Source organism: Mixophyes fleayi, chromosome 9, assembly GCF_038048845.1.
Source record: "Mixophyes fleayi isolate aMixFle1 chromosome 9, aMixFle1.hap1, whole genome shotgun sequence".
Lineage (NCBI taxonomy): Eukaryota > Metazoa > Chordata > Amphibia > Anura > Limnodynastidae > Mixophyes > Mixophyes fleayi.
This window is the reverse complement of record NC_134410.1, coordinates 121,492,908-121,741,126: the sequence shown is the minus strand read 5'-3', so window position 1 is coordinate 121,741,126 and position 248,219 is coordinate 121,492,908. Positions and strand designations below refer to the sequence as shown.

The 248,219-nt window shown below is 42.5% G+C and overlaps 11 protein-coding genes across 21 annotated transcripts; 3 read left to right on the top strand and 8 right to left on the bottom strand.

Moving 5' to 3' along the window:
• Window positions 1–14,370: 14,370 nt before the first annotated feature.
• Window positions 14,371–23,371, bottom strand: AMBP (alpha-1-microglobulin/bikunin precursor). The gene is made up of 10 exons (XM_075185404.1): window positions 23,162–23,371; window positions 20,822–20,964; window positions 19,186–19,262; window positions 18,914–19,027; window positions 18,617–18,718; window positions 17,453–17,490; window positions 16,361–16,442; window positions 15,663–15,830; window positions 14,826–14,999; window positions 14,371–14,714 (listed from the first exon to the last, which is right to left on the bottom strand). The coding sequence occupies exons 1-10, from the start codon at window positions 23,273–23,275 to the stop codon at window positions 14,695–14,697; spliced, it is 1,032 nt and encodes a 343-aa protein (XP_075041505.1). The 5' UTR covers window positions 23,276–23,371; the 3' UTR covers window positions 14,371–14,694.
• A 6,539-nt stretch (window positions 23,372–29,910) lies between these two features.
• On the bottom strand, window positions 29,911–37,318 carry LOC142101881 (olfactory protein-like). Its single transcript, XM_075186311.1, has 7 exons — window positions 37,226–37,318; window positions 35,120–35,259; window positions 34,689–34,792; window positions 33,553–33,663; window positions 32,747–32,845; window positions 31,438–31,463; window positions 29,911–30,025 (listed from the first exon to the last, which is right to left on the bottom strand). The coding sequence occupies exons 1-6, from the start codon at window positions 37,316–37,318 to the stop codon at window positions 31,438–31,440; spliced, it is 573 nt and encodes a 190-aa protein (XP_075042412.1). The 3' UTR covers window positions 29,911–30,025.
• A 3,973-nt stretch (window positions 37,319–41,291) lies between these two features.
• LOC142101157 (lipocalin-like) lies at window positions 41,292–51,028 on the bottom strand. The gene is made up of 7 exons (XM_075185400.1): window positions 50,750–51,028; window positions 47,246–47,385; window positions 45,175–45,251; window positions 44,328–44,441; window positions 43,541–43,642; window positions 42,927–42,952; window positions 41,292–41,414 (listed from the first exon to the last, which is right to left on the bottom strand). Exons 1-6 carry the CDS (start codon window positions 50,843–50,845, stop codon window positions 42,930–42,932), a joined length of 552 nt encoding a protein of 183 aa, XP_075041501.1. The 5' UTR covers window positions 50,846–51,028; the 3' UTR covers window positions 41,292–41,414; window positions 42,927–42,929.
• Window positions 45,217–81,977, top strand: FBXW5 (F-box and WD repeat domain containing 5). Of its 3 annotated transcripts, XM_075185390.1 has the most exons (10): window positions 45,217–45,293; window positions 62,542–62,789; window positions 74,532–74,752; window positions 75,640–75,797; window positions 75,879–76,053; window positions 76,310–76,458; window positions 76,543–76,993; window positions 78,864–79,011; window positions 79,597–79,809; window positions 80,243–81,977. In XM_075185390.1, exons 3-10 carry the CDS (start codon window positions 74,560–74,562, stop codon window positions 80,472–80,474), a joined length of 1,719 nt encoding a protein of 572 aa, XP_075041491.1. In that variant the 5' UTR covers window positions 45,217–45,293; window positions 62,542–62,789; window positions 74,532–74,559; the 3' UTR covers window positions 80,475–81,977. The 3 variants fall into 3 exon arrangements, with proteins under 3 accessions (XP_075041491.1, XP_075041489.1, XP_075041490.1); XM_075185388.1 differs by lacking the exons at window positions 45,217–45,293; window positions 62,542–62,789 and adding an exon at window positions 69,623–69,888 and having other exon boundaries at window positions 74,537–74,752; XM_075185389.1 differs by lacking the exons at window positions 45,217–45,293; window positions 62,542–62,789 and adding an exon at window positions 69,624–69,888.
• Window positions 57,555–63,610, bottom strand: C8G (complement C8 gamma chain). The gene is made up of 7 exons (XM_075185399.1): window positions 63,409–63,610; window positions 61,689–61,840; window positions 60,860–60,933; window positions 60,663–60,770; window positions 60,277–60,378; window positions 59,162–59,200; window positions 57,555–57,977 (listed from the first exon to the last, which is right to left on the bottom strand). The coding sequence occupies exons 1-7, from the start codon at window positions 63,535–63,537 to the stop codon at window positions 57,964–57,966; spliced, it is 618 nt and encodes a 205-aa protein (XP_075041500.1). The 5' UTR covers window positions 63,538–63,610; the 3' UTR covers window positions 57,555–57,963.
• A 13,179-nt stretch (window positions 81,978–95,156) lies between the features above and the next one.
• TRAF2 (TNF receptor associated factor 2) lies at window positions 95,157–149,162 on the bottom strand. 8 transcript variants are annotated; one of them, XM_075185393.1, is made up of 13 exons: window positions 149,145–149,162; window positions 128,751–128,828; window positions 122,166–122,216; window positions 120,482–120,690; window positions 119,611–119,689; window positions 116,382–116,480; window positions 107,893–108,054; window positions 105,035–105,109; window positions 104,478–104,552; window positions 103,048–103,407; window positions 101,227–101,404; window positions 99,841–99,989; window positions 95,157–98,696 (listed from the first exon to the last, which is right to left on the bottom strand). In XM_075185393.1, the coding sequence occupies exons 4-13, from the start codon at window positions 120,676–120,678 to the stop codon at window positions 98,478–98,480; spliced, it is 1,593 nt and encodes a 530-aa protein (XP_075041494.1). In that variant the 5' UTR covers window positions 120,679–120,690; window positions 122,166–122,216; window positions 128,751–128,828; window positions 149,145–149,162; the 3' UTR covers window positions 95,157–98,477. The 8 variants fall into 8 exon arrangements, with proteins under 8 accessions (XP_075041494.1, XP_075041497.1, XP_075041492.1 ...); XM_075185396.1 differs by lacking the exon at window positions 149,145–149,162 and adding an exon at window positions 145,222–145,342 and having other exon boundaries at window positions 122,170–122,216; XM_075185391.1 differs by lacking the exon at window positions 149,145–149,162 and adding an exon at window positions 145,222–145,341.
• Window positions 149,163–152,483: 3,321 nt separating this feature from the next.
• Window positions 152,484–161,287, top strand: TMEM141 (transmembrane protein 141). Of its 2 annotated transcripts, XM_075185402.1 has the most exons (5): window positions 152,485–152,584; window positions 152,884–152,950; window positions 155,814–155,897; window positions 159,652–159,759; window positions 160,900–161,287. In XM_075185402.1, the coding sequence occupies exons 1-5, from the start codon at window positions 152,537–152,539 to the stop codon at window positions 160,971–160,973; spliced, it is 381 nt and encodes a 126-aa protein (XP_075041503.1). In that variant the 5' UTR covers window positions 152,485–152,536; the 3' UTR covers window positions 160,974–161,287. The 2 variants fall into 2 exon arrangements, with proteins under 2 accessions (XP_075041504.1, XP_075041503.1); XM_075185403.1 differs by lacking the exon at window positions 159,652–159,759 and having other exon boundaries at window positions 152,484–152,584.
• Window positions 161,288–169,867: 8,580 nt separating this feature from the next.
• Window positions 169,868–186,657, bottom strand: LOC142101152 (endoplasmic reticulum mannosyl-oligosaccharide 1,2-alpha-mannosidase-like). Its single transcript, XM_075185386.1, has 13 exons — window positions 186,432–186,657; window positions 183,728–183,836; window positions 182,212–182,345; window positions 181,993–182,114; window positions 178,910–179,019; window positions 178,600–178,785; window positions 176,794–176,942; window positions 176,206–176,394; window positions 175,933–176,123; window positions 175,127–175,247; window positions 172,862–173,059; window positions 172,168–172,299; window positions 169,868–171,257 (listed from the first exon to the last, which is right to left on the bottom strand). Exons 1-13 carry the CDS (start codon window positions 186,537–186,539, stop codon window positions 171,057–171,059), a joined length of 1,950 nt encoding a protein of 649 aa, XP_075041487.1. The 5' UTR covers window positions 186,540–186,657; the 3' UTR covers window positions 169,868–171,056.
• Window positions 186,658–195,297: 8,640 nt separating this feature from the next.
• Window positions 195,298–207,395, bottom strand: UAP1L1 (UDP-N-acetylglucosamine pyrophosphorylase 1 like 1). Its single transcript, XM_075185384.1, has 9 exons — window positions 206,907–207,395; window positions 202,468–202,672; window positions 201,312–201,487; window positions 199,158–199,330; window positions 198,102–198,295; window positions 197,697–197,837; window positions 197,315–197,500; window positions 197,123–197,189; window positions 195,298–196,207 (listed from the first exon to the last, which is right to left on the bottom strand). Exons 1-9 carry the CDS (start codon window positions 207,193–207,195, stop codon window positions 196,139–196,141), a joined length of 1,500 nt encoding a protein of 499 aa, XP_075041485.1. The 5' UTR covers window positions 207,196–207,395; the 3' UTR covers window positions 195,298–196,138.
• Window positions 207,396–211,569: 4,174 nt separating this feature from the next.
• On the bottom strand, window positions 211,570–227,755 carry LOC142101880 (epithelial sodium channel subunit gamma-like). The gene is made up of 12 exons (XM_075186310.1): window positions 227,604–227,755; window positions 226,163–226,571; window positions 224,099–224,310; window positions 222,749–222,879; window positions 220,625–220,788; window positions 218,944–219,048; window positions 218,025–218,145; window positions 217,751–217,823; window positions 215,533–215,590; window positions 214,093–214,166; window positions 213,394–213,469; window positions 211,570–212,289 (listed from the first exon to the last, which is right to left on the bottom strand). The coding sequence occupies exons 1-12, from the start codon at window positions 227,753–227,755 to the stop codon at window positions 212,080–212,082; spliced, it is 1,785 nt and encodes a 594-aa protein (XP_075042411.1). The 3' UTR covers window positions 211,570–212,079.
• Window positions 227,756–234,921: 7,166 nt separating this feature from the next.
• SAPCD2 (suppressor APC domain containing 2) lies at window positions 234,922–247,105 on the top strand. The gene is made up of 6 exons (XM_075185385.1): window positions 234,922–235,370; window positions 243,222–243,355; window positions 244,238–244,372; window positions 245,109–245,207; window positions 246,444–246,542; window positions 246,710–247,105. Exons 1-6 carry the CDS (start codon window positions 234,962–234,964, stop codon window positions 246,836–246,838), a joined length of 1,005 nt encoding a protein of 334 aa, XP_075041486.1. The 5' UTR covers window positions 234,922–234,961; the 3' UTR covers window positions 246,839–247,105.
• Window positions 247,106–248,219: the final 1,114 nt, after the last annotated feature.

Here is a 248,219-nt window from a genome sequence, read left to right as displayed (position 1 = left end):
TCGGTTGAAAAAGATTTAGAAAATCTCCCTGAAAAAATTAAAATTAAAATGAAACACAATATGTCTAAAGAAGAAGTATCAGCTGTGAAACAATTGAAGGATGATAAGGACATAATTATCAAACCAGCCGATAAGGGTGGGGGCATTGTCATCTTGGACAAAGAGAAATATATAAAGGAACTAGAAAGATTACTTTCAGATACTGACACTTATCAACCATTACCTAAAGATCCTACTATCCAGTACCAAAACGAATTGTTTGATCTGTTGGAAGAAGGCCTCAATCTGGGTATTCTTTCCAAAAAAGAATTTGCCTACCTTCATATTGAGAATCCCAAAATCCCGGTGATATATCACCTGCCTAAGATTCACAAAGACCTGTGTAATCCTCCAGGTCGACCGATTATATCGGAATTAATTCAATCACAGCCAATTTATCTGGCTATGTGGATTTTTACTTGCAGAAATTGGTCTCTCAACAAAAAAGCTTTTTACAAGACACTACATCCATCCTTAAAATCCTGAATCACATGGAATGGAAGGATACCTATATTCTTGGTACTTGTGATGTAAAGTCCCTTTACACCTGTATCCGCCATGCAGATGGCTGCTCACATTCGTACCACTATTTATGTAACCACACTGACCTGAAGAACGAACAAATTAATTTCATCATGAGTTCCATGGAATACATACTGCAACATAATTACTTTTGGTACAATGGTACATTTTTCAACCAAATATCTGGCACAGCTATGGGGACACATTTTGCCCCTAGCTATGCCAATTTGTTTGTAGCAAAGTGGGAGGATGATTCCATATGGGATAATAACCCCTTCACTCAGAACTTAATACAATGGTGGAGATACATATACGACATCTTCTTTGTATGGGATGGAAGTAACGAAATTCTTCAACAATTCCTCAAATATATTAATAGTAATACACTCAATATGGAATTTCTAGCTGAAATTAGTACCCAACAAGTCAATTTTTTAGATCTAACCATTTATATTGAGGATAATTCTGTCAAAACGAAGAACTACACTAAGGATGTCGACACTAACAATTATCTCCTAGCCTCAAGTAATCATCATAGAGGCTGGATACGTAATATACCATCAGGCCAATTCAGAAGACTAAAAAGGAATTGTACTAATCAGGAGATTTTTGAAACACAAAGCGATATGTTACGATCAAAGTTTCTAGAAAGGAATTATGATGAGAAACTAGTAAATTCAGCTATAGAGCAAGTGAGACATTTAGAAAGAGATACTATTCTTGAGTACAAAAAAAAAAAAATACTACCCCAGAGATTTCCTTTATAACACAATTTAGTAGTAATTCTAAAGCAATAGAAGATATTATTCGCAAACATTGGCATATTTTACAATTGGATCAGGAAGCCACTAGTTTTCTATCAGAAAACCCAAGATTTATTTATAAAAAAAGCCAAAAATTTACGACATATACTTACAAAAGGTTTTATTCCTGTCTCTCCAACAGCATCAAATAGAACAGAGAGAAAAGGTTTTCATTATTGCTTAAATTGCAAAATATGCAAAGACTGTAATTTAACTCAGACTTAAGCCATTACCCATTTTAAATCCTCATCCAATGGGAAAGTATTCTGCATCAAACAAGCCATTAGTTGTTACACGGAAGGAGTCGTTTACATGTTGGAGTGCACTTGTGGCCTCCAATATGTTGGCAGAACCAAACGCAGCCTTAAAACAAGAATAGCTGAGCATTTTTACAACATCAAAAAAGGACTCAAGACTTAGTGTTTCTAATCATTCAATTAACAACTCCAAATGCAATCCAAAACAACTTAAATTTTTGGGAATACAACATGTGAAAAAATTCTGCAGAGGTGGCAACTATCTGGAGAATATCTCACGTTTGGAAACCAAATGGATTTATATGATGAAAACCCTTATGCCTTATGGCCTCAATAGTGATTTTGACTTGGGCTCATTTTGAAGCGTTTAGTATTGTTTTTAACTTGTAGACTCTTTTATCCTGAGTATTTTTCTTTTTATTTTCTCCTTTTCTTTTTCTTTTTTATTTTTCTTTTAATTTATTTTAATTTTAATTTTATTTTTATATTTGTTTTTAATTATTTTTATTTTTACTTTTATTTTTATATTTATTTTTATTTCTATTTTTATTTTTACTTTTATTTTTACTTTTATTATTCTTTTTCTTTTCTCCGATTTTCTTTCAATTTTACTTTATTTTTCTTATATTTTTCTTACATTCTTAAATTCAGCACATTCTGAGTAATAAACTATTCAACCTATCAGGAAGAGGGATGATCTATAAGAACCCTCTAACTCCCTTCCAACATATCCTTGAAAAAGTCCTAACTTCGGATGAAACGCGTTGGGTATTATTTTTGAACCTTACCAGCCACCGTACACTTGCGGGCCAGTTCATCACTTCCGCGTGTCAAACGCGACAACACGAGTTATCAAGCCAGCATGGAGATCTTCTCTAAAGCGGATTGAAGCTTCATCTCTACACCTGGACTGTGTGTATCGCCACATCCTGAGGATTCATACTACGAATAGGGATTACTAGGGTAAGATTTACTTTTCTCTATTTTTTTATCCTTTTTCCTTGCGGAGTTCCGACACGGTCTTTTCACTTCCACCCGAAAAGAGCTATAAACATTTCCCTTTGTCTGTTAGTCCTTTCATTATCATTGCGCCCTTCCACTATTTTATACTGACAGATCTCTGCTTCAGCTGATTATTTCTATGGAGTAAAGAGCTGATTGATGTGTATTTAATAGACTGTGATAAGGTGTGAAACCAAAACTACAGACATGTTAAGCAGACGTGCGGGGTGATAGTCATTATTTTAAACATAATGGATAAGAGCTCGTACTCCATTAAACAGAGCTGCAGGAATACACCTCCATAGCAAGGGCTGTCTATGTGTGGATTAATGACATGATTGGTATCATCAGATCCACTGCTTTGTGATGCCGCGGATCTCAGCGATACAGAGAAAGGGGTGGAGCTACGGTGACCCAAACGCGTTGCTACGCCCTGTTCCAACCTTGCCACCTGGAGATTCCGGAGAGGAGGTAGTAAAAGTTGGCCAGTATGGAGGTCATTTATGGTCCAATCAAGGTGCGCATCTACTGTCCGCTCAAGAGATACACAAACTAGAAGTGCACGTAGGTGCGCAGAGATTCGGGAATGTCTGAAGAGCGTAGGCGACACAATAAAGTCCAACCTCCCATCATTTTACTAGCATCCATTTCACTAAATATATAATATATAGGCTTAATTTAATCATGAGCGAGAAGACATAGGAACGGTCTTTATTACATGTGTCAGTTTTTTGTGCTTGAAGTTTTCTCCTTTCTTTTTTTTTGGGCAAAGTTTGGATAGGAGTCACACATACTGATTCTCTCAGAATTTTCTTCTGCTGTCAACCATGCCCACCTCACCTGCCGTTTGCAGTTTTCTCAAGTGGTAAGAGGAGGGAGCGGGGTTGACTATATGAAGTCAAGAGGCCGCGGGTTGAGGTGACGTATCGTGTACAGTATGAAGTGTGTTATTCCTGAGATACAAGTTTTCCTAAAGTGATGACATCTGAGCTCACTGATTATACAGATTTTGTTTCCAAGAATTTAGTACATATATTAGCATCACTCAGGTATCATATTTCTATTATACACCCAGGCAACAATTGTCTGACTTTACCTGTAGCTCTACCGCTCTAGTTGAACTATAAGTCCCAGCCGGCCTTGTAAGTCAGTAGCACTTCTATTGTTTAGTTTGTTGCATGTTATTCCCAGTATCAGTTTTCATTGTGGGGACAACTCTTCATCTTATTTCTAGTATCAGTTCTCATTTGATATGTGTGAATAATTGCACAGTACCACTTCCATTGTCCTACATGCTGGATGTAATTACTAGTAACTTCTCATTCTGATATTTGTAGACTGCTCAGTACCACTTCCATTGTTCAGCGTACTGGATGTAATTACTAGTAACTGTTCTCGTTCTGTGTATATAGACTGCTCAGTACCACTTCCCTTGTTTTATATGCTGGATGTAATTACTAGTAACTGTTCTCGTTCTGTGTATATAGACTGCACAGTACCACTTCCCTTGTTTTATATGCTGGATGTAATTACTAGTAACTGTTCTCGTTCTGTGTATATAGACTGCTCAGTGCCACTTCCCTTGTTTTCTATGCTGGATGTAATTACTAGTAACTGTTCTCGTTCTGTGTATATAGACTGCTCAGTGCCACTTCCCTTGTTTTATATGCTGGATGTAATTACTAGTAACTATTCTCATTATGTGTATATAGACTGCTCAGTACCACTTCCCTTGTTTTATATGCTGGATGTAATTACTAGTAACTGTTCTCGTTCTGTGTATATAGACTGCTCAGTGCCACTTCCCTTGTTTTATATGCTGGATGTAATTACTAGTAACTATTCTCATTCTGTGTATATAGACTGCTCAGTACCACTTCCCTTGTTCCACATCCCTGGATGTAATTACTAGTAACTGTTCTCATTATGTGTATATAGACTGCACAGTACCACTTCCCTTGTTTTATATGCTGGATGCAATTACTGGTAACTGTTCTCATTATGTATATATAGACTGCACAGTACCACTTCCCATGTTTTATATGCTGGATGTAATTACTAGTAACTGTTCTCGTTATGTGTATATAGACTGCTCAGTACCACTTCCCTTGTTTTATATGCTGGATGTAATCACTAGTAACTGTTCTCATTATGTGTATATAGACTGCTCAGTACCACTTCCCTTGTTCCACATCCCTGGATGTAATCACTAGTAACTGTTCTCATTCTGTGTATATAGACTGCTCAGTACCACTTCCCTTGTTTTATATGCTGGATGTAATTACTAGTAACTGTTCTCATTCTGTGTATATAGACTGCTCAGTACCACTTCCCTTGTTTTATATGCTGGATGTAATTACTGGTAACTGTTCTCATTCTTTGTATATAGACTGCACAGTACCTCTTCCCTTGTTTTATATGCTGGATGTAATTACTGGTAACTGTTCTCATTCTGTGTATATAGACTGCTCAGTACCACTTCCCTTGTTTTATATGCTGTATGTAATCACTAGTAACTGTTCTCATTCTGTGTATATAGACTGCTCAGTACCACTTCCCTTGTTTTATATGCTGTATGTAATCACTAGTAACTGTTCTCATTCTGTGTATATAGACTGCTCAGTACCACTTCCCTTGTTTTATATGCTGGATGTAATTACTGGTAACTGTTCTCATTCTTTGTATATAGACTGCACAGTACCTCTTCCCTTGTTTTATATGCTGGATGTAATTACTGGTAACTGTTCTCATTCTGTGTATATAGACTGCTCAGTACCACTTCCCTTGTTTTATATGCTGTATGTAATCACTAGTAACTGTTCTCATTCTGTGTATATAGACTGCTCAGTACCACTTCCCTTGTTTTATATGCTGTATGTAATCACTAGTAACTGTTCTCATTCTGTGTATATAGACTGCTCAGTACCACTTCCCTTGTTTTATATGCTGGATGTAATTACTGGTAACTGTTCTCATTCTGTGTATATAGACTGCTCAGTACCACTTCCCTTGTTCCACATCCCTGGATGTAATTACTAGTAACTGTTCTCATTATGTGTATATAGACTGCACAGTACCACTTCCCTTGTTTTATATGCTGGATGCAATTACTGGTAACTGTTCTCATTATGTATATATAGACTGCACAGTACCACTTCCCATGTTTTATATGCTGGATGTAATTACTAGTAACTGTTCTCGTTATGTGTATATAGACTGCTCAGTACCACTTCCCTTGTTTTATATGCTGGATGTAATCACTAGTAACTGTTCTCATTATGTGTATATAGACTGCTCAGTACCACTTCCCTTGTTCCACATCCCTGGATGTAATCACTAGTAACTGTTCTCATTCTGTGTATATAGACTGCTCAGTACCACTTCCCTTGTTTTATATGCTGGATGTAATTACTAGTAACTGTTCTCATTCTGTGTATATAGACTGCTCAGTACCACTTCCCTTGTTTTATATGCCGGATGTAATTACTGGTAACTGTTCTCATTCTTTGTATATAGACTGCACAGTACCTCTTCCCTTGTTTTATATGCTGGATGTAATTACTGGTAACTGTTCTCATTCTGTGTATATAGACTGCTCAGTACCACTTCCCTTGTTTTATATGCTGTATGTAATTACTAGTAACTGTTCTCGTTCTGTGTATATAGACTGCTCAGTGCCACTTCCCTTGTTTTCTATGCTGGATGTAATTACTAGTAACTGTTCTCGTTCTGTGTATATAGACTGCTCAGTGCCACTTCCCTTGTTTTATATGCTGGATGTAATTACTAGTAACTATTCTCATTATGTGTATATAGACTGCTCAGTACCACTTCCCTTGTTTTATATGCTGGATGTAATTACTAGTAACTGTTCTCGTTCTGTGTATATAGACTGCTCAGTGCCACTTCCCTTGTTTTATATGCTGGATGTAATTACTAGTAACTATTCTCATTCTGTGTATATAGACTGCTCAGTACCACTTCCCTTGTTCCACATCCCTGGATGTAATTACTAGTAACTGTTCTCATTATGTGTATATAGACTGCACAGTACCACTTCCCTTGTTTTATATGCTGGATGCAATTACTGGTAACTGTTCTCATTATGTATATATAGACTGCACAGTACCACTTCCCATGTTTTATATGCTGGATGTAATTACTAGTAACTGTTCTCGTTATGTGTATATAGACTGCTCAGTACCACTTCCCTTGTTTTATATGCTGGATGTAATCACTAGTAACTGTTCTCATTATGTGTATATAGACTGCTCAGTACCACTTCCCTTGTTCCACATCCCTGGATGTAATCACTAGTAACTGTTCTCATTCTGTGTATATAGACTGCTCAGTACCACTTCCCTTGTTTTATATGCTGGATGTAATTACTAGTAACTGTTCTCATTCTGTGTATATAGACTGCTCAGTACCACTTCCCTTGTTTTATATGCTGGATGTAATTACTGGTAACTGTTCTCATTCTTTGTATATAGACTGCACAGTACCTCTTCCCTTGTTTTATATGCTGGATGTAATTACTGGTAACTGTTCTCATTCTGTGTATATAGACTGCTCAGTACCACTTCCCTTGTTTTATATGCTGTATGTAATCACTAGTAACTGTTCTCATTCTGTGTATATAGACTGCTCAGTACCACTTCCCTTGTTTTATATGCTGTATGTAATCACTAGTAACTGTTCTCATTCTGTGTATATAGACTGCTCAGTACCACTTCCCTTGTTTTATATGCTGGATGTAATTACTGGTAACTGTTCTCATTCTTTGTATATAGACTGCACAGTACCTCTTCCCTTGTTTTATATGCTGGATGTAATTACTGGTAACTGTTCTCATTCTGTGTATATAGACTGCTCAGTACCACTTCCCTTGTTTTATATGCTGTATGTAATCACTAGTAACTGTTCTCATTCTGTGTATATAGACTGCTCAGTACCACTTCCCTTGTTTTATATGCTGTATGTAATCACTAGTAACTGTTCTCATTCTGTGTATATAGACTGCTCAGTACCACTTCCCTTGTTTTATATGCTGGATGTAATTACTGGTAACTGTTCTCATTCTGTGTATATAGACTGCTCAGTACCACTTCCCTTGTTCCACATCCCTGGATGTAATTACTAGTAACTGTTCTCATTATGTGTATATAGACTGCTCAGTACCACTTCCCTTGTTTTATATGCTGGATGTAATCACTAGTAACTGTTCTCATTATGTGTATATAGACTGCTCAGTACCACTTCCCTTGTTCCACATCCCTGGATGTAATCACTAGTAACTGTTCTCATTCTGTGTATATAGACTGCTCAGTACCACTTCCCTTGTTTTATATGCTGGATGTAATTACTAGTAACTGTTCTCATTCTGTGTATATAGACTGCTCAGTACCACTTCCCTTGTTTTATATGCCGGATGTAATTACTGGTAACTGTTCTCATTCTTTGTATATAGACTGCACAGTACCTCTTCCCTTGTTTTATATGCTGGATGTAATTACTGGTAACTGTTCTCATTCTGTGTATATAGACTGCTCAGTACCACTTCCCTTGTTTTATATGCTGTATGTAATCACTAGTAACTGTTCTCATTCTGTGTATATAGACTGCTCAGTACCACTTCCCTTGTTTTATATGCTGTATGTAATCACTAGTAACTGTTCTCATTCTGTGTATATAGACTGCTCAGTACCACTTCCCTTGTTTTATATGCTGGATGTAATTACTGGTAACTGTTCTCATTCTGTGTATATAGACTGCACAGTACCACTTCCCTTGTTTTATATGCTGGATGTAATTACTGGTAACTGTTCTCATTCTGTGTATATAGACTGCTCAGTACCACTTCCCTTGTTTTATATGCTGTATGTAATCACTAGTAACTGTTCTCATTCTGTGTATATAGACTGCTCAGTACCACTTCCCTTGTTCCACATCCCTCGATGTAATCACTAGTAACTGTTCTCATTATGTATATATAGAATGCACAGTACCACTTCCCTTGTTTTATATGCTGGATGTAATCACTAGTAACTGTTCTCATTATGTATATATAGACTGCACAGTACCACTTCCCATGTTTTATATGCTGGATGTAATCACTAGTAACTATTCTCATTATGTGTATATAGACTGCTCAGTACCACTTCCCTTGTTCCACATCCCTGGATGTAATCACTAGTAACTATTCTCATTCTGTATATATAGACTGCACAGTACCACTTCCCTTGTTTTATATGCTGGATGTAATTACTAGTAACTATTCTCATTCTGTGTATATAGACTGCACAGTACCACTTCCCTTGTTTTATATGCTGGATGTAATTACTAGTAACTGTTCTCATTCTGTGTATATAGGCTGCACAGTGCCACTTCCCTTGTTTTATATGCTGGATGTAATTACTAGTAACTGTTCTCATTCTGTGTATATAGACTGCTCAGTACCACTTCCCTTGTTTTATATGCTGGATGTAATTACTAGTAACTGTTCTCATTCTGTGTATATAGACTGCACAGTACCACTTCCCTTGTTTTATATGCTGGATGTAATTACTAGTAACTATTCTCATTATGTATATATAGACTGCACAGTACCACTTCCCTTGTTTTATATGCTGGATGTAATTACTAGTAACTATTCTCATTATGTATATGTAGACTGCACAGTACCACTTCCCTTGTGCTGTCTGTTACTTTCTGAACCAATGATCATGTCAGTGAGTGTGGTCCGTGTCATTGCACCTGTTCAGTGGAGGATTGTGGTTATTTAGGGGAAGTTTGTGTTTCCTGTCACATATATAAATCAGGTGCTTTATGGCCAGTTCCCCACAGGTTCAGGTCCACTCTGAGCAGGAAATAAACCCAAAATCTCTTGTGCATAAAATAAGGACGAGCCACAAGTTACCGAACCTCGTTCCTCCTGAAAATATTCTATAGACCTGATAACTGCGGCCATTATTTTGCCCCCATCCCGGTCACCACTTGTTCTCCAGCCAGATAAACCAGCTCCATCGCTTCCCCCCGTTCCTGGTGGCTGCCCGGCACTGAATGGGTTACAGACCCAACCCTTTTACACAGCCCAAACCCACCCCGCACCCCCCCCCCCTTTTTTTTAACCAACTTTTCAAAGGTCTCATTCATGCTGTGCAGCCACACAGAAAATGTGGGGCCAGATTGATGTCTATAGAGAGAAACATTAGTATAGGCCCAGCTTGGTAAGGGGAGGGAGGTGGGGGGGGGGGGGGGTCTTTTTGATGTTGTAATCTCCCCTCCCCCAAAACCCCAAAAGTCCTTTTTTTTTTTTTTCTTTTTCTTCAGAAAGCTTTGTAAGTTCAGATAAAGAGCCGAAGATCGGACCATGGACCTTGTACTATCCGAGCTGGGAGATCAGCGAGTGTTACAGACACCTCAGCTATTATTGGGCGTATCTAACCTTCTAAAGAGGAAAAGTGGAGGTGTTGCCCATAGCAACCTATCGGATTCTAGCTCTCATTTACCTGATACATACCAGGTACATGAGAGCTAGAATCGATTGGTTGCTATGGGCAACACCTCCACTTTTCCTTTTTAGCAGGTTAGATACATCTACCTCCTAAGGCTCTACAGCGGTTTATTTTACCACTGCAATGGAGAGGGAAATATTTGTGTAAGACAGTATTTTAAGATCGAATTGGTCACAGTGTGCCCCAATTTTTCTTAAAATTTATAGCGGCACTGAAAAAAAAATGAATTCATATTTACCCAACTTACTCCCTTATCCAAACTTACAGGACTGTGAGGCCCTATGTTTGGGAGAATGTACCCCTGCTGGTACTCCGCCTGATGCTGCCTGTCCAATCAGCACTTGCGTGGGAAGGTTGGGAGAAGCCATTCAGCTATAGTTTTAAATATATAATGATGAGAGAGAATTTTTTTATAAATATATATATATATATATAGTGTTAATAAGTTATCAATGAGTTGGATGTAACTGTCAATCTTTGGAAATAATTAGCAGCTCTTCCAACACACCCATTAGGTGGCTGCCCAGTGTCGTTTTTGTTTTTATAATAAATGTCATCCAAATCCATCCAGTGGAAGGACCAGAACAGGCTCCCAGGGTCTATGTTCTGCCCAGCGTACACCAACGGGAGGTCCGACCGGGACCCTAACCTCCCCAGAACATGGCCAGGATCCAACTGGACCACCTTGTGTTACTCTCATCCCAATCTCTGCAGGGGTGTCCAAATGCATAACCGGACAGACAGATAGACCAATGATTTTTACATATAAGATATATGTTAATATACGTTGTAATGTCATCAGTAATATTATGCATTCATTGTTCATTGCGTGTTATAATGAATAATGCACCCCTACAGGAATTTCTTTGTGATATTTGAAGTCCCTCCTGAGTTCTGTATCCTTTGTGGAAAGGCAGACGGGGTGTCACTCAGCTGCGAACTGTGTGACTGATCAGGGACGTTCTCCCTTAATTCCAATGTGTTCATATGGGAGAGATTCAGCACCAAGGAACTCTGCGTCTTAGATGAAATCGCACAGACTTCAGTTGCTGACTTGGGAACCTAAAATGTGAGTTTTGTGGAGTGTAATTAAATCTGCCCACCAGACAGGGCTCACTCGATTCCCATCTAGGTCATTATTTTGGAGACATCGCTTTTCTTGTCAATGAATAAACTGCACTAATGTAATGGAACCAATGGAAGATTTTTAATATGTGATCTTTTGCTGCCACCTGGTGGTTACAATTGGGTACTGCTTTAACAAGTGCATAACAAAATCCTTATTACCATTAGATATGTTAAGAATGATGTGAAATATATAATTATATCTGGATAATTTTAGATCAGACAGGTATATTTAAATAATGGAAGAGCTTATACATTTTGATATACAATACTACAAATTCTGATGGCAACCGGCTAAGTTTGTTGTAAGCTTTTAGGTTTATGATAAAATCCAATATTTGACTTTCCTCTATTTTCTGGTTCATGTTGAAGACATGGCAGCTCTGTAGGCGGTACACCTTAGGATTTATACAAGGCGACCAATAGACAAAGTTGGAAAACACTATGTTGTGAAGAATGGGCAGTGGGCAGTGAGGCGACTCCTGTCTCGGGTGTTAGAGTGTGAGCTCTAAGGGCAAAGATTTTACTAGAATCTTTTGGGTCATACAGCATACTTCCACACAAGTCTGAACGTCAGTAACTATAAAAAAAATATATATATTCACCCCTTATTTCACATATCTTTATAGATCATGGAATGAAAATGGGTTTATTCTGACTTTCACCCGTTCCTTATTACAATATTACTCTAGATCCATCTGGATGGATTTGGATCGTTGGTGAATAGCAATTGTCCTATTGTCACAGGTTCTGGATGGGATTTCATCATCATCATCATCATTATCACCATCATCTATTTATTTATATAGCGCCACTAATTCCACAGCGCTGTACAGAGAACTCATTCACATCAGTCCCTGCCCCATTGGAGCATTCATACACACACACACAGACCGAGAGAGACTAAGGTCAATTTGATAGCAGCCAATTAACCTACCAGTATGTTTTTGGAGTGTGGGAGGAAACTGGAGCACCCGGAGGAAACCCACGCAAACACGGGGAGAACATACAAACTCCACACAGATAAGGCCATGGTCGGGAATCGAACTCATGACCCCAGTGCTGTGAGGCAGCAGTGCTAACCACTGAGCCACCGTGCTGCTCTTTTTTGTATATTACCCACTTCAATGTGGCTTTTGCTGTTTTATTTGGCTCATTGTCCTCCTGGGATATACATTTTCTAGATTAATACACTTGTGCTATATTCTCTCACATTAGGTCTGAAATATTCTTACACTCTTCCCCCCCTGATTGGCGCTTTTCAATAAACTTTTCTTGGATTTGTTTTGAATATTCTTTAATCCTCACGATGAAGCTTTTGTCTGGAAGCTGCATTAACCTAACTATGGACAGGAGTCACAGACAGGAGTGTTTCTTTTAAAATCAATTGAAACCCCTTTAATTGTAGACATTAATTACATGACCTTCAAAGAAAACCAATGGATGCTGGGTTTATTTTGGTGCATTTTCGGCAAAGGAATCAATTCTCACGTCAATTAGTGTCTTTTTGTTTCTATGTTAACAGGAAACAGAGGGTTAAAAAAAAAAGTGTCTGCATCATGGGTTGATGTAAACGGATTTTCTACTCATTGATTATCACAACAAAAGTTGTAAGGTGGTTGTGTAATTAGGTACAACACTGGTTTATAATGATGATGTGTTATTGGACCAATTGTGCGATTAGAAATCTCTCCCCCCCCCCTCTTAATTCTCCTCTCCAGTTTGTTCATTTTAATTTTACTTTCCACTAATTAATCCTACATTAATTATCCATAGTTTTGTTGCCATCCATATCCGCTGGGAAAGCCTTGTTTTGCCTATTTTTTTCATGCAAACTAAAAAAAAAGCATAAAAGGAAAATGCGTTTGTACCTGTTGGACCTACTTTGCAACTGGGGCCTGGCTCTTTCATTCCCTTTATTAACCCCTTCAGAGCTAAGAATGAGTGGGACTTGTCGTGCACACATACCTCAAAAGTGCTAAGGAAGAGTTCCACCCGTCCATAGCACACTTGGTCATATAAATAGTAAAATATATATATATATATATATATTTCCCTATCCCCCACCAGTATTTCCTGATGGTAGGGGGGGGTCAGGGGAAGAGGCATTTAATGACATCCTTGCTTAAGGATAACCATATTATTCCTACATATTTTACACCTTTCATTCAAGACTGTGCAAACTAGCAAAAAAGAATATGCACTATTTTTTTCAAGTGCAGATTTTATGGTGAAAACCTACGTGTAGAATCTTGATTTTTGTTGTTTTGGAAAGGTGGGTCGATGGCAAAGCACAAGGTATTTCTTGGTGTTTAGAGAGTAAAAATGCACACGTTTGCTTTTAGTTCACTTTCTTGCTATTTCGATTAAAAAAAAATAACACACTTTTTCTGGGCAATTGGGATAGATTTTCTTGGGCGTGACTTTATGTATAAACAAACTAATTGTATTTTCTGAAAATTTATAGTCTTCTGAAGAATAACGAGATAACTTGTGTTTACTTAATCAAATTACTGATGTTGATGTTGGAATGCGACCAGCCCAAAAAAGTACCAAAATAGGCTCAGTACTGGGGTGCGATAGGGCTCGGCCGAGGAGGGGTTAATCTAAGTGATGGGGGCAGCACAGTGGCTCAGTGGTTAGCACTTCTACCTTACAGCACTGTGGTCATGAGTTCAATTTCCGACCATGGCCTTATCTGTGTGTAGTTTGTATGTTCTCCCCGTGTTTGCGTGGGTTTCCTCCGGGTGCTCCGGTTTCCTCCTACACTCCAAAAACATACTAGTAGGTTAATTGGCTGCTAACAAATTGATCCTAGTCTGTGTGTCTGTGTGTGTGTGTGTGTGTGTGTGTGTGTGTGTGTAAGTTAGACTGTAAGCTCCAATGGGGCAGGGACTGATGTGAGTGAGTTCTCTGTACAGCGCTGCGGAATTAGTGGCACTATATAAATAAATGATGATGATGATGGTTAGTTCCCTGGGTAGGTTAGTGACATAACGCCAAACTCTCTCTGCAGTATAAGGTATCACAGCTCGTAGACAGAGATGCCAGTAGGAGAGAACATTATATATTATAACACAGAAGTTTATTAGCAGACACAAACACTTGACACAATAGCAGTTTATTTTTTAATCAGTTTGTACCAGAGCCAGGTTTCCACAACCCTGGCTCCACATTCGGTTTGTGAAATCACAGTAGCCTATAGGACTCTGCGTGACGGAGGGGGCGCTCTGTGTGTCTGGGTTCCCCACCAGATATAAAGCCCCCGCCACCTACTGCACAGCTAATACAATTAATAGATAAAATAGTAAACCGTTCACATGCTAACATTTTACTCCTATGTCTTTATGGCTTTGACCCGCTTACATCAGAAGAGTTTAAGGGGGAAGACTGAACAGCGCAGATAATCCTCCAGCCGCCGATTCTACATTAAATAAATTCTTCATTGTCTAAAATAGAGAACATACAGAAGAGAGGTTATAGTAAACGATAGAGTAGAAACAAATTAACTAAACCCACAGAATACGCAGCTGCTGGTATTCTCTCCGCCCAGTACCTACCAATTGATGGTATACCACAGTACTCCTTGCACTCCTTCTCCGTGTAGAAGTGATTGCCGTTCCCTCTGCAGCCGCTGTATTTGAAGGTGACGCACTTCCCTTGGGTAGAGTCAAATGCCCAGCGGGTCTGGGATAATTTGCATGGGCCTGCGACCATGGGCAAGCGACAGGCGGCTGGAAGAGAGAGCAGGAGGTCAGCCTGGGACAGATGGTAACAGCGGCAGGCAGTGACGCTGGTGGGAGTACCACCCGTTAAGGCACCCTTGTCGCCTGGCACCAGTTGAGGCAGGGTATAAGAGAAATGTTGGTATCTACAATTTTCCCTTGTTTTTTCTTCAGGCTGTTATTAATGGTTTATAGTTCTGGACTACCATGGCAACCACAGTCACATGGCACATGATGTAGTGAGCAGAGAGGCTTTGGAACACCCCTCTGAACTCTGTCTGCACTGTGACATCCTCCTTCTCCCCCCTCTGCCATCACATGACACGCTGGGTGGTTTGAGCCTGTGTCTGTGTAGCAGACTGACTGTGTCTAACAGCCATTTTTGTTTGCCAACCAGAGAGCTTTTAAAAAGGAGATATTGATTTGTTGGAGAATAGCTAAGAAAAAGAGCTATCGGATGTAGGATTTCTGCTTTAATCCCTGTCTGTCTTTCCTGTACTTTCTGTCCTATATTATGGCCACTTGGTTTCTAATTCTATACAGTCACTCATTTAGCCTATGGGCCATGGATATTTTTGGTGAGAGAGGACATGTTGCTTGAATGAATGAAGCCTGAGTATGAGCCATATAGTGTGATCGTGGGGTGTAGCAAAGCCTCTTACATATACCCACCCTCCGTTCTGCACGTCTGAAGACAGTATCGTTCCGTCTCAAAGTTATTGTGGTTTCCGAGGCAGCCGCCGTAACGGAACGTCTCACAGGCCATGGAAGATGAATTGTAGAAGTAGCGGAGTTTGGATCCTAGGCAGGGGCCAGCCGCTGGGGCCACGTGACAAGAGCCTGGGCAAAAAAAAAGGTGCCATTTAGAGAGGTAACATTTAAAGCAATGGTGTCTGTATATTATAAGTGTGTTTGCAGGATGAATATTATAAAGAAAAAAAGGTTATATCGTATAGTCTATGGATGTCGTCCGGAGAGACAGAGGCCAAATAAAGTATTGGAGGTCCACATCTGGCTCATAGGCCACAGATTGGATATCGATAAGCAGAAAATACATCACATATCGAAAAACACATTCCCTGACTATGTCCCACAATGCAGATTAACAACATTCAACCTTCTGGGCACTCCTGCAAGATATATTGATGTACAACGCATTTTTCCAGATGTCCCTATCTCACCCATACTTACCCTACGCTCCAGGAAAGTCTGGGAGATTCCTGAATTTCGTGGGAATCCTCATAGACTTCCGGGAGAGTAAGGCACCCCCCCCCCCCCCAGATCTTTCTTCTGAAGATGACGAGTCAATGCGAAACGCGTCATATTGACCCCGTGCATTTCTCCCATGTCCCTGATGATGTTACACCCACCTGCCCTGTTTTTGATGAATGGGGAGTTATCCAATCCTCCGGACCCTTCCTCTTCCTCTTTATCGACTGCTCTTTGGGTTCTCTGTGAATATGAATCAATCGTGTTTAGAACATTCCATGTTCAATCCTTCCTGTTCACTTCTATCGTACAGCTACATTTCCCATAGCACCTTAGTGACAAGTTGAACCCTTGTACGAGTGGCCGTAGCAGGGTTTATAATCTACTATCTATAATATTTGTGTTGATCGACCTGGTGTAATTATACTGAGAATTTATTATGACCAATATCTATCTTCTGTAATGGGTATTAATGTAAGTTTGTCAGACGAGGAGCCTTTCTCTACGGGCCTGCTCCAGACTGAAAACCTATTGTCGACAGACTATAATTCTGTTATTTGTTGTTAAAGGCACCTTAACACTTTTTTTTTTATTTTATAATGTCCCCCTGTAATTGTCTAATATGTAAATATAAGAAGACAAATGTATAATAGCAATAATCTTGTTGCAGGATTTGATGTGCCGTTTGCTGGCAGAGTTTAATATTCACTAAGGAGCCGTTGTCTTTGTCTCTGTCCCTTAATTCTCTCATCTCAAAGACCTCCTGTGTGTGTTATTCATGTGTGACTGTCCCCACCCTTTGTGATGTGGACACGCCCCTAACATTATGCAGCCACACACCCTTTTTGAAGGGCGTGGCCATAATCCGATTCTGTAAACTGTGATGTTAAAAAGTATTGGAACGACAGGTCAGATTATATGGGCCACAAATCTCATGTTTGGCTGTAGCCCATGTACAGACATAACCATCGTGGGCTTCAATCAGAGATAGGAGCAAATCCAGCTGAATGGAGCAAATTTGCCCCCGGACAAACTATGTCACACTGCAAGAGGGGCAAATAATAAAAAAAACAAAAAACCTCCCCAGATGGATTTATTCCTGTAACTAATTAAGGCTCAATATTATATTAGTGCCCTTAATTTTAATGGTCTGAGAATTCGGTGTGACGTATTAATCGTCTCCCATAACACAAGATGTTCTACTTAACTATATATCTTGTAATAGACGAGAGAGTATTTGCATGAAACCTTACCCTGTGTGTTACCTCGATGTCCCCTGGTGTGCATTCACCTGTCCAGGAGCACAAAATAAAGAGAATATTATTTTCTTCACTTTCACCATCTATCTGAGCCTTCTCCTGCTGTGTCTAGCACTAGCCCCCCCTGCTGTGTCTAGCAAAATCCCCCCCCCCCCCCCCCCCCGATGTGTCTAGCACTAGCCCCCTGCTGTGTCTAGCACTAGCCCACCGCTGTGTCTAGCACTATCCCCCCCTGCTGAGTCTTACAGTAGCCCCTTGCTGCGTCTTACATTAGCCTCCCGCTGTGTCTTACATTAGCCTCCCGCTGCATCTTACATTAGCCTCCCGCTGTGTTATTCCAGGCACACACACCCCTAAACTGTCAGTTGCTTACAGGAGATAGGAGCACTTTTTAATGCGGTTGGATGGAGGACTCTGCAGCCAAACGGGGGCAGGGGGCATATTTGGCCAAAGTTTGCCCTGCAGGGCAAAATGCCAACTGATCACATGATTCTCACATCCAATCCTGGGATAACGCCTTTAGCTAGGTACACCTCACTACTGCCAAGTCCCCGATCCAATCACAGTATTGCAATATGGCCAGGGGGCTGTCATTACGCTTTTAAGAGTGCATGTATAGTCCAACAGTAGGAAAATCTGACAAAGTAATTTCTGCAGGGTTGTGTGATTTGTAGATTTCTCCATAGCAGGACACATATATATAAAGCTTGCTGTATATACTGTATAATGAATTTATTGGGAAGCTCTATAAACAGTGGCTATTTTGGTGAAATGTGTACTTGGCGAATCCCCCCCGCAATTTTTTTATGTTTGTTGGCAGAGCTGTAACTTAAAATTTTAGCACTTCCGGTAAGAAGGAAAACTGCCGCCCCTCTAGCCCTGAATTTTAACCAAACGAACCTAAATCATTTATAAACTGTGCCCCCCTTCAACGTTGGGCCCTGGGCGGTCGCCCCTCTCGCGCAGGAGATTTTGTATTTTAGGTCGGGAGGGGAACGCTGCACACAGCATTTTTACAGCGAGAAAATCGCTGGTAGAAAAATGCTGCTTAGATGAATCAAAAGTTCCAGCTGCAAGGACAGAGGATACCGTGAGGGGGACGCAGCGCTAAAACAGAGCATTGTGTTTCTGATGGGTACAAACTAGGCAGACAGCGACCTTTGTTACTCAGGGTAAAGATGCTGTCCTCGGCGATTCCTTGCTCCAAAGCGAACTGCTTGAAATCCTCAATCAGACTTTGCCTCAGCTCTGGGGTGCGTCCTAAGTTCAAAAAAGAAGATTTAGAGACAGTTTTTTGTTTTGCTGAGATATTTGCTCACAAGTAGGATCCCTTACTGCACAATGACCCTGGAGATAGAGGCCAAATTGCCCTGAAACTTCTTTATGTAAATATATTATTTGGGTTGGCAGATCATGTTGTCAGGTGCCGTGTGAGGTCCTCACACCAGTACTTACCGTACAGTTTCACCGTAGTGGTGGTTTCACCTTTCGCAGTTTTCCTCATCAGCACCGTTGCGTACTCGTTGTAATTGGTGAAGACAACGTAATTGTTGATTGTCATTCCGTATTCTGTAGGGAGGACAAGAAAATGTTGAGTAGAATAATAGTTATGGGGAACTGTGTGTGTTAAAGTGTAGCGGAAAATTGGAGATTCTACGACCGTCGTGTGTACGGTAACGTCCCTCACGGAGGTCAGAGCAGTTTGTGAGCAATGTTTATGAACTTACTTTCCTTGAAGTAATTAAATTTCCCAGGTACTTCTGTTTTCTCAAGTACACCGTTGACTTGTGAGCATTTTCCACGTCTGCGAGGAGAAATTAGTTACAGGGTGAGTGAATTACCTGTTATTTTATTTGTTGTTCAAGAGCATAGCTTATAGTTTTTTAAAAAGCAAAATATGAGGGGGCACGAGGGGGAGGTCTGAGGGGGTACGTGGGGGAGGTCTGAGGGGGCACGAGGGGGAGGTCTGAGCAGGCACGAGGGGGAGGTCTGAGGGGATATATGGAGGAGGTCTGTGGGGGCACGTGGGGGAGGTCTGTGGGGGTACATGGAGGAGGTCTGCGAGGGCATGTGGGGGAGGTCTGAGGGGGCACGTGTGGGAGGTCTGAGGGGCACGTGGGGGGGTCTGAGGTGGTATGTGGGGGGTTTGAGGGGGCACATGGGGAGGTCTGAGGGGGGGCACGTGGGGAGGTCTGAGGGGGCACGTGTGGGAGGTCTGAGGGTCTATGTGGGGGAGGTCTGTGGCGGCATGTAGGGGAGGTCTGGGGGTATGTGGGGGATGTCTAAGGGGGCATGTGGGGGAGGTCTGAGGGACATATGAGGAGTTCTAGGGGGGCATCTGGGGGGAATTTTGTGACAAGTGGGGGTCTGTGTCCATTGGGCTATATTTTGTAGCACGTGGCAGATCTGAGTGGAATTTTGGAGCAGGTGGGCATGTGGGTGCATTGTGGGATAGGTCAAGTGGCCGCGCCAAAGTTGTTTTGAAATGAAGGTTAATGGGCGGCCCTTGTAGTATATTGAATTGCCCATCACTGCTCTAACATCTTGACCTGACCCCATCATGTCCCTCCAAACAGGCCAGTTTACCTCCATCTCGGCCCACCCCACTCCCACCTGACTTCCCGGCATTTCCAGGTTCTCATCCATAACCCTCTGCCACAAGTTCCCCATATCTGAACATTCCCCCCTTCCTCTAGATTGTAAGCTTGTGACGCGGAGCCCTGTCTACCCCGTCTGTGGTTCGTTTCTGATCCCATCCAATTCCATGTCCATCGTAACCAATGTGGTGCCCAAGATGGCCGCCTCACCTGTCTCATATCACATGTTTTATACAGAACAGGAGCCGTGGACATGATTTGGCAGATCTGGGCGCATTGGGTGGGGTTTGGCCGATTGGTCACAGCTCATTTAGTCCCGATATTTAGCTTTGTAAAATGTGGCAGATATTGTATTATATACAGATAATTACCCCGTGTGTCCACTATACCCGGCAGGGCCGTAACTAGGGCTGTGTGACAGGGGCGACCGCCCAGGGCGCAACGCTGAAGGGGGGCGCAATTTAGGAATATTTTAGGTTAATTTGGTTAAAATTGAGGGCTAGGGGGGCGGCATTTGTCTTTCTCGCCCAGGGCGCTAGAATTCTAAGTTACGGCTCTGGCCGGTCCCAGCCATCTGCCAACACGTATATCTATAAGGCCCGATAATCATCATAACTGCGATATAGTTTAATCACTAATGTTTTAAATATGTCTTCTGCTAGTGACAATTCCTGGAACACCCGGCTAGACGTACAGTCTGTAGTGTTATCTTCATGTACTACTGAATTAGGGAGTATTTGTAATTGTAGAAAGATGGTTTTTGCACCTCATCCTCGTGCTGACTATTTGGATCTCATTCTCCTTCTGACTCTCGCTGAGCTCCAGAGTCCCTACGTCAAATTTGCCCTTGTAGAGTTTGACATATCTGCACGTGGATCCGATGGCGACGTCGTACCACTTCCCGAAGATCTGATGGAGACATAAGGCGGAGGAGGGATATGACAAACTTTTATTTCTTTTATCCATTCCTAGAGACGTAGATCCTTTAAATGCTGCAATTTACCCCCAAAATTTGGGCGTACAGCTGAGTGATAACCGGCTGTACCAGTGACACTCACATTCACGTTCCACAAATAAATATATATAAAAAAAATAGAGAGAGAGAAAAAACAGATTCAAAATATTAAAAAAAAACAAAAAAAACAAAAAAAACAAAACACCTTTACATGTAAAAATATGAGAATAGAGCATTTTTTTAATGATTATTTTCTGTCATCCTGTTATTGTCATCCTAGGAACAGGTAATACCTGTTAAATAGACAGTAGCCCTTTCGTGTATTGGGCAAAATGGAAAAAAAAAGCCCCATTGTTCAGCCCCATAGTCCTTCCAGAAATAGCTCTCGATCTAGACAAGGCTGAGGAAATCTGCGGCAGTGGAACTACAAGTCCCAGCAGGGGGGGGGGATTTGGAAGACACTCGGAAGCCTGTGAACATGCACTAGCTCATTAGAGAGAAGTGTAGCTGCTTTGTTGTAATCTGTAGCAATAATAGTTTTGCAATAAAAAAATCACTTGTACATCTCGTACACGCTATGAGCAGCAGTACAAATATTTATTATAGAGGAGGTGATTGCTACTGGACAAATATGCTGTTTATTATATGTTACCTAGTTTCAGATATACAAGTATTTATTATACATTCTGTCTGTGTATAAGGAAAACTCATTTATTTGTTTATCTAAAGGGGAATTTAATATCTTGAACATTAACTAAATTTGGAAAGTTCCTTATCAACGGGTTTGTGTATATCCTACTCTCCCGGAATGTCCGGGATACTCCCGGGAGAGCAGGGGACCCTCCTAGATGAACTGATGTGGTCGGGGGCTTGATGACTCGTTCTGAAGTGAATCATGCCATCAGTGCCCCTTAGTGAACAATGCCGCAAATTCGCACATTGCAAAATTGCGCAAGGGGGGGGGAGTCTAATGGGAGCCATGTACAAGTGCTTTTACTACCGTATTTTATCATTCATGTTTAATAGCGCTTAACGCTATACATTGCGTGTGGTCCTGTCCATTCTATTTCTTTTGTTTATGTTGTGCCTTTTTGTATAACTATTAGAGTTGTTGTAATTTATTAAAGGTCATAACGCCTCCGTAACGTCATTTAAAGCCCAGCTACACTGTTTAAAAGGCTTTTCCACATTCATTCTGAGTTTAAACAACCAACCTGGCTATAAGAGTCCCTCCCCTGCAGAACCACCATATAGGGTCCCGGCTCTGAAATACAGGGCCTGAGTCATTAAGGAGAGCAAAGCATAAAAACAGGAGTAAATTTGCACCTGGGCAAGACCATGTTGTGTTTTGGGGGGGGGGGTAAATTTAAAATGTGGAGACAGATTTATAATTGATGTAGGGCAAGTCCTAGATCAACTTTAAATGTCAGTGGAAAAATAAAGCTATGAAGTACTTGTGTGCTACATGGAAAACAGACAGTATTTAACTTAGGTGCAAAATAATAAACTAATTTGCACCCCTTACATTGTAACATGGTTTGTCCCATATCAAATTTACTCATTTTTTTTTTCATTTTTTTTTTTTTTTTAGCTTTGCTCTCCTTAATTACTCAGACCCACAGCCGGAATCTCTGCTGATCAGCATTTGCGTGACTTTTTCCAGAGCAGTTGAGATCCAATGCAATGCTGCGGATGAAAGCCAGCTGCTGATTGGAGGATCGCCTGCTCTGGAGACACCCATAAGTAACTTAAGGTGATCAAGACAGATCCCCGCTGCACGTCACAGCCAGGACACCAGCAGATGGGAAGGCAGGGGATTGGTCAAATTCTATATTAAAATGTAAAATCCCTTTAAATTCGTATTGTCAAATAACGAAATAACTTGGAGGTTATCATTCTATTATCTGCTGCCCTCTGGTGGAAATACAGCCTTCATTAAACAATTTTGTAACCTGCATGTCTGCTGGAGCAATCAACCAACCTGTATGAAGTCAATTTAAAGAGCTACTAGCTTGGGCTTATGCATTCCCCTGCCTTCTGTTTTCACTACCATACGATAGAGAAAAATAATAACAAGTTATATGAATTGTTAAAAAAAAAAAAAGCAATATTACATTTATTTTTATACAATGTTGATCTTCGTGATCTTACCCTTGTGAGATCAAAGTTCTCCTGTGTTGGGATGGAGTCCTCCGTCTGTGCAGGGTTACCGGTCACCGTAGCCAGGAAGGCAGCCAGGAGAAAGCAGTAGATCTTCATGGTCATTATTAGAGCCTCTCGTCCCCCAGAGATAATCTGTTCTGGATGCTCTCTGCTCTCTGTAGACTTTGTGTAATGTGTGTTCTTGCTGAGGGTATGTGGGACTCAGTGTCTCATTAGCAAAATCTGACCAATGGCCAAGATCGTATTGATCCAAACTCCAAAAAAAACAAAAAACTCCCCACCCACGCTGCTAGAGTATATCTGAATACTGGGGGAAGGGGTGCAAATCAATAACACTAATCTTCTTGCTTTTTAAACTTTTTTTAGTGGCGCAGTACACATCACAGACGTTAATAAAACGGGCTCCAATAATTGCTTTGTTCTATTGACCCTATGGTTTTTGAATGCAGTATTTTGGATATTTGAATCGTGTCCGTTTTGTTTGTGTTGGGTTTATTTTTTCTCTTTGCTTCAATAAAAAATGTTTATTAAACCCCTACTCCTAGACCTGTTTAATTCCATTCTTCTTGGCAAGAAATTCCACGGGGCCACCACCAAAGCCAATATTGTAGTAATTCCCTAAAGAGAGTAAGGACCCCACATCAAACACCAATTGTGACCTGTCGCCCTATTAAATGTTGACCTCAAACTAGTTGCCAAACTCTTAACTACTAGACTAGCTCGGGTTATTCCTTCGTTAGTTCGTCCGGATCAAGTGGGTTTTATCCCCAGTCGACAAACCGTGGATGACACGCGAAAAGCCATTAGTTTAATTTGTGCCACAAAAAAACAAACACCCCCATTCTGGTGGTTGCCCCCGATGCGGAAAAAGCTTTTCGACAGAGTTTCTTGGCCCTTTATGCGTCAAGTTTTTTCCACTGCCGGTTTCAAAAGCCCCTTTTATCCACGGCATCGCCTCTCCGTACTTCAACGCCATCGTCTAGGTCCTCGCTAATGACTGTGCCTCCCCCTCATTTACTATTAAAAAAGGTACGAGAACAAGGCTGCCCCTTGTTGCCCGTCCTCTTTGCCTTGATGATGTTGCAGCTCGCTGCTAGAATTCGCAATACGGCCCAGCCCGCCCTGAACTGGGACCCTGGTGCCAACGTTAGTATTGTGAGATTAATTGCCTACAATTACATTAAAGCACATTCTGTTTACTTAAGTGACTTAAATATTCCTAGTGTAGCGCGAGTGTAAATGTCTGTATGGAGTCAGGTTCTGTGTTAGTTGTAATACCGATGTAACCCAATGGTAATGCTCTTTACTCTTCAAATCTACCGACTGATCTTCACATTGACCCGTATTTATATCAACTATATATTTTTATGCACAGAAACCTCCTAACCATTTATATTCACTTTATCAGTCGCTTAACCTAACCGCATTGAGAGACCCTTATAACGGCGATATTGGTAGATCTCAAAGTCTCTGACTGAAATCACAATATGGTTTTACCCGGACTTCACCTCTGACCCCTGTGTGTGCGCTCCATACTCATTAACCAGGAAAAGACAAGTGATTTTCAAAGAGCAAAAATCAAATATCTTTCCTTGTTTATCGCTGTGAGAAGTGACATTGGTGATGATACATCTTTTTGTTATAGAGTTTAGATTAATTATTTATGATGGGATAATTCAAAGTTGAATAATAATGGCGGTGGTCACGGATATTAATCTAGAAGTTCTTAACCTTTCTCTGGAAACTGCAAAGACTGTCGGGTCCCTATTTTAGATTCCCTGGTTTCACACTTTCCAGGAATTTACACTTTTTCCTGTACAATCATTTCCTAATGCATTTCAGTGGGACCCTATCCCCTGGTTTTACATAACCTTTTTCTGTGTTTTGGTTAAGCACACTTAAATGCTGATCGTCCATAAAATCACGTGACACACACTTTCCGACAAGCGTTGGCTTCCTTTTAGATCTATTTAGTTTTGCGTGGAGAAGTCTTAACACTACAATGGAGGTCTATGGAAACTGGGTCTGAGCACCTTGTTGTATTCAATAATCTCCTGCTCTTCTGGGGTGTGCACAGTTTTGCAACCAATATATGAGGAGATGAGTGATGTGTTAGTGAGGACAGTGCTGCATGTGACAGGGGCAGTGACATGATGTGAGGAGGGGAATGGAGGCAGCAGGAAGCCACAGACTGAGAGTTATATAGTGGAAGGAGCAGGGTCCCCCATCAGCACAGAGTATATCAGGAGATGAGTGATGTGTTAGTGAGGACAGGGATGCATGTGACAGGGGCAGTGACATGATGTGAGGAGGGGAATGGAGGCAGCAGGAAGCCACAGACTGAGAGTTATATAGTGGAAGGAGCAGGGTCCCCAGCAGCACAGAGTATATCAGGAGATGAGTGATGTGTTAGTGAGGACAGGGCTGCATGTGACAGGGGCAGTGACATGATGTGAGGAGGGGAATGGAGGCAGCAGGAAGTCACAGACTGAGAGTTATATAGTGGAAGGAGCAGGGTCCCCAGCAGCACAGAGTATATCAGGAGATGAGTGATGTGTTAGTGAGGACAGGTCTGCATGTGACAGGGGCAGTGACATGATGTGAGGAGGGGAATGGAGGCAGCAGGAAGCCACAGACTGAGAGTTATATGGTGGAAGGAGCAGGGTCCCCCAGCAGCACAGAGTATATCAGGAGATGAGTGATGTGTTAGTGAGGACAGGGCTGCATGTGACAGGGGCAGTGACATGATATGATGAGGGGAATGGAGGCAGCAGGAAGCCACAGACTGGGAGTTATATAGTGGAAGGAGCAGGGTCCCCAGCAGCACAGAGTAGTGATGTGAGGCTCCTGGTGCAGAATGATTGTACTGTTAAGTGCCCCTCTATATGAAACAACCTGCGTCTGCAGCTATTCATACTGCAGGCTTGCCCTGTGATGACAAATCTGAAACAATCCAAAACGGATCTGTTTGGTGTCAGCGGAAGCAGTACTCAGAGGGCGGGATGTTGACTCACAGGTCTGTGATGTAAATGGCTTTTAACATTGAAGTCATTTCTCATTTCTTTACTGTATCTGCCTAATTTGTGGGTATTTGGTGACTTTGAATTTAAAGTAAATCTGTTTGTATTTAAAATCTAATATGCAACAGCTCAGCACAGTAGTTTATCTGTTAGTAATCATATCTCTCTGCTTTGGAAGTCCGCTCATCATGGACGCACAACAGTGTGCAGAGTGGTGGTGAGACAAACACCCTGAAGTCAGACTTTAGGGGCCAAACTCACCCCTCAGCCTTCTCATTTTGCACAGTACAGCCCCGTGGGTAAAATAAGAACTAACATTGTCCTGTCTGCTGTAAGTGTCCCTCTGTGTATAACTCCCAACATGTGAGTACCCGGCGTGGGGGGCGTGGTCAAATCACAATGGGGTGGTATGGCCACTCCCCTAGAGGGCTGACTAGTGCTATTAAGCACTAGCCAGCCTCTTATCAATCCCCCTTCCCCCCAAAAACACTGCAGCAGCAGTAAGTACGCAGCACTTGTACACCCCTCTCCGAGCTCTGGGACAGCGGGACAGAGCCCGAAAGTAGGGACTGTCCGGCAATGGGTGACCCACTCTATTTCCACCTCTGTACACTGGGGTCCTATATTCCCTTCCCCCAAAATCCAGGTCTGGATTCATGGGATGAACTGTATATATAACAATAAACCAGAACATTGGTTTAAGACACATATAATGTTATAACATCTTAAAATATTTTCACGGACCCCTTGCTGCTGTGCATCCCCCCAGGTGTCGTCTAATTCTGTCTTAGTGGACCTTGGAGTACTACAATTCCCATCATGCCTTGTTTACTGAATGTGATAATAGTGTACTTGTTTCACTTTAAAGACTAATTTTCAATAAACATCTAGGGGGTAAATGTATCAAGCTGAGAGTTTTCTGGCGGGTTTGAAAAGTGGAGATGTTGCCTATAGCAACCAATCAGATTCTAGCTATCAGTTTGTAGAATGTACTAAATAAATGACAGCTAGAATCTGATTGTTTTTTCAAACCCGCCAGAAAACTCTCAGCTTGATACATTTACCCCCTAAAGTCTAAATCAGTGTTTTCCAAATCCAGTCCTCAAGGTCACCTAACAGGGCAGGTTTTCCATATCTCCTTGTTGGAGCACAGGTGTGTTCATTAGTGACTGACACATTGTAACAGATCCACGGGTGGTGTAATTATGTCATTTACCTGCACTGTTAGGGGTCCCCGAAGACTGAATTTGGGGAATACTGCTGTAGAGAATCAAAATAAACGGTAAGAACTATATTTATGTAGAAATGTAAATCAAAATGTAAAAACTGGGACAATTCCAGGGACATAAATGTTTATAAAGCTTGAACCCAGAACAGTATTTTGTTATTAAGGACGGTTGCACATGGCAGCTGGAGCCTTTCACCAACAACCAATATAACACATAACACAACTCTGCTTTGTCGATTTTTGTTTTATTTCACTTTGAAATGGAAAAGAAAAGAACACAGGACAGAGACGGGGACGGGAAGTGGATCCCGTGGTTTTACATAACCTTTCTCTGTGTTTTGGTTAAGCACACTTAAATGCTGATCGTCCATAAAATCACGTGACACACACTTTCCGACAAGCGTTCCAAGGCTTCCTTTTAGATCTATTTAGTTTTGCGTGGAGAAGTCTTACCACTACAATGGAGGTCTATGGAAACTGGGTCTGAGCACCTTGTTGTATTCAATAATCTCCTGCTCTTCTGGGGTGTGCACAGTTTTGCAACCAATATATGAGGAGATGAGTGATGTGTTAGTGAGGACAGTGCTGCATGTGACAGGGGCAGTGACATGATGTGAGGAGGGGAATGGAGGCAGCAGGAAGCCACAGACTGAGAGTTATATAGTGGAAGGAGCAGGGTCCCCCAGCAGCACAGAGTATATCAGGAGATGAGTGATGTGTTAGTGAGGACAAGGCTGCATGTGACAGGGGCAGTGACATGATGTGAGGAGGGGAATGGAGGCAGCAGGAAGTCACAGACTGAGAGTTATATAGTGGAAGGTGCAGGGTCCCCAGCAGCACAGAGTAGTGATGTCAGGCTCCTTTGTCAGGCTTTGTACTGTTAAGTGCCCCTCTATATGAAACAACCTATGTCTGCAGCTATTCATACTGCAGGCTTGCCCTGTGATGACAAATCTGAAACAATCCAAAACAGATCTGTTCGGTGTCAGCGGAAGCAGTACTCAGAGGGCGGGATGTTGACTCACAGGTCTGTGATGTAAATGGCTTTTAACATTGAAGTCATTTCTCATTTCTTTACTGTATCTGCCTAATTTGTGGGTATTTGGTGACTTTGAATTTAAAGGAAATCTGTTTGTATTTAAAATCTAATATGCAACAGCTCAGCACAGTAGTTTATCTGTTAGTAATCATATCTCTCTGCTTTGGAAGTCCGCTCATCATGGACGCACAACAGTGTGCAGAGTGGTGGTGAGACAAACACCCTGAAGTCAGACTTTAGGGGCCAAACTCACCCCTCAGCCTTCTCATTTTGCACAGTACAGTCCCGTGGGTAAAATAAGAACTAACATTGTCCTGTCTGCTGTCAGTGTCCCTCTGTGTATAACTCCCAACATGTGAGTACCCGGCGTGGGGGGCGTGGTCAAATCACAATGGGGTGGTATGGCCACTCCCCTAGAGGGCTGACTAGTGCTATTAAGCACTAGCCAGCCTCTTATCAATCCCCCTTCCCCCCAAAAACACTGCAGCAGCAGTAAGTACGCAGCACTTGTACACCCCTCTCCGAGCTCTGGGACAGAGCCCGAAAGTAGGGACTGTCCGGCAATGGGTGACCCACTCTATTTCCACCTCTGTACACTGGGGTCCTATATTCCCTTCCCCCAAAATCCAGGTCTGGATTCATGGGATGAACTGTATATATAACAATAAACCAGAACATTGGTTTAAGACACATATAATGTTATAACATCTTAAAATATTTTCACGGACCCCTTGCTGCTGTGCATCCCCCCAGGTGTCGTCTAATTCTGTCTTAGTGGACCTTGGAGTACTACAATTCCCATCATGCCTTGTTTACTGAATGTGATAATAGTGTACTTGTTTCACTTTAAAGACTAATTTTCAATAAACATCTAGGGGGTAAATGTATCAAGCTGAGAGTTTTCTGGCGGGTTTGAAAAGTGGAGATGTTGCCTATAGCAACCAATCAGATTCTAGCTATCAGTTTGTAGAATGTACTAAATAAATGACAGCTAGAATCTGATTGTTTTTTCAAACCCGCCAGAAAACTCTCAGCTTGATACATTTACCCCCTAAAGTCTAAATCAGTGTTTTCCAAATCCAGTCCTCAAGGTCACCTAACAGGGCAGGTTTTCCATATCTCCTTGTTGGAGCACAGGTGTGTTCATTAGTGACTGACACATTGTAACAGATCCATGGGTGGTGTAATTATGTCATTTACCTGCACTGTTAGGGGTCCCCGAAGACTGAATTTGGGGAATACTGCTGTAGAGAATCAAAATAAACGGTAAGAACTATATTTATGTAGAAATGTAAATCAAAATGTAAAAACTGGGACAATTCCAGGGACATAAATGTTTATAAAGCTTGAACCCAGAACAGTATTTTGTTATTAAGGACGGTTGCACATGGCAGCTGGAGCCTTTCACCAACAACCAATATAACACATAACACAACTCTGCTTTGTCGATTTTTGTTTTATTTCACTTTGAAATGGAAAAGAAAAGAACACAGGACAGAGACGGGGACGGGAAGTGGATTGTGAGCGGTGGGTGAAAGCGGAGGGTTCACTGGCTGCAAACTCTTCTGTAAAACACAAACATGGCAGGAGGTCAGAGGTCATCGATACAGCGATCAGTCACCGAAAGGTAGAGTTCTACAGTCAATATTTATACAAGGGGTTTTGTAGATTATAACCTACTTATTAACTGGTTCAAAAGAAGTTTCTATTATGAGCAGGACGATCAAAGTATAACTATATGTAGCACATTATCCACGTTGACCTAAAACATATAACTGTCAATGAACAGCAGGTGCAGGAAACTTGTGGCTCTGCAGCAGTTGTGGAACTACAAATCCCAGCAGGCCCAGGGTTCCTAACCTTGGGCTGGGGCTGTATGGAGCGTTGTCTATTGGGAAACGGGTGTGACCTTGCATCCAATTTGTGTGACCTTGCTAAATACACCCCGCTTTCCCCTCCTAGTGATGCTTATCCCATAAATATGTTTGTTCCAGTTTGCTGCCAAAGTAAACCCCATCTGTCCCAGCGAAAAACAGCAAGTTATTTCTGTTTTTTTAAGCATCCTAAACAGTGACATTTGAGCAGTTCAGTAAGGGTTAATTCCCTTATGGTCATCAATTGTTTAAGGAAAAAAAAAAGCTTTAATGCAAAGCTATAAGTAAAGAGCGGATGTTTGAAAGGGGGAAAAGTGCTAGCTCCTATGGTTGTTATCGGAACTTGATTTTGTGTTACAATGTATTACTGTTATAATAGTTTTTTTTTTCTTCAAATAATTATAACTTCGCTATGGCAAATCTGCATAATGATATATAAAATCTGCCTCCAACATGGGTCTTTCCCTCACCCACTGAACTACCCATTTACCCCTCACCCCCTGATGCTACGGGATCTCATCGTAACCATCGATACACCTACTGACGCTGCTGCGTCTAAACTCTTCTCGCTTAACCTGCTCTCTCTGGTCTGTAGTTCCGCTAGATTTAACTTCACATAAGAGAAAATGTCCTTTTTTTTTTTCCTTTAACCCTTTAAATCAAATAAAATAGACTTGTTTTTTTTGGAGGGGTAGGGGGGTGTTTAGAGCAGGTAGTATTCCCGCAATGCATCCGCAGAGGTCAGGTTTTCTAGATATCACTGATGTAATGTGTCAGTCAGAACATTTGCTTCACTAACTGACACAACTTAAGTCACACTTGCCAACTCTCTCGGAATGTCCGGGAGACTCCTGAAATTCGGGTCAGTCTCACGGACTGCCGGGAGAGCTGGCAAGTCTCCCACAATTGCGGTGCTAAAATGACGCGATTCGCTGTGAACCGCGTCGTTTTGGCCCCGCCCGGCGACAAACCGGCACGATAACCTATCCTGTGTTTAGCCTAGAGAAATGCTGCACTTCCGGGATCCAAGTAAATTTATGTATTTTTACGAGATTACATTTTTACACCTAGAGACCATGAAATAAAAGACCACATTAACTCACCTAGACAGCGTGAGGGACACATTGCTCTGGAAAGAGATCAATAACAGGAGATCACGTCACTGATTATTAATGATTCTCACAGTAATCTATGCTGTAATTTCTGCCTTACACCCATTGTAAACACACAGCGGAGGGAGCCATTGTCTATGTGTTCAGCCCCAAAAATGTCTGCCTCCGCTATAGGAGACAGGTGCACTTTAACAAACCTGACTGACTGGTGAAAACATGTACAGGAAAGACCATTCCACATCATTTATAGTCATTCTAGGGCTCTAGACTTGCTAATGTCTCACAGAATTAATGAGGTACCTGTTTTAAAACTTTTACGCAACGTAATTTGTAAAATAAATATAATGCCACAAAATAGCATTCAGTGACAGAAATGTTTATGTTCCATTCTAAGGTTACCGCATTTATTTTGCAAAATGGATTAAATACTGTAATTGGATTTGTATCAGTTACCGTCTTCTGCCATCTATATTACAAAAGGGAAAAGTGGCACAAACTTTTATGATAAATGTTTTGCTGCACATTTTGGACTTTAGTGCAATTGATCTTGTTAATTTACTATGTCCTTCATATGTGTGCCTATAAGACATAGAACTGTTGCATTCTCAACTTGAGCCACTAGATGGTGCCATACAGCTATGTTGTCCATCCTTACAGCATATATCATCATCATTTATTTATATAGCGCCACTAATTCTGCAGCGCTGTACAGAGAAGTCGCTCACATCAGTGTATATAGTTTATTGGCTTTTTGTTGTGTGTTTAGTCCTGCTTCTGATAGGCTAAATAGTTCAAAAATCATGGTATCATACCTTACAACCCCCAAGTAAGCACAGGGGACTTTGATTATCTGGAATAATTTATAGCACGGGATGCATTGTTTCTTATAATACATAAGTTTTCCTAACTGAAGTGATGATATCAGACCTCGCTGTTTATACAGTTATTATTTACACAGGTCTACACATATATTAACATGACTGTGCTCCCAGAGATTACTGACCTGCCGTGAGGCGGGGTGGAGACATGACGTGAATGGCGTAATCAAGCCTCGCCCACCTCAGTATGCACAGTATAGCAGGGGCTACGTAATCTAGCCCCCTGCCAATCATTGTTTACTGAGGTAGGTGGGGCTTTATGTCAGTATTTTCCCGCCCACTCAATGTGACTTGCCCCATCAAGCCACACCCACTTTTTTTTTTTTTTTTTTTTTTTTTAACCCAGGGTTGAGGCTGGAGAAGTAGTTGAGTATACTATTATAATCCCATTTAGAACCACCTATCTACAATGTTGTACTTACCTCCTTTTTGGAACACCTTTATATCATCCTTGAGGCCCAGTTTCTTATTGAATTCCTCGAATTCGTGTTTCACGTTTCCCGGCATGTCCATTGTTCTCCCTGAATCAGAAACATGTTATTTAAAGTGGAGGCACCACTGTGTAAATTATGGCAGTGTGCGTCAAAAACCCTGGTGGATTAATATTGTCCTGAGGTTAGTGCTGGACCGCCCCCCAGCCAACCTCTCCTCCACTTCACTCTAAGCACCAAGTGTGGCATTAAAGGGGCATAACTTAGTGGGTAATCGTCACAACTGTCAAAATTCCTTATTTTTAATTATTTATTTTTACACTGAACAATCCCACGTAAATCAGGACAGTTGGGTGGTATGTTATGTTTGTAGCTTAGCTATATAACTACATACATAGATTAGCACTAATATGATCTATCCTCTAATTAATGTGGGTACTTGTTGAGAATATTGATGCAGAATAGTGACTATTGGGGGCTAATTTTACACCACTAATAATACACAGCGCTACTACTGGAGGAGAGAGGTACTACAACCTATCCTTGCAGCAATACAATAAGCAGGTTTATTTAAAATATTAAAGTAATGTGACCAGGGGGTTACCTGGGGGGGCTCTGACCTGCCTGTGTAGTGGGAGGAGTCACTAGCCTGGTATGGCCCATCCCCCTTCGGAGACTATGGAAGGGGCCCCAAGATGTTGCTGTACGGGGGCATGAGATCTCTATTAGTGGCCCTGAATGTGACACCCGTTTGTGGGGAGACTGAATAGCTATGTAGGAAACGCACTAAACCTTACCGTACAACTTGACGGTTACACAAGTATCACCCTCGTGCTTTGTTTTTGTATATTCCATAGCAAATCCGCTGTAGTCTGTCATAACGATGACGACCTCATTATCTCCGTGCACTGGGGGGAAATAAGAGTTCCTGTTATGGCGGGAGATGTACAGAGACACAAAAATGCTGAGGGTTATCTCTCAACACTGCTCCAATAATGGCAACCAATCAAAAAATAGCTCTCATCTGTTTAGTGGAAGATAGGCAATGAAAGCTGTTATCTGATTGGTCATTAGGAGTTTAGTGCAGATTTGCACAATTGATATAACATTGACCTTAAAATTTCCCATACATTCAAAGAACATGTGATATCTCACATTGTGCTCACCTTTAGCTGAGTGCAACCTATTGTCCTCTGATACTAGCCATGGGGGGCTAATTGTATTATTCTGCAGTAAGGTTACAGACAGGAAGTCTGCTGTGCGTAGTAAAATATCTTCCCCCATGATCACTGTTAAAATATATATATATATATATATATATATATATATATATATATATATATATATATATATATATACACAGATTTGACTAGCTTCAGAAACTTTTAAACCTATATTCATACACCTCATCATAGGGGGAGGTAAAATGCTTTATTTTAAAAATAATTGCTGACCCCCAGCTAGCACAATCTTGAGATGGAGTTAGTCATTACAGGAGGCTGCCCATGATATATATATAGGCACACGTCCATTTGATAAATAAACCCCTTAATTCTCTACATCCCCCCTCCCTAACCCCCTCTCAAATCTGCCCCAGTTTCATAGTTGTTGTTTTTTTTCCAGGAGTCTGTCTGAATTACTTAATACAGGCTTCATAATACAGGCAGTATAGTATACAATAGTTTCACAATCATATACAATATCTATAAAGTGGGACATGATTTGGGGGTAGATTTATCAAAACTTGTAAAAAGAAAAATTGGAGGTGTTGCCCATAGCAACCAATCAGATTCTAGTTATTATTTATACAGTACATTCTAGAACGTGATAGCTAGAATCTGATTGGTTGCTATGGGCAACACCTCCACTTTTCTTTTTAACACGTTTTAGTTAATCTGCCTTGACGTCTGCGGTATTGGACCCAGGTACTTACCGCTGTTGTGTTTGTAGTGGCCGTTAGCGATGGTGTCATATTTGGCGTCCATTTGCTGACAACCCTTGGGTCTGGGCAGTGTGAAGAGAAAAATGAGTTGGCATCAATATCTCCTATCTTGTGACACATTAAATCCCCAAATCGGGCCTGTTACACTGGGGATGAGGGTCCTCCTTATTGATTAGTCTTTAACACATACCTATCCTCAAAATCCCTGTCTTTTTATCCCTGTGTATGCCCATATACTTCTATTTCCATTGATTGTCAAATATGCAATATATTCTATTGGGAGCTGCTCTTTGGGGGTCCCAGAACAAACACTTTAGGCGCCAGCTAACAAATGCAGCCGTCATCTAATTTAGCTTTGAACAAAACATTGGCCAGCAGGGGGCGCTTGAATACTTGCTCCCATCATTCCTGTTGTTCCTTACGTCTTATAACCAATGGAGACCTTGATGTTATGGTCCTTGTCCAAGGAATACACGATGATGGGCAGAGTCATGTCTTTCTTCATTTGCTGGAACATGGGGCAGCTGGATTGTGCGGCGATTCCATACCATTGGCCCAGAAACTGCGGAAACGGCAGAGACATCGGTCGTCAGCGGCTCGTACAATGGGGACACAAGTTTATACGTAATCACGGTTCCTGTCTGACACTGTAGTAAATGTGTCAGTGAACATGTATAGCATACATGTAATATGTATGTTCTGGTCATTTGGAGTGAATCCCATATACTAAGGATTTTGGGTTACATTGGGTTGGGGGTACAAGTAAAACGTGAAACACGATGGGTTGCAGAATGTAGGTGGATTTACTAAAAGTTCTAAAAAGGAAAAGTTGAGGTGTTGCCCATAGCAACCAATCAGATTCTAGCTCTCATTTTTGAGAATGTACAAGATAAATGCTAGCTAGAATCTGATTGGTTGCTATGGGCAACACCTCCACTTCTCCTTTTTAGAAGTTTTAGTGAATCTACCACCTAATGTGAGTTATTATTCAGACCTCAGCATAACAATGTAGCCTATCTCTTCATTAGGAACTAGTACCTGTGTGGTGCCCCATGCCTCATGCCTCCGTGTTGTCACTGGATCCTAATGAATGGATTGGCTGCATTCTCATAAATAGATGATCACCTCACAAAATGGCATTTATTCTAAATTTTGGGAAGTGTTATTGAATTAATCCTCCCTTGAGTATTACCAGGCTTATATTTTCACACTTCTAATACAATACGAGAATATAAAATGGATGTCTTAATGAGATTATTCAGTGTATTTTCCTGATGCTGTCTTTGAAAATACTATTTACATTGCGGTATTGGTTGTATTATTTATATGTATATGAAACAATTCTTTAATGTTATTCCTTGGTACAGTAAAGCGAGCTTGCCTGGTGGTAATTTGGCCACTAGAGGCGCTGTCCGCGTCTAAAGTTGGCCATCCACACTGCAATCCTGTGACGCAAATTGGTAGCCAAATTGGATGAGACGGCTGATAGCGCGGTGCATGAGCCAATATAAACTCTCCCAATCACCGTTATGATATTTATTATCTTGCATCGGTACTCTATATCTAAATTATGTTACATTAATGTTACATTCATCTAAAAACATTTCCAGAATGCGCACATATCTCACACAAGACACCGCAAAAACTTTAATCTATGCACTGATCATCTCCCGCATCGACTATTGCAATTCCCTCCTTACTGGTCTTCCCAAATTCAGACTTGAACCCCTACAATCTATTTTGCACGCAGCGGCTAGATTGATTTTCCTTGCAAACCGTTCTTCCTCTGCTGAGCCGCTCTGTCAGTCTCTACATTGGCTGCCTGTATTTCAATGATTCCAATATAAAATTCTTCTACTAACATACAAGGCTATCAACAAAATTATAAAAACATACATCTCCTCACTTGTCTCAAAATATCTCCCAACTCGGCACCTCGTCCTGCACAAGATCTGCGTCTCTCCTCCACTCTCATCACATCCTCCCATTCCCAGTTACAGGACTTTTTTCAGGCTGCACCCACTTTGTGGAATTCCCTCCCTCGCACAGTAAGACTTTCCTCTAGTCTTCAAACCTTCAAGTGTTCTCTAAAAATCCAGTTTTTCAGGCAAGCTTATAATATTCCTCAACCACCCTCTTAACCTCACTACATTACCCTATTACCACCCGTTACACAATCTAACACATGACAACTACCCCCTGACCAACATTGCTGTGTGACATCATCATTTAGCTTATGAGTCACTTTTACCTTTGCAGTCTGGCTGGGTGCGAAATGCAAAAAGTAGACTTAACCTCATTTATCAAACTCCCATTGTCCCATAGATTGTAAGCTTGCGAGCAGCGGCCTTCTCACCTCTTTGTCTGTTTTACCCAGTTTGTTTATTAGTTTACTGTGTTTGTCCCCACTTGTAAAGCGCTACAGAATATGTTGGCGCTATATAAATAAATGATGATGATAATGTTGTATTTTTGTATTTTTTAGACTATTTTTTAGAAGACTAAAGCTATATTTCCCTTTCACTTACTTTGCTGATGTCAAAATCCTTTTGTGCCGTGATCTCCGTAGCCTGGCACTGGTGATAGGACAGGAGTAGCAGGAAGGCAATGACTTGGAACATGTTACGTTCGTGGTGAGAGGTTGATATGAGGTGTCCAGCGACCAGACTGGTATTTATACACCGATCGGTGGGCAGAGAGCGACGGGGAGGATAAGAGGTCATTGTGAAGATAAGTGCATTATATAATGACACCTTGGCATTGATTTCACAATTACTTTCCCAGAGTCTTAAATTAGATCCTACATATTTTTATCAGTATATTATTGCACAGTTTTGGTACAATAAACACATTCTTGTCTGTGCAGTGATGTGATGTCTTCACTGATAACCTGTCTCCCTGTACTTGTTCTGGTTTTATGTGTACAAAGATTGAGCCTGTGTACAAAACTGACCCCCAACAAGTAGATCTCTCTGCCAGGTCAATGACCCGCTTTTTCCCATTGGGAACAAAATTGATTATACAAAGCTTTTATACACTTCAGAATTTTAAGTGCATACTAGGCTTCATCCCGAGTTTGGTCCATTATTGGCCCTTAAAAATTGTGTACATTTAGGCGTAACGCACCGGCACACAACTTGCGGCCATATTTAGAATGGATAGATAGAGTGTATTATATCTTGTTATAGTATGGCTGTGAACACGCGTTTCGCCAAGCCCCTTATAGATGCATCTAATATTGACTCCGATGTAGCCTTAAGATCCGTTTTTTAGGAGCCGTATCTGTGTGCCACAGGCCTAGTGCAAGTTCCCACGTTGATGAGCATGATCACATCATCGTGCCAGACGCAATTATAAACTAGATTACAAATTGCACATATCTTAATATACAGTATGAGCACCGTACAATACAGCCGCAGAACCGTAAGCGTATGGATGGATTTTTATGTGTACGCAAAAGGTACAATTTGCATCCGCCTGTAAATTGGGTCTACTACACCTGTTTTCGTTTTATCGGAGTCTTCCTCCGCTATTCCAACGCTCTCCATATGCTATTGAATCTTGTGGCTGCGCTAGTATGGGTGCCGGATATTGGATCCGAGTGCTCTACACCGAAGCAGCAGCAGGACTGACACTGAATCAATCTTCTGAAGATTTACATCCATAACTTCACTCAGACATACATGAAGATTTCACCTACATTCTATATTGTATGCGGATAGCGCGTCTCCCTGGTGGATTAATCGCCTATCCCCCGGCTGTGCCGATTTTAGCGGGACAGTGCTGATTCATGGACTTTGAAAGGGGCTTTCATGAAAGTGGGTGAAGTTTTGCCCAAAAGTGGGCGGACTGAGTGGGGAGTTTGGTTGGATCACGGGTGGGGCTTATTTTGTCCAGATTTTGCATCTCTAAGGGGGGTATTCAATTGTTTCTTTTAACGCCCTAAAACAAAAAAAAACGAGCGCTCTAAAAATATTAGCGTTAATACGGTAATTACTCGCTAAATTTCATCTCGCAGCTCCCTTTTTGTTTTAGCGAGTTAACGGCAACAATTGAATACCCCCCTAAATGTTGTAAGGTATGTAATTATATACATCTTTGCTCCAAACACCAATACAGATGTGTAGACGGAACTTTGCTAATTTCCAGAGACATTACCAGAAATAAAACCAACCAACATCGTATCGTGATGCTCTTGTCACAAATTAACAGTACATTCTTTCTGTAAAAAAACAAAACACAAGACTTAATGTAACCTATCCATAGTTTGTTCTGACAAATCTGGTAGCTAAGATACAAAACAGACCTTCTCTGGCATACAATGACCTTAATATGACAGCTAATGTACAATACAGACATCAATCTTGGTAGCTAGTGTAGAAAAACGACCCTTAATCCAGTTGGGTAATGTAAAAAAAACAGATCCCCAATTATGGAGGCTGAATGCAGAAACTCTATGACCAGCATGATCAGCGGCGACATAGTTCCCCTTAACGGATGTGATGTGATTGGCTTAGTCAGCTACAAGCTCATTAGCGTTGCTAATTAATCCTACTGACGCCGCCTGACCAACCTGTGTGTATCTGTGTTTCATGTCTCTGGTAAGGAAATTAGATTGTAAGCTCTGCTGACGCAGGGAGTGACATGACGGAATAGAATGTGAACTTACAGCGATGCAGCATATGTTAGGACCGTATAACTCAACTATAATAGGTTATTGAGACCTTAGTTTGGTTGGTGTTATTACATTCCTGTTACCCGTTTCGTAAACAACATTGTATAGACCTTAAACATGTGCTGTAACTCAACGGATAACCCCGGAGAATTGGGGGGCACCTGGTTGACCTTTTGGGTTCGGTGAACTCAGAAGGTCGTCTGTGGTTTATAAGATCACATCCGACAAAAGTACACATCATACTACTTACTTACTAAACCTCAAATCCTGTACATATTATCTCTGTTATCAGGGCTTATATGTCCTGTATCTGGCAAAACTAGAATTTCTTATCGTATTAAGGGGAACACCTAAGCTGTTTCCTCCTCTGGCAATGATAAGACTTCATACATGTTTGTAATTTAATATGTGCAAAGAAGGAATCTTAGGTTGAAGAGCAATATCCCTATAATATGAGATTTTGTTATGTTGCAAGAAGATAAAATGGTTTTGTATTGGGAAAAAAAAAAGGTGGTTAATTAAAAAGTGTTGTCAAGGAGGACAAACACGGCACCCCTGTCTCCTGCCCATACAACCCCTGGAAACCCCAGTGCTATATGTATTTTGTCCCTATGGCTCTGGCCTTGTCATCCAATCCATGGTCCCATCTTAGCTGGATTATAAGCAGGAAAAAGTGACAGGCCCATAGCTTCCTATTGGTCCCCCCCACCCATAAACTGCAATTACAGCACAGCCAATCAGATCGTCTGAATGCTAACAGGAGCACAGAATATTTCAGAGAGCGAGCTGACCTTACCGGAGGCAGTGACCTGTGCACTCGTGTGATTATGGTAGGGTGTACCGGGCTGGGTGTGACCAGGGCGGTGTGATAACGGTCGGACCGCCAAAAACCCCCAGGTTGGCGCCAAGACTCCGCGACATAGATCCCGTGAACATCTGGGTGTGGCACCGTTTTCTTCAACATTTAATTCCATTAGTTAATGGTGATTGGAAACGTTATCTTAGGTGGTGTTCCAGAATCTCTTACAGACACAGATCTGAGTTACCACCAGTTAATTATATCTTTATCACCTTGTTCTTGGTGAAATTGAGTAATCCTCGTACCTGTAGCTCCTGCCAGACCTCTATCACACCCAGGGCTAGATTTACTAAGCTGCGGGTTTGAAAAAGTGGGGATGTTGCCTATAGCAACCAATCAGATTCTAGCTTTCATTTATTTAGTGCTTTCTACAAAATGACAGCTAGAATCTGATTGGTTGCTATAGGCAAGATCCCCACTTTTTCAAACCCGCAGCTTAGTAAATCTAGCCCCCAGTGTGAGGTCTCTAGCCATGGTACACAAAGTATTGTCCGACCGGACCTGTCCAGGTTTATATACAGGATCCTAAGCACCATGGGATGTCAGTTGCTTCATTAACTCATTAACCATCTCTGCTTGGAAGCATCTGCTGGCAATATACTTTGTATCCTCCATCTACTCAAGTAGTGTTTTATTTATTTTACCTGTTACCTGTAGACTGTTAGCAGCCACTTATATACGTCTATGTATGAAATAATCCTCATATTTAGGTTGCTTTTAGTGACAATTGTATACGTAACACTCTTAAGATAAGTGATAAGACACACGACTGGCCTGATTGTACAGGGCTGCGGAATATGTTGGTGCTATGTATATGTGTGTGTATATATATATATATATATATATATATATATATATATATATATATATATATATATATATATATATATATATATATATATATATATATATATATATATATAGTATATGTGTGTGGGTATGTAATTTTTTTTGCCTTGGGTCCCGCATTGAGCCACCCAATCCATGAACATTAGAAATAACATGCTGATAGTGACGCCGGTGTATAATAGAGGCTTCTTATGAATAAAAGAAGAGGCCGTTCTTGGGATTCATGCAGGAATTTATTATACGCAGAGTTGAACAAACTTTTACTGTAGCTTGCTAAACCCATCTTTAACATGGGCGCCATCTAGTGGAAACTTTTGGTCACTGTATCTTCACTCTGGAAAAAAAAATGACAACCAAGGTTTCAATAGACATGAAATCTCTGTACATATTCAGGTGGTTTGGTTTGTATTACACAGTACATTTTTTTTTTTAGGCAGAACGTTATTGTAGCCCCAAGTCTGGATTTATTGTATATTTTTGTCAAGGGATTATGGAAATAATAGACTACCCCTTATACCTTAGCTAAGCCGATTTAATAAGTTATTGGGTCTTTTCGTCAGGAAATGTTATTAACCCTATAGTAGCCACAATGAACTACAATTTTGCTATTATATAGGGTTGTCTTTTCTTGAAACAAATATCAGCCATTTTTTCTCTGTTCTGTTTCTATACTTCGCAATAGCCCTGATTTAGGGGCGAATGTCAGATTATTGAACAATGAAAGGGGCTTTACCTATTAGAATGCTGGTATTAGTCCGTAGGCATATTTAGGTGGATTTGAGCCTGGTTTGGGGCAGTTGGGATGATACTTATTTTGTACTAATTTAGCATTTTTTTTTATGTTGGGAAGATGTGTTTCTGCCAATTAGTTACATTGGCACCAAGGCCCATTTTTAATGACCAAGCGTGTGCAAAGTGTCATCCAGGTGACTTCACCCATAATTAGCGTGTTTCTTAATCGGTAGTGGCAATAATAGTAATTAACAATCGAACATAGGAATTATAGCTTTATATCATGCTATTGGCATTGACCTGTTCTGTAGGGTACCTATTGACAATATTCATGAAAATGCAGCCGAGCCATTCATCTGGAACCAGTGACATCAATACACTACATGCCTGAGTGATGTCACTAGTTCCTAGTGATATGATAGGCTGCATTCTCAGTGATGTCACCAGTTCCTAGTGATGTGATAGGCTGCATTCTCAGTGATGTCACCAGTTCCTAGTGATGTGATAGGCTGCATTCTCAGTGATGTCACCAGTTCCTAGTGATGTGATAGGCTGCATTCTCAGTGATGTCACCAGTTTCTAGTGATGTGATAGGCTGCATTCTCAGTGATGTCACTGGTTCCTAGTGATGTGATAGGCTGCATTCTCAGTGATGTCACCGGTTCCTAGTGATGTGATAGGCTGCATTCTCAGTGATGTCACCGGTTCCTAGTGATGTGTAAGGCTGCATTCTCAGTGATGTCACCGGTTCCTAGTGATGTGTAATGCTGCATTCTCAGTGATGTCACCGGTTCCTAGTGATGTGTAAGGCTGCATTCTCAGTGATGTCACCGGTTCCTAGTGATGTGATAGGCTGTATTCTCAGTGATGTCACCAGTACCTAGTAAGGTGATAGGCTGCATTTTCAGTGATGTCACCAGTTCCTAGTGATGTGATAGGCTGCATTCTCAGTGATGTCACTAGCTCCTACTGATGCAATTGGCTGAATTCTATCGAACATTGGTTTAGCCCACAGATCCGCTGCCAGCATTGTGTGTAGGTGACGGATGCCCATCAATCAGCTGGCATAGACAGGACATTCATTTACTCGTGTGGTCTCTCTCTTAACACTCACCTGTTAGGCTTCTGTCATGCAGTTCTCTGTGGAGAGAAGACAGAACATTGGGTAAGTGCTCCTGTCTTCTCGGTTTGTTCGTTTGGATTCAACAAGAAAAACAAGTGAACTGTATACAATGTACAACCTATCTTTTGTATTTATCTGCCCTTTAACCTGTTGCTGCCAGTGGCATTCTATGCAAATGAGAGAGGGGACAGAATCAGCAGACATTCTAGCGGTGTAAAAATAGTCCCCTCCCACTGTAGATAAAGTACGCCTGGCTATTGCGCTGAGCATGTTGGGTCTAGCGCCTTCATCTTTCACATTAGGTCTGAGACTAGGCGCCATGCACTTAATGTTTGACATGCTTACAGACTGAGCTTCAATTACAGACTATTTCATCCTTCATATCACTTGTGCAGTTAGCGTAGTCCTCCATTGTGACATGAATGTGTTGTGTTACTGTGATCTGCTCAGAGGATTGTGGCCAGCGGAGGAACTACCATTGGTGGGTAGGTGCCGTGCACCGGGGGCCCATGGAAATAATGGGGCCCACAGGGCACAGAACTCTCTAGTTCCGCCTCTGGTTGTGGCCATGTGACTAGTGTGTTGTGCGATTGTTCTTGTACTACCGGTGTGAGGCAGGATCAGGATGTTGTCGTCGGTCAGTCCTTGCTCCTTGGCGACCTGTTTGAACTTCTCCACGAGTTCTGGTCTCAGGTCCTTTGTTCTGCCTGAGAAGGGAGAGGAAACGTGTAATCTGATCTCCATTCAAAAGACCGTCCACTTGTGTGAAAATATATACAACACATGTTACTGTGCTTATCTTACTGTACACCTGGGGAGGAGAACCCTATATATGATTTACGTAGATAGTGACAGGTCTGAGGAGCTTGTAGAACACTTAAAAGTTGCTGCATAAATCAGTCGATTTGTGGTTATTTTCCAAACAAAACTAAATGTGCAATAAACTAACTAAACTATGTAATTATCTCATCGTTAAAACATGTTGAAACAAAAACCAAGTTAGATGTGTACAATGATGAATGTAATTATATATTCTCACCTCTTTGTCCGTTTTACCCAGTTTGTTTATTAGTTTACTATGTTTGTCCCCAATTGTAAAGCGCTACGGAATATGTTGGCTCTATATAAATAAATGATGATGATGATATTTTGCACACCGTCCCCTTTGGCTGTCGCTTCCTGTCAGGGGCTGTCTGGGTAATTTTAGCCAAGGGGGGCGAGACTCAACTCATTAGCCTATTAGGAACATTTTAATAGGAAAAAAAGCCCAGGAACCAGCCCAATGTAGCCCACTATGGGACCGACTGGGGGGGGGGGGTCCTTCTGCCAGCCTCTGCTCTGTACTTTTTGACACTCCCTGCCCTCGATCTCCGGGCCTGTAGAGGGACTTACCAAACAGAGACACAATGGTGTTGACCTCGTTGCCCTTAGTCTTCAATGTGTGCATCATGACGTATTCTTGGTAGTTGGTTTCCATCACTCGGATATCATGCTCACTGCCGTAACCTTTTGAGAGAGCAGCGATTTAATCAGCCGTTGTCCCACGGCATGGGAGAGATAGATGAACATTACAATGTAAGGTCATAAATAAATTCTGAAGGTAATTTAGGGGGATATTCACCATGGAAGAGCGTTGCATTTGGAGCTTGTGTGTGTGTGGTGGGGGGGGGGGGGGTTGCTATCCCTAAAGTTTAACAATATATTATTTATCTGGTGACCTCTATCGATGGATGGATAAACTAGTTCATAGCCCAGGCAGACGGCTCTACCTGTTATGCTACATTGACTATTAATGTGCGTCACTTCTCACTTGTAGAATCAAAAGAAATGATGCCCATTTGTTTTTTAGTCTATATCTATCGATTGATACGGAGATGATTTGCAGACATTGTTATGTATATATTTTCTACTGATTTATGGCTGAAAAACATCTGCTTGTTACCTTCTCTACAGCAAAATAATACTATCAATGATCGTGGCTGACTGCCGAGTAGTGAATAATGAAGGAAGGGGTGTGGGAGAGCTCAGACCTCCATCTCTTTCAAACTCTATTGATAAATGTCGGCTGAAACTCCCAGCTCCCAAGTAGATAGGCTTAAAGAATCTTCAGTGTACACCTATTTTCTCACCAGCATCTTATCAATTATGGGATATAAAGTGACGTTTTCCTTTTTATTGGGTAAAATGTTTTGTGCTATAATCTGAGCAATGGTTTTTTTATTTGCAGGACTGGGCTTACGTGGGCTTTTAGAGAGGAAACGGCCGGGCTCTTCCGTCTTGATGTAAGTCATGCTCTTCTTCTCGCAGCGGTCTTGCCTGGAACAGAAACGTACAACAGCTGAGCTCACACGTCCCCTTGTAAGTAGTTTATCTATAAACCGGTTTTCCGACCGTGTGGTGTCTGTTCCATAGACGTTTAATGACTCCTATGGACATGGGGTTTTTCTGCACAGAAATTCTTATTGATCTGCTTGTTTCAGCCATTAAAGTGAACGTATTGTCTACGCAGTAGAGGCAGCCATGTAGTAAACAGAAGCAATACTCATGATCATTCATTCACTGGGAACCTGTAACGGCACTTAGGCTTATAGCATATTGTGGTTAAGCAAGACCAAGGTTTTGGATACGGTGTTGTGTTGCCCATTGGGATGGGCAGCACGGTGGCTCAGTGGTTAGCACTTCTGCCTCACAGCACTGGGGTCATGAGTTAAATTCCCGACCATGGCCTTATCTGTGAGGAGTTTGTATGTTCTCCCCTGTGTTTACATGGGTTTCCTCCGGGTGCTCTGGTTTCCTCCCACACTCCAAAAACATACTGGTAGGTTAATTAGCTGGTAACAAATTGACCCTAGTCTGTGTGTGTGTGTGTGTGTGTGTGTATATTAGGGAATTTAGACTGTAAGCTCCAATGGGGCAGGGACTGATGTGAGTGAGTTCTCTGTACAGAGCTGCGGAATTAGTGGCGCTATATAAATAAAAGGTAATAATAATAATGGCTTGAGAGCCGTGAAACATCCCAGGCGGACACTTTCTATTTCCTATATCCGCTGTCACCTTATCAGTATCTACCCCAGGTGGGAGCCCGATCCATAGACCTGGGATATTCAGTGACTTATATATCGGGATATACACATTTTAGGTTCTGTAGGCTAGATTGGGGTTACCAGAGAAGACTTACCATAAGGAAAATGCTTCTATCAGGAAATATTAATGTGCATGTGATATCTAGTACAAGTAGTCATTGAGGTATCTACCACTGACAACCATCTATTACAGAAGGAAAGGTTTCAATCCCAAAATAACATTTAACTTGATTGAAACATCTGGTGGAAAATATATGTGACGATCAGCACAACTGTGCTCGTTATAGACGGTGGAAGATTTAAGGGCAGGATTGATATATACAGAATTCTTTCTCTCCCTATTGCAAACTACTTGCGGGCATATTTATTAAACTGCGGGTTTGAAAAAGTGGAGATGTTGCCTATAGCAACCAATCAGATTCTAGGGCCTGATTCATTAAGGATCTTAACTTGAGAAACTTCTTATTTCAGTCTCCTGGACAAAACCATGTTACAATACAAGGGGTGCAAATTAGTATTCTGTTTTGCACATAAGTTAAATACTGACTGTTTTTTTATGTAGCACACAAATATCAACTTTACATTTCAGTGTACAAATAAGCTATTGAGTATTTGTGTGCTACATGAAAAAACAGTCAGTATTTAACTTATGTGCAAAACAGAATACTAATTTGCACCCCTTGCATTGTAACATGGTTTTGTCCAGGAGACTGAAATAAGAAGTTTCTCAAGTTAAGATCCTTAATGAATCAGGCCCCTGGTTATTATTTATTTAATACATTCTACAAAATGACAGCTAGAATCTGATTGGTTGCTATAGGCAACATCTCCACTTTTTCAAACCAGTAGTTTAGTAAATACACCCCTTGAAGTTTAAGTCTTGATACAAAACAAAAGTGGGTGGATATTTAAAACCTTTCAGTAGGCGATATAGTATGAAGACAACTCTTTTGTGAGATGAACCAACATTGATAAGAATGTAGCTTAACAATTCACTAAGAACCAGTGACATAAAGTGACGGACAGATATCGAACACCTAGAACGTTACTCGAGAGCTTTGTTTTACCTATATAAACATTGCTAAAGATATGGTAGAAAATCACAGAAGACAGAGAGGAAGGTAAATAATATATGTAGTAAAAGTTGCAGCAGGGTGTGAACGAGCCAACAGAGTGAAGTTGTCTGAAAGTAGAAATATGTCATAGTGGTCCAAATCCTCCACTTACTTGGGATAAGTGGCCACGATGTCCAGGTTCCCATCAGCGGTGGGGGTGATGACGGTGGTACACATCTTCAGCAGCTGCTTCATAGACTTGAACCAGGCGGAGTTAGAGGCTAGGCCGATGCCGTACCACTTCCCTAAAATCTGGAACCAGAACTTACACTCAGAAGTAGCCGGTGACAGGTGTGGACACCAGGTGTATTTACTAAACTGCGGGTTTGAAAAAGTGGAGATGTTGCCTATAGCAACCAATCAGATTCTAGCTGTCATTTTGTAGAATGTACTAAATAAATGATAGCTAGATACTAATTGGTTGCTATAGGCAACATCTCCACTTTTTTCAAACCCGCAGTTTAGTAAATCTACCCCCAGGGGTTAAATGCAATAACAATTCTATCACGTATCGAAAGCCATCGTCTGGCTGTAATCCGGTTAAACCTCTCTCTGTTTATTATTCAATTCTAAAGTCCCAGAGAGAGAACCACAAAACCAGCAAAGACTGAGCTGCGTTTTACTTGTCGTAATTATTTAGATTATAAGCTCTTTGGGCAAAGTAATTGAACGCCGTTTCAATCCCTGAAGTATCTGTCCGCCTAATGTATCCTTGTAGTGCATGGAAACTAATGATATGTTTGTTGCAGCCCAACAGTAATGTTTTATATTACACATCTTTATTCCTCCCCGCACAATTATTTCCCCAAAATTTCCCCAAAATTATCCCCAAAATTATCTTTTTTTCATCAGCACACAGGACCGAACCCAAAACACAAATCTGTGTATATAAAAGAGGTACAAGCAATTTACACAAACTTTTTTTATGTAAAAGTTTCAATAGCTTTTCAGAACTAAAGATATTTTATAGAATGTTGTGACTCTATTCACCGCAGACGTCCTGATAGTAACAATCCAATCGAATGACACAGACAATCAGCCTCTTTTAGGGCTAGATTTACTAAGCTGCGGGTTTGAAAAAGTGGGGATGTTGCCTATAGCAACCAATCAGATTCTAGCTTTCATTTATTTAGTACCTTCTACAAAATGAAAGCTAGAATCTGATTGGTTGCTATAGGCAACATCCCCACTTTTTCAAACCCGCAGCTTAGTAAATCTAGCCCTTAGTCTCTTTAGCCCAAAAGGGCTGACAACAGAGAACACTAGTTTATGCACAGACGTAAATATAATAGCACTTTTCTCATGTTCTGTTAAGGTATGGGAACTTTTACATGTACGTGTATAAATGTTATTAGTAGGTCTTTTATATAAGACAACTTTTCCAATATATAGTATATAATAGTGTATCCCTATATTAACTTCATCACTTATAATAACTAAACTATAAAGATCAAAGGAAAAAAAGGTTGACTACAATAGCACTCCAGGTATACATATCGTTTAGTAAGTAGTATTAATACATTAAACTTTATTAGTATTGATTAAAAGGTTACACATGTATTCAACCAAAATGAAGTAAGAGCGAAGTATGATTAAAATAAAGTGTTGAATGAAAGAAGGATTAAAATACAATTAAATGACCCAGCAAGTATGATTTGATCCTATATGCCTAATGTCTCGAAAAAGATTTTCCCAATAATCAACCTCTTTTCATTTTAAATAGGACTTACTGGTCCTGTATTGTCAATACCAGTGATATAATATAGCTACATAGCTCAATAGCTATTCTAGTGTTGTATATGATTCAAATTTCTTTCACTTATATTTGTTTATAGCTGTGCCGTATAATTAGCAATTATGCTGCGCTAATAACCTGGGCACAGATGAATATATCTCAGAGTAATTCCCTTATACGACTCTAGGTGGCAGCAGTGTTTAGTGTTTGTTCACCACTGACATAATCACTGGTTTAAGTTCTTAAACGAGGAGGTTTAATTGATACCTGGAACAGAGACAAAATAAATACTTTAATTAGTTTGTGCATTACTAATCAAATAGTGGCTTTATTTGCTATGCCTGTCAAGTAGGGATATGTCCTTGTTTGCCATTTGCAAGTAAATGCTTGTCTTAATGGGCAGTGTGTATGTTTAAGGATGCTATCTGATCATTATCATCATCATACGTTTCGCCCTGAGGCTTAATCATGGAGATTATGGGCCTGATTCATTAAGGTTCTTAACTTGAGAAACTTCTTATTTCAGTCTCCTGGACAAAACCATGGTACAATGCAAGGGGTGCAAATTAGTATTCTGTTTTGCACATAAGTTAAATACTGACTGTTTTTTCATGTAGCACACAAATATCAACTTTAAATTTCAGTGTACAAATAAGCTATCAAGTATTTGTGTGCTACATGAAAAAACAGTCAGTATTTGGGCAGACTTTCCACCATCGTGTCACTGCACACACTGACCCGACTTTTGAACGAGCAGTCGTATGTCGGCTGTTTGAGCCGATTATTGGACGAAAACAGTGTAGTGTGAACCCAGCTTAAGACAAGCAGACATTTACTTGCAAATGGCAAACAAGGTCATGTCCCTACTTCATAGGCATAGCAAATAAAGCCACTATTTGATTAGTAATGCACAAACTCAATAAAGTATTTATTTTCTCTCTTACCTCGTCTTTTAAGAACTTAAACCAGTGATTATGTCAGTGGTGAACAGACACTAACCACTGCTGCCACCTAGAGTCGTATAAGGGAATTACTCTGAGATATATTCATCTGTGCCCAGGTTATTAGTGCAACATAGTTGCTAATTATACGGCACAGCTATAAACAAATATATGAAAGAAATTTGAATCATATACACTAGAATAGCTCTTTAGCTATGTAGCTATATTATATCACTGGTATTGACAATAAAGGATCACTAAGTCCTATTTACAATGAAAAGAGGTTATTTTTCGAGGCATTAGGCATATAGGATCAAGTCATACTGCTGGGTCTTTTAATTGTATTTTAATCCTTCTTTCATTCAACACTTTATTTTAATCATACTTCGCTCTTACTTCATTTTGGTTGAATACATGTGTAACCTTTTAATCCATACTAATTAAGTTTAATGTATTAATACTACTTACTAATCGATATGTATACCTGGAGTGCTATTGTAGTCAATCTTGTTTCCTTTGATCTTCATGCATTGTATTTTGACATAAGCGCCCCCTCACCTAAACTAAAACGTAATTTAGTCAAATAATGAGGTTGGTCTTTCCCTTCTCTCTATCACATTTCTTTCCCCTAGGGAAACTAACTGAACTATATAATGTAAATTATTATATAGACACTAAATATTTAATATTTATCCATTCATCTCGACGTTGCACCAACTGTACAGTGCATTTTATAGGAGTCTATCTGTAATGTAAGAACACTTCTTATAGACCCCCGGTCTGGGCTCAGGCTAAATGTCAAGGAGGATCTTTGCAGAGGGCATGTTGCGTGCGGTTGGGTGGGTATGAACAGTCGACAGTGGAAGTGTGTGTGGTCTGCGCTGCAGATGCGTCTGTCCTGTGTGGTCTGCGCTGCAGATGCGTCTGTCCTGTGACTTACCTTATCCTCCTGGAAGTCCGGCTGTACGGGAACGTAAGCCTGTGCACACAGGACAGACAGTGCGACGAGGGCTAAGCTGAACACGGCTCCCTTCATGGTCCTAGATGGGTGTGCGAAGGCTGCTGATGTCTTCTCCTGTGTCGGTGATGGAGACGCCGGACCTCCGTTCAGTTATATAGGGACTTGTCGGACAATCCCACCAGCTGGGCACTGGTCCCGTGACTGCAGAGGTTGGAACTGGCAAGTTTAAACATCACCCAATGCCTGCACCCTGCAGAGAATGTTATGGAATGTGCCCAGTGGGCAGAGGGGGGGAGTCATCAGATTTTCTGCCTGTTCCAGCTGTGCTACAGATTGATTTCATTAGACTGAATAACAAAGTCACAGAGTCACCATACAGTGTGTGCACAATGAGCGATGCGCGTGTGTTGTGTGCCCGAGGCGCTGAGATTACCAGGACTTCAGAGCCTGCAGCCGCATCCTTTAGTTGTGATCACTTCCAAAATAACACAATACACACAGAACAACCCCCATAGGACCCCCCCCCCCCATATGTCAGGGAATGTCAAATTCTAAACTGTGTGAGGTTTGTAATAAATCTGTACAAATGCACTTTATTCCACTAATCTGCAAGGTACACAGTGCGGGCTCCCTTCATCTTACAACGTAACCAGAACGCAACTTGAGTTTAAAAAAAACTGCACGTAAATTGTGCACCTGCATTCAAATCCAAGCCGAACTCAAGATATGTTTCCATTAGAATCTGGGTCTAAGGACGCTCTAGCTCAGGGGTCAGGGAACGTTTTTACCTTTTACCCCCAAATATATTTAGATACGCCGACGTTACCCTCTTGATTTGAAAGGAAGTAAATCATATATTAATTTTTGGAATTCAAAATTTTATTGAATCTTTTTTTTAAACTTTCTTTGAAAGCTTCAACTTCAAAACTTCAGGTTTTGGAAAAATGACGTTGCTTCATTTTTGATACAAGAGCATCAATATTGGGGCATTTTGATGTCAGAGCAGTTTGGATACAGTCTTCAGCGTCCAATCGATTTCTCTGCTTTGTTTTTATGTTCGTTAGAGTGGAAAGTCCTTGTTTGCAAAGGTAGGTTGTTGCAAAAGGCAGCAGCTTTTTGACTGCCTCCTCATGTGCAATTTTGAATGCCTTTGCAGCTGTTGACATCCAAATATATGACAGATCTGCTTTGTTTTCAAATGCAATATGTGCTTCATTATTGCATCGAAGCTCAAGAAGTGCCTCTGCCAACCCTTCAGACTCTTCTGGTACAACAGCAATTTTACATGTAAAGGGGTCTACAATCCAACTGACAGCATGTGAATCGGCAGCATTACCCCCAGGAATTTCATTTTTACCCCTGTTCCCTGACCACTGGTCTAGCTATACAGTACTTGCCGTATGCAGACAGAAATGCATGATACGCACATGAATCCAGCCCTGTGTGTAGACATACACACACGCACACGTACACCAGTCACAGGTATTGTGCAAATACCTAGGCACATCATACCTAACCACATGACCCCGGCTGTTTAACGGTCTGTAACCTACCTACAGAGTTGATTTCACCTGACATTACCCAGAGTTCAGTCATTATCCATAAAACCTCAGGATATGCATGAATTATTCTACATGTTTAGGCACCATAGGCTCCTGTCTAGGGCCCAGCATGCACAAAGGGGCCCGGATTGCTCTAACTCATTTGGATGTGTGCTTTTTCAACAAACGGGGTGATTGAAGGGGGCTCAATCGAGTATCATACCTAAGGTATCCCCACGGGGTCTTAATCCCCCACTGATCAGTACGACCTTTATATTGCTTTGACCTGAAGGAATCTGCAGAGTTGTTTCGTTCCACCTGTGCCCGACCGTTTGGATTTTATTTATTTATGTTTCTGTGCCTGGTTTGGATCACTGGCAGATTACTGCATCTGTTGCAGATTGTACATGGAAAACAAGTTATTTAACTCTCCGCGTGATTATAGAACATACTACAAGAAATCATTTGCTCGGTACCATAGCAAATTCCCCTCTTCCATACAATGTGCGGAACATTTATAAACACTGGGGCACTGTGCAGATATGGCGCTGTATCGGTAACAACCAATCAGATTCTGTCATTTTCCTACTGGTTGGGACATGAGATCAAACGTGATTGGTCGGTGCAGTTATAACAACAATTTTTGTTTTTTTAGCAGCTAATCGTTCACCTGTTTTCATAACTATCCCTGTTTTCTAGTAAATTATATTTTACGTCCATTTCAATGGTGGTTTAGCTGTATACCAACGCCTAGACCAGGGATCAGAGAACTTTTTTACCTTTTACCCCAAAATATATTTAGATACGCCGTTGTTACCCCCTGATTTGAAAGGAAGGAAATCATATATTATTAATTATTGGAATTCAAAATTTTATTAAATCTAATCAAAATTTCTTTGAAAACTTAAACTTCAGGTTTTGGAGAAATGATGTTGCTTCATTTTTGATACGAGAGCATCAATATTGGGGCGTTTTGATGTCAGAGCAATTTGGATACAGTCTTCAGCGGCCAATCGATTTCTCTGCTTTGTTTTTATGTTCGTTAGAGTGAAAAATCCTTGTTGGCAAAGGTAGGTTGTTGCAAAAGGCAGCAGCTTTTTGACTGCCTCCTCATGTGCAATTTTGAATGTCTTTGCGGCTGTTGACATCCAAAAATATGACAGATCTGCTTTGTTTTCAAATGCAATACGTGCTTCATTATTACATCGAAGCTCAAGAAGTGCCTCTGCCAACCCTTCAGGCTCTTATGGTACAACAGCAATTTCACATTTAAAGGGGTCTACAATCCAACTGACAGCATGTGAATCGGCATTACCCCCAGGAATTTCATTTTTGCCCCATTTGGGGTAATTTACCCCTGTTCCCTGAACACTGCTCTAGCTATACAGTACTTGCCGTATGCAGACAGAAATGCAGGATCCGCACATGAATCCAGCCCTGTGTGTAGACATACGCACACGTATACACGTATATGGATTAAATGTATTATCTTACTGAGATTAAGGGTGATGTGTGGGCCATTTTGCAGGCTAGCGGACCGCATTGAAGCCCTCGGAGGTGTTATCAGGATCCCCATCGCTGGGATAGACATATACAATCCTTTTTATGTTAGTTTAACTTTTATAATAACAATTTCACCAAGGTCCGTTCTGCTAGTTATGAATTAAAAGCCAGCTTGGCCATACAGTCCCTTAAGTTACCCCAGAGTCTCCCCCTTCTCCCCCGTGTGCTATAACTGAATGGAATAATCTGCCCTACACAAAATTTTCCATTAAGCGTTCAGAAAACTTGGATTTATACCTCCCATGTTTTTGTTACTGGGGAGAATTGAAGTTCCCTGCAGGACGTAGGACTGATCCATGTTAATCTGAGCGGAGCGTGCTGGGTTATTATAATATCGGTTGATATAGCAACAGGAATCCCTCACCTGGACTCTGGCTTACCCCCCCCCCCCCCCCCCCTCACCGTGGAACATTCCATCCGCTAATCTCATTATAACATGGAGCAGCAAACTGTGGTTATAACGGTCCAACAGGTGAGGTGCAAATCTCAGAACTTTAATTGATAATAATAAAATAATAAAGCAGGGATGCATGTAGAATGTGTATTAATCTAGAATGTCTGTATATACCGCGAGTTCTGATGTCATCACTTTAGAATCGGTGAGTTTTGATGTCATCACGTCAGTCTTCATTAGGAAAACTTGTGTAATATAATAAATAATGTACCCCCTACAGTAAATTAAATTATATGGATATAAGAGTTTGCCTGGGAGTTCTGTAAGCTGTATAAAGGTACTAGGCCTACAGCCTTGTAATATAACGTACATTAGGGAGTATATTATCTCCTATATAAGCTTATAACATCCAGAACGTTATAGTTGATTTGCAGCATTAATTTTGAGCCATTTGCCTGACATTATTACATTACCGAACTCCTTTGGGCTCTGTCCAAAATGTTCTGATATATACGGATATATACGGCAGCACAGTGGCTCAGTGGTTAGCACTTCTGCCTCACAGCACTGGGGTCATTGGTTCGATTCCCAACCATGGCCTTATCTGTGTGGAGTTTGTATGTTCTCCCCGTGTTTGGTGGGTTTCCTCCGGGTGCTCCGGTTACCTCCCACACGCCAAAAACATACTGGCAGGTTAATTGGCGTCTATCAAAATTGCCCCTAGTCTGTCTGTCTGTCTGTCTGTCTGTATGTTAGAGAATTTAGACTGTAAGCTCCAATGGGGCAGGGACTGATGCGAGTGAGGTCTCTGTACAGCGCTGCGGAATAAGTGGCGCTATATAAATAACTGATGATAATGATGATATCTTACATATCCTACTGATTGGACACAAGAGTGGCACTCAAATAGGATTTATTTATACCCATTGTTCCCTGAACATCTACACTTAAGGACACTCCATTCCTGCATATAATTTTTTACAGGAAAATTCACTTCTCATTAACCTCCTGTATGTAGGGATTAGGATCTGACTGGCAGCTCTCATCCCTAAGAGGTTCTGTGTCAGCTGTAACCTGTTTATATGTAAAAGTCAAGCGAGTTTCTGTGTACATTACAAAACACTAACAACGAGTTGTGTAACACTGGTGCCCCAGGCTCTGATTCACGGTCATTTAGTATATTGAATAAGAGCGGATCTCTCAATCTGTGGCAGCCATGTTGTTTATGACCAAAAAACAAGACTTTGCACTGTGTGTGGGACCAAAATGACCAACTAACCAGATCAGATGCCAATTGGGATTGATGTAATTATCATTGGTGAATCTGGTTGGCCCACGACTAAGATCTGCCGTTTCCAACCCACTAACGTCAATTTTATATCACAAAAAGGTCGTGGAGCCACAGGGGGGGTCAGATTAAGAAACGGACATGAACAATACGTTGTGAAAGTCCTGATTTTATGCACGACAGAAGTCCCAACACGCATTAAGGCCTTCGTAGTAGGTAATCTGCAGAACTAGGAGCAAATATGCAGCAAGATCCATTACAAAGTGTTATAATAATGTTTGAGACTATATAAAAACAGAGAAAAAACACGCAGTGTTTTAGTAGAAAACCAGGAATGTTAAAATGTCCATGTTCTGCTCTGTGTGTATTACAGTAAGTACGCTCAAGGTGTGTAAACATTTACCTATATATCTGTAAATGTTATTAATAGCATTTTATGCACAGCAGTTTGTGATGCATTTTTAGTGGTCAGTTATTCACTGGCTTTTTTCTTATAAGCAATGATGTTATGTAAAATCCCAACCCCAATGTATGCGAGTGCTCAAGTGATATCGCTGACATATGCGGGCGGCCATGTTTAAAGCTGGCCAGTGTGAAGAAAATATCGCCTCATGGCAGAAGTCACCCCCTTGTGGTGGGAGGATGGTACTGCACTTACATTAGCACAATCGTCTCCATATTGGTTGTGGCAAGTAATTGTACTTTCGGGCCTGATTCATTAAGGAAAGTAAAGCAAGAAAATGAGTAACTTTGAACCTTGGCAAAACCATGTTACAATACAAGGGGTGCAAATTTTTCATGTAGGACGCAAATACTTGACAGCTTTATTTTTACACTGACATTAAAAGTTGATCTAGGACATGCCCTACCCCAACTATAAATCTGTCTTCCACGTTTTAAATTTACCCCCCCCTCCAATACACAATGCAACATGGTTTTGCCAAGTTCCAAAGATACTCATTTTTTTATTTTTTTTTGCTTTACTTTCCTTAATGAATCCAGCCCTTTATCTTTATTTAGAAAACACCACCATTTTCAGTACAGCTGTACAATAAATTTTATGGACCCCTATAATTAACAGCATGGGCCCCTGTCCTGTAACGCTTGGCAGAACGAGGCGTTTGGAAACAAAAATGACAAAAGTTGCCCTCTGCTCCGGATGTTGTACCTGCACATTAATGTTGTGTGGGCACCTTTTTGATGGGTCGTGGTGAGAAAAATCAGGATAAAAAAAAAAAAAAATAAAAAAAAAAAAAAAAAAATATATATATATATATATATATATATATATATATATATATATATATATATATATATATATATATATATATATATATAATATATTTTTTTATTGCTGGATTTGTGCCCCCAAGCCTCCTTGCATCCAAGGCATGTCTGACTTTAAAAGATGCCTTTCCTGCCCATTGCCCCGGACTTGCCTATACTAAGCTTCTCTTTATAAGGCATTTCCAAGCGTGATCAGTTTTTGGGGTCTGCAGTTAATTGCTTTTGATTTTTTGTTTTGTTTTCTTAATATGATGGTGTCCCGTCACCCTGTATGTTAGACCCCTGTTATGTCGTGCAGTACTGTCCCCTCGCTGAACTCTTTCCGAAGCTGCTGGTCCTGTTTACATACAACCTTTACATAAGCTGCACCTCTCAGCGAGCGTCCAAACATTCCATCACCGATTATACAAGCTCAGTTCCTGCAGGATAATAGAAGGGGGGACGCGGAGGGTTTAGGGCTCCATTTGGGAGGGAAGTTTCGGGACAGAGGTCCGGGCCACTCCACCCGCTGACCCCGACGTGATGAGAAACACGTGTGTGTTGTTGATCAGGGAAGGATCCAGGCTGCGCTGGGCAGGTGCCGGCCTCGGGCTAATGCGTCAGCTGGGCTGGATGGACCTGGCCCTGCTGGGAAGGTTCTGGGGCCCGTGTGTGGGTGCAGGGGAGGAATAATAGAAAAGCAGAGAGTGCAACAAAGGACAGAGGCCTCTGCAGTTCTTTAAATGACTTTAATAAAGTGTAAGTTATTGTTGTATTTTTAAACGGAACCCAAAGATTTGTTTCAACCTATGATTATTAGGACTCTATATGACCCAGTAAAATACGCAGAAGGTTAATGACTAACAATGCTGCATGGTGCCAAATCTGCACTATAACCACAGCAGCCAATCAGAAATTTGCTTTCGTTGTCCAACTTGCACTAGAGAGATGAGAGCTGATTGGCTGTTGTGGTCGCAGTGTGATTTCTGATATTGTATTCTTGTTTCCCCCCCCCCCCCCAAAGAATTATATAATTATGACTATGTCTGTGTCCCGCATTGCTGAGCCAAAACGTGGCACAGGTATTTAATTCCGTGGCATTTCCTCTTCATCACCATCATTGCCGTAGCTGAGACAGTCATCATCTTGGGACTTCTAAAATAGAAAACAGACATATATAGCTGTATTACAGGAAAGTACAGATAATACATTTACTCTGAAAATATATACATATTTTGTGCAGAGTTGCAGATTTTTATTTTGAAAATCATTTAGTTCTGCTGTAATTGAGGTCTCTGTTTATGTGGATATAATTTTATGAAATTTGGGGGTAAATATATCAAGCCGAGAGTTTTCCGGCGGGTTTGAAAAGTCAATCAGATTCCAGCTATCATTTATTTAGTACATTCTAAAAAATGACAGCTAGAATCTGATTGGTTGCTATAGGCAACATCTCCACTTTTCAGACTTGCTGGAAAACTCTCAGCTTGATACATTTACCCCCTGGACTTCTAAAATAGTCAACTTTTATATTTCCCATTATACGGCACTTTATCATTTACAAACTACTTCTATGGAAGACATGTTCCATCCTCGGATGAGTTTGATAGTTTGTATGTGCCCGACTGCAACTTTTACTATGTATATTGTTTAATTTTTATAACTTCCTTATGCGCTTTTTAACGAAAGGCTTTTCTATCCACTAAGGAGAGTTGTTTCTATTGCCCATGGAATATAGCACATAACTGCTCTGTTGATATCGCTGTAGTTGGTAGAGCTGAGCTGTGCTGTATCCAAGGGGAGATAAAATAAACCGCCCCGCCTGGTAGGTAAAACCAGAGTGAAAAACAAAGCACGCTAGAAACAGAAACTAATGTATTTAGTCAAACTTGCAGGAAGCCGTGTACCAAGCAATAACTTAGCGTTCGGAAGGTTGGAAGTCCCACGACGGTCTGCAGGCCGGTTTAATGCTGGCTCCACGTGGAACGTTCCACCACCAGGCTTATTAAAGTTGATTAAATATTATTGGTCAAGGTGAAATTTAAAAGAGAATTCCACCAAAAAACTGAAACAAATGCAGGTCCGTAAATAAATTAAACATGAATATATTATTTTTAATTTGCCTCGGTGACCTGGCGTGTCCTCCGATGTCTGCACTAGATGGGTAATGTGCTCTTAGCCCAAATTTCGGTGGTCTTGTATCATAGAGCCAGTGGAGTGACCAGAGACCCCCGCAACGCCCTCTAGCGTTATGGGGGCCCGCCAGAACGCAGGGAGGTCATATTAGGCATCTTTTCTTACATCCAAAACTTTAAAACAGAGAGTTGTGATTTACTTACCGTTCAGAATATGAAACTCGTCCGCTGTCTCACAGAAACCTGGAAATAGAAACTCTCCTTTAGACTTTGCACTGAGTTATTTTGCTATCACTATGAGAGGTTTAATTAACTAATAATAAAAAATTGCAAGAAAAGCATTTGTAATACACACGACAGTGGGCCCCCAAACACCCCCCCACAGATAAGAAAGAAAGTATATGTGGCACTTTTCCACCGGAGGCATCAACACTATATTGAGGTTAGGGACCGAGATAAAGCGTCCCACACCATGTGGAATGTATTCATTTTGTGTCTTCTGATAAGCACAATCATTGCTCATTTATCATCGTCACTTTTGATAAAGCTGTGTTTATGGGAATATCTGTCCTCTGCCAGCAGGGGGCAGCATGCCACTTGGTAGGTGACAGGATATGCATGACATGTTTTCTGTCTTGCGTATTTAGGTCTGAGGCTGGACGCATGAGATCAGTAAATGTGATTGGATGGTAATGGCACATATGGTCGGCATATTGGGGCAGCACGTTGGCTTAGAGGTTGGCATGACACCAGTGCTGCCTTACAGAGTTCAATTCCCGACCATGGTCTTATCTGTGTGGAGTTTGTATGTTCTCCCCGTGTTTGTGTGGGTTTCATCCGGCTGCTATCAAATTGACCTCAGTCAATTGTGTGTATGTTAGTGAATTTAGACTGTAAGCTCCAATGGGGCAGGGACTGATGTGAGTGAGTTCTCTGTACAGCGCTGCGGAATTAGTGGCGCTATATAAATAAATTGATGATGATGGTCACAAATATCTCAATTTTGCCCGGTTCTCTCATCACGCCTGTTGGCAAATATACATTATCTGCAACATAAATATCCTAAATACTTATTGCGACTGAACTACCCACAAAGTTAATTGTATTGCTCTGTAACAATTTTCGCTAAATCTTTGCATTTCGACCTTTTACGTGGCAAATGAAGTTCAAACACTCTGTGATACTTTAACACTATTCTCAAGTCGACAATAGGGGGGGGACACTTTGCACACAAACTGCTCTTTAAACGGCCGAGATTGCCCATCACAGACCACAAGGTAATGTGGGACGGTAGTTACCAGAGTAACCTCAGCACTCACCGTATGTCGGGAACGCGTAGATATATTCCAGGTCTATGCCCTGTTTACTGACGTGGTCGTCAAACTTCCTGTTGATGTCATCGCTCACCGACGTTTTTCGCCCTGGAAAACAAGACACATTAAGTGAAGGTGTTGCCCATAGCAACCAATCACATTCTAGCTATCATTTATTGACTACATTCTAGAACACGATGGATAGAATCTGATTGGTTGCTATGGGCAACACCTCCACTTTTCCTTTTTTTTAAAGTTTTCTCCCCCTTAATCACAACATGATCCAAGTATTTTTTTCTTTGCACTTATAAACCTGGACCTGGCAATTCTGAAACCTTGCCTGTAAATATACATCTAATTTTCAGAGAAAGGGGTGTCATGTACATACTGACCGTACAGCTTAAGGGTTATCTTGTTCCTCCGCTGGTAATACAGTATTGCGTAATTCTGGTGATCCGTTTCTGCCACAACCACATCCAAGTTACTCGAATACCCCTTCGCTATGCATGGAAAGAAGAGAGGAGTTCAACTCAGTAACTTTGGTCCTATATATGTCTATATATTATGTATATTTCATATATGAACCAACCTTTTAATGCATATCTTCCCTTCTTTGCTTTGTTTGGCAGATACGCGTGTTTAATCTCCCAACAGATTCCGTCCCTGGGAAAGAACGTTACACGGAAATGTTATGTGACGTCTTCTTTATGCAGGGACCTCTCTACACATTCAAGGGTTGAGTAAGAGTTGGTGTTCGTATGTGTGTTCAAGGCGACAATTTTGACGTGACGCACAAATTCAGCTGTGCCCAAATCTAAACATCCCCCACATTTGGACTATCTATATCGCCAGGACAAGATAGTTTACCCCTCAAGGCAAAGGTTACAAATTGCGCAATCAAGGCGTAACATTATGGGGCGAGAAATACTACCAGGACATCAAACACTTCAAACATAGCTTGTATAGTGATGTAGGAGCAGAAGAGTAGGTAGAGAGACAAGAGGGAAGAGGGTCCCGTTCATAAGAGCTTACATTCTAGAGGGAGGGTAAACAGACAGGAGGTACAGAGGAAGTTAGAAGAGGGGATCAAGCATGAGGGAGGGGGGAGAGAGGGTAAAGTAATCAAGTATGGATAGAAAGTTAGGTGGATGGCTGGTAGGCTTTGATGAAAAGATGAGTCTTGAGTGCCCGTATGAAGGAGCCTAAATTAGGGGACAGTCGGATGGAGCGTGGGAGGTCGTTCCAATGAAGAGGGGCAGCCCGGGAGAAGTCTTGGATTCTGGCGTGGAAAGAGGAGAGACATTTAATACTAAATGTAAGACCTGTATTTCAGCCTCGGGTTATGTTCCGCTCCCATGTAATAACCTAATATACAATGTATGTGTTTGGGTTGGAGTACAGTGTCACATTCTCCTTACAGCTTCCTAAACGTGCTGACGTCCAAAGTCTCCACTCCCCGCGAGGTCTTAGACTGTGTCACCTGGATGATGGTGGCCTGTACGCGATGGTTGTTGGTCTTCAGGTAATCACACTCGGAAGAGACTGAAAGCAGGTACCACTTCCCTGAAAACTGAAAGCACAACACCCGTCAGAGCAACAGTCAGAAAATATTTGAAAAGAAATGTACCATGTCTGGATATGCAATACACCCTTCTAGTACTCTATATACGGACGTATAGGGCTATGGATGGGAATATACTGGTTATAGAGTAACGGTGCAGGACTAAGTGCATCATCTATATATCAATAGCATAAGTATGACTTTTATGAGTGACTTATTTCTATGATGCCCTTGTCTGAACAGGGCCCATCCTATACCAAATTAAATGTCTTGATCTGTAGATTTGCAGAAAAATATTGGTACTGTAATCGGTTACATAATTTCGGAGTTATTTTGCAAAACGTCCGCCTGCCATTTACAACTATGCATTACCATTGCCCTCTGGAAAATGTGACAATACACCTGTGCACATGCTGGTTGCTCTGGAAACTGTGACAGCTAGTAAGCTCTCCCTGTGCACCTGCTGGGTGACCTGGAACATGTGACCTGCTTGGTGGTCTGGAAACTGTGACAGTAATTTGCAGCCATATATATCAGTGCATCTTTTGGGCACCATTGCCCAGCAATGTAACTTTGATGGAAGAAGTTATACATATATTGTAGTGTAGTTTCTTTAATGTAGTGAATACTTGTATAAAATACCGTCTGATATGCAATTACAGATAGGTGTCCCTTTCATTGATTAAATGTATTGTTTTATATTTTTACAGAGAGTAAGGCCAATGTGCGGCCCTTTTGATGGTCAGAGAGAGGCACCATGCGGACCCTGAAATGTATCAGGTTGTCAATCACTGATATATATATTAATCAAGAAAACAAACTCCAAGCCGCGGGATGCCACATCTGTACATAGTATCTTACTTATCCAGCAGAGGCAGCATCTGGTTTAAAAAAACAAATGCAAGACATATGTAGAACGGAGCTGGAAGAGTGTTGAGGACCCCCTAAATATAAAGAGGTAGAGTAAACGTCCATTATTTTACAAATAGAATGGATTTCTGCGACTCCGTTGTTTTGTCTTATACCAATTAATATAAAAATCCTGAAACATTGCTGTTTTGTGGTAACGTTTATATAACTAGGAGTCTGTCTGTGTCTTTACTGAAATGTGTATGTAGCCAGGTCATAGTAATCCATGTATAGATTAACCATTCCACCGCCAGTAAACCGTATATGTGGGGTTACAGCCTTTTATAGACACTACTAGAATAATGCAGAAAAAGTGGAATATTATTGTAGAGTTGGTTAATATTGAAAAATATTTTGGGGACAAATTTTATAATCTCAGGACTGTCCCTGGAAAGTCGGGGATGTTGGCAATTCTTATCTAGCACAGATTTGGGTAAAATAATAATAATGGTGATTATTTCCGCATATTTGATCTCTTATTGATCCCACCAGGACCTACAGAAACAGATCAGCCGTAATTCATCATCATCATCATCTATTTATATAGCGTCACTAATTCCGCAGCGCTGTACAGAGAACTCATTCACGTCAGTCCCTGCTCCATTGGAGCTTACAGTCTATATTCCCTAACATACACACACACAGACTAAATGTTCTAGGACTCTTACCTGATTCTGGTCAAAATTGGCCGCACTTTGTATCGCATCGATGGGGTTCACGATCGGCTTCTTCCTTTGTCCCCAGACACGGGGGTTGCAGAGAACCAGAAGGAAAAGAATGATTTGGGGGGGTAACATGACTACACCGTGTCCCAGGTTTAATGAACTGTACTAACCGGCTCACAACATTCCCTGCAGTTGTGTTGACATTGTGTAGACACTTGGTTCTATGTACATTGTCAGTGTTTGCTGTGTGGTTGGGAAATCCTTATCTGTGCTGTTTGCTGGAATTGACAGGTTCTGTTTTCATTAGATATTTGTGGGGTCCAGAGGTCAATGACTTCATCTGTTAACAGGCCCGGTATTATGAATACCTCTCTGAGCAGAGTTGCACCCTGCATTCTTATGCTGGCGCTGCAGGTTAATAATCTTAATGGGTCTTTCTGTACATGCCTGCATTACTACACACAGAAATGCATTGCGTGAATTAGGCTCCAATCTAAACTATATCTCCAAAAATTCTCCCGATGCGACATCTTTAATGATTTTACCAACTACTGAAAGTCCCGATGAGCCGATTCATGTGTACACACTATATACATGTTTTACCTTCAGGTCTGTGCTCTTCATCTGTCATAACCATCGGCTGAAAAGATCCTGACTCTACACACTGCATAGAGATCTATGGACACTGCCGGTCCTGAGTGCAGACACACTGCATAGAGATCTATGGACACTGCCGGTCCTGAGCGCAGACACACTGCATAGAGATCTATGGACACTGCCGGTCCTGAGCGCAGAAACACTGCATAGAGATCTATGGACACTGCCGGTCCTGAGCGCAGACACACTGCATAGAGATCTATGGACACTGCCGGTCCTGAGTGCAGACACACTGCATAGAGATCTATGGACACTGCCGGTCCTGAGTGCAGACACACTGCATAGAGATCTATGGACACTGCCGGTCCTGAGTGCAGACACACTGCATAGAGATCTATGGACACTGCCGGTCCTGAGTGCAGACACACTGCATAGAGATCTATGGACACTGCCGGTGCTGAGTGCAGACACACTGCATAGAGATCTATGGACACTGCCGGTGCTGAGTGCAGACACACTGCATAGAGATCTATGGACACTGCCGGTGCTGAGTGCAGACACACTGCATAGAGATCTATGGACACTGCCGGTCCTGAGTGCAGACACACTGCATAGAGATCTATGGACACTGCCGGTCCTGAGTGCAGACACACTGCAGGATTGGAACAACAGCGTTCCATCATTTATCGAGATTTTTAGTCCGGTTATAAAATCAAATGAAACGATACGATGAGCTTTGGGACGTTAAAACATGATCGCGGGAGTGTACACACTGATGCCATATCGGTCGTTTATCATGTGATTGGCCCGATAATCAAGTGAAAAACCTGTAGTGTGTACCTAGTTTAAGTGCCGACTGATAGAGAGAATTGACATGACATCGTGTTTGTATCACAATCTACACTTATGCGTGCATTAGCTAGCAAAGAAAATATGTGTGTAAGGAAGATTGATTTGATAAACACGTTGGGTCTGATTCATTAAGGAAAGTAAAGCAAAAAAAATGAGTAACTTTGAACCTTGGCAAAACCATGTTACATTTGAGGGGGAATTAAATTTAAAATGTTGGGACAGATTTATAATTGGGCTAGAGCGTGTCCTAGATCAACCTTTAACATCTGTGTAAAAATAAAGCTCTCAAGTATTTGCGTCCTATATGAAAAAACTGACAGTATTTAACTTATGTGCAAAATAATAAACTAATTTGCACCCCTTGCATTGTAACATGGTTTTATCCAGGAGAAAACTTACTAATTTTTTGCTTTACATTCCTTAATGAATCAGGCCCATTGTATGTACAGTACGCATTAAAGCCTCTTGATTTATGTATCTAATGTGAAAAAAAAAAAAATTTTAAATCCATATTTTTATTAATGATTATACTGTTTAGAGTTATTTTTGTGTGTGTGCTGTGACCTTGTATATTGCACATATGCTTGTGTGTATACTGCAGTCTATTCTGTCTGTTTACTTATGGCAAGTAATGTGCCAGCAGAGTACTTATACCCAGATTCAAATGGAAACGTATCTGGAGATCTGCTTGGGATTGAATTCGGTCAGCACTAAACTTACGTTACCTTATTTAAAACGTAAGTTGCGTGCAGTTTGCGTCCAGACACGAATCGGACCCTCCATGTTTACATCCATTTGCAACATGTACTTGTTCTTTACTAAACATTTAGCATGGATGAGAGCACAGAGTGTAGAAATGTGGTGTGTTTTGTTTTTTGGTTTTTTTTTGTTTTTACATTTGGATTCTCAAACACGGTTAACAATGAGACTGTAGAGGGGACAGTTTTTAGAGTCTTGATTTTGGAGTTTTACATTGTAGCTTTAAATCTGTAAAACAATGTAATCTAACTTCTCCAAATGACTTTGTTGTCTGTTAGATTCTTTGTGAATACTAGAAAGTTAGTGCTAGATCTCTGTGTGCAGACCGGTGGTTATCGTTTTTACGATTACCACAATAACGACACCGAGAAGTCCTCCAAATAAAAGACGAATCTGTAAAAAAACGATGTCAAGAGAAGCAGACTTACCTGTATACCGAAGTTGCAGCTGTCCGATGGGCGCAGGATGCTGACCGCAAGTGAGTCCGACTACTGAGGTGTCCGTCAGGAGCCTTTATCGTCAGTGCGACTTCTATTCCTTTTAATTTAAAGCGGCAATATTTGGTTAAGTGTTTCAACACTTAACCTGCGGAGTTTGACATTGCCGCTTTAAATGAAAAAGCTGATTGTCCAAGACGACCACAGTATGGTGGGCTTTGAGGTCAGAAGCGGCTAAGCCTCTGTGTGTTTTGTAGCCTCCCCAAATAGAACAAGCTGTTAATGGGGGCGTACTTTGCCAATTAAAATGATTACAGAGTTTTGAACTGTCTGCAATACACAATTAGGACTAGGATATGGGATTGTCCTAAAAAATAAATATAGAACTTTTTAAACTCTTTATTTTGAAAGGACGCTTGTTAAATACAATCAATCCAGAGAATATGAAAAATAACATGTACAAGGTCCATATTTTGTTACAAATATATAAAACAGTTTGGAATAAACAATAACATTGCACAGATGCCGATAGACGGACAGGATTTTAATTTTAATAACGTTGCTGCAACCTGCAAAATATAATTCAGGGGGTGCCCATTTGCTGGGAGTTTTTTTTAAATGAGGAACACAGGTTAAGAGAGATGATTTTCTTTTATTTTTTAGTGGGGAAAGAGGCCAGTATATTCTATTCCAAAAGAATGCAAATTTAACTTTAAAGGGCCTATTTATCAAAAAGTGAAGATGCCAATTTCTCGTGAGAAATGAGAGTTTTCACTGGTTATCACATCGCCCCAAAATATGAAAGGGGTTATCTATGCATGGGGAAACTTATTTAACAAGTGCCTCTTTTTTAATGCAAGGTGACTCAGTGGTTAGCACGTCTGCCTCACAGCACTGGGGTCATGAGTTCGATTCCCGACCATGGCCTTATCTGTGAGGAGTTTGTATGTTCTCCCTGTGTTTGCATGGATTTCCTCCGGGTGCTCCGCTTTCCTCCCACACTCCAAAAACATACTGGTAGGTTAATTGGCTATTAAAATTGACCTTAGTCTCTCTCGGTCTCTCTGTGTATTAGGAGATTTAGAGTGTAAGCTCCAATGGGACAGGGAGTGAAGGGAGCAAGTTCTCTGTACAGCGCTGCGGAATTAGTGGCGCTATATAAATAGTTGATGATATTTAAAAACTAATACATATTTAAAAACATTAAATAACTTTATTCTATTTTTTTACTTGGTGTAACTGAATCCCATATCTTGGTTCCAATGCTTCTATTAGAGCAGGACTGATCTTACAGCAGTTGGTAGTGTGAGTGTGTGTGTGGGAGGTGGGAGGGGGGTGGTGACAAATTCCACATATGTCCCCCCCACCATTCTCCCTTTGTCACATATGAGGTCCACGTATTGCTCCTGCACACAGACCCACTACATTCATAAGAGTCCAGGAAAAGTGTAATTTTTATTAAATTTGCTCTACCCAAATATGACAGTTGAGTTCATCTATTACTTTATAATTGTTGATTTTATATTATATTATACATTATAGGTATTTTCAGGTAATAATAAACCCTAGTAGTTTTTGAAGGGTTTTATGAATTTAATATGGTAGTGTGTAATCTGTGCTTGTGGTCATCATTATCATCATCACCATTTATTTATATAGCGCCACTGATTCCGCAGCGCTTATGGTCCAGTGTAATCCAATGAAATGAATAGAGAGCCCAGAGATTTTTCCCATATTCATCATTTTTTTTCAATATGGGGAATAATAACATCCCAGGATCCGACACGTATAACAGGGTGACTGACTGCAAGATCAGCTAATTGAACTATTTGTTCCATATAGATATTACCTCAAAGATATGTCAGGACTGTAAGAGTCTCAGCATTGGATCAAGGGACATATTAAACACAAGTGGGAAAAAGACGTCCCCGTCTTGTACCCTGAATATGTTACATTATCTCCTTTAAGGCTATTAATTTATAGGGTAGTTGTATTTTATCAATTTTGAGCATATTTGTCCTGTTTTTGGATCACCCCCAGCCGGAAGGTTCATGGGGCAATCCAGGAAGGGTGTAATGACATGATTTGTCTCATCCCCACTGGGCAATGATTTCCTTCGCCGTGTGGCTAGGGGTCAGGGCCTGATTACGCCAATCGCGCCATAAACGCAACCAGTTTGTTCCGGTTTTGAATGTATAAACTTTGGGAGGTATCTGTAAGAGAAGGGGGCTACGGAAGGCTGGCCTATTCTCCCGGGAGTCCATGATGACTCTCCCAAATTCGGGAGTCTCCTGGACATTTCGGAAGAGTAGGCAAGTGTGTTGTGGGAAGCAAAACACTTGACAAATTTCCTTATTAGAAACCACTACTACTGAAATTGATTGTGTGGGGACTTTGTTATTTTGTTGCTCTTATAAGTGGATATTGTTTCCTCTTTATGTTTTGGAAGATGAGATGCTAGTGTATGAAGTGACCTCTAAGTACTGCTTTATGCGGACAACTTACAAAGTTTTGTTTGTTGTGTTTTCTTGTTTGTGTCTTCTGATTGTAGTTTCCTATATAGAGATTGCATGAAAGAAGCTGTGATTGGACACTCACTAATAAGAGTATAAATTCGGTATCTTGAGAACCTAGCTGGGAGGCAGGTGGCGAATCCAGACTTTTGCTATACCCCGGGCGATTTTAGGGGGGGGGGGGGGGCGATTTAGGCCCCACCCTTTTCTAATTTCTAAGGCTGCCGGCGGCTGCACAGTATGTGCAGGTCCGCTCAGCAGTGACAGTGTGCTGCCCCGCTGCTCTGATTGTGTTTAACACACAATCAGAGCAGCCGGGCAGCACACTGTCACTGCTGAACAGACCTGCACAGTGTGCAGCCGCCGGCAGTAAGCCCCTGCTAGGGGGGGGGGGGGGGGGGGGATTGCCCCCCCCCCCCTGGATCCGCCACTGCTGGGAGGTCAGAGAGCTCAGTACTTGCACAGTATTTTCCACAATGACTGGTAATTACTCTTCTAGTATTTTTCACAGTGCACAAACTATATTCTTTTGCTGCTGTGCTGTTTCTCCACATAGTGCACGGTGGCAACCCCAGCTCTCTGGCAGTTGTGGAACTACAAGTGCCAGCATGTATTGACAGCCTACACCAGTGTTGGCTAACCTGTGGCACTCCAGGTGTTTGTGAAACTACAAGTCCCAACATGCTTTGCCTATATATAGCAGCTTATTGCTGGAAGGGTATGCTGGGACTTGTAGTTTCACAACACCGGGAGTCACAGGTTAGCCAACACTGTCCTACACCATACTGACAGTGTTTGCAACCTATGGTGCCAGGCTTATTGCTAAGGGTTGCACCCTGTGGTTATCTAATGTAAGTCACAGGCAATAAGGAACTCTCCAGCTATTGAAGAACTACAAGTCTCAGCATGGCATGCAGCATAACAGCTGGGGAAGCCAGATGTAGGTCCCCGGCAGAGCAGCATTTAAATTTCTGCTTCTCCCCCGCACAGCAGCCTGTTCACCTGTTCTTCGGCTTCTTGTCCACTAGGTGGCAGCAGCCGAGCACTGTCCATCATTCCCCTGCCCATGTACATCACACAGTATAATACCCATGTACATACATATTACACTGTCCGTACATGTACACGGCGCTGGGTCTGCTCTGTGCTCAGTATCTGGATGATGATCGGTGTCTCAATCTGTATACACCTATCCCTGCCTGTCTCTGGCCGCCATCACCATACAGAGCGCTATAGGAGCCTCCCTGACCATAGAGTACAGCGCCTGGGAGGGATAGAGAGGCCCCGGATCATAGAGACTGAGAGCGGAGGAGGCGGAAGTGAAGGTGAGATCTCTGACTGGGGCAGGGTGGGGATTATATTTAGTAAGTGTCCTATGGGAGGAGGTGACTGTGCCTCATAGGATTGGGCAGAGGAACTTGCAATCTACTATGTGCATATATAATGGGGCAGTGTTGTCCATATTGTGCAATAAATAACATAGTATATACTGTGCTGTACCTGTCATGTGCTGACTGTGTGCACTGCTACTACAATGTACACTGACTGTATACAGCACCCAGACCCTGCTACTACACTGACTGTATACAGCTCCCAGACACTGCTAATACACTGACTGTATACAGCTCCCAGACACTGCTACTACACTGACTGTATACAGCTCCCAGACACTGCTAATACACTGACTGTATACAGCACCCAGACACTGCTACTACACTGACTGTATACAGCTCCCAGACACTGCTAATACACTGACTGTATACAGCACCCAGACACTGCTACTACACTGACTGTATACAGCACCCAGACACTGCTACTACACTGACTGTATACAGCACCCAGACACTATTACTACACTGACTGTATACAGCACCCAGACACTGCTACTACACTGACTGTATACAGCACCCAGACACTGTTACTACACTGACTGTATACAGCACCCAGACACTGCTACTACACTGACTGTATACAGCTCCCAGACACTGTTACTACACTGACTGTATACAGCACCCAGACACTGCTACTACACTGACTGTATACAGCACCCAGACACTGCTACTACACTGACTGTATACAGCACCCAGACACTGTAACTACACTGACTGTATACAGCACCCAGACACTGCTACTACACTGACTGTATACAGCACCCAGACACTGCTACTACACTGACTGTATACAGCACCCAGACACTGTTACTACACTGACTGTATACAGCACCCAGACACTGTAACTACACTGACTGTATACAGCACCCAGACACTGCTACTACACTGACTGTATACAGCACCCAGACACTGTTACTACACTGACTGTATACAGCACCCAGACACTGTTACTACACTGACTGTATACAGCACCCAGACACTGCTACTACACTGACTGTATACAGCACCCAGACACTGCTACTACACTGACTGTATACAGCACCCAGACACTGCTACTACACTGACTGTATACAGCACCCAGACACTGCTACTACACTGACTGTATACAGCACCCAGACACTATTACTACACTGACTGTATACAGCACCCAGACACTGCTACTACACTGACTGTATACAGCACCCAGACACTGCTACTACACTGACTGTATACAGCACCCAGACACTATTACTACACTGACTGTATACAGCACCCAGACACTGCTACTACACTGACTGTGTACAGGACCCAGACACTGTTACTACACTGACTGTATACAGCTCCCAGACACTGTTACTACACTGACTGTATACAGCACCCAGACACTGTAACTAGACTGACTGTATACAGCTCCCAGACACTATTACTACACTGACTGTATACAGCACCCAGACACTGCTACTACACTGACTGTATACAGCACCCAGACACTGCTACTACACTGACTGTATACAGCTCCCAGACACTGCTACTACACTGACTGTATACAGCACCCAGACACTGCTACTACACTGACTGTATACAGCACCCAGACACTGTTACTACACTGACTGTATACAGCACCCAGACACTGCTACTACACTGACTGTGTACAGGACCCAGACACTGCTACTACACTGACTGTGTACAGCACCCAGACACTGTTACTACACTGACTGTATACAGCACCCAGACACTGTTACTACACTGACTGTATACAGCACACAGACACTGTTACTACACTGACTGTATACAGCACCCAGACACTGTTACTACACTGACTGTATACAGCACCCAGACACTATTACTACACTGACTGTATACAGCACCCAGACACTGCTACTACACTGACTGTATACAGCACCCAGACACTGTTACTACACTGACTGTATACAGCACCCAGACACTGTTACTACACTGACTGTATACAGCACCCAGACACTGTTACTACACTGACTGTATACAGCACCCAGACACTGTTACTACACTGACTGTATACAGCACACAGACACTGCTACTACACTGACTGTATACAGCACCCAGACACTGTTACTACACTGACTGTATACAGCACCCAGACACTGTAACTACACTGACTGTATACAGCTCCCAGACACTATTACTACACTGACTGTATACAGCACCCAGACACTGCTACTACACTGACTGTATACAGCACCCAGACACTATTACTACACTGACTGTATACAGCACCCAGACACTGCTACTACACTGACTGTGTACAGGACCCAGACACTGTTACTACACTGACTGTATACAGCTCCCAGACACTGTTACTACACTGACTGTATACAGCTCCCAGACACTGTTACTACACTGACTGTATACAGCTCCCAGACACTATTACTACACTGACTGTATACAGCACCCAGACACTGCTACTACACTGACTGTATACAGCACCCAGACACTGCTACTACACTGACTGTATACAGCACCCAGACACTGCTACTACACTGACTGTATACAGCACCCAGACACTGTTACTACACTGACTGTATACAGCACCCAGACACTATTACTACACTGACTGTATACAGCACCCAGACACTGCTAATACACTGACTGTATACAGCACCCAGACACTGTTACTACACTGACTGTATACAGCACCCAGACACTGCTACTACACTGACTGTATACAGCACCCAGACACTGCTACTACACTGACTGTATACAGCTCTCAATGTACACTGACTGTATACAGCACGCAGACACTGTTACTACACTGACTGTATACAGCACCCAGACACTGTAACTACACTGACTGTATACAGCACACAGACACTGTTACTACAATGTACACTGACTGTATACAGCACACAGACACTGTTACTACAATGTACACTGACTGTATACAGCACACAGACACTGTTACTACAATGTACACTGACTATACAGCACCCAGACACTTTTACTACACTGACTGTGTACAGGACCCAGACACTGACTGTATACGGCACCCAGACACTGTAACTACATTGTACATGTACACTGAACTCCCTGAATATTGATACCTGACTGTGTTTAATGTCAGTATATCTGCCATTTGTTTTTATTTACACATATACGCTCAAAAATATACTATTGATACGTGTGTAAGTCTCAGATGATAGCTGAACGTCATGAATGTCCAGCTTGCTGTTTGTCATTGTTAGTTGTACTCTATACGTCTCCTTGTATAACACCACTCTCACCCCACACTCCATCATGTGTCATCCACTCCAGTACATGCTAATATATGTTATAATTACTGCACATTATATCTGTTCTGATGTTATCACTTCAGTGTTCTTTAGGACAACATGTGTAATATACAGTATGGTGCAAATTATTGAGGATATTTAAAGTCACCTCGTAAAAAGAAAATATATTTTATGGTGACAATATTATGTACTCACTGGAGAGCAGCGTATATTACACCGTATACATCTATCTGTGAGGATGTACACCGCATGAACTATCTACACTAGGGTCCTGATTCATTAAGGATCTTAAATTGAGAAACTTCTTATTTCAGTCTCCTGGACAAAACCATGTTACAATGCAAGGGGTGCAAATTAGTATTCTGTTTTGCACATAAGTTAAATACTGACTGTTTTTTTCATGTAGCACACAAATATCAACTTTAAATTTCAGTGTACAAATAAGCTATCAAGTATTTGTGTGCTACATGAAAAAAACAGTCAGTATTTAACTTATGTGCAAAACAGAATACTAATTTGCACCCCTTGTATTGTAACATGGTTTTGTCCAGGAGACTGAAATAAGAAGTTTCTCAAGTTAAGATCCTTAATGAATCAGGCCCCTGGTCTGTATGTACATATACAAACCAGAAGATGTATGATGGTAGAGTAAATGGGCGATATCTCGGTTATATTTACAATCCATAGGAATTAAATATGCTGTAGAATTATTTTACCTCAATCTTTGGTGCACAAAATATAGATTTTATAGTTACATTGTTGTCAAGGTCTAATAAGATACTGTCCATCTAGTTTAATCTATGCTCCATTAATTCATTGTTCCACTGGATGACACCAAACCCTATTGAATCCGCTTCCAATTTGTCCCATTCAGGTAAAAAACTTACTTGCTTCATAAATCTGCAGCCAGTTTTTCTCTGATCAGCAGTGACCTATAGTTTGATTATGTAGAAATATCCTTCTGTGTACTGTATCAACCAATGTCCCCTCCTATGGCTGCACATTCCATATCTTTAATGCCTTTACTGCAAAAACCTCTTTCGCATGCTGCTGGTGGAAACTCTTTGTTTACAGTATAAAAAGGTTTCCAAGGCATCTTTATATTCTTCTTATTATATAGTTGTGAGCATGATATTCATATCACTTCATAGCTGTGTATTTCTAACTTTTGTTGCCTCCATCTCCGCACCCCTTTCAAGTTTCCGATTGTCCTTATTTTGGACTCATAAGCCCAACAATGTATTGTTACTATTTTCATTATGAGGCCTAACCATGAATGAATTGTTGTCCTGTTTGTGTGCACTGATGTCTCACAAATCTTACATCTATCAGGGCAGACTTCAGACGACAGAATGATACTATGGACGCGGCTGGGTCCTCCTTCCTTCCCGACAGTATCCTCTACCAGATATTCCTGAGTCTAGGGCCAGCGGACCTGCTTTCTGCTGGGTTGGTGTGCCGGAGCTGGTACTGGGTGTCCCGCGATGACTTCTTGTGGAAGGAGTTATTCTACAGTCATTACCGAGTGCAGCGGCGCATCGTCCGGTACCCGGGTGAGTGACAAAGATGAACGCCCCATTGTATCTTCATCCTGTAATTCTTATAACTCACTCTTGAACTCAGCGCTGAAGTGGGAAGAGCAGGAAATGAGTGGTTAGAAAAATATCTCGTAGAAAACATTCTTGTAGTTGGATTAATGGATTGAGATCAATATTTTATTGAGCTGCTGACGTTTGCTACAGAAATAATTTGCAGTTAGAAAGCTAAACTTAATACAATGATTCTGTTAACATTCTGTATTTTTGTTTTCTTATCAGCAATTTTTCTTTTACGAGTTCTGAACTATTCCTTTGTGGCTGTTTAGTAGCAGAGTGTATTTCCGCAGCCAGTTTATCTTCTGCTGTTTGCTCACATGGAACCTTCTCCCATCCCCCCATCTTTATCAGCGTTGCCCCTCTTGTCACTTCTAAAACTGGCGTCAATAGCAGTGTTATCGGGGAATTGTTCCAATATCCTAGTGTTTGTGGCCCCAGAATAAGACACAGTATGAGGGCGGCCACCGAAACGATGCAAAGCTCCACTAGCGGGCTTCACTGTATAACTATCCATCCTTTTTAAAGCAACAAGTGGATATACTGTATGGTATCTAAAATAATAAATCTGCTGATTGCTTAACAGTCTATTCAAGGGTTTGAAATTGCAGCAGTCCTGGGGGGGGTGTAAATTTGTCGGTGACAAACTTACTATATAACTACTGTATCATATTTATAAAATAGCATCGTGGTTGATTTGTGTTCTAGAATATATTATGTAATTGTATCACAAAATACTGCATATAACGTGGAGTGGTCCCTTTGTGAATGGCTCTGACCTGTATCGGAGTACCCATAATCCTTTGCTGAGTGCAGTATGTATAAGTGTATGTCGTGTCTTGGGCCAGGTACTGATTCGTGGTATGAGGAGTTCCAGCGTCTGTGTGACACAGCCCCCTGTGTGGAGGTGCAGAGCCTCAGGGAACACACAGACCAGGTCCTGCACATCAGCTTCTCGCACGCGGGGGACCTATGTGCCAGCTGCTCTAAGGACTGTACAGTCAAGGTGAGGCGGCCTTATCACTTGGGACTCCGATTGCGCGGAGGGTTTTCTGTCCTTATACGTCTTCCTGTTGTCCCTCTGCAGATCTGGACCACCAGACACCCGTTATCCCTCCTGCACAGCGCTAACATGAGACCCCACCACTGGAGCTACACCCAGTTCTCCCAGTTTAATTCTGACGACACTCTGCTCCTGGTGTCTGGCGTCTTCCTGGGGCCCCACAACTCCTCCGCGGGGGAGATTGCAGTATTCGGCCTAGGTAAGGTGGGGACATTGGGGCGCCTGGTGCTTATATCTGTCCATGAGGACCCTGGTGCAATCTCTTGTCCCTCACATAATGGCATATGGCGCCAGGATGTACACAGCTGTTTCCCAGAATCCTCAGCTGTAGTTTCTTACTCTCTCACTGCTACACCGGTTACCCACAGCTCGCTCAGTATAACAGGAGGGTTGTACCTTAGTGGCAAAGAGGTTTATATACTTAATGGAAATCCTTCATCTTTAATCACCTGCAGATGGATTTAACCTTTTGAGTCGAGTAAGAAATAAACCCTATGACGTGTTTGGTTGTTGGCTTAATAACACGCACCTTATCTCCGGGAACCTGCACCGCATGGGTCGGGTCACCTCCTGCTCGGTGTTGTGGTTAAATAAAGCCTTTCAGGTAACGCGCAAGGTTGGCGGAGAGGACACGGGGTAGACGGTGAGACACGGAGAGATTATATTTGTGGTTTGTCCCGTTTTTCAGGACGTGGAGTCTGAGAACCTCAACGTGGTGAAGAGACTGTTCCAGATTCAGAACCTGAACGGCAGCACCATCCGTATGGTGATGGTGGCCGATGCTCCGGACCTGCTGGTGGGGGCCGGAGAGAAAGGAGTAGAGGAAACAAAGAGCCCTCCACCAGCAGAGGAGGTGGACGGCACAGAGGACGAAGGTGAGGAGGAGGAGGAAGGAAGGGACATTGTTGCCGATGACGCAGAGATTGCGGCTGCTCTCCAGCTCTTCATGGACAACAATGTTGAAGACGAGCAGCCCCAACCTGCGCTGACCGAGGAGCAGTTTGAGACTAAAGTGGCCCAGTGGTACGCCAAATACAGGACAAGGCGCCCAGGTGGCCCTCAAACCACGGAGGAAAAGGCGAGCAGAAAATACCTAATCTTCACCACCGGATGCCTCACCTACTCCCCCCATCAGATAGGTACGTACGACTAATGAAGGGTAACTTGTTGTATATCCTGGTGACGGGGACAGTTTTTCACTCTAATAGTTTGCAGTAAGGACACATTTCTCAGTTATTAGTCTTGAATCTGCTCCGCCCCTCCGGGCACATTACATTCATTGTCCTATAGTTGTCAGAAGCGGGGCCAGGTTGTCAGGGAGTTGATCCCCCTTTAGGTCATTATGATGTAGAAACAATAATGAGTGCATGGACTGGCCAACCTATGACCTCCAGCTGTTGTGATACTACAAGTCCCAGCATACCCTGACAGCTATCTGCTGGCAATGCATGCTGGGGCTTGTAGTTTCACAACCCCTGGCGAGCCGCAGGTTGGCCAGTCCTGGATTGTGTTATTCTAGGTAGTGCCTTGTTGTTCAATGACTAGTTTGTGCGACCTATGTCCTGTAAGAGACCCCAGCCAAATTTCATACATGTAGCATGTTGTTACCCAGCCCCTGGAGCACAGCTGTTGTCTCTGGGCACCTGATTGGTAAACCTGGCCAGACTGCAATGACATCACCGAGGCTGCTCCTTCAGGATTGGCTCAGTTATCATAGAGTGCGGCTCTCCTGTCCCCAGTACCAATAGGTCACTTAGACATGTTCTAAGGTTGCTGAGGGGCGGGGGAGACATGGATCATGCCCTCCCAGCACAGAAATAGTTAAATATTAACCCCCCCCACATAAATCTATGCAATCACATAATCTAAAGACAAAATCTGTCATCCATCCAATTTCTTCCCCGACCCATAAAGACCATGTGACATGGACATATTATGCACGAGTGTCGTATTCATTAAAGCGTAAATGTCATGCAAAATGTGTGTTACCACAAATCGGTATCCTTAATGCTTCCTGCCCATATGTACACCCACTTCTGACCCCTGTCTACCAGCCTGAGGTGAAAACCCTTTAAAACAAAAAGTATACTTTTATTCTTGGGCCCTATAAGCACATGACCACAACTATGGTAACTATCGTGAGAAACTGAATTTTTCTTCTCTTGGGTAACGCTGATAAAATTGTTCCATTTTGCTACAAAGATATAAGCCCTATCTGTCTGGGCAAGGACAATATAACACTCATTTAGGTTGACTAAGAGATAGATAGATAGATGGGTAGATAGTTTTCACCATCCATCCAGTGGTTAAAGTACAGTTGTACATATTTTGGTGATTTGTGACAAGAAAACAGACAGAATAAATCCCTTTTGTAGTCTGTGAATCCGCACTTCATACTGAAATATAAACCAAGCAGATTTAATCTCGTGCTGTGTCCATTATATCAGTGTCTCACAGTTATTAATAGGCCGGTTCATATATAATGTTTGTGGGTTTGTACGTGTCCTGCAAATTTCTTTGTTTATTTTCCTTGCTCTTGGTTACAATAACTCTGTTATGTTGTCTGCATTGGATATACATTGTAACCAGAGATCACACATGTAGGAGCCAACATTTTTTACATGATTTTGGGTATTCTCACGTTACCCCCTCCTCCGCCCTCCCATATAACAGAAATATGTCATGCACAGACATGGGTAGTGATTACGGGCAGCATGAATATTGGAGGGTGCGCTAGTATCCAGAGCTGGCTGCTATGCTGCTCCACCTGATTGTATGGAGACGCGGCAGCGAAACACGCAGGGTATAAGACAGTGTGTTAGTTAAAGTTGTAGGAGTACGTGTACAGCCAATACATGAAAGAACATATAATTGTGCAGAACCCATGCTACTAGTCAGAGCCATAAGACACAGCCTTTAATTCTCTGCAGTGTAAGATGTATGGAGAAGTATGTCTATTGTTCTATACGGCAGTTCGGCAGTTGATTAGCTTTGTCTATGTTCCGACAGGTATCAAACAGCTTCTTCCACATCAGATGAGCACAGAAGGTCTTGTGCTGGGGGAAGAACGTGGCATCAACGAGTTCTTTGACTCTCTTGACCACATAATCAACATTCATGGTCACATCATTGGCATGGGCCTGTCTCCTGACCACAGGTATGTGCTCGATCCCTGGAACTGTAATAGTTGATTTGATAAGGGTGCCTGTGAGCTTCGCTATCCATGTACTCTGTAACCATCATTAATATTATTTAAATCTATCTGATATTTGCATTTTGGGTAAAATGGGGAAACCCCGTAGCAATAGTAAGGTATTGTGATCAAGGGTCTATGGCTAGCTGAAATAAGATATCTGCCTAAAATTGCATGTTGAAAACTCAGAAACTTGCATTTGCTGCCACTTGACAAATAGGCTGTGAATGACTGCTTCTCCTCACCTGCATTATATGTAACCATGGAAACAATTGACACAGATCTGTTCGCTATGGCTACTGCTGATCAGTCACTTCATATCTGTCATATTGCAGCAACAGTGTGCTCTGAGAGTTCAACAGGCAATTCCAGGCGGAATCAAATATCAGATGTTATTCCAGTAAATTGCAAGATACAGGATAATTATTTTGGCAAAGACATTTTTGAGGAGAGTTCCCCTTTTATGTTTTGCTTTCCTCTGTATCCTTGCTTTGACAGTATTATGTTTGTAGGGGGTACAGGTGGTAATCTGCTGCTTGTTGTTGCTAGGTATTTGTATGTGAATAGTCGGTCCTGGCCTCGCGACTGTGTGATCTCAGACCCCTTGTGCCCACCGCCCATTGCTGAAGAAATAGAACTTCGTGTCTTTGACCTGAAAACCCTCCGAGAGGTGAAAGAACCTCTACGAGCCCACCGTGCCTATACACCAAATAACGAGTGCTTCTTCATCTTCCTAGATGTCAGCAAGGATTTTGTGGCCAGGTAAGTGCAAGGCTCAGGCGGTAACAGTCCAACCTTTTCTGTGTCTCTTTGTATCTGTGGGCAACTACTGGACAGCTCTATGGTACATCAATAAAATGTTGTAGAAAAAGTACATAGAAAAAAATATTATATCGTTCTATCAGTTTCACAAATTAGGGAACTTATCTGTATTTTGTTTAAAAAAACATTTTTTGTTAAGGTGAAATAGCGTCAAACTGCATGTAGGTGGCAGAAGTAATTTTGTCAGAATCAAATAATATTTAGTAGCCATCAAACCTTTATTTATGTAAAGTTATAAGGTTAATTTGAAAACTGTTATGGAACTTGTAGTTCACCATCAGTTGAGCAACCTTTACGCAGCTTGTGATATTAGACGAATAAATTCCACTCTCTGTGATGTCCTCGACTGATCTCTCACTTTCTCTTGCTCCAGCGGAGCGGAGGATCGCTGTGGTTACATCTGGGACCGCCACTACAACGTCTGCCTGGCCACGCTGGCCCACGAGGACGTGGTAAATTCAGTGGCGTTCAGCCCTGGGGACCAGGAGCTGCTCCTTAGCGCCAGTGATGACTATACAATCAAAGTATGGCGTTCCCCTCGATCCCTGCGCACTTCACAGGACCTGTTGAGGTCGTCTCCTCAGTCTACAGACCCGAACAGTTGAGATGTTGTCGTCTTCTTCCTCCCTCCTCCATCACAGCTATTGGGTTTACGATGTCTAATATTGCGACAGAATATTTAGGAAGTACAACCAGTTTACGTAAGGTACTGGGACCCCAGAATTCTCCTGTATCCTTCAGTGAATAAACACAGGTTATAGTAACTTCAGAGAACATGTTCTTGTTTGATCACATTTTCTTTCACGTCCTCAGAGAACATACAGGAGAATGGAATACAAAGTTGTTGTTTTTCTCCACTTCAGTGTATTTGGGTTTAATAACACTCCCAGAAACGAGTGTATGATTTGTTTAAATGTAATCATTTGTTATTTTTGGCAGAAACTTTTTTGTTCATGGCTATTCTGTTTATGGAAATCTATGTTAATTTATGTTACATTTTAACGCGTTTCGCCTGTAGCTGCCACATCCTGGTGATAATTGTCCTGGACAGTTCTTGTGATCTGAAAGAGAATAGCAAGAGCCCTTAAATGTTGAGTGACATATTAAATATATTTAGTTGATCCCATATGAAAGAACGTAAGATGTTTGACGTTGTAGGTCACCTTCACTCAGACGGTTTAGGTCACTGCAGGGTTTCTCCTCGAGCACGGCTTCAGTATCTGCAGTTCTGATGTGAAACCGTTACATTTATATGTGTGACACTTTTATTTAGTTTTATAAATTAAGTTTCAGGTTCATTGGTCCTTTCATTTCACTTTCTGGCAGATGTAGGTGACCTGATTTGACTAAGTGAACTTTGGAGTTCTTGATGTGTACAGATGTCTCTCCCAAATCATTAGTTTTCTGCAGTTGCGGGAGGTATTAGTCTGTATCAAGGGAAACCTGTGCAAGTGTATATGTCTAATTCTTGGCCTTAATGCATCGAGAGCATATATCCAGTTGATCTTCTATAGAACATTTTTCCTTGCCTATATTCTATGGGCATATATCAGCCTTGCACTATTCAGTACGTAACCTGAGAAGGTCTCTGGATGCCAGTGGACGGGACAGGAACTGATAGTCGTGAGTCCAGAGTTTTCCTCTTTACTACAGAACGTTCAGCTGTTTTACAGGGATACAGCTACTAATTATGGTGTATGATGTAGAGTTGACCGACGTTGCACGTGTGAATTTGTGTTCACTGAACTCAAACTATCGGGGACTGTTACTATAATTGAATCTGTTTTATCTTTTTATATGCTGTAGAAATAATGAATTTAAACACCTTACTTTAAATGTTACCTCTGCCCAGCAATGTGCTCAGCAGCCAGATGGGATTCAGTAACACTTGCCCTATGAAATATAGAATATTTATTGTCCTGTTGAACCCGAATTGTCTGTTTGTGGGGCTGTAACCACCAATGAGATCAGAAATGTATCTAGTTATTAAGCAGGTTGTAGGAGTGCCATTGTATGTGATTTGAGGGAGGGAGGGAGGGAGCTCTCCGAGTTTTAACTTGGGAACGGTCAGCTCATTGGTGAAATAAAATATTTAAGTAACTTTATAATATTCATTACTTTGAGGTTCTGCTCTATCAGGCATTTAATTCACTTTTTCAGATTAATGTTCTTTCTATGCGACAGTCTAATAATCACTGTGATTCTTGTCTCACTGGGATAAAGCTCTCTCTAAACATTTGTCTTCTGAGTAGTCTATAGCTAGTTACAATAACGCCTCAGTTATCCGAGTCACCCTAATTTATTGATTTTAGCACATTATAATTATGTTGTTCACATGGAAAAAGGGTGATTTGGAGAAGAGCCAGTTTGCAAAGTAAGACAGACTTCTGCATTTCTATAATAAGAAATAACAGATATCCTCAGGTTCTATAAACATCCTCCCATAACCTTAATCTCACATCCTCAGCAGAAATGAGTTTTATAGCAGAACGTTAACATTTAATTTAGAATAAGGGGCTTTCTCCGGCCGTCACTGAAAGCCACGTCCTCTCACACAGATGGATAGTCCCAAGAGGTCACTCTTATATTGCATTAAAAACACATGTCACGAATGTTATAACACTTTCCAGCATAGCCCTGCAAGTCTCCACTCGGCATTTCTGTTTCATGTCAGTTTGCAGTGAAAATATTTAATCTGTGTATTCTAATTTGTATCACTTGTATTTATTACTAAAGACAGTTCACTGGTTAACAGGCAAAGTGATCTATATCAGACTGTTTTTAACCTAGCAGGGTACTGATGATGGATTTTGTTTTAATAAAGCATAACACAGTGTTTATATAACCGTGATATATGTTATTCTGCTGGCTGCACGAGGTGGAATATTGAAACCAAGTGGTGATATAATGTAAAGTTCGGATATAGTGAAGAATTGGTTGTATGCATGTTGTAATATGGCTGTAGCCTGTACATTGTGTGTGCAGAACCACTATTTGAGTGCAAACTATCAGTTATTTAGGAATCATTGATGTCACTGGTTTCTAGTTATCTGATTGGCTGCATTCCTGTTGTTACTGGTTCAGCCCACAAATTGTCTACCTTCGCGGTGGGGGATAGTACCTTGGGTACAAATGCTTAAGGTGCACAGTCTCACTGAGAAGCGTCATACAGTATGGTTTACAATATATCAATTACACTTTCATACTGGGAGGAGGTAAAATTCACAATATAAAATCTGCTCAAATAGGAATTTTCAGCAAGACCTGAATTATAATAGTCAGTACACTAATATATAAAAGATTCAGTGAGATATGCTTTGTAGGAGATACCACTTGGATGGAGGTGCATGTCTTTGAAGACATACTCTTACATTTAAAATAGAGGATTTTTATACTTACGATAAATCCTTTTCTCTGATTCCACCTGGGGGACACCGCTACCATGAAGTTGTACGATTGGACCATGGAGTTAGCACTTAAATAGACAATTGTTTAATCTAACTTGATGACAGAACTACTCCCCTCTGCAACCGCCTGTAGCTCCTCAGCGTAATTATAAAGCCCCAAGGAATGGAACAAAACAAGCAAGAGGACAGCGGAAGGGAGGGAACAGTGTCCTCCAGATGGAATCAGAGAAATGGATTTAAAAATTATCTTTTCTCTTTTATCCAATCTAGGGTACACAGCTACCATGGGGACACAGACATTGAATCAGTAAAACCTTGGAAAGGTGTGGACAGTGGTCCAGGTGGCCACCCGGCAGAGCTGATCCACAGAGGCCCTGACGCATGTAGCCCAAGAGGCTCCCACAGAGCGGGTGGAATGCGCGGCATTACGAGTAGACACAGGCCGATCGGAACTCACAGAGCCTGCGTGATAGTGGACGTGATCCACCTGGTGATGATCTGTTTTTTAGCTATCTGGCCCTGTTTATGGGCATCAAGCAGAACAAAGATTTATGTGGAGCAGACGGCGGGACATGCGGAGAGCAGAAACCTCATCCAGGGAAACAGGACCTGACGAGGCAGCGCCTCCTGGAAGGCAGGGACCACAACCTCCTAACCTGCAGCATAGTATCCACTACTCTGGCGGACAAACCCTTGGACCACCAGAGACTGGCCTCAACAGTAACACCATTAAAGCCAGCCGAGACAGGTCCCGGTGTCACAACGGACCCTGCAAGAAGAGGTTGTCACGAAGAGGCAGACGATATTATGTCTGCGTGCCAAACCCGGCGGGGCCAAGCGGGGGCCATCAGTATCGCTGGAAACCATCCCCATTTGACCTGGTGGAGAACTTAAAGCATCAAGCTAGGAGGAAACCGGAATCCCAGCTGGAACTCCCACCACATGCTAATGACCATGATGCAACAGTAAAGAAGTCCCTGGTTCTCAAGTAGAACTTTGTCACCTGGCGGCTGCAGTGAAACGCCATGAAGTCTGTGTCCAAAAGACCCCACTTCTGGACTAATGACCAAAAGATCTACGTATGTAGAGACCACTCTCCCGGCAGTACTGCGTCTCTGCTGAGATAGTCTGCCTCCCAATTGCCCACACCGGGAATGAAAACGGACGATATCACCGTGATGAAGAGTTCAACCCAACTCAAAATCTGAGCTACCACCTGCATTTCACCGGTACTCCTGGCACAGCACTGGCCGTTGACATATGCCACAGCCGTGCCTATTGTCAGACTGGAGAACCCAACAAGATGGCTTGCAGCTCCAATACATTTAAATCGGCAGATAGGCCTCTCGAACCGACCAAAGACCTTGTAGGTAGTGGTAAAGAACCACAGCTCCTCAGCCCTGGAGCCTGGCGTCTGTGGTGACTATGATCCAGGACCACAGAACAAGCGATCAGCCCACTGTCAAGTCATCCTGAACAAGCCATCAACAGATAGAGAAAGAGACAGCTCGGATGACAACTGTATCAGTTGGGATTCCAAGTGCAGAGGGGAACCTGACCATTTCCTCAGGGGGTCTTACTGGAAGGTCCTAGAGTGGAATCTCCCGTAAGGGAGCGTCTCCCTGAGTAGCCGCATGCAGAAGAGCGTGAATCGGAGGGAGCGCATCTTGCTCTCTGGGAGAAAGATCTTCTGTGTCTTGATATCCAGGTTTGCGCTCTCGGGATGATGCTCGCTCCCAAAGAGCGCAAACGAGCAGCCATGACCACCATGATCTTCATGAAGACTTTTGGCATCGCGGAGAGGCCGAACTGAAAGTGTGAGTTCCCCTCCCAGGGGAAGGGACCGATGGCCCTTTCAGTTGGAGGTAAGCATTGTGAATGTTGATGGAGGCCAGGAACACGTCTGGTTCCAACCCGTTTATCACCGATCGGAGTGACTCCATGCAGAACTTGTCCACCCAAAGGTGCAGGTTGAGAGCTTTGAGATTGAGGATAGGACAAAAAGATCCATCTGACTTGGGGACCAGAAAGAGTTTGGAGTAAGACACGTGGCTCCTTTGCCCCACTGGAACCCGGCAGTTGACACCTGTTGGTGCCGGTTGAAAGAAGGTAAGCGACCAATTAGAGCATCAATGATCTTTTTACGGTATTGTGTGGAAGAGTAGTGGCAAGAAAGCGATGGGGGGGTCCGACCAAGGAGATCGATCATGTACCCCCTCTGCATGATCCACAAGATCCACCAATGCTGGGAGGACATTGGCCATTGGTCTATGAGCAACAATAGGAGTTCCCCCACACCCGCGAGAAGGTGTGTGGGGGGGGTCCAGTCAGGCTGCCGGCTTATCTGGAGCTTGACCCCTGGATGTCTAGCTAAGTAAGAAGATCTGCACCTCTGTAAGACTGACCTCTGGTGAACGAACCACCGTTAAAGGGCTGGCAAAAAGATCCGAGGCTTGGGGAACATTCACCAGGAGGAAAGTGCTCTTACGTCCTGTAGCCTCACAGATTATTTTATCCAATTCTGGATCCAAATAGAGAAGAGCCTCCAGGGAATTTTTTGACATCTGCGTCCCAGAGCCTCAACCACCGATGTTGACGCAGATATGACTAAATAGAGGCTCTGTTTGAGCCGCCTCACAAAAGCCTCTTTTAAATGCAGAGCCAGGGAAATCAGTTCTGAATCCTGTAAACCGTTGGGAAGCTGGTCTGCCCAGGTCTTCATCACCCTAGCAACCTATGTTGTCCGCAGCGGACAACATAAATCTGAACGAAGTGCCCGCGCCACATAAATGGTCTTCAGAAAGCCCTCTACCTTGCGGTTGGTGTCATTTTTAAGGGCAATCGAACCAGGTACTGGAAGGGTCGTGTGGTGAGCCAATCTAGCCCCCAGCATATCTACTTTAAGCACCTGTGCCCAGCAGCCCCTTTCATGGACCTTCAGTGGATAAAAGCCAATGAACTTCCAAGAAATGACAAACCTACAATCCGCTGTTTCCAGGGCGACTCCATAATATCCGTAAGTTCTGCCGAAAACAAACATCCCGCCTTTTATGTCGTTTGAAGATACCCAGGTCAGCCGACCGAGGTTTTTCTAAATGCAAAAGGTCTAAGGCCTGATGTACCGCCAGGACCATATACTCATTGCAGTGACTTGGGCACGAGTGCTGGGACGTCCACTGGGCAGGCTAGCAGCTGAACAAGTGCAGTTACCGACTGCGCCAGCGTGGTTGTCTACACAGGTTCCTCCATCTGCCCTGGTGCACTAAATTGGGCTTTCTCATCCTGGGCACCTGCCTGCACAAACCGTCCCCGGGTCCTGCTGTCCACTGGGAAGTTGTGCTTTACATTTGGAACAGGTGGAATATTTTACCTGGGGTGCATTTCACTTGTTGGACGTTTTCCTGTAATAAGGTAACTACTGCACCTCCCTGATGGCTTTCCCAGACATCCTCAACATTGGTGCTCTCTCAAGGTCTCGTTCATTTGCGATGGCTTCTATGTCCTAAGCCTGCAAACAGCCTCTTTCTCTGTTCTTCCGGCACTTTTTCATGCAAACCAAGTCCCCTCCCACCTTCTCTAACTAGTGGGGGACTTGGTAAGATCCGCCAAGATAGCGGCCACCATCTAAAAATCGCGACGCTCTCTGCCTAATGGCAGCGCCGGTCATTGCATGCGACAGCGGCTGAATGCCGCTGTAATCACTCCCAACAGTCTTAAACTGTCAGTCAACTATCTGACAGCTGGGATCCGTGGATGGGAGCAATTACTATCTCAGACCCAGCAAATAGGTAGAGCGGGTTGGGTACTAATACCAGATGCTGGCAACCCCGACAATAGTGACGAAGACATCTTCAGTACGAATGGCGAGGAGGGCGAACTATTGTTCACGATGACTGTTTATTATACTGATTCCGAGTAAAGGCGATTAATGAAGAGGGCGGCAGCACAGAATGACGTACTGTGCACACCGACAGTAATCTTTCTACAGTTAAAGGGGCAGTTGGAGAATACCTTAAGGCTACAATATGTAAGCCTTACTTAATGTCGGCATTCGCAGTACTGTTCTGCCACCCTCTTCATTAATCGCATTTCCTCGGAATCCGTATAGTAAAAAGTCGTTGTGAATAATAGTTTGCGCTCCTCCATATACGTACCGAAGATGTCGTCGTCTCTCTTGTCGGGGTTGCCAGCATCGGGTATTAGATAACCACCGGGTAGAGCTGTAAGTCTTCCAAATAAGAATTCTGTGCAGAATACCTCATAAATAAGACTAACTCCTTGGGCACTTAAACACTGAGAAGCTACAGGCGGTTGCAGAAGGGATGAGTTCTGTCCGCAAGTTACATTAAACAATTGTCTATTTAAGTGCCAACTCCCATGGTCCCCTCATACAAGCCCATGGTAGCGGTGTCCCCCAGATTGGATGCAAAAAAAAATAAAAACTAAGACTTCCGCCCATGATGTAGGTATGACCGATATTTGTAAATTGTATTGCTCCGTAGGGGCAAACACTTGCACAACAAGAGTGGTTTGGAAACAATATTCCAAAACTGACCCGATTAGGGTCTGAGTACATAATGAAAAGACACATAGACGAGCATATTCTCACCACAAGGATGGGTGTCATTAATATGATCTGCACTATGGCTTTGTTTCATCAGAGTAGAGTCTGACTAACCTGTGGCTCTCCAGGTGTTGTGAAACTATAAGCACCAGCAGCCCTTGCCAGTAGATAACCAGATGATAGCTGGCAAGGAATGCTGGGTTTTGTAGTTCACAACACCTGGAGAACCGCAGGTTGGCCAGGCCTGCGTGATATTACAGTCACAGAGGTCACCTCTCACAGCAGAGTCACATGAACTATTTTCTTATCAGACATGTGTACAGCAGAGGGGGATACTAAATATCATCTACCCCTCCGCATCTCTCAGCCCTCTCCCACGTTTTACCTCTAAAAGTGTCTGGAGCGTACCAGCACCTGCTTATTTTATGGACGTCTTTATGCAGAGGACAATGGTAAGAGCTGAAAACCCGCTGCACGCCCTCTGACACATTTCTGTATGGAGAATACCTTTATTTTTCTCTCCGTGACTGGCGTGACTTTTTTAAACGCGCACAGATAATACCAGTATAGACTTGTCACAGATCAGGTGCTGGAGGCCTTTAAACAGGAATAACAACACATCTATAAAGGTCATGCAGGAAATGTTCTCATTGTGCTGTGTGTGTGTTTATATATATATATATATACACACACACTTCTGGTGTCTTATGCAAAATTACAATGAACAGTTATGGGTATATAGTGTAGAAAATAAGTGTCGTTCAGTAGTGACAATGACATTTTGATTTAAAATAAGTCAGTAAATGTACGGATTATCGATGACCACAATTCCAACATCCTTCATCCCTACAAGAAAAACAAAACGATTGCACAAAAGAACGACGTAAATAGAAGCAGACCTGCCTGAAAGCCGAAGATGCAGTCTCTCTGCAACCCAGGAACTGTTATTCAGGTCTGCAATATAACTAATCACCACTCGAGGGCAGTCACTTCCTATATTTGATATAACCGAATATACAACACCTAATAACTCCTATATGTTACGTACAGTCCCTACAGAAACTATATAACTATTGGTCACACCCTCATAACACATCTACAGAATCATAGTCTCAGATACTCTTCTACCTAAACCATTTCCTGTAAAGTAATATAATTATTTCTGATCGTGCCTTCGTTTGGGAAGAGAAAATAACCCCTACGCATATAGTAATAATTGGTGTTTTCTTCATAAACTCAGATTCCTTTAAGTCTTACATGGACCGAAACCCAATAAATTATATTGATAACATAGATCACCTGCAAGATATTAATAACTTTTGAGAGGCTTCAAAACCGATTCTGAGGGGACATTACTACGTAACGTGTGCCTAATAAGAGAAATCCTCTCAATGTCTCCAAGCCCTAAACACGGAACCCTCAAATAGTAAAACTAATGAAACATTATATAAAAGATCAGAAACACTATGTACAGAATGTGTTCAAATGAACTTAGATTATCAACGAAATAAGAACGTTGGCTGGGATAAAATATCTGGCAGACAACAAGCTAACCAAATAAACACGGCAAACATAGTAGATTTACTAAGCCTTCTAAAAAGGAAAAGTGGAGGTGTTGCCCATAGCAACCGATCAGATTCTAGCTATCATTTATCTTGTACATTCTAGAATCTGGTTGCCATGGGCAACAGCTCCACTTTTCATTTTTTTCAAAGTTTTAATAAATCTACCTCTTGAACTCAGTACTGTTAATCCATCAGCAGATCATACAGCTGCCCAAGCCACATAGAGACTGAAAACTAGGACAATCATAGCAATTTACTTACATCAGCTATGGACCCCTGAATTCAGAACAGCTTTCTAACATTGAATCTGGGCGAGTGCGATTCTGCATCACAATTATTACACACTTGTCACTATGAGTTACACTACTGTATATATATTTCTTTTTGTTCCTATTGTTTTTGAGCACTTTTATTTTTTTGTCTGGGGTCTCTCAGAGTCTAAATCCTTTAAAATATTAAAAAGACCTCCCCAGTCATCACACACAATTATATTCTAGTGTCATCGCTGGACTAGAAGAATCACCGGGGAATTCCAGAACTGGAAACATAATCTTTCCATGACTCTTCTATCCCATACAGTTATAATTACACCGCAAGATATCAAAGCTCTCACCAGGCCTTAAAATATTTTGTTTAACAAGCGTCCCAAAACATCATCCTCTAATTAATCTTCCTAGCATCAAAGAATAAAAATTGGCAGCAAATTATATTTATGCCACTGTATAGCTTAGCAATTCAAAAATACTTCACGTGCCTCGATCCCAGACATATATCTTACATATGGAATAAAAAATATATATTTTCAAGAGCACTTCAATATATCACAGCAGCCCAAATCACATCAACAGAAGACCTTTCTAAATAAATACATACAACAAAAAGATGGATCACAAGGTGCTAGATATACGTCACACGGAATATGACAGTCCAAATAAATATCAACAGTCCAAATAGATGTCTTCCTAACTTCTTCTTTTTATAATCATCAGTTTAGAGACTGATAAAAGAAAGAAATATGTATAACGGTGAAGTATATCACAGCATGAATTCTCTATAGCATCCAATGGGATACCTCACCAGGTGGGGGATCATCACCCAAACTCAAGTCCCAGTGAAAAATAAATGGGAGTACAATCACCGTGGGTTCTTTTGGGTACCAATGTTATTAGATTTACATCAATCATGAATAATATAGGCCTTATAACATCTCTCTTGAGTAGGTTCCCACAGCAACACTTCTTACACCTTCTCAATATCCCTCTTTCCGGGTCACACTCAAAAAAACCAAAAACTCAATCTAGATGCATTACCTTAAAATCAATTTATCAAAACAAAATTAAAAATTGAAAAAAAACAAATGTAGCAATTGGTCCTACCAGATGGTGCTGCCGATACAGCGTATATATAGGGAAGCAATGATATCACTGTCCCACACTCCCAACATGTGCAGATCTCAACAATCCAACAGCAGGAACACAGTTTATCACCAACGCGTTTCAATCCCTTTACTTAGATCTTTCTCAAGGTGTATCCATGTCTCTCTCAAGGTGGTTATTTATAATACTCAATCACCAGACAGATATATTTTCACATATTAAATAAATAAAAGTGGATCATAACATACTCCTAGTAGGTAATAACATCAGTCCATATTAACAATATCAATACTAATACATAAGACATATAAACCTTTATAAAAAAATAAAAAAAACAGGTTCCCATGGTAACAGTTTATGCTCAAATATTTCAGCACAAAATACTTGGATGATGAAACCCCATATAATGTATCCCTTATTTTTCCTACACTATTCTTCCTTCCTCTTAGAAATAGGAATCAAAGTTGTAATAATACCTCTGTACTACTGTATATCGGAGTTTTCATAGTGTCACTTCACTTCTTTATATCGGACTGCAGGGTTGCCTCGGTAACTATTATAAACATCCACCCTCTTACTTTATTTTTGGACTACAGGGTTACCCAGGAAACCCTATATACACACATATACACACAAACAAAATTTGTGTGAACCAGCTATCCCTACTCTCCCCACAATTAAAGTCGAGTGACGTTCACTCTTTAAGAGTATCAATTTATTTATTAACATTTCTATCTCCCGGATTGGTATCGTATATTTTATTTTTATTATTATTATTTTTATTTATAAGGCGCCACTCAGTGTCCGTAGCGCCGTACAGGGACAAACAAGTACAGTACAAGGTGGGACGGCACGGTACAGTTAATAAGCACAGTAACTCAGTAAGCTCAAAGCACAGCTAGAGAGAGGGGGGAGGGAAGACCGGCAGGCGCCGGAGCCCAAGAGGAAGGGCGAGGATGACGGGGAGACCCCCAGAGGGGTGGGGGGAAAGGTAGCTGGAGAGCAGAGTAAAAGGTGCAGGAAACAGAAGGAGAGATGGCCCTGCTCAAGGGAGCGTACAATCTAAGGGGAGGGGTAGACAGACAGAGAGACACGGGGTGAGAGGGAGAGAAGGGGGAACGGAGGCAGATTCAGGGGAGGGGGAAGAGGGGAGGGAGGCAGAAAAGGTAGGAAGTTAAGTGGGAGACTGGAAGGCTTTGAGAAAGAGATGGGTTTTTAGAGCCCGTTTGAAACTGGACAGAGTAGGGGATGTTCTGATGGAGGGAGGGAGCTTGTTCCAGTGGAGGGGGGCAGCGCGGGAGAAGTCTTGGATTCGCACGTGTGAGGAGGTAATCAGAGGGGTGGAGAAGTGACGGTCGTTGGCAGATCGGAGGGCGGGATGGAGCGTGAATAGAGATGAGGTTGGAGATGTAGGGAGCAGTGGAGTTGGCGAGGGCCTTGTATGTGAGATTGAGGAGCTTGAACAGGATTCTGTAGGGGAAGGGGAGCCAGTGAAGGGCTTGGTAGAGGGGGGGAGACAGAAGAGGAGCAGCGAGAAAGGAAGATAAGCCTAGCGGCTGCGTTAAGAACAGAACGAAGGGGAGCGAGATGAGAGTGGGGAAGGCCAGTGAGGAGAAGGTTGCAGTAGTCCAAGCGGGAGATGATCATATTATTATAGGTGTATGGTACATTGCATTTTAAATATCTGTTTGGCATAATGGGAACTTCTAATTAAAAAAAAAAAAAAAAAAGTGTGTGGGGGAGTTGGAATAAAACTATTGTAAAAGTAATTTTAAAAAAAGTGATATAAAAAGTAAAATAAAAATATTATTGAAATAATGAATATATACATATTAAAGAAAAATAAAAACAAAACTAATATAATGCCTGACGTGCCCACTGTACTGATAGGACACTGTACAATAGGAGCATCTGACGTGCCCACTGTACTGACGTCGCGTAAATAAAACCTTTTCCGCAATAGGAGCATCTGGCGATATAGTTACACATAACGTATAACCCTGAATAATATGCAGAGAGGTCTATTAGCAATAATGGAAACATTTCATTCTCTGATCAAAGAAAACAACCTAAATCTGCTTGTGAGTCCTTCACGGGTATCCCAGACAAATATACAGTATTTTGATCCTTTATCGCCCATTTGACCTTTTGTTTCTGAAATTTCTGCCCTTCTGTGAAATATCTGCACAATAAAATTACTGTAAAATGCACACCATTGTTTCATACTATAAGGTCAGTGGCACAGGTAGTAACCGGCTTCCGAAATGACAGTAAATCGAAGTGACACTCCCCTGTCAGATGACCATCCTCCGATATAACAGCATAGTGCTTTAACGCACTCCCCTATAACGGGGTGGCTGCTGCCGCACCCTTATCAGCTCCTGTTTGTTCACTCAGGATAATAGGGGATCTATAGAAAAGGCCCCTCCTGGTGCACTACCTATGACTCGTACTCTTCTTTATATACAAAACAATGCATATAATAAGATCATTAACAGCTCACCTTCAGCCTCTGGATCCAATAATTCTCACTCCGCTCTCCGCTCCATAGGTCCAGGAATGTTGATGGATCAAAAGAATGGAAGGAAAAATAATAGTGCTATATTGTTCTTTGAAAAACAACTGCACAGACCAAACGCAATAGAGTCTTCGTACCAGGAAACTCTCGTTCGCATATTTATCAACTGTGAAACCGTGATGAATGCCCTCAAGTGAGAGTCTGGGTCCATATAACCCAATCTAATGGCCTACGTACCAGCATTCATATAATTAAACGCTTATCTCCTCTTTATGTGTCTTTGTGCACAATTGTCTTTATTGGATTCCAGATCACTCAGTAGCAAATATAAAATAGCCACATACTGTAGAACCTTTTTATGAAACACAACAAAAATGCACGCACATGAAGCTGAAGGATAAAAGACTTTGCTGGTACAATGTCCTTTTGGCCTCTTGTGAACCCAGAAGGTTCCTGTAACAACACAGTTCTCAGGAGGATAGGGTGCATGGGATGACCCCCCAAATATTTCAAAGAAGGTCCCTAATATAGGCACTGGAATATTTTACAGATGAAATCTAGTCTAAATAAAATCCTCCCCAAACAACCTCAAATTAGTTTTAGGAATGTTAAAAATCCAAGAGATATTTTGACCCCAGGCACGTTATATCAGAAAAATGACCCTAGCGTACATTTATTAGTAATATTTACTCAGCCGGGGTGTCTAATGTAACTGGACATCATCTGCAACTCATCCAATCAGCTTCAATCTGTCCCAATCAGATTTAGGATTTTCCAGGCTTGTGGGCCTGGATAACACACAAAGCGAGTGACTGGAGCACAAGTATATCCCAAATGCTCGTAGGAGCAAGATTGTCTGTTACAAATTAATTTTGACGGGTAATCACACATTGCTGTTTTGCATTAATAATATACTAATTATATGCTTGCTGAATTACTATAATTATTTATTTAATGCTCTTTTAACAGGTTACATGTCAAATGTAATAACAACAATTGTAAAACATTGTAACGTGTGATATATTTAACATAAAATAACAATTCTACTGGACTATACCACCTTCAAAACAAATCAAACTTTGTATAGGACATTAGGTTCACACCAAATCTCAGCAAACAAAACATTCAGTCCTTTAGTCCTGTTCCAAGCCCCCTTCCCCCCCATTCCTGGGGGCCTCCGCTGCCCACTTAGATGTGGGATTACCATGTTTTAATGACCGTATCTCCCATGACGTGGTCATTAATCATATTTCATTTGTATGTACACCAGACAATCTCTCTATTATAAACAGCTCTGTGACAGAATGCAAAGTCTGTACCCCAGGATGCAGAAGGGAGGATAACGCACCTGCCGCTCTCCCAAACAGCGCCATCCTGTGGCATGAGGAGGTATGGCACCCACGTATCCTCAGACGGGTTCTGCTCTAATCTCTCCGTCCAAAACAGCACCCATCTGTAGTTCTTACGGGGCTGCTAAATTCTCTGTTTGTCGCATCGCCCCACCAGAAAGCAAGCATTAATAAAACACAGCATAAGTTATCACAGTACTTCAGTCCTTGACAACCACCGGATCTGACAACCGGCTGTCCCCACCCACAAGTTACTAAAACATTTTAAATCACTTTGTGTCCCTGAATATTTAGCAACAGCACAATACGCCATGCAAATATAAGCATTTCCATATTATATATATATATATATATATATATATATATATATATATATATATATATATATATATATATATATATATATATACACACATATATATGTAAATATAGATATATATGTAAATAATATGTAAATAATATAAATATATATAGAAATAATATATATATATATAATATTTACATATACAAATGCAGACTATCATACGGTGGCCTCGGCTGTGTGTAAGTGGTACATTCACTTATTGTAAGCAATGCTGGCGGGATATTCCAAAAAATATATATAGATAAAAGAAATAAAAAGGCTGAAATCTGTCAGTAACTAAAGTCTAATATAGGAATCCACTTCATTTTAACAGCACGTAACACTCTCTTAGGCCTACGCGGTCTAGTCCCGCCCGGTTAGGGAGGAGTCTCGACTCGCTTCAACCGGACCGAGCGCCAGTGCATTGACTGCGGAGTAACCGCCAGACTTCAGCCGCTCCGCGCCCAAACGCTGGTTTTATCCAGGTCTCCAGTCCGTGGACCGTTTTCTTTGCATTTCCACATTTCCATAAATGTTGCAACGTAGACGCTAAACTCTACCTAAACCATTTTAAAGGCCAACTCCACAATTTACTAAGTGACTAAATTATTCTATCTAACCTAACAATTTCGCAAACAGACCCCGAACCCCCCCCCACCCCCCCTAAAAAAAACAACATGCCAATCTCCTTTCCCCCTTAAGTTACAGGTACACAGCCTGTAACAATTTATACTATATTCAAACATTTTGCTAGTTGTTGTGTTTTGCCCAATTATGCTACCCCCGTCTCTGGTGAGTCATCCACGACGTCACAGTATTCAAACCGCCAGCGTAAATTCTATTTTCACTGACAAATTGAGCCGCCCCCCCTTTCGCTGCATTTACCCGACGTGGGGAAATGAAAACAGCCAGCGATTAACCGTGACCGTTTGGCTTCCGTGACATTGGAAATAATGCAGCGATTGTGCCCATACATTGGCTCCAGTACACAAACATCGTTTTGGAGATAGCGCTTCATCCCATCTATCACGGTCCCCCGGCCGGTGATTGCTACTGTTGGGTGTCACCGGGTTAGTTTTTATTTTGTTTTTTTTTGTTTTTATATATTCTACATTTTTATTGAAAAAGTGGAGCTGGAAGCTCAAGTTCCCACATGTGCGTATATCACCAACCTGGCCTGGCGAAGTGGTGCGTTCATCCGTACCGCTGCCAGCCATTATCGCCGCGGATGGCTTAGCTGTCCCAGCAAGGTTTCAATAGCACATTACAGGGTATCAAGATCTTCTATCTCTGCAAAATCTTCGCCGACGCCGTACATGAGTTACGAGTGTAAGTCTGTGTTCACGGTCGGGTCCTATTTGACAAACACTTCTTAGGTGAAGGGAATTACTATAATAAAACTTGGTAACTAGTGGAGTTAGCCTTTACTCACAGTAACTGCAGCACTTAGAACATTATTTGTCTAAAATTAGCATTACAACAAGCCAGATCCTGTACCGGAATCATACACAACTTCATTGTGGTTTCTTACCGATTTACATACCACTCATTATTGTATAGACCTAAAGCCCCATGTTATGATAGCCACATGCTACAATACTGTAACGAATATCAGGCAATTAGCCCGTTATGTGAGTGGCCCTAAAATGAACCCCAATGCCCAATAATAATCTAATTAGATCATAACGTTGCATGTTTATAATGCGGTTGGAAGGTGACCACGGATCACCGCTATCAGATTCTGTCCGCAGCCATCTTTCAACCACATGACCACTGGATCTTGTGAAATTTGCTCACTACATCTATGGCCAAATTAAGGATTGGTTGTGGCTCCCGATGCTTGAGCATCAAGTTAAGCCTTTGTGTGGTCAGTTTTAAAAATGGATCTAGAGCAGGACCCCAGAAAAAAAAACCCATTGATACCCTGTTCAAGACCACCAACGTTCTACAGACATAAAGACATCTACTGCTAAATGGAAGTTTAAAAAGAACACTGAGAATTAATTGACGAGTTTCGTGACGTTCTCTCCATCTTCTCCACCGTTTCCATATGATCTGCAAATAATTCTGCAGTGCCGAAAGAAACATACAGCGTCTATAAGATGTTTAAGGCCCAATCTCCATCACATGGAAGGTAGTAGCCACCTTTAAACGCACCTCCAGGGAAATTCAACATTTCCATCCATCGTGGGGAATGACCGTTCGTTCTCACCCAGCAGCCCCCTGACTTTCTCAAACATTCTTTTGCATTCCTGTGAAAAGATCTTACGTATCTTTAAATACCAAATGAAGCGCGGACTTGTCAAAATATGCAGAATAATAGAACTGCCGATAATGTTAAGAACGTTAACTTAAATACAATTGCAAGAGTTTGTTCCTCACAAATCCCAAAAATGACTGAAAGTTTTAGTAAAAAAGGAGTGAAGACCAAGTTATAAGCAGGAGGTCTTTGATAAATATTAAGATTTCAGGGCGGTTGTCCTCTGCATTCACGGGAAAGGTCAAACTGGTTGCTCTGTGCATTAGTGGCTAATTACGGAAGGGGCTAATATTACTTATAACTTACGTGGGGATACGAAAACACAATGAGCTACTGAAAACTATCCATGACCCACCATGTAAAATAGTTTCTAACACATAAATGTTTAACAAAAAGGAGCTTCTCCTCAAGTCAACACGATTCTCTGGCACACAAATATGAACAGGCTTAGCGTACGAAACCAGCGAGCCTGGATAAAGTGGCCGTTCTGGGGTGTACCTACATGAAGTAATGTGTGCAGGATCTTCTTCACGAATGACCCCACGTCAATGTCTAACGAGCGAAGGGGGCAGCCGCGGCCGTCGGGGAACAGAGTGCTCTCACTCTAGTACCTGTTCTCCAGGAGGGAAGTACACAAGGACATAGCTACAGTTATTTGGGACCATAAGTGGCCGAAGACCGTTACATTGGAATCATTATGCCAACTCAAGAGCTACTTAGCGGACTTGCCAGGCACGCCCAGCAACTCTGCTTTCTCCACGAAAGATTTATATACAGTAAAAAAAACCACTTTCTTACGAATACGCTGCCTCCCAAAAACTAGTTGTTGTTTTTTTCAAGAAACTAAATAAAAAAATGGGTATGAGCGTCACAATTTGTCTATAATCCCGAGAGTGCAGAGGACGAAACATCCCTAGTGCAGAACACCTGCAGAAAATTACTAGACACACAACGAAAACGTTAAAAGTTTTCAGGAGAAAAATGCAATCCCCAAAATATATCCCTGGTTGGTTCAATTGGAGTTGGATAAGGTCATAAGATATCTCGAAATCCACCACCACATGGGGATCTGCAGAAAATTTTGGATCCGATGGACAACACCCAACTGTGCAGATCCTTCACCGCCACCCTGGCCAAATGTTTGCCTTGGTCTCTGACTTCCGGAGACCATCTCACAAGGCAGACTGCTGAGGGGGCATGGTGGCCTCGGTGGATTCCTCCTCGCGTCAGAGCCCGTTGAGGTCCACTATCACTTTGATGAAAATAGTATCCTCCCGGATGTAAGAATTTTTGCCCTCCAGCTTGGAGAGAGGACAGAAGAGGGGACACCCGCTAGCTATATTCATTTCGCTTACTGGCCTCTGGAAAGACGAGGAGGTTATGTCCGGTCTGAAGGCATCTATGATATGTTCTCGATTGTTCTGGTCCAGCAACATCAAGGTGACCTACAAAACAAAGATAAAAAGATAGATAAACAACCAGGGAGACAATGATCGATGTACCCAGTGTAATACATCACATATCAATCAAGAAAATAAAAACAAACACTTTATTTCACTTATACGGTTTTATCCAAAGGATCCTCCTCTCTTCCCCCAATATCTGTTTTCCGATTCCTTTTTTCCTTCCCTTCTACCTTGTAAAACAAATAAAATATGCTTCAAGCTCGTTAGTTTTCCTATCTTTCTTTTTTGGTTCTTTTTTCTTGATTGAAAGTTTTCTGAGATTATTTACTGAAAATTGTTTTTTGCTTCTCTGATGTCATTATTATTCTTGCGCGTTGAACCTTTATCCTTTTGTATCTGCTTGAAGTTCTTAATAAAATATTTAAAGGAGGATTTTAGGAGCGCTAGGGGATAATGCAATACAAATTTCACTCGCTATATTAACAATTCCAGTCCTCTGAACAGAGATGGGTTTCTACAACGGGATGTTACAATGAATCTTCACCTGCTGGGTACAATGAACAAGATGGATGGATGTACTTCCTTTTATAAATGAAGAGGTGGTTATTACACACATCTATTTTTTGGCTATTTCATATAAAACCTGGGCTGTATTTTGAACACCTACTGACACTTCTCATCAGAAAGACGTCCAGACATTTAACTCGGTCATCTCGATACAAGAAACTGCTGCGGTGCTTGAGTTTGAAACATCTGCCTGCCTGCTCTTATGTATCTCACAAATGGGGGTATATTTACTAAACTGCGGGTTTGGAAAAGTGGAGATGTTGCCTATAGCAACCAATCAGATTCTAGCTGTCATTTTGTAGAATGTACTAAATAAAGGACAGCTAGAATCTGATTGGTTGCTATAGGCAACATATCCACGTATTCAAACTCGCAGTTTAGTAAATCTAGCCCCAGATCTCCAAGGTTCCGCCGGGTGTTTCGTTTATGGATTGTATATTTATCTCCAAAGTAATACTCTCAGCAATACCCATTTCCTTTTTATCTCACATCAGACAGACGTGGTGTAAAATGAATGACAGAAAAAAAAAGAATTACATTTATTTTGCAGCTCCTCTGGATTAACAATTATTTTTGGCTTCAGAACAGAGTGCAGAAAATGGGTTTTAACACTAACTTTCTGGTTAAATGGCCACCGCAGTAAAGCATCGTTCGGACCCTTCATCACCACAAAGAAGAGTGATAGGTGCGTTCCCCGGCCAGTGCCGTCTCCGTTCAGGTAGATCCGCAGACACATCTTGTAGCCGTACTTGTTGGTGTAGAAAGCTGGACACAAGAGAAGAAGATGGTATAGTCTTAAACAGGAGTCATGGTGACAATGCTTAGAGACAGTTCCACATTAGTCCAGCTCTATTCCCTACCTCCCATATTATCTTATCCTTCACAAATATAAAGCATTGGACATGTTTGGAAACTTAGTAAATGACACAAGTAGCACTAAGAAGTGTCATCACACAAATAAACCAAAGCTGTACAAAGATCTACCATCTCTATTCAGCTGCTGGACCCATTGAGCTTAACTGTAACCGAGTTGCTATTACGATGTGGCTGTTCCCACCCACGGAGAGCGGCTATCAGTGTCCCCCACATCATGTGTCCAAGCTATGGAGCCCACCACTTCCCTGTAATACCTGGATAAATTGTCCCGTCCCCCCCAAATAATCCACACCTTCTGCCTTATTCCTCGCATCCAGTCTCTATCCCAGTCGGGTCTCCTCCACCTTCTAAAGACGCAACCACAATTCTTATCCATGCCATCATCATCTCCCGTTTCGACTACTGCAACCTCCTGCTATCTGGCATTCCCCTCACCCACCTTTCCCTGCTTTAACCCATCCAAAATGCTGCAACAAGACTGACTATGTCTCTCTCGACCCTCCACTGGCTGCCCATATCCTCCACCACCCAATTCAAACTACTAACCCTCACCTACGAAGCCTCAAACACCACCCCTTCATATATCTCAAAACTCATCTGGAAGTACTCTCTCTCTCTCCCTCTCTCTCTCTCTCTCTCTCTCTCTCTCTCTCTCTCTCTCTCTCTCTAAGGCCCTCTTAGATCTACCTTTGACCTATATCTCGCCTCGTCTCCAATAACCAGCGCTCAGTCTCACCTCGTTTTCCCCACTGTGTGGCGCTCTGGAGCACTGTGGCATCTTACAAGTCAACAATATGGTGGATGGTGATAATGAAGATAATGGTAATGATTATGAGGATAATAGTAATAAATAAATAGGAGTCCAAATAATTTTCCACATCATCAACAGGTTTGTGGCATTTTGTGGTAACTGCCTCCTGCAGGGTAGTTGTTAACTCCGTAATGTCTGTGTCCCGGAGAAGTTTGGCAGATGAGGAGAGTGTGGCAGACACTAGGGCATTATGGTCGTGTGCTGTTGTGTATATGTAAGTCACCAGCTCCCTAGTATCATGCAGTAACTTCCATCATATCATCTAAACGTCCCTGCTCAATCATCCTACTAAACTCAGCTGTACAAGTAACTCACGAGCTGAGAACATTGCCGGGCAGCGTCCTATCATGGCATCCTGACGTTTCTTGGCAAACTCTGTAATTTTCCACACAAAGATTCCATCAAAGGTGGAAAGTTCTGATTCCTGTAGCCGTGTCTCCATATCTGCCAGCTGCAGATCCTTCTGGCCCAGTGTGCGCTCCAGCTGACGCACCTAAGGACAGAAAACATTGTGTTTTTCTCAACGCGAGCACAGGGGACAACATTCTGCTCTGCACCTGGCACTTCCTGAGTACACAACACAACAGGAAGAGGATTGTGACCCTGCAACTACCAATCACCTCAATGACAACGTGGTATGTATGACTTAGGTTTCATATAGATGAGCATTTCACACTACAATCTTCCTGCATCAGGGACCTGACATCACTACTCTGTGTCGTTAGCGGACCCTGCTCCTTCCACTATATAACTCTCAGTCTGTGGCTCCTGCTGCCTCCATTCCCCTCCTCACATCATGTCACTGCCCCTGTCACATGCAGCCCTGTCCTCACTGACACATCACTCATCTCCTGATATACTCTGTGCTGCTGGGGGACCCTGCTCCTTCCACTATATAACTCTCAGTCTGTGGCTCCTGCTGCCTCCATTCCCCTCCTCACATCATGTCACTGCCCCTGTCACATGCAGCCCTGTCCTCACTAACACATCACTCATCTCCTGATATACTCTGTGCTGCTGGGGGACCCTGCTCCTTCCACTATATAACTCTCAGTCTGTGGCTCCTGCTGCCTCCATTCCCCTCCTCACATCATGTCACTGCCCCTGTCACATGCAGCCCTGTCCTCACTAACACATCACTCATCTCCTGATATACTCTGTACTGCTGGAGGACCCTGCTCCTTCCACTATATAACTCTCAGTCTGTGGCTCCTGCTGCCTCCATTCCCCTCCTCACATCATGTCACTGCCCCTGTCACATGCAGCCCTGTCCTCACTAACACATCACTCATCTCCTGATATACTCTGTGCTGCTGGGGGACCCTGCTCCTTCCACTATATAACTCTCAGTCTGTGGCTCCTGCTGCCTCCATTCCCCTCCTCACATCATGTCACTGCCCCTGTCACATGCAGCCCTGGCCTTCAGATATGGTCACATGAGTGGACAGATCACTGGATCCCACTAGATCAAATACACTCCTCTCCCAAAATACAATGCTACAGTCAGGAACCGCATTGGTTACTTGCTCATTGTCATTTTTCTCAGTTTATTGTAGGCTAGTATGGTGATAATAAAGGCAACTGTATCCCTAGGTTGAACATGTAGTTTGATTCGGGACTGCCCGTTTTTTCAAACTAACACTTTGCATTGCTCTTGCGCGCCCAGTTTGTAAATTGCCATGGTAACCAGGTCCTGAGTGTCAACGTTAGGAAGTTGATGGCGCCCTGATCACCACGTTGATTGGCTGTGTAATGCATTTTTGGAGCCAACAGAACTAAAACCGTTGATGACGAACCTCTTGCAAAAGGAATTATTCCCAAAATGTTGGTTCCTATCCTCTCACCAGTCAATACTATACGCTGCACTGCCTGTCACACTGTATTATGTTGGTATTTAATCTGAAATTGATATATGTTTCTGGTGATTCTGTACATAGACAGACAGACAGTCCTTCCGAATACCATAGGCAGCCAGCACTCAAGCCAGTAGGGAAGTGTAGACCACAATGCAGAGCATTAATATACCCAATGGCCCTCGCCACTACGGTTCACGGTTACTGTCATCGGGAATCCTTTGAGGGTCCACAGACATCCAAGTCTGGCTGCAACTGCTTCTGGAGGAAATTCCGCACTTACCTTGTTGTTCAGGGAGTCTATTTTCTCCTGGTCAGACCTCCGATGCTTCACGACCTCCTCGGTGGTCATGCTGGCCCTCTCTATCTCTCTGTTCAGGACGCAGACAATGTTCTCCAGTATCGTGCTCTTTTTGTCCAGGGCGTCAAATTGCCTCAGCATGTCTGTGAACTTGGGGGGCTCGGCAGCAGCCGTCGAGACCAGGCTGGTGAAAGGAGTGGAGCTGCCCTGCACAGACATGGCACCCAGGTGGTGGGAGATGTCATTCACATCCTTTCTGTGCTGCACAACGTATTCCCACACTTTAGCCAAATGATCAGGCAAAAACTTATTTTCATGTTCTAAGAACTTATCGTTCTCCACCTAGGAACGAGAAAGATAAATTGGTCGGTGATTAAAAATCGTCAGTCGACGTTATTAACAATACCTGGGCCTCCTTGGCGGATTTAGAACTAAAATATGATTCTTTCCGCCCTCTCTTCTCTTAATATTTTCGGGTTCGTCACTTTCTTACGTCCCTTCCCACGATTGATACTCTCCGAGGTCTAACCTTTTTTGAACGACTGTGCGAAATCCCTGCTCACCAAGGGTATCATCTCCTCCGTCTAGAATTGGCTTATTGAGAATATCTTTGATTCTCAGGGCCGCCATAAACGAGATTGGGAGATGAACTTCCCCTCCACTTCTAGTCCTCCTTTTCTTGATATACAATGCAAAAACTGAAGGAAACACCTTGTACTGGTATTGTGCTGTATATTATCCTTGCCCTTTTCTGTTTCCTTCTTAAAGTTTAAACAAAAAAAACAAAAACACGTCAGCACTCTACACACAATTTGCAGGCGGAAGCAATTATTTCGGAGAACGCAGTCTATCAATTCACTAGAATCTCATGACGTTACTGAGGCACACCTCGTGCCTCAATGATGTCACCAGTGAACGGATATGCTGAATATTAATTCAAACAACAGGTTGACTTTAATATATCACATATAACACATTTAATGCAAACATTCTTAGGCCGGCCCGTATGGGAAAAGAGAAGGTCCCAATCTGCGCGTCTCGCTGCTCAAGAAAGTGCGGCCTAGGAGACGATCATATCAAAGACACCAATATAGCGTATGTAAGAGTACCTACACGCAGGAGGGGGATTAATAGATTATCCGGAATGTATGGCAAGGGTGCTCTACAGATTGACAGATCTGATGAAGTGGGTTCTAAAGACAAACACCACAGAAACATAAAAACAAAAGAGAAAACAACATATATAAAAACAAAGACCTTATAGGTAGATATAGAAATGGCAAATACATCAAATGTGAACAAGTAATGTTATACGGAAAACTTCAGTATACTTCACATTAAAACACTGATTAAAAACGGTCAATGGAGTACTCAGGACTAAGCAACGTAAACGATCAGACATCTAGACTTACCATCTCCATGCACCCAGCCACTAGGTACCGACACGGCAATTTACAGCGGCCACAAGACTTTACATGGTCCTGGAACTACGACAGATGACATTGGTTAGTCTTTACATGGCACAGGATTAAACATCTTTAGCTGGCCTTTCATTTTATTAGGACTAATATATGGTATATATTATAAGGTAGAAAGATACAGTTCAGGGCCGACATCCTTCCTTATTCCTAAGCTATAAGATCGGGTTCTGGAGATATTCTATGGACATATAAAAGTGTAACGATTGATACAAGTGACAGGTTCTCAGCATCTGAAAGAACACTTTATCATGCAGCCACTATGTGGTTTGTATAAAGCGATCTACAAAAACGCGAGAAGAAAAATCAAAATAAACTGTGAAAATAGCATTGTTATTTTTTTGTTTTAACCTTTCCAGTAATTTGATATTTACACACACCTTTGAAGAGCGACTGTTGCGTTAAACGCAGCCATCTTGAACCACATGACTGATATTTGGGCCATTTCTAGATCTGCAGTTAGCAGGTTAGATCTGGGGGGAACAAATTACCTTTTCTCGGGGTATCTTCTTTTTCCCGCAGCCATCACATGTCATGGGGAACTTGGGACAGATTTCATCATGGGCCTAAACCAGCAAGAGATTCACTGATTAGACAATGGTTAGAAAAGAGACATGCAAGCAGGAAAGACCGTAATATCCCGAAACGCGTTGGGTCTTTTTATTAAGGCACTAGATACTAGAGTGTCAGTATCTCTTGCATTCGATCTGAAGTTGGTGATGTCCGAGGGTTGAACTTGCGCATGCACAGGAACGCTGCTGGTTTAATATATTCCATTTAATTCTATGCGCTTTAAACACATTTTAGTGAGCTCTAGTCATGGAATTGAATGTAGTTCTGTCACTGCAGGGACAAACCACCCCTATGTTCCTCTACGACTTTGTATAGGTAGGGAGAGATAAGTCGGACATGCCCTGATTGTAACATATATCACCTATTATCTAACAAAGTGTACGTTCGTTATTTAATTAGCTCAATATTTACCGATAGAAAGATACAGAAGTAGTAAAGGGGACACTCACTCCGTCCATTGTAATAGCTGCACTATTCAGAGGTGCTACAGACCAATATACGGTAGGTAGGAGACGCTCATGGAATCTAGAGAATTTGTTTCTGTTGAAAACCATGTATTGAAAGCGTGAGAACTCCCAAACTGCTTGGCAGAGAATCTGGACATTGTACCTCCCACATGGTTCAGTAATTAACGTCTGACATACTTGCCAAAGGCATCTCATTCACCTTTATTTGCTTTGGAAACCACCTCGATCACCTACTAGACATGTTCATACTTCTACTGGGAAACCCTGTTTTGTACACAGGGAAAACACTAAAAAGTCAGAATGCTTCTGATGTAACACAGGTGTGTATAACTATTATGTGTATATAAGACAAATATCTCACTGTGAGGTCCTTTGTGTCTGGGAAACTATACATGCATTAAACTATAGATGAGAAGACTCCTCTACGTCCACGGGCTCCTCTGCATCTACGGGCTCCTCTACGGCAAAGCCCTTGTTAGTCAGTTGGCAATACAGGGGTTTCAGCCTTGTATAGTTTGAATTTCCTGGGTAAGCTGTACATTAGTGGCACACTTAAATCCACCTGTCCTCGCCTGAAGGACAGGTGGATCCACATGTCCTCGCCCCTTAGATTGTACGCTCCTCTGAGCAGGGTCATCTCTCCTCCTGTCCTCACCACTCTTAACTCGGCTCTCCAGCTACCTAGCCCTCCTCCTCGAGGACCCTCTTCCCCCCCGTCCCCCCTCGCTCCTTCCTCTCCCCTCTGGAGGTTTCCCTGTCATCCGGGCCCTCCCTCTCGGGCTCAGCCGTATGCAGGACCTTCCCCTCGCCCCTCTAGCTGTGCTTTGAGCTCACCGAGTTACTGTGCTTATTGTTTACTGTACTGTACTGTCTCCCCTTGTATTGTAACTTTGTCTGTCCCTGCACGGCGCTATGGCCACCTAGTGGCGCCCTATAAATAAAAATTAATAATAATAATAAAAGGAAGAGTTTAATATTCCTAACTGGTTACTGTTTTGCCTCCTTCAACTTCACCAACCTATACCTGATGCAATTTCATAAATAGTCCCCGGGTAACGGGACCTCCCTCTGCCACTGGATACCAAACCCACCCAACAGGAACTACTGATCTGAGGACATCACCTCTGGAGACAATGAGGATTGGGAGGAGGCCCCAGGAAATCTCCAAGCTGCAGTCAAACGTTGGCACAACTAGACTTTCTTCATAAAGCATATCACACAATGTCCAGCTTCGGTAAAGTCAGGCCACGGCAGAGTTACCGATATACTAAACGGAACGGACAGTATTAAGCACCCAATGTGACAATGCTCTCAGATTATACATTTTTGGAAGCGGGTACTGAAATTCCCTAATGGCACCATGTGTGTGAACAGATTCCTAGTTTTAACTTCTCCCTTCCAGCCTGGTAGGTTAGAGCTATAAGTATAACCAAGGGACGAGATTCATTTACAAATTAATGTACGAGTGTTCGTATATATAACATATCTCCGTTCGTGAGCTTTGAATAGGACAATATAATCATTATATCTTTAACATTTTTATTTTTCCTCTTTTGTTCATGTATTTTGTTGCTGGTATATACTTTATATTTGGAATCAAACACAGACAAGGACTTGTAATCAGTTCTATGCTGTTCTCTTCTTTTTACTCTTCCAATGAATTACTTTTTTTGCAAATCAAATATAAAAGTGTTTAAAAAAAAACCTTTAAAAATTATATTCATGAAAGAATAAAGGTTTACTTGTAACTATGCCATTAATAACGGGAGAAAAACAATATAATCTTTTGTTCCTAACACAGAACTTATGTCATGTTTGCCAAAATACAAAAACAAAACGATATCAATATGAACTATTGATGTTCTGGAGAAAATCCTGGACGAATACAAGTGAAATGTCGTCATTAGATGCTGAACGATTCATTCAATATCATTTAGGTATTTAATTTTTTTTTCAACATTTAAATTTTACTTTATATAATTTTTTGAATACTCTTTTATATTGGTCATTGTTTTTATTTTTTGGATCTCACAACTAACATTTATAGTGTGAAAAGTGACAAAGAAAAAAAAAAAGACATTTTTAAGAAAAAGCACAAGGATACTTTCGTGTCCAGTAAGGATAGTAAAGCTGCCATTCCTCAGCTGTTATTATATACTAATCCCATATATAGTGGAGAGTAGAAGAACCCCAGGATGTACTCAGGATGTAATAAGCAGAGTGTATTGCAATACACCGCACTGCTAGTTGTAAAGGTTAATAAGAACTAGTGGGCACGACAGGCCAAGCTGACTGACAGCAACCCATACCTTGATATCGGGGAAGTAGAAAGACAGCTTGCAGTATCGGCAGTTCAGTTTCCGTTCGGGGCACTCTCGCTCGTTGTGCCAGTCTCGGTCATTCGCTCTGATTAATGCTTTGCACGCCGGGCAGGGCACAAGCATGAACGGGCACTTCCCTTCATGGGTGGCCTGTAAGAGAATATCTTATTCAGGTTACAACGCGGCTGTAGCCCTGGCTGACAGCAGATAACACGGTGGGTGGGGTGTGATATAGAAAACACTTAACCAAGAATATTAAATACAGTTGTTTTTAAAGACACTTGTGAATGGTGAACAGAAACCGTGCAATCATTTAAGTGGTTTTGACAACTTTGCAAGGCGCTAGTGTTTAATATTTCCCGGCTTCTATCTGTGTTTTACCCTAATGAGCTTATATCAGATGTGCATCCTTTGGATACAACCCAGAACTGCTCTGCGGTTACTGCTCTATGAAAGGTGCAGAGCAGTGTCATATCCAAGGGCAACAAAACAAAACACCTCTGTTTGGCCTATCTAATGGCCTTGGTGGGGAAGAAAAACACAACAGCAAGAGCATGCTGCCTGCTTCTACATGCGTCATATTTATTTTTGTTTTGCTAAAGAACAAAATTCAAAACTGCCTATTTTTGTTTCAATTATTATTGCTAGGCAGAAAGAAAGAAAGGAAAAAAAACACAAAAAAATAATATTTATTTCTACAATTGGGCAGTGTTCTTTAAATGCGTTTAAATTTGGCGGTGTGTTAAAATAACGAGCGGGAATTTCCCATGTTCTACATTCAATAATATGTAGGCAATGCTGTATTTTTGTCTGATAAAGGCTAAACTGATCTCTTGTCTGGCTTTGCCGGGAGCAGATGAAACTCGTCTGGAGACCCAGAGGTGAATGACCCTACAGACAAATCCATCCTTTTCTCTGGACAGAAAACTGGAGTAAAGAAAAACAGAAACTGTAAGAAGTGGAATTATCCGAGGATTCTATACGTATCCCAGGATTCCAACGATGGAACTCTCAACCAGTTTTTCTTCCTCCTCTTTCATAAATGTTTCCCACTCAATTGCAACAATCTCCAAGTGCATGTGTTCTATCAGAGCATATGTACATCCAGAATTAACATCTGCATAGACCAGTAATTGCTATAGCATTCCAGATGCTAAATATGGCTCTCCAGCATTCGAGGAGTTAAACAGATTGGATCCGGCACTGGACATTTCCAAAAATGGTAACATTTAAGGGGGAAGAACTCTGGGTGTAACAACTCATATACTGTACTTCTAATGCAGTGTTTTGCAGAGCTTTGTGATGATAATTATTGCAGCGGACTGCTAATGGGGACAGAGAGAATGCAACATCCTTTAGAGAATGTTATCATTAGGTATAACCAATGTTTAGCCACAGTCTAGGTGCCTGCAATGGTTCTACATACATGATCTGTATTGAAAACAAAGTGAAAGAAAAAAATAAACACATGCAAACAAAAAAAAACAAAACAATGTAAATTTTGTTGATTTAAGATTCAAACATTTAGCTATAAATTCCTACTGTGTATTTATATCCAACACATGGTCATTTATAAAACAGTCTAGTATTTTAGGTACTTTCCAGAGCGAACCTGGTTTACAGCCAGGGAGTTTCCAGTCTCTAAGCTATGTCTATACAAACAAGCTGTCTATTAAGTTATAGTGATATCCAGCTGTTGCAAAACTTAGTTCTCAACCTCTGTGCATGTCTGGATGGGACTTGTAGTTTCACAGCAGCTGGAGAGCTAAGCATTGCCTACTTTGAGATTATTCTCACAAGAAAATCTATATATATATTTCATAGACTACTACTACTAAAAAATGTGACATTTAAAAAGGTAATTGCATGCAAGTTTCAGCACTGTTTAATGAGCGTGTGACTGCTGCTTCAGGTTACCGAAGTTTGATCAAAGATTGTAAATGTACAATTCCCACGATATAGTCTCATTAGCTATGTGGGAACCATATAGAGCAAAAAAAACTACTATATTGTTCCCACATTCTGCAAAACAGGCGTAGCGCACACATTTCTATTTAACTATGTAACGACTATTCAGCATTAAGAATGGACAGATTGAGTTTCTCGTGTGGGCGAGCTCACGGCGTGAATCGTCTCCCTTCACCAACCCCTGTAAGACTTACAGATTGGTCAGAACTGTATCACTAAACAGTGTATTTGTATCACTAAACATTGTATTTCTTTTGGAGGAGAGTGAAATCCACAGTTTTAAAACTGTGAGAACACCAAAAGCTGGTTTTCTAAATGTCCCTTCAGCGATACTTAAAGTGTTCCATGACCAGTTGTGGAATCACGCGTTTTATAAAACAAGGGCAGCCATCCTGATCAGCAGTGACTGCTACCAATACAAAGGCAGATTCCTGCCGTTTTACTTTTAAGATCTTGCAAATATCAAAAATAACACTTAAAAAGTGAAGTTAATTTGTACATTACCTGGACATTCTTCTAAGCGCTAGATGCCAGTGTAGATAGTGAGAGAGGCAGGAAAAATGAAAGATCACACCCACCAGAAGGATTGGATATAAACAGAAAGTGAAAGCTTCAATCAAACAAGACAAGATATGGTGCCCAACTAAAATACCTCTTCTATATATAGTGAAGCAGCAACGCACGAGGGGGGTGAGGATTAAGAGATAAGAGGACATTGGACTTCCAGACATGGAACAATTCCTCCATCATTCTAGCACAAGAGATTGGACTTCTAGACAAGGAACAAGCCCTCCATCTTCTAGCACAAGATATAGGACATCCAGACAAGGAACAAGCCCTCCATTGTCCTAGCACAAGACATAGGACATCCAGACAAGGAACAAGCCCTCCATTGTTCTAGCACAAGACATAGGACATCCAGACAAGGAACAAGTCCTCCATCATTCCAGCACAAGAGATTGGACTTCTAGACAAGGAACAAGCCCTCCATCGTTCTAGCACAAGACACAGGACATCCAGACAAGGAACAAGCCCTTCATTGTTCTAGCACAAGACATTGGACTTCCAGGCAAGTAACAAGCCCTCCATCGTTCTAACAATGAACAGAAAAACAGGTGACAAACAAAAACTGTAAAGTACGTTTGAGTATTTGATGCTCATTTAGAGGTGGATGCTTTGTTTCTGTAAGGAAGGCATGACCGTACTGCACATGTGCACCAAAAATGCATAAGCAAACATATACTGTATACATATCTATAGATTTTTTGCATATCGTTGATTTGCACCCTCTGACATTTGGAGAGGCAGAATGGAAGTGGGCGGAGTACAGTAAGGGAAGTGTTCATGTGACTGTGATTCAATTAGACATGGGCGAATCTGTGGATGCGTTCATGTCTAACACGGTCAAGCCGCATCTCTACCCTATCAAAGGACATAAGTATACACCCTTGTATGTCTGGCGCAAATGCTACTATTAGTGAGCTTGGCTCAACATATACACATAAATATGCTTTATTGCGTCCGACTTTGCATTGTACTTTCAGTGCGGAAATGTGTCCAACTATAGATAAGCCCCACAGACTGGACACAGAATCACAAACCACAAGTTAGCCCCTGCCAGCGTACCCCCACGTACACCCTTAAGATGGTACACGTTTACCAAATGTAAATGTAGACCATGAAACCTTTTACATATCTTAATGTTTAAAACATACTCATTGTCATTAATTTTGAATAGGTTTAGCCATTTCTAATATTGAACTATAAATCTTAGTTTTATTTAGCGGGCTGAAACACCTCTTGAATCAGTGTGAGATACCCCTGGACGTACACGTACCGCAGGGTGAGAAACCTGCACAACAAATAGACAGCATGTCAGAGATTTCAATTTGTAGATCACTGGTAAACAAATCCTATGAGAAAAGAGGCTGCTAATGAATATACAACTATGTAACTATACAACACTCATAATAGTTAGAAAAAGGAAGTACAACGTACATTGTACCAGAAACAGGAATATGAAGTAGACTGAAACATAACAACAACCAGTTAAACTGTTGTCACAAGCTAGGAAAACAACTCATTTTGGACTGTGTAGACTTTGACCTTGGGCAGCAGCTGTTACAATATAACCAGATGGATTCACCCATCCATACAGTTCAAGGCTCCGAGAGTTGCAGACGATCTTTATTGTGTACTTCTTCTCCGCTCTCACATAGAACAGTGTATGGAAAATGTGGACTTGCTGCTAATCGAGAAGTGTTTCAGCGGTGAAACCTTAAGCAGAGCAGACCTCTTTCTTTCAGCAGTCACAAGAGGAACCAATTCAAGTCTTGTACATATATAGAAAGCAGAATTCTGCTTGTGTGCTGTGTGTTACAATATACATTTGCATATTAAGACACATATAATCCTTCTGATTTCATGCAAATATATTCCTTTACATTTCCTAGACGCCTTCACTTAAGACCTCCATAGTTGGGTCTTCCCAACCTTCTCCCGCTTTGGAAGGTGTAATATAATAAAAGTGAAAGTCCTACCCAAACTTTTTACTCTCCCAGTCTCGCTTTTCTTTCTTAACCAACTCTAAAAATGTTGAATTAGATTTAGTTTGATGGACAAAATCCCACACCTCAACAGTCTCCTAAGCAACACTCAAACAATGGGTAGTAGGGGAGCAAGCTCCCACAGACCAGAGCCTGCTGCAGCGCCTCTTTGCTGGTTCTTCCTGTCCACTTACTTTGGATCAGGACTACTGGGTAACGAGAAGAGCTTTGACTTAAGAGTCTGGTTTCAACCAGTAGAGCCGATGAATGGATGAGAGGGTTCTCTCTGAGCTGTAGGTTCCAGGAATACAACAGGTATAGGCGGCTTGTAAAGATGGAGCAGGATCTTAAATAAGGATGTTTATAGCTCTTAAAAAGAGCCGTTACACATGTACATCCCAACACTTTAAGAAAGTCAGCAAATTACAAAAAGATATAAGGTGTGCTCCTTATATAGCGCTCAGTAGCAGTTCCACCCCTACCATGAATTCAAACAGGCTGTTACGACTCTGCCTATACTTTGTATGTGGCAGCAGTACCTCAAATCCACTAGAGGTGCTGCTGTTCTGCCCCTGAACTTTATACACCATGTCTGCAGGAGTTCATCTCCTTACCTGATTAGAACTGCACCTGTCTCACAGCTTCAACTACCTGCCTCAATCTGTGCAGTTCATCGTTAATCCCTGGCTGCTGCTTGTTTCTCCCTGTTCCAGTGATTGTTCATCTGCTATTTGATCTCCCGTTGTGACCTCGGCCTGATTACCAGTTTATGCTTATTCGCTTGTGACCCTGAACTCTGCCTGGATACTGCTTGAACTCTTGTGGCCCAGAGCTCTGCCTGGTCACTGGACTCAGCTACTCTGTTTGCTTCCCTGGACAGACTCGTGCATCCTGGCAATAGGGTAACTCTATACTTGTTCCTGTATTTTAACTGCATCTGTCATTGCTTGGGACCTGTTGCTGTGTGGACTTTCCTGCTATTCATCACACCTGTTCGTATTTGAGTATTGGAGTTATACATGTTTATGTTGCTACCTGAAAATCTGCATATTCCATGGACTGTATCCTTGTTCCCATATGTTGCCTAAATAAAGATACTTGGATTCTATACTTCCGTTGCCACTTCCTGAATTCGATAGGAATAAGGCGCTTTAAAATACTGAACCCAAAGGAGCCGCCCAATCAGGGCTAGAAGCGACTGGGCCAATGGGCATGGACTTTCTGCTCATGTGCAGTTAATGTATCCTCAAACCAGGCAAGAGTATAGAGCCAACCTTTTAAAGTATTTCCTGCTTCCAACACTGTGACATACTAATGGTTGGTATAATGGTATAAGTTCTGGACACAGGGAACAATGGAATGTCTAAAATGGGATTTAAATACAGTAGTCTATGATTCCCCACTAACTGCTTGTGCCTATACATGTTTGGTTCATCATGGGGACAACTTCCCCCTCCACTAGCACAGATAGACCTACCGTGGCTATCGGCCAGCCCTTTCAACAAAAGAATGTTGCTGTCAAATTAATGACTTCCTCAATCCATGTGCATAGAGCTATCTCCTAGTTACCATGTCACATCCTGTGGAATGTACATCACAAACTATGCTGAGACTCACGGTCAATTAACACCCAGAGAAACGGACACAATGATATCTGTGATTGGGCAGCATACATCAGAATAGTCACTACCTTAACCTTCTGCATTTACTATAGCATACACATAGCGCACGGTGCCATCAATATAAAGACCTTTATACAATAATTTACTTCTTCCCTTTCAGGATCCCGGTCAGATAGCTGGGGACTAAAAGAAAGTTTACAGGAATTACTCCTTGTCAAGGAGGAAAGATGAGTATCTCCCCTGGAGGAAAACCACGGAAACTCTAATCTGTATTACGGATTATTCAAACATTTCATGACAACCTTGTGAGACTAGAAACTTCATTTACATCATGCCTTTCCAATCATACTGCATAGACTGAATGCTGACTTAACCCTCCCTCACCCCTTAGATCAGACACAACTCTGGCTATGCCAGCAACCATGTCCGAATAGGAGAGTGACTTCGCTCATACATTCATGGAGAAACAACGTGAAATAAAAAAACAAAAATAAAAAGAACAAAACAGAAAGATCCACGAGTAATAAAAAAACAGGAAACAGGATATAAAATCATATCCCACTATACACAATATTGTCATCTGTCAGACAGATGTGCTGGAGGTGGGAGGATAAGTCTATGAGCCACATTTTCTGGAGCCCTGAATGCTCATATATAATAGAATAGTCCAAGAAGAATTCACAAAAACAACTTTTGAATGCAGCTAAATCTATTATACTCTGATGTGGAAACAAGACGGTGCCCCCACAGTGAGACAGAGCGTCAGTAAGTGATTAATTACGCCATGTGGACAACCAAAACTCAATACACAGCTTTACTGTTTGCTTTCCCCATAATATGGTTTTCATAACTCTCCTTGCAGAGATGTAATAGCTACAAAACCATTTTGACTCCCCTATCGCACACCTTCCTCCCTTCTCTTATCTGGTCCCTTAGCCTGTGTGTATGTCCTTAACCCCACCGACAAAGAATAAACTTGATATTTCTTAATTAATAAAACAAAATACATACATACATGAGGATGAATATACATAAATAGGAAAAAATCTCCCTGTGTCAGTGCAGATAGGGGATGCCCCAGTATCGTCCAGAAAGGAATGGGGGCAACAAAACAACAAAACAAAACTCACAACAAAAGAAAAAAAAAAAAATCAAGGGACACCCTGCAGAACGCTCCACAAAACCCACCGACATGGGGGCAATGTGAACATTGTAAGACCTAGTGGAGAGATGACCAAGTGTTTGGATGCAGAAAGCAAACTACGATATTTAGAAGCAGAGAGTCATACAAGCGGACAGTTGCCTTAAGAGACACAGCGAAAGATCACATAGGGTTTCCTACGGGACAAGGCCCACAATTTGGAAGCTTCACTGGGCAGAGCAGATAATTTATAGGATGGGCAGCACAGTGGCCTAGTGGTTAGCACTTGTGCTTCGCAGCACTGGGGTCATGAGTTCGATTCCCGACCATGGCCTTATCTGTGTGGAGTTTGTATGTTCTCCCTGTGTTTGCATGGGTTTCCTCCGGGTGCTCCGGTTTCCTCCTACACTCCAAAAACATACTGGTAGGTTAATTTGCTGCTATCAAAAATTGACCCTAGTCTCTACCTCTCTGTATGTATGTATATGTCTATGTGTGTAAGTGCATCTATATTAGGGAATTTAGACTGTAAGCTCCAATGGGGCAGGGACTGATGTGAATGAGTACAGCGCTGCGGAATTAGTGGCGCTATATAAATAAATGATGATGATGATGATAGGATGGCAAAATGAGCAAGAGGCCAGCGGTATAAAGGGAGAAGGGGGGGCAGCACTGAGAGGGCAAGGTTAAAATCCTTAGGTGGAGTAGATTACCTGAAGGGAGGCGGAATTTGGCAAATAGCGAACGTTCAGGTGGAACTCTATCCATTGCTGGTATAGTCGTCCTAATACCGATATCTGCATGTTAAGGACAGGTAAGTCGGGGCACAGATTCCATTATACTTATTTGCTTTTGTTAGTCTTGTGGCAGCCAGGGGCTATCTAAGGATGGGGATGAAGGTTTTGAATGCCTTCTCAGTTGTAGTTTAGATGTTGAGAGGTGAAGTCATGTAATAAGAGTATTTTTAAACATTCATCCGTTAACATTTACAGTAAACAAATACAAAGGGACAATAAAAGCATATGGTTCGTATTCTTGGAGATATCAGAGCTCTTTTTCCAGTTGTACTGGCAAAAGAGAAGGGAGACGAACATTTCTAGGGTAGATTGTAAGCTCAGTTGGATACTCTGGGAAGAAAAGTGCTGAAGGTTGTCACGCTGCAGAACCTGACAAGGTCTATGACAGTAACTCTGTTCTTACCTCATACTCCTTGATTGTCCCCCCCCAGGTGCATCCGCTGTTGTTGCAGACAGAGGGCAGACTCTCCACCTCTCGGCGCGCTGCATTGTCTGGAAATGCCTATAAAGGACGAGCAGAATGAGCACACGAATGGCGAACTGTACACTAAGATTTTATTATTAAATGACAAGTCAAATTAAAAAAAAGGTGCAGCAGTTTCTTTCTTTAGAGGAAAACAGATATCATCACAAACAACATGTTCTACAATAAAATGTACCTGCTGCCTACATACATGTGGAAGCAGCCATGTCTCGTGGGGTGAACCAGTATTCACAAGTGATGCAGCCAATCCATTTACTAGGAACCAGTGACATCACTTCACTTTCACTAACCCTCTTTATACCCAGCATCCTAGCTGTCACCCCAGCCCCGTGCTTCAACAGATTGCAGTATGAAAACATTCATCTTGCTTTCACTAACATCCCTCATTCTAGATCTAACTTTCACTCACCCCCACTGCTATCTATCTCTCCCTCCAGTTCTTGCTTTCACTTTTAGTCTTCTTTCTTTCACTTTCAGTTCCCCTTCTAGTTTTCTCTTTCACTCCCCCCCTTCTTGCTTTCACTTTAACTCCCCCCTTCATGCTTTCACTTTCACTCCCTGTTTTTAGCTTTCACTTTTGCTTTTCCCCTTCCTTTCACTTGCCCCTCCCCTTCTAGCTTTCACTTTCACTTCCCCTTCTTACTTTCACTTTCACCCCCCCTTGCTTTCACTTTCACTTCCCCCTCTTGCTTTCATTTTCGCTTCCCCCCTCCCTGCTTTCACTCCCCCCTCCTTGCTATCACTTTTTCCCCTTTCTTTCACTCCCCCCTTCTAGCTTTCACTTTCACTTCCCCTTCTTACTTTCACTCTCCCCCTTCTTGCTTTCACTCTCCCCCTTCTTGCTTTCACTCCCCCCCTTCTTGCTTTCACTTTCACTCCCCCCCTTCTTGCTTTCACTTTCACTCTCCCCCTTCTTGCTTTCACTTTCACTCCCCCCTTCTTGCTTTCACTTTCACTTCCCCCTTCTTGCTTTCACTTTCACTCCCCCCTTCTTGCTTTCACTCCCCCCTTCTTGCTTTCACTTTCACTCCCCCCTTCTTGCTTTCACTTTCACTCCCCCCCTTCTTGCTTTCACTTTCACTCCCCCCCTTCTTGCTTTCACTTTCACTCCCCCCTTCTTGCTTTCACTTTCACTCCCCCCTTCTTGCTTTCACTTTCACTCCCCCCTTCTTGCTTTCACTTTCACTCCCCCCTTCTTGCTTTCACTTTCACTCCCCCCCTTCTTGCTTTCACTTTCACTCCCCCCTTCTTGCTTTCACTTTCACTCTCCCCCTTCTTGCTTTCACTTTCACTCTCCCCCTTCTTGCTTTCACTTTCACTCCCCCCTTCTTGCTTTCACTTTCACTCCCCTCTCTTGCTTTCACTTTCACTCCCCCCTTCTTGCTTTCACTCCCCCCTTCTTGCTTTCACTTTCACTCCCCCCTTCTTGCTTTCACTTTCACTCCCCCCTTCTTGCTTTCACTTTCACTCCCCCCTTCTTGCTTTCACTTTCACTCCCCCCTTCTTGCTTTCACTTTCACTCCCCCCTTCTTGCTTTCACTTTCACTCCCCCCTTCTTGCTTTCACTTTCACTCCCCCCTTCTTGCTTTCACTTTCACTCCCCCCTTCTTGCTTTCACTTTCACTCCCCCCTTCTTGCTTTCATTTTCGCTTCCCCCCTCCCTGCTTTCACTTTCCCCATTTTTTTCACTTTTGCTCATTCCCCCCCCCCTATTTTCTAGCTATCACTTTCACTCCCCTCCCCCTTCTTGCTTTCACTTTCACTCCCTTCACCTTGCTTTGCACATTCACCAATCACAGTTCTTAAAAAAAGAAATGATAAATTACTAAAATACTGAAGATGAGAGTAACAAAGTAGTGGTGAAAGTTACAGAACAAGGCAGAATGTTAGAGCAGGGTGCACATACTTGCATAGAGAACATAAGATAACACATAGCAACAAGCAAGGACATGTTTTGCACAGAAAGAATGTTACTTTGCAACACATTAATATCCTTGAACCAGTCACTCTATGTTATCAACTTCTCCAGTCAAAGGTTCATTTTTAATTTGCAAATAGAGGCTGGATCACTTAGAAATAGCGTATTATACAAGTTTATTTTACTTAGCGGCGCAGTGCGCCAATGTATATCATTGCAAATGTACGCAGCTTTGCATTGGAAATGTACTGATGCCATGATAGAGGAAATTTGTTTCTGCAACTGTCTAAAGAAATTAAATCCCATGCTAATTAAGCCTTTTCCATCTGTGAGTGGCCAACACTTTTTTAGGGGGTCGTCACCTTTTATCCAGTACTATTAAAAGGAAAGACGAACTACATGAATAATGCAAACAGCAAGTAATTTAGTAAATCACAGAATGATGTGAATTTTTTTAAATCAAAGATTAGAGAATATATTACATCCTGTCACTAAATATCTGATGTAATATCTCAGGCATTGTGGTGCCAGCTAGGAAGGGGACTGGGTTACCCCCTGCCAACAGGTGTGTCAGAAACAGGATAAAAGACCTGTATTTTGTATTCTAACTGTATTACGTCATCTGTACTTCTGGATGATCACTAATACCTATAACGGTCCTTGTAAGGACCCCTTGAGCAAATAAACATCACTGCTTGAAGATTCTGCCTGACGCCTACTGCATCCTTCTGCATTGAGTGGCACGATTAAAGTATTAAAATACATATTAAAATAAAAGTGAGGACTCTCACATCAAACCAAGGATCTGCTGCAAATATTTATTTTAAAAAATAAAAATAGACTGTATACGACCAGATCGCTAACTGTATTACGTTATACTGCTGGGAGCAGCCCAGTGTTGAAAACTTTTTATAGCTTTAGCTATGTGTGGTGTAAACAGGGAGTGACTGTATAACATACATGATATTAATAGCATGTGAAAGGGCAGCCAATATGTTCGTGTAAGGGGAGCCAACCCGGTGTGTCATAGTCCGTGTCACTAAAAGAAATACTATCCAGAATAAAAATAAAAAGACAGTTTCTAGTTGGAGCGCCAGATCTCATTAGAGCGCAACATCTAGATTGCCACTAATGGTGAATCCAGAAATATATAACAAGGCATCGCTACAAAACACAATACACCAATGTATTCGTGCTTTACATGTTAATCTTATTCAATGTGTAACTCACCGAGGTACTTTCTAAAATAGAGACGCCTTCCTCGAATATACCTTCTTGGAGACACGCAGAGCAACTCTTAGGTCCAGTGCTATAAGAGAGAGAACCAAAGAGGGAACGGTAAGATAAAAAACAAGGTTTGTGAACACACGGCTTCCCACTCCGCCCACATATTTGCCTCTCGGACACACTAACTGCCCCCTATGCACCAACAGGGGGCAACACAGTTCCAGCACTTTCACTTAAGCTACATCTATTGTGGTTCAAGTAAAGGGAAATATTTGGAATGTCTAAGTGGGATCTTTTATCTTGTGTTTAGAATACTCCACAAATAAAATGGGTTTACCCCATGTCCTAATTAAAATCTCTGACTTAAAGTGCATTGTGGTTGAAATTACTTAGACCCTCACCACTGCATATACACAGGTTTGCTTGAATGACATTGATATAGAGTTATTTATTTTTTGTCATTTTTTTTTTGTATTTTCAGCATTGTGGGTATATTTTATGACACTTAATAGGTTCACGTCTCTGTGTTCTTACGAAATCACGTGCCAGAAAGCAGCTCGGTATTTGAACGCTACATAGCTGGAAGTGGGTAGATCGTTTGGTTTATGATAACTGTGATTAAAGTAAGTTGTACGAGATTAGTTGAGATACAGCAGGGAGAAACTGAAGGCTTCTTGAGCACGAGTGTCAGCTCTTGGAACAAAACCAATGATGGCAATATTTTAAGGCAAGAGGCAGTGGCGAGGTCAACGGGGAGTTTTAATCACTTGGTTGTTTTTGATGAACCCTTTGCCACACACACGTCACGCAGACTCAGGCGAGTGCTGGATCACGACGCCATCCATTGTACATCCCAAAACACTATGTCACTCACCTAATGATCTTCCTCAGGCAGTATGAGCAGTACCTATGCCCGCACTGTGCCTGGAACGGTCTCCTAAGGATGTTCTTGCAGTCTGAGCAGAGGTATTTCCCTTCTAGCTTGGTCCCGAGTATTTCTTTCTTGAATCCCGGCTGGTTTAAGTCTAGCGAACCAGGCGGGGATGCAATTGATGCTGTTGCAGCAGCCATGCGAAAAGCACACTAGGGAGATGAAAGAGAAGAGAAGTCTTAGTCGTTAGAAATCCATCCAGAGGAGCCAGGTTAAAGTGTGTTCAGAATAGCCTGTGTAGAGCAACAACTGGATTTCAGGCTGTTCCGAAACTACAGATCCCAGCATGCTCCACCGAGCACAAACAAGATTAACTTACGAGCCCCAGCACATCTTGTCAACCAGAGACTTGCAAAGCATGCTGGTTTCATAACCATTAGAGAACTACAGGTTGGTTTAGCAGATATGCTTCATAGTTATTACAGGCTCTGGGAATAAAACTACACAGGAACATCTACTGAGGCGCACACGGACATGTTACTACACGTATGTCCCCTGCCTGGCATTGTATCAAATATGGTAAAAACAATGAAAGGAAGTGAACTCATTTTGTTACAGGAATGATAAGACTGCAGTGTATCATCCAAACTAGCTGAATGAATAAAAAATACACTTGAATGGAATGTTAACTGACTCTTAAAACAAACACTTGAATGTGTTTAAAAAAAAAAAAAAAAAAGTAATCTATCCCAGTTCCCATTTTACTGCAAATGTACCATTTAAGGTAATACTAAAAGCAACATTTGGAACATAATATGAAATCGCACTCAAAAGCGCGCACTACGATTAATTGTTCTTTAAGGGCGCATTCCCACAGCTTTGCTACATCTGCCCGACATGCACGAAATCCTGCTGTATAATGCACAGATAATACCAGTATTATAATGATCGAAGGTTTATACAAGTATTACCCAACACTGTACAATCAGAGAAGGTTTATTCAGTCCAATTAGTCCTTGCCCCGGTTGAGCTTACAATCTAAATTCCCTACCACAATCATACAGACGCATTTCGCTATAAACAATTTAGGCAGAATCCTGTGCGCTCTAAGACAACTAGCAGGTCACTATAGGCCAGGAGAATGAATAAGAGGATTGTGATATGCCCAACACAGGTGATGTTAGCACACAAACAAACAACAGCATTCATAATGGGCCCTGAGCGAAGTAATTATCTGGTGAAGTCACGCAACCCTCTATTAGGTTTCTATGGTAATAAACAAAATCATCAGCCCTCTGTAGATACTGAGGAGCCAGACATGCCGTTACAATAAGACATTTTAAAAAGGAACAGGAATGCCTCCACTCACCCCAAATTTAAAACTAAGAAAATATAATAATATGTTTATTATTTTTAAAAGTGAGCTCCCATTAAAGTGATTCCCAACTTATCTGGAGAGATCGGCTAACCTGCCAATTCACTCTGAATAGTAGTCTGATCTTTCACTCACTTCTCTATTAACTAAAATTGAACTCAAGAAGCAAAAATTTTTTACATTGTTGCAACAATATTGCTACACTTTGCAACACAGTTAACCACTAGAGCACAGGGCAACAACATTTACAATTCCTTTATAACCCTTACTCACTGGTCTTCACAATTACAGTTGAATCAAAATCTTACTTACTCACAGCCAGGTGATTCTGGTGACTCCCAGATGCCCAAAACACCCTCACACCTAAAAAAAAAAACCAGTAAAAAAGGTCATATATTATACACAGAGAAAATAAAACGATTGTTATTACTGCACAGCAACGTGATGCATTCAAGGACCAAATGAAAGTCAAAGATGACATTCATTTCGTTTTGCTTTTGGTTAACTCTTTGCTGTGTTTTCTCCCAGACTGTTCCTGCCAGTGTCTATCTAAACTCGGATATCAATACAGGGTCATAGTCTAATGGTATTTGAATCATGCATTTTACATGGGTTTTGTAAAAGGATACGACACTAAAAATCACAACACTTTTTCTGTGCCTTTGTAGTGTTTCAACACATTTGAAGCAAACAATCTTTAAAACCCTATTAATAGTACATATTAAGCAAGTATCACATACAGTCGGCTTTGATACCAGTTGTAACGATATTCCAGCCCAATTAAAATACATGTATGCACAGAAATGAGGGATTAACAGACATAAAAAAACATATAAGTGTGCATAAATAGATGCCGATTGATCAGTTTTTCCACGAACGGTGTACAGAGAAGTAAAGCTCTTTAGGGCATTAATAAAAACGCTCATTAAGAGCTTAGACAGAACCTTGTACTTTGTTCTTACTTTTTTTTTTTTTTTAACGAGTAAAATTTTTATTGGTTTTTTCAAGGTTTGTCAAAAGGGGTACAGAAAAAAAAAAAAGGGGAAAGGGTAAAGGGTACATAAAGGGGATGGAACACATACACAATATTTTTGAGAGAAAATACAGCGTCAAAGTTCAAAGCAATTGACTATACGTTGTGTACATTCGGCTTGATTAATACTTTACACCCCATCAAACAAAGGATCATTCACCAGCGTCGTTATCATTAGAGGGTGAGGTAAGTGAGCGTGATGGATTTCCTTCCCCATCTGTCACATAATTATGCCAGGCTCTCCACTTAATCAGCGGGGACGATGTTGACGTGGAATATGGGACCCCCATTTGTTCTTACTTTTAACAGAGCGATAGAAGCACGTCATTAACTCCTCGCAAGCTGGTTTCCGCAGAACTCCTCTACGCTTTAGAGAGCTTTAAAAGTTTCTAAACCAGCGGAGGGCTATGCGCATTTCGCCTGCAGCCCCCCCCCCCCCCCCGCGGGCTGTTCCTTATATCGGGGGCAGCCAACTTCCCGTGACCTCCCTTGCACAGTGCATAATTGGAGGAGTGCACTGTGCTCTCCCTCTTTCCATTGTGCGGCCCCTTTGAAGGCTGGAGGGCCGCACATGGGTTAAACACGCTTTGGCCTTAACTTACGTTCAGAAGCTAGAAGGAACTTGAGCGCAACAGCTGCAAATGCAAGTTTCCTCCGCTGTCTCCACCTTAGGATCTCTGGCCAAACCACTCAGTTACAGGAGTTGGGTGATCGCTGTATCCGTCCGTGTCCGATGTCCGAACACGCTGATGGAGCTCCAGACGCTTGGCCTGAATGTCTTTTTAAAGATTTGGTTACACACATCTATGTGCGTATATGGACAAATCTTGGAAGAGAACCAGCTGCCCCACTTTTGGGGGCGAGCCGCCTGGTCGAACACCGTACGGCTGGCTTAGTAGGAGGATTCACAGCAGAAAAAAATAAATAATGAACAGATATAGTCTATGATCAGCTGACAGATGATTCTAGCACTAGACTGATCAGCAGGTCATTCCTACAGCAGCTGACAATCCCAGGAACTTCTGCACAAAAGTGTAAAAGATCATGATGGTTGTTTTCCACCAAACTGGTGTCACATTGATGAGTGTATCACACCCCCACATCTTCTCTCGAGACAAATACCAGTTAGAGTCACAATAAGTAGTGCCCAGTATACTGTAGTTTAATATCAATATAGAGTTAGCATCAAAAAGAAATTTGTTTAATGCATTCATAGGAATCCCAACTTGTGACATTTACACATATATACGGGCGCAGCGCGGTGGCTCAGTGGTTAGCACTTCTGCCTCACAGCACTGGGGTCATGAGTTCAATTCCTGACCATGGCCTTATCTGTGGGGAGTTTGTATGTTCTCCCTGTGTTTGCGTGGGTTTCCTCCGGGTGCTCCGGTTTCCTCCCACACCCCAAAAACATACTGGTAGGTTAATTGGCTGCTATCAAATGGCCCCTAGTGTATATGTGTATGTTAGGGAATTTAGACTGTAATCCCCAATGGGGCAGGGACTGATGTGAGCGAGTTCTCTGTACAGCGCTGCGGAATTAGTGGCGCTATATAAATAGCTAATTATGATCATCATCATTCCCCAAACTGCTCACAGTTTAAGATTATATATAATGGACATTCGAAGTCATATAATGTGTTGGGAAAGGCATGTAAACGCTAAAAAAAGCTACTCCTATTCAGTAGAATGGACTTCCGGGTTCCATGTTGTAGTGAATCATTTGCCTCTTCCTAAGGGGTGCCCAACATAACCAAAAAACAAAGTACCAGGATCATTGTTCAAATTGGCCAACCATGGAAGTGGTCAAATTGTGTAAAATTAAACCATTTGACACATGTTTTGAGAGGCCAGTTCATTACTACCATCGTTGGGGCCGGAGGTGGGACATTTACCTCACACATAGACACAAGGTCATCTTCCAACTGGTTTTACCATCTGGCCTGATAATGATACATCATCGCTTGTATTGTATTGTAAGATTGTATATAAGCAAATAATGAATGCAGTAGGAAACTTGGACCACACAATGGAACACATACTCCTAAACATGCAAATCCATGGGGAAGATGCTATTCAAATAAAATGTCCAATGCATAGTAAACACCTAGACAAGCACAGACAGGTGTATTGTATTCAAGTTATACAAATAGGAACATTTTATAGTGTAATGTTTGGAACACTGTAGACCTCAGACACAGCACTCACCAGTCTAATAATAGTAATCCAGGCCAACGGGATACAAAAAAATATTTATCAAGGAGGCAGAATGATTAACATTGCAAGAAGGAAAATCACAAGCTTAATACAGGACTCGGGTGTGTTTGCAACATGTCAAATAGCAGCTTTGTGGTAGAAGCCTCACCTCTAATTTCAGTTTGAAACCATGTGTGGCACATACCAAATGGAACATATAATGAATATGCTGAGATAATCCTCTATAACTTTCCACAAAGTGTGAACCACATGGTCCTCCTCTCATAACCAGCCTCTATTTAATCTTTACATCAGAACCTGGTCTCTGATTTGAGAGGCACTACCTCTCACACCTATAATTCATTGCTTTTTCTGTAAGGCCTACACAGTGGCTCAGTGGTCAGCACTTCCGCCTCACAGCACTGGGGTCACAAACTCGATTCCCAACCATAGCCTTATCTGTGTGGAGTTTGTATGTTCTTCACGTGTTTGCGTGGGTTTCCTCCAGATGCTCCGGTTTCCTCTCACTCCAAAAACATACTGGTAGGTTAATTGGCTGCTATCAAATTGACCCTATTCTCTCTCTCTCTCTGTGTATGTTAGGGAATTTAGACTGTAAGCTCCAATGGGGCAGGGACTGATGTGAGTGAGTTCTCTGTACAGTGCTGCGGAATCAGTGGCGCTATATAAATAAATGATGATGAAGCCCTCATACGCATTGATCACCCCCCCCCCCCCCCCCCCATATACATATATATATATTACGCACACATATATTATATATACACATACAGTATTGGGTAGATATAGCCCTTAAACCCTGGCACCCTAGACGACCGCCTAAGTTCACCAAGCGGTAGCGCCAGCCTTGTATACTGGCATCTGTAATGGCCTGGGCTCGGGAGGTGTAAGAGAACACACTTCCAGGTTATAGGATTTGGGCATAGTGTGTAATCATTTATACCACTACCTTCAGAAAGACTAGTCTTAACAATACGACTTATTCATGGTAATTAATTGATTAAATCAGCACCCAAAACAAGTTTTTAATGAAGTGGTGATTAAACGCACCTGATGTATCTACAGCACCAAGGCAATGACAGTGTTAACCTTGTGGAATGTGGAATTGCATATTTCAAGTAGGAGTGCTGAGTTGTTGGATAACTATCTGAACAAACATAACCCTAAGGACTCTTGCTCTGTACTGTAGTAGCCTGACCACTTTTCCCCTGAGACCAGGAATTGTCCAAGTGTGTCCACCGTCAATAGGAATATAAAAATAAAAATTTGTAGGTGGTGCGTCTCTATCATGCATCACTTTGGGACAGAGCTTGTGTAAATTGGCTTGCTAGTCCCCTAGGTAACAAGTGTTATGTGCAGGATGCATACACATCGGCTATGCCGATGATACTACAAGAAGCATAACTGATATTCAGTTTTCTATAATCAGATATTCTTTGCACAATGTCTAAGAGCTGTTGACTTGCCGACAGGTGTCTGCAAAGCAGTGGAACAAAATACCTATTTATTTTGTTTTGTTTTTTTAGCAAAGCCGCAATGGAAACCTATGCTAAAAATGTACAACCATTTAACCTTTATATATATGAAGGTTTCAGTTTCTGGGTGTAATCATCCTTCACCTACACACTTGCCTTCATGAGGCCTGTCTACCAACACGGATAACATGGCGACATGGTATTAATTCACAGTATCTCATCTTGTACATCGAACATCCGCTGTAACAACTCTAGTCCCATCCACCGAGACTGGACAGACAACGTTTTCAATTCAAACATAGAATATTTACATTGCACTTAGTATGTTGAAATCATGGCAGAAGCACCGGAATGACTTAAAAATGGTTTGGATGCCTTTCTTTAAAAGGAATGGCAAAAAAAAAAAAAAGCATAAATAAAACAAATTTAAGCAGCAATCTCATGAAAAAAAATAACAACAAAATAAGTTGTTTTATTACCCCAACATAAATCATTGGGGCAGACAAGAAGAAAAAGCTTGGTAATAAACCTTTCTCCTTTGGCTTGTTTCTTCAGGCTGCTTTCAAATGATTGATAATTCTGCAGAGTCATGTGACTACCATAGCAACCAGTCACATCGCACATAATGTAGCGAGCAGACAGAGCTTTGGAGCAAACTGTAAAATACCCCCCCCCCCCCCCTCTGACATCATGTGACCACAGAGGCTTCCTACACAGTACACATGACAGAGGTGTGGAAACAGCAGTGATGGAAGTTATGGAAAGCAATTCAGACATATAATTAATTATTGGCATGTTTGCAAATGTAACTCTAGCAACGTGCGAGTGTGCGTGTGTACGTGTGTACGTGTGTGTGTGTGTGTGTGTGTGTGTGTGTGTCACACTTCTCTCCCCTCCAGGGAGATTTTGAAAAGAAACACGTTGGTTCGCCTTCCCAACATCTAAACATTAATACAGTTGAACTTGATGGACTTTGCTATATTTGTACTTGAATAATTATGTACACATTGAACTTTATAAAATGTAGTCACAAACTCCAAATTCTATACGTGCTTGGTCATCTTTAATAAGAGCAATGCTTACCGTTCTTTGACCAATTATATAATTTCCACACTTGAGTTGTAACCACTCGGTAGCTGACTATATTACTGACACTCTTGAGCTGTTACTCCCGGAAACGCTTAACGTTCACTGGTTGTTTCCCATGCTCATGTTGTTACTCCCTGGATAATTAAACGTTGACTGGGTCTTCACGTCCTTTCCACCATTGAGGCGATACTCCTTGGATTAAATATCTTCGAAGGGCTCATTATCATCTCTCCACGATTGAGGAGTTACTCCCAGGATTAAGCTGGTTTATAATATCCTTTACATGATTGAGGCGTTATTCCCTGGATCGCTTATCATTCGGGGACCAGATCCTTTCCCGCTTTTGAGATGTTACTAACGGGACGGCTTACCACTCGCTGGCTGGCTACGTCCTTTAGAGGCTTGAAACCCTACACAACAGACTACTTACAACTGACTCACCAATTATATCTATTGCATTACTACTTACCCTTCACTTTTTGGCTAACGATCTTCTAGGCATGAAGAATTTCCCACAGGAAAACAGAGCATTCAATACCTGACTCTCTAGGATTGAGGAATGACTCCACAGACAGAAGTCCACATGTCTACAGTGCATTAGCAATTATGCGAGAGGAATAAATCACATCGTTTAATAGAGGCTTAGAAAAGGAAAGATTGACTAAAGGTTAGACCACGGCTGACCAAAGAACCAGCGTGACACTAGCCTAGATTTCAAAGCCTTGACCCCAGGAATCTTGTGCAGAGCAGGATGTGTTAGGGAATGTGGAAGAGACTCTGCTACTATCTAGAGGCCCGACGCAACACAAAGGGTTCCATAAACCCCTGGTGGTTCCTGCCATCCAATCGAGTGCAAAAGAAACTGTGGGACATCCCCCTATGCATTTAATCTCCACTGTCATCGGGATGGCTGCGGCTGCATGGCAAACAGTATTGGCCAGGGGGTTACCTGTTACCGCTCATTCATCCTGGAAATGCTTGGATAAATAACTCTTCTTAAACTCAAGACAAGATCACTTCTTCACTACTAGAACTATACTTTTTTTTTTTTCTCAGGATGAGGCAAATATCCAGATCTTGTACCTGTGTTTGATATATTATCCACTTCACGAGTATTTCCATAAATGGATTATTTTGTTTTTCTTTGTAGAAGCAAAAAACCTGCATTATAAAAGAAAAAGAAAAGAAAAAGAGATTTGTAAGTGCCATGTCAGGTCGCAATCTGGGAAAACATATGATTAGTGTTTCATAGTAACACTAATCGTATGAGACAGTATAAAACAGAATAAAGGTGAAATGCACGAATTACTTTTCACTGGTCTAAATGCTGACCAATCAATCTGCATATTCAGTTACATTTAGCCCTGAGAAACGTAGCTCACTAAACAATCTGTGTAACAGGATCACTAAAACCTGTCCACCACCTTATCCAGATTTGAAATTGAAACACCATAAATCTGAAAATATGGGTTGGCTGGAATAAAAGGAGCTATATAATATTTACTTATACATTTGTATTTGTTTCATTAACTCATCAGAGCTAGATAAAATTACATGTTGGGGGGGGGGGGGGGTGTTGTAAACTTTAAAAGACTCCCTGTACAGAGAACTCATTCATATCAGTCCCTGCCCCATTGGAGCTTACAGTCTAAATTCCCTGACACACACACACACACACACACACACACTAGGAACTAAAATAGAAAAAATAGGAAGCGGAGAGAGCATGTGCAAAAGTTACAATATTTCTAAAATTCAGCTCTGATAAAAGCGAACAGCATTATAAAACTGAATATCAAGGCACAGAAGTATATATAAATACTCTGAAATAGAATGTCCATATATATTAGCCACTCATACAATGGAGACAGTCTGCATAGTTAAGATGGGACACTTCGTAAGCACAGACAGAAAGTCTCCACTGAAAGGGAGCAGAATAATTACCTACTATGGGCGGAATGCAAAACATTCTCCTGATGCTGGTAACCCATCAGCTGTTTCCATTCATGTGTCCAGAACAAAAACTTTTCGATCTCTCACTCACAGACTCATTGCTGGTTGTGCAGTCAGATGCTAGTCACAATCTTGTCACATTGCAAAGTTCACACAAGAGGCAGCAAGGGGCGGTTTCACCAAAGAGGAAATGTCTTGTTTAAGAGCACTGATTTATTGCATTTGTATCTTTTTTTTTTTTTTTTTTAAATATATTTTATTGAGGTTTTTCAAAAAAGTAGGAGGTACAGAGAATGAAACGGGACTAAATCCCACAATATTAGGAGAAAACTTTAAATACATTTCAGGCAAGTTTAGAATAACACCACAAATATTTTGCATATATCAGGTTAGAGTGGAGCTAAGTGAATATACTCTAGATTGAGTAACTACCTTTCTGAGACAGAGTCTGTACCAGTGGGGGGAGAGGTAAGGACTAGGGTAGGGGGGAAATGTAGTGTGAAAAGGCACAATGCTCCTGCCAACGATTCCATGTTGAGAGGAATTGGTTAGGGCGATCATTTAAGATGCTAGTCGTGTGCTCTAGATTATAAATTGGCCACATGCTCTGAATCATCTCCGAGATTGTGGGGCTCTCAAGTTTATTTCCATTTTCTAGCCATCAAACATCTAGCAGCGGTGTCAGGAGGAGGACGGGGAAGAAAAAAGTAAGAGAGATGGAACGGAAACTTTAGATTGGTTATTTTGTGCATAAAATCAGCTAGCTCTCTCCAGAAAGAGATCATTTTTGGGCAATTCCACCAGATGCAAGACAGGGCTCCCCGATGACCACAATTATGCCAACAAAAATCAGAAGTTGTCGAATAGATTTCATCTGTAAGGGACTAAATACCCAATGAAATAAAATCTCGTAAGAATTTTCTTTTATACGAGTACAGATTGAAAGATTTCTGTCCCTCCTTTAGGATCTAGAACCTCAGCCATATCCTCTTCCCAGCGAAGCTCGTGCAACTCTTTATCAGGAAAATTGTTGTTCATCAACAGCGTCTAAAAGGTGGATATTAGGCCTTTAGAAGTCGATCTATGGAGACAGACTCTAGATGAGATACAGGAGTCTGCGAGTCTAATCTTGTTGTTGAATAGGTGACGTATTTGCAAATATTGATATATGGTTGAGGATGGAAGGTGGAGACAATCACGGAGCTTAGGAAAGGTCGGGAAAAAAAACACATTGAAACTATGTCAGGTAAAAACATAATTTTATGCTTTGTCCAGTGGGAAAAGGATTTGGGCTTAATACCCGGAAGGAAATGCTGGGTTAGTCCAGAGAGGGAACATTCGCTGGGGATTGTCTACAAGCTTGAAGGTGCAAGTACAACATTTCCATATTTCAAATGAAAAGCAAACTGTAGGAGGGAGAGTATAAAGAGAGGGAAGGTCTTTTATATCAAGCCAGGATAAGATACTGGGAAATAACTTCTGGAGAAGGTCAACTTCTGTCTACCCACAATCTTGTGTGGGGAAGTGCCGTGAGCTAACACAGCTTGAGTGAGATCTGATGATAAGTAGTATATAATGGCAGGCAAGACCCAAGCCACCAGTATGTAGATAAAAAGACTTTTAAACAGACTCTTGGGCGTCTGCCAGACCATACAATCTGTAAGATGTTAGACTTTATATCTTTGAGAAAGAGCTAAAGGACTCGTACTGGCAAGGTTTGGAATAGATAAAGAAGTCTTTGTAAGATATTCATTTTTATTGAGGCGACTCTACCAATCCATGATATGTATTGAGGTGTCCAAGAGCAGAGGTCACGCTTCAAGGTGGCTATTAAAGGGGCATTTGTATCTTTTTTTATATAGGGTTTTAAATAATAAATTTGACTTTTTTTGCAAATGCTATCTACGCTTCCTATTTTATATTCTATTTTAGTTTCTTAAACTATACATATATAAAAGTGTAAAAAACGTGGGATTTTTTTGGCAAGTATTCATTGCTTATCCATGCACACATCACCGCTCTATGTCAGAGGATACAGATAACTCTAATATGCTACAGAGAAAAATTCTATTGTTTAGGTTGTCATCAATAGATGAAATATACTGGTGCTATGGGTACACTCATTTGTGTACCTATAATTACTAAACACGTGTGAGCGACACGTCCACTGGTCACACACTCGTGTGCGCAGGTGACTGGACAGTCGTTAGTGAAGCCTTCGCTTTAGAACAGGCCTGGCCAACCTGTGGCTTTCCAGGTGTTGTGAAACTACAAGTCCCAGCATGCCCTGCCAGGTTTATGGTTAATGATCTGGTGTCAGGCGGCACCTCCGCACCCCCCAGACGAACGGCTCCTCTTCCCGCCAGTGTCCCGTTGCCTAGCAACAGGCCGTTCTTCCTGGTCCTGGACAGCATGCGAAACAGTCGCGTCCCTAGGCAACGGGACGCTGTTCTCTCCAGCCTGTCAGCGGTCAGCTGTGTTCTGATCACTGCAGGCTCCAATCAGGGTGCACTTCCTCCTATTTACAGCACACTCTTTAATTGTATTCCAGTGTTCTCTAGTATATATCTGCAAGTGCTGGATCCTTGATGACAGGTTGCAAACTATGTTTTCGCTAAAACATTGACTAATCCCATATTTGTATTTTGCTAGACAGTTCCGATCATTACCAGTACGACCCAGTACATTACAATGCAGGTTTGTTATCTGTTATTCATCCATAGGTCCACAGAGCTGCCAGACTTAAATCCAAATTGCCCATTTCTTCTCCTTTTGCTATATACTTTGGTTGTAAATTATAAGCATTTAGCACATATTAGCATGTTCAGAGAAGTGTACATACTTTTCAGTGTTAATTTAGTGTATATTGGACCAGAAGAAAGGAGGATGTTTGCTGTTGGGGTCAGAGTTTGCGCATTTTAGCTTCAACATAATAATTATGTAGATTTGCAAGGGTAAAGACACGCACTGATAACTGTATAGGTCAGGAATTCTTCTGTATGCCACTGTACAGAAGAAAGACACGTATTTTAAGTATGAATTGTTCTATACTCTTACGTTGCTATATAATTAAAGTCTTACTTATGTACAAGGAAGAAAAAAATATATAATTTCTTTTTTAATTACCATTTTGCTCATGTACAAACAAGTCTATTCACATTGGAGTTTTAGGACTCAAAAACACAACCTGAATATACAAGGAATATATTATTGCGCGCAGAGGGTCTACTGATTGTCATGTATATATCCTCAGGTCTTTAATAACCACGGAGCATTAAAGCATATCATGACCATCCATGAGGAGCAGACTACAGCAGGGAAACCACCCCCTATTCAAATCAGTGCAGTGTTCTCCCCAGAAACTGTTGCCAGCCGGGTGACATTAAGAAGTAGCCGGATGGGGGGAGGGGGCAGGGTAATAATATTGAAAAATGTTGTAGGTTATTGCCCACACCTGCCAGGACTGGTGGTCAGTGATCTAATACACACTGCCGGGTGGAGTACCAGAGAAATAGGTGCTAGGGAGAACGCTGTAGTGGTGGACTCTCAATGTGACTTAGGTGTAGAATGTTCATGTATCCAGTTTTGCAGAAAAGAACTGCGACTGTTCACTTCTGGTGTAATCTCTGTAGAATGTAACAGGAGACGTAGCCAGGCAGTTACATCAGCCAATCCAACACCTTGCTCTTTCGCATTGTGATCAGCAACAAGATACACAAATAAATAACATTTAAAATAAAGAGAATATATTTTCCCAGAGAAGACCGTCTTTGTTTTGAACTCAATAGCGTGACCTCAGAAATATCTTGGGAAGGAGGTTCAGCGATTCTCCGGAACGTTGTTCTGGCTTTGTGGTTTTTCAAAGTGCAGTTCTGGTGAGGATTATCCACTGCAAGCATCCATTCCCTCCTCTCCCCTGTGACACCATCATTAAGTTGTCTGTACGCAGGTTGCAACAGCAAAAGAGAACACACACGAAAATTTGAAGAGGGAGAGAGCAATCCAGATAAACCCATCATAGTATAACAACCAAACCAAACCGTATTACCCCACAGGACGCCAGTCAGTGCTGTATCTACTAAATCTTATTTACTGACCCCTATGTAGGTTTGGGCCTGTATATGTCCTTGTATGACACACATATTCCCACAGGGAAAGCAGCCAATTTGAAAGCTGAACCACTGTTTATACATATGAACGCAGCCTCCACTGTGTGCAACATGTTCATCTTTGCAACATAGATCCTGCCAGTTTTATGTTCATACTGTACACAACGGAACCATTGTGGTTTGATATAACCTTACTGACTACGTATAGATGTCCTCGGGTGCTCTCTTCCTCATACAGTGGGCTTTAGTCATGTTTAACTGTTGTCTGTTACCTCCTTTGCCTGCGGCACACTCTCCTTGATCTAGGGGGTAACAAAAAGCACATAGTGCAGATAAAAGATAAAATATCCCAGTGGAGGGAGGGGGGGGGTGTGGTGGAAGAAAAAAAAGATGAAACTGCTGTGCAACTCTCGATACTAAAATTGTTTACTAAGAGGCTGTCTGATCAGGTTGTGGGTGCAAAGCACAAAAATAAAATTAAGTTCAAAAGTACCACCATTATAGTGCACGGAGATGGCTAGTACCCGGCGTTGAGCATTCTATCCAGAATTATCTGTACCAACAGCAGTGCCTGACAATTTATACAGGAATACAATAAGTGGGTGTAACTCACAGTCGTGATATCATACATGGATATAGTGCACAAAGAAGTGGCAGTTTACAATCGTAACATCAGACATAGATACAGTACACACAGAAGTGGCAGTTTACAATCGTAACATCAGACATAGATACAGTACACACAGAAGTGGCAGTTTACAATCGTAACATCAGACATAGATACAGTACACACAGAAGTGGCAGTTTACAATCGTAACATTAGTACACAGAGTCATTGGTTACAAGATACAAGTGTGCAAGAATCGGGTTGGTCATGAGCTACTCGTAGACATCACATAGAGCTATCTACAGCATTGATGACCACCCATGGCCTATTCAAAGCAGTGCCAGCTGAATACCATCACATTCAGTGGTCGGCACTCCATAATGCTTAGGTGTACTACAAACAAGACAAAAATGTTCTTGTAGCCAATAGTGTAGAAAATAACTGGCTCACAGGCCTCAACACTGGTTATCCAACTTTCCCATTTCGGTGACCTCGAGAATTCGATCAGCCACATCGGAGTGACTCTGCGGTGTTGCGGACCGGTGGTGGCCATGCTGTATGCTGTGAAGCTCTGTAACCTTGATCCATCCCCTGAAGCATTGGGCTACCCTGGATCCAGTCGGCCAGAGGAGAAGAAACTTCTGTCTTGATTCTCTTCTGCCGTCACATCCCAGCATGGACCAATCAACATCGCGGGGTCGGAGTGTCCTTGCGTCTGACATGGAATCAAACTCCATTCAACCATAGCCTGGTGAATCTGTCAGTGCCTATTAGGAGACTTGGGTCTTCTACCACCATGACCACCTCCAGTGATGCAGCGACCTACTACCACCTGCTCAGTCTTACAGAGCACCATGTCCACTGCCCTACCTATATCTCTCTGCCTGTAATCCCTCTGTACTCTCCTCCCCGGCACCACACCGTAATAACCATATGCTTAGTACCTTAACTGGCTCCCACACTATGTCTCTACTTCGCTCACAAATCTCCTCTTCTCCTCCACACACTTTCATCACCAGGTCCAAACATACCTGTCCTACTTGTTCCTTCTATCTCGTCCCCTCCCCAAGATTGTAAAGTCTCAGGGGCAGGGTCCTCTCAACCTCATGTCTCAGGTATGTCCACCATCCATCTACCTTGTTTGCCCCTTGTCGCGAATGATGCAGAATTTGCTGTATGCCTGTGTCTTGTTCTGTTATTCGCTTACAGTTTTCAGGTGTCATTTATGTCAAGCGCTACGGAATCTGTGGTGCTATACAAGCAGTGACGATGATGATGAAAATAACCATGACTATTCTCTTCTGCTGTCCAGCTAGGCAATGTAAAAGTATATTTTTGGTGAAATGTAACAGCAGATGCAGCCCGTTATGTAGTCAGCCAATCGAACATCAGAAACTCAGACTCAATTACCACCCACATTCTTTTAATAACACAATCTCCTATCCCAGGTTCCGCACTTATTGTTGCATAAAGGTAAATGAGTGACCTATGACCAAGGCTGTGAGCCAATGGGACGCAACCATTTTCTCTACATATAAGCAGGTATAACTTGCGGTTATTGTGTGGCACAGTCTGCTGAGAAAGGGAGCAGATGTCTTACTCCCGCATCCAAGACGTCTCCCGTGCTGCCCCCCCGGAATGATCCCACTCCTTCGATCAGAACTATCCACGAGCCCACAAAGATTTAAACACTACCTAAAAACCCACCTGTTCATTATAGCCTTCTATCCCACCGTACCACTCTCCTGTCCTCTATTATCTCACCTGTTCGTGTAACATGAAGTATTCCTTAACCTTATTCATCATCCTCTCTCCATGTTACCCACTCTTGCTTCAAACCTACACATTGATTTCTAGTACCCCTTCCATTGACCCTATGTGTAACCCAGTTTGTTTGTCTCTTCCCCAGTAGGCTGTAAGCGCTTGCTAGCAGGGCCCTCTTCCTTCGTGTCCTCCTTTCGTTGCCCATACTTTCTGCACACTAGTTATGTTTTGCACCTCCTCCCGGTGCTCTCAGTCCTTGGGTTCCGCATCTCCCTTGTTTTCTTACTTCCCATCAGTGACTAATCCCATTAGCTGCACCCACATTCCTGGACACTGGCTCAGCTTGCGCCGATTTGCCTCCTAATTAGACCCCCACCCCTCTTGCTTTCTTCTTCTAGTTATAGCGAGTTGTTATACACCACAGTGTACAGCCATTCCTCGCTTTGTTGTGCATGGCAATGTGATGTCTATATTGTATTGTCCTGTAATGCTGCATACTGTTTTGTTGTATGCTCGCTGTACGGTACTGCGGACCCTTTGTGGCACCCTACAAATAAAGAACAAGAACACCTGAAGTAAACAGTTGACGGAGCAGGTTGCAGAGTTCATATGCTTTGCAGACTTTCACAAACCCTCGAATGGACTTTGCAGACTTTAGAATGTGGTGTTCTTATAGTGGAATGCACCACTCCCCAAAGTATAATAGACATGTAAGGTGTAATAGAGAACAGATTTATAGAATGTGCATGTAGGAAGACTTAACCTAGAGAGGATTTATTTTCTTTGAAGCGGCGTTTGCTTTATATTGAGTGCATAAAGTTTTACCCACTCAGATATACAATGTATTTTATACCTCAATAAAAAAAAAAAAGGTATTTTACAAGGGGAAATACCTATACTACAGAATCTGATCTTCCAGGAACGCCTATGGACATAAAGAAATATGTGTTTACAGGAGAGTGAGGGAAACACAGTGATAGGGGGTGGACACACATGAATTGGCAAATTGTTTAATACCAGAGCTGGCAAAGTAGTGAAGTCAGCAGCAGAAAAAGGATTGAAGAACACAAACGTTAATTAGCGACAGTTACTGTAATCCCGATTGAACAAATGTTAATCTCTATGCAAAAAGTTTGTTCTTCACAGAAGTTCTCCTGGCAAGCAGGGAGGATGTGAACCTGTCCACACAGGTTTGTGAAGCAGTAATGATGGAAAGCTTGTCGCACCCAAAAAAAAAAAATAAGTTTGCAGCCTGTTTTGGCACAGCTTAGTCTTGGTTTAACACAAGGGGGTAAATGTTTTAAGCTGAGAGTTTTCCGGCGAGTTTGAAAAACCAATCAGATTCTAGCTGTCATTTATTTAGTGCATTCTACAAAATGACAGCTAGAATCTTATTGGTTGCTATATGCAACATCTCCACTTTTCAAACCCACCGGCAAACTCTCAGCTTGATACATTTACCCCAAGGTCTGCTAAAGCTCAATTAATTATGGCCTATTGGTATGCTCAAAGATTCTTTACACTAGCTGCAAATTTCTGCTAGTGGTTTAACCTGTTTGCAGGATGCACTGTTCCCACAGAAACCAACACACCTTCCAGCTACAGAGAGAGACCCTTTAGGTAATTCAGATTGAATTTATCCAACTCTCAAAGAGTAGAAGGATGCAATATGTTTTGGGTTGTGCGAGTCCACAGCCACAACAAACATAAGTAAACACTAGAAAAATGTACGTGATATAGACTCTGCTAAGCATGACGATTGTGTTTTAGAAATAAGACTTAAGACTTTATGAGCTATGATCCGTGCTACTGCATTGGCATTTCTGGACGATAGCAAGTCATTTGCACTCTTCAATGAGCAGGAACAAATGTTTAACCAAATGAAAACTGATGTAACCTCAGCACCAGCACTGGCTTTGCCAGATTTTAACAAGTTGGTTAATCCGTTTTGTTATGAAACACAGGGACATGCCCAGGGAGTGCTCACACAAGCACCTGGAGGGAAAGAACGTCCCTTAGCATATTTACTCTATGCAGTTAGACCCTGTAATCAGGGCAGCACCAATGTGCATTAAATCAGTAGCCACGACTGCACAACTGATGGAAAAAAAAAGCTCCATGCTGTTAGGACATGAACTTATTATACAGGTACCACATTCAGTGACACAAGTTCTCAGCCAGGCACAGACAAACCACTTGTCCTCAGCCAGGCTCACTAAGTACGAGGTGGCTTTGCTTACCCCCTCTAAATGTCAAATTAAAAAGGTGTGCAACTTTTAACCCAATGATATTAGCAGGAGGTATATTTATTGCAAATTATTTTCTTTTGTTGTGGGCTGTAGGTGCTTATCAGTCTACAAAAGGAAGCCAGGTCTGAAAAAATAAATAAAAAACATACGCACGCCAATAGTGGTGGAGAGAATATTATACATAATGAGGAAAATTCCAATATGAAAAGTTCAACTCAAACACATAAAGGAAAGAGGAACCCATGACCGTAGGCGTTTACCCCCAATACAGAAATGTATTTGTGAGTATTGTGGACACCCTCCTGAAGAAAGGTGTATCCGATGGTGCCAGAGCCCCACTAAAAAAGAGCTCAGTGTTGCAACTTTTTCATTAATGACACAGATGACCTAGAGTAAATAATTGATGAACACTTATAAGAAACAAACATGAAATATCAATTTATTAAAAGGAACACACCAGAGATGCTTATCCAGAAGGATGGTTTATATGACTGAACCTGACCAATTGGTTCAAGGGTATGGACATCAAATCTGATACATTTTGTATTTCAAGGAGAGAGAGAGAGAGAGTGTGTGAGTGAGAGTGTGTGTTAATAGCCAAGTGTTTGTCTTTCAGAAACATTAAAGCTACCACACCCCGCTAATGATATGTGCTTTGTGTGGAACCCCAAAGCACCACTTCCATTTGTGAACAATACAGATGCCAAGAACCTCTTTCATTGAGTCCACATGACTATTACTGATGATGGAACCTACCCAAATGAAGAAATATAGCACAATGGACAATCCCTCCTATTGTGAAACAAGTGACATAACACTTGCCGAGCACACTGTATTTCCTCCTTCTCTTTCATTTTTGCTTTCCCATGAAATTCATAGTTAGGGTGAGGTTCTACTTGGTACAGCCACTAGGCCTGAAAGAATCTAAAAGATTCTATTGTATAAAAACCTTTAGGGAATTATATTGTGAAGTAGGGTCTACACAGGAGCCAAATAGGACTACAGGCAGGGTATAGTTTAGAGCTTCTAGAGTAAAAGGTGAATCAAAAGAAGGGAATGACAATGTATTTTATATGAAATGTAGTGTACCTTTAAGAATGCTTCACATTTTAATATGCTCAGGGATATATGTATATTTTAGAATTTGCAAGAAGTTTTGCAGAGGATGTTAGAAGCGGAAGTAAAGATGGCATTTGTAGAAGTAGCTTATTACAAATAACGTGCTACCTTCAAACTCCTTGGAAAATTGCATCATAAGCACAACCACAGGGTTGTCGGTAAACTGAACTTGTGACACATCAACTGTTTTTGCACATCATCCAGTTCTTCAGAAGCACTATAAAAATGTGTAACCTGGTATGCATTAAACAGAGCAGATTCTATACAGAAGAGATGGTGCTGTGTATATTCTGTTCTCCGATTGATCGTAATGCATGCATGTAGGAAGATTTCCTTTCATTGTGTATAAGCTCAGCATCAATCCACAGATAGCATACGTTAAATTTGACAAAGCCTACCAGCCATCAACCTAACCTTCTCCATCGTTCTTCTCCTCACCTCCCTCTTTCCTATTCATGCTCCTCTTGCATCTGATCACTTTCCACCGACTCCTCTCGTGCCTGCATTCTGCCCCCCCCCCCTTTAGGATGAAAGCTCTTACGAGCAGGGCCCTCTTCCCTCCTGTCTCAATTCCATTTCCATCACTGTACTAGCTATATATTGAGTTATTGGAGTCTTGGTTTTAATCATCCTGCTCTGTACTAGTACACCCTCTATGGGCCACTGTTCGTTTGTATGGCGCTGCAGAAACCGTGGGGCGCCATATGAAGATTCAAAATAATAAATTAAAGCATTAGTGACATATGTTCATACTGGCATTCATTATTGTGTAATTACAAGACAGGATTTCTATTTAAAAGTAACAGTATTAAAAGGTTCCAAGTTTCCATTTCTCGTAATGATAACCTTGATTCAGAAAGAGAACTAAACGAAACTAGACCACTGGTGTCCTAGGAAAATGTTTAGAGTACAAGATGTACTTGTTTATACATAACATGACACTGTTTATCTAGGTTAAAGTTCTGTATCGGAGCAAGAAAAAGTTGCATTGTGTGGCACCAGCTGCGTATACATCTATGCAAGTATCGTGCAGATCAGATGATTCACAACTCTTTGGTCAGATATTGCGAGTGTGTGCGCTCCAACCATCATGTTTTATCGTACCAAAGCACATCGCCACTGTTGATTTGTATTTCATACAGCATGGGGACCTCTTATACCCCATTCATACTGCACCAAAAACCCGGGTTTTTTGCAGAGGCACGCTGGAAAACCCGGGTCTTGGTGCAGTATGAATAGTCCAACCACAAAATCCCGGGTCTAAAATCCCAGGACTTAGACCCGGGATTTTGCGAGGGGTAATTCCCGTGTTGGACCCCGCTAGCCTGCAGTATGAATGGTGCAACCCGTGTAATTCCCGGGTCTCACCATTCATACTGTAAAAAAAAAAAAAAATGTTAATTAAAATCTTTTTTTTTTTACTTAATAAAAAAATACATAAGAAATGTTTACTTAACTTATTTTCAGCCAGTGGTGTCTCCGGTGCGTTGCAGGCTGTCAGGGGGACCTCTGGGTACTAAAATGATGTAATTTCTAATGGACTAGAAATTACGTCATTTTAGTACCCAGAGGTCCCCCTGACAGCCTGCAACGCACCGGAGACACAGCTGGCTGAAAATAAGTTAAGTAAACATTTCTTATGTATTTTTTATTAATTAGAATCTTTTTTAACACTTTTTTTTTTCTAAAACCCGGGTCGGGCAGGTGCAGTATGAACTCGCCCGACCCGGGAATCTTGTTATCTTTACTGCTCTGTGCCCCGGCAATATCCCGGTTAACTACCCGGGATATATCCGGGGCGGCAGTATGAGTTACAAGATACTCACATAAAATACTAAAGATTTACTTGTACAGAATACTAGTCATCCACTTATCAACCTATAAGCTTCTACGTTAGCTATTACACTGTTTTCACATAAACAGCTGATGTCCTTATGGTTTTTCTAGCTAAAACTAGACTCATATACTCCTTTCCAATCATTGATGACTTATTACACCCTTCTATAAAAACACTCATCAGTAAATTAACAGTCACAAGTCAAATAGAACCCTGTGAACCAAAGGAACAGTTCACAATCTCATTACCCACTTCCTCTTTCCTGCACAAGTTCATCAGCACAAAATACCAATAGCAGTGTTGTATTCTTCTTTTAAGCGCTATAATATTTTCAGTCATTAATTTTCTTTAGATTTCTTACAGTACACTTTGGCAGAGTGCCCGTTCAGTTGCTCATTTGCACATATACATGGAATGTTTAACTGGGATTTAGGATGACTTGCAAGGAGAATTGTACATTTTGGATGGTCAATGACCAGACGTGAACTCAGGCAGTCCATCTGCAGATCAGATTTTCAAAACCGGACAAACGCGATTTAATCTGGAAGACATGATTGTTCCAGATCTACTCACACAGCAGTGCTGGTAAACTAAATTGCCAGACGCACCTCATACTCTTCAAGTTTACAGATAACAAAGGAGAGTAATGTTTGCATAGGACATGAAATACCGGTTGGACGATACGGTCAGTTGCTCTCAATCAATTCAATACATAGATTCAGTTAAGTATGTTGCTGGTGGCTTGAGGCACATGCACACACATACATAGAAAGGAACTCTTTCTTTGTCCTGGCGTATAAAGTATACCGAGATGAATGCACCACACACATACCCCAAAAACTTTTTGCATATGCAGCATTGGTGGTCAACAAGTGGCCTGTATAAGTCACTGTGGCTGGTTCCAAGATGAAAGTTTGTATTTACAATATTTCTTAGCCTTTTTTCTTTCTCCAATTCTGCTATTCTGGACTACCATGGCAACCACAGTCACATGACACATTATGTAGTGAGCAGTGAATGTTTGGAACACCACTCTGAGCTCTGTCTGCACTGTGACAAACTCCTTCTCCCCCCCTCAACCACCAGATAACATACTGAGAGCTGTAAACCTGTGTAGCAGATTGATCATATCTGTGTTTGGCAAGCATATTTGTTTGCCAAGCTGAGAGCCTTTGAAAATGTGTTAATAACTTATAGGAGGATAGTTAAGAAAGATCAGATGCATGCTTAACAAGTCATTAGCTTGCAATTTAAAGGCAAAAAGAAAATCTTCAAAGTGGGATTGCTGCTTTAAATGGGACTATGTTCCCAATTTAGGAAGCATACTCCTATGTAACAGCTAAACTGGAGTATCCTCGATCGCTCAGAGCAACAAATGCAAATCACCTGCAGTTAAAAAAAACAAAGAAATTCCAAATATTTAAACTTTAAACTAGTTAAATTGAAGAGGTGTAGGTTCTCATATAAAGGAGGTTCGCACAGTTGCTTTTATTGCTTACCGCAGATAATTAACTGTTTGCTTTACCTAGTGATAGCAAAGTATAGCACTAATCAGCATTGTGCACGTTCTGCCATTCATTCATTGTCGGTAATGGTTTTTTGATGGGGAAGGGGAGGCTGTATGCTGCAATATTGGGACAATTGCCCAATATCGCAGCTTGTGTGGGCAAGCATTAGATCTGCCTGACTCCCGATTAATATGCATAATTTAGTCTGCCCTTGGCTAATTCAAGCTAAATCGTGTGAGCTTTATGTTCAAGAGTTTTCTATATCACATGTATGACAGAACAAAAAATCTCATGAGTGTCTAACATGTCACACACATAAACCCCCATGCCATGCCATGCCATTCCATTCCATTCCTCAAATGAATGAGCTATACAATGAATGATGGAAAGTCCCTGTAGTGCATTATTTACATAGTGAACAGGTGCCAAGTTACAGCAGTTGCTGCTACATGCAATGTGGGAATCGGAGAGGGGAGAAGTGGGGTTTTAATTTAACTTCTCTGAAAATACAACAGTTAGCAGGATGCGGAAACAGGAAGTATCAGGAAACAAAAATAATTACAATTACAGGCAGAGCGAGTATTCTCAAATAACGACTTTTAAAATGTTCCGAGTGTGGACTGAAATTTTTATGTATGTATCCACGAAGCATTCAGTTTTCTTTGATATTTTATGGCTTACAAACCTGTTCCTGCAAATCCCACCTAATGTGTTCAAATTAACCAAAAAGGAACACACGCACACCAAGAATTCTATTGCAAACAAAGTAAAAACACACTGTCCAATGAGAAACATTGCGAGAATAATTACATACTTGCAGGGCCCTTTAAGTGTAGTGGTCTAAAATTTGCATCTATAGAACACAATGTGGGGGAGAGAAGAGTAGAATAACATGGAGCCAAGGAAAATCAATTCAGTGAGCTGTTTAGCACTAAGAGCTGTTACGAGGACAATATAGAACAGAGCAAGAGATAGAAGAAGAAAAGAAAAATAACAGAGGAGCAAAGGAGTGTGCCCATAAATTAAAAGAAAAATACATTTAAACTGAAGAAGAAGAGAAGGAAAGGGAAATAATATTCCACAGTTTAACTTTAACTGAAGATGGAGAATAGAAAAAAGTGAGAGAAGGAAAGACAAAAACGGTTGTGGGAAACAGCCATACAGTGGGATGGGGGTCCACAATGGATATCACACATCACCAAATTTGCAAAGGATATCCCTGTGTGGCCCCGTAGTCACTTACACTGCTATCAAACCATTATGTGTGTAAAACAAATACTGCCAATATGGTTACAACAGGCTGCTACCATTATTCATGTTGGGGGCTGCTATACAAACATTTAGAAAAAGGAGGTCCTCTGGAGGCTGAATATGATGACCATTCATCCAGTGACCTTCCAGTATAACTTGCCCCCATATGATGCCTAGTGTTCAGACCCTCCAAACCTGACCATATCCACCTGGTACAAACTGCTCTGCTCCCAAACTTAAACTACTGTTGCAGTCATCTGGGCTGGAGAATTTAATTGGTTGTTTAAAACATCCTTCTCATCAATGAAAGAGCCCAGTCCAGGTGTCTCCAATGTAAGTTGTCAGTTCAGGAGCAGAACAATTTGCAGGGTCTACATGCTGGGAACCCATAGCATGTGCTCACCCCTGTTGCTAATAAGTCTACAAAACAAGATTTACAAATCCTAACACACACTCAAGCACAGGAGAGGTTATAGTGTCCCAGAATCACATCTAGATGAAGTTATATTTAAGAATGAAGAAGCCCTGGGGCACTGCCATTCCTAGCACCACACAAGTATTTACACTGCAGGTCATATGCATAACATTAGCCAGCTGTACTACTTGTACAGTAAGTGCATGCATAAGCTATAGATATTTTAATGAAAGGCAGAGCTCATAACAAAGACTTATGAAATGACTGCCAAAAACACGCAGCAAATGTCAGTTAAGGGCTGTAATAATTATACCTGCAAACTACACATTACACATGACCCCTGCTGAGATAATCATTATTGGCATCACCAACTCAGCTCAATTCAAATGAAAGTCGACGTGTCCTTGTGCAACATGAAGCTTCACTTCCTCATGTGTAAAGTTACACAATATTTACCAAGTATCATCATTGCCATATGTTACCTCTATGTACCAAATGCTGCCATGTCACCCCGACCTATGTGTTACAGTGTAACATGACGTCTAAAGACCGCAATGCTCATAGTTACTCTCCACGTCCTGTCTCCCGGGGATAGAGGGACAAAGTACGTACCAGGCCTTAGAGCCTGCGCCCTCTCCTCAGCCCGTACCCGCACCTCCCCCGGGATGCCGCTCACTACCACCCCGAGGCGCCGCGGGCCTTCCCGCACGTAGGGACCCTATGTCCAGCTTTATAGACTTACCGAGACTGTAGACTGCTTCTTCCGAGCCTGATATATCTGTTCTTCCAAAAATAGACTCACTCCCTTTACGATATGCTGATTATGGAGGCGTGTCACATACTACAGTCCTTAACTCTACCCAGGAAGGGGAGGTTGAAGTTCACTATTCACTACTTATCACAGTGTTCCCAAACTTTTGCAGTTTGCGGCCCCCTTAGAGTCTCCATAATTTTTCTCAAGGCACTCCTCCAAAATAATTACTGAGCAGTCCTGTTTTAGAAGTGGTTGGGTCAAAAAATTGTAATAAGTATTTAGGTCAGGACAAAAATACTTATTTAGTTGTATGCAATAATTACCCCTCTGCATCCAGACACTCTGCCCCCTCTGCATCCAGTCACTCTGCCCCCTCTGCCCCCAGACACTCTGCCCCCTCTGCATCCAGTCACTCTGCCCCCTCTGAATCCAGACACTCTGCCCCCTCTGCATCCAGTCACTCTGCCCCTTCTGCCCCCAGACACTCTGCCCCCTCTGCATCCAGACACTCTGCCCCCTCTACATCCAGACACTCTGCCCCCTCTGCATCCAAACACTCTGCCCCCTCTGCATCTAGACACTCTGCCCCCTCTGCATCCAGACAGTCTGCCCCCTCTGCATCTAAACACTCTGCCCCCTCTGCATCCAAACACTCTGTCCCCTCTGCATCCAGTCACTCTTCCCCCTCTGCATCCAGACACCTGCCCCCTCTGCATCCAGACACTCTGCCCCCTCTGCATCCAGACACACTGCCCCCTCTGCATTCAGACACTCTGCCCCCTCTGCATCCAGAAACACTGCCCCCTCTGCATCCAGACACTCTTCCCCCTCTGCATCCAGACACTCTGCCCCCTCTGCATCCAAACACTCTGTCCCCTCTGCATCCAGTCACTCTTCCCCCTCTGCATCCAGACACCTGCCCCCTCTGCATCCACACTCTGCCCCCTCTGCATCCAGACACACTGCCCCCTCTGCATTCAGACACACTGGCCCCGCTGCATCCAGAAACACTGCCCCCTCTGCATACAGACACTCTTTCCCCTCTGCATCCAGACACCTGCCCCCTCTGCATCCAGACACTCTGCCCTCTCTGCATCCAGACACACTGCCCCCTCTGCATCCAGACACTCTCCCTACACTGCATTCAGACCCTCTTCCCCCTCTGCATTCAGACACTCTGCCCCCCTGCATCCAGACACTCTGCTCCCTCTGCATCCAGACACTCTGCCCCAGACACTCTGCCCCCCTGCATCTAGACACTCTGCCCCCTCTGCATCCAGACACTCTGCCCCCTCTGCATCCAGACACACTGCCCCCACTGCATTCAGACCCTCTTCCCCCTCTGCATTCAGACCCTCTTCCCCCTCTGCATTCAGACACTCTGTCCCCTCTGCATCCAGACACTCTGCCCCCCCTGCATCCAGACACTCTGCTCCCTCTGCATCCAGACACTCTGCCTCCCTGCATCTAGACACTCTGCCCCCTCTGCATCCAGACACACTGCCCCCACTGCATTCAGACCCTCTTCCCCCTCTGCATTCAGACCCTCTTCCCCCTCTGCATCCAGACACACTGCCCCCCTGCATCTAGACAATCTGCCCCCTCTGCATCCAGACACTCTGCCCCCTCTGCATCCAGACACACTGCCCCCACTGCATTCAGACCCTCTTCCCCCTCTGCATTCAGAACCTCTTCCCCCTCTGCATCCAGACCCTCTGCCCCCCTGCATCCAGACACTCTGCTCCCTCTGCATCCAGACACTCTGCCCCCAGACACTCTGCCCCCCTGCATCTAGACACTCTGCCCCCTCTGCATCCAGACACTCTGCCCCCTCTGCATCCAGACACTCTGCCCCCTCTGCATCCAGACACACTGCCCCCTCTGCATCCAGACACACTGCCCCCTCTGCATCCAGACACACTGCCCCCTCTGCATCCAGTCCCTCTGCCCTCTCTCACGCTGCCCCCTTTGCCCTCTCATGCTGCCCCCTCTGCCCTCTCACGCTGCCCCCTCCTCTGCCCTCTCACGCTGTCCCCCTCTTCTGCCCCCTCTCACGCTGTCCCCCTCCTCTGCCCCCTCTCACGCTGTTCCTCCTCTGCCCTCTCTCATGCTGTCCCCCTCTTCTGCCCCCTCTCACGCTGTCCCCCTCCTCTGTCACGCTCCCTCTCACTCTGCCCCCTCTGCTGCGCGCCAGCCACAGAAAAAACCCAGCATCCTCCTCTCTCACGCAGCTTGTCACTGAATATCGACATTCAGTGACAAGCTGCGGGAGAGAGGAGGATGCTGGGTCCCGGAGCCGCGCGGATTGGTAAATTTTTGTGTTCTCTGTTTTTTCTATGGCTTTCCGGTGCCGCGACGCACACTTTGGGAACCGCTGACTTATCATTCAAGGATTAAATCAAGCTTCACTGATGTAACATTAGATTAACACTAAATGGGGTCACTTACACAAATTGCAATTGTATTTAGCCTGGCCCAACATTGGCTAGGGCAGGGGGTCAGGGAACTTTTTTTTACCTTTTACCCCCAAATATATTTAGATACGCCGACGTTACCCCCTTGATTTGAAAGTAAGGCAATCATATATTATTAATTATTGGAATTCAAAATTTTATTGAATCTATTCAAAATTTCTTTGAAAGCTTCAACTTCAAAACTTCAGGTTTTGGAGAAATTTTGTTGCTGCATTTTTGATACGAGAGCATCAATATTGGGGCATTTTGATGTCAGAGCAATTTGGATACAGTCTTCAGCGTCCAATCATTTCTCTGCTTTGTTTTTATGTTCGTTAGAGTGGAAAATCCTTTTTCGCAAAGGTAGGTTGTTGCAAAAGGCAGGAGCTTTTTGACTGCCTCCTCGTGTGCAATTTTGATGCCTTTGCAGGTGTTGACATCCAAATATATGACAGATCTGCTTTGTTTTCAAATGCAATACGTGCTTCATTATTGCATCAAAGCTCAGGAAGTGCCTCTGCCAACCCTTCAGGCTCTTCTGGTACAACAGCAATTTCACATGTAAAGGGGTCTACAATCCAACTGACAGCATGTGAATCGCAGCATTACCCCCAGGAATTAAATTTTTACCCCATTTGGGGTAATTTACCCCTGTTCCCTGACCACTGGGCTAGGGCATGAAACCAGGTGGAAAAATGGGTAGTCACAGTATTTTATCATTTTGAATTATTTGTACTTTTGCATTAAATATAAATTAATTGAGCGACATCCACTTCTGTATTGGTAGTTTTGCAAGAGTTAAATCCCGTTGGCCCACAAATTTGTTGATGGGAATCAACAGATGGTGGTCCGTTACATGTGCTTGCCTGCCAACTCTCCCGGTATGTCTAGAAATTCCCGGAGGGGCACATCAAGAAGTCGGCAAGTATGCCGTTACATAGAGCCCACTTGTCTCAGGGGCAAACAAAGGATCTGTAGAGAGCGGTTTCCACACCACGCCACCAGTGGGTGTGACCAGCATGCATGGAGGGCATGGCTATAATTTAAGACAGTGCTTGGTTGCTCTCCAACTCTTCCTATCCCCATAATATACACGGGCAACGCTGCGTACACTACTGTTAGGTGCACGCAGCTCCCCCTTCACGAGCGCAGCCGTGTGAAACGGGACATACCTCCCAACTGTCCCTACCGTCAGGATAAAGCTCCACCTTCACCCCACCAATAACTTAAAAGCTCCCGCTTTCAACCTACTATGAAATTAACATATTACACCCCACCGACATCACATAACCCCCCCCCCCCCCCACACACACACACTTACATTAAAATTACTTTCCCCCCTCACACACACTTTTATTAAAAGCCCCTCCAAGCCTATGTTTACAAAGGTACTTTTGCACTATTGCATTAAATCCCCCCACTGACATTAAAAGCACGCCTACATGAGAACACACTTACCTTCTTCATTCAGTGCTGTATCTTGTGTCCTGCTGCAGCACACAAGACAAGGCTTGCAGTGTGGGAGAAAGGAGCAGGAGACACAGAAGGAAAGAGCTGAGAACAGTGCAGACAGAAACAGTCTGCATACAAGTTGTAAAATGGTTGGTCACGTGGACACGGTTCAGCCACCTCAAGCATACAGTGCCCTAGGCTGGGAGGGGGGTTTCCAGGCACTAGGAAAATCTTTGAGATCCACGTATTCTGACATATAAACAAAATACAATTGTCTTATACCCAGAGTTGGGAAAGGAGAACCTTGTATTTGTGAAAACAAGACATCAGTTTCTGTATTGTAGCAAACAATACTGATTTGGAAGAATAAATGTTCTCTGTACATCGCTACTGCATAGATGGTACTAAACACATATATATATATATATATATATATATATATATATATATATATATATATACTCTTGTACCTCATTCTTTACATTAATTAATTCCATCTTGTGTCAGGTGAGTCCCAGGTCTCCCATGGCTGCTAGTGCTTGGGAAAGTCTTGCCTTTAATAGCTGTGTGCAGGTAAGCCTTAAGCCCAGATAAAATAGCATAGCATTTGATCATGTTAGGACTGACCAGAATGGGAAGACTTTGGCGTGAGTTGGTCAGATTAACATATATTGCAATGTGTGGAACTAACATTCCCTGTTTTTAATATAGAACAGTACTTGGTATAGCATTAATTATGTGTTTGGAGAGTGCAGAGTATCCCTGTTTATATATATATACTGTATATAGAAAAAGAAAAACACCAGATGATCTGAAACAGAACCTAGTACCGACAGCTCTGATCTATATGAGTAGTTAAAGCAGGATTTTCATCCTACAATTTTCCCCAGGCTATGATGAACTGTTTACACGTCCAATGACTAATGTTTAATAATGACAATGCATATGAATGACTTACAACTATTTATAAATGCATACCTTGCCGTAGGATGACCACGAATATACAAGTATTTCTTCATTGCTCTATCGCGTGGAGCCGTGAATGGTGACTTGAGCAAAATTACGTATTTCCTAGCGACAGTACCAACTTGTGGCTTATGGGAAGTGACGTGCAATAATGACGAGACAGGTTCCCATGGAAATGCCTGAGAAGTTTTGTACTCCGTGTGTCCAAAGCATGGTTTAAATTAGTGCAAGGAATTTTGAAACAATCCTAACTTTATTTTATATAAACACTTGAGAACACCATCTGATTCAGACTATAAAAGGATGTTTGCCTTCGATGTGCGAAAACTTGGCCCAGTGCCTTATATACGCTGCAATGCATTCTTCTCTTCCTCAACGGATTCCCCAAATGACACTTTATTTGTATGAATTTGTGGGAGATGATAAGGGATGATAAGGTTCCATATTTCAAGAACAGCTGATGCATCAGTTTCAGGCAGCAGGTTTTTAGGGTGGAAAATGCAGGGAGTTAATTCAAAATATATATTTATTGCTGTAAATGTTTACATGTGTGCTTTCTACCCTGTTTGTAGGTCTAATACAGAAAGTAATTTTTTTTTTATTTTTTTTTGGTGACTACCACTGGAATTGCTACCTTTCTCAGCAGGATAGACTTACCACTGTGGTCAATTTCTCAAGTTCTACTGGTATATTCACTAAACTGCAGGTTTGAAAAAGTGGAGATGTTGCCTATAGCAACCAATCGGATTCTAGCTGTCATTTTGTAGAATGTACAAAATAAATGAAAGCTAGCATCTGATTGGTTGCTATAGGCAACATCTCCACTTTTTCAAACCCGCAGTTTAGTAAATAGGCCTGCTAAACGCTGGATTTAGGGCTTCTGCCTACTTATCAGAGCCTGCCCCTCCTGGGGCTTTCTGCAATGCTTACCCATGACAAGATTGTGGAAGCCTATTTATCATGAACAAGTACAGCCGCTGTCCTCCTATCGCTAACACCATCTCTGCCAATAGGCCTTGATAAAGGAAGCACAGCAAAAATGCAAAGGTGTTTTTCGCTGAGCGCCGATGTCCTAGATTATTACATTTAATAGCAGGTTTAAAATGAGAATTTCGAATATGCAGCTTTAGAAGGCGCTCTAGTGCCGCAAGAGATCATAGAATAGAAGGTTAAATCGAACAATGATATTTTAATAGTCTTTACCATCTTGCAACCAATAGATTAGATAGGAAATGTCTACTCTCTCCAAATTATAAGATATAGACCTACAGGGTGGTCCATAAATGTGGAAATACCCTTTTAAAACAGAAATGAGTAAGGAAATATTAATCCAGTGTCTACACATATGATCTGGGTGTGGTGGAAACCTTTTTAGGGTATGCGGCCATTATCACCCGGGTCATATGTGTAGACACTTGATTAATATTTCCTACTTATTTCCGTTTGAGTAGGGTTTTTCCACACTTATGAACCACCCTGTAGATCTATGTCTTTGCATTTGCAGATAGAACAGTTCATTCTATTATTTAGCGCTCTAGTTCTCTTTTTTTTCCTTTGCCTAATATATGGATTTAATAGCAACCAATTACCATTAATTTTCTAAATTGCGCGAGGAGACAGCGGGGTCTGTCTCCTTCACTGCCAAAGATGAAAGTGATCGCTTATCAGACGACACACCTTAAAGATAACGTATATTTCAAAGGTTCATCATGATAAATGGTTTATTGTTAGACAGGTGGGTATTGTGACGTTCAACGTTTTGGGGAGAGGGGGGGGGGGCTACACCCCTTTTTATACACCCTATAAGGCTAATCCTCACATCATTGCTATAATTAACTATACAAACAGCATACAATATACAAACAGCAATATGTTGATACGTTTCAAATATTTAACAATTCCCTGGATTAAATCACCTCAGTCACTATATCAGGCCTGGTCTGGCTCTCCAAGTGTTTGTGAAACTACAAGTCCCAGCATGCCCTGCTGCTATCGGCTGACAATGTACTGGCAAAGGATGCTGGGGCTTGTAGTTTCACAACAGCTGGAGAGCTACAGGTTGGCCAATCCTGCACTATATAATAAATATTTCATAGTGGACTCGATTGCTTCTTTTTCAATATGTATACAATGTATCATCTTGACTTTTGAGGTGTGTTGACTTATAACATATTTTTATTACTAGACATGCATATGTATTCAACCAATGCAATATACTTTGCTTTAGCCTTACCCACAAACCGGGGCACAGCTGAACTGAAAGAGGAGATCACCCGGCCATTCATCTATTTTTCACACAATACTGTAGACTTATATTCTGTTGAATAAGAAGACATTGACATCCCTGCAATGACTTCTCCACTCCTGCTGGTGGCGCTGCAGGTAAAGGTTACCTGACGCCGAAACCAGGAAGTGTTTAGCATCCGATTACCATGAACATGTCCGGCAGGCTGAAGGAAGCTTTGGTCCAGAAACACCCAGTGGGTGATAGCAGTAACTTGTGTGGTGGTGTTTGTCAGCAGCAGTTTGTGTGTATTGATTGTAGGACGAGCTTAGGTACTCCGAGCGTTGTGGAACTACAGGTTCTATCATCTTCTGCCTACCAGAAGCTGCTGGGGCATGCTGGGAATTGTAGTCCAAACAATGGCGCCGCTTGTCATGTGTAGTTTTGGGCAGAGTTGAGTAGTGTTTGTTAATTAAGTAAATGAATTTGCAGCATTGCAGGAGTGTCAGTGATTCACTGGGCAGGGATGGTGAATTAATTTGTTATTTCTTTCAGGGCTTGCCGGGATACACCTCCTGTCAGTCACAAGCCTTTATGAAGGGTGTAGTCACATTCATTTCAGGTAATAACATCATTATGTAACCATTCATGTGAAAATAATAACACTAAAAAAGACCTCAATTCCTCTTCCCTAGCAGTCTAGGTTGTAAGGATATCTATGCTTGTGCCATTCAAAAATGACTGAGGCACAGATTGTCACCTCTTCTCAAACAGGGATATCAATGAAACCTGGACTGCGGAGGGCTTGAGAACTGATGACTTTGCAGCAAATGCTCATACTTGCAATGATTTTAAAATAATTTTCAAGCACTCTTTGCTGCGAAGTATGAATATTAACGATATGTAGTACCATACTTGCCAACTTATGGCAAGTATGAGCCGGGAGCCTGCTGGGGAAGGTGGGCGTACAGGGGGTGGGGCTTCGAAAATTGCGTCATTGTGGCCCCAAAAGCCACGATTCCCGGTGAATTGCGGCGTTTTGGACCTAATTCTGCCTATTTCACTAGGAAGTGGGCAGATCCGAGAGATTGTTATACTCTCCCGGGAGTCCGTGAGACTCTCGCAAAATGCGCTAGTCTCCCGGACATTACAAGAGAGTTGGCAAGTATGTGCAGTACTGTGTAGCAGGGCCGTCTTTTCCATTGGGCATGCTGGGCAACTGCCTGGGGGCCCCTCGGGCATGGGGGCCCCATAGGCAGGGCTCTGAAGTAATAAAAACAAAAAACAAAACCTTACCTTTTTGCAGTCATGCAATAGTGATCCGAATCCCTCCCTGCTCCCCTCCTCCGTGCTGCACTCGCACGAAATGTAGTGATGAAATCACGCCCAACATTTTCAGTGAGCAGCGCAGCACGGAGGAGCCACGATGTGACGGACAAGCAATCGTGAGAGAAAGAAAACAGAAGAAAAGTAAAGAAAGCGATAGCAAGATAAGTGGAAGGGGACAAATAGAATAATAATGGAGGACACAGACACAGTATCTGATACAAGGAGGGGGAGGGGAACCAGAAGGTAGGTAGGGGCCCCAGTGCACTGCTTTGCCCAAGGACCCATAATGTTGTTAAGATGGCCCTGCTGTCTGGTTGGATGTTTTTGTATTACAACCCTATCATGTTATGGCTACTGAATTTGCTTTTTGTGGTTTGTTTTTATAAATAAACAATCCACTCCCATAAATACTAATTTTATAGCATGCCGGTATTAAGAGAATCTTGCAATAATGAAGTTTAGATTCATACATTATTCCACCAATAATAACTAACATAATGTCCGTTCTTCATACCTCAATGTGACGATGTATTATTGTTATTTTCCTGTAATAATCAGGGATGACAATGTATATTGGATGTAAACTTGTAATGTAATATCAATGTGTGCTTTGCTAGATGACATGAGATTGAACCTATACAAGTGTCAATAATCTGTTGAAATTAGCCAGACCAGGGAGAGATAGGCATCTCTGAGGAGTTTGAAGCCCCAAAGTTGTAAACCATGTAGCCAAGCAAAACGAGAAGAGGTGAGAACTCAAGGTCCTGTGAACATTCCCGATCTCAGGACATCCCTAGCTCACTTTGCCCTGTGACATTTTGAGATCAATCTGTACTTATTGACAGCTAAACTCCAAAGGTGGGTGAGGGCTATATGGAAAAAGGTTTAAAATCTTCTTCCTTAGACAATAATGTGTGCATTTTCATGAGGGGGGTCTATCAAGACTGAAATGTCCAATATTTCTCAGTTGTGTCTCCTTACACACCAAGGGCTAGATTTACTAAGCTGCGGGTTTGAGAAGTGGGGATGTTGCCTATAGCAACCAATCAGATTCTAGCTTTCATTTATTTAGTACCTTCTACAAAATGACAGCTAGAATCTGATTGGTTGCTATAGGCAACATCCCCACTTTTTCCAACCCGCAGCTTGGGAAATCTAGCCCTAAGTCTTAACTAGTAAGTGGTGACTCTGGTTTTATTTCCTATTTTATTTCTGAAACTTATTTGTGCAATTTATTGTATGTCTTGTCATTAACATTTTTGTAACTAAGCCTTGGAAATTTTTTTTCGGATTAAAATACATTTAATCTAGCATTTTCTCCATGATTCTTTGTGAATTTACGAAGCCCAGGGAGGCTCATGCTACATGTCTGTGATTTAAGTGTGAAACATTAATAAGTGGTTTTGGTGAACGTAAGGACACCATAATAAATCCTTTGTGGTGGCAGAAAAGGTGTATTCATTGCTGAGTGAATAAAGTGACGCCAGTCACGGCCCGCTGTTCAGATTGCTGTATCTGGGACAGGCTGGGCGTTCGTGACACTCCCAATTTTTGTATTTGATTTAATTGGAACGATGTGTGTGCATACCCCTGCAATGAGTGAAAAGGGTGTGTGGCTATGTCATGTTGGGATGGACCACATTCTCCCAGGGGCTTGTGCCTCTCTACGGAAGTGTTGGGCAACCCGCATCCCTCCTCCCCCTCCCCAAAACACCCTTCAATGCCATGCACACCTGCTTCTGGTGTTGCGACACCACACTGTCCTGGAATCGGTTCAAAGAGAGTCCACAGGACAGTCTCTCGAATCGGTGCATGTAAAGGCAATTTAATCAACTGGTGCATTGGTGGGAATACATCTATCTTCTCCAACTTTTTCCCAGTTTGTGGTTGGTATGCGCATCCACTAAATGTCATTTTATAACTTCTTAGTCACATAGGGCTAGATTTACTAAGCTGCGGGTTTGAAAAAGTGGGGATGTTGCCTATAGCAACCAATCAGATTCTAGCTTTCATTTATTTAGTACCTTCTACAAAATGATAGCTAGAATCTGATTGGTTGCTATAGGCAACATCCCCACTTTTTCAAACCCGCAGCTTAGTAAATCTAGCCCTCAGTCTTTACCCTCTGTTAACGTTTTCACGTTTTGTGTTACCAGGCACAGGGGGGGCACTGCTGATCCAGACTGTGTTGGGGAAAAGGCTGCCGTATCCTCTGCAGTGGAAAATACTCCTGTCCGTGGGTAAGGCGATAAACGGATGCTGATAAGTCACTGTGTGCTTTTTGGCAGTGGTTCTTGGAAACATCCCACATATGTTTGGCCCTTCCCAGCGTTATCAGATAACCTTCATGACTTTCCCTTTTTCTAAGTATTTATTTCAAATAAGGACAAACTTCAAAAGTTTTAATTCTGTTCCGCTATATTAGATTCTGCTGAATTACTGTGTAGTCGCTTAACGGAACTGAGAAACCGAAAAGAAGATTTGTTCTTAAAAAAAAAAATGATTGTGAAATCTGTTTCTCACCTTTGCACAACTTTAATTTATTGAATTGTGTGTCCCTTCTTGTTTACAAACCAAGCAGGTAAATTAGTATCAGACAATCGCCCTTGAGAAGAAAATAAAACAAATATTTGGGTCCCTGTTATTTATATGGGGCTGCACTTATAATGTGGGCCCCGGCTGTGGCTGCCCGCCAGCTGTTTAAGTACCGGTCCCTTGTTTTACTGCCGAGCTGCGGGACTCGGGAGCTGCACTCAGGAGTCACCAATCACAGTTTTCGACGGCTGTAGTGGCAGCCGTCAACGTGACTTTGGAAGTGACAAACGGGGTCTTGAGGGTGACTGAGGACAGTGTGATTGGGTGGTGCCCAAATCCTCCAAAATGCTGGTAATACACCAGGATAACGCCTCCTCAAGAGTGGTGCCCATATAATTAACAAGTGCCAATATCTGACACTTAAATTAACATTAAAAATGTAATACGTATTTGGAGAGAAGGAAAAAACACACAATTTTCCAGTGACCTTGCTGTTGCCTTCGGCTTAGTCATGTTAAGAACAGTTGGAAATGTGATGACTAAATGGTTTTTATTTTGTGGTTATCATCATCAGTTATTTATATAGCGCCACTAATTCCGCAGCGCTGTACAGAGAACTCATTCACATCAGTCCCTGCCCCATTGGAGCTTACAGTCTAAATTCCCTAACACACACACACACTAGGGTCAATTTGATAGCAGCCAATTAACCTACCAGTATGTTTTTAGAGTGTGTGAGGAAACCAGAGCACCTGGAGGAAACCCACGCAAACACGGGGAGAACATACAAACTCCTCACAGATAAGGCCATGGTTGGGAATCGAACTCATGACCACAGTGCTGAGAGGCAGAAGTGCTAACCACTAAGCCACATAAATGTTCCCCACCCCTCTGTTCTATGCATGAATCCTTCTTACCCAAAGGACATCACCACCTTCCCCAGCCTACAAGTGGGATGATCAGTGATAAGCATTAACGCTCTGAGACCTATACAGAGAATGATGTATGTTTCTGTTATTTTATTTTCTAGTTGCTGTTTCACCACACTTAAATCCACCTACTTAAATTCACCCTATGTATAAAGCATTACACGGCTTTTACATGCTCTCAGTTGAGATAACCAAAGTTGTCAATACAGCTCTCTGTAATTTCCCCCTAAGTTATAAAGTCAGTTTACGACTGACGAAAACTAAACAAAAATCAATTAAAAATGGGAACCTGATAGGGGAACCAGCTGCCATTTTCTCCAAATAAACAAATAAAATGAATTGGACCGAAAAAAATAAATATTACATTGCCATAAAATGACGTTAGCAAAAAAAAAATGTGAAGTGAAAACATGCGGAATAAATATTTAAGTATATTATTTTTCCTTGTTCCATTGATTTCAATGATCTTTTCTTTTCCCATTGAATTCAAGGTTAGAAGTTTCTGTATGAAAATAATTATTGATTTTATTTAGTGATTGTATGTTCCCTATCGGGCAAACGCAGGATTTTTAGAGGGGGGGTTCCCACACCACGCCGCCTGTGGGCGTGACCAGCATGCATGGGGGGACGTAGCTATAATATTAGACAGTGCTTGGCTGCTCTCCAACTCTTCCAATCCCCATAATATACATGGGCAATGTTGCGTGCACTACTGTTAGGTGCACGCAGCTCTCTCTTTTCAAGCAGAGCCGTAGGAAGCAGGGGGAAGGGTCCAGCCACCTCAATTATACAGTGCCCCAGGCTTGGAGGTGGGTTTCCAGGCACTAAGAAACCCCCCCCCCCCTCGGTTTGCCTATGCCTATATAGTGCATCCATTACTGTTATAGTTAAGTGTGTTAAGAGGAGCCTAGATAATGTAATAAGAGAACAGTCTTATAGCACAGATGTAGGCCACCCTCGGCAGATGCGCCACAAGGTGGCAATTGAGGATGTTTTGAGTGGCACCCGATCCTGTCTTTCATCTCCTCCCTCACAGAGCGTGGCAGCATCCTGTGGGATGTATTGTATCAGCGTATGGGGCTTCTCACTGAATTTCAGCCTGTGGTTTCCTAGTCTCTGCCTGCCCATGTTGGAGAGTCTGTGTTCATGTTCCCTTCAGGGATAAGACTCCAGCACCTCTCCCAGAGTCGGGGTCCTCACACAGCCTCCCCGCCTGCATTCATGCAAGATCCAAAGACACGCTGCGCCTCTGTCCCTGAGCTGTCTGATAACTTGTAGGTGACTGCAGCGTTATCAACCTAACTTGAACAAACTAGCTTCAAAATAGGAAGGACAGGGAACCCGTTAACATTTTGTAGTGCTCATCTATTACTTTTGTAAATTTTTGGTACGCTGGTGGCGTTATTTGGTTTGTAATTTTCAATGTCTGGCACCCAAAGAGAAAAACGTTGCCTGCCCCTGTTATAACAGAAGGTATTTACAGTGAAGAATTAAGCCTCCTACTAACCGTAATAGGTGCTCTGGTTAGGTACTCCCCAAGCACAGCTGTATGCTAGTTCATCATCATCAGATATTTATATAGCGCCACTAATTCTGCAGCGCAGTACAGAGAACTCACTCACATCAGGCCCTGCCCCATTGGAGATTACAGTCTAAATTCCCTAACATACACTCACAGACCGAGAGAGACTAAAGGTCAACTTAATAGCAGCCAATTAACCTACTAGTATGTTTTTAGAGTGTGGGAGGAAACCAGAGCACCAAGGGGAAACCCACGCAAACACCACACAGATAAGGCCATGGTTGGGAATTACCATGACCCCAGTGCTGTGAGGCAGGAGTGCTAACCAATGAGCCATTGTGCTGCCCTAGTCGAATATGAGTTACTGTATCTCTGGCTATATCTATGATGTAAAGCCTGTGGTTCTGAAAACAAAAGCAAGTAAGGAGCAATTTGTATATCTCTACCCAGAAATCTTAGGGGGAAGACATAATCCTTCCTTCCTTGGTTCAGTGGGATAATACAGGTCTGGTTTGAACAGGCAAATTATTTCCAGAATAAAGGGGTTAAAAAAGTAACGATTAGTGTAAGATTTTAAAGCAGAGATTCCTGTAGGGCTTATTCACATCCGGAGAACCACAGATCACATGTAGGAATCACACAAGATGCTGATGGTGTTGTACGGCCTTTCTTCTGCAACTCTTTAAATGGACATGTATAAACATAATGGGTCCCACTTAGAGTTAGGGGCAGATCTTGCTAAAGACCTGGGCAAACTACGTTGCAATGCAGGGGAGCAAAGGCAACTTATTTATTTTTGCAGGCAGGTAAAATCCGAACTGCTTTTGCATGTAGCATAGAATTAGGGGCAGGATGATTTTTACACTGAAGTCTCCCACCTCCCGAATCTAAATCTGTCACACATACTAAATCTCCCTAAATCCAGAAACAACAATCTGACACTTTGTAAAGAGGCCTCAGATCTGAAATACCGACCATAAGAAGACAATCATAGAGGTCTGATTTCAGTTACAGGGTCGGTGGCCAGTTACACCGTGACCAAGATTGAAACCGAGAAGTGCGCTAACCGCTGGCTGTACCTGGAGACGGAACAGGCTCCGCAGTTACACGACAAAGGTGCTGGTATAAATGTGCATAGTCTGTCATCTAACATGTCATGTATCAGCTAATCGAGAAACCAATGGCATTTATTTATATAGCGCCAACATATTCTGTAGCGCTTTACAAGTGGGGACAAACACAGTAAACTAATAAACAAACTGGGTAAAGCAGACAAAGAGGTGAGAAGGCCCTGCTCGCAAGTTTACAATCTATAGGACAATGGGAGTTTGACACATGAGGTTAAGTCTACATTTGGCATTTCGTCCCAGCCAGACTGCAAAGGTAAAAGTGACTCATAAGCTAAATGATCCTGTCACACAACAATGTAGGTCAGGGGGTAGTTGTCTTGTGTGAAATTGTGTAACGGGTGGTAATAGGGTAATGTAGTGAGGTTAAGAGGGTGGTTGAGGAATATTATAAGCTTGTCTGAAGAGGTGGGCTTTCAGAGAACGCTTCAAAGTTTGTAGACCAGAGGAAAGTCTTATTGTGCGAGGGAGAGAATTCCATAGAGTGGGTGCAGCCTGAAAAAGTCCTGTAACCGGGAATTGGAGCATTTATCTGACATTTCTTTGCAGATGACCAATTAAATTGTTTAATGTCCCCAGTGGGATTACATGAGTAATGTGTTTTCTTAACTAAAAATATCTATCTTTGTACTGCTCCATTCATCTAGAACAACTAAACTGCCAGTTTGATGAGGGTGTTTTGAATATTCTTATAAAATCACAGTTTTAGGGTGATATTATTGATTTAATACCCACAATTTAAAATTGAGTTCAGTGTGAAGTTCATTAAGATATGGAAACAGGTTTATAGTTCGGTGCAGAGATCCTCCAGTCTCCTCTCGCCTCTCCTACTAAGAGAAGTCGGATTCAGACACCCCGTTATTGATGCCATTTTCCCATGTACTATTTGCATATATGAGAAGGTTACAGGTGGCCGGGCTTCAACAACATGGCTGCCTGTCAGAAACTGGACCTATTAGCAGGAGAGAAGGAAGCTGTTCCGGGTCGACGGAGTGATCATCTTTTTGCACTGAGATTTCAATCCCGTGAGAAAATAAGGAGGGGGCGAGATTGTTTAACGAGGGCGAGTCGGCCTTTAATAACAGACGCATTATTAGTAATTAATAATCTTATTCCTATTCCTTTTCAGGAGTACAGCAGACGTCGGATACCGAAACACAATCCATTATAAAGAGGAACAAATACGGGGACAAGGTTGAATAAATCTATAATAACCCAACCAGAAAACCAGGGACTTTCCTCCAGTAGAATGATAACAGTCTTTGTTCCGTGAGAATGACAAAAGAAGGTGAAAAACAATCCATAATACGTGTTCTCATTGTTTATTGGAAACCTTGTCTCCCCTTCATAGAAAGTCCCCAATGTAAAAAATACCAGGATATCCTGTACCATGCATTGCCAGAGGAGGTGACCAGGAAGTTTAAACACAAATTACAATTGAATATATTTTTGTGCAATTGTGTTTTTCTATGCAGTATTGACTCTAATACATGACTCTAAATATATGTATTTAAATATTTTTGTCCTCCAGCACATGTCCTCTGTTTGAATGTGATCATTGTGTGATGTATGCGTGAGATGCGTCATGTCTGTCAAGTTTGGTTGCATTGTATGTCACCACTCCTACCACGAGGTGAGACGCTCAAGTCTCACAGAAATGCTCTAGGGGTGGTGGAGACAATGTTGTCACCTGACTACTTCTCCGTTGTATCCCATACCCAGTGCAGCTATCGCTTTCCTGACGTATTGGTTATTGTAATATCACTTCCTCACATAGTCTGTGTTTGAGGAGGACAATCACTGACACTGGCAGTAAACGGAGGGAGGGAATCTCCTTTTCATCTACGTTATTATCAGCGTGCACTATATATATGGTCAGTATATAAGAGTAGCAATGATTGCTAAGGTTCTACGGAGAGGAGGGAAAGTGTAGGGGGCACTGCACCAGGAAGCATGCGGAGGACAGTTAGGCTGGGTACACACTACAGAAAACTTCTCCCAATGCAATATCGTTAATGATTTTAACAACGAATGAAAGTCCCGATCAGCAGCTGAATCCTGTGTACACACTGTACACGTTTTACAAGCTTTACTTTAAGATCTGTGCTCTTTATCTGTCATAACCATCGGCCGAAATGATTCTGACTCTGCACATTCCAAAGAGATCTGCTGGTCCTGAGTGCAGGGTTGGAACGACATAGTTTATAGAGATTTTTAGTCCTTTTATAAAATCAAATGAAACGATACAATGAGCTTTGGAGCGATAATCGTTCATTGTTGCAGTGTACACATTAATGCGATATTGGCAAAACGGTTGTTCATTGTGTGATTGGCCCAAAAATCGGATGAAAGACCTGTAGTGTGTGTCCTGCCTTAGAGATGGCTGCAGTTTAGATCAGCTCTGTGTCAGCCTCCCTCACAATCCTTTTCTCACAGATGTAAAACAGAAGAAAAATGACAGAGTAGTTCTAAGAAGTGCCATCACATCAAGTACAGATCTACTTGGTTGGAAAATCTACTGCAACCGTCTTCGTTCAGCTGCTGGACTAACAGAGTTCAAGAGGTATATTTACTAAACTGTGGTTTTAAAAAGTGGAGATATTGCCTATAGCAACCAATCATATTCTAGCTGTCATTTTGTTGAGTGCACTGAATAAATGAAAGCTAGAATCTGATTGGTTGCTATAGACAACATCTACACTTTTTCAAACCTGCAGTTCAGTAAATCCAGCCCCAAGTGTCATTGCTTATGCCGTCTCTGTTCCTCCTCCGGTGACTTCTGTGGCCTCATTCGTGGGAGCCAGTGAGCACTTTCTAGTTATCAAAGACTTTCTTTCTAACCCTGCACTTTACACGTCTTACTCATTTTTACCATAGTGATAGGGTTCACATAACTTAGATTCCTATAACCAATACTTTGCAGACTCTGACTATATTACCCATTGTCCAGTAAAGTAGCACACAAATACTTTATAGCTTATTTATACACTGAAATGTAAAGTTGATATTTGTGTTCTACATGCATAAACAGACAGTATTTAACTTACGTGCAAAATAGAAAACTAGTTTTCACCCCTTTCATTTTAACATGGTTTTGTCCAGGAGACTTAAGTGGGAAATTTCTTGCCTAAGTTCCTTAACGAATCAGGCCCTTTGTTTGTAACTTTTTCAATGTTGTGGACTCACCTGGTAATATGTATCGCTCTTAAGAAGGCACCCAGGCATGGCCAACTTAGACAATTAGTATAAGGGAATGTTTATCCTGCTTGTTGGGGTGGGACGCTGTGATTCACCTTAAAAAAAATGTATTGGTTGATGGTTTCTTCAAGCTCACACAACATTTCACATAATATACGTATAGTCTGCTGGAATGTGACTGGTATTAATGCTTCAGCGAAGAGGAAAGAAATTACTACCCACTCAAAACTCCCACTCAAAACTTGTACCCCCTGACTTATCGCAAGGAATGTATCTATGAAACTCTTGCATACAAGAATGCATGAATTAATGGCCATACTCAACAGAAAATGACATTACTCCATAAACGACTCATTAATAGGCCCAGAACTTTGGTATATTTTCTTTTAGATACTACAGGCGAAAACTTCACACTCCTGAACTTATATGCCCCCAATTCACCTATCCACAATTTTTTTTCTAAAAAATTTCCTGACTCAATAGAAACGGCTACCCCCAATCTGACTATAGCCGGTGCCTTTACTGTTGCTGATCCCAAACTTGATCATTCAAATCTAATCCCCACTTCTTCTTGCTCCAGTTGGAAAGGGATTCACCTTCTGAAAGACCTGCAAAACCTCTGGAGACTTCTGAATTGCCTGCGCTCTTGGAAGTCCAGGAGGTCTCGTCCTAATTCAGGAGTCTACCGGATAGTCCAGAATATTTACATTTTTACATAGGACGTATACTTTTATGCAGAATCGCACAGAGACATTCATAGACAGTCTAGTTTTCTGGGACACGGGTAGACCCAGTAACTCTTGCTCACCCTTAACCACAGTGCTACCATGTGTCCTGTTTCTGTGTACAGCCTTTCTGGAGTGAACGTATTGTCACCCTCAGATGATAATTACTTTGAAGGGAATTTCTATGTGACGTTGATGTTTTATTTCTGTAATTTTGTCTTTCTGACACCCCCTAACCTTGTGTTGGCTGTGAATATGGTGAATTCTGTTCCCGCTTAATGTGTGACAAATTAGAGGGCTGGAAAAGGACGCTGCGAAGGCTCTTAGTGCAGCCAGACAGGTATCGGGAACAAAAGTACTGGACAATACTGTAATATTTTACAAAATACTTTACATTCTTGTCAATGTGTCTACTGGTGTTTTTTTTTTTTTGCAAATGAAATGTTGGCTTTGAATGAAGCTTTTGTACTATGAATCTATCTTATGCCAATATAGAGAACGTGGTAATGTTAGGAGTAAGAACAAACATGCAGGTAATGTTTTATGTTCTTGTATACTGGTATGAGTTCATCTTACGGTGGAACAGTACTTATTTTTTTATCAACATATTTGGCAGCAAATGAATCCCTCTTACCTTATCATGCTGACAATTTTCAAACAGGATGTAAGTAAATAGTTTAGTCATTAGTGGCTCCTAATCCAAATTCCACTTCTTTTTTAAGCAAGTTTGCTACTGTATATGAATCATCTACGTCCTTGTTCTCACTTCCTCAAGAGTGAACAAGGTCATTACCTCCCACACTCAACATTCCATAAGATTATATACATTATTGAAGGCTGGTGCACTAAGCATCCTCGTGGAAGCTGGAACCTGTGCCCCCTCGCTCCGACGCTGGAAGGGACGAGGTCACGATGCGCAGGGCGACATGACTACAAGATCCGTCGTTCAATTTTTTCTCCACCCGTTTAGCCCCGAAACTCTGTGTGCCCCAATTTTAGGTCACCCTCTCCTGCAATTATTCCCCCCCCCCCCCTTCATCTGTAATTTATTTTCCCTTTTACTCTCACCTGTATCTCTTTTCCTCCCTTCTCGTTCCACACCCAATGTGAAGTCGTCACAGTAATTCATTAATCCCGCTCTTTTTCCGTTTCGTATCTTGTAGAGCAGGCGGGCAGAGGCAGGGGGTGTCGGTCTCTATTGTACATATCACAGTTTCTTGGAGCATGGCGTTGTGTGGTGACATCACAGGGCAGTGCTTTCAGCTGGCAGCATTATCTGTAAGATTACGTCACCGAAGACACTGGCATCCCCCTCCTTTGCCCGCCTGCACTACAGGATAAGAAGAGCCAAGACAGGGGGCTTGGATGTCAATTATATCAGCCAGGTGCATACCTAATAATCGCTGCTTCCTATAGCAATCTTTGGGGGGGTGTAGTCTATATACTACTCAGGTATGCGCCTACATCAGCCCCCATTCATACTCCCACATTCCCACCTCACATCAGTCTATGCCAGGCTTGGCTAACCTGTGGCACTCTAGGTGTGTTTCAGCGATAAGCTGCTATATATTGTCAAAGCATGCTGGGGCTTGTAGTTTCACACCTGGAGCGCCACAGGTTAGCTAAGCCTGGCCTATGCCATGCTCCCAGCGATCCCTATGTTAACATCGGAGAGTTTTAGACCATTCCCTGTGCTGCTCAGGCCATGATTGATACATCCAAACTACACCCCCACATCCTAAAGCCTACCCCTAAATCACACAGTCATGGAGATCAGAAAACACACACACCAATAGTTTACACATAGGTTTCATTATTGCACATCTCGGTGGACCGTGCCTCCAATAAACACACATTTGACAGACTGGTTAAAATTAGAAGTCGCAGATAAAAGCATAGGTGTATTTAATTGGTTAAGATTATTTAATTATAATGAGATTATACACTTGGATCATGAAATCCAGTCTGTCTCACGGGCCACCATTGAAGCCCTGTCCTAGACCATCTCTGTTCTCTTTACCAGAATTTCAGTCCTAAGGGGTAAATTTATAAAGCTGCGGGTTTGATAAAGTTGTTGTCTACCAATCAGATTCTAGTTATTTATTTAGTGCATTCTGCAAAATGACAGCTAGAATCTGATTGGTTTACCCCAAAGAAAGTGTTTGTTCATTGCATTGAACCCCTGTTGGCTTCTACTCCTAAACCTAACATGAACCTTCTTGACAAGTTCACTGGGGACCAATGAACCATAAAAAGTTTTAATGATTGTTTTATTTCAAATTGAATCCATGATATTCTGGGTCAGAGGAGCAACAGGTGGGAATAATGTTTCACTTTAACAGGTTCCTCAAGCTTAGACTTTTAGTTTGAATCCTCAATATCCTCAGGGCTTTCTTCAGCTGATTCATTCTTTGATGCTTTGGGATGTTTGTACAATGAGCAGGACAGATTACCCTCTGTAAAGCCCACCCTACGCTCTTTGATATAAGCTTGGAGGTCAGCCAAGGAGTATTGTGTAGAGTTTTACTCTCGGTCGTATGATCTCACCCATTGTAGTCAGTTTTGTCTAGACTAGAACTTAAAATAATTGCCGACTTAGAGAGGATGTTAGAATGAGGATCCTTTACTTCCTCTCATTTCACCTGTGACTATCTCAGCACAAACCACAGTATCCTCAGAAGTACCCATAAACAGGCCCTACCTGGTTATTCATGTAGAAGATGTTACGCCGTCATCATTTGGCCTTAAAAAGCAGAAATCACCGGCACCCAGATTGTCCTAGACTAGAGAAACCCATCTAGGCAATAGAGTATCTTCTCCAAAATTTGAAAGAGTATATACAGCAATTGAACTAGGAAGGCTTTGGCTATTCCGTTTGTGCCTTTTAAAATCCCTTTCAAGTTTAACCTTGGATAGTAGTTCTCTTTTTAAAGGAAGGGCCAGTACCGCACCCCTTGTGCACTTTTTTTTATTGGTTTTGCACCTTTTTTGGGCACATTGGGTTTTGTATTGCACGTTCCCAAGCTTTCAATAAAAAATATAGTTCTCTAAAGGTTGGTGTGATTTATTTTGTAACTCTAGAGATTTGTGTGACCATAGTTAGTCTACACATTGGTTTGACCTTGATATTCCTTGATTAGGTAACCATAACTCTTTGATTGCAGGAGTAAATAGTGGACGATCTTAAACGTGGTTTTATTTCCCCATCCATTTCCACGGTGGGTGCACCAGAGAGGGGCAGTATGAATATTTAATCACGCCTTTGGGTCTCTGTAATGCTCAGGCCATTCTTCAGGATTTTGTCAATGACCTTTTCAGACACTTTGTAGGACAACTTACAGTCACTTATTATGAAAATATATGGATAGTCTCTTCTTCCTTGGAAGAGTATCATAAAAATGTTGATTTAGTGTTGACCAAGCGCCGAAACAATTCTTCTGTGGGCTAAACGGTACAGGTGTATTTTTGAAACAGTTGAAGTTACATTTCTTGGATAGGGAATCATCAGCTTAGGATGACATATGGATTCATCACCCTCTGTACCTCTAGGCCTGAGTCCCTAACCCTGTTTTCTTGACCTCTGGCCTAATTCATGTTGGACATTACCCTCAGTCTTACTCCCTGTCCCATCAATAACGTGATCTGCATTACCATGTTATCTGTGTATAATATAATAAATAGTAGATTGATCGCTGTGTTATTTTTTATAGGTATTTGTAATGTGTTATTGATCGTTACTACTGTAAATTTTATGAATAGGGCATTATAAATATAAGATAATAATCCCATGACTCAGCAGCTTCTACAACTATCTCTAGCAGCAATAACTTGAAATAATTGTTGTTGGTTTTTTTTAATCAGATTATTGGTCACTGGGCTTAGTATTGTTACCATATGATGCACTCATTGACAGTACCCGTCTCTTTACTATTGGACAGGAGATCGCCAGGCTGATCCAAGCTCAGAAAACTAATGGGAAATAAAACTAACCCTGCACCTTTAGAAGAGAGAAAATGATGGGCGAAAAAGAGATTCTACAGAACCAGTTAAAGGAGCTGGAAGCGAAACGTGCCAACTTCAAATCACACCAGAACCACAATGTCAACAGGTGACCCACACACACACGTGTATAGTAATCTTTGCTGCTGGACATTGTCCTTCACATTCAGAACGGGGTAACCTGTGTAGCTTGGTTAGATACCCTGAGTTACATCCAATTCACCTCTTTCTTCCCATGATATGAGTCCATGAAGGTCCAAGCCCTCTGGTCCTAGAGGTGTAAGGTGTCTGATACAGTCCTTACCTCTGCACCCTCTGATCCTAGCTGGTGTAAGGTGTCTGATACAGACCTTACCCATCTAGGACCAGAGGGTGCAGAGGTAAGGACTGTATCAGATACCTTACCCCTCTAGGACCAGAGGATGCAGAGGTAAGGACTGTAGAGACACCTTACCCCTCTAGGACCAGAGGGTGAAGAGGTAAGGACTGTATCAGACACCTTACCCATCTAGGACCAGAGGGTGAAGAGGTAAGGACTGTATCAGACACCTTACCCATCTAGGACCAGAGGGTGCAGATGTAAGGACTGTATCAGACACCTTACCCCTCTAGGACCAGAGGATGCAGAGGTAAGGACTGTAGAGACACCTTACCCCTCTAGGACCAGAGGGTGAAGAGGTAAGGACTGTATCAGACACCTTACCCCTCTAGGACCAGAGGGTGAAGAGGTAAGGACTGTATCAGACACCTTACCCATCTAGGACCAGAGGGTGAAGAGGTAAGGACTGTATCAGACACCTTACCCATCTAGGACCAGAGGGTGCAGAGGTAAGGTGTCTGATACAGTCCTTACCTCTGCACCGTCTGGTCCTAGACAGTATTTGTGTGCTACATGAAAAGAAGCCAATATTTTCCTTACGTGCAAAATAGTAAACTAATTTGCACCCCTTATATTGTAACATGGTTTGTCCAGGATCAAACTTACTTTTTTTTTTTTTTTTTTTGCTTTGTTCCCCTCCCTGACTCAAGCCCTGAGTGTATGTCCAGGACACCGTGGTTTTTTTTTTGGCCAGGCTGCAGCGTATCGCTGAAACTGGAACAAATTTGGTTTTGGTTATAAAATTTACTGGAAAGGCCGCTGGAGACAGGCTCATAGCCGCCATCACCACACCGGTTGTTATAAATAATACATTATGGTCTTTAATTAAAACAAATTGCAGGTAGTTCTACATTATGCCAGCGCTTCCCAAACCGTGTGCTGCGGCCAAGGTCGGCGGTAAGTGGGGGGCGCCAAGCGCTCACCTCTGTCTAAAAAAAATAAAAAAGTACGGCGCACAGCACCCTCCTTCACACTGATGTCATCACACCTGTCATTTTCAGTAAGGAGCGGCAGAGAGGAGACAGAAGAAAAGAAGATAGAAGAGAAGAAAAACGAAGAGCGAGTAAAAGGTAAGAAAATTAACGGAGGATGAAAGGGGCACTGTAAAGGAAACAAGTACTTATGTACCCAAACTGCTTAAACAAAAACAAAACAGGACTCAAGCTGAGAAAGTTTGGGAAGCACTGCCTTAAGCAACGATGGCATCTAGCAAAGTATGGACGGTTGACCTGTATCTCCAGACTCCATATTGCCTCATTTAGGAAACGTTCTATTCTGTGTCACCTGTATCATTGGGGCGGGCGTGGAGATTTAATGACAACATTGTGTCAAGGTTTACTTAAAGCATTTTTTTATTTAGGACTTGTTCTATCTTTACCACTAAGGGACCCTTTTGGAGATACCCCTATAAAAGGAGAAAAAAAATCAATATATTTATACATATATACACATTTCACACACCAAAATATGTAACCCACCACTAATATCAAATAAAAACTTTATATATATTATAAAGAAAGCATATATTATTTTTCAACCATTTCAGTAATATTTAACACGCATGGGACAAAATCATTATCTGCGGTTGCCCAACAGAAGGACTGGTGAACCACACACACACATTATACAATCTGCCAACAGTCAACGGGCCACCTTATAACAATACGATTTGGTTTGCACTCCCCCCCCCCCCCCCCCCCAAAAACAGTGCAGTGTTACGTGTATCACGTTGGATGATATCAAGCAGGACCAGAAACAGGATGAGGAGTGTCTAGCAGTAATAGACAGCAAACTCATTTTCTATTTAAAAACCAAAACCAAAAATTTAATCTAATTGGGCCAAATATTCGTGTCTAAATCGTGATTTAAAGGGCTTGTTAACTTTTGTTCAATATCTCTTTCTGACCTGCCCCCGTCACATAGCAAAGTGGTGTCTTCTTATCTGAAACCAATGGACAACCCCTTAAACAGTACAAATATCCAGTTAAAAGGCATGAGAATAAATTATTAAAATGCCAGTTATAGTGAGAAAGTATCTAATAGACCTCTGAACAGTATAGTAAACATCGAGAAATAAATTAAGTGAAAAACAAACCATTTCCTTATCGATATACGTGATTGAAACGCCCGGGCACCTATAGATCCAAGTTTGGAATGATTGGATTGTTAGAAATTAAGAGATGGGAAGGGGGATTAAACCATCAATATTTACACGTTAAGCGGATGGGATACGTGGTTGCAGCTAGTGTGGAATTCAGTCACAGTGTTCCCAAGTAAAACAAGCGGGACGGCTTTCTGGCCTGATAAAACGACAGTCCTGGACTGGCAGATCTCTGAACTAAACGACAGTCCTGGACTGGCAGATCTCTGAACTAAACGGCAGTCCTGGACTGGCAGATCTCTGAACTAAACGACAGTCCTGGACTGGCAGATCTCTGAATTAAACGACAGTCCTGCACTGGCAGATCTCTGAATTAAACGACAGTCCTGCACTGGCAGATCTCTGAATTAAACGACAGTCCTGCACTGGCAGATCTCTGAATTAAACGACAGTCCTGCACTGGCAGATCTCTGAATTAAACGACAGTCCTGCACTGGCAGATTTCTGAATTAAATGTTTGCGTTTGAAGGCTCAGATTAATCTGCTTCATTCCTGAGTTATAAAAGATCACATTACAAGAGTCACAAAGTTTCCGTAGTCCTTCTTGGCGGTCGCTCTACTGGCCTCTGTGTTTAAAAAGGTCCGGTCTTCTAGTCCTGAGTTTGGTGTTCTGACGGGTTCTAGGTCTGATATCCTCTGCACCCGTTGCATGTACCGGACCGTGGATATAATGTTCTGCTTGGTACAGTAGACAAGAAAACCTACAACGGAATACCATGATGTATTGAGTACAGCAGCGTTAACAGACGCTGACCTTCGCTGACCAGCAGGGGGGACCCAATTGCTCAATCAGATACAAAAGGTTTAGCGGTAATCTCCATCTGCTAGGATGTCCAGATTGGAAGCGGATGGGCCTCAGTGTTGAAAACAAACTTGTCCAAGTTGAGAAGATCTACGTCATCGGAGAAAAGCAGGAATAGGTACTTCAGCGTCTCCCCCAGGAAGAAACTCTCCATCTTGTCCCGTGGCTCCGGGCTGGTGGTACTTTGAACGTTGTTGATGGAACTGTAACCTCCAGTGGGGACCTGAGAAAATGTAATGTATATTAGTGGACAGGTCCTCACCACATAGAATACACTTGTGCCTTCACAACATCAAATACGGGTTCCACCAGACGACTATTAAAGTTCACGTGTCTTTGGGAAGGGGGTATATATTTATGTTTTGGGTTACAAAGTTGATTTGTCTTGATGACAAATCAACTTTATAACCCATAAAGGAACTGTTGTAATTATCGTATAATGCCTGACGTACAGCAAATGTCACTGTAATGAGCAAGAAACAAAAGTAACCAGTAAAATAGAAAATGATTAAGAACAGTAGGTAACTAAATACTACAGAGATAACAAAACAAAACACAAGAAGACTGCTACTCATGGATGAGGCTTTCCTACGGAGCGTGTGCTATTTTTTGCTGGAGGTCTCCTTTGAGCAACAGATTACTGAGTCAAGGTGCAATATATGAAAAGTCCAATACCCGAAATAGATATTGTTAAAACTGAAAAAGGTGATGTTTTGGTTATGGCGACCGCGTCAGGAATCAATGGAAGAAAACCGCTGGTGTAACGATGCGGGATGCCTCTATAAGTGGTTGTTGCTCTGGGCTCCAGAGACCAAAAACACTCAACACTCAAGAAGGAGAGGTTCCAGAGAGCTGAATATTTCTGCTCCAATAAAAACGGGCCTCATTTAATACAACGGTACAGATAGAACATGTGCTGTAACCTACTGCAAACGGTTCAGAATTAGTAAATTAACCAGGCGGATATTAGACAGCTGATTGGCTGCTAAGGATTACAGTACATTATCGGTCTTTACACCACATTCTTCAGTAAGCCCCAACACCTACAGCAATAAGCTTGTGATGGAGCCACCTACTGACAGCGCTAGGGTATTAAATAGGTTATTAAACCGTTCTCTGCGGTAATACAGTACCCGTGTGTACTTGTTGAAGCTCTGTAAAATCTCCCAGCCCCAGTCTTGGTACTTGGTGTCGCCGGTGAAGCGATACAGATAAAACAGGCTCTCCACCGTCTCAGGGCGCAGGAGGTTGTGTCTGTCCGCGGTCTGCAGGTTTCACGGAAAAGACAAACGCAGCGTCAGGATCACACAAAGCTCAGAGCGCGACTGACACATATACAGGAACGTGTATCTCATGTTACTGGACACATTACAGACGTCAGAGGAACAGGCACATTTTGGGACACTTGTTCCAGACACATTTTAGATGAAATACACGGCATTCCATGTATTTACATGGATGGAGACACAATGTATATAATGTGTGTGTCTAGGGACCTATGCTGGACAGCAGATGTAACAACATGTGAGAGCTAGCTCTTAGATTGGGCACTCTTCCTGTGCATCATGTATGCCAGCTTTACTGCATCTGACCAGCAGAGGGCACTTGTCAAGAGCATGTATGGACCAGTGCTGAAACAAGCAAACTGCAAGGGGCCCTAGGAGGGGTAAGTAAATCCCTACAAAGGCGGGTATCTGCTTAAAGAATGCCAGGGATTAAAGTTAGGCCACAAGTGCCCTTTGGCGGTGACAGTTCCGATTTCTATAACAGTGGATAAAGCACGAGCCGCGAACCAGTGGTCGGCGACTAGCGATGGCGGCTGCTCACCTTGACGTCGATGTCTTTGCTCCCCTTGGCAGCGTGCAGGAAAAAGTGAGAGATCTCTGGGCTCAGACCGGTCTCCATCTGCTTGTACATCTGGTAACACGTCTCCATCAGAGATACAGCGATCTCCATGTGGTCGCTGGTTATACCGTTGTGGGCGCCCAGTGCCAGCGTCCCCGGGAGAAAGCACACCAGATGGTCCTGTGGGCACAGAGTAATGATCAGAATAAAAAGCTATTATCACAGGATGGTTTAAAAGGGGCATTATAACAATTATCCATGGTACACGGTTTTACCATTAGTCTCAAGGGACTTCATTTGGAAATGTAACCGCTCACAGAAAAAAAAAAAAAAAAGTAAATGCCCCCTTCATGTGTTCAAGACACTGGGGGGCATTTACTTTTTAAAAAAAAAAAAAAAAAAAGAGGGCCGGATAATCAGGGAATTCGCAATAAGGGGGAAAAAAAACAAAAAAGTTCAAGAAAGCAGCGAGATCAGTCTTTCAACTACAGTAGAGTTAATAGACAGATCTAACTTATTGTACACTGTCAAAGATTTCAACTTTTTGCATTTGACTGACAGGACACAGCCAGGTTGCAGTGGGCTATAACGGAATAACGCACAACATGATTAAGCTTTTACATACTCTTCCTTCAAGGTAACCGCAAGTGGCCAAATCTATTTTATATACAGAATGGAAAACTTTCTTGTTATGAGAACATATGTGAAGGTCATGCGTTGTATTACACTATAGTTTAACCAGAAACAATACAGATGGTGTGGTTCTGCACCGTCGGCAGAGATGTCACCTGACGAGCAAATAACAAATAATACTTCAACATTGTTGCTGCTAAAACACAAGTGAAAGGGACAAGCATGACAACCTTGCCTGAAAACCCTACTCATGTCTCCTTTATAAGAGCAGCACCACCAGGTGGCTGACTGACGTCACTGCAGCTCATGGTAGAAAGTACTTATTTCTCTACAAAGAATGGGCATCATCACCACCATTTATTTATGTAGCGCCACTAATTCCGCAGCGCTGTACAGAGAACTCGCTCACAGCAGTCCCTGCCCCATTGGGGCTTACAGTCTAAATTCCCTAACATACACACACACACACACACACTAGGGTCAATTTGTTAGCAGCCAATAAACCTACTAGTATGTTTTAGAGTGAGGGAGGAAACCAGAGCACCCGGAGGAAACCCACGCAAACACGGGGAGAACATACAAACTCCACACAGATAAGGCCATGGTCGGGAATTGAACTCATGACCCCAGTGCTGTAAGGCAGAAATGCTAACCACTGAGCCACCGTGCTGCCCCATGTTAAGTCCTTTAGCGGAACACTGTCGCCAAGACAACAAAAACATAAAAATTAGCATTCGCACAGGGCCAATATTGTCTTATATTTGGTTATGGGTGTTTGGATATTTTTCATGGCCGTTTCTCTCCTGGCACATATTGTCAGTCTCTAGCTTTCCTCTGCAAAACCTCACTTCAGGTTACGCTATAAAATTATTTGAAAGAAATGGGCCTTAGACTACAAGCAGTTAGTAGATTATCCAGCAAAACAAGAGAAGTAGCACTGTGCAGTAATGCACATGCACAGGTACTGAGAATAGCATACAGAGCTGTAGTGCACAGCCTAGTGATAGGGGCCCTTATACGTCATATACCAACCAGACTGCTTTTCACAATGTCCTAATAGACTGCTTTTGCTTTTCCCACCAATATTCCAATAGCAATAACCTGGGCTTCATTAGTTAGTTGACAAAGAAAAATTATTTTTAACCTGGATAACAAATTAGGGAGTGGGGCTGACACAGGGCTCAGATTTTCCATTGTGTGGAAATCAGGTCCTCTATGGTGGGAGTCCTACTTAAGTGTGCTTTTGTGTGGATCCAGTATAGATAGAGGCAGATGGTGTTTTCAGCGACTAGGCACTTGCCTATTAATGGACATTGTCTAAAATAATCCGACCACATCAGCACATTTTTTAGATTAAAAGACCGCAGTACTCTTGATCTTCCACAAGATGGCGGTAGAGCGCAATACAAGACACTTTACATATACAGCCAAGCTTTGCATCTATATAGAATATTTAAGGAAGTGACCTCAATACAAGCAGTAAACAAAGTTAAGCAGTTACTGTTTCTACTTAGCCAACGGGTTAATTTAAGAAACAGGTTGACCTTTAAACAATTAAGACGTAAACAAGAAGGAGATTTATTGACCTACTTTAAAGGAGCGTAAAAACCTCACCATTTTGGGGCTGAAGTGTCCGTGAGAAAGTTCCCCCACAAACGTCAGCCTACTTGGCTCAGACTTCCGCAGCAAGTTCTTCTTGACACCTTCAATGGCCTGCATATAATCTTCCAGGAACCTGTGGACGGACAGACAACAAATTCGATGGTCACAAAGCAAGCAAGAGTCGGCGGCACGCACATAAGATTAGTCAGAATAGAGGAGGACAAGAGGAACTTGTCCTTCTCATACACCCCACATGGAACAGAAGTTTCTCATGTTACCAGTAAAAGGGTTGGGAGGGGTCAGAAGGAAACTATAAGAGGCCACAGACAAATGGACTCATATTAAGACATGTTTTATATATTGCTTTCATAGGACTGGGTGACAAGTTCTAGAACTCGAACTTAATATTGGAACCGAATGAAACGACAGAAAGACCAGTGTCGGTCCCCCTTGATCACCAACCTACACCTTCTTCCTCCCCAGAACCTCTACTCCTAGTCCCAAAGTCACTCATACAATAAAGGTGACACAAAGACCCAGCCTGGTCACCTCCTGTGACTGACAGCAGCGCCTTCCCTTCTCCTCTGTGCTGCATCTACTCCCACAGTCACCAGAGCTACTCATTCAGTAACTGCAGGAGGAAGTGCCCAGTGCTTAGTCTGCGTCACGGTGCTTCCTCCTGCAATGACTGGAGCTCCTGGAGAGAAAGGGATAGGTCACAGGGGTGGAAACACGGAGCAGTATTGGAGCATTTGGGGACTCGGACAGCATACGGAGAACAAACTCGCTTTGACACAGCCATCGAACAAGGAACTTACGCGTTCTCTTTCTTCCCACTCTGAATCCACTGCTTAAGCAAATATTCGTAGTAGCTATCGGCTCGGGCGCCCAGGGTGAAGACTCCAAGATGGCTGAACTGACCACTGTTTGTGTTGATAAACATGGGCACGAGACCATCACGTTTCCCAGAGAGGGTATGGACGTGCTGGGTGACCTGATCCACCACTTTCTGAATAAGAAAGGAATATTAGAAACCGCCATCCTCCAGGAGACCTGATAGACTTGAAACATGGAGGAAGGGAGCCACTTACTTTAAACTGGTCATCCCCCGTCAATCGAGACAGCTCTCGGAACTCCAACTGGACGCTGGTCACTTCGGCCACGGTGCTGTCAGATGTCCATCGAGGCGGGTGGGCTGTGCCTTTGCCAATGTTCACATCGGAGTAAGGCACCTTGGATGGGGTTTTAAAGGCTGGGAGCAGGCGAGTGCCAATGTCTTTCTGAGGACACAGTGAAAACAGCTCATGACGATAAGGCTTTCAATACGCTCTTACAGAAGACAAAGATGGATAATGATTCTATATGGAGACATTCATGAAACATTCCACAGGTAACACAGTGTTGCCTATTGCAACCAGATACTAGCTGTCATTTTTTTTTTATAGTACGGTTTACAAGATGAAAAGCACGTATGATTGGTTGCTATGGGCAACGCCACCTTGGCTTCAGTTACCTGAGGAACAATTTTCATCATGTCCAAAATGCTCCCGGCTCTTCCTGCAGAAACAGCACATTGTACTTGAGGTTCCACATTCCACTAGACTAGACCAATCGCTCACAGAGCAGAAGAAACATCGTTCCCTAAAACAACGTAAAAAGTAATGGAGAGGGGGACATACCGCTTTATCAAGGAACAGGGGGTCCTGGGTCAGGTGGTACGTGCTGAGCAGCCCTCCTAATATCCGTATTGTGCTTTCGAACAGGTTGACATCAACGTTTTTGTCGAACGTCAGCTTGGAGGCCACCCACTCCTTGGCTTCCTGAAACTCTGAAGGCAGGAGACAGAGATGGTTTAGTGTCTACCCTCTCGCTCGCCTAGCTGCAAACTGCAATGCAATACAAACATGTGTACAAGTGTTTTACAGGGTAAAACAACAACGAATCAACAAAGCAAAAAAACTAAACAGTAGTTCTGCGTAAATTTTCCTGCATCGAGTAGGAAAGAGAGGAGTACGTAAAAGCTAAGACTACTATCGTTGGAAACTGAATTCATACAGGTCAACGTTAATACCCAGCTTACAAAAAGATACAGTATTTGTGATTATTAGGAGCAAAAACAACTGATACCCCGGTTATCTGCACCAACGTAGTGTGTTGTAGGAAAACACTCAGGTGGATTCAGATTGTAGATGTTTTCTAGCACATCCCACTAGATCAGTATTTATTTATATGTTTTTTTGGGGGTTTGGATGTATATCCCGAATTAAAACCAGACAGCAGTCAGAAGTGGGGCGCTGTTGGATGGATTTTTAATATATATATATATATATATATATATATATATATATATATATATATATATATATATATATATATATAATTATATATATATATATACACACTACTAGATTGGCTGCTATGGGCAACACCTCTTTTCACAAGGTTTGATAAATCTACCCCTATAGGTCAGACTTTTGCATTTCTGTGTTAAAGACTCCCTCTAATTATATAACTTATTTTGTGAATCCTTTAAAGTACACAGTTTTATATAAGAGAGCTACTGATAGCATCTACGCATGTAATAGTTCCCCCACCTTAACAACAGTTAAGACATGTAATATTGTATCTGCATTTTGTCAGGATAGTGGAGAACAGCGATTGTTCTCTGTTAGCCACCGTCCGCATAGTGTTCCTCAATGGGATTACGGACAGGAAGTCTGCTCTGCGTAGGAAGAAATCATCCCCCCACAACTTTATCTCAATTATCTTCAGTGCTGATAATCTCCTGAAAACTTTTATACATATTCTAAACAGTTATCAAATCATCTTTTACATAAACCAACTTTTATTTTCTGTATAGTTGCTCCTCCCGATTTCATTGTCTTTAGAATACAGAAGTGATATAAACTCCTGTAAACATCTGTATAAAGAGTTCTGAGGTCAATCAATTCAGGGTTCATTAGGCAATCTTGTCTACTATAAAATTATACAGATAATACCTTTATATGATGACAGAACTCCTCAGTAACTTCTAATCTCTGTATAATTAATATATACTGCTACAGTGTGAGTTCATTAATCCTATATTATTATATATGAGGCTTTGTCATGACATAACCAACATAGTGCGTAAATAATATACCCCAGCTGTATACATGGGCTAATGATACATTTGTGGATTGCAGAATCTCTTTTCCTGTTAATTATGATAAAAAAAAACTGTTGCTATCTAGGACAAAACAGCTACTTGTCATTCCTTACAATCTTATGAATTTCAAGAGTCATTAAAGGTTTTTTTTCCCCACAAATTTTAATTAATTATGTTCTGGTATCTCCTCCCCACTTGATTGCATTGTAAATGGAAAAGACACCACTTAATACACAACCAGGAACGTCCCAAGTTCTTCACGGAACTGGGAGCATTTGTTCAGCAGGCAAATAGCAGGCGAGGGCTCGTTCCCTCTCATATTAGAGGAGACAATCACCTTCTTTCATCCCCATGATCCACATAGTGTCCAGGGCATCGATGAGGGTGAGGCCGAGACCGAACCACTCGCTGTAGGATTTGGAGATAGGTTTCAGCTCATCGTAGCCCCAGGCAAACTGCTTGTAACCCTTCCACGCGTGTCGAAAGGCCTCAGCCACAGCCTCCTGCCGCTCGCTGGTGGGGACTAAAGGGCGATCAGGAAGAAAACAAGTGAAGAAAAGAGTGAGAAGGAAGCAATACATCAAACAAATGAATTTAGATTTCAGATAGTTGGTCAAGACACTTTCAATGAAGTGAACCATCGATACCTGGGTCTTTTGGCTCTGCAACTTCTTGAGAGGGAGCTTTGGTGGGTTCCTTCATTCTGACTGCAGTAGGTGCAGAGGTCTGGACTGGTTCGATCACTGCTCCTCTCCAGCTGTTGGTACAAACATATATACAGGAGTGAGATTGTATTACAGCGAGAGGCCAAAGTATCAATGTATGTACGGGTTCTAACAGGGATCTTCATGGGCCATAGTATTGAGGTCTAGACAGGTTCGATCGCAAAGTTTCTTATTCTTCTGCAGCATTTTGCCATAGCAGACACAGAGTGACTGACAGTTTTGCAGCCCTGATTTGGAGAACTGAGCTTGTAGAGTGTTTGACATATGCATACGGGAGGGGCCAGTGGTGCTACAGTGGCCTGGTGAAAGCGTGAAGAGATGATCACCAGCTGCTTTGCAGATGTCTGCCAGAGAGGCCTGAGCTTTGCGTGCCCAGGAGGTAGCCTTAGCCCTTGTAGAATCTGCTTTTAGAATTTCAGGCACTTCACACCTCTGCCCCGTGCAATAACATCTCCAATACATCTTATCAAATTAGGTTTGGATGGAGCACATCCAAAACTTGTCTCAAGTCTTCCCGAAACAGGTTGTTGGGGAAAGTTAGGCTGGGTACACACTACGGGTTTTCCACCTGATTATCGGGCCGATCACACGATAAACGACATTGCATTAGTGTGTACACTCCAACGATAAACGATTATCGTTTCAAATCACATCAAATTGTTTGATATTATTTTATAAAAACGGACTAAAAATCTCGTTCAACGATGTCTGGTCAATTCTGAAGTGCACTCACAGCTCGCAGCGTAGGCAGATCTCTATAGTGTTTATAGAGTCACAGTCTTTTCAAAAACGTGTATAGTGTGTACACACAAATAGGCTGCTGATTGGAACTTTCAATCGTTGGTAAAATAGTTAACAATATCGCATTGGGAGAAATTTTCTGCAATGTGTACCCAGCCTTAATTGGATATCACTCTAGCTGGAGTCAGAGAATGGAACTGCTCGTCCTATTATTAGTTGTCTGTGAGAGATGATAATCTCTTGGCCGATATGAAAGAGGAAACAAGGTAAATGAGACAGATTAGTTCTTAACACTACTTAGTCTACATAGATGTTCCCAAAGGACTCTGCGTTCTCCCGCTCAACGAGCGGATGCAATTGCTACTAGAATCAGTACTTTAACAGTCAGCAATTTCAGGAGAAAAGGCTGAAACTATTCCAAAATCAAGGCATCCAAAACAATAATTTAGATCCTCAAGCTGCCACCAAGGTTTTAATCCCAGGCCGTAATCTTTTACGGTTTAAAAATAAATAAATAAATAAATAAATAAGGTCTTTAGGTGCAAAAAGAATGCTTGAGCGCAGTTATCTGAACTTTCAGAGTAGATAGCCGGATCTTTATCAAAACCATCTTTAAGAAATTCCGAAATAACTGGGATACTGCCAGCTGCGATATTCTGTCTCTTCTCTTTACACCACAAAATTAATAGTTTCCAGATTCTATAATAAATAATAGAAGAATTATATTTCCTTGCTTGAATTTGTACTATCATTATCTTCATTAGAGACATCTTTGTTTCGCAATAGTGATCGTTCGATATGGTGTAGAAGATCTCACCGGCATGTAGAAGCCAAGATTGAACCTGAAGCGTTCTCCAAGCCACTGCAAACCATGAGTGGCTGGCCAAAACTGAAGGATCACTACTATGTCCATTTCCTCAGAGTGCGGACAATGATGGGAAAAGTAAGGACCATCGAACGTAGCTTGAAAGTCTACGGTATTGACAGAGAGTCTACTCCAAGTTCCCTGTTGTCCTTGAGACGGGAGTACAACTGGACTACTCAAAGTTCCCTGTTGTCCTTGAGACGGGAGTACAACTGGACTACTCAAAGTTCCCTGTTGTCCTTGAGACGGGAGTACAACTGGACTACTCAAAGTTCCCTGTTGTCCTTGAGACGGGAGTACAACTGGACTACTCAAAGTTCCCTGTTGTCCTTGAGACGGGAGTACAACTGGACTACTCAAAGTTCCCTGTTGTCCTTGAGACGGGAGTACAACTGGACTACCTTGACTGAAAACGATATCAGGAAGACCGAATCTCTGATCTAGAGACTGAAAATGCCGATTTGCACACCAAACTGCTTTCATTTCCAGAACACTCAACTGCGGAGTTCTTTCGTTCTTTGGCCATGTGCCTTGTATCATTTTTGTAAGCAGATGATCTCCCCTATCCTGTCTCGTAAGCACCATCCACTCTGGTTCTGAAAGAGCCATTCCTTGATGTTTTACCCTTGAATACTGACACCAGTCGAATGTCTGTTTTGTCATCATTGAAAGACTGACTGTCATCTAAGGAATCTAATTTGGGAGCCAACTGGACAAGTAGATCCGGTTGAAAGTCTCGCATATGCCACCTTGCCCATGGAAGAATACCTACGGCAAAAGAGAACATCTCTAAGAGATAGAGAAGAGTCCTCATTGAAATCCGTCTGTGGCACTGAATTTGGTGTGCCAAAGATTGAATCATGAGCAGCCTTTCCTGTGAAGGACACACTTCGTCTTTTACAGCATCTGAGCTCCCATGAACTGGAGTTGTTGAGAAGGTACAAGGTGACTTTTCGTGGTAAGTACCTGATCACTTGTGTTGCGATGCTCTTAGCAACGTGCTCCGACTTTGCCATGACAAGAATGTTGTCTAGATACGGCCCAAAGGGTTGATGTTGCTGAATTCCAATAGGAATGTGGAAATAGGCATCCTGTAAGCCGACGTTAGAAAATCTCCCTTCCCTACTGCATTGAGAATAGAGTTCACCGACTCCATTAGGTAACGTCTGGTGTACATAAACGGATTTATATATATTTGTAAATCTAGAACGGTTCTAGAAACCTCCATGATTTCTAAACTAGGAACAGTTTTGAATAGTATACGGTGCCCATTATAAAGGGCGCCATGGAGTAAGCAAAGGAAATGATAGCAGCAAGGCTTTTGCAGTTACTCTAACAGGAAACCACGTGTTTGGACTTCCTGTTGCCCCTGGGACTACAGAGGACACAAGTCATCTACCTAATGATAGGCTGTTGGTTCTCTGCCTCCTCTGGTCTCTGCTCGTTGTCCTCCAGTTTTGGGCTCTTGGTGGGTGGGGGGTGTAAATTTGGCGGCCCGCGTTTGTTGGGTCTCCTGGATTTCTAGATGACAAAACAAAAAGTTACAATATTTAGTGTGTAGGTCAGAAAAGCTCCTTTAAAATAAATGTAGCCCACTACCCCCGATTGATCATTGTACCTGCAGAGGGGGCTTTGGAGGCTCGGGGTCACCATCATCCGCCTGTTTAGGAGCCGGCAACACGGCCGGTTGAGCTGGATTAAGTCCGGGCAAGTCTCGTCCTTCATCGTTCCTTTCAGTCAGGTTCGTAAAATCTGGACCAACATACACATATATCAGTAAGTAGTTAATAGAACTGGAATATAAAATCCTGACACCCCTCCTTGTTCGTTTCCTGATTGGCTGGCGCTGTATGCGGCGAGAATATCATACTTGGCACTATAAAATTCTCAATTCCACATCGTGCTCCAGATTTTCTGTGCTCTGCTTTTCTAAATGCCCCCCCCCATTGTGCCTTAATTAGGACAGTGCATGCAATAAACAAGGATGTCATTGCGCTCGAGAGACAGAAAGTAGAACAACGTTTCCAGTTCAGTGTTGAATAACGTATTCCCTTTAACTTAGAACTAAGAATCCGTGATAGCGACTGACGCGGTTCCCTTGTTTGACCGTGTTCTAGACCACCCAAGTATCACAGTTATCGACTGACCTCCACATACACAAATCAGTGTTAGTCGCTAAATGCCCACATTCTGTTATCAAACTCACTATAATGTAATACCAATATAGACAAAGTAGCCATGTATCAGTTATCAGAAACACAGACAGACATAAGGGACAAAATCTTTTACTTTATAGAGATTGGTGGCTCAGTGGTTAGCACTTCTCCCTCACAGCACTGGGGTCATGAGTTTGATTCCCGACCATGACCTTATCTGTGTGGAGTTTGTATGTTCTCCCCATGTTTGCGTGTGTTTCCTCCCACACTCCAAAAACATACTGGTGGGTTAATTAGCCTCTATTAAATTACCCCAAGTCTCTCTCGGTCTGTGTGTGTAAGTTAGGGGATTTAGACTGTAAGCCCCAATGGGGCAGGGACTGATGTGAATGAGTTCTCTGTACAGCGCTGCGGAATTAGTGCCGCTATATAAATAAATAAATAGATGATGATATATACGGTATATATAATCCTTCTATACATTACATTATAGTTTACCAGCCAAGATATTATAGGATGTTACTAAACCACTCTCACAAGAGAGTATAATTTAAATCCCAGTAATGTGTTACCCCATTATGTTACCTCCGTATTTTATCAATCCTTATACATTTAGGGTGTATTTAGCGTGTGCACCTATGTGAGTGTATAAAGATAGAAATTATGTGTTCTTGTACAAATGCGAGATCAGTCTTTTCTCTCTGTGTACTCATGTCTAGATGTATTTGTTGGTAGAGAAAGAAACCACGCATGAGTGCGTAGAGAGAGGGAGAGAGCGAGCATGCCCGAGTGCGCGCTAGTGGATCGGAAACAAGAGAGCGCAATAGAATATAATGCAGTGAATAGTGTGAAAAATAGTTTGCAGGGTTAATGCAGTGAAATTTAAATAGCGGATTCTTGCTTTGTCTGTGTGCACCCAATTACTGCTGTAGTTATAAACAAAGATTATTTTTTTTTAATCTAAATTGAGACACGTACTTTTCCAGTGCTCGCCCAGGTTGGAGAAAGAGACCACCCCACAGACAGTCAGCAAAGCACACAGGAAGAGGATGAGACTGCGCTGCAGTCGAGACAGCTGCTTCCATTTCTGCAAGATAGTACAGGAAATAGAGATTGATAAACGGTCACGGGAGCTGTAGACCATCACACACACACACACAATCCATGCTAGGGTGGGGACGACATACCCCAGGCAACACTAATGACAGTGCTGTATGTGACAATACTGTGACCTATGGATATTATACAGTCCATTGTTCATACTTAATGACAAATTACTGATTCATACATCATTTGTCATTATTTAAATTTGAAAACATGTAATCACACACACACACACACACACACACAGTGTGTATGGAATGTATTGTACCTATGAAAGGACTGAAGCTCTGCACAACAGGCTATTTACACGTCTTTCAATTGCAATATACAAGGGGGCATTCAGACAGATACTCTCCAATTACCTGAGCCATCCCCCACAGCCGGGCAGAGTGCATCTCTACAGCAGAATGCTTTTCTCAGTCTTTGTGTCTCATTCCACCTGAGCCCCCTGAATTACACATATAGTCTATAGTTCCCTCCCTGCTGGGATTCCCCGTGCTAACAATTACCATTATACCCCCAATGCAAATACCCAGCCGCTGCGCAGTGCGTAATGGGCCCCCAAGTGCACTGGAGACCTCCAAGTTCACAGGAGACGTCAATTATATCTCGGCTCCACATGCAGAGGACACGTCATGCACAAATGATGCAATTGTTCTGTGCACTTTGACCTATAGGCTGTCAGGTGACATGATATATATGGAACAATTTAAGGCCTGAAAACATTACAATGTGCTCAAATCCCAACGTCCAGTCCACAGAGTTGCAGCATTTAAATATTATTTATAGGGACATCTAAGCGTATCACCCGCTGTATTGTCTAGGGGGGGCTACAAGTCACATTTGCACTGAACTTAGTGATAACGTTGTTTACTTGCATATCAATTACACTTCTGCAATAATGATCTACTCAGAAGGCAGAACATAGGGATATACAGAATACTATTGTTATTTCCTGGGGGAAAATTGGGACTTTGAAAATTGGGATAGTCGGCAACTAGGGAGTCTGGGATCTTATTGTTTGGCTGCATTTACACAATGTCAGGGCCATGGGCTGTCTATAACAGGTGTAATTAACTATTTGCAGCCTGGCACCACAGAGGGGGCTCATAGCCCCTTAACTCCTGATGAGGGGGTGACCTAAGACAGATGTTATTAACTCCTTGCATACTGAAGAGGGGGTGACCTAAGACAGATGTTATTAACTCCTTGTATACTGATGAGGGGGTGACCTAAGACAGATGTTATTAACTCCTTGCATACTGATGAGGGGTGACCTAAGACAGATGTTATTAACTCCTTGCATACTGATGAGGGGGTGACCTAAGACAGATGTTATTAACTCCTTGCATACTGATGAGGGGGTGACCTAAGACAGATGTTATTAACTCCTTGCATACTGATGAGGGGGTGACCTAAGACAGATGTTATTAACTCCTTGCATACTGATGAGGGGGTGACCTAAGACAGATGTTATTAACTCCTTGCATACTGATGAGGGGTGACCTAAGACAGATGTTATTAACTCCTTGCACACTGATGAGGGGGTGACCTAAGACAGATGTTATTAACTCCTTGCACACTGATGAGGGGTGACCTAAGACAGATGTTATTAACTCCTTGCATACTGATGAGGGGTGACCTAAGACAGATGTTATTAACTCCTTGCATACTGATGAGGGGGTGACCTAAGACAGATGTTATTAACTCCTTGCATACTGATGAGGGGTGACCTAAGACAGATGTTATTAACTCCTTGCATACTGATGAGGGGTGACCTAAGACAGATGTTATTAACTCCTTGCATACTGATGAGGGGGTGACCTAAGACAGATGTTATTAACTCCTTGCATACTGATGAGGGGGTGACCTAAGACAGATGTTATTAACTCCTTGCATACTGATGAGGGGGTGACCTAAGACAGATGTTATTAACTCCTTGCATACTGATGAGGGGTGACCTAAGACAGATGTTATTAACTCCTTGCATACTGATGAGGGGTGACCTAAGACAGATGTTATTAACTCCTTGCATACTGATGAGGGGGTGACCTAAGACAGATGTTATTAACTCCTTGCATACTGATGAGGGGTGACCTAAGACAGATGTTATTAACTCCTTGCATACTGATGAGGGGTGACCTAAGACAGATGTTATTAACTCCTTGCATACTGATGAGGGGGGGACCTAAGACAGATGTTATTAACTCCTTGCATACTGATGAGGGGGTGACCTAAGACAGATGTTATTAACTCCTTGCATACTGATGAGGGGTGACCTAAGACAGATGTTATTAACTCCTTGCATACTGATGAGGGGGTGACCTAAGACAGATGTTATTAACTCCTTGCATACTGATGAGGGGGTGACCTAAGACAGATGTTATTAACTCCTTGCATACTGATGAGGGGGTGACCTAAGACAGATGTTATTAACTCCTTGCATACTGATGACAGGTGTTATTAACTCCTTGCAGCCTGGAGAATCACTAAGGTGGGCTCTCAGTGCACAGTGGGCAGCAGGGTGGTCTCTGCCAGTCTCTAGCACAGGAACCATTGGGCTGCCCACGGGTCTTACCCTCCAGCAGGACCTCCTCCTCCAGCTCTTGCTGTTGTTGTATCCTCCTGTCCCGTCCGGCTGGATGAGAGTGACGGACATGAAGTCCCGGCGTTGCGGGCTGTACATGGCCGCAGTGGTTTATCCAGTCTCCATGCCAGGCCTCCCCCGAGTAGGAGGAGCTACAGGAGGGCGGAGCCGTCAGCATAAGCGGAGGCTGCGACCCAGCTCTCCCTGTAAACAGGCGGCCGACTGCCATGCGGGGGACACTGCGCCTGCGCGGGGAGGGCTGGAGCGCCCTCTAGCGGCCGACCGTGAAAGATGAGTTGTCAGTCACTGCTCCGCCATCATTAATGAGGGCACCTTCCCTGATGCAGCCATCGGTAGAATCTAGTCTGTAAATCTAATTAAATATAGTGACCAGTGAAAATAAGACATTATATTGCCATAGCTGCCTGCTGTCCCTGATGTTGCATATTTGACACCAAAAATGTCCCTGTTATAAAAATGATCAGTTTCCCAGTAATGCATTTGTTTTGGTTGTGGATTGCTGCCCTCAGTATCTGATTGCTGCCCTCAGTATCTGATTGCAGTCCTCAGTATCTGATTGCAGTCCCTAGTATCTGAGTGCTGCCCTCAGTATCTGAGTGCTGCCCTCAGTATCTGATTGCTGCCCTCAGTATCTGATTGCTGCCCTCAGTATCTGATTGCAGTCCCTAGTATCTGAGTGCTGCCCTCAGTATCTGATTGCAGTCCTCAGTATCTGATTGCAGTCCTCAGTATCTGAGTGCTGCCCTCAGTATCTGAGTGCTGCCCTCAGTATCTGATTGCAGCCCCTAGTATCTGAGTGCTGCCCTTAGTATCTGATTGCAGCCCCTAGTATCTGAGTGCTGCCCTCAGTATCTGATTGCAGCCCCTAGTATCTGAGTGCTGCCCTCAGTATCTGAGTGCAGTCCCTAGTATCTGAGTGCAGCTCCTAGTATCTGATTGCAGCTCCTAGTATCTGATTGCAGTCCTCAGTATCTGATTGCAGTCCTCAGTATCTGATTGCAGCCCTCAGTATCTGATTGCTGCCCTCAGTATCTGATTGCAGTCCCTAGTATCTGATTGCAGTCCTCAGTATCTGATTGCAGTCCCTAGTATCTGAGTGCTGCCCTCAGTATCTGATTGCAGCCCCTAGTATCTGAGTGCTGCCCTCAGTATCTGATTGCAGCCCCTAGTATCTGAGTGCTGCCCTCAGTATCTGAGTGCAGTCCTTAGTATCTGAGTGCAGCTCCTAGTATCTGATTGCAGCTCCTAGTATCTGATTGCAGTCCTCAGTATCTGATTGCAGTCCTCAGTATCTGATTGCAGTCCTCAGTATCTGATTGCAGCCCTCAGTATCTGATTGCAGCCCTCAGTATCTGATTGCTGCCCTCAGTATCTGATTGCTGCCCTCAGTATCTGATTGCAGTCAATAGTATCTGATTGCAGTCCTTAGTATCTGATTGCTGCCCTCAGTATCTGATTGCAGTCCTTAGTATCTGATTGCAGTCCCTAGTATCTGATTGCAGTCCCTAGTATCTGATTGCAGTCCCTAGTATCTGATAGTTGGGTGGAGACAATGTACCTGATGTATGTCAAGACTATATGGACGTGTCTCTGTGACAATACTGTAACATGAATATTATACATCAGCCGTCATTTCTAATCTTTCATACCTCAACAATATTACAAAATACTGATAAGTACATTATTTATAATTATTGTAAATGGACAGTTTTCTCCATTTGGAAATATGTAACTATTGCAGTTTTTAAGCAAACAAGAAGCATTTGAATGAAATCATGAAGTCATTAGTATAAAATGACTTTATTCAGTAAAATGTACCAACCTCAGTAGTTGTCTATTGCAATCACTGGTACCGGTCAATTATAATTAGGTTTATATTACTTTTACACAGTTCCTCCTACCAACAATAGTCCAGTAACATAGCTAAGGTAAGTGCTATATTTACTCAGAGTAACTTTGTCGCATTGCATAACAAAAATATTGTGTATGCTGATAAAGAAACAGGATTTCAGTATGTAAATACCTCAGTCTTTGGGCATACAAAATCATGTTGGTACAGTGTTTTACTTTCAGTACTCCATGTCATACTGTACTTTGCGCAGGGCGTCTCTTCCATAGGGCACGATGGGCAGAAGCCCGGGGGCCCTGCAGCCCAAGGGGCCCATCAAAGGCGCTCGCAGTGCATGTCGGTCGTGACGTCATCACGCCCGCCCGACATCCATTGCGGAGCACAGCACGGAGGAGGAGGCTAAGGAGGGAGCCGGATCGCCAGCTGAGAGCAAGGTAAGTATTTTCTTCTTCTTTTTTCCAGGAACTTTTTTCTCTCGCTGCCTCTGACGGGCCCCCTGGGCTGCAGGGCCCATATACATAATCATTATTTTATATATATATATATATATATATATATATATATATATATATATATATATATAGGGGCCCCGGTGCACTGCTTTGCCCGGGGGCCCCATATGTTGTTAAGAGGACCCTGACTGTGCGGACATTGTTTTTTTTTTGTTTAGAACTCCAAACGTATACTGGTAGATTAATTGGAGCTGACAAAATTAACCCTAGTGTGTCTGTGTGTGTGTTGGGGAATTTAAACTATTGAAGAAATGGTTAGTTCCAGTCGCACAATGTATATTTCTTTCAAAATCCTCTAGATTTAACTTTATAGCTATATCTACTCAGGGTATATATATATTCTATACCTAAAGTTGCACCCATACACAGATAGATATACCAACTTGCAAAAGCAAAATAATATATATTTTACATCTGCAATTTTAAATCACATTAATTACACATTTATTCACTTTCACTAATTTAGTACACTATTTTATATTTGGCTATTATTCTGAATCAGGATTTATGAATTTTTAATGAGATTTAATAAAGATAATACAAATTTTTAACGATCAGAACATTCTAACGAGTGCCCCAACTATACACATCTTTTTCTTTTACAAATCAGGAATTTAGACTTAAACCACAGGCTAAGTGTCAGTTATTAGACACACACGTTTTCCTAATTACAAAGTATTGTGACATAATGCCATTTATTTTCTGTGATATAATTTTAAGAAATATTCCACCTTGTTAGAAATGGGTAGCACTCACTTCATATACCCGATAGGCTGTATTTTCTATGTGCACTAAACAGCCGCAGATCCAATACAAAACTTTATTGCAGTAATGATAGATTGCTAGAGTGTTAGATTTTGACACTTTTGAATGCAGTTATTATACATATATATGTATATCGTTTTCATTATTTGTGGTGAAAACTATTTGTGTTGGATTGCAATACATCCTTTAAGAAATTTTTGGTACCATATTTTAGATTCCATAGTAACTGTGTCTGATTTATGTGGTAATGAAATAAATGGGTCCTTGTCCTGAGCCAATCACAAGATAGCGCCACACAAAAATGCACATAAGTCACCATTTACATCCATTCACCCTTGAGAAAGTCTCGCATTAGAGACGAAACGCGTTGGGTCTTTTTTTGATACTCCAGAACACTCTTACACCGGAAGCTGCGTGAGATCCAATCTCGAAATTGTTACTCATTTAATTTTTGTTAAAATTAGACGTGTGTAGCAGAACAGAGTAATGAGCGAGTTCTACAGAGGGTGAAAGTGAAGGGGATTGTCACTCCTGTGCCTCACACCATCCATATCCTATTTGCTTATCCTCAAGCGCCCACCAATGGTTGACTGATAGTCTTCAGCCTTTACCAGGGGAATACGTCAAGATTAAAAACCTTACTACATTTTTCTTTCATGATTTCTTTTTACTTTGGAGAACAACTATTCTCTTATATTTTTAAAATTAATTTCAGTTTATACCTCTCTCTGTCACAATTTTTGACCAACTAAAAATTATGCGCCCCCCTCAAAGCCGTGCGCCCTTGAGCCTGTTGGATGATCAGGTTCTGTGCATGTGAAGGTATTCTTTATACGCCACAATTGTGATAGACACTTCGAAGCCATTAAACATTAGTCTCAGCTGAGCCGCGAGCTGAAATCTAGCAAGAAAAGTACCGTAATAACGGTATTTACGCGCACTATTACCGTAATGACGGTAATAGTGCGCGGGGCCCGTTACTTTTGGCTGTAATGCCAACAATTGAATATGCCCCTTAGTGTGATATATAATCTGTACTTATATGTATCATTGTTTCAGTTATTTTATGTGAGACTATTTATCTTTTTATGGCATTGTAGTTTTTTGGATTGATGCGTTTTATTATAGTACTTTATTAAATAAACAATTTTATTATAGATATTGTTATATCTATAATTGCCTGACATTCGGTCATCCTAGAGGTTGATAACATTAGGACTTCAAAATATAAAATTATTCTGTGAAGTACTTATTACCCTTGTTAGTGATATGCCATAAATATATCCGATATAAGACTAAGATTAGGATTACACAGACATTTGTGGAGTCTTTCATTTCCTAAAACACTCTGACAAAAACTCCTTACTATTTTTTGCTGATTTTTGTTTAATTTGAGGTATGATTAGACCATGACCTCTGAAATCTTATTACCTAGAAACTGAATAATTAGAGACATGGGGCTAGATTGACTAAACTGCGGGTTTGAAAAAGTGGAGACGTTGCCTATAGCAACCAATCAGATTCTAGTTATCATTTAGTGCATTCTACAAAATGACAGCTAGAATCTGATTGGTTGCTATATTCAACATCTCCACTTTTTCAAATCCACAGTTTAGTAAATATACCCCATTGTCCTGAACAACCCCTTTCAGAAGATCTTTACAAAATCGGTAGACGTGCACATGTTGATTGAGGATAGGACCACCGTTTCCTCCTTAAATGTTACGGTACCCATTATCCTGATTTTTATAATGATTTGAATGATTCATCAATGGTTTGATAATTATGTTTCTAGCATCAACCATGGATTGTTAACTTCATAAGTTTATCCCAATACCCCCTTATCTTTTGTTTACTCACCTGCTTATGTGTCAACCAACATTGTTCATTGTGATATTTACATTGCAATTTTATCTATTCAGGCAGATCACTAGGAGCACGTTGACCTAGTAATGCACATAATATTTACACAAGTATTCTTTGCCACGCCGCAAGTTGGGGGAGGGGCCGCAAATGTATTTATTTTTCTTCCCCCCCCCCAGTGGCGCACGCAGGGGGGGGGTTTATGGTTCTCCAGAAACCCCCCCACCTCCGCTAAAAAGTGCCCTACATATCGGCACTGTAGTATACAGCAGCCGCGGCGCTGTCTAAGAAGCGTCCACGGCGGTGCTGTATTGTATACAGCACTGCCGCGGACACTTCTTTGACAGTTAGGCGCCTGCTGTATACTACAGTGCAGCCGAAACGGAGCTGCCGCGCATGCGCGGCAGGTCTCTAGGAATTAATTTTTTTTCGGGGGCGGAGGAAACCCCCCCCAAAAAAATCCTCCATGTGCCCCTGCCCCCCCCCCCCCAATCTGGGCCCCCTGAGAACCGCTAGGCCCTAGGCAGGTGCCTAGCGGTATATTCGGCCCTGGTGTTTAGCACTTCTGCCTCACAGCGCTGGGGTCATGAGTTCAATTCCCGACCATGGTCTTATCTGTGTGGAGTTTGTATGTTCTCACCGTGTTTGCGTGGGTTTCCTCCGGTTTCCTCCCACACTCCAAAAACATACTAGTAGGTTAATTGTCTGCTATCAAATTGACCCTAGTCTCTCTCTCTGTCTGTGTCTGTGTGTGTGTATATTAGGGAATTTTGACTGTAAGCTCCAATGGGGCAGGGACTGATGTGAGTGAGTTCTCTGTACAGCGCTGCGGAAGCAGTGGCGCTATATAAACAAATGATGATGATGATGATGTTGCCGGAGAGTAATATTTATTTGGACGAATCCTTACAGGAAAGTGTAACTGTACCTATTAAAATTAATTGTACCTTCGTTATTCTTTGTTTTCCCTTATTTATAAGGCTGATGTAACACTGATGTGTTGAAAGCTATGTTTTATGTCAGTTAAAATTGAGCTATTACCTGTTAATTCTTAGCATTTTCTAAAGCTCTGCACTGTGGTTATACAGGATGCATCCTGGAACAATGCATCCTGGGATTTTATTTTATCTTGCATTGAAAAACACTGCTGGAGTCCAGGCTCACTGAGTAATTGTCTATTGCTCCAACTGGTACCAGTTAATTAGATTTACTTTTCAGGTTTATATTACTCTATTACACGATTCCTCCTACTCTGCACAGTACAGTACCAACGGCTCAGTAAAATAACCAAGATAAGTAGTATCTTGCATCAGCTCCAGTAAGAATATCCTTAATATGTCTGGTTTCAAGCTGCATATTTGTGGAGAATTGTAATCTTCTGCACAGATTGTTGGAGGTGATAAGCATTGGATAAAAATGCATAAATAAAACCTCCTAAAATGTACAGAAGGTTAGATGTCTGGGGCCTGCTGAAGTGTGAACTAGAATCTGATTGGTGGCTATGGGCAACACCTCCTTTTTAGAAGATTTGATAAATCTACACCTCTGTTTTCTTAATGTACATTGCAAAGTTTAATTAGCATTTTAACCATGTATAATGTACAGGAGCCCCACAGTAGCACTTTAAAGATTGATTTGCATATTTAAAAATGCACCTGTTGCCTGCACACAGAGGCGGCCATTTTGTGGGTAAAACGGTGGTCATGAGGATGAAGCCCCAGTTCACTGGGAAGTAATGAGATCACTGAGGCACGTTATAGGCATCCACTGTGTCTCTGTGATAGGCTCCTGTCACGGGCAATAGGAGTCTTTACCCAGGGATCACCAGGTGATGGACTTACCAGAGCAATATAGGTGGTAATATGGTACTCTGGTAGCGGGGTGATCACGGAACAGGAGACAGCAGATGGTAGAGAATGCTCGTGAAAAGTCTATGACTAGCAGCACTGGTAATATATAGGTAATAGTACACGAGGAACTGAATGGACAAAGGAAACGTGAGGGTAGTCAGTGGTCTGCGGATAGCAAGTTGTACCACTGCTATAGTGAGGAGGAATGTCCAGAAGTAACGAGGAGGTGATGAAAGTCAGCGGTCTGCGTATAGCAAGTTGTACCGCTGTCTATGTGAGGGAACGGAATCCAGGTGGAGGTATCTGGAAGTCAGTGGTCTGCGTTAGCAAGTTGTACCACTGCTATGTGGAAGGATACTGGAAACAGGTGACACAGGGAACAGGAATCAGTGGTCTGCCTCTAGCAAGTTGTACCACTGAAATATATATGTGAGGAGAAGCACGGGGAGATAAATGTAATGCAGAGTATACACGGGCACACTGAACTTGATCCCACGATGATATGCACAAAGTATTAATAACTGAGCAGCACTGCACAAATATACAAAGTCACAGGAACTATCCAGACTACAAGGTAACACAGTCAAATGATGGCAATAGTCTCAGTGGATAGGCAACTCCAGAGAAGAACAACTCAGTCCAGCAAGGTATGCAATACATGAGCACAGTCAATGATAAGTATGCATACCGTGGTTCAGGAGAGCAGGCTGTCAGAAAGGGGTGCAGGGATACCTGAGCGGCAGGAGACCGGCAGGATGCGAAGTCCCAGGGAAATGGAAGCGGAATCCAAGTAGGCGCAGCGCACAGGTAGGTAGACCAGCAACGATGGAAACAATACTCAGGAAGCAGTAGTATATAGGACTGGTCGCCTGGAGATCACTAAAGAGTAGAAGTGGTATGGCAGAGAAGACAGCAGCGGAGCGTTGATCCAATGCAGACAGGCGAGTTGACACACGCAGGAACACTGTAGAAGCACGGAGAGCGGATCAGCTGGCTGCAGACACGAGGAGTACTGGAGGGTAGCGATAAGCAGGACACTGCAGATACACGGAGGTAGTGGATAGGAATCAGCAGGTGCAGTCACGATGAAACACGAGAGTTGAGGTAAGCTGGAACTGTTGAACACGGAGACAGCGGATAGGAATCAGCTGGTGCAGTCTCGATGAAACACGGGAGAGTAGAAGTGAGCTGGTAACTGTAGTGCACGGAGGCAGCGGATAGGAATCAGCTGGAGTAGTCTCGATGAAACACAGGAGAGTTGAAGTGGTCTGGAAACCACAGGGGAGTTGAAGTGGTCTGGAAACCACAGGGGAGTTGAAGTGGTCTGGGAACCACAGGAATCAGCTGGGCTGAATACACGAGGAAACACAGGAACACCTTCAGAGGCTCATGGGGAATGAGACTCCAAGATCAGGCAACGAGGTATAGACAGCAGGTGCTTTAAATAGGGAGTGTTGCCTGATCAGCCAATTAACTAAAAGGAACATGTACTGAAGGTTTGAAAGGGCTGCACATGCGCAGACCCTCAGGATGGTGGACGGCCACGGTTCCTAAACATACGGGAAGAAGCACTCACAGTCTGGTGAGTGACAGCTCCCTTCCAGTTATATTCTAATATTCATATTATGCTATCATTAAGAGCAAATGTAAAGATTCAAGGTCATTATGGCTCTTAGATGTCTGGCCTGTGACAAGATGGCAGTGCAGATTACCACAGGCAGGTTTCCCATAACAACCAATCAGATTCTAGCTATCATTTATCTACCACATTCTGGAACAGCGATAGGTACAATCTGATTGGTTGCTACAGTCAACACCTCCACTTTTCCTGATAATTCTACCTCAGAATGTTTAATTACATTTACAGAATGTCATTCATGGTGGGGGCAGATGGGTATGCCCTACAGCTGCCCCGTCCCATTCTGCACGTTAGTTTTCTGTATCACAAGGATAAACATATAAACAAAACCCTGACATGCAAAAAAAAAAAAAAGACACTAGGTTTAAAAGCATTTATTGCATTGGGTGGACATATTCTTTATCACATCACATCACATAAAGAAGCGCCTTTTACTCTTTCACTATTTTCTAGTTTGTTTTTTTGGGAGTTGACCACTCCCTACAGGTGCTGCAGGCTTTATAAGATGGAGGATCAGGGGAAGGTTTTAAATGTAACACCCTGAATGTAAATTTGTATCACTAGCTTAGGGACTCACCTACAGGAGATGCCTTGATGCTGGCAGGTGAGCTTAACCCCAATATAGCTATATTGTGCACAAAATTCTCCTTTATATATATGCTGACACAGTGATTTTTATATTTGATATAATTCCTTTATAATACTCAAGTAATGGTGATATATATGTGAATCAACTCCTGTCAATAATATCTGTATAAACAGTGAGTTGTGATGTCATCGCTTATAATGGGCCAGTTGTAAGGTCATCAGTTGTTCATTAGGAATTTGTGTGTTGTTAGGTTTACTGCGCCCTCTAGTGTTCATTCAATTCTTACAGCTATTAAATCACCTTGTATTTCTATAACCTGGATAAAAACACTTGGTCCACAGCCTCAGTAACTTCTAATACCCATATAATATACAGTAGGGAGTGCATTATCCTCTTTATAATGATAAGTGCAAAATATCTCATGAGCAAGGCTGCAAAATGAGAAAAGGCCAATAGCACTAGGCATGGATGGTAAGGCACGTCTTTTGGTTGTCGACGCTGTAATCTTTGTTTTATAAGCAAGAAATCTGCATGTGTTTAGCAGCAAGGTAACCACTCGTCCCAAGTCCAGCAGGCCTCCACTTCAAGAGTCATTCAGCCTTCAGGTCCCTTACAGTCTATGGCTATCCAGGATGAAGGGGGATGAGATATCCTTATTATTCAGATGCACATGTAAGCCCTGCAAGAAGGAAGGTGTGAGATAAAAGCCAGTGAGTGTTTCTCTGTCTCGTTCATAAGTGCAGCAGTTACAATGTTGACTCGTCATCGTAGAGGGGACGGCAGTTCTAACCTTGCAGCAAACTTTGAGCTTTTTTTACAATCTCTAATCGCACATCAAAGTCTGTTTTGGGGCAGCACGTTGGCTCAGTGAGTAGCACTTCTGCCTGTTAGCACTGGGGTCATGAGTTCGATTCCTGGCCATGACCTTATCTGTGTGGAGTTTGTATGTTCACCTCGTGTTTGCGTGGGTTTCCTCCGGGTGCTCTGGTTTCCTCCCACACTCCAAAAACATACTAGTAGGTTAATTAGCTTCTATTAAATTGACCCTAGTCTCTCTCTCTCTCTCAGTCTGTGTGTATGTTAGGGAATTTAGACTGTAAGCTCCAATGGGGCAGGGACTGATGTGAGTGAGTTCTCTGTACAGCGCTGCGGAATCAGTGGCGCTATATAAATACCTGATGCCGTTTTTTGCAATTATGCTTTTAATTATTGCAAAGTTTACTTTCCAAACTCTGTAATGGTAATTTATGGTGGGCTTTACTGAGCAAATATGAGAGACATTACCATATTCTGGGTTTAATTTTGAGGTTAATTATACAAACAATACATTATCTATTTCTAAGAGGACCTAACGTACTGTTATTTACTTATATATGTGCAAACGTTCACAATTGCTGTAACCCATAGCAACCAGGCATTCACTGTTATTAGCAATCTAAGAAATATTCCTATAACACAACCTAATTATCATCATATGTATAACATATCTCCAGTAAGGATTCTCATTGTACATGAAACGTTGCCAGCCCCAATAACTCCCCTGCTATGAAGAAAGGACTACAAATGACCGTCCGAAACAGGAGGCGATGCTCACCTCTCCAAAATATGAGATTAATGGGGAAATCTCACAGACCGCTGGCGGGTCTACCAGTTCTGGAACACTGCAAAAAAAGTCAGAAAGAGAGACGCAATAAGCAGAGGAACTGCTGACATACCACACAAAATGGCTTCTGTTCTGCTATCAAGTCAGGTTCCGTTATTTTTATGTCTTGCATTAAATACTAACCCCGAGTTTCCGGCTATCACGCGGCCGTTAGCGTCTGTAAACTTAGCGCCAGCCCTCAGTGCCCATCGGTAGTGCTGCCATAGAAGTGCGCGTCTTGCCGTAGTCGGAGTGTCCTTCTCGGCTGTGTCTGCGTTCTTCAAGGGGGAGAACTCTTCCTCCCTTACAACTTCAAATGCCACAAAGTTTCTGAGAAAACAGGAGAGAAAAGTCTGTTTCAATCACAGTTTCACAACCCATTGTTGATGACTGCCAGATGTGGTCAAAGACACCGACCCATATCTGGTCCTTTGCCGTTGAGACTGAACGACTGTACCTACCCAATGTACAGGCAGCCTTACAGCCATGTACATTACAGTCATTAGTGTAAAAGAGGATCACTCACCTTGAGAACTGAAAGACGTCAAACACAAACTTTTCTAACTTTATTCCATTTGGCTGCACCGGTTTAACCAAGTTTCCTTGTTCGTCCACAAACGGAACTTTCTTTATGGCGACATGGTATCCCAGACGTGGCTCTAATGACCTGATGGGGGAGAAAGAGGTACACTTAGGGGAGCATACCAGCCGATGGTGTTCTCCATCTCATATCTGAAATATTGGTGTTATAAACAGAAGTTTATAAGAAGAGCGGAATTAACAAAGCACACAAATATTACAGTATCGAAACTTAGTGCATCTACGGCACTTTAGTTGTAGTGTGAGGGTTAGACACTCCTGTAATACTGTAGTAACAATATCATGTGACACTTATGAAGTTACGAGCTTGTGTCGCTGGTGGTTCACTGACCCGGCAACAGTCTTCAGGAAGTCTAGGGTGAAGAAGTGATTGCAGATGTTGCCAGTAGTGTACGTCAAGCTGCCATCGTGGTTACGTCTCTCTGCCGTGTCTGGGCTAATCTCGCTATATTCCACCACCTGGTAAACACCATCTACTTGACACACCAGCCCGACAGGCTCAGCGGGGTATGCCTTCTCCACCACCTGGACAACCCAAAGAGAAGCAGCGTACATCATGTGTGGTGTGCCAGAAAAGAGAACCTCTCATTCATCTGGTTATATGTTTACCATTAAAATCAATATAATAAATGTGGATATCAGAACTCCATGGCCCTTTAAAGCAGTAAAGGAGAATGTCCTACCTACTTACACTACTAGCACAACCATAGTCCTTCCTGAATGGCAGGTACCATGGGGACCTCTGACAGCTGACATAAAACGCTTAGCTGGAAGAGGATTTACCATTATGTATTGTTATCGATTTGTGATGCCTTATGGGTAAAATGGAACTTGGCTCTTATGAAGCGGGAGCAGACATGATCAAGCAGGGGGGCGGGAGCAGACATCATTGAGCAGGGGGGGCGCGAGCAGACATCATTGAGCAGGGGAGCGGGAGCAGACATCATTGAGCAAGGGAGCGGGAGCAGACATCATTGAGCAGGGGAGCGGGAGCAGACATCATTGAGCAGGGGAGCGGGAGCAGACATCATTGAGCAAGGGAGCGGGAGCAGACATCATTGAGCAGGGGGAGCGGGAGCAGACATCATTGAGCAGGGGAGCGGGAGCAGACATCATTGAGCAGGGGGAGCGGGAGCAGACATCATTGAGCAGGGGAGCGGGAGCAGACATCATTGAGCAGGGGAGCGGGAGCAGACATCATTGAGCAGGGGAGCGGGAGCAGACATCATTGAGCAAGGGAGCGGGAGCAGACATCATTGAGCAGGGGGAGCGGGAGCAGACATCATTGAGCAGGGGAGCGGGAGCAGACATCATTGAGCAGGGGTGGGAGCAGACATGATTACATGCAGTGTGACGCTCTATAATATGTCTCTACTACTCCACCCACCTTCGCTCCACAGTCTGCACCTTTGGACACACAGAACCCCACGAAGACAGGATCAGCCATCTTCACCAGTATATTGTCCACACAGTACACGTGTATGTATGAGATGCCTCGTGTCTCCATGTCCTCCAATATATGGTTGTCAGTCAGAGCTCTATACAATCCTCCATTGCCATCTGGAATAATACAGATCCTCAGTGACACAATGACAGCAATTAACAACAAAAATATTCTAATCAACATATGAATCGGGAACCTACGCAGCAATGACAAACGTTATAATATTTGCCGAATATAATCCCGCTTTGGCTCTCTTCTTACAGCAAACCAGGACCAGTCTTATTGGCTGATGTCCCTGCATTGTACGCACGCGCTGCTCAGTCTGCATTGTACGCACGCGCTGCTCAGTCTGCATTGTACGCTCGCGCTGCTCAGTCTGCATTGTACGCAGGCGCTGCTCAGTCTGCATTGTACGCTCGCGCTGCTCAGTCTGCATTGTACGCTCGCGCTGCTCAGTCTGCATTGTACGCACGCGCTGCTCAGTCTGCATTGTACGCTCGCGCTGCTCAGTCTGCATTGTACGCTCGCGCTGCTCAGTCTGCATTGTACGCTCGCGCTGCTCAGTCTGCATTGTACGCACGCGCTGCTCAGTCTGCATTGTACGCTCGCGCTGCTCAGTCTGCATTGTACGCAGGCGCTGCTCAGTCTGCATTGTACGCTTGTGCTGCATTGTACGCACGCGCTGCTCAGTCTGCATTGTACGCTCGCGCTGCTCAGTCTGCATTGTACGCACGCGCTGCTCAGTCTGCATTGTACGCTCGCGCTGCTCAGTCTGCATTGTACGCTCGCGCTGCTCAGTCTGCATTGTACGCAGGCGCTGCTCAGTCTGCATTGTACGCTTGTGCTGCATTGTACGCACGCGCTGCTCAGTCTGCATTGTACGTACGCGCTGCTCAGTCTGCATTGTACGCTCGCGCTGCTCAGTCTGCATTGTGCGCTCGCGCTGCTCAGTCTGCATTGTACGCAGGCGCTGCTCAGTCTGCATTGTACGCAGGCGCTGCTCAGTCTGCATTGTACGCTCGCGCTGCTCAGTCTGCATTGTACGCAGGCGCTGCTCAGTCTGCATTGTACGCTCGCGCTGCTCAGTCTGCATTGTACGCAGGCGCTGCTCAGTCTGCATTGTACGCAGGCGCTGCTCAGTCTGCATTGTACGCACGCGCTGCTCAGTCTGCATTGTACGCTCGCGCTGCTCAGTCTGCATTGTACGCAGGCGCTGCTCAGTCTGCATTGTACGCTTGTGCTGCATTGTACGCACGCGCTGCTCAGTCTGCATTGTACGCTCGCGCTGCTCAGTCTGCATTGTACGCACGCGCTGCTCAGTCTGCATTGTACGCTCGCGCTGCTCAGTCTGCATTGTACGCTCGCGCTGCTCAGTCTGCATTGTACGCAGGCGCTGCTCAGTCTGCATTGTACGCTTGTGCTGCATTGTACGCACGCGCTGCTCAGTCTGCATTGTACGTACGCGCTGCTCAGTCTGCATTGTACGCTCGCGCTGCTCAGTCTGCATTGTGCGCTCGCGCTGCTCAGTCTGCATTGTACGCAGGCGCTGCTCAGTCTGCATTGTACGCAGGCGCTGCTCAGTCTGCATTGTACGCTCGCGCTGCTCAGTCTGCATTGTACGCAGGCGCTGCTCAGTCTGCATTGTACGTACGCGCTGCTCAGTCTGCATTGTACGCTCGCGCTGCTCAGTCTGCATTGTGCGCTCGCGCTGCTCAGTCTGCATTGTACGCTCGCGCTGCTCAGTCTGCATTGTACGCACGCGCTGCTCAGTCTGCATTGTACGCAGGCGCTGCTCAGTCTGCATTGTACGCAGGCGCTGCTCAGTCTGCATTGTACGCTCGCGCTGCTGTCTGCATTGTACGCTCGCGCTGCTCAGTCTGCATTGTACGCACGCGCTGCTCAGTCTGCATTGTACGCTCGCGCTGCTGTCTGCATTGTGCGCACGCGCTGCTCAGTCTGCATTGTACGCACGCGCTGCTCAGTCTGCATTGTACGCAGGCGCTGCTCAGTCTGCATTGTACGCAGGCGCTGCTCAGTCTGCATTGTACGCTCGCGCTGCTGTCTGCATTGTACGCACGCGCTGTCATATACAAATACCTGGAGCCATCGCCAATTTGTCCTTGCGCTCCAAAATGGCCTTCCCATCGAAACCAACTGCGGGCAACATCCTCTGCTCAAACATGACCACATCTGACCGGTCCACACCAAAGAAGTTGTGTTCCTCAAAAAACTTCTGTGTGGGGCTCAGCGTGAACTCGCTGGTCATTATGTACCTAGACAGCCAAAATGGGATGTAAAATGGATGCTTACATGGACTGGCTGTTATTGTCATTTACGTTACATATTATATGCATTATTATTGTTACCAGTTATGTACGGAGAGAACATACAAACTCCAAACAGACAGGGTTCTTGTTGGAATCGAACTCATGATGCCAGCATTGTAAGGCACAATGCTAACCACTGTGTCAGAGTGGTGCCCATATGTTATGTTACATAAACATCCCACAAATGAACAACACAAAGTTTCTAAACCTCATGTAACATGCCTGTTGATGGCCCTGACCTGGGAGAGGAAGGACTAAAGTGATGACATTGAGCCATTACACGGCACTGTAACTAAATCTGTGATACACACAATGACATCTGTGATACACACATTCATACAAACATAGCGAAGGCACATATTCACATTGACAAAACAGTTGAAGTAGGCAATGCATTGTATTTGATGTAATATATTATGCTTTCTACACTGTGTTATTATATGTGTAATGATTGTTATTGAACAAACTTATTATTAATATGAATACATATTATCTTAAATGAGACTTTGCGTGTAATCTTTCTTGAAATAAAATCATTATTCCCGTTATTATACTGTGTGTATCTGAGTAAAATCAGTGGAAATTGAAATAGAGCTGGGTTTAAACTGGAAACTACCTTTTGTGAGTGATAATTTAATGAGACTAGTTATTAAATGGTCGTTAACATATTTAACTCACCATTGGACCCTCAGTGCTAACAGAGAGCAATAACAGACTCTTCCTTATACACCTTTTACACCTCTCTATGTATTTGACATCTTAGTACACACGATCCAATCACTTGTTATAATCACTGTAGCATTCACAGATCTACTTATATTACGAACCACTAGAACCCGTCAATTGTTAGGATACAGTTCTCATTGTAGCGTTAGCTGATAACAGAGACCACTAGAACCCGTCACTCGTTAGGATGCAGTTCTCACCATGGCACAGTGCACTTCCTACAATGCTTCTCGCCAGCCAACTTCTGCAGCCGGAGGATCCGCTCCGCCTGGATCTGGTACAATGTTTTACCGCTGGGCAGACCAACACTATACATTCCCTTAGGGTACGTTACACCCAGGCGAGTACCTTGCCCCCCCGCTAGCAACAAGACAGCCACCTTGTTCTGCGAGATAAGACGGAATCCTGGAACATAAAATGATTTAAGTAGTTGAATATTCTTTATTATACAGCAATGATTCATAGCTGAGCATTTCTTTTATAAATCATTGAGGATTTTAAAGATATACAATATATCACACTCAACTTAAAGGTAGCCACTATTAGGTATTACCAGGTTGAATAATATAAATATTAATAATAATATAATATTTGGATTATATCACACCTTTATTTCAACACTATTGTACAGCACTATTCAACACCATTTGAACTCGCTGGTTATTATGTACCTAGACAGCCAAAATGGAATGTAAAATCATCCTTACTTATGAAGACTTCTATCTGACCTGGAATTTTAGGACAAATTTTCACAGATTTATACTGATTTCCTGATTGCATTTACATATTTTATATTGATATTAGTTTGTTCATTGTTTTGCTATTTCAGCTTAAAAGTTTCTTTAAAACAAACAAGTGTCAATATTATAATATGTTAATGTAAATAAAATGCAAAAAAAATGACATATTATTACAGCCCCACATTTCAATTGCCTCTATACTAAGCTGGATCTATGTCCTTATTGAAACTTTCTAAATGTAAAATATTGTTGTATGCACATTTCATTCACCCGCCACTAGTTGTTCCCTTGTGTGGCTGTAGGCTACAGTCTATACAAACATGTTTAAATGTCCAGACTCACAGGCAACAATTCCAGGAAGGAAGGATGAGGGAAGACAATAGATTAATATGTAGCCCAACTGAATTAGGCGTTTAATATCTTTACCACTCAGTGAATCTCAGTAAGAATTGTAGCCCAGTTATTACTCCTCAAAAGATAAGTGAGTGTTTGGAAACAGACATGGTACGTACAGAAAGAATGCTCCAGTAATATATTACAGGGAGGTACATTTAGCTACAAAGAAAGGTGGGTAAAACACACCTTAAAATATGAAAGATTCCATATGTTATCGGCTGTAAATATCTCTCCCATCTATTGCAGGAATTATATGTATATAATACATTGTGCTATTAACACTGTAGATTAGAATGTGTGTTACAGAAGCAGAGTGGCAGACTGTTATTGGGATATAAAGCCTGTTACAGTATCTGTTATATGTGGTTACATTGTGTTTTACAGAAGGCATATATAATTACACAAGTTAACCCGTGCACGATACTCATGCATTCTAGTCAAATCAAGCTACTTAAGGTGTTAAAAAGGTTCTTGTCATGCATTTGGGGCTAGCCCAGGCCTCCTCAGGGGAAGAGCGTTACTTCCCGACGTAAGCGCCCTTTTTTAACGTGGTTTTGTACACATGTCACCACCTCATCATTCTTCTCCATCACCACATCCTTAATCTCCATCGTCTTACTGTTCTAAAACCTCTCGATACACAACGTTTCTGATAAACACCTTATCGCTGTGCTCAATCAGTCTTCCTTGAAGGGCAGTATTCATAACCTGCACTTTCACATCACTGCTTCTCCGTACTCGTGAAAATGCGACATACAATTGTCCAAGACCAAACACAGGCTCTGGTAAATAAATACCCACACGGTCAAGAGTTTGAGCCCTCAACTGGTAAATTTAGCCTTTACTACCCCTCCCACAGGAGGAAGGGGGGATGATGGAAGTTAACTGACTTCACTATTATCATTTTTTTTGTCAAATAATGTCAGTATACCAAATTTCAGGTCAATTGGATGAGCCCTTTCTGAGAAAATAGTTTTTTCCACACACACACACACACACACACACACTAACACACGCCGCTAGGCTTATATATATTAGATGGGGACATTGATTGTTATTGTGGTACACCATATACTTGCCTACATTGGCAAGGACTCCTCCGAGAGATCAGGAGGAGGTGGGAATGTTGGGGGCGGGGCCCCGCCCCCAAACCATCAATCACTGTTCCCGGCCAATTACAGCAGGGGCAGGGCCATGATGATGCGTAAATCGCGTCCTAAGCCCCACCCCCTGCCACTTTACTATAGGTGGCGATTAGAAGCCGGGAGGTTGCCTCGCTCTTCCGGGAGGACTCCCAGAAATTCGGGAGTAGTCAACTATGTTGTACACAGTAGATTAGAAGGGTAAACTCTGTAACAGAAGCAGAGGGGTATACTGTAATAGTCTGCCAGAAAACTATTTAGGGTAGACTGTGGTGCAGTCTGTTACAGGGGAATGCTGCAATTTACTGGAGTTTTTGGAGTATACCTATTTGGACACACTGGGTCTGATTCATAAAGGAAAGTAAAGCAAAAGAAAATTAGTAACTTTGCACCTTGGGAAAACCATGTTGCATTGGAGGTAAATTTAAAATATGGGGACAGATTTATTGTTGGGATAGAGCATGTCCTAGATTAAATTTAAATGTCAGTGTAAAAATAAAGCTATCAAGTATTTGTGTGCTACATGAAAAAACAGTCAGTATTTTCCTTATGTGCAAAATAATAAACTAATTTGCACCCCTTGTATTGTAACATGGTTTTGACAAGGTTCAGAGTTGCTCATGTTTTTGCCTTTCCTTAATGAATCAGGCCCACTGCTAGTCTGGGAAACACTGAGCTATTGGAGTACAGTGGGGCGAAGCAGTCACTGTAATATTTAGGGTACAGTGTAGTCAGTAGCTCAGCTCTTTTACAGGTGCATTATGTATGGGGCACTTTGTTACATGGACAATGCTGTGTTTTATTAGAGTACACTGGTATGGATTAAAGTGTATTATTCAGGGGACAGTGCGGTCAACAGCTCAGCTCTTTTACAGGTGCTTGCTGCATATTATTGGGGTACTCTCTAGTACAAGCGTATGTTTTCAAAACAAAAAGACAATCATCAGCGCTTATCCTTAACACTACATATCTGTGTGTCTCTAGCAAAATGAAAACATGAGGTATTAGTTCATAATTTTTATCAAAACAGTTAAGACTGCATCCCATCATCAAGGGCACCTCATTATATGCAGGTCCTACACTGACCTATATGCTTTAAACATCATTAAATGCAGTTAAAACCAGATGCACGCACCTTCCAGAAATATGGGTTTACATCTAGCAAGGGCTGGCTTGTGAGCCACACCCAAATGTGCCTTAAATAGGCCTGATGGACAGCAACAAGGCAATATTTTGAAACAAAACCAGAGAAAAAAAACAAGCCTGCAAGTGTATGTTCTGCATTATTTGGTCAAGCTGTTAGTTATATGGGCACCAAGGGAGGGCTGGCATATTTTAGCCCGGGGGGCAAGACTCGACTCAGCAGCCTATTTTAAAGGAAAAGAAATGCAGGTGGCCCAGTGACCCAGCCCAAGGTAGCCCACCATGGGTCCGGCCCAGGGGGAAGATGCCCCCTTGCCCCCCAGCCCAGCCTGCCCCTGATGGGCACACGGTTTTTGGGGTACATTCTGTTATAGGCACACTGTGGATCAGAGTCATACTAAGTGATTGGTGTACACTGTGACTGTGGGGTACACTGTGACTATAAGTTATTGGTGTACACTGGCTGTGGGGTACACTGTGACTGTAGGTTATTAGGGTACACTGTGACTGTGGGGTACACTGTGACTGTAGGTTATTGGAGTACACTGTGACTATAAGTTATTGGTGTACACTGACTGTGGGGTACACCGTGACTGTAGGTTATTGGGGTACACTGTGACTATGGGGTACACTGTGACTGTAAGTTATTGGGGTACACTGTGATTGTAAGTTATTGGGGTACACTGTGACTGTGGGGTACACTCTGTGACTGTAGGTTATTGGGGTACACTGTGACTATGGGGTACACTGTGACTGTAAGTTATTGGGGTACACTGTGATTGTAAGTTATTGGGGTACACTGTGACTGTGGGGTACACTCTGTGACTGTAGGTTATTGGAGTACACTGTGACTGTGGGGTACACTGTGACTGTAGGCTATTGGGGTACACTGACTGTAGGTTATTGGGGTACACTATGTGACTGTAGGTTATTGGGGTACACTCTGCGACTGTAGGTTAGTGGGGTACACTGTGACTGTGGGGTACACTGTGACTGTAGGCTATTGGGGTACACTGACTGTAGGTTATTGGGGTACACTCTGTGACTGTAGGTTATTGGGGTACAATCTGTGACTGTATGTTATTGGGGTACACTGTGACTAGGTTATTGGGGTACACTCTGTGACTGTAGGTTATTGGGGTACACTCTGTGACTGTAGGTTATTGGGGTACACACCGGATATTATACACTATAATAATGTCAGGACACAGGGCTCACCTTCCTCCTCCCAGGAGATCAGATCCTCGGGGTCACTCTTCCTAATGCTGCCCAGAAACTCTGGGGGTACCGGGCGCATCTTATCATCCAGGCGCTGCGGGCAGCTGCTGTCCCGGACATAAGCCTCCTCCGCCCGCCGGCAGTGCTCCCTGAACTCCCCCGGTGCCAGCAACCGCAGCTCCCCGAGCAAAGCCTCCTTTCCCCCGGCGCTCAGCTCACCCAGGAACCGCAGCAGATGCTGCTGCCCGGCCTCCTGCAGCCGCCGCCGGGTCTCCAGCTCGGGCTCCATTCAGGAGTTTGGATGCTATAGAATCCGAACCCGGGAGCTGCCCGTTACTATGGAAACCGAACCTGGCGCCTGTCCGTTACTATGGATACCAGGGTGGGGAGATCAGTGTTACTACAGAGCCCTCTGCTCCCGGGTAACTATGGAGACAGAACTCCGGGTACCACCTGAGAGAGTAATACGGGGCAGGGGGCGGGGTCAGGCGCGTGACTATCAGGGGAGGTGCTGGAGGGATCACGTGATGCGGTTTTCTGTAGAAATGCTTTGCGCGGGCTCTGTGTGAGGTAGAGTGTAGTGATGGGAGATTGTAGACTGAGCCCCAGTCAGGGCTGTATAGGGTAATGCCATCAATCTGTCACTGACAAAAGTGCAACAATCACATACACAGGGTCAAGTTATGAACCTGACAGGCTTCAAACCTGAAAATATAGACTCCCTGAAATAGGGGTGATCTCCCTCACTCCCTGAAGAGTCTGGCATTCTCCCTGATGCTGAGCCAGTACAAGATGTGGTTGGCTTCGCCATCTGTGGCATGATGACACTGTTCAGAAATTGTGTCCTATGTCCATGTATTGATGCCTATGGAGGTGGCCATTTTCATGGAGACCAAGATTTAATCAAAGACTGACAGGTAAGACAACATGACTTCAGTAATGGAGACAGAAATGTAAAAGACACTTCAGTCTCTAGAGATTCATTAGCTGCTTTTCTTTAAGGCATAGTTGTTCCAGAAGACTCCCGCATTTTTGGGAGACCAGGGCGACCACCCGGTTTTCACCCCCGCAATAGATAAGTGGTGGCGGGTGGAGCCTAATGACGCAAATAGAGTGTCATCTTAGCCCCGTCCCCTGCTGTAATTGGCCAAAATTGTGATAATTGTTTAGGGGGCGGGGACAAAATTCTGTGATCCGTCAAGCCCCGCCCCTGCACTCCCACCTCCCCGGGATCTCCCTGATGCCAATGAGGAAACGTTGGCAAGTATGATATATATATATATATATATATATATATATATATGACACTTCTAAACAAGTAGTGTACTCTACATAAATGAAATACATTGCATATTAAGCACTCTATAAAGATGTCTTTTAGTATATTAAGACTGTTTAATCATCTTTTCAATAAAACTGGTTGAGGTGCAATGTGCTTCATGCCTCACATATGACAATGGTTCATAGTGAATTCATAGGCAGCATTACCAGGAATATTGTCCCACTAGATGGCTCCCTCTACTCTATGTAGTCAACTGATACAATTTATAGTTGGCCACATGCTGACTTTTCCTGTGGCTCACTAAGAGGCCAGCGGTGGGATCATTGTTCAATTTGGTTTATGCACACGGGTGGATTACTACAATCAGCCTGACATCATCATTATCATTATTTATTTATATAGCGCCACTAATTCCGCAGCGCTGTACAGTGAACTCACTCGCATCAGTCCCTGCCCCATTGGAGATTACAGTCTAAATTCTCTAATATACACACACAGAGAGAGACTAAGGGCAATTTTGATAGCAGCCAATTGACCTACTAGTATGTTTTTGAAATGTGGGAGGAAACCGGAGCACCCGGAGGAAACCCACACAAACATGGGGAGAATATACAAACTCCACACAGATAAGGTCATGGTCAGGAATTGAACTCATGACCCCAGCGGTATGAGGCAGAAGTGCTAACCACTGAGCCACCATGCTGTGACAGCCCCACAGCCTGAGCAGTGACATTCGACTGTATAGACAACAGGAGCCATTTAAGCATAAATTACACTGGGCATCCCTAAACTAGCATGATATATAGGGTCTGATTCATCTTCGAACGCAACTTGCGTTTAAAAAAAATCGGAGCTTGCATACACGTACGGTCATATTCAAATACAAGCGGATCTCAAAAAAAGTCTCCATTTTTTTAATATAGCTACACATTACTTGCTGTAACAGACAGAACAAACTGCAGGATACATACATGCATATGTATAAATATATATATAAAGTACCATCAGAGTGCTGGAAAGAAAAACATTTTTTATAAAATTAATTTACAACTATTAATACTATAATCACTAATAAATATATATGTTTTTTGGAATGTACCTTTGACGTAGCAATATTAATTTTATATTGATCATTTATCTATAATAATTTTAGTATGTATTTAGTTTTACGAGTAGTTTCTGATATTTTGATAGCAAATAGTAACTTTAACATGACATTTTTGTAATTTTTTTTATCATTGCACCAGTTGTCAAGGATGATATGAGTTTAACAGCAATTTCCTAAATATAAAACGACCCCCCCCCCCCAGAATATAAAACATGGCTTTGCGTATTTTGAAAAATTGTTGACAATTATCTATTTTTTTAGCTTGTTTTTAAACTATAACTGATGTAGAAATTCAGGTGTGGTGATTTTAAAGTTATGTTTGAATACAGGGATCTCTGTTCAGCTTGGTCCGGGGTACGGAATGTGCTGCCAACATCAACAATGTTTGCCCAGAGTGTTTAAATTCGGACGTTTGCTGCTGAGAGAGCAGTGTTTTTAAGGAAATGTTGACAGTATGTTTTGCAGAGATATTTTTCTGCATCGTATCTTATTGGTTATGTAGATTAACGTCTAAGTTTTAAATGCACAGAAGAGAGCGAAGCAATTCATTTAAGTAGAGAGTGTAAGAGTAACGTTTCTGTTGGAAAAATGTAATATGGAATGAAAAATATTCAATGAAGAGCTAAAATCATTATTAGAATTCAGGTGTGTTAGATTTTATTTTATCAGGGGCTGACGTCCCGTAGTTCATTTTTTTTGGCCACCGTTCCAATTTAGCCAAATTCTAATAAAAGCTGTGACTTTTATAGCCATATCTTTGTCTCTTCTTTGGTTACTTCACAGAAGAGTATGGTAATGGTTTGAACCTTGGGGAAGGGGTATAGTTCCTATTCCTATGTCTATGTCCTATGGGGCAAACCCAACGAAAATATTTTTATTTAGGCTTTTATTAAGCAAGAAACAAACGTATTCCATTAAGCCGGACTATCCACCATAATCTAAATGAGACCACTGTCCAATGGTTTATATTCTTACATACATATTTGTATCAGTTCACAGTTTGTGCACATTAGACAAATGTTACAATACACAAAAGAGACAAAGTACACAGCAAAAGTGTGATCTGGTAAGAAATTGAGTTTTATCTCTCTAGTGAATTCTAAATCATGTTGTTATGAAGAGGCACACCAAGGCGTCGTACACACAGGCATTAATTTAAATTGTTTAAAATGCTTTTTCAGAGTGTTGTTAAAAATGCTACGATGCAAAAAACACTGTAAGCCAAACGTATTCACTTCACTTTCCATCAATTTCAACACTCGGATATGTTTAGCGTGCATTAAAAGTACCACAGCATTAGCAGGTGCTTGTAATGACGCATTTCACCTCACTGATTTTTGACAGGGAAGCTTTGAGACACATTCTCTAGTGCATTATTAATGCGCTTTAAATATAAGGACAGATATAAGGTTTTGTCTGCTGCATTTGACTAGTGTTATTTTAAAACGCCTGTGTGTATCAGCCTTAAAGTTTATAGACGAAAGTGTAAAACGCGTGAACACAAATCTCTACTATTGCTGCACATGGACCTATTTGTCCGCTTACCCCATTCATAGGTGCACGGGCACGGACCAATTTTGGGAAGTGTCCCAGGAAAATCAAGATAAGACATATGAGCACAGTAGACATAACGGTGGGTACAGATAAGCAGAATAATAAATGTATAAATGCGATTAACAGAACACATCGCATGGCATACAAAACAATTCAGCAGAAGACATGACGGGGCAGATGAGAAAGACGGAGAACGGACAGACATGAGACATAGGATAGAGGGATATCAGGACTTACTTTATTTTATATGTCATTTTTAGGAGTTTAAATGTAGAAATGTGCTGTATCGTATAAAGTCTGCCTGGGAGGTGCAAAAAGAGTCACACTGAATAGGAAAATATAGGCGCAAATGTCATATGCGCTATGGGAGGTGCTCATTCTGCACTTATATCACCTTTCCCGAGTCGTCTAACTTGAAAAATTAGCCAAAAATTAGGCAATTGGCATTACTAAGGCATGAGACACCTGGTCATTCATTTCGGTCAATCCCACAAAATGGCTGCCTCCACCATAGGTGCGTACACTTGAAACATATACTTGATTGGTATGGCCACACAGCCCACTCAATACTTTTTGCCTTTGCATTCTAGCTGGTCCAATGTGCAATATGATGTAGCACATGCCCTTGTGTTTCAAACTCCCATTGTCCCATAGATTGTAAGCTTGTGAGCAGGGTTCTCTTACCTCTCTGTATGTAGGTATTACCCAGTATTGTTTTATTACTGTTTGTTTCCAATTGTAAAGCGCTACGGAATTTGCTGGCGCTATATTAATAGATGATGATGATGATGATATGGCCAGGTAAATCCTTTAAGATAGGGCAGCACTTCCACTTCTAATTCAGTGAGTGAGGTTTGTATTGCAATGGGTGTAATACGGGGTGTAAGATAACTGCCCTATAATAGGCCTGGTTAGTATAGCAATGTATGTAAAACGAGATACTTGCTAGGGGTCCCAGAGTGGGCGAGGTTATTGTCACAGTAATGTAAATGGCTGACGTGTTTACACATGTGTGATTACAAGCAGGGTCTATACGAAGATCGTCCAGGATACAGTCTCTATTGGTGTTCTATTACTTATATCAGAGTGGCTATAAGTTCTCTATTTCTTCTGTTGATTATATGCATGTTGCTGTATTTTGCCATCGGATTTAAAGAGCACAAAGCAACACTACAGAACTGGTTCCGTTGAATAGGTCTCCAGCGCCACAGACGTCATTCCTCCTCCTTTCACAGTTTGGTTGTTTTCTGTAGGTAAACGGGGCTCTGGTTTTGAATATAAGGGTTTGAATAGCTTTCCTTGCTCATCGGCCTGAGGCACCTCCGAATAAATAGCAGAAGGACGTCCAGGAACAATTCGAAGAACTCAGCCAAGGTACACACAGAGAAGCCAACCCACAGGCCGACCAGGCCGCCCATGTTAGAAATCAGGTTAATTTCCTACAGGCAGAGAGATAAAAAGACACACAGACTGTAAATCTAGTGGACTGTTTCGTCAATCGTGTAATATAATTATTCAGAAGCCTGTGTTTAGGGAACAATAATCTCATCATGTACAGCTGTCAATATTTGTCAACACTAGAAGCGTTAAAGGGACAAAAATCGTTAAACTCTATGGTTTCACTTGCTGAAAATTGGCTGTTCAGGCCGACTGACAAACGGCCGTCAGCAATTTGGCCACACGAGTGGAGGGTCAAATTGCGGAGATACGATGAAACTATTTCATTTTCTTACATTAGAATAATCGTTGGTGGGGCTGTCTATTGTGTAATGGTTGTCCGTCAGCAAGTAAAACTTAAATACACAATAAAAGTAACATGCCGGCCTCACTTAGGAATGACCAACAAGATCATAGCCTGTAGAATGGCCAGACTGGAGGGGGTTCAGTACAGAGGCTGGGGGGTAAATGTATCATCCTCCGATTTTTTAAACTCGCCGGAAATCGGCTACTTTGCATTGAAAATTTAAAGCGGCGATGGCTTGTAAAGGCAAGTTTGCCGCTTTAAATTTTCAATGCAAAGTCGCCGATTTCCGGCGAGTTTAAAAAATCGGAGGATGATACATTTACCCCTGGGTGTCTTTTCAGAAGATGACTGTACACACCGGCCGATAAGTCATTTCCCACTGCTACAATCGGCATGCACTATGCTAATTCAGTAGATCGGATTATTAGGTTTGCTTTTGGGTCACGCTACAGTATTGCGCCTGTTGCTTGATATCACTGCTTATACACAGCCATCTTTATACTGCGTCTTCATATCACTGAAATTGATGTGAAGCGCACACTTGTCAGACGGTGTATATGTGTGTACAGGTCCATTCACTTACATTCTCTTTGACAACATTAGGGGTAGAGTTATCAAACATTCTAAAAAGGAGAAGTGGAATTGTTGCCCATGACAACCAGATTCTAACTCTCATTTTCTAGAATGTACTAGATAAATGATAGCTACAATCTGATTGGTTGCTAACACCCCTCGCTTATGGAGACCTCTCATTACTTTGTGCTAGGAGGGGATTTTTACTGTTCAGCTCAGTCCTCACCGACATTGATGGCTCCTCTTGTATCAGCTCGAAATTTAGATGCTTGAAATACACCACAACTTTCACAAAGTTATCCCTGTGGGAATATAATGGAAGAGGGATCAGACATTGCTTTTCCTTTTCCATACATTGTCATTACTAGGTTAGTAAGGTAGATTTTATTTTGATAGCAAGGTAAAATTTTACTCAAAATGGATTGTCCCAATCATATAGACCGGCTACATATTTCAAGCTCAGATATGTAACTAACAATCAGATGTACACATTACAAGTCCTGGACCCCGTGAACCTGTTTTAGAGTTGACGTTAATTTGCGCCACATAAGAATACAACTTGCTTAAAATGCGTCGCACGCAACTTCAACCCGTGCGCTGAGCGGAGCGCATCTTATGCTTGCTGACGCTTGCACTTGAACAGGTGGAGTGGGGATGTTGAGGTGTAAATGTAGTGCAGTAGGGGAGTTGAACCTCTAAGGAGGCTTATCTACGGCACGCCACCGGCACGATGATGAAGGCGGTTGCACCTGAAGTATCAAGTTGCAGGTATCTTCAGATACCTGCAAGTCACAACACAGCCGCAGTATACAAATATCGCATATTAAGTTCAACGCTATAGCATGCCCCTTGTTTCTGTTCCTAAACTGGCACAAGTCATTTGAACTAAGATACAAGGGGGGCCAGTTCTGGGGAAAAAAAATACCTGATGAGTGCTGGGTTATCTGCTACGTCTCTCATCTGACCTCCCCACTCCTTCAGCTCTTTGGAGAAGTTCTCCTACAAGGAAAATACACATTTCAGTGAACGATATGATAAGAATTATGGAGGCGAAATACATTGATCAGTGTTAACCTGACATTCTTATGGAAGAACTCCATTTTGTACTTCTGCTTTTAGGTCAAAAAGCTGACAATGCAGTAATTTGGGCAGTACGGTGGCTTAGTGGTTAGCACTTCTGCCTCACAGCACTGGGGTCGTGAGTTCGATCCCCGACCATGGCCTTATCTGTGCGGAGTTTGTATGTTCTCCCCGTGTTTGCGTGGGTTTCCTCCGGGTGCTCCGGTTTCCTCCCACACTCCAAAAACATATTAGTAGGTTAATTGGCTGTTATTAAATTGCCCTTAGTCTCTCTCAGTCTGTGTGTGTATGTTAGGGGGATTTAGATTGTAAGCTCCAATGGGGCAGGGACTGATGTGAATGAGTTCTCTGTACAGCGCTGTGGAATTAGTGGCGCTATATAAATAAATAGATGATGATGATGATGAATTTGAGCACCTGTGACTTCACTGGCTAGCCACTGCGACTGAATCAACCAATCACCGCAGCGTATTTCTGCAGATAAAGGCTGGTAAGCTGTGACTTGGTGTCTGCAATACAGACGCTGCTCTGTTAGGGAAGTGCATACTTGCTCACTCTCCCCGAATTTTCGTGGGACACCTGAATCCAGGTAGGTCTCCCAGACTCTCAGGAGAGCAGGCCATTCTCCCGAATCCAGCCCACTGCTGGGTGAAGTGGGCGAGATGGGGACCTCCATGCAGCGATTCATCGAAAATGGCATTATTTTGGCCCCACCCTCGTGATGCAATTGCCAAAATGACTTGATTCACGGCGTTCTGCCCCCTCCGCAGTTGCAGCTCCCCTCCAGGATGTCCCAGAGGGAAACCAGCCACAGCAAAGAGAGAATGTGGACTTATGTAGTTAATTATAAAAGCGCCAGTTATTTCATCTATATCATTTAGCTCGGTAATACACATTTTTACTTTACTTTTTAATGTGTACCAATCGCCTACACATTGGAGAAAGCCATTTTGTGGGCTGAGCCAATATACTTGAGAATGGAGCCTGTGGACTCACAAGGAACCAATAACATCACTGAGAACGTTGATCACCCTTATTCAAAACACATAACCAATCATCACCAGGCAACGGCTGCTGGTGAACTGTATCCTCAGGAAATTAGATTCAGCCTACAACAATGGGTGACTCGGAACACTGTAACCCCCAAATAACAACCTTAAAACTCAACAACGAATCACTTTCAAAATTCTATGTTGAGAAATAAAGCTGTAACCTGACACCCAGGAGTGAGCAAGGTGCGGAATATAAATATATATAAATATAATCTAGAATAAGGCTGACTTACAATAAATGCGGTGGACGGCCACTGAGATCCAGACACAGTTAGTTCATAAATCTCTTCTCTGTGGGAAGGAAGAACAGGCATTTGATCATTATACATGGGATAATGTACGCCCTACTGTAAATTATAAGGTTATCAGAAGTGTAAAAAACAGGTTTCATTTTACTGCACAAGGTTATTGAAGTTAGAGTGGTAGAGAGGGTGTAAATTTAGGGGTAATCCTAGCTGTGCGCAGTCATCTTGACTTTGATGTGACGTTTACACTTTTGCAAAGTGTGCCTCTAGGCCAGTTTTTCTGATGTGTCTATCGGGAGCATGGAGTGGTCGATCATCCTACGGTGAACTGGGCAAAACATCTAGGTCAGTGCTGGCTAACCTGTGACACTCCAGGTGTTGTGAAACTACAAGTCCCAGCATGCTTTGCCAGTAGATAACTAGCTGTTAGCTGGCAGAGCATGCTGGGACTTGTAGTTTCACAACACCTGGAGTGTCACAGGTTAGCCATCACTGATCTAGATACACTAGTTCAAAACCAAAGAATTCTGCTGTGCACAACTAAGGCCTGATTTACTAAGGAACATAAAGACTGATAAGTGCAGTATTTTGCACGTGCCCAGAAACGAACTATACGCCAGAGGACGCATTTGTATTAAATTCTTCTTCGAGCGCAAAGGTCACTTACTACATCCTACAATTTCATGGGTGGAATAGGGAGAGGAAGTGGTGAATGCTCATAGTCAGTGTACAGTAAGGTTGTGCCAAGCTCGAGCGCCCAAATCAAGCTTTGGGCATCTCTATGGTACGTGTTTTTCTATCGTATCACTTGCACCAGCTACAGGTCAGGTGTAACTGCTGATTGATAGTGATGACGGATGTGTATGCAGCTAGAACATGTGTTTGAAATCTGGAGCAACTGTAACAATGCATTTTATGTACAGTAAACATTAATAACAGTCCGATAAATGTAATTTATGGAGAACTAAATTTAAATATAATATATTTACACAAAAATGTGTCTGTTATGGGATAAATGTAAACCAGGGAGCAGTGTGAGACTCTCTCCCTGCTCCTTTTTCTGTTCCCGTCATGTGACTTAAAGCAACGTAGACGAAATAGCTCTGTCTGCTGAGTCAGCTGAAAACAGGCAGCAGACTGGAAATTCTAGTTCTGTGTCATGTGCCTGTGGCTGCATTAGAGCTTCCTCCTCTCTCAACCGTCTACAAAGGACAATGAGCTCATCACCCCCCCCCCCCCCCCTTCCCCTAAGTAAGATGCACAACAGCAAACACTGCCAAATAACGACACAGATTCCTAACTAATAACTTGTGTCCCAGATTTTAAATGTTTTGTTCTGAAGCTGAAAAGTGAAAACTATCAGTATTTAAAAAAGTGCATTGTCCAACCGCTTGATACTTTACAAACAGCCCTTTCATTAAATGAACCGTTTCAGTTTCGCCTCCTAAAATTCTGCTCAGTTTAGACTCATAAGAATGAGGGGACATTGTAACTAATGGAACTTTGAGTGTATGATGCTTTGTTTTACATTGACCAAAGTGCACCTAGGAATCTGCTTATCCGCTAAAGTTCACCAGAGATGGAGAGTTTTAAAGTTGGCGTGTATGTATTTAGTAGACACAAGCAGGGGCAAACTCAGAATTTGTAGAGGGGGTGTTTCCACACCACACCACCAGTGGGCGTGACTAGCATGCATGGGGGCGTGGCTATAATATTAGACAGTGCTTGGCTGCTCTCCAACTCTTCCTATCCCCATAATATACATGGGCAATGCTGCGAGGACTACTGTTAGGTGCACGCAGCTCTCCCTTTTTGAACAGAGCCGTGTGAAGCGGGGGCAGTGTCCAGCCACCTCAATTATACAGTGCTCCAGGCTTGGAGGGGGGTTTCCAGGCACTAGGAACCCCCCCCCCCCGACTGTTTGCCTATGACAAAGGGTCAGTTTTATTCTAAATCCCTGTCTTGTTTTGATTCTTAGATACACTCTCTAGTTTAGTGTACTTGCCATTTAAAAATGTTCTCTCTTCAGAATCTAAGCCCATACCGGCTCCAAATTCATATCCTCCCCCAGTGCTGCATCATCTGTCCCAAGTCAGCAGGTCTAGTGACATGATTTGTATTAAAACACAACTGAGCTTAATAGCTTGGTGTGATCATTACTCATCCCCCCCTTGTTGTGTGACAGAGGCAGAGGGCACAGACTTACTTGCATTGTAAGGGGCAGTGACAGTTCAGCTCGTCATGTGCAAATTTAAATTCATACAGCTTCACACAGTCACCTGAAGCCACAAACAGACAAACAAAATTGTATTGTCAACTTAACACAACATACAATATACTAATAGTTCCATAAATATCCTGTGCCATAAGGATCTGAAAACCAAATTCTAATAAACCGTTTAGAAATAAAGTTGCAGATCATGCTGGAAGGACATAGTCAGCATTGTGACAAATGAATGCATTCAGCAGAATTGACTCACGGACTTGTGCATCACTGAGGTTACACTTGGGATACCCCAGGTCCTTCGGACAAGCAAATTCCCAGTGACTGCAGCCGCAGTTCTCAATGATGCTCTGCTGGGCGCACGTCCGCTTGCAAGCCTGCAGGAAAGCAGACAACAGAGATGTATTTTTGCAGCAGGTGGCTACTCGGATAATGAGAAGTGGGGACCAAAAACATCTGTCTCGATACAGGGAGACACAGACGTGTGCAACTTTAAATTGTGTTTTATATTTCTGGGGGGTCATATTTTAACTCTTATAGTATTTTGACACTTTATGGCACTGTGTCCACCAGATTCAAAAACAAAATAAACGCTTCACGCTGTATCGCAAAATTGATCTTTGACTTTTTCAGCAGCTGGCCGAAGAGGTACCATGTCAGCCAATCACGTCCCGCTTACATCCCACCCTGGGACTACCTATTCCACCAAATTTGCTGCTGAGTTCCCAGGCTGCATCCCAGTAAATATTATGATACGGCCAAGGGGGGTTCCCTACCTCTTCAAGGGGTAATTCTACTTGCAAACAAAATTTTGCTTTATAGTAACTCTGCTGCCAAATAGCAAGGGGATCTCTGCAGCTTAGGACAACAGCCCTTCCTCTGCCTCAACCAGGGGTGTTTCTAGAAATGTGTGGACCTATTGCAAAATTTTAAAGGGCCCCAAAGCTGGGTGCTCAGCAACGTCACTGAGGTTATGCCGAAATGTATTCCTACTTCATCAAGTGCTTAACTTAAAAGATTCCAGGTAGTACAAACCTTATTTATGCTGCTACCTTTAGTACATGGAGAAAAAAATTATACTCGTTGCTCTGAACTGTAGCAGCTCCCAAAAATAGTGGTTTTCAATAGGGGTATTCTGGTAGTTTTCAGGTTAATCAGTTTAAAAACAAACTCACCTCTTTTGTATACCCAGCACCGTACACATCCTGATAGAAATTATTGATGTCTTCACCTTCAGTGCACTGGCTGACGTACGGTGATTTTAACCTGTCAATGTGGACCTACAAAAAAATATGTGATTGCGTCACCTGACTGAAGCTGTTGCCCAATGGAGAGAGAGACAAATGTGGGAGAGGGCAGCACGGTGGCTTAGTGGTTAGCACTTCTGCCTCACAACACTGGGGTCATGAGTTCGATTCCAGACCATGGCCTTATCTGTGTGGAGTTTGTATGTTCTCCCCGTGTTCGCGTGGGTTTGCTCCGGTTTCCTCCCACACGCCAAAAAACATGCTAGTAGTTTAATTGGCAGCTACCAAATTGACCCAAGTCTGTGTGTGTGTGTTAGGGAATTTAGACTGTAAGCTCCAATTGGGCAGGGACTGATGTGAGCGAGTTCTCTGTACAGCGCTGCGGAATCAGTGGCGCTATGTAAATAAATGATGATGATGATGAGAGGGGCTGTGAGATAGAAAAAGGTGACAGTAGACACCTACATCCCAAAATTAGCATTGATGTCAGTACCTACACCTAAGGAAAATGATAATACAGTATAAGAAGAACTGATTATACCATTGCACTGGTAAGATATATTTATATAAAAATCTGATGAAATGCATTACATGGAGGAAGCATTTTTTCCATGCAGATCGTATTTCCTTTGCGGACTGGAGAAATATGTATCATAAAGGAAAAGTGGAGGTGTTGCCCATAGCAACCAATCAGATGCTAGCTATAATTTATCTAGTAATGAAAATGATATCTAGAATCTGATTGGTTGCTATGGGCAACACCTACATTTTTTTCCTTTTTAAAAGCTCTAGTAAATCTACCCCACCCTCCAATTGCTTACCTGCCAGGCAAATTGTGGAAAGTCCAATCAGGACTGGATGCTTGGCGAATAGATACAAGGAACTTCAAAAGGGGAATTATAAAATGTTTAAAGATATATTTCTTTATATATTGGATAACCATAAATCTGTTGTTTTGTTTATTGTTTGGTCTCCATCTAGTGGTGAAAAGTGAAAAACACATCAATCATTCTCTAATTTGGGAAATATCCCGCTTCTACAACTATAAATGGCTGTTTTCCGGGCACTCTGGAGATTCAAGACAAAATCCCAATTCTAAAATTGCACACCAGGTGAGAGGGGAGATTGGTTTTCCTACTGTTATTGCTGTCCACTGACACGCCTGTATTAACAGTAGTGAAGTTTGAAGTGAATAGGTGAATTTTAGTACCACCAGCAAAGAGATGACAATACAAGTCAAAGACTATGGGGTAGATTTATTAAACTTTCATAAAAAATTCTAGCTCTCATTTCCTAGAATGTACTAGATAAATGAGAGCTAGAATCTGATTGGTTGATATGGGCAAGTTGGGCAACACCTCCACTGTTCCTTTTGAGAAGGTTCGATAAATCTACCACTATACGTTGACCATGTGCGATTGTATATTTGAGGAATAACAGGCGCTCCAGGACCAGGACTGAAGTAAGAGTTTGAGCCGCTGTAGGTGAGTGAACACACCCAAAATTAGCAATTATCACCCCGTCTGCTCATTCCATCACCTTATCAGTATTTTTTACTGTAAAAAATAGGCGATTGACTGTCTAATTATAATCAGAGAAAAATTGTTACCTTCATCATGCCAATGTCAGTTTCAGCTCCCGGTGGGACGTTTACACCCTCATCCTCCGGGAAGGGCATTTGGGATTGATCGTGGATGAGCAGACGAATACCAGCGGCATGGGTCATGTCTCGTACATATTCAATCTGCTGGATGAACAGCTCCAGGTGCAGACCTGCCAGGCACACAGACCGATTCACACCAGATTCCAACATCCAAAACATCACAACTGTGATCTACGTGAAAAGAAAGTGGACGGAGGCTTCTGGCAGGTGGTCGCCAATAGCTCTTGCAGACTACCGTAGCAGTCAATCAGTCTATCTGAAATTTTTTTGCAGTGTTTAAAAAGTCAAATCAAAGGGTGTATGCTTGCTGCCTGTTACAGCACCTTTTTATTCCTGTGCACCAGTTTGCATAAATTACCGCCCCCAATCGTCTATCCAGAAGTGCTAAGATCAGCCGCTGACCACACTCTATCACATTGCTATAATATGAGCAATAACTGGGCATTAAAATGGATACATTAATGGATAAAAAATGTAGTGTTCAATATTTGGTAACCATTTAATTATTTACTTAGGTGATTGTGGCAGAGTGGGAGTCTGCTACATGTGAGGTAGGAGATAACTTCTCCAGGAGCATGATGTAGCTTTGCCCTTTTCTCGCACCTGGGGGGAAGGGGCATTTGCCCGTGAGTAGACTCAGTATGGGAGATAGCTACCAAATAGGAGTGTAGTATATGCCTCTCTGTGCTAGACTCTGTGTAAATGCTGTTTATATTGTATATATCCCATTTCTGCACTAATCCTCACATCCAGACTCTCTCCCAGTCCTGTTGACTCCACCTTAAAAATATGGCCAGAATACACCCTTTTCTTACTCCACATGCTACCACAACTCATCCATTCTCTCATCATCGCCCGTCTTGACTATTGCAACCTCCTAATATCTGCAATTCCTGACACCCATATGTCCACACTTCAATCCATCATAAAAGCTACCGCAAGACTGATCTTCCTCTCTCACTGCTCCACATCTGCTGCACCACTTTGCAAATCCCTACACTGACTCCTTGTGTCCTACAAAATCCAATTCAAATTACTCATCCTTACCTACAAAGGCCTCAACAACACAACCTCTGCATACATCTCAAATCTCATTTCAAAATACTCTCCCTCCCGCCCTCTTAGATCTACCTCTGACCTACGCCTTGTCTCGTCTCTGGTAACCACCTCTCACTCCCGCCTACAAGACTTCTCCCGTGCTGCTCCCCACTTATGGAATTCCCTACCACGCTCAATCAGACTTTCCCACAGCCTTCAAATCTTTAGATGCTCTTTGAAAGCCCATCTCTTTTTTTAGAGGTGACCTCATCCCCGATAACACCATTCACACTAATGATCCCTCACAACTGTCCCAATCTCCACTCTGAACCACACTCGCTCCTCTTGTTTCAGCTGTGCCCTCTTACACTTAGAATGTAAGCTCTCTAATGAGCAGGGTCCTCCTTACCCTTTGTTTTCATGTCTTCATTCATTTTGTCTACCTTGTATGTCCCTGTTTTATGTATGTCCTGTTTTTCCTACTGTACGGCGCTGCGGAAGAAACTGTGGCGCCTTACAAATCTACAATAATAATACTTTCATCCTTCACCCTCCTCACTCCTGTTCATGTGATGCTATACTTGGTGTTCCTGCACAATTTGGGTTTAAAAAAGCTGCTGCTGATCTGTACGCCTGTCTACAGAGTCCTTTTTTTGGATGCCCCCATAAATGATCCTATCTAGCCAGGTGCTGGATCTTACTTTTGCTGATGGACCCACACTTGTTATCTCTCTGTTTTAGCGCTAACCAGCCCAGGCTATGTAGCCATTCAAACAGCTTGGAGACATATTTTTGCCCAAATGTAAATGATGCCCAATATATGGTGTGTTTTTAAAGAAAATACTGATACTTGGAGTTGGAGGTTATTTAGTAGAACAAGCGCAGAAATCCTCTAAAGGGCAAACCATTTAATTATTTATTCATTCACATTATAATTGGAACATTTAACCTGAACCCCCCTCAAGTTCCCCACACAGTTTATCCCAGGATAATAATATATGACAGAGATCCATTTAACCCCGTTTAACTCACCATACATAAACCCTGCTTTGGTGATGTTGAGCAGCTGAGTGCTAATTGGATTCCCTCGGATGTCTGTGGGTTTCAGGGAGTTGAAGGTGTAACAATTGCCGAATTTATAGTTAATGAAACCAGAGAAGAAACTGGAAATAGAAGAGAAAAAGACTGAAGAAAAGGGACGAATAGAATGCAGAACATAAAAACCTTCTAAAAAGGCAAAGAGAAAGTGTTGCCCATAACAACCAATCATATTCTAGCTATATTATTCTAGAATGTAGATAAATGATAGCTAGAATCTGATTGTTTTGCTATGGGCAACACCTTCACTTTTCCTTTTCAGAAGAGGTAAAAAATCTTCCACTGTGTCTACATCTTCATGGTCGCACGTTACACATTGTGAAAGGCACATGAGAGAAGCTACTTTCATTAATTTTACTTAATCCCTTTATTAGTAGAGAAACCCTCAAGCACAAGATAATGATGCCGTTAGTGGGGTGTGCACAGCTAAGTCATGTAACTTCTGAAACTACAAGCAGATACCCAGCCTGGAAATTTCACGTTATTAAAACAGAAAAATAAAACATCAGAGAGAAGTTGAACACATATAACTAATAACTTTTAATAGGTACGGGATTGCAAGGTGGAGCAGAGGTGAGGACTTTCTTCTTGTCATTTAAGCTATAGAAGGCTGATGTATCTTGTTATGTATGGGTCTGCCAGTCACTAGTTGTGTTATACAATATAAGGAATATCAAGAGACCGCTAGCAACTTTTTCCCTGGCAGGAAAGTAGTAGTACGTGGCCCATGGTTCAGTAGTACCAGCTCACTATTAAAATGAACGGCTTTTGTGAGAATATATGTATAAGGAGCCTCAACCATGTCCTCAGACTGAAAAACCTGGCTGTCCTTACCGCCTCTTCTGAAGCCTTATTGGCTAATGAGACTAATTAAAAAGCCATATAGGGGGCTATGGTGACTGGGCAGCTGGCTGTCTTAATTTCCGCATTGAAGAACGTCTGTCCTTCTTTTCACTGCAAGACCGTGGTCTGGGAGACAATTTCCGTCCTTGCCTGGTCTTTAGAAAGTACAGTTCTTCCCTAAATTGTAGTTGGGTGGATTAAACTTTTATAAATACCGACATAATCTATGAAATCTGTATCATGCTTCAAAGCATCTTGGAAGAGTACGTTAAATTTATATTTAGTATTCGAGGCTGTTAATGTCCATCCTTTCCCCATGCACTAATGGTAATGCAAATAGACATCCAACTCTCTAGACAATACATTAAGTGCTAATTAATTATCCTAGGGTTGAGAAGATGAGAGAAATGACTTTCATTGCACTGTGACTCCTTTTTCTACCTTGAGTTGCATTCTTGACCATGGAAGTTGCAGAAGATGAGCATGTCTTCTAGCTGATGGCCCATCTCAATTTTCTGCTCGTCGGGCAACTGGTTAAATTCAGAAGCAAATTTATTGAAGGCACCAGCGTATTGTATGCTCTCATCTGGATACTCCGATGATACATTACAATGTGAACGATTTCTCCGATGGATGGATTCTAGACCTGAGTCCTGTGGGTTCAGAAAAAAATGAAACCCACAGTTAGCAGCATGTATAATAATCCTATTAACAAAGGGTGTATTTGTGTCAAATCATTGTGCCGATTCAGCAACAGCTACAGTATGCCACACTTTTCCCTCAACTTTCACTTTCACAACACAAAAATTTGTTTGCCTTGTGCCGTATGAAAGCATAATAAGGTATCTTCTTCTTCGCCTTGAAAGAGGTGACAGAAGTAATACATGACAAGAAGTGACAGAGGAAGTACCACATGACAGAGACTGACAGAGGAAGAACCAAATGACAAGAGGTGACAAGTAAAACATAACAGAGCGACAGAGGAAGTACCACATGACAAGAGGTGACAGAAGTACCACATGACAAGAGGTGACAGAAGTACCACATGACAGAGACCGACAGAGGAAGTACCACATGACAGAGACCGACAGAGGAAGTACCACATGACACGAGGTGACAGAAGTACCACATGACAGACCGACAGAGGACGTACCACATGACAGAGACCGACAGAGGAAGTTCCACATTACAAAAGGTGGCAGAAGTACCACATGACAGAGACTGACAGAGGAAGTACCACATGACAGAGACCGACAGAGGAAGTACCACATGACAGAGACCGACAGAGGAAGTACCACATGACACAAGGTGACAGAAGTACCACATGACAGAGACTGACAGAGGAAGTACCACATGACAGAGACCGACAGAGGAAGTACCACATGACACAAGGTGACAGAAGTACCACACGACAGAGAGCGACAGAGGAAGTACTACATGACAGAGAGCGACAGAGGAAGTACCACATGACAGAGAGCGACAGAGGAAGTACCACATGACACAAGGTGACAGAAGTACCACATAACAGAGACTGACAGAGGAAGTACCACATGACAGAGAGGAAGTTCCACATTACAAAAGGTGGCAGAAGTACCACATAACAGAGAGCAATATGGGAAGTACCACATGACAGTGAGAGCAAGTACCACATGACAAGAGGTGGCAGAGGTAACGCATGACAGAGGAAGTACCTCAGGACAAGAGGTGGCAGAAGTACCACATGATGGAGCACCAGAGGAAATACCACATGTCAAGAGTTGATGGAAGTACCAAATGACAGAGATCAACCACCTGACAGAAGGTGACAGAAGTACCACATGGCAGAGAGCCACAGAGGAAGTTCCACATGACAAAAGGTGACGGAAGTACCATATGACAAAGAGTGACAGAGAAAGTTCAACATGGCAAAAGGTGACAGAAGTAGCACATGACAGAGCAACAGAGGAAGTTCCACAACAGAAGTACCGCATTACAAAATAATTATATGCCGGATGCCTGATTACATGGTTAAATAGAACAAGTAAGATGAGATCACATAAATGTTCTACTGGAACCTCGTATAAAAATCGCACAAGCAGAACATTTTGCAGAGCTATGAACACAGTCTGAGACTTAAGTGCATCTCGTTTTCCAGATCACGACAGGAGTCACAATATATTTTTTAACAATAAAATATTTTAGCTGAGTTGTGCATTGGTCAATTTTTTATTTCTGTAAATGGCTATGTCTGATTGTATTCCCTGAAACACAGTTCTTAAGTAATTTCTGGAAGCCACTTACATGGTCTAACCTGGAACCATGGAAGAGAAAGACGAAACCGACAACCATTAGTGAGGAACAAGACACAACATCTAGTAAGATAATCTTCACGGTGGTATCTCATGCATTTTCTCATGACTGTAACACACCCAAGATCGTTCACACGGCACACACACACACACACACACACACAGCTACTCTTACTTAAGATTGAGGGGTACAGGAAGCTATTCCAGGGGTTCACACCTGCAGTGAGGTAACCATAGCGAAGCTACGCCTTATCGATGACAGTTTAACGCTGTTCAAATTACAGATGGTGATGGCTGGGAAATTGAGCCTGGCGCTCGAGATAAGCATGATCTTCTCATGCGAGGGGTAATCGTAGTACGTCATGACCATCTCCGTGCACTGCCAGAGAGCACAGCACAGGGCAAAACTCACAAAGGATAGCCATACGAGACGCCGAAACCAGTGCCCGGAGCGGAAAACGTTGGGGATGCCGTGAGCTGAGGTGCGCTGTAGGATGTCCTGGCCCAGTTTTCGCAAGGTGGTGTTATCAGAAGAGGATTCAAGAACCTTCATTTCTGGATAACCCATCCTCAGCTTAGAGTACGGACAGAAGAACCGAGGAACTGCGAACGCCAGACTCTTATACCTATTGTGACCAATCTCAGAGGCACTTAAAAAACAGAAGCTTGAATGCCCAACGGTATAAGGACCTCTAATCCATCCTTCCTTTTCTTCTGATGACCTGTTACCTTAGCGACCACTACCATAATGATCTAATTATACTTCCCACTCACAGACAGCCTTTAAGATGCCTCATATGAGGACCAATTAAAAAGAAGGCCGAATATTTTCTAATAACTTTATATTGAACATTTCAATTCTCTCGGGAAATGTGTTGGTTTGATGTCAGTCATCCTCTTGTCATTTTTGGTCTCACTGGAAATGTTACACCTTTGAAATATTGTAGAGACGCACCTCTATACAGTCCGCTACCTTCTGTATCAGGTGTTCCCCGAAACCTATTAGATTGTAAGCTCATTTGGAAAGGGCCATCTTCTGTTTCATGTCACTGTATGAAATTTGTTTCTGTCATGTTATGATCCCCTCAATGTACAGTTCTGCGTAATACCAGGGGATATTAGTAAGGGGAGAGACTGGGGGAGCTCATCCAAAGTTAGGATCATGTGTCCTTCAGTTGGGTTGAGACGAGCAGGTCAGAATGTTTAAAGAGGTTTGATCAGGAGTCTCCTTATGAGTAAACCGCAGCGCCCATGTAATTTGGAACTTGATAGGCTGATCATGGAGAATACTTCACAAGTATTCTAAGAGATATATCTGCCATACCCTGTTGATTACGGACAAAATGGCAGTGGGGGGGTCTGTATGTTTCCATTTACTGAGTATTTTGCGGCACTAAGATTAGGTCTTATTTTAGAGGCGGGGTGCGATGTGATAGTGAGTATAATTTGCAATTCCCTAATGCAATTCCCAATATAGTCTGTCAACTTCCTGACAATAACTTATGATTTGGCGGGAGTGGTCTTTGCCAAATTCCCTCCAGCAGTCTTTAGAAATGCTGGGGTAGATTGCATGGAGCGTGGAGAGAACCAAGTACCATCTATAGAAGAATAGCTGGATTTTAGGTATTTATCATACTGTGCCCGTGTTTTGGCATCACACTGTGGGAGCACCAGGCATGGTCTTGATCAGCAAGACAATGCCAAGGTTCTGGATGTTCTCCAATGGTTCTAAGAGTTTCAGATTAATGAAGCTCATGTGATCTTCATCCAGGAGACCATTTTTAGAATGATATGTATTCAGTCTAGCCATCTTCCACCTGCTAACTTGCAACCACTATGCAATGTCTTGGAGCTTACATTGATCAGTCTCCTGTGCTGTACTCTTAGTCGATACCCCATGGAATTCAGATTGTTTTTCTGGGCAAATGGGGGCAACTTGCTGTTAGGAAGATTTACCTAATCATCATCATCATCATTCATTTATATAGCGCCACTGATTCCGCAGCGCTGTACAGAGAGCGCACTCACATCAGTCCCTGCCCCATTGGGGCTTACAGTCGAAATTCCCTAACATGCACACATACACACACACACAGACTAGGGTCAATTTGTTAGCAGCCAATTAACCTACCAGTATGTTTTTGGAGTGTGGGAGGAAACCACAGCACCCGGAGGAAACCCACGCAAACGCGGGGAGAACATACAAACTCCACACAGATAAGGCCATGGTCGGGAACTGAACTCATGACCCCAGTGCTGTGGGGCAGAAGTGCTAACCACTTAGACACCGTGCTGCCCTTCAAATAGCTATTGCTAAAAGCAGTTATACATCAACCACAAATCCAGGTCTCCCTCATTCAGAGGGGTACAAGAATATGGATCTCATTTCCCATGATAGACTGACTTGTGAATCCTTGAAGTTTAGCAAAGAATATAGAGTATAAAGAATATAGAATATAAAGCCTAATAAGGTAAGGTAACACTAAACATTATTTCTAGTTTACATTAAAACCCGCACAATACTATTATGCTGAACATTGCTTTACTGAAAACCATATATGTCTTGTTTTTTGTTGTTGTGAAGTTTGTATTACACTACTCTCTTCATAAAATCTACCCCAAGTCTTGTACAGAGGTCTTATTCTACTGTCTTCATTAGATGAAACTTGTTTTTTAAGTACATTTTAACGAACTGCTTTCTATAAATAAATAAGGATAATCCTCACTGAATCCTGACCTAGTTTATTGACAGGCAGCAGAGTCTGTAATCAATATGTCGGTCTGCCCTGAAGCTGCTTTCACTGGAGACGAGAGAATGGTTATAAGGACGCTTTTCTACATTTGCTCTTTTGTATTGAGACACTTATCAGGTATGCTTAGATTGTCCCTGACATTTTTGGAACTAAAGAGCAACGATGTGTCATAACAAATAGCGACCAATCAGCTTTTTATTGGTGAAAGACAATATTTGATTGGCTGCTGTGGGATACATCACATGAGTGCCCTAGGCATCATGCTATTTAATAAGCCCCAATGTCTTGTCATTGCTTATAAGTGTAACAAAGGACAACTAGTAGATTTAATCTGAAAAATTCATATGAAAACGTCCATAGTTAAAAGAGTTTAAACTGCTTTAGCACAGTCAAAAATACTTCCCCCCCATCTTTACTTTTCTTACCCCCAAAACATTCTATTTAAGTTTTCGTTTTTATAAGGTCGAACAATCAAAAATTACAGTTTGGTTAGTAACCTTATGTTCTTCTGAACCCGTTACTTGAGCTACTTTCAATTATCTGAGGGCTAATCCCTCTTTCTCATCGTTATTCAGTGATTTGCTGGTCTTCCAGTTGTCAGGCTTATTAATAATTCACCAGTTATTTCCCTTTGAGTCAGGCAGGGGTTTCCTGAGTCGTCCCTGATAGACATAAGAGATATAATCCTGAAGAGTTCAGATGGAGGCACTGCGTTATAGAAGAGGTGCGATCTATAATAATGATTTATTATTATTATTTTTTTATTTATAAGGCGCCGCAAAGGGTCCGCAGCGCCGTACATGACATATACAGAAAGATCAAAATACAAAGGCCAGAAATACTGAATGAGGAAAAATACAGGTAACAAGTGTTATGTAAGTAGTTGCTATCCAATAAGGATTGTCCACTTCCAGTGATGTGGTTCCAAAGCACAATGCGATTTAATAGCAAAAAGCAGCAGAGTAACAACTCAAATAAAATAAGTACAGCCGTTACTAATAGGTGCCCTGGACCCAGTATACAGTCATTCAGTCCTAAAGACTATGGTCAATGTGACAATACTGGTCCCAGAGCTCCCACTTATATACAGTCAGTGATACAGTGAAAACAATACAGATGATTTGGCATGTTTCCATAGGTTCAGGCTTCAGGAAGGTCCAGTGTAATGCAGGTCATTGATCAAACGATGCCCTCCCGAAGATGCATACTAATCTTCCCGCCAAGAACTAGTTCAAACTGGTCTATTTACATTACACAGACAATACCATACATGATCATTTATTCCCTATAATTCATATCTAGCATACGCAAGGTGCGATCCTTCAGGCGATTAAACCGGACGTCTGTGGATAAATAGGGGATTAGAATGATACCAGACATGATATGTTTCCTGTGACCTGAACCTTAGATCTCACTAACGTTTATATAACATTATAATATTTCACCATAAATTCTGCTACATTTCATTTCAAATAACTGTGTTGAAACTAATTTTAATGTGAGCTAATTACATGTGTATACGTTCGTGTAGATGCGTGTATAAGTGTTTGCACGTGTTGTGGTTAGTTACGCTCCTCCACGCCGTAGCGTGCTATTCGCATAACTTCAGACATAGACAATCGGATTGTTAGATATTAATTTGAAATGACCATATCCAATTAGCTGACTTCGACACAAGTTAATGTAGATCAAATTATATGAGGGACAGTGAGCGAGAGTGATGGTAGTGATGTGTATAGATGGATGGATAATAGTAATCCCTGGCGGTGCAGATAGACTTTATTAAGCCTTTTGAAGAACGTTCTGAAAGAACACACCAGCACTTGCTTCATAGGGTTTAATAGCCCTTAGTTCTGGTTGAGTTGCATTAACCACGCGGTGAACACAGCGCTAAGTAAACACACTCCAGCTGCAGGGAACTGTGTTTACGAGCCCTTCAACAACTTGTGGTTTAACCACGGCTGCTGAACTTCACCATCAAGAGCATAACGTTCGGAGAACTTCTTGCTCCCACTCTCTGATCTAGAATGTGGATCATGGATGGGATTATTTCTACAAGCAATGGCAGCACATTTCTGTACACGGAAGCCATTTCTCCACTATACATGGAGTAAGTCCAGTGTAAATCCCCTCTGGGACTCCTCCTTCTGCATTCCCCAGCTCTGTGATTTTCCTCTCCTGCTCCTTCATCTTCTCAGCCTCGATATCTGCTTTTCACGTTGCTGTTTACTGTGCATTTCTCTCAGTTCCTTTAGCTGGTTATTAAAGTAGCACCTCTTCCCTCTGATGAAGTTACTTGTGTAATGAAACGCGTAAGGGATCTCACAAGCACAACATAGAAGTTGCCTTATATATTTTTTTGACAGATTCATGATGACTGGTTCTACCTGCGGGACTTGCATCATGTATGTCTAACATTTGGAGTTTTTTATTCTCATCAACAGCCGTACGAGTGGCTTTATTGTGGTATCTGGAATCAGATTTAGAGGTTGCTTCCTCTTTACAACAAAGAACTTGTCAGGTCTGTATAAATCATTATCTTAGCGGCAACACGGCCGCAGAAGCCGGTTAAGTTATATACCATCTATATTAGGATACGGTTACTGGCATCTCCACACATTTGCTTTGTACATCACGACGTAAGAGTGCCTTCTCATTAAGAGACCGAGGCGTCTCAAGACCGGAATAAATTGAAGACATCTACACAGCCAACTGACAGAGGTAATATCCTTCGGGAGATACACGATGTGAGCATACTATACCTCTTATATTGTTATATCTAATATTAAGGAGTTCAAGTTCAGTTCAAGATTTATTGCCACGGACGTGAATACGGCTGATTGCAATTATATACTGAGGATATCGTAGCTTTATGATATGAGCATAATTATACACCTCTAATATTGCTATATACAAAGGAGAACAGATGAATTTCAATTTCATGATCTATAGTCATTGATGTGGACATGGATGATTGCGATATTATACTGAGGATATTGCGGTTAGGATCGGATCTTTATTCTACACATTTTTTTCCAGTGAATCAGTTATATTTATATTTTACTTTTACATTTTATTTTGATTGGCCAATCGTATGATTTTTTGTCAAAACAAATGGTCACATTTCTTCTGAGCTCCATCAGCGCTAAGAGCTCGGTGTGTGTGTATATGTACAGTTATATATCCGATCGGAGTGTATTGCAATCATTTTTTAATATTGTTTTGAATTTGTTTATAAGGTCGTTTCTATGTGTGTTTTTTGTTTTTATTATGGTATGATGATATTAATAAATGTTACATTTTATATGGTGATTTGTGACTATTACATTGGTTTATTTCTTTCTTATTAGCTGGTTGGGTCTTTAGCGCTGCAGTTTGTTTTTGGTCCGTTTCGTTCGTTGGTGGGGGGAACTGAAAAAAAAAGAAAGAAAATACATACTCACCAAATGATCGCTGCGCCGCGTCCCTCCTCTCCTCTCTTCTCCATTCACACTGACTGTCGGGCATGACGTCATCAAGTCACGCCCGACAGTCAGTGAGGAGCGCCGCAGACAGTCACAGGACCAAGCAAGGAAAGAAGACAGAAGAGAAGAAAAGAAAGAAGCTACAAAAGGTAAGTAAAGAAACGGAGATGCAAGGGGAGGAAAGGGACAGTGCTATAAAGAAGTGGGGAGAGAGGCACAGATTAAAAAAAAGTATGGGGAGAGAGGCACAGATTAAAAAAAAGTATGGGGAGAGAGGCACAGAGTAAAAAATAAGGGGGAGAGAAGCACAGAGTAAAAAAAAAAGGGGGAGAGAGGCACAGAGTGAAAAAGAAGGGGGAGAGAGGCACAGAGTAAAAAAAAGGGGGAGAGAGGCACAGAGTGAAAAAGAAGGGGGAGAGAGGCACAGAGTGAAAAAGAAGGGGGAGAGAGGCACAGCGTGAAAAAGAAGGGGGAGAGAGGCACAGCGTGAAAAAGAAGGGGGGAGAGCAACATGGAGGGCGCAGTGTGAGCATAAGGGGGCACAGTAATGTGTGTGTAATGGCACAGGGAGCTTGTGGTAGTGTGTGTGTGATGGCACAGGGGGCTTGTTGCAATGTAGTGTGTGTGAGGTAGGTGGTGGCTAATTAATGGGTGCTATTTTGTTTGTAGGGTGATGGTGAGGCAATTTAATAGTGGGGACTGGTTAGTGGGGTGGTTTGGGGGCTATTGAATGTGGGGGTGAGTTTGGGGAGAATGAGGTCTATTTATTAAATGTGACTATGAATTATTTAATGGCAGTAATGGTTGCGGGAAATAGGTATTGCTAGGCTGTTTGCAGGAAGGGAAATAGGTTTATTTATTAAATGTGAATACTATTATTTTAATGTTGGGGCTGGAGGAAGGCCTAATTATTAATTGTGGGTGCTATTGATTTAACTCTGGGTCTGGCTGTAATTTTCTAAATGTAGCCATTTTTTTCCCAAATAGGTCCTCCAACATTCCAGGATCCAGACAAGCCGCAACTAAAGAAAGCAGCAGCCACAGGTGTTGAAAGTGAGAAGCACAGGTAGGAGAGAGCAGCAGAGTGTGTGAAATGTTGTGATTCTAGTAGGGACAATGCCAATTTTTGGTGAGTGTTGTGCCCAATGTAAGGTGCAGGCCAAGACTGAACTCTTTCTGTACACACTGCATTCTTTCTATACTACACTGTGGTGCTAGATGTCCTGAACGTCAGGAGTGCTTGGACATATGTCACGTTCTGGTGAATTCAGGACCTAGTGATTTTGATGTGCTAGTCACGCCCCAATGGCGCATTGACACGCCCCCAATTGTATGACCAAACCCCCAAAAAACTCTAATACTGAGCTCAGTGATCAGTTCCATACTCAGTGATCTCGAACAGTGAGCTCAATGATCTCTAACTGTGAGCTCAGTGATCAGTCCCATACTCCGTGATCTCTAACTGTGAGCTCAGTGATCAGTCCCATACTCCGTGATCTCTAACTGTGAGCTCAGTGATCAGTCCCATACTCAGTGATCTCTAACTGTGAGCTCAGTGATCAGTCCAATACTCAGTGATCTCTAACTGTGAGCTCAGTGATCTCTAATACTGAGCTTAGTGATCAGTTCCATACTCAGTGATCTATAACAGTGAGCTCAGTGATCGGTTCCATACTCAGTGATCTCTAACAGTGAGCTCAGTGATCAGTTCCATACTCAGTGATCTCTAACAGTGAGCTCAGTGATCAGTTCCATACTCGGTGATCTCTAACAGTGAGCTCAGTGATCAGTTCGATACTCAGTGATCTCTAATACTGAGCTCAGTGATCAGTCCCATACTCAGTGATCAGTTCGATACTCAGTGATCTCTAATACTGAGCTCAGTGATCAGTTCCATACTCAGTGATCTCTAACTGTGAGCTCAGTGATCAGTCCCATACTCAGTGATCTCTAACAGTGAGCTCAGTGATCAGTTCCATATTCAGTGATCTCTGACAGTGAGCTCAGTGATCAGTTCCATACTCAGTGATCTCTAATACTGAGCTCAGTGATCTCTAATACTGAGCTCAGTGATCTCTAACAGTGAGCTCAGTGATCAGTCCCATACTCAGTGATCTCTAACAGTGAGCTCAGTGATCAGTTTCATACTCAGTGATCTCTAACAGTGAGCTCAGTGATCAATTCCATACTCAGTGATCTCTAACAGTGAGCTCAGTGATCAGTTCTTTACTCAGTGATCTCTAACAGTGAGCTCAGTGATCAATTCCATACTTAGTGATCTCTAACAGTGAGCTCAGTGATCAGTTCTTTACTCAGTGATCTCTAACAGTGAGCTCAGTGATCTCTACCAGTGATCTCAGTGATTTCTAACAGTGAGCTCAGTGATCAGTTCTTTACTCATTGATCTCTACCAGTGATCTCTACCAGTGATCTCAGTGATCTCTAACAGTGATCTCAGTGATCTCTAACAGTAATCTCAGTGATCTCTAACAGTGATCCAGGGATCTCTAACAGTAATCTCAGTGATCTCTAACAGTGATCTCAGTGATCTCTAACAGTAATCTCAGTGATCTCTACCAGTGATCCAGGGATCTCATTACTTCTGATTCTTTTCATTCTCTGCTCTAAAAATCAAACCGAATGTCTCCAACCTCCCACCAATAAGCGGCGAGCAGAGGTGAGTCTCGGCCAATGAGCGGCGGTCAGAGGAGACCTCCGGCCAGTGAGCGGCGAGCAGCAGGAGCAGTACGTGACGTCACGGCCCCTCCCCCCGCAGTCTGTGCCCGGAGCTCGGGGTACATGGAGCCGGTCCCCAGCACCCAGGGGCTGCCCCGCGCCTTCCTGCACAGCCTGAGGACGCTCTATGACATCCTGGACGACCAGCGCCGGGGCTACGTGCACATCCAGGAGATAGAGGTGCGGTGGAGGGGGGCGGACACCCGGGAGCTGCCCCCCGGGGTCCTGCAGTGCCTGCGGCGGGTTGCGCCCCCCGACGGGTACCTGACCTTCGACCGCTTTGTCCTGGGGCTCCGGACCTCAATGCAGAACTCTCACAACCGGGAGAACTTCCAGGTGGGAGCGTCCCGGGCTGCAGCCAAAGCTCCCGGGAAGGTGGGGTACAGCTGCAGACCCCAACCCCTGGGGGTGCGGTACATCAACGGCCAGATCCCCGGGGACCCGGAGCCAGGAGCGGGGAGACCCAGACTAGGTAACTGGGGGGTCCCTGAGGTACCCCATGTGTGGGTACACCCATATATGTACATGTTGTATGAAGGTGTAGATGGTGGTCATAGGGTGCAGTAACTGGGGGGTACCTGAGCTGCCCCATCTGTGGGTACTGTGATGGTGGCAGGAGAGCATGTTGTATGAAGGTGTAGATGGTGGTCATAGGGTGCACTAACTGGGGGGTACCTGAGCTGCCCCATCTGTGGGTACTGTGATGGTGGTACCGTAGGAGAGCATGTTGTATGAAGGTGTAGATGGTGGTCATAGGGTGCAGTAACTGGGGGGTACCTGATCTGCCCCATCTGTGGGTACTGTGATGGTGGTAGGAGAGCATGTTGTATGAAGGTGTAGATGGTGGTCATAGGGTGCAGTAATTGAGGGTATCTGAGCTGCCCCATCTGTGAGTACTGTGATGGTGGCAGGAGAGCATGTTGTATGACGGTGTAGATGGTGGTCATAGGGTGCAGTAACTGGGGGGTACCTGATCTGCCCCATCTGTGAGTACTGTGATGGTGGCAGGAGAGCATGTTGTATGAAGGTGTAGATGGTGGTCATAGGGTGCAGTAACTGGGGGGTACCTGAGCGGCCCCATCTGTGGTTACTGTGATGGTGGTAGGAGAGCATGTTGTATGAAGGTGTAGATGGTGGTCATAGGGTGCAGTAACTGGGGGGTACCTGAGCGGCCCCATCTGTGGTTACTGTGATGGTGGTAGGAGAGCATGTTGTATGAAGGTGCAGATGGTGGTCATAGGGTGCAGTAATTGGGGGGTACCTGAGCTGCCCCATCTGTGGGTACTGTGATGGTGGCAGGAGAGCATGTTGTATGAAGGTGTAGATGGTGGTCATAGGGTGCAGTAACTGGGGGGTACCTGAGCTGCCCCATCTGTGGGTACTGTGATGGTGGTAGGAGAGCATGTTGTATGAAGGTGTAGATGGTGGTCATAGGGTGCAGTAACTGGGGGGTACCTGAGCTGCCCCATGTGTGGGTACTGTGATGGTGGCAGGAGAGCATGTTGTATGAAGGTGTAGATGGTGGTCATAGGGTGCAGTAACTGGGGGGTACCTGAGCTGCCCCATCTGTGGTTACTGTGATGGTGGCAGGAGAGCATGTTGTATGAATGGTGTAGATGGTGGTCATAGGGTGCAGTAACTGGGGGGTACCTGAGCTGCCCCATCTGTGGGTACTGTGATGGTGGTAGGAGAGCATGTTGTATGAAGGTGCAGATGGTGGTCATAGGGTGCAGTAACTGGGGGTACCTGAGCTGCTCCATCTGTGGTTACTGTGATGGTGGCAGGAGAGCATGTTGTATGAATGGTGTAGATGGTGGTCATAGGGTGCAGTAACTGGGGGGTACCTGATCTGCCCCATCTGTGAGTACTGTGATGGTGGTAGGAGAGCATGTTGTATGAAGGTGTAGATGGTGGTCATAGGGTGCAGTAATTGAGGGTATCTGAGCTGCCCCATCTGTGGGTACTGTGATGGTGTTACCGTAGGAGAGCATGTTGTATGAATGGTGTAGATGGTGGTCATAGGGTGCAGTAACTGGGGGTACCTGAGCTGCTCCATCTGTGGTTACTGTGATGGTGGCAGGAGAGCATGTTGTATGAATGGTGTAGATGGTGGTCATAGGGTGCAGTAACTGGGGGGTACCTGATCTGCCCCATCTGTGGGTACTGTGATGGTGGTAGGAGAGCATGTTGTATGAAGGTGTAGATGGTGGTCATAGGGTGCAGTAACTGGGGGGTACCTGAGCTGCCCCATCTGTGAGTACTGTGATGGTGGCAGGAGAGCATGTTGTATGAAGGTGTAGATGGTGGTCATAGGGTGCAGTAACTGGGGGGTACCTGAGCTGCCCCATCTGTGGTTACTGTGATGGTGGTAGGAGAGCATGTTGTATGAAGGTGTAGATGGTGGTCATAGGGTGCAGTAACTGGGGGGTACCTGAGCGGCCCCATCTGTGGTTACTGTGATGGTGGTAGGAGAGCATGTTGTATGAAGGTGTAGATGGTGGTCATAGGGTGCAGTAACTGGGGGGTACCTGAGCTGCCCCATGTGTGGGTACTGTGATGGTGGTAGGAGAGCATGTTGTATGAAGGTGCAGATGGTGGTCATAGGGTGCAGTAACTGGGGGGTACCTGATCTGCCCCATCTGTGAGTACTGTGATGGTGGTAGGAGAGCATGTTGTATGAAGGTGTAGATGGTGGTCATAGGGTGCAGTAATTGAGGGTATCTGAGCTGCCCCATCTGTGGGTACTGTGATGGTGTTACCGTAGGAGAGCATGTTGTATGAAGGTGTAGATGGTGGTCATAGGGTGCAGTAACTGGGGGTACCTGAGCTGCCCCATCTGTGAGTACTGTGATGGTGGCAGGAGAGCATGTTGTATGAAGGTGCAGATGGTGGTCATAGGGTGCAGTAATTGGGGGGTACCTGAGCTGCCCCATCTGTGGGTACTGTGATGGTGGTAGGAGAGCATGTTGTATGAAGGTGTAGATAGTGATCATAGGGTGCAGTAATTGGGGGGTACCTGAGCTGCCCCATCTGTGAGTACTGTGATGGTGGTAGGAGAGCATGTTGTATGAAGGTGTAGATGGTGGTCATAGGGTGCAGTAACTGGGGGGTACCTGAGGTACCCCATCTGTGAGTACTGTGATGGTGGTAGGAGAGCATGTTGTATGAAGGTGTAGATGGTGGTCATAGGGTGCAGTAATTGGGGGGTACCTGAGCTGCCCCATCTGTGAGTACTGTGATGGTGGTAGGAGAGCATGTTGTATGAAGGTGTAGATGGTGGTCATAGGGTGCAGTAACTGGGGGTACCTGAGCTGCCTCATCTGTGGGTACTGTGATGGTGGCAGGAGAGCATGTTGTATGAAGGTGCAGATGGTGGTCATAGGGTGCAGTAACTGGGGGGTACCTGAGCTGCCCCATCTGTGGGTACTGTGATGGTGGTAGGAGAGCATGTTGTATGAAGGTGTAGATGGTGGTCATAGGGTGCAGTAATTGGGGGGTGCATGAGCTACCCATCTGTGGGTGCTGTGATGGTGGTAGGAGAGCATGTTGTATGAAGGTGTAGATGGTGGTCATAGGGTGCAGTAACTGGGGGGTACCTGAGGTACCCCTTTTGTGGGTACTGTGATGGGGTAGCAGTGCATGTTGTATGAAGGTGCAGATAGTGGTCGTAGGGTTTACCTTAATGGGGGGGTGGGCTATATGCCCCCAGTTTGTATATTGACCTCTTTATTATTTATCTTTTAGTACCATTTATCCTGTTTAATCTTTTCTATACCACACACCCCATGACAATACACTTGTTTTAGTCTGCCAGATAAGTTCTGCAAAAAGCATTTAAAAAAAAAAAAAATTTAATAACTGAATGTGGTTTATGGCTGCATTGCATGTAGTAAGATCTAGTTACCCTCTCCTGAATGCTGCAGCTGAGGGATGCAGTGATTTTGTGATTGACAGCTGGCTGCATCCTTTACTGTACGCTGTGACTAGTGGCTTCAAGAAGCCCATCCTTGCTCTGTGCCCAGTGTGTCAGACAGATGGCAGAGGAACAAAGCCTTGGCACTGCCAACCTATGCGAGACCTCTGTGTATGTTGAGATCTCCTTTTCTGAATGTTGTCAGACAGCCACCAAAAATAACTATTATGGTACAAGCCAATAACCATAGCTAGTAATACACTTGTATATGTCAAGTCCCGCTACCACCTATTGTTTGACTTATTTATTTAGCTAAAACATATATTACAGTGTGTCAGTACCTGCCCCAGTGAAGCTTACAATCTAATTGTCATCCAACAATTTCCATGCCACACAAACGTAGACTACTATAGTCAGTAACCAGTTAACCTACCAGTATGGCTTTGGAGCGCAGCACCCGGGGTCAGAATTGACTGCGAGGCTGTGATATAAACCGCCGTGCCACCCACACTTGTTTATTTAGTGTCTGCTACATGCTTTTGTATTGTGCTCTATTCTTTACGTGTAGGGAAGGTGCTCATTTTGGCCATATGGTAACCATTAAAATTGCTTTTGCCCGCGTGTCTGAGCAGTGAACGAGGCCCCTTCTTCTACAGAAAGTGATCTCATAAATGTATCCGTCTGTTTTAAATGTTCTTTGGGGATCTGTGTGTTCAAGTGTAGAAACCTAATATCCTTTTGAACAAGACGCAGGACTGGTGTAAACCGCAGTCGTTGCACTATAAACAGGTGAATGTCCTCCGCCAGGTTTCGTAGAGTCCTGCGCTGTAGATGTTGGGTCCAAACAGAGGCGACAGTCCCTGGAGATGTGAGTGAAGGTTATGGGCCCCTTGATCTGTGCGCAACGTACTCCTAGATAGAGGCTGGTTGGTGCCACAGGAATTTAAGGGGGAGTAGGTGAAAGTTGAATTCATGTAATTTAATGGGGATCTGAGTAAGCTATGTCTGAAAAAGATCAAGGTAATGTTTCTAATGTGTGTGTGTGTATATATATATATATATATATATATATATATATATATATATATATATATATATATATATATATATATATATATAATAATCGCTGTAAGTGGCTTTGTCTGGCAACATCGTTAGGTCGCGGTCGTCAGCCAGGTGTAATTACCCTCCATCCTGATCGACATATGACCGATTCTAGCGAAATGTCGATGAGGATGTCTGGACAGCGTTGCCTCATACTTGCAGCAATTTGGCTGGCGAAATCGCTGCGTGCGTGGGCGGCTGAAAGCTCTTCATCCATCTTAATGCACTTAAGTAAAGTAGTGATTTTGAAAACTGTGATTATAATATAAACATTACACGGATGCATATTAAAATATTATGTCTTGATCATTTTAATTGCAATAATCTTCCCAGGAAGTGATTGCAGAATAATATTACAATGATACGGTTAATGAGGGTAAATGCAATGCCTATGTATTGTGCTTGTATTTGCTCATTTTTTTATGCTAGGTAGGAGGGGGTGTAGGTGTGTGTTCTGGGTGGTTGGGGTAGTAAACTCTCAACCTGACCTCACAAGAAGGCTCAATGTGTCTTGTATCCTGCAATGTTTGCACTGAGCTGGTGTGCAGGTCCTCACACCTATCCCTTGTGTCCTTTTGGCCCCAGCCTGGCTTTGTGACAAGGTCTTTATCTCATCAGTAAAGCAAATATTGTCAGTCAGGTGAGAACTAGTCTAGTCCTGCCCTTTGGGGTGATTGACATTGTGAGTGGAGCGAGTGCCGCTCCCAATCCCAGGAACAGTATTCCTGTCCTCCATTGCAGAAATATAATCAGTATATGCTGCTCTGACGTGGCGTTATCTCTCCAGTTTGAAATTAGAGAATATAGACAGTTTATTGCTTGCCTTGCTGAGGAGTAAGGACACGTCACCTGTAGCCGGCAATAGCTCGCTGCTATCTGTTGGTGAATTAACTTGTACAATGCATTCCTTGTCCTTCACATATTCAGATTGTAGCAACATGCAATTTTTATGGTACTTTCAGTTGAACATTTTTATTTGATACTTCTCCCCCTCACAATTAACCCTGAAGTGTGGAAATTGAATCCTCTTACAGCTTTCATGTTCTTTAATGGAAAAAAAAATAATGTATTTGCAAATATCACATTGCTCCAATTATATATCTGATGTACCCATCTAGGTACTTTTTAAAGCATACTTATTTCTTTCTTTCTTTTTTTTTTTACCTTTGAAGCCAAAACTTTATTAACATCACCAAGCGGTTCCAAAGGTGCCTTTAATTTAAAATGTTTACAAGATTTTTGAAGCAGTTGAAGGGTTTCTATGCTCTCAATGTAAACTAGGAAAGTACGTTAACTCTTTCAATGGAGAACATGCAGCGTTGCGCTAAAAGCAGCGCAAACGTCATTTGATGAAAAGTGCTTGAAAACTAGAATATAATACGACATTTCTGAAAATATTAGTGGAATACTAATTTCATATATAAGAAGAGCTTTGAACATTTCTCAGAATTGCCCATTAAATGGGTGTTGCTACAGTTTTAATAGGCGGACAAGCCTAAAGTCAAGCTCTTGGAGGAACCTCCTTTGTTTGCTCTGCAAATACGCACATATGTGGTATTATTGTGTATTTATATTGGGGTCCTTCTCTCAAATGCAGCTGCCCTGGAGCTAGAGGAAGTGCAATCGTGAGCAGCTGAGTCACTCAAAGGTCCTTGGTGGAAGCCATTAAAATAGTTTTATCCATGTGTGTCAACATTTGTTTTTTTCTGTGCCTGTCACGTACTCACAGTGGAGCGGCCATTTTGTCTGTGAACCAATATTTGTGTGACTGCGGCCTGTGGATTCTCTAGGGGCCTGTGGATTCTCTAGGGACCAGTGACCACACTTGGGCGCGAGGAACTTGTGCCTCAGTGATATCACTAGTTTCTAGAGAATAGATCGACAGGGTATTGGTTCACCCCTCAAAATGGCTGCCTTCACTGTGTATCGGTGATGGCTGCACTTGGAGCGAATTCCCCAAAATTAAATATTGTGAAGAAATTACTTTTTCTTTTCAATTTTTTATTTTTTTTTATTTTGTATTTTACGCTTGTGTGTCACAAGCAGCCATTAGTGCTGTGTTTTCCAAAGCATCCGTCCTTGTAGACTAAATATCGGCGCCCTCGCGACGGTGTGCTTCCGCGCGAATCGTCGCCTGTGTCAGCGATTAGTCGGATAATCGTTATTGCTGTAGTTGCTCACTACACAACTTCTCTTAACGAGCTCTTACGGTTGGATAACCTTCATATAGAAACATACATCCTAGAAATAAAGTTCTCTGAGATATTTTACTTTTTTCCTGATTATTCTGTAAAAATGACTTTAATAGAAGAAACGGAGTATAAATGTACCCAATACTCTATCATATAATGTTAGAGTGAATGTTACTTGTTAGGTTTTATTGTTTGGCGTCAGGTAACGTCTCTTGATCTCCATGCTTGGTTTGCTCTTCCTGTCATGTGACCTTTATAATGTGTCCGTGAGTTCTCCTCTTGTCCCCTTTTTATATGTGTTGGGAGCTTTTTTCTTTTTCTTAACTGGGGAATTTAATATTACTTAGAAACAGATGTCTATATGTTATATATTTTACACCATATATTGTCAGTGTTGCTAAATGTTGCACTCAATATAATTTATAGGTTTCCGAGTATGGAGCTGTGATTTGCTATTCTGGACCCCTGTATCTCAACAGACTATTATTATTTTTAATAGTCACAATTTATATGGTGCCAACGTATCTCCCAGTGCTGTACAGAATAATAACGGACAAAGCAAACTAGCCTTAAAAAGGAATCGTTAAGGATCCTACGTCTGAGAGCTTGCGATTAATTCTAATAGCATTGGTCCTGCACGTAAGACCGCGCAGGAACGGCTAACCAAGTCTTTGGTTAACAATGAATAAATATAAAGCTTAATATATCAAGGGATATGTTTCTGTACAATTTTCTTTATAATTTCTTTATCTAGTAACCTTTTATTTTTCTTGTGATCTACAGTACAGGTGAATATCTGAGACACATTAATATACGTGTGTTGTATTCGGTGTACGTGTGTTGGTTGTAATGCTGTAGCCCATGACCAATCAGATATTGGCTTTCTCTAGTGCGTATTATATACAACTTTCTGCAGCAGCGTTGGAACAGAATACTCTATGTGTGTCGTTCATTTTGTAGCCCTAGGTAACAGGAATACATCTTGCTACACCAGGAGCGATACACTCGTAACAGCTGCCACAACACAACAGTCGCATCTGATTGTTCAGCTGTCAGCCCTCAGGATAACTGACACCTGCCCAGCGACTAACAAGTGGTTTCTTTCCCCCAACAGGCGAGGAGGTGAAACCCATGTGCAGATCACACAGCGAGTCCACCGGACAAGGCATGGCCAACCCCTGTCGCCACCAGCGTGTCCGAGGGGAGCACCGGAGGCATACCATTACCAACGGGGTGGATTACAGCGTGGTAAGTGTCGCCCTCTGCTGCCAGTTCCTGCGTCTGTGTACGGGAACAATAAACTGGCCGCAGATTTGGCAACTGTATAATTCTTTGCAGTCTTTGGAAATTGTTGCATAACATGGGTAAAGCCTGTCCACCGGGGACTGTGCCAACCTGGGCATGGAGACATTAGTCCATGGGATAGATTGTGCCTCGGAGTCCATTCCTTCAGTCCCCTTTACAGCTGTGTAAGACACATGTCCCTTTAATGTCCAGCCAACACGCTGCAGTGTCGTCTTCTATGTCCCCCAGAGACTGAGCAGGGGCATTGTCCATACGCAAGTAACAAAATGCGTCTTTCATTGGTATCTTTGCATGTGAATAACTGTGTAGTCTCTGAGGAGAGGGGGATTTGGGGAAACAAAGGACTGGTGGTCAATTAGTGGTATCGGGTGGTTGAATGGGATCTAACTTGGTTACACAGCAATGGACCACTGGGTGGATGGCTTGGGGGCCCTTCCCATTATACTAATATTCTCCTCAATGCCTAAATAAATGTGAAATCATGTATATTAATGCCGATTTGATCTGATATATTGTTATGGATGATCATTTGTTTTATCAGTAATTTGACTATATATTTTATTATAATAAAATAATTATTATTTTCAACATGGACATAAACTTAAGCTCGTGTTTTATATAGATACTTATATCTTTTTACAAATATGTAATTTTTTTTCGTGGATTGGTTTTAGTAAATTTAGTCAGTTAATATAAGCACCGCTAATTTAACTCTTTCCTGTCTAAACTCGTTAGCGCTTTGATGCGATCACGTGACCTGGGGGCTGTTGCTGGTTATGTAAAGGCTCCATAGTATGATTTAAGTGACTTGATGTCTGTCCGCAGCTGAAGAGGATGAAGGACATGGAGCACGAGAAGGATCTTCTCCTCCAGGGATTGGAGATGGTGGAGAAGGCTCGGGATTGGTTCCTCCAGCAGATCCATGTGGTGCAGGAGCAGCAGAGGAACCTGGGAAAGACGGTAAGGCTCAGGGGGTGGCAAGTACCTGAGGCGGGTAGAGCTTTGTGGCAGCCATGAGTAGAAAGGTTTCCATCCTGTGACAGAATTTGGAGTGTACCTGTCGCCTCCTGACAGTGCTGCATTATATGGGCGGAGCTAGCCGCTTAATAATTTGCTAAGAGCCAATCGCTGAGGCTATGCCTGACTAATATTCATTAGGGCTGACTTATATTCATGAGGCACTGATTCCTAGTGCTGTGATAGGCTACAGTCTCATGAATATTAACTCCGCCCACAAAACGGATTCCTTCACTGTGTGTGACTGAGAGGCCACAATAAAAGCAGAACTTGGTGTTCTCTGAATACTCATTCTGTCATACTTAGGTAAGTGTATATAATATGTAAGTGTATATGGACAGAGACAGAAGGTCCTTCATTTGCACATTGGATGTGCGTTTCACCCTGTGTGATGATGATCACACATACACTGTAACAGTGCCACCTTGTGGACAAATTATTGGATACAGGTGAAACGCGTTATATGCCTTTACTAAGTTATATAAAACATGTTTCCGGCAGTACTCTTGTTTTAAGCAATAAGAGGTCTTTGTGGTAGACGGTTATAGTAAGTTGGTAGCCATTTGTTTTGCTGCTAATTTTAGTAAGTGTAAAATCAGCACTGAATATAGTGACACATTAATGTGAAGGGGTTAAATGTCTTTAGTTTTTTTTTACATTCATTCTGTGTTTCACCCAGGACCACTTCTGTGACGGGCAGTCCGGACCCCTGAACCAGCTGCTCCCCAAACTGCAAGAAGTGAATCGATGTCTGAGTGACCTCATAGCCCCAAGCAAGGTGAGACCCGTCCTCTCTTCCTTCAACAAAGGAGCCTGGCCAACCGGAGGCTCTCCGGCTGTTGTGAAACTACAAGTCTCATTATACCCTGCCAGCTATCGGATTGCAAAGCATTCTGGGGCTTGTAGTACCACACAAGTTGGCCATGCCTGAACTAGTCAAATAATTGACTTGGTCTGTTTTGGCTCCAGAATTGACTCATTCCCTTAGTCCTTGTTGATGCCCAACATCTCCACAGGGGTAGACTAACAGAGGAGTACAGGGGTGTCTGTATCCCTGGAAGCAGTTGTCTTATAGTCATTACATGTAAATGTACTTTCATCATCAGCTATTTTTATAGCTCCACTAATTCCGCAGCGCTGTACAGAGAACTCGCTCACATCAGTCCCTGCCCCATTGGAGCTTACACTCTAACTCCCTATTATACACACACACACAGAGTGAGAGAGACTAAGGTCCATTTAATAGAAGCCAATTAACCTACTTTTTGGCATGTAGGCGGAAACTGGAGCACCCGGAGGAAACCCACGCAAACACATGGAGAACATACAAACTCCACAAAGCTAAGGCCATGGTCGGGACTCGAATTCACGACTCAGTACTGTGATCCAGAAGTGCTAACCACTGAGCCACCATACTCTGTGTCTGTAATTTCTCCCACTTTACACTGTAAATTCTCTTGGGGGCTAGCTCATGTTCCTGTTCACTTTGTACAACGCTGCAGAATATGTTAGCATGTAAAATATATCTATATGTGGTGATGTCACCCGTAAAATATAACTCCTATTTGGAGAATTGTGGCATTACTCCTGTTGTAAAAAGTTGCTTTTATGTGGAGAGTAGTGATGTCACTGGTCACATGACTCATTGTGGAATTCTTTGGTTCTAAAAGAGAGTTTCTGTATTCCAAACTGAGAGTTGTTTATTTAGAAAGCATAATATAACCCCCATCCCATGTAGAATAAAACAAATATATCCAAAGTTGCCAAGGGGTTCATGATTATATAAACAGAAGGCCCCAGGCCATGGACAGGGGAACATTATTCCCGTATGTTAGTATGACGATCCCCTAAGTGTACAGTGCTGGGCAATGTGTCAGCAATTTATAAATAAAGAAGATTATTCCAATCTTCCGGCCAGCAAGTCAGAACCTAGTTCTATATAATCCTCCATAGAGTATATCTCTAAAATTGCATTTCAGGATAATTATTATCATGCTTTTATCTTGCTCTTTAGCCCGGTGTGCCCTCCCCTTCTGTGCCCAGCGCCCACGTTCTCCCCGGGCAACAGCAAACTGTAAATATGCTGAAGGAACAGAACCATTTACTGACAAAGGTGAGTGGCTCTGCCCGTACATGGCGCAGATCTATAACATTGCTGTGTGTTGTCTGTAGATAGATCCTTTTGTGTCCGCTGTCTTAGTAGCGCTGACCTATACTGTAGACACACGAGTCCGTAAATGTCGGACATATCCATTAATCTCTCCTTATTGCTGCCTCTAGGAAGTGTCGGATAAAAGTGACCGGATCACCCAGCTGGAACAGGAGAAGTCTGCTTTAATTAAACAGCTGTTTGAGGCGCGGGCTCGAACCCACCAGGAAACCAGCGCCATGGACTCCACCTTTATATAGACTAGCGGGAGCCTCTGCGTACGGTGGCTGCGCTGGGATCGATCACGGCAGAGACGAGATTGGCGACTGCGGATGTAATGCATTATTGGCAGCTTCTGCTGTCTACGGTACACGCGTTTATTATTTAAAGCGACAGCCCCCTGGGATATGGCTCATCCGCTGCAAGACGGACATTTTTACTGTACTATTTTAAATAATCATGTTTTGACTTTTTGCTTTCCTAGCCAGAAGGAAAGAATCGCAATTAATCTATGATTACACCTTCCACACTCCTTGCCCAATGTTTACAGACGTTTTTCTTAGACGTTCTTGTGTGTTTTTAATTACTGTCTGAAGTTTAGCTTCAGTTAATTCTTTGCTAAGGACCTGTCAAGTTTTGTCCCTCATCCTAAAAAGTGTGTGTGTGTAATACCACGGTTCTCCCACAAGATGGCAGTGGAGCACCTCATAAGCACAATATACAGCCGTATTCTGAATTACAACTTCCAAGTTACCCTATCATCGCATATTTCACTCTCTTTATTGAGGGAGTATGAGGAATCATGGGACTATTTCTTACGTGTTTATAAACCCATTATTCACTGTTGGAGCTATCCGGAAGTTCCTGCAGGATTGAGTGACCCAATAAGCTCATTTGTTGTTCATTCTGATGTACTTCTCATGTTGTCGACTTAACATTGTTTTTCTTTATAATGACGGTACTCCCAGTGCTGGGAAATGACGTGTGATCATGTTCTGCACAAACGTCTCCTTTCCTTGGAAAGGAAAAATACACCTAAACTGTAAGATTTCTTTTATACACCCTTTATAATATGTAGCCCCAGTGCCTTGAGATGGGATTTTATTACACTAATGTTAATAAGCTTTATTTTGTATTTTCTACTTTTGACTCCCAAAAGATCGCCTGCAATTTGTTGTTGTTAATATTTCTCTCTGCCTTGTACCCGGCAACATTGTGACTACCGGCTGTACGGCGGCTTGTACTACGTTCAAGGGTGTAACCGGAGTCACCGCTCCGACTTACAAGGATTGTTGTACGGAATAAGTGAAGAGTGAGTGGACTGTTAGATTCTGATAACTGTCGGCTGTTGTGTTAAAAACACATTTTGCAAGTGGTTTATTTTCATAGCTGAATAGCAATGATTGGCAAATCATCCTCATTATTCGGGGAAGGGGGTTTGCACTAACCTAAAATCCATGTTTTGTTTTTCTCTAAAAAGGTGCACTCCTATTTTAAGATTAGGACTGATTAACAAAAATCATTGTGATTATTTGTAAGAAGACACATTGGGGGCGTGTCACATTAAATAGGATATAGTGAGCAGGGGATTTAGAACGTCACTCTCATCAGCATGCGTGTTCGTAGCACAACTCCCCTACC

What these genes read in the sequence shown, in the direction of transcription:
- AMBP (XM_075185404.1), bottom strand. Translation starts at nt 23,275, where the DNA reads ATGACCATGAAGATCTACTGCTTTCTCCTGGCTGCCTTCCTGGCTACG. An exon ending in ATTTAATTACTTCAAGGAAA is followed by an intron (nt 19,028 to 19,185) that starts GTAAGTTCATAA and finishes TCCTCCCTACAG; the next exon opens with AATACGGAATGACAATCAAC. An exon ending in CACTACGGTGAAACTGTACG is followed by an intron (nt 18,719 to 18,913) that starts GTAAGTACTGGT and finishes TTTTGAACTTAG; the next exon opens with GACGCACCCCAGAGCTGAGG.
- LOC142101881 (XM_075186311.1), bottom strand. Translation starts at nt 37,318, where the DNA reads ATGTTCCAAGTCATTGCCTTCCTGCTACTCCTGTCCTATCACCAGTGC. An exon ending in GTCTCCATTGGTTATAAGAC is followed by an intron (nt 34,793 to 35,119) that starts GTAAGGAACAAC and finishes TAGGAGATATTG; the next exon opens with ATGCCAACTCATTTTTCTCT. An exon ending in AAAGGTGTTCCAAAAAGGAG is followed by an intron (nt 31,464 to 32,746) that starts GTAAGTACAACA and finishes ATCTCTTTCCAG; the next exon opens with AGCAATGTGTCCCTCACGCT.
- LOC142101157 (XM_075185400.1), bottom strand. Translation starts at nt 50,845, where the DNA reads ATGAAGGGAGCCGTGTTCAGCTTAGCCCTCGTCGCACTGTCTGTCCTG. An exon ending in CGGACTTCCAGGAGGATAAG is followed by an intron (nt 47,386 to 50,749) that starts GTAAGTCACAGG and finishes TTCTGGTTCCAG; the next exon opens with ATTTTAGGGAAGTGGTACGG. An exon ending in ATCGTGGCCACTTATCCCAA is followed by an intron (nt 45,252 to 47,245) that starts GTAAGTGGAGGA and finishes TTTCTGTTCCAG; the next exon opens with GCAAGACCGCTGCGAGAAGA.
- C8G (XM_075185399.1), bottom strand. Translation starts at nt 63,537, where the DNA reads ATGTTACCCCCCCAAATCATTCTTTTCCTTCTGGTTCTCTGCAACCCC. An exon ending in GTCAGCACGTTTAGGAAGCT is followed by an intron (nt 60,934 to 61,688) that starts GTAAGGAGAATG and finishes GTTCTTTCCCAG; the next exon opens with GGACGGAATCTGTTGGGAGA. An exon ending in CTACGCGTTCCCGACATACG is followed by an intron (nt 59,201 to 60,276) that starts GTGAGTGCTGAG and finishes TTCTATTTCCAG; the next exon opens with GTTTCTGTGAGACAGCGGAC.
- FBXW5 (XM_075185388.1), top strand. Translation starts at nt 69,630, where the DNA reads ATGTACATCACACAGTATAATACCCATGTACATACATATTACACTGTC. An exon ending in GCGCATCGTCCGGTACCCGG is followed by an intron (nt 74,753 to 75,639) that starts GTGAGTGACAAA and finishes GTCTTGGGCCAG; the next exon opens with GTACTGATTCGTGGTATGAG. An exon ending in AGCAAGGATTTTGTGGCCAG is followed by an intron (nt 79,810 to 80,242) that starts GTAAGTGCAAGG and finishes CTCTTGCTCCAG; the next exon opens with CGGAGCGGAGGATCGCTGTG.
- TRAF2 (XM_075185393.1), bottom strand. Translation starts at nt 120,678, where the DNA reads ATGGCTGCTGCAACAGCATCAATTGCATCCCCGCCTGGTTCGCTAGAC. An exon ending in CTATTTTAGAAAGTACCTCG is followed by an intron (nt 116,481 to 119,610) that starts GTGAGTTACACA and finishes CGTCCTTTATAG; the next exon opens with GCATTTCCAGACAATGCAGC. An exon ending in GGACAATCAAGGAGTATGAG is followed by an intron (nt 108,055 to 116,381) that starts GTAAGAACAGAG and finishes ATTCTCTTACAG; the next exon opens with GCCACCCATGAAGGGAAGTG.
- TMEM141 (XM_075185402.1), top strand. Translation starts at nt 152,537, where the DNA reads ATGAACATGTCCGGCAGGCTGAAGGAAGCTTTGGTCCAGAAACACCCA. An exon ending in CTTTGGTCCAGAAACACCCA is followed by an intron (nt 152,585 to 152,883) that starts GTGGGTGATAGC and finishes TATTTCTTTCAG; the next exon opens with GGCTTGCCGGGATACACCTC. An exon ending in GAAAATACTCCTGTCCGTGG is followed by an intron (nt 155,898 to 159,651) that starts GTAAGGCGATAA and finishes GTCTGATTTCAG; the next exon opens with TTACAGGGTCGGTGGCCAGT.
- LOC142101152 (XM_075185386.1), bottom strand. Translation starts at nt 186,539, where the DNA reads ATGTACAGCCCGCAACGCCGGGACTTCATGTCCGTCACTCTCATCCAG. An exon ending in CCTGGGCGAGCACTGGAAAA is followed by an intron (nt 182,346 to 183,727) that starts GTACGTGTCTCA and finishes ATGTTGGTCCAG; the next exon opens with ATTTTACGAACCTGACTGAA. An exon ending in GCAAAGACATCGACGTCAAG is followed by an intron (nt 172,300 to 172,861) that starts GTGAGCAGCCGC and finishes TGAAACCTGCAG; the next exon opens with ACCGCGGACAGACACAACCT.
- UAP1L1 (XM_075185384.1), bottom strand. Translation starts at nt 207,195, where the DNA reads ATGGAGCCCGAGCTGGAGACCCGGCGGCGGCTGCAGGAGGCCGGGCAG. An exon ending in GACGTCTTTCAGTTCTCAAG is followed by an intron (nt 197,501 to 197,696) that starts GTGAGTGATCCT and finishes CTGTTTTCTCAG; the next exon opens with AAACTTTGTGGCATTTGAAG. An exon ending in TAATCTCATATTTTGGAGAG is followed by an intron (nt 196,208 to 197,122) that starts GTGAGCATCGCC and finishes TCCTTCTTGCAG; the next exon opens with GGCTTACATGTGCATCTGAA.
- LOC142101880 (XM_075186310.1), bottom strand. Translation starts at nt 227,755, where the DNA reads ATGGCTAGACTGAATACATATCATTCTAAAAATGGTCTCCTGGATGAA. An exon ending in GGTCAAGAATGCAACTCAAG is followed by an intron (nt 222,880 to 224,098) that starts GTAGAAAAAGGA and finishes TTCTATTTCCAG; the next exon opens with TTTCTTCTCTGGTTTCATTA. An exon ending in CAAAGCAGGGTTTATGTATG is followed by an intron (nt 220,789 to 222,748) that starts GTGAGTTAAACG and finishes TGTGCCTGGCAG; the next exon opens with GTCTGCACCTGGAGCTGTTC.
- SAPCD2 (XM_075185385.1), top strand. Translation starts at nt 234,962, where the DNA reads ATGGAGCCGGTCCCCAGCACCCAGGGGCTGCCCCGCGCCTTCCTGCAC. An exon ending in AGCGGGGAGACCCAGACTAG is followed by an intron (nt 235,371 to 243,221) that starts GTAACTGGGGGG and finishes TTCCCCCAACAG; the next exon opens with GCGAGGAGGTGAAACCCATG. An exon ending in AGAGGAACCTGGGAAAGACG is followed by an intron (nt 244,373 to 245,108) that starts GTAAGGCTCAGG and finishes TGTTTCACCCAG; the next exon opens with GACCACTTCTGTGACGGGCA.